This window comes from Penicillium waksmanii (genome assembly GCF_028829765.1).
Source record: "Penicillium waksmanii strain IBT 27052 chromosome Unknown utg000005l:1.0-5232799.0:1.0-5237142.0, whole genome shotgun sequence".
Lineage (NCBI taxonomy): Eukaryota > Fungi > Ascomycota > Eurotiomycetes > Eurotiales > Aspergillaceae > Penicillium > Penicillium waksmanii.
Window position 1 is genome coordinate 1,736,143 of NW_026643252.1, and position 244,161 is coordinate 1,980,303.

At 49.7% G+C, this 244,161-nt stretch overlaps 71 protein-coding genes across 71 annotated transcripts; 36 read left to right on the plus strand and 35 right to left on the minus strand.

Annotated features, from left to right (window-relative positions):
- Positions 1 to 3,176: 3,176 nt before the first annotated feature.
- On the plus strand, positions 3,177 to 5,553 carry N7481_005565 (Zn(II)2Cys6 transcription factor; the record flags this gene model as incomplete). Its single annotated transcript, XM_057264784.1, has 3 exons — positions 3,177 to 3,426; positions 3,502 to 4,484; positions 4,540 to 5,553. The coding sequence occupies 3 exons, from the start codon at positions 3,177 to 3,179 to the stop codon at positions 5,551 to 5,553; spliced, it is 2,247 nt and encodes a 748-aa protein (XP_057122504.1).
- A 952-nt stretch (positions 5,554 to 6,505) lies between these two features.
- On the plus strand, positions 6,506 to 8,563 carry N7481_005566 (uncharacterized protein; the record flags this gene model as incomplete). Its single annotated transcript, XM_057264785.1, has 3 exons — positions 6,506 to 6,595; positions 6,656 to 6,820; positions 6,929 to 8,563. 3 exons carry the CDS (start codon positions 6,506 to 6,508, stop codon positions 8,561 to 8,563), a joined length of 1,890 nt encoding a protein of 629 aa, XP_057122505.1.
- A 985-nt stretch (positions 8,564 to 9,548) lies between these two features.
- Positions 9,549 to 13,167, plus strand: N7481_005567 (uncharacterized protein; the record flags this gene model as incomplete). Its single annotated transcript, XM_057264786.1, has 6 exons — positions 9,549 to 10,313; positions 10,387 to 10,598; positions 11,096 to 11,679; positions 11,739 to 12,318; positions 12,374 to 12,719; positions 12,772 to 13,167. The coding sequence occupies 6 exons, from the start codon at positions 9,549 to 9,551 to the stop codon at positions 13,165 to 13,167; spliced, it is 2,883 nt and encodes a 960-aa protein (XP_057122506.1).
- Positions 13,168 to 13,297: 130 nt separating this feature from the next.
- Positions 13,298 to 14,649, minus strand: N7481_005568 (uncharacterized protein; the record flags this gene model as incomplete). The annotated part of the gene is made up of 7 exons (XM_057264787.1): positions 13,298 to 13,616; positions 13,674 to 13,814; positions 13,843 to 14,054; positions 14,113 to 14,234; positions 14,315 to 14,351; positions 14,416 to 14,435; positions 14,493 to 14,649. The coding sequence occupies 7 exons, from the start codon at positions 14,647 to 14,649 to the stop codon at positions 13,298 to 13,300; spliced, it is 1,008 nt and encodes a 335-aa protein (XP_057122507.1).
- Positions 14,650 to 15,289: 640 nt separating this feature from the next.
- Positions 15,290 to 16,674, plus strand: N7481_005569 (uncharacterized protein; the record flags this gene model as incomplete). Its single annotated transcript, XM_057264788.1, has 4 exons — positions 15,290 to 15,589; positions 15,650 to 15,724; positions 15,792 to 16,286; positions 16,342 to 16,674. 4 exons carry the CDS (start codon positions 15,290 to 15,292, stop codon positions 16,672 to 16,674), a joined length of 1,203 nt encoding a protein of 400 aa, XP_057122508.1.
- A 338-nt stretch (positions 16,675 to 17,012) lies between these two features.
- N7481_005570 (NADPH cytochrome P450 oxidoreductase family protein) lies at positions 17,013 to 19,148 on the minus strand (the record flags this gene model as incomplete). The annotated part of the gene is made up of 1 exon (XM_057264789.1): positions 17,013 to 19,148. The coding sequence occupies one exon, from the start codon at positions 19,146 to 19,148 to the stop codon at positions 17,013 to 17,015; it is 2,136 nt and encodes a 711-aa protein (XP_057122509.1).
- Positions 19,149 to 20,509: 1,361 nt separating this feature from the next.
- N7481_005571 (cytochrome P450) lies at positions 20,510 to 22,196 on the minus strand (the record flags this gene model as incomplete). The annotated part of the gene is made up of 2 exons (XM_057264790.1): positions 20,510 to 21,993; positions 22,052 to 22,196. The coding sequence occupies 2 exons, from the start codon at positions 22,194 to 22,196 to the stop codon at positions 20,510 to 20,512; spliced, it is 1,629 nt and encodes a 542-aa protein (XP_057122510.1).
- Positions 22,197 to 23,130: 934 nt separating this feature from the next.
- Positions 23,131 to 25,502, minus strand: N7481_005572 (DUF3405 domain-containing protein; the record flags this gene model as incomplete). Its single annotated transcript, XM_057264791.1, has 4 exons — positions 23,131 to 23,232; positions 23,322 to 24,168; positions 24,239 to 24,840; positions 24,873 to 25,502. The coding sequence occupies 4 exons, from the start codon at positions 25,500 to 25,502 to the stop codon at positions 23,131 to 23,133; spliced, it is 2,181 nt and encodes a 726-aa protein (XP_057122511.1).
- A 634-nt stretch (positions 25,503 to 26,136) lies between these two features.
- On the minus strand, positions 26,137 to 32,161 carry N7481_005573 (proteasome activator BLM10; the record flags this gene model as incomplete). Its single annotated transcript, XM_057264792.1, has 3 exons — positions 26,137 to 26,199; positions 26,262 to 31,668; positions 31,728 to 32,161. 3 exons carry the CDS (start codon positions 32,159 to 32,161, stop codon positions 26,137 to 26,139), a joined length of 5,904 nt encoding a protein of 1,967 aa, XP_057122512.1.
- A 2,663-nt stretch (positions 32,162 to 34,824) lies between these two features.
- On the minus strand, positions 34,825 to 36,328 carry N7481_005574 (uncharacterized protein; the record flags this gene model as incomplete). The annotated part of the gene is made up of 3 exons (XM_057264793.1): positions 34,825 to 35,248; positions 35,321 to 35,939; positions 36,007 to 36,328. 3 exons carry the CDS (start codon positions 36,326 to 36,328, stop codon positions 34,825 to 34,827), a joined length of 1,365 nt encoding a protein of 454 aa, XP_057122513.1.
- A 2,355-nt stretch (positions 36,329 to 38,683) lies between these two features.
- N7481_005575 (uncharacterized protein) lies at positions 38,684 to 40,645 on the plus strand (the record flags this gene model as incomplete). The annotated part of the gene is made up of 1 exon (XM_057264794.1): positions 38,684 to 40,645. The coding sequence occupies one exon, from the start codon at positions 38,684 to 38,686 to the stop codon at positions 40,643 to 40,645; it is 1,962 nt and encodes a 653-aa protein (XP_057122514.1).
- A 444-nt stretch (positions 40,646 to 41,089) lies between these two features.
- Positions 41,090 to 42,086, minus strand: N7481_005576 (uncharacterized protein; the record flags this gene model as incomplete). Its single annotated transcript, XM_057264795.1, has 3 exons — positions 41,090 to 41,387; positions 41,440 to 41,866; positions 41,972 to 42,086. 3 exons carry the CDS (start codon positions 42,084 to 42,086, stop codon positions 41,090 to 41,092), a joined length of 840 nt encoding a protein of 279 aa, XP_057122515.1.
- Positions 42,087 to 42,946: 860 nt separating this feature from the next.
- N7481_005577 (aldo/keto reductase) lies at positions 42,947 to 44,230 on the minus strand (the record flags this gene model as incomplete). The annotated part of the gene is made up of 4 exons (XM_057264796.1): positions 42,947 to 43,453; positions 43,543 to 43,899; positions 43,971 to 44,121; positions 44,202 to 44,230. 4 exons carry the CDS (start codon positions 44,228 to 44,230, stop codon positions 42,947 to 42,949), a joined length of 1,044 nt encoding a protein of 347 aa, XP_057122516.1.
- A 791-nt stretch (positions 44,231 to 45,021) lies between these two features.
- N7481_005578 (non-canonical purine NTP pyrophosphatase) lies at positions 45,022 to 45,910 on the plus strand (the record flags this gene model as incomplete). The annotated part of the gene is made up of 6 exons (XM_057264797.1): positions 45,022 to 45,186; positions 45,247 to 45,320; positions 45,416 to 45,560; positions 45,626 to 45,662; positions 45,719 to 45,780; positions 45,836 to 45,910. The coding sequence occupies 6 exons, from the start codon at positions 45,022 to 45,024 to the stop codon at positions 45,908 to 45,910; spliced, it is 558 nt and encodes a 185-aa protein (XP_057122517.1).
- A 4,687-nt stretch (positions 45,911 to 50,597) lies between these two features.
- On the minus strand, positions 50,598 to 60,153 carry N7481_005579 (membrane morphogenesis protein VPS13; the record flags this gene model as incomplete). The annotated part of the gene is made up of 2 exons (XM_057264798.1): positions 50,598 to 50,635; positions 50,697 to 60,153. 2 exons carry the CDS (start codon positions 60,151 to 60,153, stop codon positions 50,598 to 50,600), a joined length of 9,495 nt encoding a protein of 3,164 aa, XP_057122518.1.
- A 1,157-nt stretch (positions 60,154 to 61,310) lies between these two features.
- Positions 61,311 to 62,436, plus strand: N7481_005580 (DUF3429 domain-containing protein; the record flags this gene model as incomplete). The annotated part of the gene is made up of 4 exons (XM_057264799.1): positions 61,311 to 61,529; positions 61,604 to 61,648; positions 61,725 to 61,949; positions 62,014 to 62,436. The coding sequence occupies 4 exons, from the start codon at positions 61,311 to 61,313 to the stop codon at positions 62,434 to 62,436; spliced, it is 912 nt and encodes a 303-aa protein (XP_057122519.1).
- A 2,439-nt stretch (positions 62,437 to 64,875) lies between these two features.
- N7481_005581 (glycerol kinase) lies at positions 64,876 to 66,933 on the plus strand (the record flags this gene model as incomplete). Its single annotated transcript, XM_057264800.1, has 4 exons — positions 64,876 to 65,174; positions 65,325 to 66,319; positions 66,377 to 66,543; positions 66,616 to 66,933. The coding sequence occupies 4 exons, from the start codon at positions 64,876 to 64,878 to the stop codon at positions 66,931 to 66,933; spliced, it is 1,779 nt and encodes a 592-aa protein (XP_057122520.1).
- Positions 66,934 to 68,319: 1,386 nt separating this feature from the next.
- N7481_005582 (uncharacterized protein) lies at positions 68,320 to 68,928 on the minus strand (the record flags this gene model as incomplete). Its single annotated transcript, XM_057264801.1, has 2 exons — positions 68,320 to 68,715; positions 68,776 to 68,928. The coding sequence occupies 2 exons, from the start codon at positions 68,926 to 68,928 to the stop codon at positions 68,320 to 68,322; spliced, it is 549 nt and encodes a 182-aa protein (XP_057122521.1).
- A 22-nt stretch (positions 68,929 to 68,950) lies between these two features.
- N7481_005583 (AAA+-type ATPase) lies at positions 68,951 to 70,645 on the minus strand (the record flags this gene model as incomplete). Its single annotated transcript, XM_057264802.1, has 2 exons — positions 68,951 to 70,549; positions 70,619 to 70,645. 2 exons carry the CDS (start codon positions 70,643 to 70,645, stop codon positions 68,951 to 68,953), a joined length of 1,626 nt encoding a protein of 541 aa, XP_057122522.1.
- Positions 70,646 to 71,454: 809 nt separating this feature from the next.
- Positions 71,455 to 72,339, plus strand: N7481_005584 (uncharacterized protein; the record flags this gene model as incomplete). Its single annotated transcript, XM_057264803.1, has 1 exon — positions 71,455 to 72,339. One exon carries the CDS (start codon positions 71,455 to 71,457, stop codon positions 72,337 to 72,339), a length of 885 nt encoding a protein of 294 aa, XP_057122523.1.
- Positions 72,340 to 73,307: 968 nt separating this feature from the next.
- Positions 73,308 to 74,665, plus strand: N7481_005585 (mannose-1-phosphate guanyltransferase; the record flags this gene model as incomplete). Its single annotated transcript, XM_057264804.1, has 4 exons — positions 73,308 to 73,314; positions 73,389 to 73,432; positions 73,561 to 74,584; positions 74,646 to 74,665. The coding sequence occupies 4 exons, from the start codon at positions 73,308 to 73,310 to the stop codon at positions 74,663 to 74,665; spliced, it is 1,095 nt and encodes a 364-aa protein (XP_057122524.1).
- Positions 74,666 to 75,396: 731 nt separating this feature from the next.
- N7481_005586 (3-keto-steroid reductase) lies at positions 75,397 to 76,812 on the minus strand (the record flags this gene model as incomplete). The annotated part of the gene is made up of 2 exons (XM_057264805.1): positions 75,397 to 76,666; positions 76,748 to 76,812. The coding sequence occupies 2 exons, from the start codon at positions 76,810 to 76,812 to the stop codon at positions 75,397 to 75,399; spliced, it is 1,335 nt and encodes a 444-aa protein (XP_057122525.1).
- A 391-nt stretch (positions 76,813 to 77,203) lies between these two features.
- Positions 77,204 to 77,896, plus strand: N7481_005587 (uncharacterized protein; the record flags this gene model as incomplete). The annotated part of the gene is made up of 1 exon (XM_057264806.1): positions 77,204 to 77,896. The coding sequence occupies one exon, from the start codon at positions 77,204 to 77,206 to the stop codon at positions 77,894 to 77,896; it is 693 nt and encodes a 230-aa protein (XP_057122526.1).
- Positions 77,897 to 78,730: 834 nt separating this feature from the next.
- On the plus strand, positions 78,731 to 79,156 carry N7481_005588 (uncharacterized protein; the record flags this gene model as incomplete). The annotated part of the gene is made up of 1 exon (XM_057264807.1): positions 78,731 to 79,156. The coding sequence occupies one exon, from the start codon at positions 78,731 to 78,733 to the stop codon at positions 79,154 to 79,156; it is 426 nt and encodes a 141-aa protein (XP_057122527.1).
- A 55-nt stretch (positions 79,157 to 79,211) lies between these two features.
- Positions 79,212 to 79,940, plus strand: N7481_005589 (sucrase/ferredoxin-like domain-containing protein; the record flags this gene model as incomplete). The annotated part of the gene is made up of 1 exon (XM_057264808.1): positions 79,212 to 79,940. The coding sequence occupies one exon, from the start codon at positions 79,212 to 79,214 to the stop codon at positions 79,938 to 79,940; it is 729 nt and encodes a 242-aa protein (XP_057122528.1).
- A 7,560-nt stretch (positions 79,941 to 87,500) lies between these two features.
- Positions 87,501 to 88,725, plus strand: N7481_005590 (putative C2H2 finger domain protein; the record flags this gene model as incomplete). The annotated part of the gene is made up of 4 exons (XM_057264809.1): positions 87,501 to 87,554; positions 87,653 to 87,844; positions 87,930 to 88,009; positions 88,110 to 88,725. The coding sequence occupies 4 exons, from the start codon at positions 87,501 to 87,503 to the stop codon at positions 88,723 to 88,725; spliced, it is 942 nt and encodes a 313-aa protein (XP_057122529.1).
- Positions 88,726 to 96,764: 8,039 nt separating this feature from the next.
- On the minus strand, positions 96,765 to 98,412 carry N7481_005591 (pyridoxal phosphate-dependent aminotransferase; the record flags this gene model as incomplete). Its single annotated transcript, XM_057264810.1, has 3 exons — positions 96,765 to 97,655; positions 97,763 to 98,238; positions 98,331 to 98,412. The coding sequence occupies 3 exons, from the start codon at positions 98,410 to 98,412 to the stop codon at positions 96,765 to 96,767; spliced, it is 1,449 nt and encodes a 482-aa protein (XP_057122530.1).
- Positions 98,413 to 99,863: 1,451 nt separating this feature from the next.
- Positions 99,864 to 102,815, minus strand: N7481_005592 (Rho family guanine nucleotide exchange factor CDC24; the record flags this gene model as incomplete). The annotated part of the gene is made up of 4 exons (XM_057264811.1): positions 99,864 to 101,221; positions 101,283 to 101,469; positions 101,533 to 101,781; positions 101,841 to 102,815. The coding sequence occupies 4 exons, from the start codon at positions 102,813 to 102,815 to the stop codon at positions 99,864 to 99,866; spliced, it is 2,769 nt and encodes a 922-aa protein (XP_057122531.1).
- Positions 102,816 to 104,441: 1,626 nt separating this feature from the next.
- N7481_005593 (F-box and WD domain protein) lies at positions 104,442 to 107,154 on the plus strand (the record flags this gene model as incomplete). Its single annotated transcript, XM_057264812.1, has 2 exons — positions 104,442 to 104,661; positions 104,792 to 107,154. 2 exons carry the CDS (start codon positions 104,442 to 104,444, stop codon positions 107,152 to 107,154), a joined length of 2,583 nt encoding a protein of 860 aa, XP_057122532.1.
- A 722-nt stretch (positions 107,155 to 107,876) lies between these two features.
- N7481_005594 (uncharacterized protein) lies at positions 107,877 to 108,776 on the minus strand (the record flags this gene model as incomplete). The annotated part of the gene is made up of 5 exons (XM_057264813.1): positions 107,877 to 108,044; positions 108,099 to 108,255; positions 108,318 to 108,425; positions 108,475 to 108,660; positions 108,718 to 108,776. 5 exons carry the CDS (start codon positions 108,774 to 108,776, stop codon positions 107,877 to 107,879), a joined length of 678 nt encoding a protein of 225 aa, XP_057122533.1.
- A 701-nt stretch (positions 108,777 to 109,477) lies between these two features.
- Positions 109,478 to 112,003, plus strand: N7481_005595 (Zn(II)2Cys6 transcription factor; the record flags this gene model as incomplete). Its single annotated transcript, XM_057264814.1, has 9 exons — positions 109,478 to 109,501; positions 109,589 to 109,612; positions 109,680 to 109,780; positions 109,836 to 109,895; positions 109,947 to 110,332; positions 110,383 to 110,696; positions 110,754 to 111,164; positions 111,227 to 111,459; positions 111,517 to 112,003. The coding sequence occupies 9 exons, from the start codon at positions 109,478 to 109,480 to the stop codon at positions 112,001 to 112,003; spliced, it is 2,040 nt and encodes a 679-aa protein (XP_057122534.1).
- Positions 112,004 to 112,494: 491 nt separating this feature from the next.
- Positions 112,495 to 113,262, plus strand: N7481_005596 (uncharacterized protein; the record flags this gene model as incomplete). Its single annotated transcript, XM_057264815.1, has 1 exon — positions 112,495 to 113,262. One exon carries the CDS (start codon positions 112,495 to 112,497, stop codon positions 113,260 to 113,262), a length of 768 nt encoding a protein of 255 aa, XP_057122535.1.
- Positions 113,263 to 113,525: 263 nt separating this feature from the next.
- On the minus strand, positions 113,526 to 115,181 carry N7481_005597 (uncharacterized protein; the record flags this gene model as incomplete). The annotated part of the gene is made up of 1 exon (XM_057264816.1): positions 113,526 to 115,181. One exon carries the CDS (start codon positions 115,179 to 115,181, stop codon positions 113,526 to 113,528), a length of 1,656 nt encoding a protein of 551 aa, XP_057122536.1.
- A 230-nt stretch (positions 115,182 to 115,411) lies between these two features.
- On the minus strand, positions 115,412 to 118,264 carry N7481_005598 (involucrin repeat protein; the record flags this gene model as incomplete). Its single annotated transcript, XM_057264817.1, is given in 4 exon segments — positions 115,412 to 115,522; positions 115,593 to 117,260; positions 117,280 to 118,020; positions 118,103 to 118,264. The coding sequence occupies 4 exon segments, from the start codon at positions 118,262 to 118,264 to the stop codon at positions 115,412 to 115,414; spliced, it is 2,682 nt and encodes an 893-aa protein (XP_057122537.1).
- Positions 118,265 to 119,055: 791 nt separating this feature from the next.
- N7481_005599 (putative cell surface receptor/MFS transporter (FLVCR)) lies at positions 119,056 to 120,774 on the plus strand (the record flags this gene model as incomplete). The annotated part of the gene is made up of 4 exons (XM_057264818.1): positions 119,056 to 119,178; positions 119,271 to 119,383; positions 119,469 to 119,817; positions 119,926 to 120,774. The coding sequence occupies 4 exons, from the start codon at positions 119,056 to 119,058 to the stop codon at positions 120,772 to 120,774; spliced, it is 1,434 nt and encodes a 477-aa protein (XP_057122538.1).
- An 840-nt stretch (positions 120,775 to 121,614) lies between these two features.
- Positions 121,615 to 122,414, minus strand: N7481_005600 (cytochrome b-c1 complex subunit 6 family protein; the record flags this gene model as incomplete). The annotated part of the gene is made up of 3 exons (XM_057264819.1): positions 121,615 to 121,679; positions 121,764 to 121,889; positions 122,120 to 122,414. The coding sequence occupies 3 exons, from the start codon at positions 122,412 to 122,414 to the stop codon at positions 121,615 to 121,617; spliced, it is 486 nt and encodes a 161-aa protein (XP_057122539.1).
- A 442-nt stretch (positions 122,415 to 122,856) lies between these two features.
- N7481_005601 (GRAM domain-containing protein) lies at positions 122,857 to 123,734 on the minus strand (the record flags this gene model as incomplete). The annotated part of the gene is made up of 3 exons (XM_057264820.1): positions 122,857 to 123,369; positions 123,440 to 123,611; positions 123,724 to 123,734. 3 exons carry the CDS (start codon positions 123,732 to 123,734, stop codon positions 122,857 to 122,859), a joined length of 696 nt encoding a protein of 231 aa, XP_057122540.1.
- Positions 123,735 to 124,039: 305 nt separating this feature from the next.
- N7481_005602 (putative glycerol-3-phosphate acyltransferase Sct1) lies at positions 124,040 to 127,169 on the plus strand (the record flags this gene model as incomplete). Its single annotated transcript, XM_057264821.1, has 5 exons — positions 124,040 to 124,054; positions 124,556 to 124,927; positions 125,011 to 125,605; positions 125,665 to 125,933; positions 125,988 to 127,169. 5 exons carry the CDS (start codon positions 124,040 to 124,042, stop codon positions 127,167 to 127,169), a joined length of 2,433 nt encoding a protein of 810 aa, XP_057122541.1.
- Positions 127,170 to 127,816: 647 nt separating this feature from the next.
- Positions 127,817 to 129,122, plus strand: N7481_005603 (undecaprenyl diphosphate synthase family protein; the record flags this gene model as incomplete). The annotated part of the gene is made up of 2 exons (XM_057264822.1): positions 127,817 to 128,041; positions 128,142 to 129,122. The coding sequence occupies 2 exons, from the start codon at positions 127,817 to 127,819 to the stop codon at positions 129,120 to 129,122; spliced, it is 1,206 nt and encodes a 401-aa protein (XP_057122542.1).
- An 852-nt stretch (positions 129,123 to 129,974) lies between these two features.
- On the minus strand, positions 129,975 to 131,316 carry N7481_005604 (AHA1 family protein; the record flags this gene model as incomplete). Its single annotated transcript, XM_057264823.1, has 4 exons — positions 129,975 to 130,101; positions 130,202 to 130,860; positions 130,953 to 131,035; positions 131,094 to 131,316. The coding sequence occupies 4 exons, from the start codon at positions 131,314 to 131,316 to the stop codon at positions 129,975 to 129,977; spliced, it is 1,092 nt and encodes a 363-aa protein (XP_057122543.1).
- An 826-nt stretch (positions 131,317 to 132,142) lies between these two features.
- Positions 132,143 to 136,223, minus strand: N7481_005605 (uncharacterized protein; the record flags this gene model as incomplete). Its single annotated transcript, XM_057264824.1, has 3 exons — positions 132,143 to 135,654; positions 135,790 to 136,127; positions 136,216 to 136,223. The coding sequence occupies 3 exons, from the start codon at positions 136,221 to 136,223 to the stop codon at positions 132,143 to 132,145; spliced, it is 3,858 nt and encodes a 1,285-aa protein (XP_057122544.1).
- Positions 136,224 to 139,141: 2,918 nt separating this feature from the next.
- N7481_005606 (uncharacterized protein) lies at positions 139,142 to 140,836 on the minus strand (the record flags this gene model as incomplete). The annotated part of the gene is made up of 5 exons (XM_057264825.1): positions 139,142 to 139,277; positions 139,329 to 139,956; positions 140,015 to 140,303; positions 140,411 to 140,450; positions 140,517 to 140,836. The coding sequence occupies 5 exons, from the start codon at positions 140,834 to 140,836 to the stop codon at positions 139,142 to 139,144; spliced, it is 1,413 nt and encodes a 470-aa protein (XP_057122545.1).
- Positions 140,837 to 143,431: 2,595 nt separating this feature from the next.
- On the plus strand, positions 143,432 to 144,493 carry fbp1 (fructose 1,6-bisphosphate 1-phosphatase; the record flags this gene model as incomplete). Its single annotated transcript, XM_057264826.1, has 1 exon — positions 143,432 to 144,493. One exon carries the CDS (start codon positions 143,432 to 143,434, stop codon positions 144,491 to 144,493), a length of 1,062 nt encoding a protein of 353 aa, XP_057122546.1.
- Positions 144,494 to 145,045: 552 nt separating this feature from the next.
- Positions 145,046 to 147,894, minus strand: N7481_005608 (H(+)-transporting V0 sector ATPase subunit a; the record flags this gene model as incomplete). The annotated part of the gene is made up of 5 exons (XM_057264827.1): positions 145,046 to 145,201; positions 145,258 to 147,231; positions 147,290 to 147,525; positions 147,606 to 147,684; positions 147,769 to 147,894. 5 exons carry the CDS (start codon positions 147,892 to 147,894, stop codon positions 145,046 to 145,048), a joined length of 2,571 nt encoding a protein of 856 aa, XP_057122547.1.
- A 2,337-nt stretch (positions 147,895 to 150,231) lies between these two features.
- Positions 150,232 to 151,515, plus strand: N7481_005609 (uncharacterized protein; the record flags this gene model as incomplete). Its single annotated transcript, XM_057264828.1, has 1 exon — positions 150,232 to 151,515. The coding sequence occupies one exon, from the start codon at positions 150,232 to 150,234 to the stop codon at positions 151,513 to 151,515; it is 1,284 nt and encodes a 427-aa protein (XP_057122548.1).
- Positions 151,516 to 152,619: 1,104 nt separating this feature from the next.
- On the plus strand, positions 152,620 to 153,372 carry N7481_005610 (putative cell wall protein; the record flags this gene model as incomplete). The annotated part of the gene is made up of 2 exons (XM_057264829.1): positions 152,620 to 152,706; positions 152,770 to 153,372. The coding sequence occupies 2 exons, from the start codon at positions 152,620 to 152,622 to the stop codon at positions 153,370 to 153,372; spliced, it is 690 nt and encodes a 229-aa protein (XP_057122549.1).
- A 1,478-nt stretch (positions 153,373 to 154,850) lies between these two features.
- N7481_005611 (ATG3/ATG10 family protein) lies at positions 154,851 to 156,055 on the minus strand (the record flags this gene model as incomplete). The annotated part of the gene is made up of 2 exons (XM_057264830.1): positions 154,851 to 155,385; positions 155,505 to 156,055. 2 exons carry the CDS (start codon positions 156,053 to 156,055, stop codon positions 154,851 to 154,853), a joined length of 1,086 nt encoding a protein of 361 aa, XP_057122550.1.
- Positions 156,056 to 156,536: 481 nt separating this feature from the next.
- N7481_005612 (putative cyclin) lies at positions 156,537 to 157,529 on the minus strand (the record flags this gene model as incomplete). The annotated part of the gene is made up of 3 exons (XM_057264831.1): positions 156,537 to 156,794; positions 156,853 to 157,188; positions 157,272 to 157,529. 3 exons carry the CDS (start codon positions 157,527 to 157,529, stop codon positions 156,537 to 156,539), a joined length of 852 nt encoding a protein of 283 aa, XP_057122551.1.
- Positions 157,530 to 158,210: 681 nt separating this feature from the next.
- Positions 158,211 to 159,599, plus strand: N7481_005613 (uncharacterized protein; the record flags this gene model as incomplete). Its single annotated transcript, XM_057264832.1, has 1 exon — positions 158,211 to 159,599. The coding sequence occupies one exon, from the start codon at positions 158,211 to 158,213 to the stop codon at positions 159,597 to 159,599; it is 1,389 nt and encodes a 462-aa protein (XP_057122552.1).
- A 672-nt stretch (positions 159,600 to 160,271) lies between these two features.
- N7481_005614 (translocon subunit SEC61) lies at positions 160,272 to 162,007 on the plus strand (the record flags this gene model as incomplete). The annotated part of the gene is made up of 6 exons (XM_057264833.1): positions 160,272 to 160,281; positions 160,383 to 160,483; positions 160,559 to 160,726; positions 160,790 to 161,653; positions 161,703 to 161,866; positions 161,926 to 162,007. The coding sequence occupies 6 exons, from the start codon at positions 160,272 to 160,274 to the stop codon at positions 162,005 to 162,007; spliced, it is 1,389 nt and encodes a 462-aa protein (XP_057122553.1).
- An 897-nt stretch (positions 162,008 to 162,904) lies between these two features.
- N7481_005615 (pyridoxal 5'-phosphate synthase subunit PdxS) lies at positions 162,905 to 164,032 on the plus strand (the record flags this gene model as incomplete). Its single annotated transcript, XM_057264834.1, has 3 exons — positions 162,905 to 163,009; positions 163,095 to 163,277; positions 163,403 to 164,032. 3 exons carry the CDS (start codon positions 162,905 to 162,907, stop codon positions 164,030 to 164,032), a joined length of 918 nt encoding a protein of 305 aa, XP_057122554.1.
- A 2,637-nt stretch (positions 164,033 to 166,669) lies between these two features.
- N7481_005616 (FMN-dependent alpha-hydroxy acid dehydrogenase) lies at positions 166,670 to 168,270 on the plus strand (the record flags this gene model as incomplete). The annotated part of the gene is made up of 3 exons (XM_057264835.1): positions 166,670 to 166,796; positions 166,858 to 168,057; positions 168,107 to 168,270. 3 exons carry the CDS (start codon positions 166,670 to 166,672, stop codon positions 168,268 to 168,270), a joined length of 1,491 nt encoding a protein of 496 aa, XP_057122555.1.
- Positions 168,271 to 168,539: 269 nt separating this feature from the next.
- On the minus strand, positions 168,540 to 169,316 carry N7481_005617 (uncharacterized protein; the record flags this gene model as incomplete). The annotated part of the gene is made up of 1 exon (XM_057264836.1): positions 168,540 to 169,316. The coding sequence occupies one exon, from the start codon at positions 169,314 to 169,316 to the stop codon at positions 168,540 to 168,542; it is 777 nt and encodes a 258-aa protein (XP_057122556.1).
- A 359-nt stretch (positions 169,317 to 169,675) lies between these two features.
- N7481_005618 (uncharacterized protein) lies at positions 169,676 to 171,007 on the minus strand (the record flags this gene model as incomplete). Its single annotated transcript, XM_057264837.1, has 1 exon — positions 169,676 to 171,007. The coding sequence occupies one exon, from the start codon at positions 171,005 to 171,007 to the stop codon at positions 169,676 to 169,678; it is 1,332 nt and encodes a 443-aa protein (XP_057122557.1).
- Positions 171,008 to 172,059: 1,052 nt separating this feature from the next.
- Positions 172,060 to 173,078, minus strand: N7481_005619 (NAD(P)-dependent alcohol dehydrogenase; the record flags this gene model as incomplete). Its single annotated transcript, XM_057264838.1, is given in 2 exon segments — positions 172,060 to 172,560; positions 172,578 to 173,078. 2 exon segments carry the CDS (start codon positions 173,076 to 173,078, stop codon positions 172,060 to 172,062), a joined length of 1,002 nt encoding a protein of 333 aa, XP_057122558.1.
- A 1,499-nt stretch (positions 173,079 to 174,577) lies between these two features.
- N7481_005620 (putative importin 13) lies at positions 174,578 to 177,872 on the minus strand (the record flags this gene model as incomplete). The annotated part of the gene is made up of 4 exons (XM_057264839.1): positions 174,578 to 176,926; positions 176,993 to 177,485; positions 177,561 to 177,751; positions 177,810 to 177,872. 4 exons carry the CDS (start codon positions 177,870 to 177,872, stop codon positions 174,578 to 174,580), a joined length of 3,096 nt encoding a protein of 1,031 aa, XP_057122559.1.
- An 823-nt stretch (positions 177,873 to 178,695) lies between these two features.
- On the plus strand, positions 178,696 to 181,179 carry ampp (aminopeptidase P; the record flags this gene model as incomplete). The annotated part of the gene is made up of 10 exons (XM_057264840.1): positions 178,696 to 178,879; positions 178,938 to 178,997; positions 179,064 to 179,229; positions 179,285 to 179,346; positions 179,412 to 179,633; positions 179,687 to 179,732; positions 179,788 to 180,622; positions 180,688 to 180,772; positions 180,827 to 180,871; positions 180,932 to 181,179. 10 exons carry the CDS (start codon positions 178,696 to 178,698, stop codon positions 181,177 to 181,179), a joined length of 1,953 nt encoding a protein of 650 aa, XP_057122560.1.
- Positions 181,180 to 181,684: 505 nt separating this feature from the next.
- Positions 181,685 to 185,843, plus strand: N7481_005622 (exocyst subunit SEC8; the record flags this gene model as incomplete). Its single annotated transcript, XM_057264841.1, has 9 exons — positions 181,685 to 182,357; positions 182,420 to 182,593; positions 182,648 to 183,633; positions 183,690 to 184,247; positions 184,307 to 184,442; positions 184,503 to 184,651; positions 184,705 to 184,812; positions 184,868 to 185,160; positions 185,219 to 185,843. The coding sequence occupies 9 exons, from the start codon at positions 181,685 to 181,687 to the stop codon at positions 185,841 to 185,843; spliced, it is 3,702 nt and encodes a 1,233-aa protein (XP_057122561.1).
- Positions 185,844 to 186,508: 665 nt separating this feature from the next.
- On the plus strand, positions 186,509 to 187,680 carry N7481_005623 (putative extracellular cellulase CelA/allergen Asp F7-like; the record flags this gene model as incomplete). Its single annotated transcript, XM_057264842.1, has 2 exons — positions 186,509 to 187,201; positions 187,270 to 187,680. 2 exons carry the CDS (start codon positions 186,509 to 186,511, stop codon positions 187,678 to 187,680), a joined length of 1,104 nt encoding a protein of 367 aa, XP_057122562.1.
- Positions 187,681 to 189,873: 2,193 nt separating this feature from the next.
- N7481_005624 (MDR family MFS transporter) lies at positions 189,874 to 191,583 on the plus strand (the record flags this gene model as incomplete). Its single annotated transcript, XM_057264843.1, has 2 exons — positions 189,874 to 190,185; positions 190,243 to 191,583. 2 exons carry the CDS (start codon positions 189,874 to 189,876, stop codon positions 191,581 to 191,583), a joined length of 1,653 nt encoding a protein of 550 aa, XP_057122563.1.
- Positions 191,584 to 192,423: 840 nt separating this feature from the next.
- N7481_005625 (glycoside hydrolase family 55 protein) lies at positions 192,424 to 194,876 on the plus strand (the record flags this gene model as incomplete). Its single annotated transcript, XM_057264844.1, has 2 exons — positions 192,424 to 192,494; positions 192,617 to 194,876. 2 exons carry the CDS (start codon positions 192,424 to 192,426, stop codon positions 194,874 to 194,876), a joined length of 2,331 nt encoding a protein of 776 aa, XP_057122564.1.
- Positions 194,877 to 195,622: 746 nt separating this feature from the next.
- On the minus strand, positions 195,623 to 196,555 carry N7481_005626 (basic helix-loop-helix domain-containing protein; the record flags this gene model as incomplete). Its single annotated transcript, XM_057264845.1, has 2 exons — positions 195,623 to 195,963; positions 196,033 to 196,555. 2 exons carry the CDS (start codon positions 196,553 to 196,555, stop codon positions 195,623 to 195,625), a joined length of 864 nt encoding a protein of 287 aa, XP_057122565.1.
- A 1,884-nt stretch (positions 196,556 to 198,439) lies between these two features.
- On the minus strand, positions 198,440 to 199,815 carry N7481_005627 (putative protein N-terminal asparagine amidohydrolase; the record flags this gene model as incomplete). Its single annotated transcript, XM_057264846.1, has 3 exons — positions 198,440 to 198,805; positions 198,861 to 199,492; positions 199,632 to 199,815. The coding sequence occupies 3 exons, from the start codon at positions 199,813 to 199,815 to the stop codon at positions 198,440 to 198,442; spliced, it is 1,182 nt and encodes a 393-aa protein (XP_057122566.1).
- A 720-nt stretch (positions 199,816 to 200,535) lies between these two features.
- Positions 200,536 to 204,767, minus strand: N7481_005628 (uncharacterized protein; the record flags this gene model as incomplete). Its single annotated transcript, XM_057264847.1, has 6 exons — positions 200,536 to 201,218; positions 201,276 to 202,073; positions 202,105 to 202,842; positions 202,939 to 203,899; positions 203,951 to 204,130; positions 204,201 to 204,767. 6 exons carry the CDS (start codon positions 204,765 to 204,767, stop codon positions 200,536 to 200,538), a joined length of 3,927 nt encoding a protein of 1,308 aa, XP_057122567.1.
- Positions 204,768 to 206,153: 1,386 nt separating this feature from the next.
- N7481_005629 (uncharacterized protein) lies at positions 206,154 to 207,660 on the minus strand (the record flags this gene model as incomplete). Its single annotated transcript, XM_057264848.1, has 3 exons — positions 206,154 to 206,974; positions 207,032 to 207,409; positions 207,462 to 207,660. 3 exons carry the CDS (start codon positions 207,658 to 207,660, stop codon positions 206,154 to 206,156), a joined length of 1,398 nt encoding a protein of 465 aa, XP_057122568.1.
- Positions 207,661 to 219,202: 11,542 nt separating this feature from the next.
- Positions 219,203 to 222,150, minus strand: N7481_005630 (Metal resistance protein YCF1; the record flags this gene model as incomplete). The annotated part of the gene is made up of 3 exons (XM_057264849.1): positions 219,203 to 219,621; positions 219,686 to 219,840; positions 219,899 to 222,150. 3 exons carry the CDS (start codon positions 222,148 to 222,150, stop codon positions 219,203 to 219,205), a joined length of 2,826 nt encoding a protein of 941 aa, XP_057122569.1.
- Positions 222,151 to 222,179: 29 nt separating this feature from the next.
- Positions 222,180 to 224,047, minus strand: N7481_005631 (uncharacterized protein; the record flags this gene model as incomplete). The annotated part of the gene is made up of 2 exons (XM_057264850.1): positions 222,180 to 223,649; positions 223,739 to 224,047. 2 exons carry the CDS (start codon positions 224,045 to 224,047, stop codon positions 222,180 to 222,182), a joined length of 1,779 nt encoding a protein of 592 aa, XP_057122570.1.
- Positions 224,048 to 225,823: 1,776 nt separating this feature from the next.
- On the plus strand, positions 225,824 to 226,367 carry N7481_005632 (Rieske (2Fe-2S) protein; the record flags this gene model as incomplete). Its single annotated transcript, XM_057264851.1, has 3 exons — positions 225,824 to 225,927; positions 226,007 to 226,076; positions 226,122 to 226,367. 3 exons carry the CDS (start codon positions 225,824 to 225,826, stop codon positions 226,365 to 226,367), a joined length of 420 nt encoding a protein of 139 aa, XP_057122571.1.
- An 833-nt stretch (positions 226,368 to 227,200) lies between these two features.
- N7481_005633 (putative C2H2 finger and ankyrin domain protein) lies at positions 227,201 to 229,187 on the plus strand (the record flags this gene model as incomplete). The annotated part of the gene is made up of 2 exons (XM_057264852.1): positions 227,201 to 227,246; positions 227,302 to 229,187. 2 exons carry the CDS (start codon positions 227,201 to 227,203, stop codon positions 229,185 to 229,187), a joined length of 1,932 nt encoding a protein of 643 aa, XP_057122572.1.
- A 766-nt stretch (positions 229,188 to 229,953) lies between these two features.
- Positions 229,954 to 232,399, plus strand: N7481_005634 (uncharacterized protein; the record flags this gene model as incomplete). Its single annotated transcript, XM_057264853.1, has 6 exons — positions 229,954 to 230,108; positions 230,176 to 230,461; positions 230,514 to 230,810; positions 230,873 to 230,919; positions 230,972 to 231,265; positions 231,316 to 232,399. 6 exons carry the CDS (start codon positions 229,954 to 229,956, stop codon positions 232,397 to 232,399), a joined length of 2,163 nt encoding a protein of 720 aa, XP_057122573.1.
- A 4,596-nt stretch (positions 232,400 to 236,995) lies between these two features.
- Positions 236,996 to 237,799, plus strand: N7481_005635 (uncharacterized protein; the record flags this gene model as incomplete). The annotated part of the gene is made up of 1 exon (XM_057264854.1): positions 236,996 to 237,799. The coding sequence occupies one exon, from the start codon at positions 236,996 to 236,998 to the stop codon at positions 237,797 to 237,799; it is 804 nt and encodes a 267-aa protein (XP_057122574.1).
- Positions 237,800 to 244,161: the final 6,362 nt, after the last annotated feature.

A 244,161-nucleotide genomic window follows, 5' to 3' on the forward strand; every position in this document is an offset into this window, starting at 1 on the left:
TAATCTAGCAGGCAGAAATACAGCAGAGTTCTTTCAATAGGTTATCAACCGTACGTTCTCTAAGAAGGTTAGTAAACTACTAAATACCAATATATCCTACAATAATATTAAACTCTCTATCAATAACTATATTATTAAGCAGTATACCTTCAGAAAAGAAAGCAGAAGCCTGAAATCAAAGTATATAGAACCTAGCAACCTAACCAATACCTACAACTGCTATATCTTATCGCCGATAATACAGGATCAACTAGATTACGCAGGTCTCTAACTAGATCAGGATAGTTTTGTCTGCCCGAAAGGTAAAGGCTTTGACCTCCCTCTAATCAAACCTTAAGCTACTACCTTACCTCCCTCCCCTAAGAAGAATAGTTTACAGCCAGAAACTATTACTGCTACTGAAGAATCTAAGGATTAAGATATAGATCATAAGGAAGAGAAAGCTAATAGTATATACCTAGTCAACATCCCGAAGATAACTAATATAATAGATATTAATACCAACACTGAATCAGAGAGTAAAAATAACTACCCAGATACCAAACAGTCTCCGCAATATATACAAACTAATCCTACTGCTAAAGAGAGTAATAATAAAATCCTTACTTCAACCAACAAACGTATAAAATATAGATATTTACTACGCCCGACTATATTAGTTAGAGCCCTTAAGGACAAAGACTTCTTAAAACAAAGGAACAGACTGATTACTCTATATATAATTAGCAGAAGACTAGCAAGGTCAGAAGGTATTATAATCAGTATCCTCTGTAACCAATATACTAAAGCATTAGTTAATACAGTATAAATAATAAGTACTTTAAAAAACCATCAGTAATTAGTCAACTGTATCGCCCTATTATATCAGTACATTAGTAAATAGGATCAATTTATAAAAGATTACCCCCGATAGTTTAGTTTCTAGCAGGAAAACAGTCTCGGCTTTTATTACTTCTACCCTTAGTATTATGCTCTGCTTATCTCTAACTTTATATCTTATACTAAATAGCTATCTGTAGAGACTTTGATTAACAGGATCTATACAGGAGAGGCTCTAGATATTAGCCCAGTATATAATATACACAACAATAGCAGTACAGTATTACCAAACCTTTTCTTATAGCTTAGAGAGGATCTTAACAGACAACACCCAGAAGGATTATAGCCGCTTATTTACCAAGAGTTTCAAATATACCATTATTATCTAAGCAATACAACAAAAGAGCTTAGGTAGCTTTACGGCATATAGTACTCAAACATTCAGCAGTTGATTTAACAAGACCTATCCTACTATATAGCATATATCTTTTTCCGGCCAGACTATATATAGCGCCTAATCTCGTATCCTTACTACATAAAAAGTATACAGGCTGGCGAACATACTAAGTTCTGGTACCTTAACATCAATATCCAGGATTATCTTAACAGCCAGAGAGGTAGTAGCCTACTACAAGGATCAGTATCCTTTACATAAGAAGACAAATAGAACTATACCGTACTGCTAAAAGATATATATAAGACAGAACGTCTGGCAAAATAGTAGAAGAATATCTAGTCCTATAGACCCGTTAGAGATAGCTTTATCTCAGGTATCAAACCTTTTATATAGAGGAAGGAGGATAAGGAAATATATAGTACCCAATAGACAACAGAGGTTTATAGTATCAGTGATATACAACTTTCTCTTCCTATACTGCCTCATAGATCAACAGGCCCTGCTACATAAGTATGCTGAACCGGACTCCCGTAGTACACAGCAATCTAGAATAACCATAAAACTCTGGACTGTACAGAATCAAATATCTAGAAGGAGCTAACAGAGGCTCACCGTATACTAATACCTATATCCAAGATACCCTCCGGTTATTCCTCTTCTCGGTATAGTACTATCCCGTTTCCCTTTGCTGCCAGAGTACATTTCTGGACGGCCCGACACAGGATTCTGAATTATTTAGTAGGCTGACAGAGATAGGATAGTCCCTCTATATATATAGAATTAGATAATCTCTTTAGAAAAGACCCTGAGGTTATAAGAATAATAGTTTGCGACTGGCGAGAGGAAGCTTAGTATAAGTACCTATACTGCTTCGAAATAACCAAACGCTTAGAGAAGAAGGAATATAGCAAAAACTTATTCTTCTACCGTATTAAGAAGGGTATACTTATTAACGACCAAGAACTAGGTCTGTTGCCTAATAAGCCTGTTTATACTTCTGCTAAATCTTAACCACTATCAAGCATATAGCAACCTACTCCTAAGGCAGAGGTTGGCTATCCTTATAGCGGCTAGGTGCTGATTAATAGATAAAGTATAGAATAATTGTTAGAGGTACTATCTGATATTTTGTTTCTTTTGTTTCTTTTGTTTCTTTTATTTCAAATTAACTAAGGGACGGTCAATTTTTCAGGGAGGGTGGTATATAATGGGGAATTCCGCTCTCAACACCGGTATCCCATAGTCAGGTAATTGGGGCCTTAGTAACAAGGCAGCCATATTGTTTCGGAAGAATAAGTAGCGTTCGTTCGATAGTATCAATAACAACATACATGTTCCCCCTTATGAATTACTCTTTCTGCGAAGTCTACTGAGGCTAAGGTTACGGTATCGGTGTTTCGCATGTCTATGAACACTCGAATATCTTATTAGTCGCATCTCCATAGCGTCACGCTCTGTCTACTACTCTCCTGCACTCTGCGAGTATGTTGGTTTTGTCTCCTTGTGATCGACCCGTCTGCTTGACAGACTGCAATTGAGCGTTCCCATCTTACATTAGTTAGTTAGTTAATACTCGATTTCAGAGCCTCAGGCACGCTAGCGGGAGACAGAGCCGACAAGATAGCCGGTCGCTTCGTCTAGGGTATTAATTGCAGTTCGAGGTGATATATTCCGAAAGAAAACCCCCCATTGGGTATGAGGAAATACATTCGAGCACTTATCGAAATTTAATTTTGGGAGAGATTTGTGAGGGAGATGCGACAGCCTCGGGATGCCTCTATGTTCATTATCGCGTGGCTATCGAAGGCAGGTGTTTCCGGGCGGGGTCACGGGACGACTGCGCGATTTCAATCAGAGGCATGTTTCTGTCATGGATTCGGTCTATCAATGGCATTGCAGCACAAAAACACCGACGAGGCATAACTCTCCAAGTTTAGGGTTGCTGGCCCTCGTGGTCAATATGGTCCGTAGATCGAGATCCCGCCGAACACATCTGCTCGGGGCTTGCGCAACATGCCAACGTCGACATGTTAAATGTGATCAGCAGCGACCCGCATGTAAAACATGTTCCGCATCAGGCTACACGTGTGAAGGGTTCTCAAGCGATGTGCGGTGGATGCAAGAAACGGGACAGTCACCTACTTACGAGAAGTCATCTGCGAAGGGAAATCCTCTAAAACGAAATGGTCTGAGGCGCCATCTATACTCGGGTAAATAACGCGATCGGTCCATCGTGCATGGATGGGTCCCTTCCAATAATTCTGCTTCGCTGATTCGTATTTTAGAGCAATCCCGGGTCTCTATGGGTGCTGTCTTGAATAAAGGCCTTTTCTCAGGCTCTATTGATTCGACCATCGAGGAGATTGACGCAAGATCATGTGGGCCATCCGCTTCTCCGTTCAAAGACATTCGAATTGGCCCATTTGCCGTCCTGAATTTCAGTGATGTCGACCAGGAAGTACCCGACTTGCCGTCTGCGATCACTGAGCCTCCAACCGACAGTGTACTACCAGTTCGAGGGTCGCAATTACCGGCAGAATTGGCAGAGTTTACAGACGACTCGGACCTCTTACAATGGTCTGACATATTTGGGCTTAATGACGACTTATGTGGAATTACATCCAACTTTCCTCTAAATTTAATGAGCTACCCCGATTTCTCCGCCCATCCGGATTGGCTTACATACGACGATACAACATGCAATTTATCCTCGCCGACGATGCTTGACTCGACTACAGAAATATTCCAGATGCCTCCAGGACACTTAGGTCAAGATTTTATGTCGATACCACAAATCTTACCAACTACCACTACTCCTACTACTACTACTACTACTACTACTACTAACCCAACGACCCCCGTCGATATCTTGGGTGATGCTCCTTTTTTGCTGCATATTTTCCAGAAGCATGTTGTGCCTCAATTGACAATTGTTCCTTTCGGAAAGAAGGCATCTTGGAACATAATGAACCTCCCAGCTGCACTGATTACACTTGGAGATTTGACTATTCTGGAATCACAAGAGGTCAGTCACGCTCGACAGGCCAATCTATACAGTCTCCTCACGTGTGCCGCTGTTTTTCTTGCAAAGAAACCATCCACTGATTCGGATGGGGACAACCAACTCACACATTGGCACCAAGTTGCCAGCAAATCATATCACGAGGCCAAAGACCACACACTCATTTTTATGAAAGAGCCACTTGGCGCGCCCAAAACTAAATACAAGGATCGTACGATGGCAATGTGCGGGATGATAGAAGCCGCGGTAAGGGGTCGCTGTATCGTGTGAAACCCTGAAATTTTTGCTGAATCATATCTAGAACTTCAATGGTCAACAACAAGATGCGCGATACTTTATTCTTGAAGCAGAAAGGCTCCTCCGTCGCCGAGGAATTTACAAGCCAAGAACTTCACATAAAAGCCGCCTCCTAGTGAATGTCTATACATGGCTGCGAATTGTCGGTGAAAGCACATACGTCCTCCAAGACTTCACAGCTTCAAAACAATTTATTGATGCCCTTAATTATCAAATCCAGACATGTCGCCCTGAGAATATGAAAAGGCCCTCACAATCTGCAAGTGATCGAATTACACACCATGATGACTTTCTTCATATGGAACATTCGGACAATGATCTCGATATCGACTCACCAAAAGATTCCAGAAAAGATATCCCCGATATCCATCTTCATGACTCTCGAAAGTCTGCAGCAACACTTGCCAAACAGGTGTATGGAATTTCAGAGACGTGGCTGAGTCTGGTCTCGCAAACAACACGCTTAGCGAACGTACTGGAGAAGGTTAAGGCTGCTCAAAATGCCGACATGCAGATGGACTCTAAGATATCGCGGTTTCTTCAAGAGCGAAGCGACCGTCTTGAGAGTGTTATTCACTCTTACATCGGCCCCAGCGATCAGTCTAGCTCTCTAGCTGAGCCCCCAGATGCCTACGCCCATGTTTTCCAGGCATTCAATGCAGGGCTGGTAATATTATTCTATAGGAGAGTCCGCAAGGTCCACCCGGGGATTTTGTCAGGTCAGGTGGACATTGTGATCCGCTCCTTGCAAGCTTTACACGCTGAGCTACCGACGGTTGATCACACTGGCCCTGGTACAATTTGGCCAGTATTCATGGCAGGGTGCGAAGCGATGACGAACGACAAACGAAATGCGATTTTGGAGTTACTCGAAAAGTCCGACCAAAACTGCCGCCTCCCACCTTTCCAGACAGCCAGATGCGTGATGACCAGCTTATGGGAAAAGTATGACAAGGAGCCTTTGTACAGTTGGATGGATATATTGAAGGAACATAGGGCATGGCCCATGTTCTGCTAGATTAGTCGAGCTCTACATCGCACAAGGCTTTTGATCTCAGGGGGTTTTTTTTCAGATAAGCATCATTTTGCGAGGCTGGCAATAAACACAGTAGACTGTCCATGAAAGCACCATGGATAGAATATAACCAAAAAATCCTAGTAGTTGATTCCGTCAGGTCACGTGAGAGAAGCACCAAAGGATCGCCGCCCCTGAGCGTCATCACCATCTGTCCAAGGTTGTTCGCCTAATTTCGTTTGGTTGTTGGTGTGTGGGCTGCGCCACGTTGCTCCACTAAGCATGGAAAATCCATACTTCGTACCTATAACCAGTTAACTATACGATAATGGAATTGCACTACCCTACTCGTAGCCATAACATCTCTCGATCTGAGGTTTTACGGGGCCGCTGACAAGCAATGCCGGAATGGGGCTAGGGATAAACCCCCGCTAGTGGATCAGAAGAGCATTGCATGTACACTCTGTACTGAGTACGAAGGAAGCTGAAGAAGATCGGTGGAATGGTGTACTCCATATGTACACGCGTAGATGCCAGTGCCAAGAACCTCCTCCACTGGCATTGGCAATGCTGTCTGCTGTCTGCCGCCTCTGCCTCTGCCTCTCTCCCTCTGCCTCTCTCCCTCTGCCTCTCTGCCTCAACCTACCAGAGTCCACTGTCTGCCGCCCCGCGTCATCACTCCAAAAGGCTTGGCCTACCCCCTGTTGGCCCCACCAAGGCCAGTCTCATCACTGAATTTGTTATTGAAACGGGGCTAGGTCGGCCCTTCTCGCCCCCGTTGGTCGAGTACTGTGCCTGTGCCGGTGCCTGTGCTGAGCCTGAGCCTTAGCCTTCCCAGGATCTCCCCGTGGCGGATACCTTCAATCTCTCCCTCTCCTTCTTTCTATTCCATGGCCACTCTTTTCTAATCCTGTCGCTCTTTTTCTCCCTCTTTCTTCTTACCCCAGCCGTCATCATGCTCTGGTTGGGCCTGCTGCTACTGTGCTTGCACAATGCAGCTGCTGCCTGGGAACACACGGATGATGACTTGATGACATTCAAAACCGTGAGTGGTGCGCATCCCACGATGAGACGACCCCATGCTAAGATCGCGTCATCCTCCTAGCTACCGGATGTCAGGGCGGTCAAATTCGATATCGAACACCTTGATCGCGACCGTGCTGCCCCCGGGTATTGGTTCGTGTCGCCCTATTTGCACATTGCCCCGGATGGCCCGACCAGTGTCTTCGAGCCCTTCCAGATCGGCCCGCATATCTACGACCAGGAGGGGGTATGTTCATCGTCCCTCGGGTCGCCCTGATCCCGATCCCGATCCCGATCCAGATCCATACCCTTCAATGCCAACACGCGCTAATGCTAATCCTGGTCTCTACTCTAGCGTCTTGTGTGGACCGGTTCCCTAATGTTCGATAACCACAATGTCTTCGACTTCAGAGGTATCAACAGCTTCGGCAATGAAACTCACATCTCCATGATTCAGCAATTCCCCTTCGATGACGAACACCGAGGCTACGGGTTGGTTATGAATTCCAACTTCGAGATCATCCGAAAGGTTGCACTGCGAAGCGATCTCGGATTGTTCGATATCCACGAATTCAATGTCCTCGACACTGGCGAGACAGCCGTTGTCACCACCTATACGACGCAAGAAATCTCCCTGGCGGAGTTCAATCGTTCCGATGAAAAAACACAACTAGAGGTAGGCGGCTTCGCTGAGCTGGACCTCACTACTGCCCAGGTTCTCCACGAGTGGAAATCATACAATCAGGTCCCGCTGGTCGAGACCATTCACTACTCTCAGTGGTCTCCCGTGGAAGGAGATCCTGGCTGGGACTACGTGCACATAAATTCAGTCGACAAAAATAGCGCCGGTGACTATTTACTCTCCATGCGATTCACCAACACCCTCTATCTGGTATCTGGAGCCGACGGGCGCATTATGTGGCGATTAAATGGTCAACGTAATAGCGAATTCGACCAAGATTTCATTTTCTCGAAGCAACATGACGCCAAGTTCCTCCATTCGGAAGGAACTCACCATATCATCTCACTGCTCAACAATGCATCCGATGAGGAGTTTAACGAGGAGAGCGTCTCATCTGCTTTGATAATCGAAATCGAAACCGGTACTACTCCCATGACAGCGAGGGCCGTGCGGCGCTACAAACGACCGGACGAAGATCTTACCCGGCTCCGAGGAAACGCTCAAGTTCTCCCGAACAAAAACATGTTCGCTTGCTGGAGTAAAGGCGGTTATATCTCAGAATTTACTGAGGATGGTGAGCTGGTTATGTCTGCCCGCTTCACATCCCCACGCTTTTCGAACTATCGCGCCTATAAAAATGAATTCGTCGGCCGCCCGACCCTTCCCCCGGATATGGTGGCCTCCGTTTATGGCACAGATGAGACTAACCTGATAACTTCAATCTGGGTAAGCTGGAACGGAGCAACGGAAGTGGCTACATGGAGCTTCTACGCACGCAAGTCTCAATTCGACAACCCCGTTTTCATTGGCAACGTCACGAAACTTGACTTTGAAACCATGTTTATCGCCCGTGGCTACCTGGACTGGATCACCGCCGAGGCCATTGATCGCAACGGTGAGGTCCTCGGCTCTTCGACCGTCCACCGAACTGATTTCCCTGACTGGGACGCTGTTGGTTGGATGGGTTTTAGCGGAGAGCTTCCCAAACCACAAGATCCCGGCGTGCTTTACCCGAGCGGAGGTGGCGTTGCGGATGAGAAGGCCATTGACAATGGCCCGGTGCCATCATCAGATGGAACCGCAAAGGCAGAGGTTATCAAGGCGACGCAGATGCTCTCAAAAGCCCAGTCGGCCGTCCGCAACATTGGCGGTCTATTCGCACTCGTTCTCCTCCTCGCTATGATGGCCACCGTCATGGGAGCCTTCATGCTGATTCGCGGCTGGCGGGTCCGGTTCTATCAGCAAGTTAGATTGGAAGAAGGGCTACCTGAGGAAGAAACCCGCCTGCGTCGGTCAGAAGACGATTGATTCTCCGTTGGCTTGGAACTCTTCGGATTCCAGTCTTGCATTGTCTGCGGGAGTTTGTTGTACATTAGTGTTTTACCCTGGTAAGGCGTGCTTTCATTTGTAAATAGTCATATATAGCCCTAGGTTAGTTGATATCCAAGATCATTCGATCTTTCTCATTATTGAATTGCTATCTTTGCAGTAAATGACAGGTCATTCCAGAGTTTCCTTACTACTAGTTTAACTGATCATATCTAACAGGCCAGCCCAACGGTCCAACATCCCCACAAGCCGCTGGAAAGCGACGGCGGCTGATCTCCAAATTGACGATATCCCCGCGTTTGCATTATCAATGTCGAGTCTTGTGCAAATATGCTTTTCCGGGACGCGGATTTTATGTGAAACATTAGGAGATGACCGCCGGAGTTCCGAAAGGTTTCAGCGTTCCACGAGTCTACATACTAACTCAACTTTAGCTGTCTCCCCTTGATGGAGGCGCGTGATCAGTGATCAACGAAAACAGTTCTTGATTCTCAACAAGAATGCGTTCTCCAATGTTCCGGCCCACGCATTACATGAAAAGAACCTGGTCTGTGGATCAAGCAAGGGCTTTGCTCGGGAATAGGCAGTATTCCCGGGCTCAGTTTCGGCTTGTGGGTCTGTTGCTGCCAATATAGGCATGGTGCGGTATCTTTCTTACGTATTTGCTGACACATCGGGCTCAGAGATACCCTTAATTTGATTACAGATTAGTAATACGATTACCGGACCAAGCCTAAATGGGAAATGCAAGGTTTCTATTAACAATCGCGGGTCCGCTATTCCCGAGATTCTTTCCCACTGCTTCTGCTTTCCCGACCACTTTGACTGCTTTATTTAGTCTGGACTCGAAGCGCCACACAAGCTTTGAGTCGGACATATTATCTCAGTATTTTTCCCTTCTACTGTACTCGACAACTCTACACTCTTCTTCGTCCAATCAAACCCATTAGAGTGACTTGTGAATATGCCGTCAACCAGTCTCTGCCAAGACGAGACATGTCCTCCATACAGTCTCATGGACGATTACAGCGAAGGAGCCCACCCACAAATTCTTGAGGCTCTTCTCCTCACAAATTCTACCCAGCAAGTCTCTTACGGGAACGATGAATATTCAGATGCGGCGAGGCGAATGATTCGGGAGCGAATCGACTGTGGCGAAGATGAGGCAGATATTTTTTTCGTGCCCAGCGGAACATCAGCGAATCTGATTTCAATCGCTAGCTGTTTACGACCGTATGAGGCTGTCATTACCTTGGACTCGGGCCATATTGCCTGCAAGGAAGCTGGTGCAATTGAAGCCACCGGTCACAAGCTTATCCTCGTCCCGGCCGTTGACGGCAAAATGACGACGACAAATTTGCAAAAGGCTTTGCAACAGAATCAATTCTTCCCTCACATGGCTAAGCCTCGACTGCTTTATATTTCCAATGCTTCGGAGACCGGTACGGTTTACACTAAGCGCGAGTTAAGCAGTCTATCTGCTTTGTGCAAAAAGATGAACCTCCTACTTCTGGTGGACGGTGCTCGGATCGGAACAGCCATGTGCTCAAAGAAAAACGACATGACTCTACGAGATATCTTCGAGTTCGCCGATATTTTCTGGATCGGTGGTACCAAAGCTGGTGCTCTCATGGGAGAGGCGATTGTCGTCAAGAAGGCCATCGCCGAGGGATTTGTGTTCCACCTCAAACAGCACGGTGCACTCTTAGCGAAGGGACGGATTATGGGTGTTCAGTTTATGGAATTGTTCAAAAACGATCTTTTTTTTCACGCTGGCTACACATGCCAATACCATGGCCGAGAAGATCTCCGCCAATTTTGAAGAGCTAGGATACCAGCTGGCGGCGGAAACAGAGACAAATCAGGTCTTCATAACCATGCCGCAGCAGTTGGCTCAGAGGCTCCAGGATAGATTCCGATTCTACATCTGGGATCAGTTAGATGATGGACAAGTTGTCGTGAGAATCGTGACATCTTGGGCTACGGACGAGTTGCAGGTCGACAAGTTCAATGCGTGGGTGAGACAGTGGACGGCGGCGACTAAGGAATTCGCCACTTAGAACTTGGTCTTCATATATCATTGCATAATTATTGCATATTTAATAGAATTTAATGAGAGACGGCCTTTTGCTATGAAAGTATCATATTTGCCTGGCAATCCTAGTCTTCCTACACAAGTAGTAGATAAGAACTTTATAGATCAAAATCACATGACCGTCGAGATCGACGGTTTAGCTTTTGGCTCTGGAATCCTACCTTCCTCCTCTCTTCCATTGCAGGCTCCAAGATTCGAAGTTCCCTAACTGGCAGCATTAATTTAGTCCGATCATACCCGCTCCTATGAATTGTCGGAATCTGCAAGAAAATTTGCATGTCTGCCATTGCAGCCTTGCTTGATCATCATCGACATCCACCCACCCAATGAGGTTATCTATATCTTGTGATGGTTGTCGGTAAATATCCCCGAGTCTCACTATGTCTATATCTCGTACATTTGCTAATTTGAACTAGCCGAGCCAAAGTGAAATGTGTTCATGATGGCAGCCCTCCTTGTGGGCGCTGCCAACGACTCAAGGCCCAGGGATGCGCCCTGACAGATCCCCGCGTTTCAAGGCCAGACAAGCCAAAAGGGAACGCGAAATCCCTGGCTTCGCGGAAGCGAAAGGCTACCTCCGACCTGTCTCCAACGCTTGAGGGCGATCACAGCATCAGCAGGATGACCCCTGGTAATCTCGTTGACAGCCAAGAGAATCCGATCTCAGCCTTATCGCAAGCCACTGTGATCAGTGCCGTCGAAACATATCGAAAGAAATTCCCGGTCGCGAATTTCCTGCACTACCCATCATTAATTTCCGACATTTCCTCCAATTTCGAATCCATAGAGCCGATATTCATTGCCTCCCTTTTATCTCTGTGCAGGCGTTTTATGGCTGGGGATGCGCTTGGGGATGAAGAGATCTACGCTGATTATGCCCGGAGAAATCTTGCGCACCGTGTCCTCGAGGCTCCTTCATTATATCTCGCTCAATCACTAGTAATAATTTCGTTTTATGAATGGGGGACTGGGCGCCCATACCAGGCTTGGATGTACAGCGGTGAGTTCATCTGAAGCCTTCTATGATTCATGGGATATTCTGACATTTGACACTGTCAGGCATGGCCACCTACATGATTCAATCACTTCTTAAAATGGCCGACGACAGCATGGAGCATAATCCCCAAGATTTCCATGCTTCCCAAACCCAATACGAACAGCTCGTCCGCACTTACTGGGTTTGTTTTGCGCAAGATTGCGAACTGAGCTCCGGAGCTCGGCAGCATTTTGCTCTATCATTTTCTCACATCTCAGTCCCGCTTCCGATCAGCGACCGAGATTTCACCTTCAACCAGGTACCAGAAAGGAGGCTGATGCCGGCCGATATGAACAAGCAATGCAGTCTTGCAAGAAACCTAACAATTGAGCACGGTCTGACGATCGTTACTCGTGGCTTCGACATATTTGTGCGGATCTTGAGATTTGCGAATGAACATCGCCGTGCCCTTGCTTCTCTAACTTCAGACGATTCCGAAGCTTCGCCACTTCATCGGGATTGGCAACGACTCAAAGAAGAGCTGGACGAATGGAGGTCACTCCAGGATAGGACAGTCCGTTACCCAGACACAGCCACCCAAGCACATGTTTCCCTCGGGTACGGGGAGCTGTTTGCCTACATAAACCTACTCTACTTCATGAGGTAAGTTTTTTCTCGCCCACAAATGGCTCCGAAACAACATTGACACCTGTTCAAGTATTTTATTTTTGCACCGCGATCGCTTTCTCTCAAATCTCAAACCGCACTCTGACGTTTTTCACGACATGAACCACGATGACCAATATGAGCCTTACACGATCAAGCAATTATTTGAAGCTGCGCAGAACATTGGAGGGGTACTATCGGCACTTGAGAATTCAGAAGCGGCAGTTATGACCCCCTACTCCGGGTTCAGCGTATTTGTCGCGGTGCACATCAATATGTACGGTACTATCGCTCCGGCACGCTATCCTGGAGGAGTCGAGCGAGCAGAGGAAGAGAAAGGTCAGAATCTCGCCTATCTCGAGCGACTCAGTAAACTATGGCCAGTCGGTCGGAGCTGGGTGAGTCAAATTCAAATTCACCTAGCAGTCATCACACTAACTAGGAGCAAAGTGGCGAACTGTACAAGAAGCAAACCGGTTTTACGAAACAGTGAAGAACTCTCAGACACACCCCGAGTCCGGCATGCATAGCCCTAGGAGGTTTGCTTTAGCAGGAACACTTGATGAATATGGTGACATTCGTGCTCGTCCAAGGGCAATGAGTACCGAGCCTGGAAGCACCCAAAGCTCACATAATATACACCGGGCAGCATCGTCGCCCAGTTTTGAAGGCGATAACTCGCTTTTTAACAGAGATGGCACTGTATTAGCAGGGCATCCTGATTTCGAGACGGACATGTTCCAATGGCCCTTCATTGATGCATCATGGGCCGCAGGGTTTGACGCTGGCCTCGATGGTCTGTGGCACAACTCGGGTCTATTCGATCCGAATCCTTCCTTGCGATAACGTTTCCCGCCCACACAAATACCCAGGATATTTTCACAAAAAGAAATGAATGATGATTTGAATGATTAAATATGGAATTCCAATAATAAGATATACATCTTCATGCGGTCATGTCCGGCGTCTAACTTGGTCAGCGGCTATCACTATCTCGGCTCTCGACAGTTTGTTCTACCGCAACTGTCTTGCGGATACCATTCTCATTATACAGAGAGTCCGCTGCCTCAGGGGCTCCAGCAAAGGAAATAAGGTGACTTTGATCACCGAAGTTCGTTGCCTTGTCCCATTGCGACGCATTCTTAGATGTGGACCCTGTCTTGCGGTCTCCGAGTTGAATCTCGGAGCTCTGGTTGTAGTACTTTTGGGACGAGTAGTTCTTCCGGTAATGAGCGAGCAAGACGTTCAGAACGGGGAGACAAGCGCAGATTAGACCGACACCACCCTCGGCATTTCTAAAGATAAGTCAGAAAAGGCAATTTCGGATTGGAAAGGGGGAGATGGACACATACCCAGACATAATGACACACATGAAGACGATCGTCTGATCGGGTGATGTACCATCTTGGAGCACCAACACGAGTCGATACAGACTAAAGCCTACAGCGAAACCACCGGCTCCGAGCAGACCCATAACACGTAGCTTCTTGTTCCTGAGACATTTGGAGTGACCAGGTCAACGGCAAGGGTAGGATGAGAATAATGATATCGCTAACGACACTGATAACGGAGTCGGCGATCAGGGCGGCCGTCTGGTCAAGACAAGTCCCACCACCCTCGAGCTCATCTCCCAGCCAGTAATATGGAATGGGGTAACAGATGCGGATTTTGATGATCAGGGCGACGGTGTAGTAGATGCAGAGTGCGCCGAGAAGGCCGTAGATGAAGAAGACCTTGTTTCGATAGGGGAGCGAAGATGCGAGTAAGGATCGAGAGTAGGGCGATTTTGACGAATAGTGCCATGGGGCAGTAAAGAAGGGTGGCGATGTAGCAGAACTTCTTGAATTGAATGATCTCCGCGGGGTCCCAAGCCAGGACTTCGTCGGCGTGATAACCTCCTCCATGGCGACCAACTATGTAAATAAAAGGAAGATCATCAGTATTCTGCAGTATTCGGCAATAATAAATCCATCCGAGTATCAAAAAGACTTACTGAGGATACCAATTGCGCAATATGCCATGAACAGGCCCTGGGAATCTAGTCAGTAATTGATTATCGTTGAGGTGAATAGTAGTCAGTCATATGAATCGTACCCAAGCTACAGTGCATGCATCTATGTTTTCATGTTAGTAAATAGTCGAGGAGTAAAGGGGTTTGCCGTGAAACTCACAGTCTTCAACTCCGAGGCGCTGCTTGAATCGAAAACGAGTGTAAAATCGCAAGGCGACAGCCGCTGATACAATCGGAATGCACAGACATTGCACCACCAGATTGAGCGTGCGATACACGTCCTTTGGGGTGGGCCCCAAGGTGTTCCCGGTGGCCATTCTTTTTTTTGAAGCTGTCACTCAACTGATAACATGGAAATCGATCATGCGAGGAAAGCCGGGGGTGTCAGTGGCACATAAAGGTCCTGACAGGCAGATCTCCGCTGGACCACAAAAGCGCTAGGCGCCCTCCGGCTGAAAAATTAGTATAAAGATAGGCGCAAGTTATATCAGAGTGGGGTCAAGCGCTATTGAATACTTGTCTCCAATAGTCCCTGATTGACCACTGAAGCGATATAGTTTGGATCAGGCCTGATATCGGAAACTATTACGTGGCCGGGGCCCGATGAATAGTTCTTCGCGAGTTCCGCGAAATGAAAAAGCATCCACTGCAGAAGCTCCACTCTCCAATTATAGTAAAGTGCTGCGGGTACCTAGCCTCGTATTTGCAGTTTTTGCACGCCAACAAAGTCTCATTCCCACGTTCATTGCCACCGTTGTTTTACCAAGTGGCATGAGTGGATTTCACATAAACCCTAATTCCGGGTTAGCCGAGTTGACAGTTTTGACAGGCCAAGGCAACAAAAAAATAGGGGGGAGATGAGGACTCGTCATGTAACCTGAATGTTTGAATTCTTTTCTCAATTCTTCAAGTTTCAAGTTTGCATAAACATAATCCTATTGCTCCTTTGCCTGAACTATGACTATCCACTACATCAGCGGCGAAGAATCCGACCTCTTCCGGCCTTTGGATATTTCCAATGGTGCCCTCACTCTCCGCCACCGTATCATCCATGCGCCTCTGACCCGTAACCGCGGGGTGCCTTTGAACCCTATCAGTACTCCCGAGAATCCTAATCGTATCTGGGTTCCTGGCGACCTCATTGCCGATTACTATAGCCAGCGTGCCACTGAGGGTGGTCTTCTCATCTCTGAGGGAATTCCACCTTCACTCGAGGTACCTATTCCCGTCCCGGGCCCTATCCTACCTTACGAGCTCGTACCCATGGCTCAATTGACTATTTCATGTGGAGTCTGACCCTCGGCAAATTAAAAACAGAGCAATGGCATGCCTGGTGTGCCTGGGCTTTTCACTCCCGAACAGGCCAATGGCTGGAAGAAAGTCGTTCAAGCCGTGCACGCAAAGGGGGGGCTTCATTTTCTGTCAATTGTGGCACGCTGGCCGTGCGACAATTCCCCAGATGACCGGATCACCCGCCGTCTGCCCCTCAGCCAGCGTGTGGGACTCTCCGACGGAATGCTTTTCCCATCCTCCCGTGGGATCCACTGAGCCCGTCCCATACGCCAATCATCCGCCTATTGAAATGTCCGTGGCGCATATCAAGCAGACCATTCAAGACTATTGCAAAGCGGCCAAGACAGCTATGGAAATTGGCTTTGATGGCGTGGAGATCCATGGTGGAAATGGATACTTGCCTGAGCAATTCCTTAGTTCGAATGTCAACAAGCGGACCGATGACTATGGTGGTTCTCCTGAGAAGCGTTGCCAATTTGTCTTCGAGTTGATGGCCGAGGTTGCGAAGACCATTGGCGAGCAGAACTTGGCAATTCGCCTTTCGCCTTTCGGTCTGTTCAACCAGGCACGTGGAGAGCAACGTCTCGAAACCTGGACGCACCTTTGCGAGGGTCTGAAGAAGGATCACCCTACCCTTTCTTACGTGAGCTTCGTTGAGCCGGTATATCTCTCTGCATCCTTTAGTACATTTTCAAAGGGCTAACATTTCTATTCAGCGCTTCGAGCAAATCTTCAGCGAAGAAGAGAAGGACACCTTCCTCCAGGGCTGGGGACTGAAGGATGTGACTCTCGATCGGTTCCGCAAGATCTTTGGCTCCACCCCTTTCTTCTCCGCTGGAGGCTTCGATGATACCAACTCGTGGGGTGTTGTGGAATCCGGAAAGTATGACGGACTTCTTTACGGTCGTTACTTTATCAGTAACCCAGATCTGGTGCACCGTCTGGCCAAGGGGCTGCCTTTGACGCCTTATGATCGCACTCGCTTCTACGGGCCGTTTGAAGACAATGTCTTCCACTACACGGACTACCCGACTGTTGATAAGCAATAGATTTAACATTGAGATATGACATCATGATAGCATAACTAGATCGATTTCTTTATTCGACCAATCGGAAAACAAGACACTGTGAACACGAAACGTAGAATAGGCATTGGTAGCGAGATGACAGGTGCCAGATCTTGCCGGAAGCGACGGCCTTTTAAGTCCCGCAGGAATATTACTTCGAATCTCTTGTGTCATTTTAAAATATCTTTCAAAATCAGTGTAATTGATGTCTAACTTAAATGCCTAGCCGTCAAATCAAATATAGAACTATAGATATCACAGTCAAGCCAATGCGCCTTTGAAAAAATCCTAGCAAACGAGGAACACGAGCATGAAAAACCCTAACCCCAGACATCTTCTTGCCACTTATTCTTCTTCTTAACTGCCTTGCTCCAGTTGTTCACCTCATCTTCAGACCATCCCTTGGCCCTCCTCATGGTTTCCCCAACAGCCTTTTCAACTTCGCGGGCCATTCCTGCGCGCCCACAAACATAGAAACTGCCACCCTCATCAATGAGCTTGACGACATCATCACCGAACTCCGAAACTCGATCTTGCACATATTTGCGTGGAGTACCTTCTTGTCTCGAGAATGCCGTCACGACATGCAATTTATCGCCAAGGACCTTTTGCATTTCCTCCAATTCCTGTTGATAGATGAAGTCTTCGTTCGGGTTGCGACATCCGAAGAAAAGAATCATTTGGCCAACTTCCTTTCCAACCTTTTGGACCTGGCATCTTTCCGAAAGGAATGCGCGGAAAGGAGCAAGGCCTGTTCCGGCCCCGACCATGACCAGCGGCGTCTTTCCGGTTATAGGCAGCTTGAACTTGCTTCGACGAATGTGAGCGAAGACCTTTCCGCCCTCTAAAGCGTTACTAGGGCCATTGAGGTGGTAGGTAACTCCGTAAGGGTGCGGTTGAGATTGAGCCTGTTGAGAGATAGCTAAGAGGTAATTGGATGTGACACCATGGACAAGTTCGCTCGAGTTGTCAGGGAGAGGAGTCGTAGTGGCGATTGCGGTGATGGATGGCTTGCGTGGGGAGACCACGCTGCTTGATGAGATAGAGTAGTAGCGAGGGCGGATATGAGGCAGAGTTTCGGCCAGGTATGAGAGTGGGATATCAGACCACGTCTGGCCTGGGCATGCAAGTTGCAGGAGGCGACCGAGGTTTAGGTGGGTGCGGTTGATGAAACTGGCGTAGTTGTCCTTGTCTTGGCCGAGTTGGCTAAGGTAGGCTTTTGCCTCCGCGGTTGGTGCGAATTGTGCAAGATCACGAACATTGTCACGATTTACCGGAGCGCAAATCTCGAGGTAGTAGCGGAACAGCGCGTTTGGGCTTGTGGGTGATGGGATGGTGACCTTAGTGGCCGAGTCAATGGCCTTGATGTGGAGAGGTATGTCGCGTCGTTCGTAAGTACCAAGAACCTGGAGAAGAAGCTCGACTTCGGAGTCAGGATTCCCCGGCCAAATAGCCAGATGATCACCAGTCTTATAGGTAAGTTCTGGCTGGTTGGTCAAGTCAAGATCCATGTGTAGACAGTGACGGTCAGATGAGGTAAAAAGCTCCCGCGAATTCGAGATGCTCAGCGTGCGAACCGCCGAGGATTGGTTTGCTTTTCCATCGGCCTGGCCATGAGGCTCTCCATGGTGCAAGTCGATAGGTTCCAAGGACTCGTCTTCTTGGATCAACAAGCTTGGGGTGTACTTGGCTTCGATTTCTTGGAAGCCCAGCTGCTCCTTAAAGACTGAGAATAATTGATCTTTCCAAGACATGAAATCTTCTTCAGTCGCGCCATCTGCATCATTTGCCTTTCCAACTGGCATCAATGCCTGGGCACCAAACTTTTCCAATCCCTCCACAATAACATCGACGACTTTGTTGTAGAACTTGTAGTTGGTATTTCCCAGTCCAAATGCGGCATATCGTAGAGAGGGGAGGGAGACATCGTTGGCCTTGTTGATCCAGCTCCAAAAGTCGACCGTGTTGTCGCTAGGATCACCCTCGCCGTAGGTAGAAACAATGAAAATAGCGAGCTTAGTGTTGGGAATTTCTTTGATGGTGATTGGGTCGTAATCAGAGAGGTCTGCAGTCATGCTTTCCTGGCCCCATCGAACAGATATTTCCCTGGCCAGACGATGGGCAAACCCTTCAGCTGTACCAGATTGCGATCCCCAGAAAACAACGATATCTTTCCCAGACTCCTCTAGCTTTTGCGCAATGTTCCGGGTTTCCTTGTTAGCATTGGCGCCAGACTGGCCGCCATTCTTCAATTGCGGCCTCTCATATGCCAGGTAGGCATACGGGTCAGGCTGATCCCAGAGGTATCCACGAGAGATATAGGCGCCCGATATACCAGCAATGACGGCCAATGCCGCATAATCAGCGAGCCCGGTTGGTGTTGCATACTTGGAGAGCTCATCGAGCAACTCCGGTGGAATATTCCACTGCGACGCTAATTGCGAGAGTGATGCCATGGTGTAATGCCAGTGATAGTACAGAGATATCAGTTCTCTGGGCAAAAACGGATTAACGCAGTTATGTATGTATGGCAAATCTTTAAGGCGACGAACTTGAAGAGATGAAAATGCCTTGTGAGTGGAAATCAGTCAATAACAAGCAAAGAGAGTCCGGGGTCTTTCTCGCGTTCAAATATCAAATCCACGGGCAGCTGGCGTTTCACCCCGCATAGCCCAGTACCCCGAAATTGAGAAAGAAATCCCGATCAGAGTTGATATTGGGGCGAAAAATAGGCTTGAGATCTGCATAAGCTCCAAGTTCCCCACGTCCCTGCGGGGAAAATTACCCAGCATGGCGAGGGCATCGCCGGTCATTGACTTGCGGGTATTCATCACACCCACTCACTGATTGGATCGAGGAATTAAGGTGCACAAGTCGACACTTTGTGGGAGCTTGCATCCATAGGAAAATATCCCCCGAAGTGTCCAAACAGGCAAAGCGAAGAAGCAAGAACTTCGCCTTATGCCACCCTTAGTCTCCACCCTCTTCAGCCCCGGAGATCCAAAGACCGCAGATAATGCAGAAACCATATTCCGTAGATAAACAAATGAAGTTATGAGACATCAGGACTTTACTTTTGTGGCGGTTAATTTATTCATCAACCGTAATGGTTTGGTAGTCAACAATACTATGGGTACGAGGGATGGACGCGATCCTGCAAGGCCAGGCTGTCATACCCTGCCAGGTTGGCTGGATAACGTTTGAACGCCGACAAATGAATTTTCGAGATCTTCTACATCCCTACTCAAGAAGTTGTTGTCATAATGCAGGCGAAAAATAGATCGCCTACAACAGCCGAAGAAGATGGTCGGGGCAATTTCCCCGAACGAGAGAGAGGGAAGTCCCCTGGCCAAAGGCCCCGCGCGGGGAAAATCACCCTGTGATAATCGAGACTTTCGAGGTGGCGGGGTCGCGGGGTATCACTTTGAAGTTTGATGATCTGAAGTTGGCTAGAATCCTATGTCATGCAAATCTGAGACTCAACCTTACCCCAACGCGTGCTAACTATCACGCGCCTGATCTGCGAGACATGCAGCATGCAAGCTCTACGCGACCGCGACCCTTGGCCATAGCTCAAAATGGGATTTGGCGTGTTCTTGCGATTTAGGACTACATGGACGATTACTATGGAAGCTTATTCAGACGGAGCAAAAATGTAAATTCAAACTTCTAGTCAAATTCCCGACTGTTCATCGAGAAAGGTCTATTCGGGGTTCTTTAAGGTATCGTCTCATCGAGTGATCATCAAAATGCTAGTATATAATAAAAAAAGGGGGTAATCATAATAGAGAATAAAGGGAAGTTGCCAGCATTGTATCTATGCCTCTGCACCCCTGTCCCGGCGCCAAATTTTCACGGGCATATCTCCCAGAATCAGATTCATTGTCTCCTCGCGCTGCAGTTCCCATCCGGGGTAGGCCAGGGCAAAGTCATATCGATGCACCATGGATGCCACAGCCTTTGCTTGTTCCAGGTAAGAAATGTTTCGACCAATGCAGGAACGAGCGCCAGCAGAGAAAGCAATGAGATATGGCTGAAGGGACTTTCCTTCTTCTCCCAGCCACCTCTCTGGAATGTACTGGTCGGCGTTGGGGAAGATACTTTCAAGGCGATGAGCAACAAAAGCAGACATGCTCACAGTGGTGCTTCCAGCCACCCAGTCTCCGAGAATGTTGGCGCCTTCGGAGGGAGTCTCACGAGGCAGTCCGTGGGAAGTGGGAGGGAAGATGCGAAGAGATTCATCCAGGCAAGCACGCAGATACGGCAAGTGTTTTACCTTGTCATAATCTGCGACCACCTCATCCTCATCCAAGACAGAATCAAGCTCTTCTCGCAACTTCATAAGAGCTTTGGGGTTGCGTAGTAGCTGGTACATGACGTTCGTAATAGCAACAGCGGTGGTAACACTGCCAGCGTTCATCATAATGTTGCACTCAGCAACAACTTCACCCCACTCGAGATTGTTGGCATTGCCATTCTTATCCTCCATCAGTGCCTGGAAGAAGTCATCGAGCTTTTCGCCATTCTCGTAGCGTTCTAGACGCTTGCTTCCTCGGTGCCACATGATGTTTTCCCAGTCATCGGCCGACTTCGACATGCGCTTAAAGAATGGGATCACATCCACCAACTTGTTGATAGTCAGGTACCAGTTGTAATCCCACAGAAGGTAGGATTGCTTCCGGGCAGTGGGATAAAGTGCTTCACGAAGGCTAGTCTGGTATGTCGAGCCGTCCTTTCGCTCCGCAATGACCATATCGTTACCGGCATCAAGGAATCCCAGTTTCTCGGAAAGTCCAATATCGGCAATGGCATCCAGAGTGAAGAAGTTGTTCCAGCCACGTAGGTCCAGAGTCAGTTCTTTCTGGTCAGGTGCTACCTTACCAGATGCCACATCCTCTTTAGGAGCCAGAGTGCAGACATTGTCGAAATGCTTGAACATTCTTTGGACCTTATCGGTAACCTTGTATTCCCAGCTCTCTAGGTTCTTCAAGGCGTAGGCTGATGAGAGAACCTTGCGCTTGCGGGCATGATCAGGCTTATCGACAACATCCGCCAAATTGTAATGACTTCCGACAGGGACGGAGTATGCGCCGTCCTTGGTGCACTTTGTGTTGTGTCCATAGATGTCTTTGATGGCTCGAGCGTCTCCATAGGAGAGCGCATTGGGGGCCGTTCTAATAACCGGGTGCGTCTTGTGTAGCTCTGCTAGCTCCCTTGATCGGAAGCCTCTTCCAGCCATGAGCATAAAAGGAATCGCTGAAAATCCAGAGAAGGGAGAGAGGTTGGGGTATTTGCGCAATCCTACTTGCCGTTAGTAATCTCCTACAGCATTTCTCTCATACTTGGTTTGGTACCATACCCTTTGGATCGCGGAGATATTCGATATACGGTAGAATGACAAAGTATGCGAGTGCAAAGAAGCTAAGGCCAATTGCATATGGAGCCACTGAGATAACGGACCACATAGTGCCGGATTGGCTCAGGTTTGCTGCCAAAGAGGCCATGTCGAACAAGAGAGTCCTTGGCAAAGATAGTCTTAAAACCAAAGGTCTGAGCAGGATTGTAAAGAAACCAGAAAAGGAAGGTGAAGGCTCCGAGTCTGACTTGGAAATCAAACCAGCTGCCCAGGTGAATGGCGATATAAGTATCATTTTGAGATTTGGGCCCAGCTTTTCAAACTATATCCAGATGCCTTCCCTACGGGTCAACCAGGTGTGGAGGGGCTGCATGCCACCTGGCCTGGAAATACAACCCGCGTTCCTCGACGACAATTTCCTGGTAGGGGCTTGAGAAACCAGATCATCTTCCGCAGGGTGTACCAGATTAAGCTGCCAATGGCCGATCGTGTCTTTCACCCTATGACCTCTTTGTGGCCAGGGTGGGTCTTTGAGGGACGGGGAAAGTTACCCTCGCAAAAACGGGAAATTTACCCCGGCCAACATCTACTAATATTGGCCCGGTCGATAAGGGGATTTTGCGGGGTTGGAGGGGCTGTGGCTGATTTGATGAGCACATGGCCTGGGGAAATTCTCTATTTGAAGGAGCCAGGATATTTAGGCATAACCCAATCACACCTTTTCACCTGATTCGTATCAACCCCGTCCGTGGCCACTGGGGACCGATGCAGCCGATGACGGCATCCATGGCAGACGAAACAAGATATTGCTCGACATAATAGATTCAAGTTTATGATGGCGGCGATGTCTGACTTTAGTCATGAATGCGTTCATCATACACCCAGCCCGAATCTTCAGATATATGATATTCAAGTATTTCTGAAGTTCAGATCTAATCACTACCAACGCACGAAACGAAAGCTGCAGGTAACACCTAAAACTATCCGCTCCCCGTCATAAGCACAATTAAGAAAAATGAAACAAAGCGATTAAGACTTGAAAAGGTACAAAAGAAACTAAATGAGACATTCTGGGTCTGGTCTCATGGTACAGCCCTGTCCGGCCCAAACCTCCTGGCCGTGTTCTTCACGGTGTGGAGAAACATAGATGGAAAGCAATGCCGACCATAGCGAACCTCTGCTGACTGCAGGACAGAAGTTAGCGCGATTCCCAGGAGTAAATGGGTCCCTCATGTGAACGTCAAATAAATTAGGAAAGGAATATGGGACATACCCTCTTTCCACCTTCATTAGCAGCGGTTCGAAATCCCATCCACCGTCTATACATGTCCTCCGCAGTATGAGTGGTGAACATGTACGAAAGTCGGTACATGATGTGATCATATAGGTGATCAAAGTTCCAAATACTATCTGGACCGCCATTTATACTTTCCGGCACCCCTCGATTGTAGATGCGTGCGAGCTCTTCAGATGTCCATTGGCCGTCCGCATAGATTGGATGTGGAACGTGGACTGCTTTCAGACCATGATACATAGCCCACGACGCACCGGTCATTTCCGATGCAAGGCCCAGCCCTTTTGTCGCTTGCGCATTGTGGATCAAATCCAGTAGACGCTTCGAATACCGGCCCATCGTAATAACTGCTGCGCGGCGTGGAGTGTCGATGCCATACCTGAAGTTCCAAATGATATCCGGGAATGTCCACGCTGTGTCTTTCGGGTTGAAAATTGGAAGAAAGGCTATCATATCTGCTTCTTCGCCAACGCCCCAGGTATAGTTATCATCTTTCGGGCTTGCGGTCGGCGGACTCGGACCGAGCGATCGAATTCCAGTTCCAAATATCGGCCCCCAGACTGTATTGTCGGATACTTCTGCAAGGCTCTCATCGACCATTCTAGTAAATTGCTCCCATGTTCCGTGTGCACCGGGGGTATAAAAATAGGCATTGCGCTCCCATAGGTACTTGCGCGGCTGCTTTCTCGCAAATGACACCACTTTGTCCAGGAAGTGATAAGCATGACCAGTATGCCGACCATCCATTTCTAGCTGCCAGTAGAAATCGAAGTTGGGGTATAATTGGGAGAATATTTCCAGTGGCTGATGGTGCTGCAGAATGGGGCTACCAATAAGTTGGAATTAGCACAAGCAAGGTTGGAACTATTAGCAGATAACCCTAAGCAATGTCTTACCTGTGCTCGACAATCTTAGGATACCACGCCTCGAGTAGCTTATTGTTGAAGAAGAGCGCCATGCTGCGAAACTCTGCGGGAATAGAATTTCGGAGTCGGTTCATCGTCTTTGCATCAGAGAAGATGGGGAGTTCGTCATCCTTCACATGGACTAAAAGAAAGACTTCATACTCCGCCCCAGAATGCAGAGAAAGCTCCATGATTAAAGCTCGAAGATATTGACGATGATTCTCGGTCCAGGTCATAGTATGCCACGCTCGAATAAGTAAAGCCGACCTATTATGATACCGCTCTTTACCGGGCAGAGGGGCATCATATGAGTCGTATGTCTTTTGCGGAGGCCGTCTCAGCTCAAACGAAAGAGGCCGTTCTTGAGATTGATTCGTCACCGATCCCGAACGATATCGGTCGGCATTTCTCTCGAAGCAGAGAGATTGTAGCTCATGCCAATCAACTTCAGACCAGGGGACCTGGAGAGGACGGGTAAACCCAGGGACGTCTTCTTCGCTCATTTCATCGTAACCGTAGGCTCCAAAGCGAGAGTATCGATCGGTGCAAACGTTCCCATCGAGACCCATGGCCTCAAAGGAGCCGAACTGAGACTGGGGAATCCAATCTGGTTCCCTTTGTAAACGAGCATCATATCTTCGAAACGGGTTCGGTCAAGATCTCGGCCTCTTGGGCCTAGGCAGGGCTCAAAAATCCCCTCATTCTCTTTCTTCCATTCTCGACTGTTATATCGGGGGTAAGGGTCGTATATCGAAGGCTCTGGGTGAGGAGGGTCAGGAGAGTCGAATTCATCACTGCTGGTGAGGGTCAAGGTTCCGCCAATGTAGAATCTGATATCTCTGTGTACCATACACATTAGCGCTACTAGTAGTAGGAGCTTCATCGCGCAATTTAATGCCAACTTCAAATGCCTGTGGACAAACCTTCTCGCATGCACGAATCCCATGTCATCTACTTCGCGCCGGTCTTCGACTTCGGTCTCGACTTCGGTCTCGCCCGGCACGAAGACGTATTCGATCCCATCAGCATCATGATATTGGCCAGGACGAAGGATTCCCGGCTTTTGGTATGAGACCAACGCACATAGAAGTGAGAGCTCCGGATGAACAGAGAGGTATGAGTACGTCTCAAGAACAGTCATCGCAAAAGCCAAATATCCAAGCCATCGCATCCATGTTGTCGGGCGCAGGCGTAGTGATCTCCTAGTCCTAAACCTCGGGGGCTTTTGGAGTTGCAATCCCAGTACCGGGTCCATTGTGAGTTGCCTACCTAGGTGTCGCCAAATATCACATAGTCCGACAGAATTGTCGAATAGAAGCAATTGGGTTATATTAATTTCAAGCCGCGTTGCCGACCCCCCCCACTCCTAGTCATTGACAGGTAGGGACACGGTGCCGGGTGTCTGAGAAGACGATGTCATTACTACGCGGTCTTGACTGCATCCCCGCTTGAAGATCTAGATCACTTCCCCTCCACCCTTATCTTGGGCATCATAGCACTACGTATACTACCCTATCGCATATGAAAAGTCTCTAGCAGCGCTCGAAACTCAAGAAAGTATACTGTTTAGTGCTTATGTTCAATCGAGGACTGGGAACCTTCATATAATTACTCAATCAATCAAGAAATGAATTCCATTCAAAGAGTCGACCTGGGTATGGACAAAACATGAACAGAACGAAAAAGTAGGAATTTCAAAACAGCCTGATCAGGGTATGTTCAGACAATGAAAGTGATAATCCAATGGCCACCTCGGGGAGGCCTCTTCAAGTCTTTACAAGCATGCCCATGGCGTAGCAATGCGCTTCGAAATTGATTATCCACAAATGTATTCATAAGTGCTATCAAAGATATCAACCCTTTTGAGGGCAGGGAATGGTATATTTGGATTAAGCGAAGTAGCTCTTCCAAAGAACACCCGAAAGATCCTCAAGTTGATCCTGTGTAAATGCCTAGAATGAGACGCGTCAGTATTCAACTTAGAATGAAGGTTGCATTGCCGATGGTAACTCACCTTCGCATCGATATGCCAAGTATCTTGTCTGGTCTTCTTGAATTCACTGATTATCGACTTCACACTGGAACCAACGACGCCAGGGTCATTTGCAGCTCTAATGCTGAGTGTAGTCAAAGCCTCTGGCATCCAGTGTGGAGGGGGACTGCTGTATGGGAATGCCTGGATCAACGCGCCAAGTCCCAGCACCGCGCCGTGACGGACAATAATCAGGCGGTTGTGCTCGGGGGTAGGGGTGCCGGCTCCAGAAGAGACCGCAGAAGAAATTCCAGAGCGGAAGTTCTTGGGCTTTTTGGGAAGCGGGTTATCCGCAAGGAGTTTCGTGAAACGCTCCTGGAATCGGTTGACCATCTTGTTACGCAGGAAAATGGGCGAGCAGCGAATCATTCCTGAGAGGGTAGCCGAGGCGCCTGCGCGGACTTCATGCTGGGGGTCTTCAAGCATGGATGCGATGCACTCGAATAGCTTATCGCGGTCTGCGGGGTCGAGCAAGAAGAGGCGGCGGAAATAGATAATCTGGATATTAATCATGACACGTAGACGCTGATGCCACGATAAGGATGTCTGTCCAATACGGATAAGGGACTGAATGAACTCAGAGTTCTTATCGGCAGGGTAGGGGATGTTAGGAAGGTGGCGGAAAACATGGTAGGCAAGAGACTGGAGCTCAGGGTCTTCCTTGACATCCATCATATGCAGAAGCTGCGCGGTGAAGACATCAGGGAAGAAGGGGACCAACTGCGTGCATTCGTGAGAGGAGAGGGTTGAATCCAGCCAAAGAAGCACAGTTTTGCTGCCAGATGTGTAGGACGTTGGCGTTTGCTGACCAGGGGTTCTGGCCTTTCGCCATTCTTCAATTTGGTCGAAAACGCCGCGAACCATTGATGAGAACTCATCGGAAGGAGTGTATGGATAGCTCCCAACTGATGATGCGGACTTCTGAGCATCCAAGAGGTGTTGAAGATCGGGGTACGACTCGTGATACCTGGTGCGGTAGATCGTGGCAAGGGTTTGACCCATGGCTTCACGAACACCCTTGTAGGGGTGATCCAAGTGCGCGAGGAAATCCTTGACGATCGGCTTCTCCAACTGGAAATGCCAGCCAGCGTCGATAATGCATTGATGGAGCAGGTTGATCTTCGAGCTTTCCTTAAAAGCCGCGTTAGTTGACATGTCTAGCCGGAAGCTAGCAAGCCAATCGACCAAAGGCCAGGCTCGTCGCGGATCGCGACACTGCAGGATCATGTGAAGGAAAGTTGTCCAGTAGCCAGAGTTTTCGGGTGTCAGACCGTCTGTGAAGACCTTCCTTACGATGGGGAAGGCATATTCCCAAACCATAGCGCGGTTCTCCACGCTCGAATCAGTCACTGAACTGATCAAGGCGCCGAGAATCTCAGCAGTGGCGCGGTGCTGGTGCTTATCACTACCATCTTCAAAGACAATTTGGATCTCTTCCTGGATATCCTTGAATGAAACAGCTGTAAGTCCATCACGAAGCATAAGCTCGAAAGCATAGAGGAGCATCATAGCGCACGACATGCGGAACTTGTCTGCAGAAGGGTCTCTCGGTTCTTGTTTCAAATAGGCGAAGAACTTGGAGAACCACTCGCGGGTGAAGAGTTTGCCCATTTGAGTCCGCACGTTCCACTCAACTTCATCGTACTCGATATCACGAGCCACGTTAGACTTATATGCGGGCATAGTCTTGCCCCATACCAGCCATCCAGGGAAATCATGGTCCACGTAGTATTCGGCCTCGGGGTTGGCAAAGCTGGTCAAATACTCCTGTGTCCAGTCTTTTTCATATGGGCGCGTCGCAACCTTGATCTTCGAAGGGAACCGCTGGTGGCCCAGAATATAGTTCTTGTACTCGTGGCTGCAAATAGCTCGCACATCAATCATCGTGAACAACGCAATAAGCGCCTGAGAATACATGCCCCGTAGACCGGGATGGTCATCAATCGAGCCAAGGGTAACTAGCTCAATCAAATTCTGGCTGGCAATGTAGTCGAAACGCAGACCCATTGTGATTACAATGGTCGCAGCACGGCTAGCAATCTTCCAGTGTGAGACGCGTGCTAGGTTGACAAGCTCTTCGGCAAGGTCGGCCTTCTTCTTTTCGATTGTTGCACGTTTTTTATTGATAACCTTTCGCTTCTGCTCAATCTCATCACTGAAATCGTTGATTGGAGCAATTGCTTCCACAATGTCGCGATCAAGGATAGCCATCCTTTCCATAGCGCGACCGTAATCCATAATCTGGAACACGGCACCAGAGCAGATCTTTTGGACAGAAGGTTTATCAACAGCGCTGGCATCGATGAAGGTCCTAATTATGGCCGGCGTAAACTTCCAGTTCCTACCTGCTGTCTTCGCAACACTGCTGAGAAGGAGTGAGAACAGTGCACCCTTAATGCGCGCATGGTCATTCTCCTTAACGCCCCTCTGCAGAGCCCTGAGAAGAGGCGGAATAATAAGATTGCGAGCTCCCCACACTGCCTTAAGTGCTGATTCCCCGGCATTTTGGGCGTTACGTCGAGTCTCTGTGTAAAGAGAGACGCAGGATTCAGCAAGATCGTAGAGCAGTACTTCGTCAAGCTTAGATCGAGGACGCGGGGCAGCATTATGACGGAGCCGCTGTAGGTGATACACATTGGCCCTTCGCACAAGCAATGCTCTCGGGTAGTCTTTGCGAATGCCGCTCATCTTGTATGGGTGAATGTCAGCAGCTAGAAGTCGTGTGACACGGTCCAGAACGTGAGCTGATCTTTCGATGCCAACATCCACAAACCAGGATCGGAATGCCGAGTAGAGAGCTCCGAAGCAAGGCACGTCATCTTCCTGCTTGTCGCTCAAAAAACGATGGGTCTCATGCAGGACCCAGCCTGCTCGCTCGCGAATCTCGTGGATGGCGTTGTAGAGAGGATCGCTTTCTTGTAGCGGATATCCGGTAGGGTAAGGGAAACTTTCCCTTATAAGGGCCTCATCAGTATTATCGAGAGCAGTCTCAGTCTCTTCATCGGTTGTTCCATTTGAAAAAGCAGAATCATCAGCCTGCTCAAACTCGCTAGAGACGGCAGATGCGCTCTTCAAGATATCGGGCGAGGTTTTGGCCGCCGCTTTGGGATCAAAGAGAACAGAAATACCAGAGAGGAGCAGTCGCAGAAGCACCAAGTTCCGGGTAACTTCATCAGACCATTCCTTGCCGCTGCCGTCTCGCTTGATGCTCGAGGTCTCATTCGTCAAACCGGTCAAATGCTTCAAAGCCGATTCGGCCTGGTTTTTGAAGACGTCGATGGCAAACTCCAGCTCTTCGCGCTTAGGCACATGCCAATTTATGTTGAGGTTTCGCACATCGGCGCTGTAGCTCCAGTGCTTCGGATCGATTCCGTCAGCTGCGTCTGCCTTCTCGTAGAGGGAGTAATCACTGGTGTATGTGCCAGTGAGATTGAGCAAGAGATGGTGAATGAAATTGGAGATATGAACGGTCGGAATACCGCGACATTTGTTCTGCATATAGACTGCGATGTCAAAGAGCTCCTGGCGATGAGCCAGGACGGCATCGCCAACATGAACCACACACATGCTCAACATGCTGACGTTCCAAACCAAACCACGATCACGAGGCAGAACGTCTGTACCAGTTGTTCGTGTCGATCCGGCACCATTATCCTCGATTTCGGTGCGAATCGCTTGGGTGAGAACTGGAATGAAGCGTTTGAGCGCCTTTTCAGGATTGACCTTGCAAAGTGCATTGCAAATGAAGGCCATGGCGTCTCGAGCCTGGTGAATAACGTGGTTTGACACAAAATCAACGATCTTGGAGAGGGCAATGTCGTAGTACTCGGGTGACAGGGAAGCAAGGAGGGGCATGAACGTGGCGGGCAGTGTGTTCACGATGTTCTCTTCTGGGGAGCCGTTGCGAACGCGAGTTACATCTGGCAGGTTCTCGAGAAGCGTGAAGACGCGGCCAAGGAATGAGATGGTAAAATCACCAAAACCACAGGTCGATGATCGCAAAATCATTTCCTCGGTTGTATCGTCAAGCTCAGTATCATAATTGAACTGCACATCAGACCCTTCTTCCTCCATTCGCTCCATTTCGCCAGAAATCCACTGCATGGCCAGCATGTTACAGTTAACATCCTCTCTTCCCTGAGTCATGTCAACCATAGGGATGTTGTAGCATGCTGACTGGATGAAAGAAAGGGCATGGAGCGACTTCTCCAGATCATTGGCATCGATACCAGGTAAAGAAAGGCCAAGGAGAGTTGTCATATGACAACGGTAACCCCTAGTTCGAGTGATGACGCGGGATAGTACTTGCATGGCGCGCAGGGAGGATGTTGTCCGGTGGACCTCGACCAGACCCTGTAGAGCGGGATAGATTCTCTGCAAAGCCCCGGGGAGGATCAGATGGGGTTCCAAATAGGCAAGACCTTGAAGGGTTGACAGCGAGAAAGTCATGGCAGTGCTGCTCTTGGCGTAGATTCCCATGAAGATTACGTCCCTCAGGCACAACACAAAGCGGCGCTTCAGTGGCTCACTCAGTCGTCGCTCAGCTGGCACTTCCATCTCTCCACTTTGCTCACGATTCCAACGCATCACGAAGAAGTCTGTTAGATAATAAACTAATTGCGATAGGGTTTTTGTCCAGCTACCGGAGTTCGACGGATGGAAGAATGTTTCAACGGCCTGAATGAGGCCCTCCAAATGTGAAAGAACAGAATCTTCAGACTCCAGACAAGCAGGAGAGAGCGACATTACTATCCAACGGGCGATGTGGTGGGCAACAGGGTGTTTCCGTGTATCGCGATCAAGCATGATACCCAACCCGGAAGAAATATCTACCAAGGCGCTGTAAGGCGAAGAAGACTGTCCCACGGGAATCTCCAAGAGTCGTAGAGTCGCCGTGAAAATAAGTGAGGATTGTTCCTTTGTAAAAAGACCATGTTCGGAGAATGGGATTTGAGCGGCTGTCAAGGAATCCCGAGCCAATCGTGACAAATAGTCCAAATATGTCGTGTCGAAGGTCTTCGAGCGCCCGACCAGGGACCAAAGGTGGAAATGAGTCGGGAGATAGGTTTGGGGGAGGAGATCTTGTCGGTCTGCGGGGGCGGGCGATGTTGGAAGCAACAGGTTGATCAACCCCGCAACCACGAAAGCACCTTCGGAGAACGAGGTTGTGTAGTGAGGTAGAAATTCTTCAAGCATCGCGGGAACCTCGCACGGGTCGATGAACAGCTGCGCGAAGGCGCAAAGCTTGGTCAACGTCTTCACATTTCGTTTCAGGTTTGTCGAGTGAACCAATCCGGACTCGGTCGGGAGTACGAAGGCCTTCAGTTCTTTGTAGAGAGGCTTCCAATCAAGAGTCAGGTCTTTCACGGGTCGAAGGTAGTGCTTGCGCCTGCGTTATGGTTAGCACCAAAGCTTCCCCGCTCATCCAGTTATCCGGGTATCGCTCACTTTGTAAGAAGCATGAACATGCTCGCGAATCGCTCAGAGACGCCGGGGTCTATCCCGGGAGCTAGCGAAAGCTCGTAGTACAGCTTCACGAGATTGATCCGCTCCTTTCGAGTCGGGTCGAACTTCAGCGATAGCCACCCTCGGAGCTCGCGTGTCCAGTGGACAGCTCCCGGACTGAAATCGCCAGCTTCCACGGATACATATAACTGATTCAAGATCTCTCTCAGAGTTCTTTCCCGTTCTGTCTCATCCTCTAACGGATATGGAAGGTATTGAAAGTATGGATAGGTGCGCGGGCGAACACGGGCTTTGGGTTCGCTGCTGCCGTTTACCGCGGCAGGCTCACCACCCGGTGAGGTGGCCCGGGAAATCTCTGAGGCATGAGGGAAATTATCGGATGTCAGAATCGCCTTGCCTAGGCTTGAGGCGTCCATAATCGCATGCGAGGGAGGGGGTAGGAGGGTGAGGGGAGAAGGTGGAGATTGGGGCGAGGAAGGGAGTTGGCGTGGAGGTCAGATCGGGGTCTGATCTGAGATACGTCAGCAAGTCCCCCCAAAAAAGACCCTTGGAAGCATCATCTGTCATATCACAGGAATTAGGGAAATGATTGTTAGCATACCTTTTTCAGCACAAAACTCGGATTTCCACGCCGCTGGGTAGGAGAGATGAGGCCGGAGAAAGTGTTGCACACGGCCGAAAGCGCATGAGGAACTGGGCTCTCGGGGAAAGCGACGCGAAGCTCCAAAGTGGGCTGGCGATCAAGTTCAAGTTGGGCGCCAGCTCTTAGTAATCGATGAGGTATAACGTAATTCCCGCCCGAGCGAGACACCCGGCCGACCGAGACACCCATCCAAAATCGCGTCTTTCTGCCCACACATCAACTTCAACCACCTACCATGCCACCAATTCGCTCTGAATCCTCGCAGAAATTGGCTAATCGAGAGGGAAAGATCTTATTAGCCCTTGATGATCTTCAAAAAGGCCGTATCAAATCTATTCGTGCAGCAGCGAAGCTATACGAAATACCGCTTGCTACACTACACCACCGCGCCCAAGGACGCCTTTCACGCGTTGATATACGCCCAAACGGCTATAAATTGACCCAATTAGAAGAAGATTCACTTGTTGAATGGATTCTCTCTATGGATTTACGTGGAGCAGCACCTAGGCCGGCTACTGTACGAGAGATGGCTAATATCCTACTGGCTGCACGTGGTAGCTACCCCCCGCCTACTGTTGGCAAGAATTGGTCATCAACCTTTATAAATCGACGCGATGAGATTCGATCACGCTTCTCTAGACGATACGACTACCAGCGTGCACTAAATGAAGATCCAAAATCGCTACGAGAGTGGTTCACGACCGTACAACGTGTTATTGATGAGAACGGTATACAAGCGGAGGATATCTACAACTTTGATGAGACAGGATTTGCAATGGGTCTTATATCTACACAGAAAGTGGTCACACGAGCTGAATACTATAGTCGGCGATCGATACTACAGCCAGGAAATCGTGGATGGGTTACTGCTATTGAAGCAATTTGTGCAGATGGCTATTCGCTACCGCCATGTGTGATTTTCAAAGGTAAAGTCGCTATTGCTGGTTGGTTTGATAATCTACCACGCGATTGGCGATTTGAAGTATCCAATAATGGCTGGACTACCGATGAGATTGGCCTACGCTGGCTAGAAAAGCTATTTATCCCATCAACGAATTCACGTGTACGTGGTCGATTTCGGCTACTAATTCTTGATGGCCATGGTAGCCACCTTACGCCTAAATTCGACCGATTATGTGCAGAAAACAATATCATACCTCTGTGTATGCCTTCGCATTCATCACATCTACTACAACCGCTAGATATTGGCTGTTTTGCAGTGCTAAAGCGTACATATAGTCGCTTTATAAGTGATCTTGCACGCAGGGGATATAATCATATCGATAAATTCGATTTCTTGGAAGACTACCAGCATGCGCGGCAAGAAGCCTTTCAATCAAGCACTATTCAAAATAGCTTCACAGCCAGTGGCTTAGTACCAATTGATGCAGAAAGAGTGCTCTCGAAGCTTAATATCTCTATACGAACACCTACACCACCACGCAGCCGGCCAAGCAGCAGATCTAGCCAATTCACACCACAAACACCTAGAACCGTTACTCAGCTATTCAAACAAGCTTCTATGTTAAAGGATCTGCTAAAACGACGGTCAAAAAGTCCTCCAAGCCCATCAAAAACTATCTTGGATCAACTTATTAAGGGTCACTGCCTATCGCTACACAACACTGCATTGCTTGCGCAGGATAATGCAAATCTACGCGCAGCAAATGAAAAGAAACGCCAGAAACGTAATCGGTCGCATAAACAGATACCCTGCGAAGAGGGTTTGACCGTTGAAGAGGGCCTACAGCTAGCTACGCAGCTAGAACTATCAGCAGAAGCACCTATGGTAGAATCATATACGCAGGGCGAATTGCCTATTCAGGCAAATAGGCCGGCTACTAGGGCCCCGCCCAGGTGTAGTGGGTGTAGGGAGATTGGCCACAGGATCAATTCATGTAAAAATCGCTATATTTAGTCAAATGGGTAGGCGTTGGTTGAGATAATCGATTTTGAAATTTTCTAATGGTGATGGGTGTCTCGGTCGGCCGGGTGTCTCGCTCGGGCGGGAATTACGTTAATTCTGTGAGGGAGTAATCAACAACCTTGGGAAGGCTGGGAGGTTCAACCAGAAGGATGAGAGGTCTCAGTTGGCTCAGTTGGCTCAGTTGGAGCTGGATGACATAATTCCACGTAACTGCCGAAAAGAGAAGAGCTGCAGCATTGACCAGTGGCCTAGTACGTAGTATAGTATTCTATTATAGCTCAAGTGGAGGTGTTTCGATGATTTAAAAATGTCTCTTTTCGATCCTAGGATCCGATTTCACCTACTTTATATGGGATACGGGGTTCAAGTTTTTGGTTTTCTTTGCTAGGCAGCGAGTACGCCTCACCAGCCCAACTTAGGCAGACAATCCTTACGCAAGCGGAACACTACCCGAGTCCAACCACCAGATTATCATTAGTGATTTATTTATTTTCCACAAGCACAAATCATTATGCCGGCGGTAAAAAGGAACCGAAGAGAACCCCTTGGATCAACGCATAGCCCACCATGGCTTGGGTTGCGACCGAGAGAAGGCTGCAGCTCTGGCTCTTGCGGGGCCCCTGCAAGCCATCCATAGCTTTCGACACCAACCACCAATACCATAGAGGGTATCCAGATGAGATCCGGTTGATGATCTGCACATGATAACTAGTCAATGCCATGATCGCCAGCAGACCCTGGGGTACCGCAAGACGGAAGAGCATCGACCCCGGACTGACAGTCGAGGCGGAGTGGCCACCAGATCCAGACGCCAAGGTTGATGGAGCTTGAAGCGCCCACCAGGACGATATGCAAAGAATGACCAACATTGGGGTTGCCAGTAAAAATAGAGGAATATTGGAAACCGTCCAGTACCGAAGAAACCCAACATTCCTAAATTCGTTAGCAAGGATTGAGAAGTGTGCTCAACTCAATTAACCGCGAGGCGTGGGGGATATCACATACCAATACTGACCTTGCACCCAAGTATAGATGCTAGGCACAGTCCAGCTACACCACGGCCGAGCATTGACCCCCAGTAAGCAGTACTCGCGGTAGGCCAGGATCTGTGGCACGGTCATTCCCAATGCCACAATTGACCCCCCAAAAATGACCACGGCCAAGCGACGAATGGTACGGCGAGAAGGTCCCTGGGTCACAATCGACCAGGCTAAAATGGCAGCATCGTAGGCGAATAAGAATCCACTCAAGACACCATTGCTGCGGACGAGTGTCGCCAGAGCGAAAAGCACGGCAGCTGTGATGACGAGAATATCTCGGAAACGGACCGCGCCCTTGTGATCAGCAATGAGCGAGGATGTATAGAGATAGAAGCCCGAGATATTCAGGAATGAGAATATTGATTCTCCATACGGGGCCGAAAGAAAGGCACCCGCCGGGCTGATGATGTGCAGGGCAGCCGACAAGAGGCAAACGAGCCGCTGGGTGGGAGTTTCATGGCCGAAAACATTGGCCGAAAGACCATACAAGGCCAACACGGAGAGGTAATGAGCAACGTGAGACAAGGCCACGCCGATTAAAGCCGCCGTGACCGGTCCACTCAGACCGCCAGACTGGCGGATTCCTAATGATAACAAATCAACAAGATGAAACCCCCGAGGTTTGCAAGCAGGCTAGGCATGACTACTCACCGGAGAGAAAGAAACCGAGGACTCGAGGGTAACTGAAAGCCCACTCCTGCTCAAACACATAGCCATGTTCGGCGGTATGCACAAAATAAATTGCATCCCATCGGGCAAATTTTAAAGACAGAGGGAGCGCGGCGGCCGGGCTGTCAGGGGCCTGGCCGGCATGCTCGTTGGTGAGGAGGGTGGTGGAGGTATCGTATCCGGGACCTGGACAAGCAACGACGGCGAGGAACAAGAGAGCTTTCCAGAGGGCAAAGGCCACGGTCAAGCTCCGACCAGGGTTATCCAGTCGCAACAAGGCGGCGCGACGACCAATCGAGGACATTCCCAAGTGACGTGAGTCTGTGGGTCATTCGAATTAAGTTGAAGGGGGTTTACAGTAGCAAAGAGCTCGGAAGTAACCGAGGCAGTGATTAGCTACTAGTATGGTACTTCATTCGGAGTAGGTCCAGGAGATGCCAGGACCAGTGATACGATCAGGGATGCGCATAAATTATAAATTATAAATTATGCACAAACACTGAGTCAGCGGATGTGGGTCCTTCCGCTATGCCGAACATACAAACAGTACTTTGCTACAGTGTTTAGTTGCTATAACCAAGCGTGTGTTTCTGCTGGAAGCAACAGTCAGTGTGGCGGAGTGGTCTAACGCGCTAGACTTGAATGTTCTTACAGGAATATGTTTCCTTAGGATAAATCTTTCAGATATCTAGTACCTTCGGGTGCCCAGGTTCGAACCCTGGCGCTGACGTAGTTTTTTTTTCACATACCTGCTGCTATGTAGTTTAGTAGTGGCTAATATACATATATACCTACTACCTACTACGTATACAATAAATAGTACTTGTTCCTTTTCTCCAATTTTGAAACTTGAACTTTTTAGAAGATCCTCTTACTATCAGTAGCATCACTCTATCCGCTCCATCCGGTGGCAACCCTGGCCGCACGCACACGACAGACCAATCTTGGCAGTTGGTCATCCGACAAAAATCAGGAAGATCCACTGTTAAAAGAGGTAGGTACTCTAGAGAGGAGTACAAACTTTTAGCATTTCATTATGTTTGGAATCGACCCACCCCGAGACCAGACCTGTAGACCCTTCGGCCCTTCGGCCCTCACCTGGGCAGCTCTCAGCCCTACCGTGTTCTCGGAGACAGCCGCTTACTAACTATACCTTTGGTAGCAGAGAAGAAGGGATCTCCAATGTGCAACAACTTCAAGTTATACTAGTATATCCCAGGACTCACTTGAACTAACTATATGTGTGTATTAAATATAGCTTTGAGCTGTCTCTCCCAGTACCAGGAGTTACCTAGGTACTTTGTAACTTTGGAAATAATTGTCTTCAACTGAATGTTGGCCCATGTTGGCCAATCTTGGCGGGGCTCCGAACCGAGCCGGCGAGAAGGATTTCGGTCATTTTCCTTACCGACTTCCGCGGCGCGAGGTCTATCCGCGGCCTTTGTTTGCTACTAGTACATTTACACTTGCTTACACAGTCCTCGGTAGCTCTTCCAGAGATCAAGGTTTTGTCCCGTGTTTAGTGTCTAATGACTAGTGGTTGTCCCGGTGCTTTTTCTCAGTTCCACGAAGAAAAGTCTGTTGCTGGCATGACTTGTTCCCCACCTGGTCCGGACCCTCATGAATAATGAATAATGATTAATGATTATACATCGACTCCGTTTTATAGTACTAAGGGATCCTTTAGAGTACGAGTAGATCGACCTAGGCGATGCTGCTAGTATGTATTTTCCCTGTAGGGGAGTAGACACGCGGGCTAGGCTTTCTACTCCGTAGTACATAATATATACTATATAGACTCCGTACTGCATAGCTGCGCACCCCGGTCGATTGCCCTAGAGCCAAACAAAAGTAGAGCTAGCAAGCTGAAGAAGTTCGGCGCCGCCAGGACCTACTAGTCCTACTAAGTCAATGGCCACTTTTTTGATCGACCAATAAAGCGATCGTCAAAGCCGCAGGGGCGTCGCCAAGATACGCCCAGGGCCAAGGAGGACCAAATAGAACCAAAGAGGCCAAACAAATGAGGGGATTTTACTTCATTCAACTTCAGCATGACGCATTCTCGGAGTCGGAGCCTCACATGGCTCACGCTTTAGGGCGATCGCGCCGCCGGATGTGTCGGAGGCCGCAATCGCCGATCCGCTCCATTCATTACTTTGTAGCTTGCAAAGTGGACCTTTTTTTCGCATTTTCATTTTCGTGTTCAATTTGATCCAATTGTATAAGGCTGACCGCTGCTCTCTGTCAACTGTCAACTTTGGTGTATCCCACCTAAAAGAGAGAGAAAAGAACCAAAACCACCTGGGCACCCTCACGATCCCTTGCATCCCCGTGACTCCCTGGATTCTCTCTTTCCCTTTGGTCCAACACTGACCTACCCTCTACTACTACTACTTGCCCAGGTGCATTCACACTATTCTCTACTCTGACCACCTTCATTCTTTCTATACCTCGCACACGCATACTTCTCTCTCTCTTTTTTTTCCCCTTTGTTTTCCTTAAACTTCTTCCCCCACTTTTCAATCACCCCCCCCACAGCTGACGCGTTGACCCTGGATGTGTACGCGGATTCCTGGGGTCAACTAACAACACCGTGACCCTTATACATACTCCAAATCAAAATACAATACCCATCAATGTGGCTCCGCCGAGTCCAAGAATGCTGCTGAATCTTGGCCTCACAGCGGATGCCGCAGCAGCCCATTCTACCGATTCCACCTCTCCTCAACCGGATACACCTTCAGCTCCCAGTTCTCCGTCCTGCTACGCCGCGGGCTTTTTACTCCCAGCTCTGCCATTTCTGGGATCTCTCTACAGCCCAAACCCCAAACAGATCGATGGTCCTGTCCAGCCTGCGGAATCTGCATCCGCTCCGGCCATGAGTCCCGTTGCGGTGACACCTCGTGAAGGCGAGTCCTCTCAAACCCCAACGCCACCGACTCTTGCCCAGCCTCGTGTCAGCTCGTATACGAATCGGAAGCCAACGCGGCCAAAGACCTCGTACCAGCTCGCCCACCCAGCTTCACATGCCCGTCACAAACGACTCAGACTGCGCCCAAGGCTATTGCTTCAACTCCAGCAGGTGTCGCAAACACCGCGTCCTTTACCCATCCTAGATATTCTACCATCCACGATCTATAACTCCCTTCTCGCGGGCAAGTTTCCCGCCTTGTTCCGTGGGCGAAATGGGCTGGGCCCGAATGACCTGGTTATAGTCATGAGCGAGCTATACGAACGCACTGTCTCAAGCATCCCAGAAAAGGCGCCAAAGTCAGAGGCTGAAAATCACGATCACCGAGAAGTGGTCGCTACCATCTGTCAGATGCTCCAGGAGGATGCACATCTGAAAGGGAAGGCTGAAATATGCCTCAACTTCGGCCCCATCTGGGAAGCAACTCCGCTGCTGAGCGGCTCTTATGAGTTCGTCGCGCGCACGGAGAACGGTCTGCGAGTGATGCGATGGGCCTTGCGAGCTGGAAAAAGCCGCCGATCTTCATCGGTCCACCCAGTCACTCAGCCGCGCGAAGAGGGCAAGCGATTCACCTTTAGCGTCATCGACCCCCAGACTCGTCGACACCCCGTCATCGCCTCTATGACCCGCAATCAGTTAGAGATTTTCGATGAATACTCTGCGGTAGCTCGATCGAATACTGGCCCGACGACCCCCACTTCCGCGATGTCCGTCATCAGTGATTTCTCTGACGCTGAAGCCCCTATCGAACCCAACGACGTCGTCACTCTCGACGATGGCCTGCGCACACTGATCATCACGACGAGCATCTGGGTTGCCTTTCGAGAAGGCTGGTCCCCCAACTTCAGCTACCGCGACCCTTTGTCTAGCTCCAACGGCAAACCGATTGTCTCCCCAACCTCATCTCGAAATGGCTCGCCGGCTGTCGCAAAGAACGAAAACAAAAATACCAATGAGCAGGATGGCTTAAGCCCAATGAAGGAAGTTGCCAACAACGGCAAACGTTGTATGTCCGTATCCAGTTTCCGCCGCCCAATCACCACAGCTCCGGCGGAAGGGGACAAATCCTTCGGCGGTCTATCCAAGCGCTCAAATTCAACTGGCGCGGCGTTCATGGAAAGGGCTAAGCAACGGACCGCCTCGGGGATCACAACCCGACTCAACCGACATAGTATGTTCACTGCCACGGGCGAGAACGGTCGTGAAGTCGTCGTCTCTCGCCCGCGTCCTTGCGCCAGAGTTCCTTCGACCCCGATGACACTATCCAACGTCCCGACCGCTCCCAGACCAAATCCAGCCCTCGGGACACTAACGAAAACTCCAAGCCACCTCTCCAACCTGACCGGGCTACTCTCGATCGTCACCCAGCAGCATACCCCGCCTCATGGCAGGATCATGGCAAGGATATCGACCACGCAAAGACCAAACGACGCCACCGATTCAGTTCTATCTTCACGGTGTTTCACCGAAAAGGAACGGTCCATTGATACCCTCTCCTCACATCACCCTCTTCCCTCTTGCCAAGTCTCCTCTCTTTTCAAATACTTATACCCCTGCATCTGCATCTTGTCAGCGATCTGTCTGTATTTTCTATCTAGCATTGTCTCGGTGCCCAATTGCATCTGGGATAGGCGTTGCTCTGGTAAATGACTCGTCCGGTACGGAGTCTCACTACCTCTTTTCTTTCGGGCCTGGTCTTGTCCATTCCACTTCGAATGTGACTTCCATGGGACCCGCCTTCGGAATAGCATTTCTGGTACTGCGGTACCAGGACAAGCGGGTCAATCATTTTATCGTTGCATACCATTGCTATCTTCCTGTATGCACCGTGACCTTTTCTTTTTCTACCTATGACTTAAACTCGGCTATGGCCTGCCTAGTCGAGCTTCAGCTATGACATAAAGATGCCCAGCTCAGAAAATTATTTACGGATAAATACCAATCAACATTTTCATGACCTACATTCATTAAATAATATCTTACTGAGTTACAAACTATCTTTACATCGAAGAAGTTGCTTCATCACCTATACCCATTCGTGTTTCCTGCAGTAGGTCAGAACAGCACTCAGCTACCTCTAACAGCACATCCAAGTTAGACCGCCATTTTAGAACTGCGCCGTCCGGTTAGCAGGCGCACCGGTGTACAGCTGCTGCCCATTCTTTTTAAGCCAGTGATAACTTTTTGGCCCTCAGAGCCGATAGCCCACTCGGCGAACCTATCAGCCATCTTCTCGTACTTGGCATTCTTACCGACAAGGATATGAGCAGGGTTGAGAAGCGGGTCAGGAGGCTCATCAGTAGAAGCCTTGAAGATAACAGCTTTGCTCGCGACATCCTCTTCAATTGAGAGAGAGGTACGTGCCGCGGTCGGTGATGGTATACTCCTCCAGCTTTATGGCTGCATTCAGGGCCTGGATCGGATAAGCAATATACTGGTGGTACCACGGGGAGTATTTCGTGGCCCAAGGGACATGACCGATAGAAAGCCACAGCGAGGAGTCCTTGATGTTAGTGGCGGACTTGTCGTAGCGAGTCAGGAAGCGCACAGGGAGGTCGCTGGTACCGTTCTCAGCAGCGGTGTATATGTCTGAGAACTGGCTCTTGATGTTTTGGTTGTGCGAGATCTTGGCTGGGTTCGACTTGGGGCCCACTAGGAGGAAGTGATTGCGCCAGGTGTACCAGGCTGGGTCCTTGGCAATTCCCTTCTTGATGGCGATCTGCTCTGCTGCGGGACTGTAGGTGATGCCGATGTCGACGGTGTTGTCTTTTAGATGGTTTATCGACTCGGTGGTGTCACTCTTGTACCATTCGATGGCGAAGGGGTTGGAGCAGTTCTTCACGCTGGACTTGATGAAAGCATTGGCAAGGGCTGTACCGATAAAGCTTAGAGATAGGATTGTTGGGGACAATGTATTTTTTCATTTCTCTGCTATCTTACCCTCGATCAGACCACGTTATCCAGCACCGCCGTTACCAATACGGAGCTGTACATCCTTCGAAGAGGAATCGCCAGTGTAGATCGCAGCAGGAGCAACAGCGACGGCTGAGACTATGAGCATCAAGCTCGAGACAATATTGAAGGAGCGCATGATGAAATATGGGATGGGTTAGACTACCTAGGTACGGAGCAATCCGGGAAAGGGAATGACTGGGGCTTATAGAAAAAGAAGGGCCTAAGTAAGACAACGATGACAGGGTCTTAGAGACAAGAGAAGTAATTGCTCCATACTTTCAGACAGAATAAGATGGTCCATTCAAATTTCAGCTCATGTTTGTATAGATCTGCAAGGAGGAGTCTTGGATACAAATATCAACGTTCGCTTGGAAAGTTGATGATCACCATGTTGATGCCAACAGATCCATGACCCACCGTAGCTGAGAAGAGGCTCTCTGAACCATCAGATTGTACAAAGTTCGAACATTTCTCTTCTGCTGAGCCTGCTTATATCTAGACTAGGAACCCATGCTGACACAAACAAGTCATCTTAAAATCTGTGTGCTATCGTGAGATCGATTCGACCGTCTATCGTTATACAAGGCTGAGTGGTGAGCATTTCCGGAAGATCCCAGCCTTAATTTCCACATCGACGTATTGAACACATGAGCTGTATGGCCGATGTGAAAATAAAGGCCCTGTTAATTCAAATTTGACTCCTTATCATGACATGGACCGAAATAGTCGATCGCGAGCCTATGGACCCTGCTTTCTACATAGAATAGGCCACTGCAAATTTGACTTTGATTGCTGGATGCAGCCCTCATCCATGGATGAAAACGCGTTTGGGGGAGTAACTATCAGAAGCGTTTATTCACCAAAGACAGTTTGACCTTGAAAGAAATGTGTAATCCACTCGGACTCAAAATTGTTGCGAAATACCTAGGTATTGGGATAGCCTCTAGGTATATCCATGTCCACATCTATCACCATGGATGCGATCTATCATTTAATTTATCGCTCCAGAGGAGCGACAGCCTTGGCCACGTAGGGCTCCTCTAAATACTGGATATCCTCTGGGGTAAGCTCAACCTTCAGACTGGCCACGGCCTCATCAATTCGCTCGATGCTGCTCAGTCCGACAATAGGGTTCTCACTCTGGTGACTCAAAGACCAAGCCAGAGAGATCTGTGCCATGCTCACCCCCTTCTTACTCGCCAGCTCCTCCACGCGATCAACAATCGCCTTGTCTGATTCAGTCTCGCGGCTGCGAATAAGCATCTTCAATGCGCCATCGGTGTTCTCACGCACACTCGAGCGGGAGCCCCAAGGTCGGGTGAGAACACCACGAGCCATGGGAGACCATGGGATGAGTCCCACCCCACTGTCGAGACAGTAGGGGATCATCTCACGCTCTTCCTCGCGGGCAATGAGGTTGTGGTAGTTTTGCATCGAGATGAACTGGTGCCAGCCTTTGCTGGCGGCGATGTTCTGAAGGGTTTGGAATTCCCAGGCTGCCATCTGTAGATCTTCGTCAGTATGGTACACCATTTTCCATGAAAAAGAATTTCCAGGGTATACAAGTGTCGCCTTGCAGACTGAGTACTTACCGAACTGGCACCGATGTAGCGCACCTTTCCACTCTCAACCACGTCGTTCAATGCCTTCATGATCTCCTCGCGAGGAGTCTCGCGATCCAGGCGGTGGATCTGCAGCACATCAATGTAGGTTCCCAGGCGCTTGACACTGGCGTCCACAGCATCAAAGATATGCTTGCGAGACAGACCAACACGATTGACGAAGTCGCCACCATTACGTGCTGTGGCAGCGATAGGTGGGAATTTGCCCTCGTCGTCAACACCGTAGAAACACTTTGTCAAGATCACGACGCGATTACGGGGGATTTTGTACTTCGTTAGGGCTTTGCCGACGATCTCCTCAGATCGACCATGCGCATAGACATCCGCCTGTCATAAATGAGCACGATTTCCAATGGGTGGGATTGGCGAATTTTGAGGCCAAATGGCAGTTCACTTACAGTATCCCAGGTGTTGATTCCCTTCTTGTAGGCATGCTCAATAAGGGGCAAGGCTTCCTCTTCGTCCAGGACCCAGTCTTGCCATTGTCTGCTGCCATAGGACATGGTACCCAGAATGATCTTGGAGATCTTGAGGCCCGAGTTTCCCAGGCTTTATCCCATTAATTGTAAGTATGAGTAACTTGATATTGCTGCGATATTTTCAAGTTGTTGCAGGTGAGGGGCTCGTACCGAACATATTCCATTTGCGAGTCCGACATACTAAGTGTGCGAGGTTGATGGTGATTCCTGGAGAAAGAATCATGAAATTAGCAAGTTCAGTCATTTGAAAAATTGGTGTCTGTATTAGTATTTGCGATATTTGGATTGCGCGTGACGTCAAGTTGTAATTTACAAGGGGTGGTCAAGTTCGTGGGTGACTCACTTAGTTGGGTATGAGGGCACTAATTCTTTTTTGGCGGGACTGTGAGACAACAATGTTTACTGTTGAAACGATACAGTGAATCAAACTCCAAGAAGAATAAAGATCGAAGGTGTCTAAGATGCAACTTGGACATGCGGTATTAATAATCGATCAAGATATGCCGAAACCAACAAGCGAGCGTCAGTTAACCGACGGATACCCGACAAGCTCTCTCTCGTCCACTCAAAGCCCACAGATTTTACCACTCGGGTCAGACACCGGATATGACGATCTGGGGTAAACCCACGGTGCTGGTTACGCCTTGATATTCTTTAGCCTTGAAAGTCACTAGGCCAACTTATTAATGCTCAAACTATGGGCTCATTGCGACGTGGATAGGAACATGAAAACTTAGTATATTCTGTCAAACGTTCCAGCACATAATATCATTTGAACTCCAGTATTGAACCGAATTTAAAAAATTCACCATCTATTCAGACAATCGCAGGTCGTAGACCTGTAAATATTCACTGCTCCAACTACTAGTAAAAATAGGTTAGGCCTAATGCGGTTTAGTGCTCCCCTCCCTCACAAAGGCTTTCCTTCTCTCGTTGTGGTGGGCAATGTACACATCAGACCTTATCCACCATGAAGACGTGCACGTTCGTGACTGGTAACGCTAACAAGGTTATCGAGGTAAATGCTATCTTGGGAGAGAAAATAGCGATAGAGCCGCGTGCATTTGACCTTCCAGAAATCCAAGGCACGTTGGAAGAAATCGCAATAGACAAATGTCGACGTGCTGCCAAAATTGTCAGAGAATCATCCTATAGATTCCCGTTGATATAGTTTCTGGTTTTAATTAATTTACAGGTAGAAGGACCGGTAATAGTTGAAGATTCTGCATTAGAATTCAATGCGATGAACAAGCTTCCGGGCCCTTATATGTGAGTATACCAACCTTGGAATAGAAGAAGCTTTTGCAGATACTAGAATATACCCCACTGATATTTGGTTATCTGATACTTCTTATAAAAACCAGAAAGCAATTTCTCGAGCTCCTCGGAAATGATGGCCTCAATAAACTGTTGCATTCATATACCGATAAAACGGCAGAAGCCGTGTGCACATTTGCATTTACCACAGGGCCTTCTATCGACCCTATCACCTTTCAAGGAAGGCTCAAGGTTTGTTCAAAACCGCCATAGATAAATTTTATATTGGCTCCGGTTACTCATTATCTATACAAAAGGGCCAAATTGTTTCTGCAAGGGGGCCACCCGTGTTTGGTAAATACCGTTTTCCATCGATGAACATATTCGAATTTTCTACTAATGCACATCAGGCTGGGAGCCAATATTTGAGCACGAGGGTGAGACCCTTGCAGAAATGGCACACGAGAAAAAGGTATGAGATTTTTCAAACTATTCGGGTATGATAATTGAAACTAACTTTGGCCTAGAATGGACTGTCCCATCGTTATCAGGCATTACTGAAATTCCAAGAGTGGCTGGCAGCTCAAGAGCTCGATATTTAGAATATACTAGACCTGCTCCAACATATTTCTCAGCTTTCAAATTCTTCGATAATACGAATTGTATAAATGTAAAAGCAATTTGGCACCGGTGTTGATTCCTTCTAGAGTGACAAAATTCTTCTTAGTACAGCTAAAAGCGTGGCTTCGCAGTCAGTCTCGACCATTTTGCTGCGCCATGCTATGAAATGGTCTGATGGACTAGAATAGCGCCGGACTTGTAAAACTTTCTATAATCCTCCCATTCAAAGTAAGGGTCTTCATAGTCCTGACCGTGCCCAGCCGAGGACACTGCGATATTCAACCCGAGGATAGTTCTTATCCGGATCGCAGATATCTTCCACTTCCCCCCTCCAATTCCGGTGAAAATGGCAAAACGTCCGTGCCCAGCGAGATCAATCGTGGAAATTGGGATTGAAGGAATGACTGTATTGAGCCATGCATGTGGGAGATGAGCTCCTGGATATGTGGCCTTATAGTAACTCAGTCGCGGCTCTAACCTCTCCGGTGGCTTTATATCAGGCTCCTTTGGACTCGAGTCGTACTGGAAAATACATACTCATAGTTTACTCAAGGATGGCCTCCAGTATTTAACTTGGCATCGGAGTTCAGAGCAGAATTCGCCTTCTCACTGGATAACGAATCAATATTTCCTCAATCCAGAGTACGGTGTATCATCCTCGAAGTCGAAATATGTTGCCATAGTTTCAGTCATCTTGGCAACCGTAAATCCGACTCATCCCCACCAGGGTCCCAGCTGCCGAGCCACGCCGAGTCAATTGATTGAAATTTCATACCTAGAGTCGTTGGAGAGCTATCCAAAGCTATAGAGATATCCCACGCAGTTACGTGGCACTCTGTCTACTAGGTTAGCGTGGATAAAAGAAAAAGAGCTAGCAAGGGTTGGCTTTTGGAAGTGAAATTGCATTAGATTATGTCGCTTACACATTGAGATCAACCATCAGCCCGGAGTAATTTAGACCAAGTCAAGCTGGTGGGAGGGGGAAAAAAGAGCAAAAACGACAGCTGGCGGATTTGAACCGCCGCCTCCGAAGAGAATTGATTTCTAGTCAATCGCCTTAGACCACTCGGCCAAACTGCCTTTCTATTTAAGAAAGCCAGACTTAAGCGACACATGGAAAACTTGGTTGAAGCTAGAGAAAAAGCAAAAAACGACAGCTGGCGGATTTGAACCGCCGCCTCCGAAGAGAATTGATTTCTAGTCAATCGCCTTAGACCACTCGGCCAAACTGCCTTAATAGATAATATTGGCGAAGAAGCATGTCTTACAGAGATAAACTGGAAAATTAACCAATTACCGCTTCTCTCCTCCCTTCTTTGATATAGCAGCTAATACTTATTCTAAGTTATTCATAACTATGATATTTTGTAAAAAAAAATAAAAATTATATATATATATATACGCCCTCTTTACAATAACCACATTACTAGTACTAGCATGTATTAATATAGTTCTACAGTATTTATAATTCTTACAGTATATCACACACTAATTTGGAGGATCTAGTATACTACTCCTGACAAATATATATAGTATATGTATATGAATCTTGAACCTTTAAAGATATACTGACTTGAACACTCTACTAGATATATGATATAGTTTGCTCTATTCCATAGAGGATAGACAAAAAGAAAAAGAGCGGTTGCTAGGGAAACACTCGATCAAGCAGATATTAGACTGTACGCCCGGACGGTTCCAAACTAATAAAGTATCATAGCCCTGGCCGGGGAAGGCTGTTATCTAGGTATAATGCAGCGATTCTGATTCAGGCTGGCAAGTCTTAATGTCATTGCGAAGAGATGTAAGTAGTACTTGTCACCGGATATCAAATTGATAACCATCCTTGGTTTATTCGATCCTTAAGAAGTATTGACATACCTACAGCAACACCCCTCTCCAATATCGAGATGCAATTATAATACAGTTCGTCTCTGATTGTGAAGAGCTCAGGTACGCGAAGATCAAAATACATCGAAACGAAGATCAGGCAACATGTAGTAACAGATGATAAAAGCAATGAGCTTAGAGAACAGAAGAGGAAGAAGAAAGCAGGAAATTGGCACAGGTGGTTAATGATAAGGCAACCGGGCAGTAATAATATAGACTCGTCACAATGATTGCGATATCCTGGATGAATTGGGAAGAGTGTAGCGAACTAGAGTTGTTACTATTGTATTGTTGATGCTTTGTGCGGATGGCATCCACTTAGGCATCCACAGCCTGCATCTGTATTCAGCTTTCGTCTCTTCTTCTTCTTCTTCTCCTCCTCCTCAGGGTATTACCTTTGCCAAACCGCTACTACTAATCTGCCTGGTATCTACATATATATTGATCTGTGATATCTAAGTATCCTCACATTATAATAGGTTCCGGTACTCCCTCGAGTACTATATGGGCACGCCCTGACACGGATACAACTCGATAGGCCAAGCTTTGTTAGTTTTACCTCAGAGACCCCGTAATTTTTGTAGATTCACGAATAATGCTATCTTCGTCATCCGCCGCGATAGAGGTCATTTCCAACCTTTTTTCCCATATTGTCACTTTGTCACCTCATCAGTTTATTAATCTGTCACCTTATTGATTTATCGCTTTATAACCCCATCAATCACTTCGTCATTTACATCGCCCTTTCGCCTTCTTCTTATTTTGTCCTACCTATTAATCTGTCGTTCCATCGATCTTATTTTATCACATTTCGCTCTTTTGATATGGATCTTAATCAGATTCGTGCCAACCCTCAGGGACTCAATACCCTCCAGTGTTTAGTTGATACCCTTAAGAGACTTCAGTCATTCTATCGGAAGCAGCAAGTACAAGCCAACCTGCTGCACGGTCATTCCCAGCTTCCCACTCAAGCTCATGCTCAACCGTCTCAACACCCGAAACCTCTGCTTCCTGATATATAGAAGCTTTCACTTGATACTCAAGCACTTAGAGATGCCAAAGATCAATTTTCCTACATCTATATTTAGCCTGACATCGCCAAGATCGCTGCTTTTTCAAAGATCGTCAGCTCAATAACAACATTCGCAATCGACACAGCTCAACCTTCCTCGTACTACACCGAGATCATCCAAGCCGTTCAGCAGCTCGCGAGCTACACTGGCACACCCCCCGCTGACCCTTACAATTCGACCAAGCCTGGCAAAGGTCGTGGTACCAGCAATGGTAATATAGGTGGTGGTGATCGGATGGATATTGATTCAATTGAATACGATGATGAATAAACAAAGCCTTAGGACGCTGCCTTTTTCCCCAACGAACTAGAGTCCTTACTATTGTATCCGTGCTGTGATGGTATCTGCCCGTGCCTAGCTTTTGTTTCTTCTTCTTCTTCTTCTTCGCTCTTTCCCTTAAGCTATTACTTTCGTTGAACCGTTACTATACGCTACCTGATCTGTTTCATCGTATCTTGATATATGAGTATCTGAGCATCCTCACGTATACTACCAGCAACAAAGCATGTCTGAGACAAAACTATGACCGTTGTCCCCGCTCTAAATTAGTATAAACTGCACCTTTATAATTCATATTTCAATGACATTACAGGCCGTTCAAAAGCATGCAATTATTATAAAACCTAGTACTGTAGCAAGGAAGGGATCAACAATACAATATTGACAACTCTAGTTCGTAAAGTAGACAACAATATCTGTATATGTATAGTTGTGGTTCCTTATTCTCCTTCCTAGCTTACCTTCAAGGTGAAGGTGAGAGCAAAAAACGACAGCTGGCGGATTTGAACCGCCGCCTCCGAAGAGAATTGATTTCTAGTCAATCGCCTTAGACCACTCGGCCAAACTGCCTTTGAATGATATTAGATTCAAAATTATGGCTATATGATCTAATCGCTAGAGTAGTGTTGAATATTGTGCTTGTTGCCTTACGAAGATGGCATCAATTTAGGTATCTACCTTGGGTATCCACCTGTATCTAGCTTTTGTCACTTCTTCTTCTCCTCAAGCTATCTATTACTTTCGTCAAATTAATACTACTATGTTGCCTGGTATCTACTTATATATTGATCTGCGAATATCTCAGCATCCTCATACTCAGAACCGAGTACATGTAGTAGGCACAAGTTCTTGTGAAACAATTCAGTCAAATGATGTCAAATTATAAATTATTGATGATCCGGGCGACTTAGCTTCCGACGGCCCGTACAGTCCAAGTTCGTTGAGTTGCATAGCTCGATCCTAGTTGATTACTTGTAGAAGCCTTAAGTACTCGGTATTTCCCAGTACCCTTCTGGATCCTCTTAGCGGCGAGCCTGCGACGAATTTAGGGGGGGGGATTCTATGAAGAGCCCTGAGATTACGGACTAGAGACGAATCCGCTTATCAGAATCTTACAACTCCTACTACCTATCTGGGTGGGTACTTCTACTCACAATATTTTATAAACCCTCTAAAGTATATTGACATTCGCTTTGTATACGTATGGTGCGAATAGGTAGGATAGAGACGGACCCAAAAAAGGAACATAAAAGCAAAATGTGCAGAACGAACTATATACGTGAATTGAAGGAGAACATTCTAATTTCCAACAAAACAACCGAGAGAATAAAGTGAAGCGAGTGGCTCTCCTTCTTTTGTGCGCTTTGGCCCAAATGATGGTGTGGCCTATTTTCATGACATCGTTACAGATCGGCAAGGCGCCTGTCTATCCCCGGTTATACCTTTCATTGAATGCGTTCACCGCTGCGAAAATAAATTAGTTAGCATTGGGAAGTCACGGTAACTCAGGGCATTCAGTACATACCAACGGCAATTTGTCTGTAAAGCCAGTTTCGAGAGCTCTCATCCTGAACAGGAATGAAGGGTCCATTGGCACCACCCTTGAGTGTAATACTCATTCCCGTGCGTTCCTTGGAAATGGTCTGGATGTCCTTGAGGCGGATGTCCCACTCCGCATCAAGCTTCTTCGTACGCACGAGCATAATTCGGACGTAGGTCAACAGGACCATGATTTCACGACCGGGAAGCTCCAAATGGGCGATGTAGTCCTCGTTGAAGAACTTTCCGTTCTCGGTCGTTTTGAGCCAAAATTGGCCAAGGGCTTCGCGTTGTGAATAGGGACGGACGATGCCGTCGATACCAATGAAGCGAGTCAGTCGTACACGATCCAGGCCCTCGGCGTCAAAGACTGTGGTGGTGTTGCGGACTCCCTCTGCTAGGTTCGAAGCAAGGTCAAAGGCACCAATTGCGGGCTTAGTAGCCAGGCCGATAACACCCTTTCCGACACCCTTGAAGAATCCTGCGACTCCCTCCTTCTCGGCGCCCTGTAGAGGATGACGTGCCAAGCCACCAATGCCACTCGCTAAACTAGTAGCAAATGCATTTCCACCGGCCGTGATACCGTAAAGTGCATGCTTGGGACGATTACGAGATTTGGAGAATCGGCGTTGGTCCTGGAATTCCTTGTCCAGGGTCGCAGCGGTCAGGCCCTTGGACATACTTCCAGTGAGCTTCGCCATACTATCGGAGAATCCGAAGACCGATTTCTTGACGAAGCTTGTGGCACCCTTCGCGATTCCAACGCCAAGCTCTTGCGGACGGTCGGTCATGACAAGACCCTGGTATGGCTCATAGAAGATGTCAGCCACACCAGAACTGATGTTGTTGAACAGACCAACGGGGTTTCCAATAAAGTCGGCAGATCCAAGAATCACATGGACTTGACGCAGGAATTCTTGGGTGTAGTGAGCGCGAACGTTGCCGAACAATCTTCCAAAAGAGACACGAGCATTTTCAAGCATCAAAGCGTTCAGGCGAACTGGTGCATCGTTGACGTTGCCCATTGACATTGTCATGACATTGACAACAAACATCAGGGGATTTGATGGTTGCATGGTGTCTTCGACATTGACGCGTTCGGTCCGCATGAATGAAATATCGAGCTGCATGGGCTGGAGGTGTAGCAGTTCAAAGTAAACATCCTTGCCGGCGTCATTCTGTTGAGGCTCAGGGATGTTTAGGTCCCCATCACAAAGAACCCCCTCCTGTGGTTCAGACCACGAGGCACCGGGAATTTTGGCGAAGTCTAACATAGCAAAAACAAAGTCCTCGTCCAGTTCAAGTGTCATCTGCTGTAGAAGCAAAGTGGCATACTTGATGTACAAAACACCGTACGAGTCGTCCTTGACTCTGGTTATCATCGCATGGAAAATAGGGTGGGCTTCCATCTCCTTCCCAGTCTTGGGAACCACACTAGGGTATAAAAGGATAGGGAAGATACCACCGTACAATTGGTTGTCAATCTGGATCCACTTGATGGTTGTGTTGAGGGTCTGGTAGATCTTTGACTCCCGGTACTTGATTTCGATTTCGCGGAATGTCAAGTAGAGCAACTCCTTCAAGTTCTGGTTGATCAAGGAGATACCGATGCCACCTAGGCGAAGTTGAGCTTTGAAGTTGACATCCGAGTTCATCTCTTTAACTTCAAATCCAGTGCTCATGCTCGTCTGTGATGACTGACTCTTCTGCTGCTTGTACAGACTCTTAGAAGCCTTAAAATTAGACAAAACAAGAGACTGCGTGGGCCCATCGGCAACGATGTTGATATCGATGATTCTCTGATACTCGCCAGGTTGTCGGGGTGGGATTCTCATTGGGATCAAGTTGCCAATTTCAGCAAGTTTGATGCGTCTTTCTTTTCCTTGGCAGGTGAGGGTGAGAGATTTGTTCTTGGTAGCGGGATAATCCCACGCGTAGGGCATGACGCTTCGCGGAGGAAGGCGATAGCGGATAGGCTTCCAACTAGTGGATCGGTCTTCCTCATCATCTTCCACGTTGGGGTTGGCTTGGTAGAAGATAAATTCCGTGTCACTCTCGTTACGCATCGAGAATGGCCAGTTGCGAGTCTCGAAGCTAAAGTGCAAGAACAGAGTGGCATTCTCTAGAATGACATCAACCTTGATCAGCTTCTGTCGTTGGTTGGCCTTGGCCAGTTTGATATGAACGGTTCCAACATCGGCTATGTTGAAAGGAGAAGACCATTGGTTGTTGACACCAGGGAAACAGAGGCAAAGCTGTTTATCTGCTGATTGCCGAAGGAAGTGAAGTGGAACTAGCTCTCCACTCTTGATCTCGAGAACACTAGATGAGCCGGGTTCGCGAACTAGGAGATCCTCATTAAGCTTGCTCTTCAAGATGAACCTTGGCGCGATCGTCACTACCTTGGTCATCTTGTACTTGCCCTCGCCCTCGACGACTGACACACCGGAGTGGAACTCAGATCTTCCCTGTTTGTCCGGGAAAGCAACCTCAAAGGTGCTACCGATAGCCTCGAAACTTTGCGGTTTGCTCCAGGCCGAATCGCCAATCTTCAGAATGGACCGGTTTTTCTTGTCTTCCGCACCATATGAGTACATGTAAGGAAGAGCACAGCCTCCCTCTCTTGGGTCAACTCTCATTCCTTGGCCTGCGGCACTGCGCGCAGACTGTAGGAAGGCCTTGCTCTGGATATCCATGGGAAGTCCAGTCTTGTTCAAGATGAGGTATGGGCTGTAGACAGACACCTTGAAAGCGCCCCCACTGTCAGGAATGTTGAAATAATGAAGCTTCAACTTCAATTGGAGGCCATGCTCATCTGTTAATGACAGGGTATGCTCTCTGCGATAATCCTGGGCATTGCCGTTGACAATGGCAAACTCGCTTTGTCGGAAGACCGTGTCCTCTAGATCGATGCTAAGCAAGAGGAGGTGGGACAGTTCCACCACATGCACAGGGCTCACGCCGCCCTTCCTCAAGAAGTTCGTCCAGTCCTTCTTAGTGTTTTTGTCATAGATGCGATACTTGAAGTCATAGGGCAGGAGATTCTGAATCTCTACAGGAGCAAAGATTCGAATTCTCATGTAGGGATATGAGTTTGTAAGAGAGTCTTTGTTGTCGAAGGTGGCATTGACTTGGAAATAGAATGGCGGAGATTGCTGACCCCCTTCGCTAACGCACTTTACGGTCCGAGTAGGCCGACGAAGAAGTTCCTTCCAGAAGAGCTGCTCGTGTGACCAATCGTAACCGAAACCCTGGTCAGGACGAATGACAACAGAATGAAGATAAGCTGATCCAACAGGCGCCGGTCGCGCATCGCCAGGCAGGATTTTCTCGATTTTCAATAGATGGCCATCGCTTGGGTTGAAGACGCCCAGCTCCACAGGGATCTGGGTGTTGTTCTCCACCAGGAGGGGCGAGCGGAAGGTGATGTACTTAACGTTGTCTGCTCCAAGCGTAACCTCCACCAAGAGTCGGTGAAGAATGTTATCCCGTTTGGGCTTGAGGCCGTAGATAACCTCGCCTTCTCGAACCACGGGAATGCGATTGACACTGTCAAATCCGCTACCCTCAAGCTTGACACCAACAATTCCACCGTGGCCTTCAGGGGTGAGGGTTTCTCGAATGGCAGTGGAGTCTTCGAATCGCCAAGGGTATTCCTCGCCGTCGCTTAGTTTGGCGGCCGGGCCTTCCTCGCCTGCGCTAACATCGGCCCACACTCGAAGGTCAAAGCCAGTGTAGTTGCGGATTCTGTAAGGGGCATCGGCGCCTCTTGGCTTAGAAAGCACATCCTCATCTGTATTGAGGAACTGGAAGGATTTGGAGGCCAGTGCAATCGTGGCCGACGTCATCGTCAACTCCATGGTCTTATGGGAGTAAGCATCAATGGAGAAAACATCGGGATTGGTTTCTTTGGCCATGTGGAATCCCAGCTGCCACGGCTCGATCAGAGGCTCCCAAGCGGATTTCGAGAAATTGTAAACATTGAGGAAAGTCTCGAAGTGTGTATCAACATTCAAGGTGGAAGACCAGTCACGAACGTCCACGTTGAATTTCTTTACGCTCCAATCCAGTAATGGCAAGTCATGCAAGTCACCAATAAGAATAACTCTAAGGCCATCAATTTTTGCGGATAGCTCCTCGCGTTTCAGGACAGCCGAGCTTTGAGGTGCGATATTCTTGTCAGGCGTCTCAACTGTCTGACTGACTCGGCGACGAGTTCTGTGGGCCAGAGTCGAAGATGTCTTGCTGCCAGATCTTGCTCGTGTGCTCTTGGCATCTGTAATCTTCTTTGCTTCTCCGCTCTCAAGGGGCTGGGAATTTCCAGCTCTCATCTCAGATGCCTTGTTGACGATCTGGGTGGCCATTAGGATATCACGCAAAGACAGCCGAAGAACCAGAGGCTCAATATGCGCCTCGATCGAGGTGAGCGCAGACCCCTTATCTTGTGGACGACTATCAACAGACACTTCAACGGTGAAATCATCTAAGATCCGAAGGCGGCTAGTCTCAAACTTATCCATGCGGCACAGGAACATGCCAACCTTTTCGATCTGCAGAGTCGACACATTCTGATGAGAGATAAGGATCTCCTTGGTGCCAAGGACAATAGCTTCAGAGTGGGGGATCGCCGGGTTGGCTACCATGATAACCTGAGCATCAACCAAATTGACTCGGAAAGAAACCGTTGTCGTTCCAGTCGAGGAATCGCCCGCAGATACTTCAGTTTCGGTTCCCTCAGGGGATGTAGCATCGTCGGAGCCAAGCTCTGATTCTTCGGGAGACTCAGCATCCTCCTCGATGACTTCCACGACCTCGTCTGAAGTAAACGCAGAATTGCTGAAAGACTGCAAGGCAGACAGATAGTCTAAAGCGAACATGATTCGAGGACTGTCGATAGTCAACATCGCAATGAGATGCTTGTCTGGTCCAGGAGACATGGAAACGCTAGCCATGAATTGCTGTTGCACATCATTGTTGATCAGGGACATGATGTTCCTGAACTTATTCGTGTCCTGCTTACGGCTATCTCGAATTGAGAACGAATGAATCAAGAGTTCTGACTCCATGGACCCATCGGTCAACATGCGAAGCTTGACTCTCGTGTCATTGAGGGAGAATTTGGACAGACTAGAATCCTCCAAGTGGCCCGCAGGTTGGTTGTCATTGGCTAGGATGAGCTCCAACCCGACACTATCGACCTTGAAAATCATGTCAAGGCGTACCCAATTCTCCTTGGTCTCGCTGCCAGTTTCTGGGTCGGTCTCTTGGTCTTTTTGCGCTTGTACTGCCTTGGAAGTCGCTTCTCTTGTGGGCTCAGTGACAGATGAGGGCAGAGATTCCATAGCCTCAAGCTCTTGTTGCTCAGCATCGGTGGCGAATGCGCCAGGTATCGACTTCGAAAGGGCAAGCAGAAACTTGAGTTGACTCTGCGATATACGAAGATTGATTGGAGACAGGGAACCTTCGATCTCCATATCTGGACGAGGATTGTTGGTTTGATGTTCCAAATAACATATGCTGAATTCTAGATTGACCTTCTGAATCATATCCAATTCTTCAACAACACCATCTGTGAAATGGAACTTGGACGTGAGGCGGATGTTGCGAACGCCGGTGGAGATCACGTTAACGGCCGGGCTGTCTTTGGACTCGTCCATTGGAACAAACTCGTTCTTGGCGTAAATCTCACCAAGGTGGGCAGTGATGGTGTCCCGCGGTCGGTCGTCAGTCATCACTCTGGGGAAAACAACAATGGGAGTCTTGATGACGATGTCTAGACGCATACGTGAAGCATTCTCCTGGAGCTGGTTCGCTTGGTTCGCAGCAGCCTGTCGAGCAGCGTTGAAAATTGCCTGCATTTTACCAAACTTGACTAGGAAATTGATAATTTTTCGATACGGCTCTTCCAGGAAATTGATCTTGATTGACCCTGACCGCAGATAGACCTCGGAATCGTAGCCTGGGTAAGTGTCGCTCTCAGGGTCAAACGTCTCATATTTGAAATCAGCGAAATTGTCACCCTCAATTGTCAAGAGACGTCGGACATCTGAATCTTCTGAAGCACCCAGGTTAACGTCATCAACCAAAGTCAAGCTGCCAATTCGGGACTGTATGGTCATAGCACGACCAACGAGGAAGATTCCGACATCAGCGGTGTTGAGACTCAAGGTTGCAAGGCGAACACCGTCATTGTTAAGAATGAGAGCAATACTCTTCAAGTTAGACTTGATACGAATCTTCCCGGCTGGCTGTGGTGTTTCCTGCTCATTTTCTGCTTCCTGTAAGACCTTCTCCGACTGTGGATCCTGATCGATTGGCTGTTCAGGATTCGTGAACGTAAGAAGAATGAAATCCAGAAGGGTAAGCAGCGTTTTTCTCGTCACCACAAGGTTAATGGTCGAGACGGAGATATCGAGGTTCATGGCGACTCCTTCGTAGGTTGACTCGAATTCTGGGGATTCGGGTTTCACACGGACCATCTTCAAATGGAAAAGATCTTTATCTTCATCCGCATTGAATCCCTTGGATGAAATGATCCGCTTGAACTCTGGCAGTGGGTTTTCTTCGATGTAATCATCAACACTCAGGGACTTGAGAATGACCTCGGCTACCATATCATAGGGACGCATGTAGAAGTCAAGCTCGAAGCCCTCAGCAACCAGTTCCACCAGCAATTTGTCTTTGAGTGGGTCTTGCGAGTCTGCCCGGAATAGCGAGCCACGAAGACGACCAACGTTAAACTTGAATTCAAAATCCCGGCGATGAATATTGTTCTGTGTATCAAGGCTCTTCTTATGATGCTCTGCGTCACCTTCATGTTCATCCTCATCATCGACAACAGGTAGGTCCCGTTGCGCCGGGGGTAGGAATGAAGCTGCTCTAGCCCGAGTAGCGATTGCCGCTTCCTCCTTGGTTTTCGCTTCTGCCGGACCCGAAGAGCTGCTGGCGTTGTCAAATTGCGGAATCGCGATATCGATCAACTTCATCAGCCCCTTGTATTTGGTGTCAGACATGGAAGCATGCAGCTCCGGCAGGTTTCCGGAGATGCGCGTCCGGGTGAGTTGCGTAACCTTTGGAACAATGCACATTTCGAGAACGAAGTCGACATTGATTCGATCAATAATGTGGAAATTTTTGGACTCGACGGCGGAGGTAAGCTGTGCTTTTGTTGCTTCCACACCAGGACCGATCAGTACTTGAGTGGAATCGAGTTTGATAAGGAAGCGATCGTATAGCAAGTGTTCAAGTTGCTTATAATCTTCCTCTTCGTATTGCTTTTTCTGCTTGGATTGGAGTTCTCGTATGGCCTGTCGGTCGACAAGTTCGCTGTTGACACTTGCATGACCAGCGTCTATGATGAGACACAGCGAGCTTTCCTGTGTGATACTCTCGGGCACGATGATCAAAGGCGCGTGCACATCGAATTGTGCATCAACCTTTTTGTGTTCTTGCAGTGCAAACTCTAAACCTGCTCGAGTTTGCTGCCGCAGACCTTCAACTGTAGCTCCAGCAGTGTCCAGAAGCGCTCCAATTGACTCCATATGCCGCTCGGGTGGTTCAAAGAATTTGACAATTCCCACGAGGAATCGCGGGTTGTAGATGACCTCAATACTCTTCAGCTTAACCTTGACCGCTGAGTCTGCGTCACTTTCGAGGGGATTTTTCTCCAGTTGCAAATGGAACAGGCTGTCTTCGTCTTCCAGGTCATCTGCGCTGGCTTGGGAGGCAAGATCGTCATCGTCGTCGTCGTTATCCTGCTCCAAGGCCTTTTTCGGCTCGGGAATTGAGTCCTTGACCTTGACTATCTGCGGATAAAGAGTCCCGGCAGTGGTGCCATCATACATCTTCAATCCACCAAGATCAAGATCAAGCAGATATGAGTCCGGTCGCTGAAGAGCCTTCGCGCGGAAATTGTCGAAAACAAGTTTCATAACTTCATTTGCAGCGCCATGCGGATCTTGCTTTAATGTAAAGCTACCAGCACGAAGACTCCAATTTATTTGCAGCTTGGCCCATTCCCTGGGAACATCGACACTTTCGGATAGGGCCTTCTTCTCGTCCCAATCAATGGCGTTATATAGCTCCTGTCGCTGTTCGTCGGTCATGGCGGTTTCCTCAGACTCTTCTTTCTTGCTGCCCCAGATCCACTCGCCCCAGCTCTGCTGCTGGGCGGGCTTCTTGATGCCGACGTTCTCTTTGCGAAGCTGGTTGCGAGCCAGCGATCGCCAGAATCGAATATCCTCATAGTTATGCTTCCATTCTAGCTTGTCGAGCTCTTCTGTTTCTTCTGGAGTGAATGTCTCTTCTCTTTTCTTCTTCTTGAACAATTTGATGTACGCGATACGATCATCTCTGCGCTCCTTCACGTAATCCCAGGTCCATCGCCGATTGCGGTCATGAATCTTACTGAGAACTGCATCTCCAGCAAACTTCATCCAGGCACGAGGATCTTCCTTGACCGTGCATTTGGGTTGGAATCGTTTATACTCCTGATGGCGGATGAAGTAATGGAAGAGGTCTACCAGCATCAAAGCATCGCGGTACTGGTTGTCGTCCAGAACAAAGCCCAACTCATCAAATAGCAATCGCGCTTTCATGGCAGGACGGTCATATTTCCCCGACTTGTCCATCTCCAGTCCAGCTCGACCGCTAACGGGACGAAGCATGTATTGATTTCCGTCGCCATTGTCGATGGCGTCGCGCAATTTTGTCATCAAGTCGTCATGGCTGATTCCTTGAGCTTCAGCGCCAATATCGGAACCTCTTCCAGTTCCCAACAGGGTTGCGTCTGTATTCCAGTACACTGATAAGGCACCGAGCACGGCTAGCTTGTGTGTTGTATCGGAGGTGGATTGGATAAAGGTAGGGTTCCACTCGGAGTCAGTGCTGACAGCACTCAATTCCTTCAAAGTCAGTCCCACAGCAAACGGATGGCCAGGACAGGCGATAGAATCCTCGTATCGAAAATGGACGTTCTTAATCGAGATCTGCAGGTTGTCGACGACTGCCGTCACCATGCTTTGGGTAAAGCTTTGGTTTCGTCTTTGCTCCTCTTGGCTCATACCCTCGGCATTGCGGTCGCGCAGAATTTCGGCGCTTTCGATCCGTTCCATCTTCAAGGCATGCGCCCGCCTGTCTTCTTCTGAAGCATCGTATTCCGCATCCTCCTTTGGGGCTGCGAGCAGGAAGACATCTTCGATGTCGACCTTGACAGGTTTACCCCGCAGATTTGACCATGGAATCGATAATGTGAGTTGTCCGAGGTGACCCTCCACAACGTTCAAGGGCAAGCGTAGTTGATCCAGTGCTTCCCGGCGCAGTTCCAGGTTCCGTAGTTTGACATCGCCCGACCAGATTCCAATGTTAAGCTGTGTCGCGTCGAAGTTCTTCACGTACATGCCCAGAAAGCGGTTGAGCAGATTGGCAACTACACCTTCCAACATGATTGCTAGATGGGGCCGTCGACCGGGCCAGGTGGTTGGGCTCGATGGCCGGTAATGATGTCGTTAAATAGGGTGGATCGAGATTAATGAAAGGCGATCTTAACTCTTGAATGACAGGCCTATTAGTGATGCGATTCAATGAGGCTAGTTGAAGGGGACAAGGTAAGCTCTCACAATACCCCAGGACTTCTTTCTGATCGAATCGAAGTAATTTAAGCCATCCAAACAGGGTAGGCCGCACGCGATATCGAGGCGGAGAAACCACCTTCAAGCTGAGCGAAGAAGCTAGGGTCCAGGATGTGTGAGGGTGTTGTGAGAATGACGGGAGGGTGTTGAGGAAGCGACCTAGAGGATCGCAAGTAAATGTTGGGTATGGAAGCCAAGCCAATGGCCCTGATTGCGTGGTTCAAGAAGGGCCGTCCACTTGGTTATCTATTACGCAAAGGCGGCGTGTACGGGGGGGGTAAAGCTGCAGTACGAGGGGCGGGAGGAAAGCACTCCCGTGACTGCCAAGAATGAACCTGGGAGTGTATTCCAACTCTAACCATTGTAGCTACCATAAAGAATACAAATATTTACAGGAAATGGAGACCTCGTTATACTGGCAGTAAAAAATAACATTAGAAATTTAGAGAAAACCATAACAATCGATCCTTAGCATATTCATCTCCTCCGTAATGTCCAACCCCCTCCTGTATTGTACCCGAGTATACGCTTGTTTACTGGTGTGCACGCAGAGTGACATCAGTCCCGTGCAGCTTGGAACTGCACTGAACTATTGCAGTCACGTGTTTCTCACGGCATCTGGGGGGAAATTCCATCGTTCCTGCCTCAGGTGTCAAGTTGCCGCCAGCGGGAAACTGCCATTCAGGTCCCTGTGGCCCACCCGAATGCCGGGCACCTCCCCAAGTCACTTCATTTCTGGATATTCCTATTTGCTCCCCGTCTCGGAAACCTACGGCCTCCCCGACTTCGATCTCGAGTCTCTTTCTGGGTTAACACCCTCATCTCCACTCTTCACCCTCTTCTTCAGCTTCTTTTTAGGCCAATTGGGTGAGTTGACTAGCCTATCTAGCCATACCCGAGGCTTTTCGTTCCCGCGCGGCTTGCTAACCCGACTGCACACGAAAAGCTTCTTTCTTCCTCCATCCCCCGCCATGCTGTACCGTACCACCGCCGCCCGCTCTATGCTCCGGGCTATCTCGAGCTCCAATGCCTCCGTGGCTCGCTCGACCATGGTCAACCCGGTCTTCAAGGCCCAGCTGACCTCGTCCGCCCGCTATGCGGTCCGCCCGTCCGTCAAGTCCAACTTCGCGCTCGCTGCTCACAAGCCCGTCACCACCGCCCTTGTTCGCCACGCCTCGTCTTCCAGCAAGGTAGGAGATGCTTCAAGACTCCTGCGCGATCCCGCGCGGCATGCCACTGATCAATTGACTAACCTCCGATATAGGATGACGATGATGTCGACATGATGGCCGGTATGAAGTCAGAGGCTGTACGTTAACCTCATGCGTTCATTTCTTCAATCAATTGCCTCGGAGCAGAGACTGACCTAGAAATTCTCATTGTAGAAAGTCATCAAGGATACTTTCAGCCTGGCTGAGGTCCCTAAGGAGGCTCTCTACCTCGGTATGGCCGGTGTCATCCCCTACGTGGCCACCTCTCTGGAGACTGTCTACCTCTCCTATGAGATCAACCGCGCCGCTTCCCTCGGCGATGGACTGATCTTCTCCGGTCAGAGCGCTGAGCTGCTCCTGCACATGATCGAGCCCCTCCAGGTCACCTACGGTGCCGTTGTAAGTAGATATCTTGACGTCAGCATCACATTTGGAGATCCCCACCCGCTAAACTCTCTTATAGATCCTTTCCTTCCTTGGTGCCATCCACTGGGGTCTTGAGTGGGCTGGCTACGGCGGCAAGTTCGGTTATCGCCGTTACGCCGCCGGTGTGATCGCTCCTGCCGTGGCCTGGCCTACTCTGCTGTTCCCCACTGAGTACGCCCTGATCACCCAGTTCCTTGCCTTCACCTTCCTGTACTACAACGACGCCCGCGCTGCCGCCGTTGGCCGTGCTCCCCACTGGTACGGCATGTACCGTTTCGTCCTGACCTTTGTTGTCGGTGCCTCCATCGTCGCCACCCTGATCGGCCGTGAGCAGATCCAGTCGACCATCAGCACCGAACACACCATCTCGGACAAGGTCAAGGCTCTGCTCTTCCTGCAGAAGAAGGAGAAGGAGGAGGCCGATGCCCGCCGCAAGGCTGAGGTCGAGGACTCGGAGTAAATTCGGACGAAACCATGTTTTGAAGTTGTGTTGAAGGGGAGGGGCTGATTGGTGGGAGCCCCCGTGTTCTCTCTCGATTTTTGCATTCCCCGTGATTTCATGTAGAATATACGCAGAACGCACTAGGGCTGAAAGCTTGCTTATTTCCTTTGTTTGAATTGGAGTGTCCCAAAAAGACTTTCGAAAATATATGTTTCCATTTGTCTTTCCTGAAATGACCGGACATGACATTGACATGACATGACGTTCAAGTTCTAATTATAAAAAGCTGCAAAGTCAATGGGCCAGATTGACGAGTGTACCCACGTGCGGCAGGCCAAATGGTACTAACCCGGATTAGGCTGCCAAAAGCATACTCGTACTCCCACTGGCACCTGGGCACTTGAAAGAAATCAACTTGACTTGAGGGGGAACCAAAAAAGCAAAGCGGGTTGCCGTGACCGATCGGGTCCCCATTCAAGTTTGCAAGGACCGAAGCCGGTTGCCAACGACGATCCCCGACTCCCGGGTCCAAGAGCCGTGTGTACTGTACGAGTAGTGTGCCTGGACGTAGCAGCTAATCTCTCAATTTTTTTTAAGCTAGCAAATTTTTACGTTTACGTTGATCGGCTCGGCTTTTAGCTTAAAACCAAGGTTATCCTCCCGTCTTCCGCGAATCCGAATCCACGGGGTCACCTGCATTACCAAAGGGAAGCCAGAGTACGGAGAGGGGGGGGGGAAGGAGGGGAGAAGGGGGGGCAAATGGAAACCCAATCTAGTTGATCTGGGCGGATCTAGCGTGTCAACCCTTGGGTGTGGCTGGCAACGGAAGGAAGGTAGAGCGAGGGCTTTAAAAATGGGTGGCCCATTGACTGGTTAAAATTGGTGCATAACGGGCCCCTCTTCATTCTCTGGTTGCGATAGAGGCCCTGCTGTACGGAGTACTCTGTACTCGTACGCGCCAGATTCCCGTCGGATCGTCGCCCACTCCTCGCGTGATCTGCTCCCAGTGCACGTCCCCGTCCCTGGCAGGCGACGGTTCCCTTTTCCCCGCGGTGCGAGGGGGGGCTTAGGATCTTGGTCTTGGTCTTGGTCTTGGTCTTGGGCTTGGGGGGAGAACCGGTTCTTTTTAGCCTTTCCAGAGTGTTGGATCGAAGGTTTCAATTACATCTAATATCAGGACTAAGGCTAAGACGTCACCACCCGGGGGATCTGGTTGGAATCCGAGTCTATCTATAGAGCCATCGTGGCTGTTGACTCGGGCCGGGGCATGCCTGCCCAGACTTCCCAGACTTCCACCGTCTTGGAGAAAAAATTGATTTATGGAGGCGTAAAGTGGGTTCGAAGGGGGTGGGCAGGGGCAGAAGAAGGCTTCGAGGGTTGTTCTTGGCTGCGACTAGAGTGGTTTCTCTTTTGATTCCAAGGTTTTTATTCTACCCGGGTAGTTCGTTTCGTTTCCCCTCCCACCTCCAATCTCCAGTCTCCAGCCTCTTCAGCCAACAATTGTTCCGCATTTCTCCATGAATTCTCCATGAATCAGATGAGTAGCGCAAGGTGACCCAGAGGGGACTAGCTCGTTCGATAGAAGGAAAAGAAACAGCCATCGGAAAAAAGGGGGGTCTAGAACCAACTAAAGGGACCGCAGGGGAAAAATGGATCGTGTCATGTGTGCGATCGACGGGGCAGATAGATATCCACTGCTTCCAGAGAATTGATTAAGGGGACAATTGCATTGGGTGGGAGTTCACAGAGGAGAGTTACCTGTCAGTGGTTAGGGGCACTGGCAGTATACCGTGGTGGTTATACTTCAATATATACTCCGTGCAATAGAGGGCAATTATAGGCGGGGGGATTACTACTAGTACTAGTAGTGGTACTCCGGACTCCGCAAGATACCCATCCAGGATCTGAGATATCTGTATAGTACCCTACGGAGTATACATACCGCAGATAAGAATTCCGATAGATGAAAATAGAAACGGAAAAAAGAAAAGAAAAAAAGGATGATGCACCACAAATGATGCACGGCCAAGTGGGGAGTGATGAGGTCTTCTGATCAGAAAAAAAACCCCCCCCCGAACCGGATTTGGGGGACCCCCCACTCGCGTTCAAATGTCGATCCACTTTGTTGGATAAAAAGGTAGGTCAACCTGGAGAGACCCAAATGAGAGAGAGAGAGCTCTCTTTTTGCCTTCGCCCCTCGTACGTCAACGCGCTCCACTCTTGCCCTGCCTTGGCCCTGTGGACTTGGGGCAACTTGAGAGTTACTCTCTCCGCCACTTGTAGATTCATTTTCTCTCTCCCTCTCCCTCTCCCTCTCCCTCTCGCTCTCTCTCTTTCTGCCTCTCTCTCCGCGTAATATATTCAACTTCTCTCTTCACCCCCACATCCGCCTCCCCCCCCCCCCCTCTCCATCCACCACCATCACAACCACCACCACCACATCACACAGAAGAAAAAATGCGCAACCCGTTCTTCGAGTTTGACGAGTCCAGTGTGGATGGCGACTCCGAGCCCGCGAACGACATTGACGAGATCGACGGTCGCGAAATCGAGGTGGTTACAGCACCCGAAGAGAACGATGATGGTGAACGCGCTATCTTGCAGGACGAAGAGCGACGCGGGGATGACCTGAAGGAACGCTTCATCGGTACTATTGATCAGGGTACCACTAGTACTCGCTTTATTATCTTCGACTGCACGGGGGTGCCCATCGCCAAATATCAAACCGAGTTTCGCCAGATTCATGAACATCCTGGGTAGGTTTTGCCTCCCCCTCCCCTCCCTCCCCCCCCACTCCCACTCTCTCAACCCCTCCCTTCCATCTAGCTCAACCAGCAAGCAAACACGCCACACTGCAAATGACTGCTTAGCACAGCCCAATTAACAATATTTTTGCTGTTTGACAGATGGCACGAACAAGATCCCTACGAGTTGGTGGAGTCGGTTTTCATCTGTATGGAAGAGGCCATGAAATCTTTCCTAGCATTGGGCCATTCACGATCCGACGTCGAAGCCATCGGCATCACCACTCAACGAGAGACCGTCCTGGTCTGGGATTGGGAAACTGGTGAACCCTTGCATAACGCCATCACTTGGACTGATACCCGTACCATGAACTTAGTGCGCGAACTGAAGGAGAAACCCGGGGCCGATAACCTGGTTAACCTGTGCGGTCTGCCCCTCTCCACATACCCCTCTTCCGTAACCTTACGCTGGATGCTGGACAACCTCCCGGATGTCCGATCAGCCTATGACGATGGCCGCGCCGCCTTTGGTACGGTCGACTCGTGGCTCCTCTATAACCTGAACGGCGGGGTCCAGAATAAACGCCATGTCACCGATGTCACAAACGCCTCGCGAACCATGTTTATGAACCTCGAAACTCTCAAATATGACGATACCCTTCTGAAATTCTTCGATATTGATCCCAAGAAAATCCGCCTTCCCGAAATCATGCCCTCCGCCGACAAGGAAGGTTTCGGTGAAGTCTACGAGGGTCCCCTGGAAGGAACCCGCATCACCAGCTGTCTGGGTGACCAAGCCTCCGCCCTGGTCGGCCACTGTGCTTTCACCCCAGGAAGCGCCAAGAACACCTATGGTACCGGTTGTTTCCTTCTCTACAACGTGGGCGAAAAGCCCGTCATCTCCAAGCATGGCCTGCTCGGCACGGTTGGATTCCAGCTGGGCCGGGATCGCAAACCCGTGTATGCCCTGGAAGGCAGTGTTGCCGTGGCAGGAAGTGGTGTATCTTTCTTAATGAACAACATGGGTTTCTTCCGCGATTCCCGTAAGGTCAGCGACCTGGCTGCTACTGTCCCGGACAGCGGAGGTTGTATTTTCGTCACTGCATTCAGTGGTCTTTTCGCCCCTTACTGGATTGATGATGCTCAAGGAACTATTTGTAAGTATCTATACTCCTGTGACCTTGTCTAAGTGGAACCAACTGACCGTTCTATAGGGGGCATTACCCACCACACTCAGCGTGGTCACATTGCCCGCGCAACTATGGAAGCCGCCTGCTTCCAGACCAAGGCTATATTGGACGCCATGGAGATGGACAGTGGCAAGAAATTAACAGAGTTGGCCGTGGACGGTGGCATGAGTAATTCCGACATTTGCATGCAGGTAAGAAGAACTCATTTCCTTTGCATTATCTGACTGGATTTTCGAATACTGACGGTTCTCCTTCTCTACTAGACCCAATCCGATATCATCCAAATCCCCGTCGAGCGCCCCGCTATGCACGAAACCACTGCACTCGGCGCCGCTATTGCCGCAGCTTTCGCCATCGATGTGTGGAAAGATTTCTCCGATCTCAAGCATATGAACCGCGCCAACCGCGCCACCTTCACCCCACATATCTCGCCGAAGGCCAGTACACGCATGTACTCGAAGTGGTCCAAGGCCGTTGAGATGTCTCGAGGCTGGATGAACGACCAGCCTGAGTCGGACGACGACGACGACAACGACGACGACTTTGACCGTCAAAAAGAGCTATTCGAGAACGACATTTAAAGCGCGCACCAGCCATATCCACTTCCCTACCCTTCCTACCTATTATACCTACGGGATACGACCACGAGCCGGTCTGCCATCCTCCCCGGAGGTCTGTCATTCAAACGAGGACCGAAAACCCACCCATTCATCCACCCATCATCCTCTATGGCCTTTCATTCTACACCCCCTCCGTTCGGATTCCTCGGCTGTGACCTTCACCTTTTCCAATCCCTGCGAGTGCGCACCGGGACAAACATTCACCCTCATCTTCCACTATACATATTTAGAGACTTCTTAGATAGCCTCGCTATCCTAATAGGTGCGCCGATTGGCGTAGCGACTTGGGAGGCTGCGCTACATACCCGCCTCATGACCTTGACGACGGTTGTGTTTTACATTTCTCCAGCTCTACTTTTCGGAGTGAGCTGGGTTCTTGATCATTTCACCTCTTCACCTTTTCCGTCCTTTTTTCTTTCTACTCCCTTGGCCTCGAATTCTTCTTTTCTTCGCGTTCTTTGGCGGTGGACTGTCGACCAAGCGTCGACGATGCATTTTTATCTTGTGTACATAATACCATCCGGATTCTTATGGAAACAATCTTCTGTTCTTTATATATATATAATATGTATATATACTAGAAACAAAGGAGAAAATGAATTAAAAAAATTCCAAATCACCTAATTCTTCATTACAAATGTAACTGGCCTAACAACCTTGTAAAACCTTTAGTTCCACCATCAGGTTCACCGAAAGCGAATTTTGACTGGCTCCACCTCTAACGCAGACTCGGACTCAGAGATTACAACACCTCTGCATCATGCCAATGTTTAGGACTAGTATGATGTGATTACTCTCTGCCCTGCATCGTGGGTATGTTGAACCAGGCATCAATTGAGGGGTCGCGGCAGCCAGAGGTTTATGACATCACTTAGTGGGGACTGTGGGGGGGCTCTATCAAGGAGACGGAAGTTTCGGAATCAAGCTTGAAGGCATAGGAGAGTACTAGACATCAACAGTCTTGATTATTGCCTAATGAAGGCTTGAAATAAGACAGTTTCGATAGCGGTAGCGGTAGCGATGCAGGCTTTACAGTTTGGCGGTTGAGTGGTAAATACTGAGCACAAATGATAGTATTTGCGTGCAGGTGTAGTAGGCATACAGAGTGTGTATATACACAACAATACAAAATGGGGTCAAGGAGAGCAAAAAGGGAGAAACACACACAAGGAAAAAAGGTACAAAGATGGGGAGCGGAGCGGGAAAGGGATAAAAAATGGTATTTTCAGTAGAGACGCCCGAACGATCCGGGAATGCACAATGAGGGAACAACTGACCCGTTCCTAATCAGACACAAAACGCAGAGCAGAAATGAAAATGAAATAAAGACTCGGGATGGATATGAGCTTAGTCCGCCGCTGTGGGCGGTTGCTCAGTCCCAGTGGGGTTCAGGTTAGGGACCTGGAGAGCCTCTGGCAACTTTAGCGGCGCACTGGGGGACGCCAAAAGCTTGCCCTCGAGCTTCTCTCCCTTAAGAACCTTCTCCATCTCGTCCTTGGTGAGGGTTTCGTACTCGATCAGAGCCTTGGTCAGGATTTCGAGTTCATCGCGCTTCTCAGTCAGAATTTTGGTGGCCTTATCCCGTGCCTCCTCGACGAGGCGACGGACTTCGCCCTCGATCTCCTGCTTCGTTTCGGAGGAAAGACTGTCATAGTTGCTGGATAGGTCAACGTTGCCGAGCTTCTTGGAGTATCCAAAACGTGTAATCAGGGTGAAAGCTGTCTCGGTCGCTTGTTGGATGTCCTATGAAAATTATTAGTACTATTGGTGGATTTTTGAGGAAAGAACATATGGAAAACTCACTCCAGAAATACCACTCGACACATTCTCCGGGCCATAGATCAACTCCTCGGCAGCCCGGCCACCCATAGCAACAGCAATATCAGACAGGAACTCGGAATAATTACGCGAGACGGCATCCATTTCCGGCAGGAAATGAGTCAAACCAAGAGCCATGCCACGAGGGACGATAGTAATCTTATACAGGGGGGGTAGAGGAAGGCGAGAAGTAGGAAACAAGAGCATGGCCGGCTTCGTGGTAAGCAGTCGACAGCTTATCCTTATCTTGAATGATGCGGCTCCTAGCCTCAGCACCCATCATGATCTTGTCCTTGGCCCAGTCGAAGTCGAAAGAGCCGACCTTAGTTTTGCGATCACGACTGGCGTGGATTGCAGCCTGGTTGACAAGATTCTCAAGGTCTGCACCAGAGAAACCGGGAGTGCCACGGGCGATAACAGCAAGATCGATATCAGTGCCGATCTGAACATCCTTCATGTGGTGTCGAAGAATATCCATACGGCCGCGGACGTCAGGAAGACCGACAGTGACCTTGCGGTCGAATCGACCAGGTCGGGTCAATGCCTTGTCGAGCAGTTGGGGGTAGTTGGTAGCGCCGAGAATGATAACACCGCTGCTCTGAGAGAAGCCATCAAGCTCGGTGAGCAGCTGGTTGAGGGTTTGCTTGACATAGGCAGCATCACGCTCATTCCTCTTCGCACCTATGGCATCCAGCTCATCAATGAAGATGATGGCGGGGGATTTGCCACGGGCTTGACTGAAGAGTTCGCGGACACGCTTAGCGCCAACACCGACGTAGACCTCATCGAATTCGGAGCCAGACATGTAGAAAAACGGGACACCGGCTTCTCCCGCGACAGCACGGGCGAGCAGGGTTTTACCAGTACCAGGAGGACCAACCAGAAGAACACCCTTGGGGAGCTTACCACCCAGGGATGAGAAACGCTCGGGGTTGAGAAGAAACTCGACGAGCTCCTGGAGCTCATCCTTGGCCTCGTCACAACCGTGAACGTCACTGAACCGCACAGTTTGCTGCTGAGGCTGGGCTTCGTTGGTCTGTGTGCCGCGAAGGTTCTTCATAACACCGGTAGTCTCGATCAAGACGGTAACCACAACGAGGGAGAGATAGCTGAAAAATCCAAAGATCAAAAGAAATTTAACCCAGCGGAAAACCACGCTGCTCAGAGACTCATCCACTACAACGTAGAGAGGGGCCTCCTTCGCGCCAGTGCCAGTTTGCCGAGTTGCCATTCCAATTTGACCACCCCCGTTCTGCGCAGCAACAGCCTGTCCAACGGCCTGAAGCTGTTCAGACTTGAGACCCTGGGTCTGCGCTCCAAAACCGATGGCCTCAGCACCACCGACGCGCTGCAGAGCTTGAGTGAAGATGGCCTCTGTTGTAGAGTTGCTTGCGAATTGAGCGGTTCGATATCTTTCCACGACGATCGCGGGCATGTTTGCACGCAGAAGAGCTTGGTAGAAGGCATTCTGGGCATTGGCGCTATTCGGATTGTTGTTCGCGGTCTTCTCCTTCTGTGCCAGTAGATTCTGCGAAGAGCCTCCAAATATGAACCTCTGTTGTTGGAGCTGTGACAGACCTTGTGGTTTTGGTGCGGTCTGTAACGATTTGAAGCGGAAGGGTGACACTGTCGAAATGGAACGAGTGGCCGGGACTGCGAAAGCGCGGGCGAGAGACGGAGTTCGGCCGGACCGCTTCAAGGAAGCCGTGAAAAGACTAGACATGGAGGGCCAGAGATCGGATGTCACAGCAGTGACATTCTAAATCATCGTCGCACAGGTTAGTGATGGGGATCCAGATGGTGGAGAGGAGGTCAGGATGATTCGCACCGGCCGGGGAAGGCCTTGGAAGGCCATAGTTGTCCGATGAACGGCGGCGCTTGGCCGCGTGAGAAGGAAGAATCTGCTCTTCGGGGGGAATAGTATGATGACCGAGGGGAATGAACAAAAACAGATGTCTTTAGGTTCAGCCAACGGCTATCTCTGATTGAAAAGTAGAGGCGAAGGGGAGGGGGAACGGTGACGATGGCTTTTACTCCGCTGCTGCGGCGAATGTCGGTTGCCACTTTGGGCGGTCTGAATATCCTTAGATCACGTGGTGTATAACATTTGGCGGAAGGGCCGGTTCAGCTATTAGTGAGCATGTTACCAGCCAGCTTTCCTAGACTTATTTAATCATTTGCCTATATGAGAGCAATAGAAGCATCAATAAATTTGTACCTGGATACTAGGCTGGAACATTGAATTCCTTGTGATATGTTGAGCTTTCTGATTTTCTTGCATAGGTACTACTACCTCTATATAAACTTCCAAGGTTGGCTCCGAGTCTAGACACTCCATACCGAATACGGTGGCCCATGGTTCGGTTCCAAGTTTGAACCTCCGAGTCCCGAGTCCTCCTCAGAGCTTGAACTTCCAAGTTTAGTTGAAACACCAACCACTCTGCAGCAAAGTACCATTGCCGACAACCTAGAGTTCTCGTCTGTAATGCCTGCTGGTTGGTTTCATACCGTGACACCAGCTTCAGCTTCACAGCCCCCAAATCACCCGGATTCCATTCAGCAATGAAATTATGAATCGAGAAACTTGGCCTGCATAGCATCAAGAGACTCAAGAACTGAACCTAAAGGACTATCACCGAGCTTTCCTGAGTACATTGAGGCGGAATGGCTCCAAAGACGATCTTTCTAGTGGGAAGTCCATTGCCCAGCAGTCTAGATTGGGAAAATGATGAACTTCTTGACACCTCCCTGCCGCCATTTGAAGATCCCGAAATCCCTGACCACAAATTGAACTTGAACCACTGTCTGCAGACATCGATTGGGCCAGACCCGCCCTCTGTGAAATGGAGAATTCTCCAACCTCTGCCAAGCTGCCAGCCAGACCACTTTCATACTACTTTCTATTACGGACCAGAAGACCCAACCTTTTGGACGACGAACCAACTAGTCACCACTGGTGACATATCAACAGATGGAGATTCGGTTTTATCAGAATTCTACAATCATTCGTTTGTCGTCCACGAAGCCTCCGAGGTCAATGTCTCCGAACTCGAATACATTACTCAGGAAAGCGGGACAGCCTCGAACAGCATGGTCTCCGCTATCAGTTCACAAGGAGAGAAAGAAGAGGACGACGCAGCTAGACTACAAACATCGTTCAGAATGAGTGGTCCAATCTGCAACCTGCAGGACATTCCTACAGCAACCTACCTCGAATCAATCGTTCCGCAAACTATGACGGTGAATCTAATCGTGGGCATCATTGCGATACAACCACCACGTCGTGTGGTGACACGACAGTGGAAGACCGAATTCGACATCATTGAGATGGTTGTTGGAGACGAAACGAGGACGGGGTTTGGGGTTAACATTTGGCTTCCCCCCGGAGCGGAGCGCGGTGGCTGCCAAGACCAAGCAGATCGATCACCTTGGGCGATCGCTGGCCATGCTTCGACCTCAAGATATCATCTTACTTCGGACAGTAGGGTTAAGTTCGTTCCAGAACCGGGTTTATGGACAAACCTTACGGGGAGGAATGACCCAAGTTGACCTTTTACACCGGCGGCCGGTGGACATGACGGATGCGGGTAGCTTTCATGACTTGCTTGTCGATCAGCCGCTCTTGCTTCAGAAGGCTCGCCGGGTAAGTGAATGGGTCCTACAATTCGTGTGTTCAACGGATGAAGCAGGCGGTCGCTATTCAGGAATGCCAACAACACATGGTCATCGGCTGCCTCCGGACACGCAATAATAAAAGGGGGAGGAGAGCAGGGAATCAATCTCTCGGGGCCCGCAGTTGGCACCGTCTCAGTCAGATGATCGGATGGTGCGACGGAAGGAGAGACCTTTTAATTCCACGAGACCGAAACCAACGACTACCCAGTGCCACCCTCCTCAGGGGCGATATCGTCTGACCTACGAGGGTACGCAGGGAGTACACACGGAGGCGTTTTTGAAAGTTCGCGGGGAAGTCAACTCGGCGGTCCCGATCCAGTCAAGGACGGCATTGGATGTATCGGGGCCGGGATGGGTTGGGCTAGGGGCTGGACCCAGTATGACCCGCCTGAGATGCGGCGACTGCAGCAGGAGGGAAGTCCCGCAGTGTAGTAGGGAGTTACTCTGTACTCGTACTCAGTACCTACTGTATACCCTCCATGCAAACGGGGATATGTTTGGTCAATTGAATGCATTGGGACTGCTCTCGCATGAATCCTCCATACTCTCGACAGGTGTACCTGTGTCCCTGTAGAGAGTACTGGACAAGGCAATAATGGCTCCACCCACCCCTTTTCGCTGCAAACGTGTGCCTTCCCCAATCACCGGCCACGCACGTGCCCCACTCAGTCTTTCCCCCCCCCCAAAAATAAATCCATCAACGGCCAGGTGTTCCCTAAATAATGCTATTTCCTCCCTGAGAGTATCAAGGTCCGATGTTCTTTAGGTCATCTTCTTCCACCCCATCGATCTGATTGATTCTATCTTTATTTTCTTGACTCACCCTTTTTACCCCACACATCATGAAAGGTATGTTTACCCCTCCATGCAATGCTCCCCCCCCCCTCCTCCTCTCTCCCCGCCCGTCATTGACCATCTCCTAGCTTTAATTCTTGTTGGAGGGTTCGGTACCCGTCTGCGTCCTTTGGTGAGTCCATGTCGATCCTCTCATTCGCATTGACCGTTCCAATTGCTTTTGTCTCTTGACTGGTCATCGCCATGCCTCTTTCGAAATTGGAGTCAACAGGGCTAACGCATTCCTTTCTCCCCGCCTAGACTCTCACTCTCCCTAAGCCCCTCGTCGAATTCGGCAACCGGCCCATGATCCTGCATCAAGTCGAGAGCTTGGCTGCTGCTGGTGTTACCGATATCGTACTCGCTGTCAACTATCGCCCCGATGTTATGGTTGCCGCTCTCAAGAAGTACGAGGAGCAATATGGTGTGAACATTGAGTTCTCTGTCGAGTCGGAACCGCTGGGCACGGCTGGCCCGCTCAAGCTGGCGGAGAAGATCCTGGGCAAAGACGACACCCCATTCTTCGTTCTGAACTCCGATGTTATCTGTGACTATCCTTTCCAGGAACTCGCTGCTTTCCACAAGGCCCACGGTAATGAGGGTACCATTGTCGTCACCAAGGTTGACGAGCCCTCAAAGTACGGTGTCGTCGTTCACAAGCCTAACCACCCCTCCCGCATCGACCGCTTCGTCGAAAAGCCCGTCGAGTTTGTTGGAAACCGTATCAACGCCGGTATCTACATCCTGAACCCCAGTGTCCTCAACCGCATTGAGCTCCGCCCGACCTCAATCGAGCAAGAGACCTTCCCCGCGATCTGCAAGGACGGCCAGCTCCACTCTTTCGACCTTGAAAGCTTCTGGATGGATGTCGGTCAACCTAAGGACTTCCTCACTGGTACCTGCCTGTACCTCAGCTCGCTCGCCAAGCGCAACCCCAAGAAGCTTGCGTCCAACTCCGAGCCTTTCGTCCACGGCGGAAACGTTATGGTCGACCCCTCTGCCAAGATTGGCAACAACTGCCGCATCGGCCCTAACGTTGTCATCGGCCCCAATGTTGTGATTGGTGATGGTGTTCGCCTTCAGCGCTGCGTCGTGATGGAGAACTGCAAGGTCAAGGACCATGCCTGGATCAAGTCGACCATCGTCGGATGGAATAGCTCCGTCGGCCGCTGGGCTCGTCTTGAGAACGTCACCGTCCTGGGTGATGATGTTACCATCGCCGATGAGGTGTATGTCAACGGTGGCTCAATTCTGCCCCACAAGAGCATCAAGCAAAACATTGATGGTAAGTTGATGCAATTCATGCCTATAAGAGGACCCGAGTCCAATGCTAACCTCCGAGACAGTCCCTGCGATTATCATGTAATCTTTTCTCACTCCTTGTTTTTTTCTTGTTTTTTCACGTCGCTACGCAAATTTACATCCCCTCTCACCTGCCGATACCTCTCTTCCCCCCGTCTTGATGCATGAAACCGGAGTCGTTTTCTGCGTGATCTTATCTTCTATTGTCCCGAGCCTCTTCGGTCCTTGTTTTCCTGCTTCTCGCCCGTCACAGTCTATCGCCTTCGCTTTGCGCTGGCGAAAACCTTTTAATCCTGTTCATGACAAAGCCACCGCGGCACGAAGCCTAGATGGCAGACCTGCGTGGATACTCGGTTCCTTTTTTTTCTGCAACATTATCACATTTTAGTCACTTATTTGACCCGAAATTCCAAAATATTTTTACGTCCCCAATCGTGCGCATGTCGGGCCTTTTGCTTTCCGATTTCCCAAGTTTCCACTGTCATCCTAGTGAAAATAGAAACCAATAGCACATCATCTGAACTTAATAATATCATCAAGGATAGTGCGGCTCTGTTGATGTAAATGATTTGGAGGCAGAGTTTCAAGGATATAGGATCAAATTCATTTGATTCTAGGTAGTTGAGATAACAATAGGTATCCGTGGATAGTGTCGGCATTAAAATGATTTGTACACCTTCCGAAAAGGGTAATTGTAGGTATGTTACATGAAATTATTGTTGTTTTCACCAGCTGGCAGTGGCCCAAAAAGAGAGCCATAAGCTTGCACGTAGCCAATTAGCGCCTATTTCAAGGCTATTGTGTCTTCTCAGCCGCCGCGCGTTGCTCAGCCTTGTCGAGGATTCCGTCCCATTTGATCCTAAGCTCTTCCATTTGTTTCCAGCATTGGCGCCCAAGATCCTCGAAGCTTTCCTTCTGTTCCCGAGTCAAATCAACCATGCCGCGCTTTCGACGCCGAGTCCGATCAGCATCAACCACAGCAGCGCCCACCACCCCGCCATTCCCCCAACCGTCCGTCTCAGTTGAAGCGACACCTTCCTTGCCCCAGCGAGAGGCCGATGAGCCCCATTTTACTCTTCCTCCCCCACCTTGGCGATAAGGCGACTCGGCATCCTCCAGCTCGGACTGCCGTGACAAGGCAAGAAAAACAGGAGAACAGGCGCCGAGGTACGTGTCCAGAGTGTGCCAGGGGGAACCCAAGAGGCGCGCACCGAAGAATGCAGCTACCATCGCCCAGGCAAGAGGTAGGATGAGGGGAACAATGGATGTGGCACAGATTCCGGGGTGAGAGACGTGAATCGTCGGAGTGCTCAAAGAAGCTTTGGAATTGGTTCCCTTTGGCTCGGTATCTGAACGCATGAAGCTATCCACTGCCCAGGGGGCAGTACCAGGGAGATCGGAAGTCAAAGCCAGGATATCGGTCAGAGCCTTGGAGGACTCGTAAGGGGCCAACGTCCGGAGACCTTGCATGTCATTGGCGTCAAAATACTTGATCGTCGCTTCAATGCTCGAGACCCAAACAACTCGACCCGTCCCGTTGGGCGAGTTGGCTCGCCTCAGCAATGGCACGACGTTATGTGCCAGCATGTAATGACCAAAAACGTTGGAGCAGAAGGTATTACCCAGCTGTGGCTCCTCCTCTTCCCTTGTTTGCCTGTTTGTCAGTTTGCCCACCGCTGCGAGCTTGTACTTGGGCCAGGTTGTTTGGTGGATGAGATCGGTGCAGACGCCCCAGATAGCAGCTGGCCAGTCAAGGCCAGACCAACCACCGATTCCAGCATTTAAAATAATCGCATCGAGTTTCGGGAAGCTTTGTAGAAGTCTGCGGGTGAGCGAGCGGACAGAGAGGAGGTCTCCCAGGTCGACACTCTCAGAGACGAATTTCACGCGCGCAGAGTCCGAGAGGGAGGGGTTGGAGGATTGAAGGTGCTGCTCTAGCTGGCGGCGGGTGTCTTGGGCTTTGCGGGCGCTGCGAGTCGTGAAGATGATCGTAAGGGACTCATCATCTGGATGCGAAGAAAGGAATTCGTCTGCGAGGCGACAGCATATCGAAAAGCCGAGGCCGCTGCGGAGGATCAATTAGCGTTGAAACAAACGGCTATGCGGCGGAGGGCGTGAACTGCTTGGCCAATGTGGAGTGGCGTACCTGTTTGCGCCTGTTACTAGAATATAGAGATCCCGCTCCTCCTGAAGAGGAATATATTCGCCCATGGCTTGCTTGACTTTTGAAATTATTCGGCGATCCAGGGACAGCCACTTTTGGCAGATAGGGGGTCATGTGATGTCCAGGTACCAACGAGTGGGTTGAGAACGAGGACACCGCAATTCATTCAAGGTCGAGGCATATTTATGGACAAGGTATGCAAGAAATTAGGAAATTTAGATTGATTTAGAAGCACTGACTGCCTTATGGCATATACCCTAACTGTATGCCTGGTGATACTACCTTAACTACAGTAATCCCATGCTTGCGCTAACACGTGATTGACTTATCTCCGCGGGCAGTGGCAGCTCCCTAGGGTAAGGTCGCCCTTGACCATCCTCGATAGCTTCGAGTCTTCCACCAGATGCCGTGCTCTTTGCACAGTATGCGCGGACCATCATGACAACTGCAGGACTCGAGACATTTTTTAACTCGAGCGCATTTTTCTTCTTTGCTGTTATCCTTTTCTGTCTCATCCTCCTGACCCCAGCCGACGCCATCTACCAGTGTTACGAGACCGGTCGACTCACGAATATCTTTTTCATCACCGGTGCCTATGTGATCACATTCTTTCTTGCAGTCCTCATTTATGCGACACGCATATATACGAATCGCAGCACCTTGGCGGGCATTCCGAAAGCTTGGATCCCTGTCGAGAAGGAAGACGTGAGCAAGAGTGTGAGGCATATGGTCAAGGATGGAATAGCCAAAAGTGTGGTTCTGGCATACCAGGCTCGCCCGCGCGATACCTCAGACGAACTCGGGAGCTTTCAAAATCACAAGGAGCTTCTGATCAACCTCAAGCACCCGCCATGGGGTCGTGTTGAGCACCCTGGCTGGTCATCACCCGCCTCGCCTGACCTACCCGATCTACCATATCGGACTGTCGTCCAAGAACTACCCAACCTAATCGAGGCGAAAGCCGTATCACTCGCCCCTCCCGATACATTATACCCTATGATGACCCCAATCCCTTTGACCCGACTAGCGAAGTCGCAATGGAGTCTTTACCAGATATGCGCGTGGTGGAAGTCCTTCAGCGACCGGTTTCTATGGGCTTACGCCAATATATCGGCCATCTCACATTTCTAGGAGTGATCAATCCACCCGAGATCGGAGCCGAATTCTTAGCGCTCTATGAGCGAGCACGATTTTCTTCACATCAGTTACACGAGACGGAATTCCGCGAACTGATGCACCTATTTGCGGAAATTCTGCGGAGAATGAGAGCCCCAGCACAACCTGCCATTGAGGAAATCCGAGACAGCGCAAGCTACCACCGGACGGACACTGAGTCAGTTATCGGACCCTCTGACGAGGAGGGAGAGACGGATACTGTGGATAATTTCGATTATGATGGAACATTTACACCGATGCGAACCAATAGTCTGCGCCCGTCGATTGCGTCGACGTGGGACACGCAGTCAGGCTATGATACTGCACCAGCAGTACAAAGCCCCGCTTCGGGCATGTCATCGGTGAGCAGCGCCCGTGTTGGAAGGGGCCCACTGCGTACACCATCAACCCAGTCATTGCGGCGTGTACAGTCGGGCCAGTCTGGTAGTTCAGGAGGAAGTGTGATTCGGCTGACCCAGCCGCAAAACCCGGGGGATCTGCCATATAGCTTCAACTACGCAGGCCGTAGATAGGCCCACTCTCCCCCACAAAAGAAGTCCATTCAGATCATATGTATTATTAGTGAATAGAAGGCCACTCGATATCAATCGGCCCCGAGTGGGGGCTTAGTCACGCGGCAACATTCCGAACACTTAGCGGGAATGCACAGTGATTGATAAGATCACTTTGCGCTCGCGTCATCCAAACTAGAAATGAAAAAGGCTTCTCTCGGTCGCGTCTTCTTCCCCTGACTCGAAACGATTATCACCATTCCCGATCCGACAGCGCGCGTCTCTCTCGGCCGTCAGAATGCATCTCTTCCGCCGAGGTACCTCCTCACTCTTCAGTTCGTCCAACGTTTCACTCGCCTCCTCTAAGACCGACATCACCACCGACGCTGTGGGGGATAGCGCACTCGCTACGGGAGGATTCCAGTCTGTACCGGCATCCGATAAGCTTTTTACAAAGCCCGAAGCATCTATCGATGGCGAAGAATGCCTCCACGACTGCTCAAGCTGTACCGTGAAATACCCCGCAAAATTTGAGGTGGACTTGGAGGATGAGCTTTACGGGAATGTGAATGGGTGGGCGACACACATGCTCGTTGCTACTGGCAAATCAGATTGGGTGCGCGATGTTGCAGATGAGAAAGGGAGTATCATGGAAGCAATCGAGAAAGGAGGAGTCGAGCCCAGCAACGGGGTAAGCTACCTGTCCCCCAAACACGTTGGATAGCAAACAAACTAACGTGGGATATTTCGCTCAGAGATTGAAGCTATCCGCTTCAAATATGCCGGTACCAGACGAATACCACATGCATGAACCAGGGCAACAACCAACAAATGTGCTCCTGCTACCCAGCTTCACCATCGTGGAAAATGTAACTCCACAGCTGGCACCCGATCTGATTGCAAACTTTATCAACAATTCTCCAACAACAACCACACCACTCGGCAGCATTCCTCCAGAAAGGAAGAGCGAGAATGGAGTGGACTCTCCAGACCTGGAGCAACTGGAGCAACTGGAGCAGCAGGAGCAGCAGCTGCCGCACCCCTCCAATACATCCATTGCATCAACCCCTCTCACATCTCACCCTTGCCCTCATGCTGCTGTAATTCTTCTCTGCTCGCAGCGTACCCGTGACGCACGTTGCGGCCAGTCCGCACCCCTGCTGCGCAAGGAATTCGAGCGGCATCTGCGGCCGTTGGGCCTGTACCGTGACATGGATGATCAGCGACCTGGCGGCGTGGGCATATATTTTATTAGCCATGTTGGCGGGCACAAGTATTCGGCCAATGTGATCGTGTACCGTCGCAGGGACTTTGATTGGTACAAGCGCGAGGAGACACGCGCTGCAGATGAAGAAGAAGGTGCTTCTCAAGGCATTTGGTTGGCACGAGTGCGGCCAGAGGAGTGTGAAAACATCATTCGGTATACTGTCCTGCAAGGTAAAGTCCTCAAACCTGAATCTCAACTGAGGGCTGGGTTTGATCGCCAGCGCGGGTTGACGAGCTGGTAGGTTCCAGTGTCGGTCAAGTTAGCCCTTTTTTTCTTCCCTGCAATTTTCACCCTCTCTTGCCTCGTCATCTGGCCCTGGGGGATACATAAATGGAACCGCATGTTTGGATAATCATTGTGAATAGAATGCATAAGTTTCATGGTAGCAAGAAGAATGACAAGGAATCAAAAGAACCAACCGGATTCATTTTCTTTCGGGCGTGGCTTGCGCAGCTTCTCATCCGAATTCAGTTTCTATGCCGTTTGCCACGCCGTGGGATACGACATGGCGTGTCCATAGCCTGCCATCGTAAATGCATCGGGTGGATGTGGCGCTGTGGGGTTTCAATTGTGAATGGCTCCCATTTCAAGCGAGGATACGGACAAGATCCCAGTCCAAGTACTTCTCAGGGTGGGAGATGTACACACTCACCATCAGGCAAGCGACATATTTTTGTGGCATAGGCGTGGAATAATCAAATCCTGGAGCACTATGCTCCGGTCCAGAATAACGCCTCCTCAGCCTACAATTGCAACTGTTCATGACAGTCGACCAGGGGCTCAGCAGAGTCATGAATTGAGACAGCTCGCAGAACCAGCATGGCAACACAGGCCCCATTTGAAAGCTCCGGCGCTATTTCGCATCACCTTTCGTCGGCAACGATCCCGAGGGAAAAGTACGGGTTACCTGCAGCAATCCAGGAAGGTGACTTATTTCCCCTAGGGTACTACCTTTTCTGTACAGAGTGATGTTTTTATTGGAGTACCTACCTAAGGTATGTGGTATAGTTGAGACGAGACTATTGTCTTATTGTCCGAACTACATATAGATGGCCCCACAAATATGCCTACGCAGTATGGATATACAATCCTACATCGTGGAAAAAGCCACCCGTTGCCGAATGGTACTTGTTTGAACCCACAGCCCAACAAGGGAGGGGGTCGGCTACTGCGTCGAGTTCAACCCGATTCTTCTTTTTCCAACCCCTCCTTTTCTTCGTGAAACCGCGGGCATGCATGATAATTCTCCTACCCGACGGCCGAGCCGCGCAGGGAACACTCTTGCTTTACCCACGACGACGTCACGGTCACAATCACAGTCCCTTTTCCGATACTTTTCTAGTGCTACTACTGCCCTCGGGGACATGGCCCGAAAGGAATCAGATGACTGCGCAGGGATGTGAGAACCACCGCGCGCCAAGGGTGTCAGCCCTGGCCAGGATGGAGTCTCGTCTTGGCTGCCCCCCACCGCCGCGCCGGCTTCGGGTTAGCCAAAAAGAAAAGAAAAGGGGAGATGACAAGATAATACTTCCCTAGGGATAAAAATTCCCGTATTCTAAATTTTGAGGTCGCCATTCTGTCCCAAAATTCCGTCCCTATCCTTGTCGGTGAGAGTCAGATTCCGGAGATGACTACTGTTGCGCTAAACACGGGGTTCATCGGTAAGGAGGTGAGCGTATCAGCATCGCATGTGGCGTTGTCCCCGATAGGCAGTATTGATACAACTGTGGTGGATTCGGGGGGTTAGGTAAATGGAGTATTTTGAATTGTAATAAGGAGATGGGAGGCGATTTGTTGTTGTTGTTGATGATGATGATGATGGTGTTGTGAGTGGTATTTTGTTTTTCCAGAACCCCCTCATCCTTTCTCCTCAAAGTCGGGTTTTATAGCGATGATAGTCAATCGAATGCGCTATATCACGTAGGGGATTTGCATTTGCATTGGGAAGGAACCGCGCCGAAACGGCAAGTGGTGGCTTGCGTTCTTTTCAGCCCCAATGACCACAATGCTGAACATGGACATTCGGAGACTTACCGGGAAGGTTGTTGACTGAGAATAGCCATAAGCAGGTTCATGGTGAGAGTTCTGCACCGGCTGGCTGACCTGCCCCTGACCGACACTTTGGACGTGTAGAGAATAGATAGAGAGATCGAGTATCGTTGATGTCGCAGTGGTCGGAATTTAACCCCGGCAGGACAAGACACACGAACGACGCACCCGCGGGAAGTAGAATAGGTGAAATGATCGCCCTGAACAGCTGGACGTGTGATGCGCCAGTCATATACGAGATGATATAGATTGCGTCCATTCTCGTTGGCTGATGCTTTGTCAACAAGAACAGCGAAAACCGAGTGCTTGTGCGCGCTTTGAGTAATCATCTGCAAAGTGAAAAAACGCCATCTGGAGATTACATTATGCTTTTTGCCAATGATGTCGCCTAGAATTCGATACATACTCTTCTTTCGGATGACTCTTCTGCCCCGTATCGTATCTCCTTATGTTGTCGCCCCTTCGTAAGCGACCAACAACCTTTAGCCCCCATCACTCTCTGGTCATCTGTGGTTGTTGTTTTCCTTTCTCGAAATCTAATCTAGTTTCACATGGGTTCAGAGGGGCCTGGAAGTTAAGCATTGGCGGTTATACAGTGCACGGTCGTACTCCACTCAAAGACAAACAACAGAGGGAAGAGAAGTAAAGCTCGGGCTAATCATAGTTCAACCTTCTGGAGTTAACAGATTTCCTCAGAAGAGGGGATCTTCATGTATTTTTCTTTTCGGTTTCGTTTCTTCGTTTCTTCCTATCTTACTATCTCACTATCTTTCCAGTTCTTTCCTTCTGCTTTTTTTTCAATTTTTACTTTTCACTTTTTAATTTATTTTTTATAGTTTGCGCCTCTCGATCTCACGTATCTCACGTATCTCACGTATCTCACGTAGGTAGAAACCCAACAGCTTGGTGCTAACTCACGGATTGCATCATTCGTAAGCCCATTCCAAAATGCGGGGTAAATGGCGACTACTAGTATGAACGCCAAGCTGTGTACCGCCAACCTTTTGGCGAATATGCAACTTCCATCACAATATCCCGACGCGTGACAAGGAATGTGAGGCACACAACCCTGAACCTCCGAGAAAACGAAGGGCACGTCTTGTTATGTCATTAACAAGGAGAGAGAGAAAAAAGGATCCCAGCTTGGACCCGCTGACAAAAAGTAAAAATAACAATAAACACACCATCCCTACCTCATCCTTGTTCCGGATACTTCATCCCTTCATGCTAATTTGGGGGAATTTGACACTGTCAGATATCGACCTCGTCATATGCCCGATGACTGGAATCTTGGCGATGAGATGAGGGAGTTCCTCAGCTCTGGAATCCCAGCGGTCAGTCGCTTGCTAGTGAACTATCAGGAACGACCCTTACTACTAGTATGTAGGTTTGATAACTGATAGTAGTTAGGGCGTACGAATTACGGATAGATTTGTTTTGATTATTTAGTATTTTCGCCGATTGACTTAGCGTAAGCTCAACCCCCCGTATTACATGACTCAAAGCTCAAGCTTCCTACGAGTATGAATGAGGGGGGGGGGGTCAAATGAAAATTGGTGGCTGTGTTTCTATCTCCTATAGGTATTCACGACGCGTGTTGGCAGTCATTTGAAATCACCTTGAGCTTGAAATGTGGATTGCTAACGGATCCGCCGCAGGAAACGCTCCCGTTGACCGGGAAGCCTGCCGTACGGATACTCCTAGAAGCCACCGAAAAAGATATCTCTGGAATTTTTAAATGTTTTTTTTTGAAAAAGGCAAAACGAAAGAGACACGCCAGGAAAGTTAACAGAAAGAAAGAAAGACCCCCCCTTTCGATTAGGAGGGGGCCAAATGATGGCAGTGCAAGGCAAAAGGGTCTCCACTCGTCGCGTGTTGCCCGTGGCCCTTTAGGTGATCTGCTAGCGCCAGCGAGAACGCCACGCCGCAGAAATGCCTGATTACGCTAATGGCTGAGGTGCATGGCGTTGATTCTTTCCAGTTGAGGAGGGTCATTTGCAGGGCTGCGATGCTCGCAGCATGGCTAAAGCCAGTAGGAGGCCAGCTTCATGGTCGCTGCAGACGCTATTGGCTGTGGAACTAATGAGCCTCCCTTCCACAGACGTAGCCATGAGGAAAATTGACATGCAAGATGCATGGGAAGCTCTGACGAGGCAAAACACACCTTGCCGATCTTGAACGCCCTCGAGAAATTATCTGGTACCTCCTTGGTTCTTCTCGTGGGATTCCTTTTTTTTGCTTTTTTTCTCCATGCCTGGACTGGTGGTCAACTACTCACGTTTCTCGTGGCTGAACCCTTGACCTCTTTCTCTAGCTAATCAGACTAGGGGGGATCAGAGGATCGCTGGTTTAAGATTACACTGAGTGGATCCCCACGTTCAGGAGCAGATGCCACCGAGGTGCCTCAGCTTTTTTTCCCTTTTCTTTTTTTAAAACGGGTGGAAGTAAGTCGGACAGGTACATGTACATATTAGGCCATCACGATGATTTTCGATGGGTATTCCTTTCTTGGAAGTGCTAATCGTAGGGAGGCAAATAGGACGAAAACGACTTGCGTCGCTCTACCGAGGCCAACCGTTATCTTGTGAAGAGGCGTTGTGCTGGCCGTTTCTGATCTTTTAAGACCTTCCCATTTCATCATAATCATCGCCACCGATGATTAAATAGCGACAGAAAAAAGCCCCATGCAGGAATTCTCCTGCCTGATGTGCCGTCTAGGTTTGTTAGGTTGGCGGCAAATTGAAGTAAAATACTCATTGCCGAGATTGGCCCCAGACCCTGGAACAGGCTGCTGGGAAAAAGAAAAGAACATGAAATGGCCCGCTTAATTCCACTACGGGCTACTGTATATTCCATAAAGACGGTGTGTACGTAAAAGTGAAGGTGGCTGCGAGAGAAGTCTCCTTGTCGATGGTATACATGACCCGAGGGGACAGTACTCTTTGTTTCTCATTCTGCAATGCCCGCGTATCAGGGTCCGATACTCTCTCGACTTGAAAATCTATCAGACACTACTAGATCATTCCTTCTGCTAGTGCTGGGGACCTACAGGGGACTCAATCAGAGTATGTATTTTCCCTTTCGCACCCTAGTTGACTTGCTAGTACATCTAGTAAATACATAGTAGTACAAATCTATATACCCTGAGCTCATGAGCCAATCTGTCATCCAGATCCCCGGGATCGGTCTTAGTGTTTCCTTCTTCCAAGGTTGTTTCTCCTCGGCCCCGCTAGGAACTTAGGAATTAGAGTTCATTTCCTTGAGAACTTTGAAAACAACCGAAATCTCGACCAAGGTTGGAGAGGCCCAGGGAGAAAGGTCGCCAGGAATCTTCTTTTTAATTAATTAGTTATTTTACGTTTTCTTCTTCTTTGGTTGCTCCCGGGAGAGATAGCCGCTTCCAACCTTAAGGGGTGGGAAGAAATGACTCGGGAACCTTTTCGGGGACCCTCTATGGTAGCGAGCTAGAAAAGCTAGTAAGGACGACAGGAAAAGGAATAGGCAGGTCTATCGGGGATTGAATTGACGAGCAGACCCTAGAAGCTGGGGCTTCCGATCCAGGACGGAATCGAAAAGAAACTTCTCCCGCGCTGCAGACGCCGCGTCATGAGTCCCTCTATCCCTTGCTGAAGGAGGGATTTTTCTGATGTACATATTGCGATCACTCGTAATGTTCCCGGATTCGACGGGTTGAATTGCGGGGACGGAGGATTAACGGGGTGAAGGGACTGCGCGAAGAGACGAGAGCAGTCTGGAACTAGAGAGCATCTGCACTAGCCACTAGCTGGGAGTTTGGTTGGGGAGGAGTTACTAGTTGCTTTTCTCATCTGTCCTGCTTTCCCTTGGGAAGATCGTCGCGGGGAGTGGGAAAGTGGAACTGGACTGTTCGAGTCCGGAGTAACTCGGTCGCAGTGAGGTGGCTGATTTAGTATACATGGTGCGAGAACTCCGTAGTCGCCGTAAGTAAGTAAGTGAGTGATTATACGGAGTATTTGGATGTATGTAGATACTAAATGTACCTTGATTGGAAGAGAGTTGGCTTCCTCTAGCCAAGCGCCAGAAATGATATCATGGGTTACTTCTTTCCCCTCTCTTCTTTTCTCTCTCTTTTACTGAACCGGGCAATCCGGGGCATAGACAGGTTTCTTTTCCTTTTTTTTTTTCTTTTCTCTTTCGCAATGTTTGGCCTTCTTTCTCTCTCTGGCTCTTTGAGAGGACCTCACCGAGGACCGCGTGGAGCTCAATGGCCCAGATGGCCTAGTGGCCCCCAACTCCTGCCGGGATTGCGAATTAGGGGGGGGGCGCAGTTTCAGATCCCATCTAACCCAAGGCTGTCTAACTTTATTCTCTACCTCTGCCCCTTGAGCCGTACCGATGGGATACCCACCTCGTATCCCCACGCACTCAAGTCGGGGCTAAGCTGGTTAGTCTGGTCTTTCGGGTTGTGGGTCAGGCCTGGGGGTCGGGTCGTGTGGGATATGCCATATTCATTCATTCCATTCATTTACTTGGGAACCATTGATGTATTCTAGTATACTTTCATTCATCATTCTTCGTCTAGTGTTTAGTATGATAATGTGCATGATCTATCCATAGATGATCTATGATAGTATAGTATAGTATAGTACTACTAGTATTAGGTAGTATGGCATGGTAACTGGTACTATATCATGGTATATCATGATCATGATAGTATATACTCCGTACCAGATACCTATCATATGTCTGCATCACAATCCCAACTGGTGCCTATCAGAGGCACTAAAATACCCGGACTTTCCGTATTACACAGTTCCGACGCGGTACCCTCGTTACCTGGGCGTACCCTAGCAGTACCTAGCAATACCCCCTTTTTTACACCATGACAGGCGGGGCCAGGTGCAATCAGACTGGTGGATCCCCCCATCGCGTACCGCTGGTACCGCTGTTACTAGGGAAAGTAAAATTAAAAAAAGAAAAAGGAAAAGAAAAAGAAAAAAGAAAAAAAAAAAAAAAAAAGAGCGACTCCCATGAACTAATTCCAAGGTGAGAATACCTTTGCTTGAGTGAGAGTGACCTGACTCTCTCTCAATTATCCTAGGGATTCTCTCGTACTCTGAATGTCCCTCACTGTCAGTGAGAGTAGTACTCGTAGGTACTCAGGTACCCCCACTAAAATTAAATTCTTCCCCCAAAAATAATTAAAATAATCCAAGCCCAAATTCCCTAAAAAAGAAAATCGTAATATTTCTAATAAAACTGCCCTTTACGGTCCTATCCGCACCGTTATTTCCCTTCCCAGATCTTGTTCTTGAAGGCGACTTGGGACACTCCAGTAGTAGCTGTGGCTACTCTCTGTGGCTCTCTCTCTCTCTCTCTTCTTCTCTCTCTGGCGCGTCTCTCTCACTCTCTCATCTTTCTCTCTTCTTAATGGTCTCTCTTCCCCCCTCCTCTTTATATCGTCTATCATCCCCCCTCCCCCCCCGGGCCCCTTCTCTTCCCCATCTGTTTTTGGTCCCTCTTCTCCATTTATAATAAACCTCTATTATGCCCCAGGCTTACTTGACCATCCCGGTTACTATTCATCCGGCCTGACCAGGTCTATCCCGGAATCCTTGTGGATTATTTGCACCTCGCATGCGCTAACATTCCCTTTCCCCCTCTCTTCCCATTTCTTCTTTCGAAGAACTTCCCTTCTTATCTCCACGTCGCTTTGCTCCCGCGACCCGCTTCCCCCGCAACCTGAAGCTCGACCTCGATCCCACTCGCAGTCATGGCTTCTCGTAGTGGGCGCGATTTCAACTGTTCTTGGGAGAATTGTGGCAAGGTATGTTCTTGTTTCTTTTCTTTTCTGTTCTTGTTTTTTCCCCCATCCGATTTCCGGTGTTTTGGCCTCTAACCTGAGACCTTCGTTTCCACCCCCAGTCCTTCAATCGCAAGTCAGATCTCTGTCGACATTATCGCATACACACCAATGAGCGACCTTATCACTGTAATGTCGAAAATTGCAACAAGAGTTTCATTCAACGCAGTGCCCTGACCGTGCACTCGCGTACCCATACTGGCGAAAAGCCGCACGTCTGTGACCATGATGGGTGCCAGAAGGCCTTCTCCGACGTAAGCTACACAAGCCCGCTTCCTCCTCCCCCGCCCCCCAGTCTACCAGCTTCAAGTTCCACCATATTAACACACTGTCCCAAAGTCTTCCAGTCTAGCTCGTCATCGACGAATCCACACTGGGAAAAGGCCTTATATTTGTCAGGAACCGACATGTGAACGAAGGTAGGCCCGCGCATAACCTAGAGCTTTGTCGCAAAGCATGAGGACACTCCTTCTCTCCCTAAAGCTGACTCTAACTCTGACTCTGTTCCCACCCATCCAGTTTTTGCCGCAAAACAACTCTCACCAAGCACCAACATCGTTCTCACCCTCCTGGATCTTTGACTCGACCATCCTCGGAAGATGCGACCTCGGAACACTCTTATCAACATCACACCCCCGTGACGGTATCCATCCCCAACGGCAACGATAGTTATCTCCTCGCCCAGCAGCCCTACTACCCCAACTCCGCGACACCAAACCACGATTTCTATTCCCCGCCAAGTGTTCAGATGGGATCAGTACCAGTGCACGAGTCCGCACCGCCGATCGTCACACAGAACGTACCCGTCACCTCGTCTATGAACCTGCCCCATGCTCCGCAGCAACACGCCCCGCCGCACCCACACCCGCATCCTCACCCGCAGCAACATCAGCAGCAGCAACAACAACAACAACAGCAGCAATACATGCATATGATGCAGCAACGCTACGACCCCAATCCACGAACAAATTACTTACCGCCAGAATACCACCAGCCCCAATTTCCGGGTCACCAAATGCCAGATGGACAGCCCATGATGGTGGGATACCATCCCAATTTTCACCAGTACAAACCCCCTACCCGGATCTTGAACCAACCGGAGGGGACTGACTGGGGTTTTTTGGGAGTAGGATAAAAAGAGATCCGGCATAAAGTGTATGTGTGGAAATCTGGTGCGATTGATGCCCGTCACGACTTTTCTATGTCCCGATTCCCTATTCCCAGTTTCGTTGATGTTCCTGCATGCGTTTCAAGAACAAGTGGGACACTCCAGCATCTCTCGAGTTTGTATTCGTCTCTTTATATTTACTTTATTTACCACCCTCCCTCTCCTCTCAGAATTCTTGTGGTCGGTGTCTTTATTCCTTATTTTGTTCCATTTGGTGATCTTCTGTGTCTTAAACGGAGCGGGAAGATGTTTTACACTTTTTTTTGGTCCATTCTTCTATTTTATATTATTCGTCTCCCATATTTTCTTCTGCTTTGCGCTGGCTTGTCTACCTTGATACCTGGGGCATGAGATGTGTTACTCGTTTTCCTTACTTCTTGGGGTCTTTTTCCATTGCCGCCCTTCCTTCCATCTGTCTACGAGGTACGAAGAAATTCTGATGAGTGAACTTTCGCATAATATGGCAACGCATTCCAAGCTTCTTTGGTAACTTTGTAAAAAGCAAACAACATCTAATTCCCGAAGGACCGATCAGCCAATGATCACGAAGTTGTGGCGCCAACTTGGCCCCCTCCCCAGGCCCATTAGATAAGAGCCGAGACACGCCGAGTGGGCCTGTCCTGAATCATTTCAAGTTCAATGAATCCAGAACAGGTACGAGTACACCCACCAACTCCGGTACAGGGGGACGGCATACGGAGTACGGAGTGTGTACGCGCTGTAGCGGATTCCAGCTTAGCCAAACCAAAAGCCCCCCAAAACCCTCCAAAGCCAAAAGAAATCACTCCTCGCATTTTTTGGGGTCTTCGCGCTGACAGGCAATGAATGCACCGCCCAGATTGGTCTACGATCCGAGGAATACATGGCGTGCAGGACTCGTGGCTTTGGCAGTGGGGCTTGGTTGGTCAAGCCAAGGCTTTCGAAGCCAGGTAGGAGAACGGCGAGGTCCATATTGATCTAACTAACAAAGGGCGATGGTTTCCCATTCGTGCGGTCACAATCGCTTACCAGAGGGGGCCAGAGCAGAGAGAGACCAGGGTGCGACGTTGGCATTCGTTGAGTTTGGAGAGTTCCGAGGCGAACCGTCTGGTTGGGTCTGAAGGCGGCGGCGACAGGGTGTGAGAGACAAAAGAATGTTCAAACCCAGTCAGCAACCTACTAGTCAGGACTAGTTTGAAAACAACACGAAAATAGTAGCCACTATATTCGTGATTTCATTACACATTCATTATTGAAAGTTTTAGGCGGAATGCAGGAGTTCAAAGTGAAACGTGGAAAAGAGAAAAAAAAAAGAATCTATGCTTGCGCCCGCCCCTCTCGGCTGGATCGCCACTGGTATGTACAGTATGCACGCGTGGGTTTGTCAGATCGACACTACAGCAGGCGCTTCTGCGCAAGCGGCGAATCTATTATGGCAATATGACGATGTGAGGCAGAGAAAGAAAGAGAGAGAGCGAGAGCGCTCGCAACCTTGTGAGACATGTACAGTGCTAGAACGGCAGCTGGCAAGCCGAGCGAGTTGCGATTCGTGGGATCTATATGGAGCTACCAGGTAAATCTGCCAGGATTAATATTCACGAGGTAGTATCTCCCATAGTGGAATTACAGTAGTTACATGGATGTCCGGGCGTACCTACATAAAAGTGTGAGGAATGAGAAAACAAGAATGAGCACGGATGTCAAAGAAAGGAAGAACAGAACAAAGGAATAAAGAAAGAAGAGAGGAACGCCAAACAAACTGCGAACTCGTCCGAGGGTACAGAGCAAACTTGATCTCGCGCTTGGTTGTCGTACTAGTTACTCGAATGCAGCCCTCGTCACCGCTTTCTCGTTGATCGTTCTGCAATTCGAGGATGATGTCGGCTGCGCTTGAGAGGAGTTTGGAAGTGATATCCGGGCAGCAGTGGACATTCTGTCTGCACCGGAGAAGAGCGGAAGGGGCTATGCAGCTACTATGAAGTAGGGAGTAATCTATTCTTTTCCGGTGTCTTAGTTACTTTGCTTTCCAAGCTATGCTCTGGTTTTTCTTTTCTTCCCCTCTATCTTACACTCGAATTGATGATTGGCGTGCTTTTAGGTTTATTTTGGTTCCGAAGCAAGTACAGCCTTCGCTTGCCTAAAAACGATAACTAAGGATTGGTCCGTAGAATTACGATATTGATTGGGTCAAACGGTGGCCGGGGAACCGAAAATAATTTCATGTGGATTGGGGGCCAACGAGAACCACATGAAAATGGAAATAGAAATGGAAATGGAAAATAATAAAAGAAAAGAAAAAGAAAAGCAACGACATCAAGCAAAACATGAGAATTCAGCGTAAATGCGGAGTCTCCGGACGGGCCGAACTAAACCCACCCATGGTGGAGGGACGCAGATCGCGACAGGGGTTGTTCTCTAGTTATGTAACTACAGTACGTACGTGTGTACTCGAGACAAGGCTTGACTCGGATTTTCCATCGTTTATCCCTCATCAACGAGAGGTACGGGGCCAACCTTTGAGCCCTGCTAGTAAATTGTCGCTTCGGATGACACGGCTGGGTGTACCGGGCAATGCATCAACCCATAGAAAACGCCTCAAGGTAAGCACCTGGGGCGAACGACGTCAGTGGACGCATACTCATCCTGCTCGGAGGGTTTTGGTTCTGGTTGGACGGTTCGTTTCCTAGGAGTTGAGGCTGAATGGGTTGGTACCCCACAGTCGCGGTTACAGGAGGCCTGAGCTGTGCAGTGCAGCACTGTATGCTGTATTTGGCGGTGGTGCTTACAACAGGGTCTGTCGTAAGGGGGCACAAGAGGTTGACACCATAGGGAAAGAAAGGGATCTATCTTCAGCCGGTCATTTGTTCGGCGCTCGTCTTTCCCTAGGATGGAGCGCTGTTCATTTCAGCTTTGGGGCTAGTTTTGACGCCGATGGGGTTGACCCAACCCTCGATCGGAGCCAGCTCACGTCAATCCCACTCCTACGTCCAATCGAATGTGTGCATCACATCCACCCGACGAATCCCACGGCTGGGTCTAAAGGATCGCCGTTTTCTAGGTACTCCAATTCGGAGAAGTTACTTGCCTCAGAAGTAGACGAAGGATCTAACGGGATCGCTATGATTTCACCGCCATATCGGGTCGCCGGATGGGCAGCAGTTGTCACTCCTCATGTCCGAGTCTCCAGTCTGTACAGTTCACATTATGAATATCAACATAGCCGAGGCAACTCGAGCTACTTTGTCTTACTTCTAACATAGACCCAATACGGTAAAGAAGCAATTCGGGATCGGAATCGCTCTCACCATTCATTCCACACATACGGAGTACTCTTTATGATTGAGAATATCCAATTTCCACTAGATGCTAAACTAGAGCACTAGGATCGTCGGTGCATGCCACCAAAGGATTTAGTCTGGGCGCATTGATAGCGATAGCGACATGCAGATGAGTCGACGAGCAAGACCAGGATCCCTTGTTCAACTCATTTCCCTAGGGCCATTCGCCTGCAGAAAACGAGTAGGAAGCGACCGTAATAGTAGAGTGGATCTATACCCACGACCGTGGTTTCACATTTCCGAGCTCGAAGGGCAATTTCAATTCCAATTTCCTCGCCGGCTTTGATGATATTATGCAAATTAGCATATCAAACATGGAGTACTCCGTAATGTGTATACCTCGAATACAACTTTCCTTTAATGTCAACATGTCTCACCGAAAGCTCGGAATCGAACCTCGATAATCGGGCGTCGTCACTAGTGATCGACTGATCGTAGTAGTGTATGTATGCAAAATGATCGGAATAAAACTAGCCACGGGCTGAGACTATCCACGGGCGCCCCAGGCATCCCGGTGCATGGCGATAGAAGACACTAATGCCAACAATAACTGAAACAAGGAAAACGACCCGCATAATACCTACGGCCACTCTCAACACCAAGGCCCACGGCGCCACAGGATCACCGTTTCTGCACCTAGTGATCCTCGACCGGGAGCACCGGTGTGGGGAATCCCACGCCGGACCCAGTTGGTTACAGTAGTTTGGGTATATCTGGAGTGTTGGTTGGTTGGGTCGGGTGGTTGGCCTAGTTGCATCGCGCGCCCGTACTATTCCAAGTTGTGCCTTGGCGGTATACTGTAGCTTTTTTTTATGTACGAACTAAATACGGATACACTATATTGAATCCCCCCCCCCTCTCTGATACGCGAGACGCCGATTCACCCCACTCATCTCAATACGACATACTTAATGAAGGCAAACCATCGCGTGCTACGCTAGCTGGCCACCCTCTCCCTCTCGATCTCGGGTGATCGTAATCCACCCGCTTATTGCGCTGGATTGGCTGGTGAGAAAGGCCAAGCGCCTAGCGAATCGAGTTCCAATCAGAGTGGGTGAGGCGTCGAAGGGGTTGGGTACAATGGGGCCAGCAGGCGACCTTTCCTGTATCTCCATTACGGAGACTAGTAATATACACTATACACATGCTTGTGGATGCTGGCATTGTACATATGTACAGCATAAGTGCATTTAATTGGACGCAGGAAGGATGGAGTATGCAGTAGGGTGATTCTGATGGCCGGGGGAAACTTTGAATGATATGTACTTGGTCATTTGGGCTGCCGCTTGCCGTTTGTTAGATACATACCTAGATAGGTACAGACATGGAGACAGACGTCTGCACTCTGTGGAGTACTCGTAGTCAACTTGGGGAAAAATCATCCTATTTCAACTGGGTATGAAGTCCAACCGAGAGAACGATCTGCGGGGATGGGCTCCAGGAGGTGGAACTCAACTTCGCACTCTATTTCCGGTGTTAGTGTGTTCTGACCAAAAGGGGGTTGGCAGTTTGGGTCTGGAACAGGGATATTCCCTGACCCCATCTCGTCCAGCCGAGCAGTGACGTAGCATAGTTCAAGCTAGTATGAAAGTTGCGCCTCGGTCAAGTCCTAACTCCGATGTTCTAGGCGCCGAGTTCTTGTCGCTTGTATTGGCGCGCTGCGGGGCGGTGGAGAAGGAGGGCTGCGTTGAGACACTGTCTGGAATACATAGGGTAATATTGAAAGATACTATTAGAAAGAGAAAGATGATAACAGGATTGCCACAAGAAAAAGGGGAAAAGATGAAAAGAATAAAAAAAAGAAGCTGAGGGAGAGCAAGCCAATGCAAGACAGAGTAGAGTACAGAGTACAGAGTACAGAGTAGAAAGATAAGTTGAAAGGTTTTGCCCTTTGTCACACGACAGATAGGAATGATTGGTACCGATATGCAGCACGCATAGCGCTAAATGCTAAACACTCCTGAGAAAACTCCGAGAATATCCGACCAATTTCTTCGAGACTCCCAAGTCATGCACCACGCAAGGGGTAAACATGGAGAGTGCCAAGACCAAGGGGAATGGGGAGGGGGAAAAAGAGGATCTATCAAACGATCGGCCTAGAACTGGGGAAAATGCAGAAGCTCCTTTTGCATCTGTCCAATCCCGAGCTGCAGATTGTCAACTGAAGGAGCTTGGGCCGCGCGACGTTAGGTTGGAAGAGGGGAGCTTTTCTGGGGAGGCACCAGGGAGTGGTGGGTGCGTCCCGTCGTGTGTAAAGTGTAAAGTAAAGTAAAGTAAAGTAAAGTAAAGTAAAGTAAAGTAAAGTAAAGTAAAGAAAGTAAGAAAAAGCAAAGAAGGGTATAGGTGTAACCGAAAGATACCCTGCGGAGTACGCTACTTGACCGTTCCCGGGGTCCACTAGGCCCGCAGAGGGGGTTCCTGGTTGTTGGAACGATGGAGCCATGTATGGCACTTGTACGGAGTACGGAGTACATACTGGATGAGCTGAAAGGTAATGACATTGTCCCTGACTTGTCCACGGAACCCAGAGATTTGGTCAGCCCGCAAGGTGAACGCTGACTGGTTAATATCATCCCCCAGTTGGACCTCAAGTCGGCTATCGTCTCGAAACCCGCCCGGCCTTGCTTCCTCTAGTAAGGAATACTTACGGATACAGTTTCCGTCTGGGGAAGGAATCTTGCAGGTTGACTTACGAGGATTCCACCATTTGCTCATATTGAGTAACCTTTATCAAGTCTTTCAACGCACCTCGAGGGAGAGAGTATCTACTGAACGAAAGGAACCATGACCAAGACTAGGCCAAGTGTAACGCGTGCCCGTCCAACCTGACACCTCTTCACAATAAACCAAGTGGCATTTGCTGTTTTCAGTCTAGTTCGATCTCCTGGACAGGGAAACAGAAAAAAACAAGCTTTGATGGGGCCGGGAGGGTCAGAGTCGAGGCCATGCAAAATTTATTGAGAAACAGTCCCGTTGCCACATTGAGGCGGGACTTTCTGAGGATACGAGGGATCGACACGCATATCCCACCCACAATCCCCGCTGGAGCCGAGTCGACTGAGATACTCGTACGTCTCCATCCTATTCGCAGTAACGGCCGGTGACCAGTCCCAGATATACAGATACCTGCGCGAGACTGGTGGAGGAAGGTTGCGTTGTGTCGCGGCTCAGGCCGAACCCAAACCCTCTCGGCAACTCTATTGTTTTCGATTGAGGGGGTCGAGAAGTGGTTGTGAGAGTTTCAGAATGATTGTTTGGAGTCTATAATTATAATAGGACGAGCCGTAAATATCCATATTGATAACGATAGACTACATGGCATGGATCCAGCACACTTGAATGAAAGGGTCGAGGGCCCAGATCAAGGAGAAACGTCTGCCCAGTGAGCTAACTGGCTTCTCGTTTGACGCTGGACGCCGTCGTGTCACCGGAGCTGCTGGAGCTGCTGGAAATTCTCCACTTGGCAAGATTCGAACCTCGACCGGCGGTAGACTCAGCCGGAGAAACTGGGCTGGGTCATCGATCATGCGCCTTAGCACGGATTTTTTTCCACGCAGTGCCTGGCAGCCAGAGAAACGAGTCAAGAACCGTGTGACGAAGTGGGGAGATTGCTGTCAGATCGAACTCTCGTCGGCAAAATGAGATTTAGTTTTCATCGTTCGCCTGGTTCGTTGGAAGCTGGGCCCTCCGGGCTGCCTGGTTAGGAAAAGGGTGTCAGGTTATACGAGTACACTGGGGGGTAAGGTACTGGTGTCTATCGGGTGTGAAATGTGGTGGTTGTTTTCCACCAACACCAATCCACTTCAAGTTCCAACTAAACTGCTTCCAGTAAATCTAGACGAATAGCGGCCTCTGCCGCCAGCCATTGGCCCACTCGGTCTCCTTGCCTTTCCTGTTTCAAGTTAGATGCAAATCATCCGCGCGGTCTGAGTGGCTGTGGGGGTTTATTACCCCCGGTCATTTCAGTCTCGTATTTTATTGCGTATCCTGTATGTATAGTATGTACTGCTGTATCAATCTAGAGTATCTTTAATACCGTGTTGGTAATATGAATATCCCTTAGCGCGTTGTCCTCGTTTTCGTATACTACCTTGGCATATTTTTTCCTAAACTGAGGTTGATGGCGGTCGCAATTTAATGACGGAGTGGAAGGAGATGGAGACCATATGGAGGAATAGTTAGAATCGACAAATAAGCTGCTCGTACAGTTGGCGACCTAACTATCTAATAATACTACTTACTGGAGGTCTTTTTTTTCACTAAATAGTAGTAGGTCATATGCAAAAAGTTTCGGGCCTCAGAACGATAGAATCTTACTGTATGGAGTATACTTTGTAGAGCTCATTATCTGTGGGTCCCTGTCGGTCTCATGCACCACATGTAGAAAATCCCGCAAAGTCTACGGTGTCCAAAGTACATAGATGTCTCATATCTCCTAGGTTAATACTTGACTTCAACATCTTAAGCAGCTGTGCTGAAACAGTCTTCCAAAAGAAAATAACGGCACTCAATTCCCATTACGCTACGGATGATACCATCTACAATATGACAATCTCATAGTAGTAAAGGAAACTCGTATATTACTACTTGTGCTAAATCACTCGCCAAGCACAGCCAGACGAAATCTTATCGCAATAATATGTCATAAATCATCGCAGGGTTTCGTCGAGTTCCAAAGTCAGAAGAAATCTAATCATCCTGGATGGCAACCTCGTCCTCCCACTGCTTCTTGATGCCCATCTCGCGCGCCCGTTTGATGACCCGCTCAATGCCGTCCAGACCCATCTTCAGGACATCCATCTTGGGACCATAGCTGAGACGAACGAAGTGGTGGCAAGGACTATCAAACAGGTCACGACGCTTAGCCGGGTTCAGGTCGAAGAAGATACCCGGTACGACGATGACCTTCTCGGTCAGCAGGGCGTTGAAGAAGTTCAGGCCATCAGAGATGTTGGCCTCCTTGGGTAGTGGCGGGTCGAGAGAAGTCAGGTCGAGCCAGATATAGAAAGTCGCCTGAGGGACATCCTGGACACGGAATCCAATCTCGTGCAGTCGACCCAGGACATAGTCACGTTTCTCACAGAAGTGCGACTGCAGTGCCTTCATCTCCTCACGGACGAGCGATGGCTCCAGCATGGGGATGGCGGCCTCCTGGAAGGGAACGTTGGCGCCACCGTCCAGGTACGAACCGGCCGAGCCGAGGGCGTCGACGAAGTCCTTAGGTCCAACGACCCAAGCAATGCGCCAGCCAGGAAGACGGAAGCGCTTGGTGAGACCATCAATCAGGAGCACATCGTCCTGGTTAACGTCAACGATGTGCTCGGCTCCACTGATCGTGCTGCCATCGCAGCCAGTCGTGTAATTGTAGCCACCGTAGAACTCGTCGAGAATCAGAGTCGCGCGGTCACGGCAGATATCTTGGATCTCAGCGAGCTCCTCGTGCGATACAAAGTGACCTGTGGGATTACGGGGGTTGGAGGTCAGCAGCACCTGGGTGCCACGGGCGATTTCCTCGGCAATCTTATTGGGATGGATGTGATAGTGGTCGTCCTGAGACAGGGGCATGGGGATGGGGGCAATCTAGTATTTTCACGTCACGGTTAGTAAATATCCCATCCACATATGGTTGTCAATCGTTGTTGCAATTGCAACGGGGGCGCTCATTCCGAGACAATTGTCTCACATACATTCTTGAACAGGGTGAGCATTTCATTGTATGCAGAGTAATCGGGAATCGGGAACGAGAGGTACGAGTTGCCCAAAATGGCGGCGATACGGATCAAACCCGCACGGCCACCGGGCACAATGCACACATTCTCCCAGGTATACTGGCTGTCCTTGCCTTGGCGGTAATGTTCGTTATACAGACGAGCGACAGCGGCACGTAGCGGTTTGATACCGGCGGTCGGGCCGTATTCCCGAGAGGCAGATGAGATGGGGATCGACGTCGGGCGGGGAAAGCTTCCCTCGATATCATCGTCGGCTTCGGGGGCACCTTGACCTAGGTTGGCCCAACTTGAAGGGTCATCAGAAAATCCATGCTCGGAGGCACGTTCTGTGCACCAGACAACACCAGTGGAAGCACGGGATGCGTCAAGACCGGCGTGGGGACGATGACCCTCGTGGGCGGTTCGGAATTGACGATGAGTCTCGGACCGTTCCTCTGAAATCGGGAGATCGGGACGTTAGTCCGGATTTTATTTTTCGCTTTTATTGTTTTAAACTCAAAGGAAATCAAAAGCTGAACACACTCACCGTTCTCGGACAGTCCCTTGCTGACGGAGAGGCGCCGGTTGGAGGGGCGCAGAATACTGACGCGGCGGCCGGAGAAAGACATTCTTGGCAGTGTTGCACGATTTCACTTGAATGTTAATGCAAGCCTTGATCCACTATTGAATTAGCGTAAGATGGATGCAGTGAAAACGCAGAGGTCCAAAAAACAACAGTCCTCAGGGGAATATACAAAAGGGAGGCAAGGTTGAGGGGGGGCAAAAAATAGAAGAAGAAGGGGGGGGGGAGGGAGGTCGTGGAGGGAACTGGTTTTCCATTGGGGTTGACGTTGACCGCAACACCAGCCCTGGAGATACCCACTCCACTCTTTATATCAACGAATGCTGAAGAACTGCCCGGCCATTCGACGAAATCTCCGAACTGCCGCTGAAGCTGAAACTAAAACTAAAACTAAAACTCCCCATTTAGCCTTTTGGGGCCTCATAAATGCCGCATCTGCCTTCTCAGGAACCCGATAATGGCTCGTTTATTCCAATAGTTTGCGTTATTTTTCATTCATGACTTGCACATCGCCAAAGGCGGTTCAGGTTCAGGATTCAGCCCCCAGGATTTGCAACGTGGCCGAGTCCCAGTGGCTAATGGGTTTTATTTACAAAATAATCAGAGGATGTCACTCCAAACATAGAGTTCAGGTACGGATACAACCTCAGGCTCAGGTACCACTGATTTAAGACGTCAAAATACCGAGATAGGCTGCCCTTTATACTTCAGAGCTCTGCCAAGCTTTGTGAAGCCGAGACTTCCGAAAGAACGGCATCCCGATTGGTTAATGACGCCATCGTCAATTCTTCCCCAGATTCCAGATTCAAGGCCCAATGACTACGAATAAAGGACTAGGCCTTTTAAGGATACAAAGATATTTCCCCCCAAATAAGCGAGAGAAAAATAGAATAAATAATAATAATAAACCAAAATCAGGATCAAATAGTGTTAAATTCCAAAGCGCCAGGACTATGCCTGCATGCAGGCTACCACAAAGTACAGAATCCAAACAAGAGTATGCATACATCATGGAAGGTGCTTCATACGTTCGTGGACATTCGAACAACGTTGATCAATAGTGCAGTCATCATGCGCTCCCGCCACGGAACCAGTAGCCCGAGGAAACAGGACGTAAAAAAATGGGGATATGGGGGAAGATGAGAAGATAGGAAGATGGTGAAGGTTGCCAGGGGTAGGGTTTCTCCGCACCGTCATTGCCGCAATTAACTCATTATGCAGAAGGTCTGTTTAACTCGCCCTGGTTCCGCCACATGCAAACCACGGTGGCGTAACCAGATGGAAGAGCGGGTGACGGGGCCAAAAGGGAAGGGGCCATCTCTCCAAGCGTGGCTGTTCAACAGACCCAAGCCAATCCAGTTGGGAAGTAGAGAGGAGAGAATAAGGGACCAGGCGCCAAGGCAATGCAAAGAACCCCCAAGGCGGCGGAGGACCTATCAAATGAGCCCCACGAGAGAAAAAAAAAAGGAATGAGCAAAGGGATAAAGTTGACCAGATCTAGTCAACTACCTGGCAATAGAGCTGGATCTCACCCACCATGCCTTTGGCGAGCATGTCACGATGCTGCTCCCGCCATTCCATGAAAGCAAGTTGGACGGCCTCGTCACTGTCAATGGTGACAAAATCGCCGTCCTCATCGCGGTACCGTAGCCGGACCGTCTTGTTGCCAATCGAACGGTTCGTGAAACGGGCCAGCTTAGCATCCACACGATCCGTCAGTGAACGGAAGAGGATATTGGTAGCAATCACCAGCGTGACGTAATTATCGTCGAAATTCACTTTGGCCTTAAGCTGGGTGGGCATGAAAGGGTCTCCATCGGGTTCGTGAGACAAGGGCGATGTAGCATGGTCGGAGATCTGCCCCGAGCCGCGCGTTTCGTTGTACTCGGGTTCGGTGAATTGCGTGGTGTGAACGTGGGGTTGAGATCGCATAGGAAGCTGGCTGGTAGGAGAGTTGTTCTGGCTACGGTTGACGGGCGCCTTCATGTTGGCCATGTGCGCGGGAATAGGAGGCACTGGCACATTGTCAACCGTCTGCATTGTATGGACTCCCATATACCGACGGGATTCCGGAGGTGCGTTGTTGTGGTGGTGAATGTCTGGGCTACTGGCAGAACGCATGCGTTGAGCCGTTCCATTGGGAGCCTGTCCCTGTGGACCAGAAAGTGGAGGCAGCGACGGGCGTTGAGCACCCCGCCCATTGGGTTGGGGCTGAGGAGGGAAATATCCGGTCGGGGTCGTCCCATCTCTTGAAGGACCACGGGACAAGGCCGGTGCGGTGTATCGGTTCGACTCTTCATTCCAGACCGTCGATGGAGTAGTCGAGTTGGTATTCTGGCGCCCAAAAGAAAACCCTGACTGGGAACTGGAGCGTGTAGATGGGGTTTCCGTAGGGGAGAAATATGAATTCGTGTTTCGCTCGCTTGGTGACATGCTGCCAGGAGTAGGGAATTGGGTATGCACAGAAAGCGTCGGGTCATTAACCCCATAACGTGGTCGGCCATTGGCATGGGGAACGGAGTTTGAACTACCGCCGGTGGCGGAACGAGTGCGCAAGCTCGTGCTCGAGGCATTTCGGCTCATTGTAAACTCCGAGTAGTATGGGTCTTTGGTATTGTCGTCCGCGTCATACTCCTGTTGGTATGGGTTTGGCATATGAGCCATGCCCTCCATGTAGGTGAATTCGCTATCGGATGTACCAGTGTGTCGAAGAGTGCGTCGCTCCGATTGAATTGTTCGTTGAGTATCGATGTCCTTGTACCAGTTGCGCATTGTATCTTCGTTTGAGTAACGAATGATAAAGTTATCAACTACACCGGGGTCGCCCTTCCAGAAAATCTGAATACGGTAAAGACCTTTTTGTTGTTGGTTAGGACAATAGCCTTGGAGGGTGGATGCGAACTGCCGAATGCTTACCTGGCTTCTGGAGACAGACAATATCTGTGACATTTGCCATGTAGATACGACCCTTCAATTGAAGACGAGGTTTGCCCTTCGCGGTGAGGCTGGGCCTATCTTTACCCATCATAAGCTTGGTCTTCTGTTTGTTGGGATTGATATCCTTGCAGCACAGAAGAATACGCTCAAACAGGAATATATGGTACTGGAAGAATTGTCAGCGATGAATGAATCAGAGCCACCTCACGGAACCAATGTGACTACAAACCTCGCGTTCGCTATCTTTGCCACTATCGCCTTTGACCACAGCGAAAGTGCCAAATCGAAGCAACTCCCCAAAGGTATCCATCTTCAACGACTTCCAGTCGTCAACTCGTTCTGAGAGATCCACAACCGCCGCGGCCAAATGTTCCTTGTGGATTGCTTCATTCGCCTGATCCAAGACATCCTGAATGGTATCGATTGCTTGCGTGATATCGGCTTGGAGCTGAGGGTCTTCTGTTTGTTTCCGAAGTTCCTGCGGGAAAGGGCAAGTCAGCATATGACAATAGACTAGAGGTACAATGAATAACTTACCGTCAACATGAGCGGCCATCTCGTCAACCGCTGAAAGGGCTTGACAAAGAAACCATTCAGGGTCTTTGGCTGCGCAACCATCTGCTGGAGGTCTATATGGCGCGGGGCTGCCCTGATTTTATCCCACTCCTTCAAACAAACCTGATCGCAGCGCATCTGGTTTGCGATGAATGGCTCATACTGCCGCAAGGCCTCCTCGTGCGAAGAAAAGAGACTTCCCCAATTTTGCATGTCCTCGGGTAAAGCATAATGCTGTTCCATTCGGATGAGAAATCGTTGGGCAAAATCCAATAGGTTGTTTAGGTTGAGGAAAATTTGATGGCTAGAGTCACCAGTGAGCGCACCTGTTTCCTCCAGTTCCTTCTTGAGCGCTTGGAGATTCTGCAAGTGATGGACATAATCGCGCTCCGTCTCTAGCAGCTCCTTGAGAATGTGTTCACGCTTGGTGAGTTTCACGACACCTTGCGCGCCAACCGGCGCATCGGTAACATCAGAACGGTTTAGGTGGCCCTGCATCTCGAGGATGTCGATCACTCGATTTACCATCTTGATTACTTTGATGAAGCCAGTTGTGCTTTCGCCATAGAGATCGGTGATTAAGAAACAATCCTGCTGGGGAAACGCCAGATCCTGCAAGCAAGCTTGGAGGAACTTGAAGGTTGCGGCCTTTGGACGTTTACCCTCTGTGACTTTCGCCGGGTCAACTATTAACTCCTCGTCTGGTCCAGAGGCATTGTAGATGCTCAACAGTGGATATCCATTGCGCAGACATTGCCACAGCGAAGACACGGGGTCTGTGTTACCCTTCTCTCGATCCTCCTCGTCCATTTCTTGCAGATACGGTTCAAAGTTGGGGACCTCCGAGAGTCGCCTCCTGAGATTCACACAACTTTGATAAATCGACTCTCCACCACGTCGATTGATGATATTATCCTCGGCGATTGGAGCACCGCTCATGGTTGCGGAGTCAATCATTTTGGATGACTTTCAGCGGTTTAAACAGTCAAACCAGCCAGGCTCTACTCAGATCCGCGCAGCAGACCCGAGGTATGTATGATCGGAGAAAGCGACAAGCGTCGAGCAATCGAGATGCCGATCATGGATTGCCCGCGGCGCGAGGAGTTGTGGACGTGAGGGCGGGTGGTTGCAGGCTAATGTGAATGCCGCGGATTGAAGATACGGTCAAGACGATGGATGCGTAATGCGATTTTTGATGGGTGTATGTGCTTGTGAGGACACGATTCCTCGACCAAAGGGTACGGAAATGAGGGTGGTGTATATATATGAACAGTCAGAAAGTCGGAATGCGCACCGCCACTTTCCCTGCAGTTGAAGTTGGACCACTCGACAGCGGTGAAGGTAGTCTCCTCGAGGTATCTGCGATATTTCCAATCGATGGAACCCGAGTCACTCGAGTTTCGGGTACGACACTGCGGCCGGGCAGGTGTGCCGATTCACGGACGAAAGAGGCGGTTTCAAACCCCCCCTTAGGTGTCGGAAGGTAACGAGGCTCGGTCACTGGGACGGAGCGGCAAGGAGAGGGAGGAAGAGTCAACTTCCGAGAAGAGAAGAGAAAAGAGTCCCACAAGGGTCTAAAATTAACAGGGTGAAAGGCACAAGGAAAAGAGATGGGCGAGAGCGTAGGGGGGGGTGAACGACTCTCGCGGGTTGTGGTCGATGCGTGGAGGGGTGCTTAGTCATGGAAATGGAGAAGCGGCTGGCGGTGGATGGGATGGACTCTACGGAGTACTTTAGTGCTTTACATGAAACGAGTCTCAGGAGGCTGAGTGATGGAAGGAGGGGATTACATACAGTGACAGTTTCTAGCCGATAGTAGTATAGATTATAGTACAGTATAGTATACAGTAGATCTAATCTAGAAGGATCACAGATCACAGCTTGGACTCTCACTCATACTCTCACTCTCACACGTACAGCCAGTCTCCAGCATTCTTCAAACAAAGAACGATGCGGGGAACCTGCTATAAATCCACCCTCCATTCCATCCCATTGCTCGCAGTCCTCACTCTGCCTCTGTCTAGACTTGACTCTGCTTACTCTGCTTCTCCCTTGTCGCCATCGCATACTTGAGGCCGCTGCCACGTGACTGTACATAGCTAGTAGATTCCAGCGCCCGACCCTACATAGCACTGACTTGTGTGTATTGTATATTTCCTATTTCTTATTTCTTATTTCTTATTTCCTATTTGTCGCGTCACATTCGCTCCATCAATTCTATGAACTCCATCCATCTCATACTTTGGACCTCTCGATCCGATCTATCATCTCCATTCCTAATCCCCAATTGTTAGGTGGATCCCGCTGCCAACGTGACGTGATATGCAGTCCCAGGCCTAGAAGTTCCCCTCCCAAATCATATCTATCCAACCAACGTCTATTCTGCGAGGGTTGATCCCTCCCGTGAAACCTCTGAGTGCGACTGCAGACTGACAGAGAGAGAGAGAGAGAGATCGCGTACGCGACACCCTTGCGATTTCCCTGCGACCCCTGCGATCGATAACGTCCCCCGAACCTCTCCCCAAATCGTCGCGTCGACTCATCGCCATTCGCCTTGAGACGTCAGGGTCAACATCAGCACCCATGGATGCAGATCTTGTCCCTAGATCCCCCACACGCCCAGCGCTGCAGCTGCAGGCCACAAATTTCCCCGGGTACTCTGCGCCCTCCCTTTCTCCCTCGTTCAAGTTGGATGAAGGGTATTCGGACGATACCCGGAGCCAATCTGACAAAGAGCTCATGCCGGAAAATGTCATGATGCTACCAGAATGGGTTCTTTCCCAGAGCGAAACGGATAGAGCTGGTAAGATAACAGTTTCCTGTTCTTTAAGTTCTTTATGCTTTTGTGGTGAACCCGGAGAGCCTCTCCGATGCGCGCGCACCCTCCTCTTGACCTCTCCGCCTACTGACCCATACACCCCCCTCGACAATAGAACTCGCATACAGCCTCCTTCGATCATTATCAACCTCCACACTCGCCGCAGTCGTCGATCGTCTCAATCCGCTGCTACACATGGACCCTGTTGTCAAGCTACCTCCGGAGCTTACCTTCGAGATCTTTTCATATCTTGACCCACGAACCCTTCTGACTGCCTCGCTTGCGTCTCGCTCATGGCGAGCTCGTATTCTGGACTCCGGCTTATGGAGGGTGCTCTACATCAACGAAGGCTGGCGGGTAGATATGCGCGCCATTCGCAATTTCGAACAGGAACATGCTGAGGCAATGTCACCGCTCACGCGTCGGGCCCGACCTCAACATTCAGAACCAGATCTGGGAGAGCCGAAGCTTAAGAAACGTGTACCTCCAACTTGGCTGGCTTCTCGCAGCAATGAAAGGGATGGTCCGTCTGACGCCAAGGGACATGGGTTCATCGAACCAGATGACGAAGGCGATCACCACATGGCCGATGCGAACGACCGGAGAAGCTCTCTGGCGGCAACCCCCAGCTCTTTGCCTCGGTTTCCATCTTTTCTCCAGCCGCCACTCAGATCCTCTCTTCTCACCCGATCCCCGAACGGAACCGTCAAGGTGAATTGGGTTCACCTCTATAAGCAACGACGTCGTCTTGAAGCAAACTGGCACCAGGGTCGTTTCACAAACTTTCAACTTCCGCACCCCTCCCACCCCGAAGAGGCGCACCTAGAATGTGTCTATGCAATTCAGTTCGAAGGGAAATGGCTAGTCAGTGGAAGCCGGGATAGGACGGTGCGAGTCTGGGACCTGGAAACTAAACGGTTATGGCACCGCCCCTTGGTTGGTCATGTGAAATCAGTGCTGTGCCTTCAATTCGACCCGAGCCCGGAGCAGGATATTATCATTTCTGGAAGCAGCGACAGGAGTGTGATACTATGGAAATTCTCCACAGGGAAGAAGATTCATCAAATTACGAATGCTCATGCAGACTCAGTACTCAACCTCAAATTCGACCATCGCTACTTGGTGACCTGTTCTAAGGACCGCACAGTCAAGATATGGAGTCGCCGGGAGCTCTCAGCAATGGATGAGGATTATCCTCGTATCTGCAAAGGCGGCGGAGCTACATATCCCTCATATATTGTCGATCTCAGTGATATGGCACCCAACATACTTGAGGCCAGCATCGCCCATGGTCAAATCAAATCCTTGAAACCATACACCCATTTGATGACAGTGGAAGGTCACGGAGCTGCAGTGAACGCTATGCAACTCCACGGCAATGAGGTTGTCACCGCTTCGGGAGATCGTATGATCAAAGTTTGGAATATTCGCAACGGCGCTTGTCTAAAGACTCTGATGGGTCATGAAAAGGGAATTGCCTGTGTCCAATTCGACAGTCGACGAATCATCAGTGGTAGTAACGATAACACTGTAAGAATATACGACCATGTTTCCGGCGCCGAGGTGGCTTGTCTACGTGGCCATAACAACCTTGTTCGCACTGTCCAGGCAGGCTTTGGTGACCCTCCTGGCGCCGATGAGGCACTGCGACTCGAGGCCCAAGAAGTTGAAAATGAATTTTGGAAAGCGCAGCAGGCTGGCGTTCCCGTTGACCTTGGCCCAAGGGCTTTACGGCGTGCTGGTCACTATTCAAACACTGCCGGCTCTCGGGATCCTCGCAATATTTCAGCACTTGGTGCTAAAATTCCTCCCGGCGGTGGGGGTAGCTCTTGGGCTCGCATTGTCTCTGGATCCTACGACGAATCCATCTTGATTTGGCACAAAGATCGGGATGGAGCATGGTCCATCGGCCATCGTCTCCGACAAGCTGACGCTGCGGCTAACGCTACTCGAGCCACTCTCAGCGAGGCCGCACGAGCTACTGTTTCTGCACAGGCACAACAGTTACAAGCTGCGCAAACCCTGCTTGCCCTGCCAACTGGAAACGGAACGGCTGCCGCGCCAGCGCAGAGTGCAGAGGCAACACCAGACCAAGATGCGAGCGATGACACCCAATCTCCTAACAACACAAACCCGACCCCGACCCCGACCCCAACTGCACCGCAAGAACGAGTTGCGGCTCAGCCTGGAAACCAACCTCAAGCTGTTCCAACGACTGCTCCTAATCCAGCACCGGCAGCCCATGCCACTCCACAACTCCACCAGCAATTGGCTGCCCCCAACCCACCGCAAGGCATTAACCCCCATCAAGCTCGTCGACAAATGACACAACCTCCATCATCCCGGGTATTCAAAGTGCAATTCGACTCCCGCAAGATTATCTGCGCCAGTGTAGATCCCCGTATCATTGGATGGGACTTTGCTTGTGGGGACGAGGAGATTTTGGAAGCATGCCCTTTTTTCCAAGGGCTTTCATAGCCGTGCTTTTATCATAATCACGCCCTCGCCCTTCATTCTGCCAATCTTTACTGCAGAATTGAGCCGTGAATTTCGGCTACCTTGCCAAGATGGCATAATGCCCAATACTTTTCACGAAAAGGAGCAACCAGCACTAATGTTACTGGATTTGCATACGTGATACTTAATTCCTCTAACCATTTCACCGCATCATGATGTCCCCCCTCTCTTTTGTCCCATCACCCTTGCCTCTTTTTTGGCCCAGTCATCAGTCATGTCTGTGCCTGTCTTTTCCTTTCTTTGCATCGCAGAGCCACCCCTCTTCTTATGTACTTTTTGGACACGAACCCATGGGCGCTTCTCTTGTTCCTCTCTCCCTTTCTTCCTGGGGCTTTGCATAGCGAATCGAGTGATGGGTGTTTCTATGCTACATTGAACCTGTTCTAAAGTCTCCCATTTAGCTGAATAAGCATGAGCACCGATGCAACGTTCTATAAGGTTAATATCATTCTGTTATCGCAATGCGTCTGAATAATTTAATGGAAAGCAGGCAACATGGTGGCACTGGAACAGGAACTAAGTTTGATGGTTTCCCGATTTTCCCAAGTCTCCTCGACCGTTTCAATGGGCGTCCATGGATGTAATCGGTTTTTAAGTCAAGGCTTTATATCTGAATCGTTCTCGGAAGTTGCAAAATACTTTTGCCGGGTTCTCTTGAGGCGTATGGATGTGTCTGTATTGTGTCACCACGCAATCTCCTTTCCATTATACTGCTCATAGCCCGGCACACAAATGTTCCTGAAGAGACCATTGGAGTCTTGATCAGCACTGGAAATGATATCAGTGACCGCGTTTGCACCTTCCTCTGCGGAAAGATCGCCATCGTTGCCTCCCATATCTGTTCGAAGCCACTCATGAATAGTTAGCATCTATCACCATGCCCAGTTCGAATTGATAGTACTCACTCCCGGGCTCACACAAAGAAATATCAATCCGTCTGCTTCGTAAGATAGAGCATATTGAACAGTCAATGCGTTGAGTGCGGCTTTGCTTATCTTATAAGCAGGACAGGGAGCGTAAAGGAAGGACCGAGCAGATGTTGTTGAGCCCCATGGGCTTGAGCTTGAACGGAAAGCGGCTGTGAGTATTTATTTCGAGAAAACTATAGCATTATTAAATCTCACATATTGATAACTTTCTTCATGTTTCCAGCTTGAAGAAGTGGCAGATATGATTTTATTACATTATGCGTGCCGGTAACATTGATCCTCAATTGGTCCGCCAGATCAGACCTAAAATTATATCAGTGAATTACCAGCTCGTATCTTCGGTGATACTTACATCTCTGAGACGCCACCATTTGTCCAGGAATGGACACCAGCATTGTTGATGAGGATATCTAGACCATTGACGGGAATGAGAGATTTTACTGTCTCGACAGATTGCAGTATGCTTTCCTCGCTGGAGATGTCCATTTCCACAAAGACAATATTGCTCTTGTCACTGCAAACTTCTTCGAGGTCCAGGCTAGATTTCCGAGAAGTGGCAATCACAAGACTATTGTCAGGTAAATGGAGAGCATACCTTTTCACCAACTCTAGGCCGAGCCCTCGGGCCGCTCCTGTGATGAGTACGTTCGGCATGGCTTTTGATGTCTTCCGAGTCGAGGATTGATCTTTTCTAAATCAATACCATAGAGATAATTCGGAGGCTCAAGTACGTATTTATACAATATGCCAGTGCCCATTCCGAAATCCCCACTATAAATATATGGAACGGCCCACTTCGTCATGTTTATAAAAAAGGCTCAGGTAGTGCCAGTGAACGATACCTGGCAAGACAAGACTGGTCACAATGTATTGTACAACGCAACCTTGCCCGAGTTAATTTTTCTCATTAAGAAAAAAAAGTGAGCCTTGTATACAAGGCTTAATTGGCCTCAGAAATTAGCATGAACGACAACGCGAATGGCGCTTAATCGCAACAGCAGGCATTCGCCAGCAACCCTCGGCTCGGCTGCTAAGACGGGGAACGAAAAACAATTTGATCGGTAACGTTAGCTTGGTAATTTCTAATTTGTAATTTGTAAGCTCTTGCAGATCACTAGGTTTTTCCAGTCGAGCAGTTGTTGAACAAACACGGTCTCGATTGATTTTCCTTCTTCCCCATTCATTCGGAAGCCGAGCGAAAAGGGGAAAGCGTCGGATTTTGGAAGGAATGACTCAGCGATTTCGGATAGCTCGGTCGAGAACACGCAGGAGCAAGGTAGTTTAGATGGATTTCGAGCTCAAAGGACCCCTCAAGAGATATTTTCGGAAAGCGAGGGCTTTGACAATACATTCCAATGAGTGACGACGCTCTGCGTGCCGTAAGTGTTGGCCTTGTTCTATACTACTCACAACCGGAGCCCGACCTCCACATCGCGAACATCCACGCTAACTGTTATCAACACTAGTGTGACCTCTGTCACTCCAGAAAGGTATGAATTTGACATTCATCTGGACATCTGTTTTACAGTTTTAGTGCTGAACTTGTTTTTGGAATAGGTTCGCTGCGACCGGCAACTCAATTGTGCAAATTGTCTCGATGTCGGTCTAGAGTGTCAGCGAACTCGTCCACGGCGCCCAACACGCCCTCCAGCTACAACGTACATGCCATTACTAGTGCCGTCCCGCCATAACTTGTAACTGATTTTTATCTAGTATCTCCACTCTTGGCGAAAGGCTTCTCAGGTTGGAAAGCGCAATCTCTCATCCCCACGAGTACACTCTTTCGTTCATATTCTTTTGTTGTCGTTATCTAACATCTCCCAGGACGACTGAAAGTACAAGCCCATCCCATAGTGTCAATCAGGGGGAAGAAGATAGAGGACTCAAGAGGCGGAGGTTAGACGTTGTCTCTCACCTACAAAATGCATCCAAGTCTCCCCACAGTAGCTGCACTGTTGTCACCCCAGATGAATCGACACATCATGCGGAGCAAGCCAAAGCTGTCTTCCAAGGAGAGCTTGAAGGAAATGAAAGTATGAATCTTGAAAGGCAGTCTATTCTAAGATCTGCATTGGATTTTGTGAGTGCCATGACACAGGGGAGGGTTTCAAATCTCGAAGAAGGCGTTCAGTCGGAAGTTCGAGACGACAGTCCAATTGTCACAGAATTCACTGCACCGCCCCCTGAAATATTCTACATGCTTTTCAAAGGTAAGTCACCCCCGCATTTACTTTGAGAGCATGTACTAAAAGAATAACAGAGCCACCAGCTGCGGCTGGAGCACTCAACATACAATGGCCAGACCATATCTCTCAGGAGTGTCTCGAGAGGATGATTGCCGTTTTGATCAATGGTGAATCACAGGGACAAATATTCTACCAATACTGCGTCTGCATCTATGTCAAGGCTCTATTCTACCTTAGTCAGATGCCAAGAGTTTACAAAAATTCCACCATCAATCAGCAATTTCTCAAGTCAAAAAGATTGTATGAATCATATGCTCTTCATGCCTTGAAGAATCTCAGTTTTTTGAGCAACCCCACCCTCCCTTTTATCCAATCACTGATATCTGCGGTATGTCTTCAATATATTTCAAAGAAAGGGCCATTTCTGATCATTAATTCTGCTTAGGCATTTTTGATGCAATATACTGGTAACATGAGCCAAGCCTGGATCATGAATTCCTATGCCGCCCGCCAAATCGTCGCACTAAAATATCATGAAACTCGAAGCCCTGTTTCGAGGTCCGATCCAAATGAGGACATCCAAAGCTCTTTATACTGGTGCTATTATCTTGACCGCACTCTCAGCGCCCTCCTCCTTCGACCTTTATCATTACCCGAGCCACTTATATCTCCCGCGGACCTCATCGTTCCAAACAAATCACAGCCTCATCTACCGTTGATTCGAATTCTTATGGAGCTGGCACAAGTACAGGGTGACCTCTTGAGCTGTGGAAAAGCAGATAGTACTCGTCAAATACTTGCGAACCACTCAAAGCTTCAAGAGAGGATGGATGTCATAAAGTCCAGTTTGCAGGCGGTAAGTATTGATCACGGATACATCGGAACTGGCTAGCTAATCTAATATTCTATTATTTCTAGACTCGGGAATCCGTCAATGAATTTCTATCCTGTGATTGGATCTCAGGAGAATTCTGCTACTATGCAATTCTGGTCGATATTCTTCGATCTCGATTGAAGTACTCATTTTCACCCCTCACACACAAAGAATGCGTTGCATGTGCTCGCAAATCTCTCAAAGCACTGCGGTACTTGCAAAAAAACCCCGGAAAGAGTCCTGGCTTTGCGGACCCATACCCGACGTTTCTGACATGGTAAGCTGTCCTCACGTTCCAAAGATTCCGACAAGAGGAAAAATTAACAAGGCTCAGGACAATGTTCCTATACCCACTGAGTCCATTTTTCGTTCTATTTTGCAATATTATCGGAGAACTCGACTTCGATGATTACACCTTAATCCAAGACATTACCCAAAGCCTGACTCCATTCGCCGCAAGCCCGTATATTTCAAAGTTGCTAAAACTCCTCGAGTCACTTCAAAATTTCTGCATCCCCTTGATTGAAGCTAAGCAGCGTTTGGGACCAAAATCCAAAGTCGCCCCCTGGTATCCATCGATGACTGGGGCACTGCCGGAGACTTCAACGACCATAGAACCCAGTTTTCCGGTCGATAGTGGCTCTTCTTACGCAAATCCTGTGGCACCTGTATTACCACAGCAAGTTCAATCCCATGGCGATCAAGCGTACCCGCCGACCGATGAACTTATGTGGCACCTATGGAACAGCCAGTTGTCAATGGAGTGCTTTGAGTCTGATTTCATTGGCCTTGATCCATCAAACGGGAACGGTAACTTCTGAGATGGAATTCTGTTAGAAAAGTCTCCATTCTTTTTCTTATGATTAATGATAGAATATTTGGTGGTAAAATTAGATCCCAGGCGTTTTCTTCTCTTCAATTCCAAGGTTGCATACTAGTAGGGCTAGTACTAGTAGTGATTTTGCGTTCTGCTTTCACGGTTTCCAGTTTGGAATATTTATCCAACATTAAAGTTTTCATACTATCAAGCCTACTATGACTGGTAGTACGATTCAATAGTAACACCAGTCAACTTTTTAACTCCACCGTGCCATAGTCAAAAACAAACCTTGGAATACCTAGGTATATCTCGGATTTCCGTTCGGAACCCGAGCTCTCCGGGCATCCGACCCTTCCTAGTAAACACGCGAACGCAAAGGAATTACTGGTTCGGTCACCGAGTCTTAAGAGCTTTTTAATCTTTTCGACATGCAATTTGAATTTGCCACTCAATAATAGTTCACAATCTCATCTTTCAGGCCGCGTGACAGCCATGAGACCGAATCTTCGTTACTTTCTACAATCGGCCAAGGTAGCCACCGCCGGAGGCGCAATTGGACTGGGCTCATTCTTTATTTACACCCGGAAGGCGGAATTCACTTCTATCGCCGAATCGGATCCTATCTTCAAGCTTGCCGAAGATAGGGGTTGGAATCCATATCGTAACCCGACGACTCACGATTTTTACGTGCGACGCGTCTCGCTGAGTGATATTCGTCCTGAGCTTCGGGATTCGCCTACTGAGTTGGCAAAGACTTTTTGTGCTGGGGTTTGGAGTGATTGGGGTAATATTTTCAGTCTTGGTATTTTTCTTGTCGGTTATATGGATTGTTTAGCTAACACGTTTCAATTCTTGGATGGTGTAGGATTCTCAATTCAACGAGCCCTGTTGAGAGGGGCGCGGAATGACTCGAATCAAGATCACCTTTGGACTATTGAGGACATGCTGTCTTCCGACTACAGTGAAGGTACACTGATAGCCGATTCTTTCGAGGTATTAGAAAAGAAAGATGGCCGGATAGTGGTTCGCGGTGGGGATTCTCCGTCAAACAAAGCGCTCCGTCCGTTTGACGTGATTTTAGAATTGTCCGCCGTTATTCAGGAGGATGAGCAAGCGGTTGATTTTGGATTCAAATCTGTTTTTTTCACGGGAGATAAGCATAGTGGGCAGCCTCCAATGCCGGGATTTGCGGTTTGGTTGCATTTACAGTATGCCAAGTTGCTGCTCGAGACTGGGATCTTGAATACAATGGTGCGGTGAGCGTAGCCCTAGAGAGCACATTGAAAGTGTACGATACCTAGGTATGTAATATAGAATGAAGCACCCCTCTCTGTATGTGAAAACGAATGTTCTTATTTGTCTGTCCGATGAGTGATCTTCGCTCGGCAGAGTACATTGAAACAGTGTAGCGCGGACTGAAATCTAATCTAACAATAATGAGCATCTGATAGAGGAAGGACAAAGCAGAAGGATTGACAATTTGGGAAAGAATACAGTGTTTAGCGGAACGGCGTACGGGATATTTATGGCATACGCTGTTTCAAAACAGCGACACCCCGATGAACAAAGTTAGCCGCCATTGTCCACACGCGGCGTTCGGGCTGCTCTGGAATACCAGTACCCTCATGACGCTGCGGACCTTCAGTTCGAACGGGAGATGACCGGCTTGGTGCTGTTGTATAGCTATCTCGGGAGGTAATGGGTCCAAGTGGTGTTCCCTGATCTGTTCCTTGATTTGCTCCAGGGCTTATTCCCTGATTGATAACATCAACAATTCGACCGCGAAAGCAACAGCATAGAAGCAATGGCATGGGAATTCGAGACAAAATTTTGTAGGCTGCGTTTAGCTGAGGTACAGGTACAGGTTCGGTATCTAGTTCTTCTTCTTGAATTGTCTGGTTGACAACTGTGTGTCTCTGAAAAGAGTCAGATGGACTGCCCTGGCCTTGGAATTGTCGGCGCTGATCTCTGATTCTAGCTGGGTTTCGCGGAGGTGCTATCATAGCAACAGGATCTTGGGTAGAATCTCCAGTAGGATCTCGAGAAGGTGATCGAGAAGATGATCGAAGAGATGATCGAGCAGGTGATGACCCAGGCTCCGGAGACGTAGAAGCGAACATTTCCGCGATAGAAGGTCTAAATAGTCTGGCGTATCTTTTCGGAAGAGACAAGGTACTCTTGAAACTAGAAGTTTCGGCTGCCGTCCCAACACTTGTCCTTCTGGATTCGGCAGGGCCAGGTTCATCTGTAGCAGCTTGGGTAGCTGCCAGTGGTATATTATCCACGTGAAACGTATGATCATATAAACCCTGTGCAAAATCCATTCCATGGCCACTTTGTCGAGGACCAAATCCACCAAGTACCCTTGTGCCATCGGGCGCTCTTCCAATACCCCGAATAGATTGTATAGCTGTGGCAGCCGTAGCCGTGGCCGTAGGTATAAGCTGACTTGGGGACTGGAGGCCAAACAATCTCCTGATTGCCCCATTGGGAGAATTCCCGCGCCAACTATTAGTAGTAGGTGGAGATGGCCCCCTGGTGAATTGAGCAGACGCAGCCATGGCTTCCGGGGTGCCAAATGATGGGACCCCGGGGGGAGTAGGTATCCTTGTCGGTGGTGGAAAGGGAGGTTGATGAACCCTTACAGCTGGTACGTTCCCAGGCCACTGAGGGGTTGCGGCACTTCCGTCAAAAGTATCGAGTGAAATAGCCCTGCGGCGTGTGGGCGGAAGAGTGGCCATTTCCACTGACAGTTCACCTTCCGGGTGTGAATATGGTTTGTATAAACCATCAGTAACGAATTCGTTGCACCACCGAAAGCCCTCTCTCCTTTGTCCTGGGATTCTGCCATTTCGCGTCTGAGGGACCGAGTCATCCTGAGACGAGCCCGATGGAAGAAACATGGCTATATGCGAAGCCAATTCCTCTTCAACAGGTTGGACATCGGGAACTTGGTGATCATCGTTTGGCGTAGGGTACGTGTCAGCAGTGACTATGAGTTCCTCATCACTGTAAAGGGTTCTCGCGTCGTCGTCGGGTGATGTTGAAGTAGAGTTGTAAGCATCGCTAACATGTGGTGCAGTGTCTGACCTGGAATAAAATCTGGCGGTGCTGGGGCCGGGGCCCGCTTCCGGGTCATCATCGCATGGCCCTCGGCTCTGTCTCTGTCGGAATGCCATGAAGGAGGGAATAATAAGAGCTGGTCAGTGGGAAGGGAATGGGATATTTGAAGGAAGAGGAGGTGAAGGAGGAGGTAATCGAAGAGAGAAAAGGAGGTCAAGGTTGGTCAACGAGATCGCGCCTGCCGCCACATGCAATTATCATACAACTAAAACAAGGAAAGAGTCGAGTCTATATATGTACAGTTACAGTAAAAGTTTCCGGGAAAATCGGGTTGAACAGGTCATCATCATAAGGGGGTGCCAATGGGACTTGGGCCAGGCTTGCCCGTCACCTGCGCATGCTCCTTTTTGAGGGCTCGCAACAGTCCTTCGATTCTGCGGCGCTCTTCTTGTTCCGCCTGTGACCAGAGTTAGTATTGCTTTGAAAAGAGAGAGAAAAAAAATGTTGTGGTGGAAAAGTAAACTGACCTTCAGAATCTTCATGTTCTCGTTGCGAGTATCACGCATCATCTTCTTAAACTCGTTCTTCAATACCATAGTGGAAGTGGTCTCGAGGGTTGGATCGCGGCCCATCGACGTCGGACTGCTGAGGTTCATCCAGCTGATACGTTCCTCGCTCAGCTGCTGCTCCAGTTGCTCACTGCGATCCCGCAGACTATCAATCACGCCCTCGAAACGTTCCCGTTCCTTCTCGAACTCAATGCTGGCCTTGGTCATTGCCTCGTAATCATCAATGGTTTCCCGAAGCTCCTTCTCAAGAGTGTCAGCTCGTTGCTGGAGATCACCGCCGCCGCGTTGGCTCTTGAGAGCGGCAAGCTCTTCGGTAAGTTCAATGTTGCGGGTGTTGAGGGCATCGATCTCGTTCTGGAATTCAGGATTGGCGGCCGCTTCTGCTGCACGCTGTGCCCGTGTACCATAAGCACCATCCAGCTCAGCCTTGACCATGGTAAGTTCGGTCGTGATTCTCACAACCTCGCCCTCCATATCAGTCATCTCATTTTGTAGGCGGGTGCTGTTCTCTTCGGCTTGGATACGCTGGTCGACAGCCTCTTGCACACGCGCATCGACTTCTTGTAGACGAGACTCGGCCTCCTGGGCACGGGAAGCAGCTTCCTGGAGACGGAATTCGGCTTCTTGTGCGCGAGACTCGGCTTCCTGCACACGAGAAGCCTCCTCTAGTCCGCGAGAATTGATGGTCTGAAGATGGGACTCAGCCTCTTGCAGGCGAGACTCGGCTTCCTGTAGACGAGACCCGGTTTCTTGCAAGCGGAATTCAGCTTCCTGTGCACGCGACTCGGCCTCCTGCACACGAGAATCGGACTCTAGTCCACGAGAAGTAACCGCTTCCATGCGGGAGTCAGAATCGCTACGAATCTGCTGGATATCAACCTCGAGCTGTGTGACCTGGCGCTCAGCACGATCACGAGCCTCTCTCATTTCCTCGATTTGAGCCTCGGATTGGGACGCCTCATACTCGGCGCGGTCGCGGGTTTCCCTCATTTCCTCCGTGCGAGCATCGGCCTCGCGGTGTAGCGACTCCACAACACTCTGCAGACGTGCGATCTCGCCTTCGGCCTGGACCAAAGAGGCCTTGGCTTCGTCTTGGGAAGAACCGTCATGGCGCATGGCCTCCAACTGTTGCATGACGACATCAAGCTCGTCCTGGGCAGACTTGCCATCTCTGCGTGCGTGGGACAATTGTTCAGTCAGATCGCCGATGTGAGCATCACGCTCGGCGTCGGACTTGGAGTTGAGCTCGCGTTGCTGTTGGATCTGCGTTGTCAGAATGCTCTTCTGCTCAAGCAGTCCGTCTACCCGGCTTGCCAACCCATCGACACCGGTTTGGAGATATGACAGTTGTTCCTCTAACCCATCACCATCGTAAGCAGAGGGAGGCGGCGGGAGTGTCGGCGAGCGAGTTAATCCAAAGCGGTCAACAATGTTCTGGAGACGCTCGTTGACGTCGGTGATCTGTTGCTTCCAGGCCCCCTCAATCTCCGGAGCCGGGGCTGCACCAGAAGCGGAGACACCCACCGCTGCAGCGGCTGGGCGCGAACCCAGGGTGTTCAAGCTATTCTCAAGGTATACCAAGTGCGCCTCAGCGGCAGATGCGGGATCGAGGGATCGGTTCGCGGACTTGGGGGGGAGGATCAACAAACTCGTCCGGTGTAGCTTCAATCATCATGTTGCACATGCGCTCGCTGAGTTCCTCCAGTCTCCTCTGGGTGGCTTCTGCGGCCTCCGAGGATAGCCCAGACGATGGAGCATTGACCTCGATCCTTCCTTTCACGCCATAGTTATCCAAATGCTCGGGTGTGCGGTAGAGACTGCGGTCGTCGAATTCGTGGCCATCGTAAAGTTCATCGGACGGTGCATCAAGGTTCTTTGGGCCCTTTCTCATACCCTTATGGGTCATCTGCAGGACACCCGCGGTATGCTCTAGCAGGCGCTGACCGATCTGCTGAGACCTGCGCTCGAGCTTCCAGAGCTCCTGGGCCAGGTCCTCGCACTTGCGCTGGCTCATTGCCAGTTCCGAATCGCTCTTGTCCAGTATGTCGGTAGTTCCATTCTTCCCAAAGATACTGCGGCTTCTGCGGTGTGATTTGGAAGATCCGTTGACGCCGTATTCACCGCTATCCCGGGGGCTGGGGGGACTGTAGAGTCGACCGATTGACTGAGCAGCGTCGCGCAGCTTGGTCTCGAGGGCCAGCTTGCGTTTTGAGCCTTCGATTCGACTGGAGAGTAGTGTGCGTTCCTTCTTCAAGTCCTCCACTTCTTCAAATGACAGTATCTCGAAGTTGTTGCTGTCCCCTATCGCGGTCTCGGTCAACAAGTACATGGTGACGGGGTCGTTGGTATTGACGAGGACTGAGCTGCGCGGGTGAGCGGCATTGAGCTGTTTGACGGGAAATCTTCTGTTAGCTTTGGAGAGGCTGCTGAGTTGGTGGGAGCCCTGAGTATGGGGGGGTTCCCCTTACCGGGTTGTACCGCGATCGGTCGTCATGTTGAGGGTGGACAGCATCACGGTAGCCGTCGACGAGGGATTTCCCGATGGGAGCATTGGCATCGGAGATGGTGGCGGTGGAGAGATAGCGAGGGTCGCCATAAGAAGACTGGCTGGAGCGAAGGCTGATATTCATGATGGGGGGAATTTAGGCGCAAAGGAATGTAATACAGCCCGGGGGGGAAATATGTGGACACTCGGGGGGTTTCAGGGATTCAAGAGTGGGCTTCGCACATCCTGAAATTCGTGACTAGCAGGTAACTGATCGGTAGTCAAGTCCACAGGCGATGGGCTCAAACTCGAGAAACCGGGTGAATAGAGAAGGTGAAGAGTCAAGCGCAAAAAAAGAAGATGGCGGGGAGGGAAAAGACCAGCCGCGCGATCTGCGGATGCCTCAGCCACACTTTTAAGGTACTCATGACCATATATGATTATGATTTTGATCATGATCATGATCATGATCTATTTGATATCTACTCTATGGATAATGTCAACTACCCCAGATAAATCATCCGTGGATCAGGGGCCTCGTACCGGGTGATCCAGTTCATGGTTACCTCTTAGCCTGGTTTCACATTAAAACGAGGAGCCAAAACACCACGGAACTCATTTCTCCTCCGACTCCTTTTTAAGCGAAGCCCATGGCGTTGGCACATGCCTAGGGTAGTATGGAGAAGATAATAAATAAGGTCTAGCTGAATCTGGGGGTACCTGACGTATACCACTTAGACCGGTGGGGTTGCCTGTACCGGCCATGTCATTCACGACGCAAAGACGCAAAGCCCCAAAGCCTGGGGGAGAACCGGAGGAAGCTAACTGGAGATGGATTCGAAGGTTCCTTTGTGTCCGGATCTTTATCTACTGACTGATTTCCCCCTCTTCCTTTCCCCTTCCCTTCCCTTGTCATGCTGATGTCTGATCTCCGCCATGGTCCCCAAGCCTCCAGACTCTACCTTGTCGTCAACCCCACAACCCCAGTTTAGAGTCTACAAACGACGTTTTTGGGGTTTGGCACAGCTGGTTCTACTCAACATCGTCGTCAGTTGGGATGTATGATATGCCTATGCCTATCCTATGCCTATGCCTATGCATATGCCTATGTATAGCCATCTCTTGCTGACCACTGTATCCTTCCATCATAGTGGTTAACCTTCTCTTCCATCTCCACCACTACCGCCGAATACTTCCAAGTCTCTGAGAGCGCCATCAATTGGCTAAGTACTGGCTATCTCTTTGCCTTTTGTGTCGCAAGCCCGTAAGTATATCCATCGATATATACTACTAGTAGAGTATACCGCCCATCCATTTATTGCATCAACCTCGCTCACTCTGTGTCACAGGTTCGTCATTTGGGTCTTGAACAAAGGCGGCCCCAAACCAGCCATAATTACAACGGCCTCGCTCTTACTCGTCGGAAACTGGCTGCGCTATGCAGGTACCAAGGCGAATGGAGGCATCTTTGGCCTGACCATGTTTGCCCAGATCCTGATTGGCCTGGCGCAACCCTTCTGCTTATGCGCGCCCACTCGATACAGCGATCTATGGTTTTCGGATAAAGGTCGCACGAGCGCAACTGCTGTCGCCAGTCTAGCCAACCCTCTAGGCGCGGCAATTGGACAATTGGTCGGTTCGGAATGGGCAACCAAGCCATCCGATATCCCCAATATGGTCCTGTACATCTCGATTATTGTGAGTTCAAGTTGGATGTTGGAAATCACCCAGGAAAACTAGTACCTACTACTACGAGTATGCAAGCCCGTGGAACACTTTCGCTAACGATCCATTGAATCAAATTAGTCGAGTGTTGCTGCGATCCCATCCTTCTTCATCCCTGCGGCACCTCCGACTCCCCCCAGCGCATCATCCGCCATCCCGCGAACCCCATTGCGACTCGCGACTCGCCAACTCCTCGGAACGCTAGAATTCTGGTTAATTCTAGTTCCATTCGCCGTCTACGTGGGTTTCTTCAATAGTGTCTCATCACTATTAAACCAAATCCTTAGCCCATACGGCGCATCGGAGACAGACGCAGGTATCGCAGGCGCCATCCTAATCGTAGTCGGTCTCGTCACCGCAGCCATCATGTCGCCCATCACAGACAAATACAAGCATTATCTGGGCTCAATCCGAGTGCTAGTTCCCATCGTGGTAGCCTCCTACATCGGACTGATCTTCGCACCATCCAGTTCGGCCGGAATTGGACCCTCGTACGTCGTTATGGCGTTGATGGGCGCTTCATCGTTCGCACTACTTCCCATTGTGCTGGAGTATTTGGTTGAGATTACGTACCCATTCTCACCCGAGATTGGATCGACCATTTGCTGGACAGGTGGGCAGTTACTCGGTGCATGCTTTATTCTCATCCAAGATGCGCTCAAGGCGAGTGGAGATGCGGATCCGCCGTTCAATATGCGCAATGCGTTGATCTTTGCTGCTGTTGTTTGTGCGGTTGCTGCTCCGTTCCCGCTTTCCCTTGGTCTCTTTGGTCGTGTCGTAACTCGTCGTCGTCTGGAGATTGATCGTGGGGTTGAGTTGTCGGCTGCAGATGTTGGGTTACAGATTAACTCCAATGATGGTCCCGAGGAGGAGTTGGCTCCGGATAAGGCTTCGGCGGCCTATCGAGAATCCGGGTTGAAGAGTGTCTGAACGTGAATAGTAGTTCGAAGTATTTAAGGCTATTTCCGTAATTTGTGGAATTGCACATATGCACATACCCTGGGCTGATACCTTCTGCTCTGCCGAGCTTATACCCTTTTTCATGTTTATGACTTTTTTCTTCATTAGCCAGTGGTATTCAATGTGGTTCTCGCCTCTTAATTACATGACTCGGGTATGATATGGACACGGATGGCCAGGTGGCTCTGGAATGGATAGAGCAATGAAGTTGATTAGGCCGTCATCCGGGGCCAGTCACGACCCAGAGGTATTGAACCACCGCAGCGGGTGGTTATAAGCATGGATGAGCGAGCCGGGCTTGCCCCATTCGTCGAAGCCTACTATTATTTGATAGCGTGGGCTACAATGGAAGATCATATATGATAAGTCTCTTCAATCTAAACTTCCGTTTTAACAGATGAGATTCGTCTTAAAACCAAATAAATGAAACACGAGCACAGTTCGAATAGGCGGAAGACCAGCTATCTGTACATGCAAGGCAGGGAAAAGGGCGGATCTATTATCGTTTTTCCATTTCCTTCCTCCCTGCCTTGAAACACCATATGCGTACACCCCAAAACAGAGGGGGTTCAGTTCCCCTCTAATCACTTCGTGCTTTCTCTCACACACAAAAATAAAGGACATAAACGGCAGACTGTCAAGTGACCAATACGACAGTCATCAGGAGAGCGGTAATAAACTTCGTTTTTCGACGTGGCGTTCCGGAGGAGGTTCGCTCATATCAGGACCCAGTTGGGAGGGATCTTGCAGTCGAGTCGATGTGGAACAGTGGGAAATATAGCGTCGAAAAGGAGCCTGAAGATGATCCGCTTACTTGAGCTCCCTCCAGAGCTTGGGGGCGGCACAGGCGGTAGCGCAGTGGGTGAGGTGGAAGACTAAATTATGTATCAGCATGGGACATTGTCATCGATCGGGTGGATTTCCGGGTTCGCGAGGGAGTCCCGCGGTAATCAACATACACTCCTCAACACAGTCCTCCTTGACACCCTTGAAGTCATCACCCGCCTCCTCCTGGCGAGTGACGCGCTCAACGCACTCGTCGTAGTGGTGCTTGTACGGGGCACACTTGGCAGAGTTGGCGCAGTCTAGACACAATTTGGGTCAGTCATGTCTTTGATTGAGATGATACCGGATGATGTGAAGGGGTTCCGCTGCCATTGAGTCCTTGGGGGTAGATGGTGTGATTCCGACGATCCGAGCGAACGAATGCGAAACACCCGCTCGCTCAGCGCGTACAAACACCAAGACTCGCCAGCATGCAATAACAATCCTTCAATGATAATGGTATCATCCGAATGATAGAAAGTTCACTCACCCTCCTCGAGCTTAGGCTTGATGTCCTCAGGCTCATCCTCCTCCTCTTCCTCCTCTTCCTCTTCTTCCTCTTCCTCCTCGGCGGCGGCCTCCTCCTCTTCGGGGGCCTCCTCAGAAGACTCCTCAGATGGGGTCTCCTCGGCGGACTCGGACTCTTCGGTGGCCTCCTCGGTCTTCTCGGCGGGCTCGTCCTGGGGGGTGGAGGAGGTCTCAACGTCGGCGGCGGGAGCCTCAGCCTGGGCCTCGGCGAAGCCCAGGGAGGAGACGACGTCAGTGAAAAAGTCGGTGAAACCCATTGCGACTGTCAATTGGCAACAGTGACCGGAGGTCGTGGAGTAGTGGGGGGGATATGGGGTTGTAGGTAGGGGTTGGGGTTAAGTCGAGGATGTGGTTTTCCAAGCTCGGGCTGGAAAATCGGGACGCCCCGGCCGCTGCGAATTATGCCGCACGTGATTGGCTAACTACTGTTTGCTGAGAGTCGCCCATCGGAACCGGCTGCATCGGGGGGTTTATCTACGATTATGACTATGTCTGGTTATTTAAAAGTGCTTCTACTTGGTTGGGATGCAAAGTTTCTTGGTCAGGGTTCATCAATTCATAACAAAGGGGAGAAAACCGGTGCACGCCAATGCTCGCTCTCTAGTACGGGCTACCGCTTTGGAATCATTATTCGACAAATCATAGTATACAGACGAAAGATCAGGGTTATGAGTTGAGTTTTATTTCCCAGGAAACCTCTCAACTCGCCCGGCGCAGCCGTTCCTCCAGCTCAGTAGCCACACTTTGGCTCTGGACCTCCTCGTAGCAAGGCGGAGGTTCAGCGGGCTCCGGGCCCGCTTCAGATGTCGTTCGAGTTTGTTCTGGCGTCACGGGCGCTTCGCCGACAACAGTGCTGTGGCTGGAATTTCCGGGCCCCTCGTAGGCAGGCAGTTCTTCCAGATGAACCGCTGACAGGTCTACACTTCGTAGGCCACGGGCACCATCATTCTGAACCTCGACAGCTTGCTCTAGTCGCTCCTTTATTCGTTCGAAGTTGGTGTGGAAGTCAAAGGCCCCTCCCTCCTTGAAAGTCACTTTGATCTGTACGGCTGGTAGGTTGGCGGAGATGCCGCCGCCAGGGACAGGTTGGACGAGAGCGGTCCAGACATTAGGACCGAAGAAAGGCGCGGAGACATGAGAGTCACGAATGTGGAGGAGCGGAGAGGAGAAGGATTGGAGGGTGTCGGACTTTTGGGCTGGAAGGTAGACGAGCTAGTTCCACGAATGTCAGTATCAGAGCATTTCAAGTAGGGGGGTCTCTGCACGCAGCGATCAAACGAACTCGTTGGTTTGTGAGATGGATACAGCCAGCGCTGCTCTGGATTGATAAGCTCTCGGGCCCCTTGTAGTTGGGAAGCGGCGTCAGTGCAAGGCTGGTGCGGGGAGGCGAGGAGTATATCAGGCGTTCGTTAGGCAGGCGGACGAAGCCTTCCTGGTCATTCAGCATCACCCAGCTACGATGTGTTAGTTAAGCATGAGGGATGTTCTTATCTTGGCGCCAACAGTAGACTGCCAAGGGAGGAAGGGGGAACCCTAACCTGGGAACCCTTGGGAAGGCGGACTTACTTGATAGACATGCTGATAGCAGATAGTCATGCGACTGGGGTGAGGGTAGTAGGGTTGGTAGGATTGTCTTGGGGGTGGGGGAACAAATCGAGAAAGAGGATAAGCAGAAGTAAGTGAGACCAACAAAGGAACAAAGTTTGGATATTGCAGGGTCTGGAACCCTCCGCTCACCAAAGGAGGAGAGGGGAGAAAGCTGGTGGGTGGGAAGGCAAAAGAGTTGCGGGGCAGGCGGGGAATTCCATGGATACTGCTGGCTGCTGGTGTAGCTGCAGCTGTAGCTACTGCAGGGCCTTTGAGCTCCCAACAAACACTATATATGGAAAACTACATAGTAGATAGTCTATTTACATAATCCATAATCCATAATCCATAATCCATAATTCATGCCTCCATCGATATTGCTAATCTGTTGGAGAGTCACGGAGTTAATGAATAATGAATTAATGGACGTGGGGTCACTATACGGATACGGATATGAGACCGTGTTTTGAAGTTTGATATCCAAGAATGTAAATGAAATGTCAACTTGAGTTGACATGAATAGTAGTAATAGGATTGATAATAATAATATTATTATCATTATCAATAAACTACTATGTACAACCCATACTAATGCAAGTTCAACGGTTGTGGGTTCTAGAAGCGTCCGAAAAAAGACGAAAAAGACGAAAGCGCGCTAAGCTTCCCAAACTTTCCGGATTTGATCAACTTTCACCTCGCTCTTTCGCCCCCCAGTTTCTCCCTTTCTTAGTTTCTCCCCCTCTACTCTCCCATCGATAACTGCAGAGTTATCAAATCTCTTGGCTTCCTGCTACAGGTATCATAATAAAAGCGAGACGACTTCGCGCCTATCTTGTGTCGACCTCAAAACGAAGCGGGTCCAAGCTTCGCGACTAATTTATCTCCGGGGACGCCGCTCCATGTCAAACCCTCCGACCCGGAACTTCTAAACCTCCCCTCTCCTCTACGCTTCCGACCAATTGTCTTCACGAACCCTTCTACAACTAGCCATCTAAGGCACGGTCGGAACCATGGGAAGAAGCAGGCGTACATTCCACCCCTCATCGGGTGGCTGTACGACCTGGTCCTGTGGAGTTTCTCTGTGCTCATCGACCTCTTCTTCCGCGAAGTGCATCCTCGCGGATCATGGAAGATCCCTCGTCGAGGTCCTATCATTATTGTCGCCGCCCCTCATGCGAACCAGGTATGTCATGCGCGTCTTCGGAACCTTGTGTTTCCTGGTTCTTGCCCCTCCGCAGTTAAAGCTAACCATTTCGATTCCCCTAGTTCGTCGATTCGCTCGTGCTCATGCGCGTCATCCGTAGCGAGGCCCATCGCCGAATCTCATGGCTTATCGCAGAAAAGTCCTTTCGTCGCAAGTTTATCGGGCTTCTCGCGCGGGGTATTGGGACGCTGCCCGTTGCGCGCGCAATGGACAATTTGAAACCCGGTACCGGCACCATATACCTCCCCGACCCTATCAACCAACCGACCCTCCTGCGCGGTGTCGGCACCAACTTTGAAGGACCTGGATTCGAGACCGAAGGAACAATTGCTCTGCCGACCATCAACGGAACCTCCCACAGTACGGCGATCGCGGAAATTAATGGACCAGAGGAGTTGATTCTCAAGAAGCCTTTCAAGCACCGGGACGCTCTATCGCAATTGACGGGCCGCAAGGACATTGACGAGGATGGAAATTTCACCGGGGAGTCTGCCGACCAGGAACCCGAGTTTAAGGGCACCAAATTCAAGGTGGCCCCGCACGTCGACCAAACCGCGGTTTACAAGGCCGTCTTTGCCAGACTGAACGCCGGTGGTTGCGTGGGTATCTTCCCCGAGGGAGGTAGCCACGACCGTCCGTCTCTTCTGCCATTGAAGGGTAAGGCATATTCGCATATTCTGATACTAGAGTGGCTTCGTGCTAACGTATTTATTTAGCTGGTGTTGCGCTCATGGCCCTCGGCACTCTGGCGGACAACCCAGATTGTGGTCTCAAAATTGTCCCCTGTGGTATGAACTACTTCCACGCACATAAGTTCCGCTCTCGCGCTGTGATCGAATTTGGAAACCCGATCGAAGTGCCCAAGGAATTGGTAGACCAGTTCAGAGGAGGCGAGCGTCGCGAGTCTGTGGGAGCGCTCCTGGATATCATCTACCAAAGCCTTGTGGCCGTCACCGTTACTAGCCCTGATTATGAGACACTGATGGTAAGAGTCACCCTCACCTACGTTGAAATTCCGGCGATCACTAACAAATTATAGGTCATCCAAGCTGCCCGTCGTTTATACAACACCAAGGGCAAGAAACTTCCTCTTCCAATGGTGGTGGAGCTCAACCGTCGCCTCGTCACAGGATACGCGCATTTCAAGGACGACCCACGAATCGTCAGTCTTAGAAAAGGTATCGTGGACTATAACAAACAGCTGCGTATTTTGGGAATTCGAGACCACCAAGTCAACTATGCCAAATTCTCCATCATCCAGATCATCGCCACCCTCATTTATCGTCTAGGCAAGCTTGCTCTTCTTACCATTGGAACCCTTCCTGGCCTGGTTCTTTTTACCCCGGTTTTCATCGCTACCAAGTACCTCTCGATCATTAAGTCCAAGGAGGCACTGGCTGCTTCTAGCGTCAAGCTACAAGGCCGAGACGTCATGGCTACTTGGAAACTTCTTATTGCTCTTGCTTTTGCTCCGGCCGTCTACACGGCCTACACAGCCGCTTTCACCTATTGGACCTACAGGAATCGCATTCAGGGCTTCATGCCTGACTGGGTACCCCTCTGGCTGGTGGTTGTGATTGGCGTGGTTCTTTTCCCCACGATCAGTTTTGCTGCCCTTCGCATTGGTGAGGTGGGAATGGACATTATCAAGTCTCTTCGGCCTCTGGTCTTGTCACTCAACCCCTCACCGACGAACCCTTTGGTGAAGCTCCGACAAACTCGTGCAGCGCTTGCTCAGCAAGTCACTGAAGCCATCAACACCATGGGCCCAGAGCTATTCCCAGACTTCGACGCTGCGCGAATCGTTTCCGGTCCCTTCCGTGAACCAAACCATGAAGAAGCTATTGAAGATGATGAGCCAGGGCTCAAGCGTATTCAAACGGCCGATCGAAGCGAGGGATTCTCATCCCAGGAGCCTCTGCCACGCAACGAGTCATTCCACAACCTAGCCAATATCGGATTCTTCTCCACGAGACCTCCTAGCCGCAACCGGAGCCGTAGCAGCTCTGCTGGGCCCCGACCCGGCTCGCGACATGGCCTGAAGCCTCTGAGTCCCATGACTCCCAAAGATCCCTTGGATGATGTCAGTTCGCGAATCCGAGATGCCATGAGAGAGCGTGGGGAGCGCCGACGCCGACGAAGCGAGGACGGAAGCTGGGACATGGCCAGCTCGGGATCACGAACACCATCCAGTGGCGATGAAACACGAAAGGATCTATGATTTGGTGCTACGGTGGCTTCTCTTCTTCTTCTTTTTTTTTCTGTTTGGACCCTAAACTTTCTCTTGTCTTGGCGAGTGTCACAGCGGCGGTGCTTGACATCAGAGGCATCTAACCATTTGGAACCATTTGAACCATTTTGCTGCGTTTATATAACCCCTCTGCGAGATATCCCAGTTGCGTTTTTTGTCTGTTCCTGTTCCTGTTCATGAATACTCCAATGAAATAGAAACATGATTACGAAATTTACTAGTAATCATCCCTTGAATTCAGATTTCAAGTTTGTAGTTACACCGAGGCTAACCAAAGTCTTGGTGGTTCAACCGCGGACCTCGCCACCAACGGGGAATGGTGCAGCCTGGCATCGCCTCGCCATAGCCGTAGCTCTTGCGTACTATTTATTTAGTGCAAATCACAAGGAACAACTAAATACATCGCATTTCTTCTTTTCACATCTACTATACTAGTACTGTTACTATATTCTCCCATTCCGACCCCACTCGCATTCGTATCGACTCCGAGTCTGACCACGTTGCCCGCTGCATCCGTTCCGCTCTCGCCTTCCCTTTTCTTTTTTTTTTTATTTAACTTAAACTCCCCCCGCGTCACACCTAAACCCTCCGATCGTATTCAATCCTCGTTTCGCATCATGACGGACTCAATACATTTGTCTCGTCTCCGCAAGTGGTTCCTCGCCTCCCCGCCCATCGAGTTTGCCATAACCAACCTCAAGGAGCTCCTGATCGGTGCGCTTCGACAAGGTCCCATCCCGCAACATGTCGCGTTCGTCATGGATGGAAACAGGCGGTTCGCCAGATCACATGGAATTGAGACAGTGGAGGGTCATAATCTGGGGTTTGAGGCATTGGCAAGGGTAGGTGGTCTCTCCTGAGGCCGGAGCAAACAGGCTTGGCTCGAGGACTTTGCAAAGTCCAGCTTTCCACAATCGCAAAGCTAACAGATTGATTCCCTAGATTCTAGAGGTCTGTTACAAGAGTGGGGTGAAGGTTGTTACGATATACGCGTTCAGCATTGAGAATTTCAAGCGATCCAAGTTCGAGGTGGATGCGCTGATGGATATGGCGAAGGTGAAGCTTTCACAAATGGCACAGCATGGAGACCTGCTAGATCGATACGGAGCCAAAGTGCGCGTCCTCGGCCGACTCGACCTTCTCAAACCGGACGTTCTGGCCGCCGTGAACAAGGCAGTCGACTTGACCAGCCGCAATGGCGACCGCGTGCTAAACATCTGCTTCCCCTACACCTCCCGCGATGAAATCACCTCCGCCATTCGTGAGACCGTGGAAGATTACAGCACGCCTCTCAAGTCGACCAATGGAGCCGGTCGGACACCTTTCTCCGAATCTCATATCACGCATAACATCCGGGCCCAGAACCTGGGGACGAAACACCACGATACGAACAGCGACTCCGACTCTATATCTGCCGAGTCTTCCACAAACGAGGACGACCCCATCCTACGAAATGATTACCCCCACCGAGTCTATGAGTCTGGCTCGTCATTCTCTTCCTCCACCACTCTTCACCTCGGCCAGCAAGATGGACATCCCCAGAAGGGCGCGACACAAGGAAACTCGCCCGAGCCGACATTCATCTCCCCCGAAACAATTACACGCCAAACTCTGTCCGATCACATGTTGACCAAGGGTACTCCGCCTCTGGACATGTTAATCCGTACATCGGCCGTCGAGCGACTAAGCGACTTCATGCTTTGGCAATGCCACGAGAACACCGAGATCGTCTTCTTGGACGTCCTGTGGCCCGAGTTCGATCTCTGGCATTTCCTGCCCGTCATGCTCGGCTGGCAACGCCGCATCTCCAAGTCTCGTCAGAACCCGGAGGCTGAGGGCAACTTTGCCGGAGACAGCCCGGAGTCTAGCGAGGAGGATTTGGATGTCAGGGTCTTGCGTCAAGGCAAGGTGAAGGGCATTTAGAGCATGATGCATTTATTCTCTTCCCTCTTTTTATTATTATTTCCGACTACCCTGTTTACTCTTTTATTTTATCAGCATCCAGCGGTGTTCGTGGCGTTTGGCGACCCCGACTGATCATCCTGTTTCCATATACCAAGCATTTGCAGCATTGCCTGCCATTGTCTATCTATGCATATCATTATTCACAACACATTATCCATAACTGCATGAGAATAGAGTGCCTTTTCGCCCGTGGTTCGGGTCTTTCCAAACTTAATAGTTCGAGTTGACTACTTTCGTATGCAATACTAGTATTGAGTAAACAGCTGCAATGCTGCAACACTTTAAGAAAACTGCCAGTAGCTACTTCAAGCTGTCTATATTGAATACACACTAGTACTAGTATTATAGATATTCAACAAAACTTATTCTCATCAGGATCTTCTTTCTTGGATTCATTATCATGAAAAATCACTTTCCTCTATCGTATCATCATTGCATACCCCGGTCCAAGTCAACACCAGTGCAAGCAGACCGGAGCTCGAAGAAAAAAAAAAGAGCAAACACAAAAAAGATCTACAAGAAGAAAACAATAGAAAAGTCCAAGGGTAGACGTAGATGTAGATGCACGGAATACCGTCACGGGGAATGGCAGTGTAACCAGGCAAATCACCACATAGCACAAGCATTGCCCTCATCGATCCGAAGCAGGCAGAATGGCAAGGACTATGTGATAAAACATCGGGAGCCAGGATGGTATGGGTCGGTATCGAAATTTCTATTTCCATGGACGTTTTGCTGTTGTGTATTCTTGCTTTTGCGTTGCAAGGGGAAGAAATATGTGAAATGCAGATGGGGGGGTCATTTTCCACATCATGCAGTTGGGATAAAATCACGGAGGCGATCAGAGAATAGTGCCAAACCTAAACCAATAAGGAAAAGGGAAATAGTCAGTAACGGGTATCGAAGCAACGAAGATGAAGAGGAGGAAGGTTTGGATCTATAGAAGAGCGAAAAACCCGCGCATTGGTCAAATGCCAGGTTCGAAGAGAAAAAAAACCAGGGACGAGTGCTGGGAAGGATATTATAGAGATACATACCCGAAGGTCTGCTTGATGCTGCGCACGTAGTACAGCTCCCAATTCTGCTTGGTGACATCCTCCTGACCGACAGGAACGCCGGACCAGGACACACGCAGCTGGGTAACGCCGTCAACGTCGTTTTGATCGAGGTTGATCTCGAGGGTGCTGTAGTGGTCGGCGGGCCACTGAGCGAGGCGCCACTTCTGAATGATCTGCTTGGGGGCATCAAGCTTGACGAACTCGCCGGAGACGTTGCCATCGAAAATGGCGAACTTGCCGCCGACCTTGGCGCCGTCCCAGTGACGGGGAGCACCGCGGGTGAAGGCGGCGATACGCTGGGGGTCAGTGAAGGTGTTGTAGAGTTCCTCGGCGGTGGTGCGCATCTCATCTGAGGCGGTCACGGTGGTGGTGTTCACGGCGACCTTGCCGGTGGTCGAGGTGGTGGTGGTCGCGGCGGGAGCATCCTCCTTCTTGTTGCCCTGGGGGTGGACGGGGGCTTTGGGGAAGCCGGCGGACGGGTTGACGCCGGGCGCGTGCTGGAGGTCCTTTGCGTGCTCGGTAACCAAAGCGTTGGTGAGCTGGGCCAGGGTTTGGCGGAGTTGAGGCAGGATCTTCGACCGGACGAGGTCCTTTACGGGCTGCTTGGAAGGGGCATCTGCGTGGTTCTCAATCTCGAACTGGACAAGAAAAACCCATTGATTAGCCTTGGGAAACTTCCACGGCTCTGGTCCTGATGTGCCAGAAGATTCAGGGGTTCTAGGGAACGTACGACGTACTCATCTTCCTCGGTGTCGTGGGCTACCTCGGGAATGCTGATGGAGCCGGTGACATCCTCCTCGTCCTTGGTCTTACCTATTGAACAGTCTCAGCTGCCAGTTCCCTCGAATTTGGAGAATTGCAATCTACAAACCTGAATACTCTAGCGACAGCTTGACATCGTACAGGGTGATGACTTTTCCCTTGCGCTGGCTGACGTCTACGTCGCCATCCATGGAAGTCACCTTCTCTACTTTGGCGGACACGCCACCTTCCTCGGCGCTGAGCACGGTGATGTTTTGGTCAAGCCAAGCGCGAGCCCAGGGTGCGGCATCCTTGTTCACCCAGTGCCAGTTGTTGGGGTTGTGAAGAACCATGATGAATGTTGACTATGGAAGAAAAAATCTCTGAAAGGGATGATTGTGATTCGGGAGGGCCGAAAGAATTCTTGCTCCAGCGAATCTCGCCTTGTTTTTGTTTGAAAAAGTGGAAGAGTGGGGTTTCTCTTGGTTCCTGTTTTAAGCCCAAGCGATGCTAGGTTCTGATTGATTTCAAGTTAGCGAAAAAGTTCTCGCAAAAGCTTGCTTGGCGGGGGTGATGAAGAAGAATTAAAACAATTGCGTAATGCAAAGCCACAAAATTTCAGGTCCTGGAGCGTATATTTCCGGACGAAAAGCTTTATCAGCAGTGCGAATGAATAAATCCATCCGCCTCTGACTGGTGCCAGCTGTAATCTCATCATTTGAGTGGGTGGGTGGGTGTGCCTTTTTGCACCCAGGTGGGTGAAAAAGACACAATGGGGAAGGGTGCAGGTTGGTGAGGGCAATTGAAGTAACAGGAAAACTTACAATTCAAACGAGTATATCCCCAGTGAGCCGAGGATCAGCGATTGTGTGTAGAAAGGAAAAGGGAGTGTCAAGGGAAGAAGAAGGATATTTGAGCGCGGAAGACGGAAGCTTCTAGAGAGCGCACGTGACCTCGGTGGATCCCACTTGCGCCAAGCCAAGTCCACCTTTGGAAAGTGTGCAGAACTATACGGAGTACTTCCTCCGTACTACCGGCCTATAATCAGATCTTTGAAGATCGAATGGTTCAGTCAATAATTACTATGTATAAAAGCCCGGTTTGCAGCGAACGAATGGGGATATCATAAAAGCACAATGTCATCACAAAGCTTCAACCCGGAACTTCCTCCTGCCCTCTCTATTCTTGTTCCAGTCGCTCCAGATCTTCCCACCCATCTTCACCAAGTAGCTGTCCTTTCACTCGCTCTCGCAACTCTTGAATTTGACTACCGAGAGCCTCTGTCCATTGTCCCTCGACAGTGGCAACTTTCTCTTTCAGGTCCGAGGTGAGATTAACTTCCTCGTCGGCACGGCTTTGCTGCATGCTCCGACGCACGCCTTCTTCAGGCTCGCCTTGCCATATCCGCTCTGCTTCGGCAAGATTCCTATTCGCCCGCATCATGGCCGACCGCACCTCATGCAACAGACAAAGGAGGTTGGTCTGTGACTCAATGTACTGATAGCTCGATTTCTCGGCATGTGACAGCAAGGTATAGAGGTACTGCAGCGGGTGGGCGTGGTAGCTTGGATTCTCTTCATACTCTTTGGAAGGAATCTGGACTTGGAAGCCATGGAGATTTTCGGGGATTTGTTGAACCATGACTAACAGTGATGGGGCGATATCCCAGAATGCCGAAAGCTGGATCTCCACTCCACGAACAACGTTTTGCTCGATGACGTCCAGGAATGATCCGAGGCGAGTAAGTGCCGATGTCTCGTACTGCACGCGTCGATCCATAGTATCCTTTGAGAAGAACGCCTGCGTTTCCCAGAGCTTTTCGTTGTTCTTGCTCTGCTGGTACGGCAATAGTGCAAGGGCCTTGTACTTGTCATCGCGGCCGCTAACTAGATCAAATGCTTCTCGGTGAAGTTGCTCCCGTGCCTCGAATAACCATTTCAGCTGGGTCAGCTTCTCCAGAAGTTCAGGTTTCTCATCACCCTCTTCCTGAGTCTGATCTGGGGTCTCATTTCGTGCATCGTCGAATAACCTGCTACTCAGCTCGTCGATACAAGCGGTCGCTTTATCAATCCGATCCGTAAGTATGACGTGCATTGGCTTCAGAACAATATCTTGGTATGTATCGAGTTGGCGTTTTGCTAACCCCCTTTCAAGCCTGTTCTCCTCGTCCAGCATGGCTGCTTCAGCCTCCGCGGCCTCCGCAAACGTGAGGCTTCCTTCCTGGATCTGGCTTTGGATATTGGCCTTGAATTGACGACGAGCCTCTTTTGACTGGCCTTGCTGCTCTTGTGACATTCTTTCAACATCCTCCTGGTATCGCTGTCTTGTAGACTTGATCTCCGAGAGGTCGGTGATTGATCGAACAATAGTCCTGTATGACACAAGGTCCGGGTGGCTATTGTTGACTGCGGGATAGTGGCGTGGGTATGGAGGTGGCAGGGTAATCAGACGTGAGATATCCAGCTTTCGACTCGCTTGGAACTGCGCGTATGGGTTTCCATTCCTGTTTGTTGAATAAGGTGATATTTCATCGTGCAAGCCAACCTTCTCCGGCGGATACTCATCAGGTCCGTAAGCCGCAAACTCGCCAGTATAATGCGCGTCTGCATCATCAAGTTTCGAGGGTGTCTTTTCCGAGTCCCACTGCATGCCGTCTCGAGGCAATCCCATATATTTTGATTCTCGTTTTGATCGCTGCACTCGCCTCCCAGCTTCGTCGCTGCTAGAACCTGTTTTTGATTCCCACCAACGACTCGGTGCGCGCCCTCGAGAACTCTGTTCATCATTACTCATACCGAGACTAGCAATTGGCGATAAACAGGGCTGATAGTTGTTCCACCAAGCAGAATCAGGTCGACTTGTTCGGTTCTGGGGTATTTCCAGGGTTGGAGCTGGCCTCACTGGCTTTGCTTTTTGGATAGGCTGCACCGCAAAGAGCTTGCTAGAGACATCCTCCACGACGGCCGGATTTGACTCCCAGACAGCAGCATACCGAGTACGGCGTATCTGTGACTCGTTGATCATGAACTCAGTGAAAACGTTCAGGGCCTCAGCTTCGTTTGTCGCAGCTGATTCTCTTTCGATAAACTCCTTGTGTCGTTGTATAGCGTCCTGTACAAAATTGGTGTCTTGCTTCATGATCGATTCCAGAGATTGCTGTTGCACCGCCTGCTGTCCTGGGATTCGGCGTGGTGACAATGGTTTCATACTCGAAATAGCTTCATTGGGAATATGCAAGATGTGAGAGACAGGGCGTTCTTCTGGTCCCCTAGAAAGAGCACGGGGGCGTGATTTGAGATCATTTGCAGAGTTCAAAGGCGGGGTGGGCAATGATTTTGGAGGGACTGCCCGTGGAGCTTCTCTTGGATATGATGAGGAAGATTCGCCTTTTGGTGAAAATGGTGGTGTTTGCGCGAATGCTGCTGATGGCGCAACAGGGCTTGAATCCCACTTGGGTGTTGCATGCGAGGATTGGTCAGAGAAAAGGCCACCAGAAGATGCGCGAGATCGAGATCCAGTACGTCCATCAGATCCCATGCTGCGACTACTTTGTGGGGTGGCCCTGGAAGATGCAGGCTGGCGCATATGCTCCGGACTGGCGGTTTCATGGTCTGGAAAGACCAGATTCGATGGTTTGATTTGCTCCAGCGAATCCGCCCAGGGATTCGCACAGCTAGAAACGGCACTGCGGATCTCTTCAACATTTTGACTCTGTTGGTTGCGGCGCTCAATTCTTCTTTCTCGGATTCCCTTGGCGCTAGGGTCTCGGACTGCTGAGCTGCGGAAGAGACCACTTCCTCCACTTCCTGGTGTCCTTTGAGATTGCGATGGATCGTTTGAATTGGGATCATGAACTGGATCCTGATGTGCTCGGGCCTTGGTGGTATCAATAGAGAGAGCCTCCGTCTCGGCAGTCGGGCGATGGTTTATGTATTCTTCATCTACCCAGTCGGCCGGGGTGGGTGGGATACTACCAAGACCACTACCGAATCCCGGTGCTCTGGGTCGATTTCTACTTGGTCCATGAACCGTTCGTGCAGAAGATGACTCGGATGATCCGCTCACACTGACTGATTTTGCAGGAGGTGGTCCTGGAGGAGGGGGTGGGAGTGGCATGCCAGGTCCCCAGCCACTGTTCGATGGAGAGTGGTTTCTCGTCTGACTGATTTCCCGCGAACTCCCTGCACTACTGACAACGGCCCCAGCCGATGCGGCCCGCCTGGATGCAGGCGGTCTTTCGGGTGCTCCCAGATGACCAAATGACGGCCCGTTCGTGTTTCCTCCCAGGGAAGGTGATGGAAAGGGTTGCTCGTAGTTGGACGATGATACTCTGGGTCTATGGTGCGCCCCAGCCAAGTTGTAAGGCGCTGCCTGGTATACATCGACGCGACTTTGCGAAACAGATCTCGATGCTGGATGACCTTGCGGCGGAGGTGGCGGCGGAGGTAATGATTGTCGAGAAGGTCCGGTTTCGTTTCCATACGCCATGGAAACTGGACGTTGACGCTGCACTGAGCGCCTTTGATAGTCGGCCGGGACTTCAAATTCATTTTCTCGCGCAAAGCTCTGGGGTGGTGATGGGGCCGAAGACACGGCGATATTCGGGTTTGGCGATCCATATGCATCTGGCGACCCTCGATTTGGGTTGTTTGGAGGGGAGTACGGTGGGGGAGGTGGTGACAGAGACTCATCTACATTGGCTGTTAGCCAAGAAACTCTTATTTTCCATACCATGGGAAGGAATACCGACCTGCATATGTCCTCTGCTGCGTTGCGACTCGAGGTGCACTGCTAGACTGGTGATAGGGGGGCTTGAGCAGGGCCACCGCCCATGGGACCCCAGTCCTGTGGGTTATAGGGAACACTGTAGCTCGCAGCCTGTCTGGATGCCATTGAGGATGAAGATGACGCAGATCTTCCATTTGCTGGGGAGGCGACATAGGGAGAATGACTCTGTATAAATGGGCTCGACAGCGATGTAGTTGACAAAGGTGTATTCACGGCGTGGAACTGAGGACCGCCTAAGGATGTCGTCAAGAGAGGCGGCTGAACTGCAAATTCTCGACGGCCGGGTGAAGGTTGATTGCTAGTCGTCGACGACGACCAGCCGGCATACTGAGGATTCATCGGTTGTTCGTTTGCCGCATAGTTAGAAGCCGTCCAGCTAGAGGAACAGGAATCAGTGTCGTGCAAATGTCTCGCGTGTTGGATAGGAGACTGAATGCAACGAGAGCCAAGAAAGCCAAGCGTACCTATTCATCGTGGCGTGTCTATCAATCAAGACAGAGCGCGGATTGAGGCCATAATTTCCTCGTGTCGGGCTGGGAGATGGAATAACAACTCGAGAGCGACAGGAGCAGGACAATCTGAGGCTCTCTGTGACCAGGAAAACTGAAATTCTCTGGAGATTCGCCGCAACTGTAGCGGAGAGCTGAGAATGAAAGGGAACAAACCCTCAAACCCTAGGCCATAGGGCCAATTACTGCAGACCCAAGAGCACGGCACGCACTCCACCGAGAGAGGGGGCGATAGCTAATTTTGGAACACAAAGAAGAGTGTAATTCTCCTCGTGGGGAGGACAGTCACAGCGGGGAGGCCCCATCTGCAGCTTTGAGGTTCTCATCACACGCGGACCCGAGTCCGGCGCTTATCGTCGTCGCTGAGAGGCTCAACGCTGTTGTCCCCGCAGACACGGGCCCCGGCCTGGACAAACCAGCGTCCAGCACGACGAATTCGGCCAGTTGATCTGTTTAGAAAGGGTTAAGGGCCTGCAGGGGTCCTGCTAATACAGGGAAATGGCATGAGGATCCCTCCTGTGAACAGTAATAGACTTCATCCTTCTCGAATTGTGCCAGACCCTCATCCTCGCACCAACTTAACTTAGTAGAGAGGGTCTCAATTTAGGGCAAATGTCTTTCAAGAGTCCTTCCCAGGATAGACTCATGAGTGGAGACCGAAGTTACCAGCCCCATGGGGCTTCAACTATATAGGGGCCGCATCGCATCATCCAGTTATCCTAAACATTTACAAGGCTGGCATGGTTCGTAGCATCTCGATCGAGGTACCGCATCGCTACAAGCAGAGTGCTGTGGGCAGACCACACCAAGGTATGCCAGGGAGAGATGACCAGGATACTCAAAAATAGATAGAAATCAAATTGTATTGTTAAGCAATAGTATAAGGCTACTGCACACTAATGCAACCTCGAAACCAGGGAGCTTCCCTGGCCCCAACTCGGCCGGGAAAGTACCGAGGCCGAAGGGCTGCTTGGCATATGGACGATCAAGAGCTGGAGTTCACTGGTCGATATTAGTGTCAAATTCAACACGGTTGCGACCGACAAAAATATGTTTGAAACAAAAAATATCAGATAATATGCCCTGTCACAGGCGGTGGTCATCAATATAAATTCCTTATGTTGACCGTCGTGATAATTGAGTAAATCATCATATTATAAAAGCAAAACAAAACAAAGCAAAGCAAAAGCCAAGACACTCACGTTAGTTGTTGTCGGCCAGATGGGAATCGAATGCCCATCTGGAGATTAGTGTCGAATTCTTCTTCCGCCCTATTCAAAATCCATCAGCATCGGGGACCGGCTGGATATTGAAGGCATCGGCGGTGTGCTTTGGGATCGATCAGACATGACAATTCTCGTCTTGGCCAGCAAGCTGACTTGGACATATGCTTGTCTTTTGGTAAAGTCGATTCATCATGAAAGGTTGAGGGGGAGAGAGAGGATGCGGAGTGACATACACCTACACTCGTGCAAAGGCCGAGGCCAAGCTCACAGCCCATGGAGATCACTGTACCAGATGAATATTAGTCACTGGTTGTCAAATGGCAATAATTTATTATTCAGAGGAAATGTATGTCAGAAAGGCATGAATGGTATTATAAAAGATGTTGTCTGCATGGATAACTCCGATAAGACTCGTCATCTAAAGGGAATCATCATAAAAGATGGGGAAAGGCAAAAAAGAATAACAATATTCGCATACCTCTTGGGATGTTCTACGATTGGATGCAAAATCAATTCGGACCAGCGACTGCTCAATATGATTAGTGACTCGTCATGAAATGATGGTGTGAGTCAATGATGATAATGAGGTATGTCTCAGTGGGCGAGGTTTTCTAGGCCTGCCACAAAATGGGCGTATCCTTCATGACCGGACGTTATAACGACCGTCGGAGCCCAGTGCCGTTTCATCTTCGTGACGGGGTGGAGTGGGTGAAGTGTTTGAATGAGCCGAGGGCTTACCATTCGCAGTGCCGATGAGGGCATTGTGTATCTATCTTCAAAGCAATCAGCATAAATCCAAAATAATTTCCTGGATAAGAATGCAGAGGTATGAATGGGGTTCAGGAATAGCCATTTGTTATCGTCAATGATCCGAAGACCTTGGACGGTAATTTCCAGCGTATATAATACGTGTGCGTTCATCATGTAAAGGTGCAGTAGCGGAGGGGAAATCGCAATAAGAAGGTACTCACCATCAACAGATGTTCAATTGGCGAGATGTCAAGTTCGGTCAAGTTAGTCCTATTCGAGGCCAGTTAGCGTACTGTCTCGGTCCACAACCAGATGTGACAAAATCAGTGTAGGTGTGAAGGTGATCAGCCTGACGTGCAAATAACAGAAGTTTCATTCCCTTTATGGGTCAAAGACTCTAGTTTGAAAATGGTTATAGGTATCATCATATAAGAGAGTACCGTAGAATAGTGTAGGAAAAAAAACGAGACCATCGCTTACCATTTTTGCCTGGTGCTGCTGTCGACAGTCGGTTAGTGACAGAGCAGGCAGTACACCATGGAGAGACCATGGTCAAAACAAAAACACTCAAGCTTGAAACCCAATGGCAAAGACATTGAATGCCAGAGGGGGACTCGCTCTCGGTTGGGGGAAGGGAAAAGTCAAAGTTCGATTTTTCGAGCTTTTCAATGAGCTCCGCCCGGAAGAACATCGAGCCGGCCCTAGCTTCCTTTGTTGACGCCTCAGGCAGAAACCTCGGTTAGCTTATGTCAGGCCTTGCCGCCTTATATATTAGGCACCCGGTATATTGTCCATTTATCAAAACTTTGCTTGTATTAAGAGTGCTATATGCAGATAATTCGAATATTCTATTCTAAGCTTTCGCCTAACCAAGTACGGTGTACCATATCAGATAATTCGCTGACTTAGGATCGCGAAATTCTCTGCTCGCGAGTCCAGAAATGCTGCAAAACAACAAGCATGAGCAGCATGCACACATCAAGCGCAATGGTCCAATTGTACCCAATGAGGTATCGAGGTGCATCGACAGTTTTCCAGACGCTATATAAGTTATTAGCCTTGTTCGCAGCATAGACAATTTGATTCACTTACAAAAGAGGAAGCCAAGCTCCGAAGGTGTTACCAATGGTGTTCATGGCACTGATCACCAACGCGCGCTCCTCTGCGCTGTGAGCACAAATTTCATTGGCCCACGCATAGATGATAGCCGCAATGCCGTCGGCTGTTCCAGAAAGAAAAAATGCGAAGAACTTGAGTCCGACCGGTACGTTCCAGATTGCCAGAACAACACAGGCAAAGATGTTGAGCACCGCAGTAACGGCGATGAGGCTAGCTTTCGCGTTGTATACGTCAGAAAGCACAGCGCAGATAATCGAAGAGACAATGGTAACAGCAGGCGACACCGTGGCGATGGTATTGATGCTTCCAACTGAATACCCTTCTGCCTTCAGCCACAAGGAAAGACCACTGTTGGAGAAAACGCCGTCGGCTTGGGAGAAGAAAAAGGCGAATGCAACGAGGACCCATAGTCGCCATCCCTTCAGAATCTGAAGGACTCTCGGCACGGTGAAAGGCTGACGGGGTTCGCGATTCTCAGATGCCATGCGTTCCTGGGCAAGGAGAATCTCATCTTGGGTTAGGAATCGAGAGCGACATTTGTCGGGAGTGCTAGGTAGCAGACAGAGTCCCATGAAGGCAATTGGAATGGTGCACGCAAAGCCTATTCTAGAATCAGTAAGGCCACACATGGATCTAACACAGGGTAAAGCGAAGCTCACAGATGATATAGAGCCATCTCCAACCTTCAATTCCATACCGCCCATCCAGACGAGCGTAAGCGCCTGCCTGGATGTATCCAGAGCTCATACTACCGACTTGGCTAGCAATGAAAAAGATAGCACCTCTGCGAGAAAGCTCTGAGCGCTTGTACCAACTGCCTAAGTACCATTGTACTGCAGGGAAGAAGAAGCCACCGAGTGCTCCGACGAAAAAGCGCAGGGCATATAGCTGAGTCACATTGCTGGCTTTGTACTGCGCAAGGGTGAATACCCCCCCAGAGTAGGTCTGCTGCCGGGAGGAAATAATTCACTGGACAACGAGTCATCTGTTAAGGATTAGATTCTCTCTCTCTCTCTCTCTCTTCCTCGGCTTGTTGATGAGTCAATGAGACGAACCACAAGTGTCAAAGGTATTTGCATGGTGATGAATCCAACCCTGTGCGAAATGAACATCAGCTCTTGCCCGTGAATAGATCATAGCCATGGGAGTGGTAAGACATACATATAGACGGTATTCAGATAGTTCAACTGATTTCCATATAACTTCAGATCCTCCTTCATCCCACTGACATATGCCGTACTTGTGGCGGACGAATCCAACACCTTTGCCCAGTATGCCAAAAACACAAACACAATAATTAAACCATCCAGTTTGAGAATCAAACGTCGCTCGGCGGGTGTATCAGTTGGCGCAAACCACTGATACCACTTCTGGCGTTCCGATGCCGGGCCAGTAGGTTGTGCGGAGATCTCCTTCAACTGCTCGGCATTGCTCTCTGCAGCCTCGACTGTTTGCGGGGATTTTTCGTGAATGGAAGTCATGATCGCGATTTGCCTTGGACCTTTGCGACTCCTTGGTCAGTATCCTGTCAGACTTTTTTTTTTCGGACAGGGTGAAGCGACGGCAGTTTTGAGTCGTGGCTGTTTAGCCGGAGCACGCCATCGATCGGGAGGATAACGCAGGCCTTCAATGGTGCAAATTGCGACGCTATCGCCAAATTTTGACAAGCCTTGCCGAGCACCCCGCCGATTCGCGGAGACAATAACCTTTGAGCATTGACCGTGGCACTGTCAGTGCAAGCGCCGTGCCTTTGAAACTCGCGAAGCTGGAGTTGGCTCCTTGAGTCGGCAAGGGCGGTCTCATTCCCCAGTCACACGATCACGTCTTATTGCATCGTCAAGTACAAAACGGTATAGCAGTTGCTTCATGTGCTTCAGAATAACATTAAACTAGGCTGTAAAACATATCCATGCTAATATAGACATACTATAACTATGGGGAGACTGCACTTCTTTCTGATGGGGATTCACCTCCCCGCAAAAGAAATTGGGCACACCCGCCGTTCGCTTCACCAACTTCCATAGCAGTACTCGATAGCCCGGAGGCAGGAATTCACATCTAGCTATGTACATAACAACAACTAAAGGAGAAGAGAATTTATTTTCGAATTGCAGTTTCCGAGCCATGGGACAATTGATGTCGGTCGGGATCGGTAACTTGAAACAATATGAATTTGTTCAAATAGATATAGAACAAGTCAACGTTGCCATTTTCTATGTAGGGATATTCAGCAGAGAGCTTTTGTGATGACGGTGACACTCAATAGGATTCCCTTAAATTCGGAATTAACTATTTTGTACCCATGGATCTGCGATCCAATTATGCATAACCTCAGTCTGCGAACTTTATGATTTCGGGTCAGACCGCTACAAAAAGGTATAGTACCCCGAAAAGTATCGAGATTAGCCTAGATCCAGGGGAATACCTAGTGTTTTTTACCATTCTGCTTCGTGTTCCATGGATGAGCCTGTTTTTATAACAGTCTGGATTCGTAGCCTCTCTCTCCTTTTATCAACCACTTTCGTGCCCTTCGTCCTCTTCACGTAGGCCTCATCAACTACTAGTTGATCATGGTGACCCCTTCTCATATTCCAAGGGTTGTTACACCAGGGCTCTACCTTGAACAGTCACTGAAAGGCCTCAACACCATCCGTGACTTAAATTATGGAAAAATTGACTACTCGTCTCGGATACCTCATCATGCGTCCAGGATATAAAGCCCTAGGATCCTTTCCTCGCAGAATTTCCCCCAGAGTTGATATTGTCAGCATCTAACTTTCTTCCATATATTGATCTCGTTTAATTTTCATTTTGCAATCGTCAAACTTTTTGGCTTTTAAGGACGCAAAAAAAGCAACTACCCCCTACTCGAGAAGATACGCAATCAATATTAAGCTGATTAGATTTAAGTTGTAATGAGATGAAACCTTTCGTGGGCCCAAGAGTACTAGAAGCAAGAGCAATACACCTGGAAGCACTTCTAGTATTTCTAATGAAATTTGCGAAAAAAAGATCTAGATCGGTCTCCGGGTCTAACCGCAGTGAAGGCAGAGATTATGTAGTAGATGTGCTCCGACGCTACATGAGATTACTAGTATTGTCCGACCGCCTGATACTATGTACAGGAAAAGCCGAGAAAAGGAGGTATGTCCTCTGGTCAAATTGAAATTGAAATTGAAGAAAAGAGGGGAAGATGAGGGATTTTTCTGGTGACCCGGAAAACGAGATTTTTTTTTTTAACTAGTAGTACGTCGTATTATGTAGTATGTATCTCGTGATGGTCGATCAGGGGGGTTTGTGGTATAGACCGGTCGCCAATTGTGGTTACGGACTTGGAATGATCCGCAACCAAAGATAGAAGCCATTGACTTCCAGGGAATCCACTCAGTGGACAAGGCAGATAAAGAAAAGAAAAAGATAAAAAACTTGAGGGTGCACATGATCCGCAGTGGAGGGATTACATTCTTCCGGGGCCCAGCTGGGGCCGGGTGCTTTTCCCGACGGCGTTCGGCCTGGCGATCGGTTCTAGATGTAGCAGGCTCGGGCAACTTGCCTAGTCGAGTGCCATAGTTAGTACCATAAGGTGTACCATAAGGGGTATTGGCTATTGTGCTGTTCTGCTGTTCTGCCATTCTGCTATTCTGCTCGGTATATAATTAGTATTTCTATAGATGTAGATACTCCATATGTACTCCGTATACTCGTAAACAGCTCTAGCTCAGCCTGAGCTCTCCCGGGCATTCTCGGCAAGGGAAAAGCCGGAGCAAGCAGGGTCACCCGGTCACGCGGGGAAGAATGACGAAAACCAGCGGGACTCGGCTTGAGTGAAGTCACTCCCCCACTCCTTTTAAGTAGTCCGGTTTACCTCCCCTCCTGACGTGGATTTTCCCCACTATATCTGATCTGCCTTGTTCAAGAGCTCGCCACTGTTCCTTGCTGCTGCTCTTTAAAGTCTGCATCTTTCACCGATTGCTGCCGATTTGATTTGATCCCAATTGCTGCTCTCTACATCTCCCTCAACCCCCACCTCTCCCACCCCACCGAGTACGAAACAAAACATCGTCCAAATCGCAATCATGGCTTCCAACCAAACCTCTCCCGTTGGTAACGAGAACATCAATACCGATATCATCACCCTCTCTCGCTTCTTCACCGAGGAACAGACCAAGTATCCCGAGGCCTCGGGTGACTTCACCCTCCTTTGCCACGCCCTACAATTCTCCTTCAAGTCGATCGCCTACTACATCCGACGTGCTTCTCTGATCAACCTGACTGGCCTGGCTGGCTCCTCCAACGTCACCGGTGATGACCAAAAGAAGCTCGATGTCATTGGCAATGACATCTTCATCTCCGCCATGCGGGGCTCAGGCAAGTGCCGCATCATTGTCTCAGAGGAAGAGGAGGAAGTGATCAAGTTTGACGAGCACCCCGACGCCCGGTACGCCGTGGTCTGCGACCCCATTGATGGCTCCTCCAACCTGGACGCTGGTGTCTCCGTCGGCACCATCTTCGGTATCTTCCAACTTCCCGACGAGGTCTTGGGCGCTGGCAAGTCTGTCGGCCCCGAGCAATTGCTTCACCCCGGAACCAGCCTGGTCGCGTCCGGCTTCACCATGTACGGTGCCTCCGCCCAGCTCGTCATCACCATGCGTGGTGGCGGCGTCAACGGCTTCACCCTCGAGAACTCGCTGGGCGAGTTCATCTTGACCCACCCCAACATGCGTCTCCCCACTTCCCGCGCCATCTACTCCGTCAACGAAGGAAACTCCAAGTACTGGGACGACTGGTGCAAGGAGTACTTCAACAGTCTCAAGTACCCCGAGAACGACGGCAAGCCCTACAGCGCCCGTTACATCGGTAGCATGGTTGCAGACGCCTACCGTACCCTCCTCTACGGTGGTATCTTCGCCTACCCCGCCGACTCCAAGAGTCCCAAGGGTAAGCTGCGTATCCTGTACGAGTGCGCTCCCATGGCTATGCTTTTCGAGAACGCTGGCGGTCTCGCTGTCAACTCGCGCATGGAGCGTCTGATGGAGGTTTGCCCCGAGCACATCCACGACAAGAGTGGTGTCTTCCTTGGTTCCAAGGACGAGGTCCAGAAGGTCATCGACATGTACAACAAGTTCCAGAAAAAATAAGCGCTTCTCTTCTGATAGATAATTTGCGCATCACCCCCTTTATTGGAACCTGTATACCCCCATGCGCAGCTCAACCTCATTTCTTCCTTAACTCGCCCTTTTTAAATCATACCTCTATACATCTTTTTCTCTGGGAGTGTTGAGCTCGATGATGGGTTTGTGTTCCTGCTCTTCCATGAGCTATAACGTCTGTTTCTACTTGTCGCCGTTGATTTCAGCGCCCTGGGTTTATTCCGACTTATCGGTTTTGGGGAAAAGTACTACATCGATATAAAAGAATTTCAAAAAAAGTTTTAAAATATCCTACTCCTTTCCACAAGAGTATAGTATCTTTTACTACTAGTAGTAGGTACCATGGGTATGACCTAGTCTATGTCCAAGGTTTAATCAAGGTTGATACAATAAGTCCCGAAAATTCATGAAAATGTATATTCTAAGTCCATACAATACACAGAGACAAGGAAACCCGGAGAATGAAAGAAATCCCGCAGGGATGCTATAGCGAAAGATGCATAGTGTGAAAGAAAGAAATTGGGGGAAAGACCGAGAAGATCAATCGACTGGGTCTTCCTCCAAGAGGGTCTTGAAGCTGAATGGCAAGAATGGAGTACCCTCGCCCATGAAATGCTTGCTCATTGCCTCGACCCAATGCAGACGAAGAGCGTGAAGCATAGCACTGGTTCCTTCCATGACACACAGGACAATGACCTAGTATAAGTTAGCATATGAATGCATTTTAGAAATCGGATAACAGATGGACTTACCGAAAGAACAAACCACATGTAGAATGTTACGACAATCATGATGACACGGACAACAGGGCTCTCGGTCTCGAAGGAACCACCAAGAGTCATGTTCCAAAGCACAATGGAGAGCTGCTGATGAGCCAGCGACAGAGCCCAAAGACGGAGGTATGAAGCAGTGTGGGAGATACAGTTCAGACAAAACTCAATGGTGTGAATGACCTGGTGAATCATTTCATCCCCAAAGACGAACTCTTCGTGCTCCTCATCAATATCCTGTGCAAGCATGGCGACACCCTCGCCGTCACTGGCTAGGCTGTCACGAGCTCCGCCATACCCTCCGTTCGCATCTCCATCTTCGTCAAGAGCGCTGAAGTGGGTTTGCTCTCCGAGTCCGCGGTAGCCAAGGGCACGCGATTTATTGTGCTCGTGGCGAAGCCAGAAGGGCTTGAGGAGCAACATAACAGGAACCTGACAAACAGCGATGAGAAGAAGGATGACCTGCACCGCACTCTGTCCAGAGTAGAGTCGCTCGGTAACTGTGCCGGGACTCAGGAACATGAAAATAAGCATGTTTAGCAGACTTGGGGGAGCAAGGTCAGTATCCTGCCAATTGATGGTCCACTTATAGATGATTGTGAGAGACAAGTAACCGAAGATGGATTGGAAGAACAGCATGCTGGGAACAAAGTTGCCCCAGAGATCGACCTTGGACTTGAAGTGTCGGGCATTGATGTATTGGAAAGTGAGAGCAAAAGTCATGTGGCACCAGCCTAGCAGAATACTCATCTTCATCTTCATACTGTTCGAAAAGAGCAAAGAGTTCTCTGCACCGTGCCAGTTCCAGTCAAGACCAATTGGGAAACGATAGCCCTCTGTGATGGAAGCCTCGACGGATTGACCTGCGGTAATATCCTGAGGCCATTGCCACTGACTGGAAATGAAGGTAAAAGGTCGAGAGAAGATATCGTTGTAGATAAAACCGGTATACATGGAGAAGATACCCATCAACAACATAATGTAACGTCCGTAGAAGAACATGGATGAGATCTCATCCAGCTTTGTGCGTGCCAGTTTCTTCTCAAATAAGATAAGAGTAGATGCAGTCAAAGTCATCAAAAATCCGTGACCAAAATCACCGAACATGACGGCAAAGAGAAAGGGGAAAGTGACGACCGTATAGATTCCCGGGTTGACCTCCGAGTACTTAGGAATACCGTAGGAGTTGACAATGGTCTGGAATGCTTCAGTGAACTTATTGGTCCGGACATAGGTGGGAGGGGTCTTGTTGGTCTGGATCTGGTTGACGATTGTCGGAACAGAGAGTCCGGCACGGTCGTTGACATCTTGGAGGGTCGACTTGATTAAAGCAAGGGAGTTTGTTGGGCACCATGCCTCAGCAATCAAAGTTTTCCGGGCTTGATCATAGGAGAACTTGTTTAGGGTATCGTAGACAGCCTTCTCCTTTTTGACGATGATCATCCAAGCTGCGAGAGACCGGGCAATTTGCGAAAGTTCTGCATCCAGAGTGCTCTTGGTGTTTCGGAGCACATTGGTAACATCGCCCAGGCGAGTGTTGACCTCATGGATCTGGTCACGTCGCAATTCACTGTTCTCGTCGACACCGTACAAGGAAGCACCCAGGGACTCCGAGATTTTGCGAATCTTGGCGAGTATGTTTTTACCGTGAGCGAAAATCACGAACACGTTCTTGTGGATTTCTTCGTTGTTTGTAGGGTCGATGATGGGGTCGGCGATCTCAGACTGGTTCATGTAAAGATTGCCACGCAGTGTTCGCCAGAGGATACGTTCAAAGGCTCCGATGCGGTCACGGGGAATAACACCTGAGACAAATCCAATGTTAAGTTCCGAAAAACTCTGCTGTCCTTGGGTATCTCCATTTACCCCAGCAGGGCCATGCTGCTCAACATCGCGTAGAAGTGGCGCCTCGTCGTTGTCGAAGGATTGGCGGATGTCTTCGGTCTGGGTGTGGGCCTGCGGTTTTCTATCAGTCTCATATACATCGCCGTTAATTATGTAAACCTAGACTGACCCGATCAAAGAAGCCACCAGCTTCTCTCAAGACCCAGCGCCATTCGGCAAGCTCGACCTCGCGCTTCTTCAAGGTCTCGTAGCTATCATTCAAGGAGGCGATGCGCTGCTCAAGGCTCTCGCTGCGTTCGGCCAGCTCATCAATCTCTGAGGCGAGAGGGGCGGCCAGTGTATCCGAGAAGTCGTTCGATGGTCGCATAGTGATGGCAGCCTTCTCCATCTGAGCGTGGAAATATCCTAACATGAAAACAACGAGTTTAGCAGGCGTTTTATGCTGTACAACCAAGTCTTTCACGAAGTAATCGTTCTCAACATACGGAGTTGTCGTTCCACATTATCCAGACGGCGAATTTCCTTGGTGAACGTGCGTTGGAAAGCGTTGGTATCGGGGTTGAGCTAGACAAAACATCATGAACGTCAGCGCATCCTATCACCTTCACATCGCAAGAGGAAGCATTTTCAATTCTGAAAGACACATACATCCCTGAACTGAACCTGGCCAATTTCGCCGAGTGAGCTGACAACCTCACGACCGATCTCGTTGGCGATGTAGAGCTGGGTCAGGCTCATGTCCGACGAGCGGAAAAAGGTATCCTGGGGGGCCATGGTGGACAGAAGGCTTCTTGGAGCCGTGCCTTTCCACCAAATATGCACACCGAGAGGGAAAAGATCTCGAGATCTGAGGGAATAAAGAGGGACACAGATGACGGCGTCGGCTGGGGATCTGAAGCTACCTCCTGGACTCTCTGACCTGGCCGAAATGCACGTGATGTCACGTGTGGCCCATCCACTGCGTCGTCATTCGACAGCAGCCCCATCGATATATTCGAGGTCGAGGTTCCAGGAAGTGTTTCAGAGTTGAGACCCGTGGAGATCGAGTATGGGTGACTATATTTTTGGGTTGGTTGAAGTTCTTTTGACAATGCACTCCGAAGCCTCTCTATTCTCTCGAGGCAACTGATGGTCAGCCTATTCTGGTTCTGGACCTAAGTCTTAACTCCCAATTTATGTCCTCGAATGTTGCAATGATCCAAATGTATCCCGTACTCTATATAGCTATACCATGCATGATGTACATAGGGAGGACCAGATAATCTTGGTTACCTTTCCAAACCGGGGCTTTTTTTAGGGCAACAGATCCAGAACCCTTTCCCCTCTTCCCACTTAGACCCCGCCAGAACTTGACCATCAACCTTCTCTTTTGGGTCCCCTTGCTCTTTCTATTGACATACCAGGGCCTGTTTTACTGTCCTCTTTGGATGCAGTCATTCCATCATGTCTAGAGAAACAATCCCTCCCACGGATGCTCACCCACAGTCTGCTTGTGCTACATGACGCTGAGAACTAACCACGTGACAATTCCATTCAGGCGGTAGGATACTGCCACCAAGCTCCCTATATAATTATAAAGAACAGATTCCCTTTCTCCTTTTGGACATTTGGTCAAATGAAAATATACAGAGAAGATTAGCATGGCCCCTGCACTAAGGATGACACGCTCAATCAAAGAGAAGCTACCAGTTTTTTTTTTTCCCTTACAGATGCTTCATTGAGGTAGGAGGAGTGGCTAAATATTTTGATCGCCTGTTCGAGACTCGGAGCGGGAGTTTCTGACCTCTTTTTTTAATAGTCAGCTACTATCTGCGAGAACTTATTTTTGTATGTTTATCCAACACTTCTATCTATGGATATAAGGGGGAGGTGATAGATTTATATGGGGGGAGATTCTATTAATCTTCAATCAATCGTAGTTGGACATAATAATAGCACCGTGACCCTTATGGTGGGTATACCAGACACTCCGTCCTCTGATATGTATAAGATATATTCGCTCCACCTTTGGGTAGTTATTGGGGAAATTCACATACAACCTGGGAGTATTCAACGGGCCTAGCCTACTACTTTCTGACTCTTTCTTTTTTTGTTACTCAGCTGCTATGTAGTACCTAGGTAGTACACAACCTGTAGCTTAAATATTGGTTCTGCTCTAATCTTGGGGCACTATTGGCCAACTAAATCTTGAAATTAAACCGGATATTTAGGTGTACCTAGTAGGTGCCACTGCCACTACTTAGTAATACTAGTAAGAGAATCTTGGCTATTTAAGTTCCATTCCCCATTCCACTTCCCCCTGTCCTCAAAGCTGGAAATCTTGCAAGCGGGGGAATCCGGGGTCACATCCACTACCCTTTGACGTCATCCCCTCCCCCGAGTCATATGAAAACGTTCAAAGTTCAAGTTCAAGTTCAAGTTTCTCCTCCCGTGAGCCAGTCAACTTTTGTTCCATTCATGAAGCCAAATCTTGTGTGACCACGTTCCAAAGTCCCGATATACCATGTACTATGTACTACATGGTTGAACTCGACCCCAAAAACACACTTTGAGGAACAGGCCGAACCTGAAGCTGCCCAACCTCCCCTTACTGTCCCACCACCCCAGCCAGTTGGCCGCGAACGCGTGGTTTGCCAGCTGTGCACATACACACCGTGAGCCCCGGAGCCACTTAGTTATCACTCAGTACTCATTCAGGAACCCACACGTAACCGAACTAGTGCCTTGGGTGGATGGGCAAGACGGTCCTTCTCCGTTCTCCACGCACTCCTCCGCCATTGACCGCCTCCCATCCGTATCCACTGCAGCTTTACCGAGCTGCGATGGGCGCTTGATCGCCCCTGACCTAGACCCAGACCCATTGCCTTGCACAGTTAAACTCCCGAGCTCGTCAAAGAATCATCTGCTACTAGTTGAGTTGGCCTCTGAGCTGGTGCTGCTGCTAGTCTACGAGTAGTCAACTCGTCTTCTCGACTCCATTCTCTGAGGGCCCACAATTATAATCACCGTCCCTAACCCCCTCTGCAATATCGCAATTTCCCGCCTGTTGGGAATTTGAGAGACCGAATTCCCGTCCACAGGTTGAAAATCTATATTCCTCGTGCCCTCATCATGGCCTGTCCCGCAAAAGAATTACCCGATGGCCATGGAAGCGTCTATAAGGAGGTACGCTTTTCGCCGACCGCAACACCTATACGCCGCACAAAATCAGTCTCAGGAACTGCCCCCTCGGCCAAGACAAAAAATTACCAGACAAAGAGCTCATGCGTTCCCGAAAGGACCCCAATAATCTTGGATTCATCCTATATTGATCAGTCGCGAGCCCTGCTGGACCGTCAACGAGCCCACTTTGAGGAGGAAAGGAAACTCTTTGCAGAGGAACGTCGGTTATGGCAGAAGGAAAGGATACTCTTGAGAACAAAGATTACAGAACTAGAGTCGTTGTTGAAAGTGCAACAAGGCCAAACAATTTCGCCAGACTCTGCAAAGCCGGCGTTTGGATCGCTATCATATCTAGGTTCTAATGAATCCGCCATACACTCAGCACAAGTATGGGAGGGTTCAAGCCCAGGTGGCCGACCGACAAGGGTCTTCCGTGGTGAGGATGCTATAGACCCTGCTCACATGTCGCCGATCAGTGAAAGGAGCAGTAGTATCCCTCCATCCCTAGACGCGGCACTTTCACCTCAAGCGGGGGCGGCGGACGCTGCCAGCGTGGCCGTTAGTGTACCAGTACCTATCGAGAAGCTTGATAGCAGACTCGATGGAATTATACTCAAATCCACCGCACTACCACCTGGGGTTGTTGCTCGAGTGATCACCCCGCCCTCTCCGTCGCCCCTGGAGACCTCCTCGGAAGCCCCTTCAGCCGCTGCAAGGTCGGACCAGGAACACCGAAACAGTCTTAAGTTGAAGCTGTCAGAACTGGGCCCACCTAATGAAAATCTGGTCCGGAATGCGGGCCACACTCCAATGGCGATCATCGAGGCCGACGTTAGCCAACGGTCTACCAAGGAGCCTTCTCCCATCGAGGAGATGGAGGAGCCCCCGTGCGACGAAGAAGCCCCTCTCGCCCCCGTGGCAACGACCGTGCATCAACCCACCGAGAACAGGATCTCCTATTTCCCCGATCTACCTGAAGATCCAGCCCTGAAGGGGCCCCTGGGTCTCATTAACGACGAGGAGCACGACAATAGTTTCCTAAGTGAATTAGACCAGAAGCTCCTAGACCAGGCGAGGCGGATTCTGTCTCCTGCATCAGACTCTGGGAAAATTGATGAAGACGAAGGCGACGCTGAGCTACCTACCAAGGGGGAGCAGGAACCGGAAATCAAATTCAGGAAGTCAACGAATTTCGGCACGGCCTTTGGAATATCAAGCTATGGAAATTTCTAAACAGACACAGGCCTTTCTCCATTACCAGTTTGATTCTGTGATTTATGGACAGCCTTGCTGGATATGCCATTGCTTGCTACTTTTCATTTCTCTATTTCTATTTTAACTTCCATCTGGCATACATCTTTCGCCATTTATTTACAGCAGCGAAGATACTTCATGATTTGACGAGTTATGCTCAAGATTATGCAATACACACTTTCTATTCTCATTTCCACATGTTCTCTCTTTTTTCTCTCTCCCATCTAATTTCTTACTTCCCAAAAAGAGAAACCCTGGGGTGCGTGCCCTCGGCTCATTGAGCCAGACTTCAACAGAATTGTTTTATGTTTCCTGCGAGTGTTGATATTGATATTCCTTGCATATGATGTGTCAATATTAGCCACTCGCCGACTCGCTGACTGGTTCCATCTCTGCCCTATCTTCGACTCCTGTGGTGACCTCCTTGCATGCTCTCAGGAACCTTTGACCCCGGCCCCACGTGTGGTTCATGATTTCCCATGTTACGCGCATCGCAGCGAAGATCCGGGCCATTGTCCCCTAGTGCAGCCCGCAGTATTTTGGATGGCTCGGGCGTTGGCCTCGTGCATAAGCTTTGAAGATGGTTCGCTTGAAGCTATACCTACTGCAATTCTTGGTACTACTAGTCATTCCCACGAATCGGAACAGCCCTTGACTTTGGGCAAGGTTTGATATCTCTCATGTCGCCTGTCTCTTCTTCATTGGCAACTGCCACACCCCTGGTACCTTGCCGATCGTCGTCCTTGTGGCGCTCTGCAAGAAAAAGCCACCAGGGGCTAGCCCATAGCCTTGCAGCGTCCTGGTTCCTGTTTGGCCCTTGGCTCTCCCCACGGTGCCCCTCGGATGCGCCAGGACTCAGAGGCTCTTCAGAACCTACATAAAGGCGACTGATTTCGGTCTGAATGATTCTTTTCATCATCCACTTAACAGCACAGTTTCAAACAGTCACTCTTTCTCTCCCATTATCTCCCACTCTCGTTCTCGGAGCCAGCTCCCCAATCCTTCGTTTCATCTTCCAACCAACAATCTTTTCATACTCCCAAATCAATTCCAGCTTTACGCTTTCACTTCAACACCACAACAATGCCTTCTACCACTTTCACTCTTTCCTCCGCCCTGTGCCTTATTCTGGCCGTTGGCCCCGCCTCCGTCTTCTCCGCACCTCAGCTGGTAAGTCACCGCAGCACATGGGTCTACCTATCAAAGCGGAGATCACCAACTAACAACAAACAGCCTGGTCTCCCCATCCTCGGCGGTGACCATGACGCCGAAACCGGCCACAGTGAGCACGATGCCGGAGCCGGATACACTGTCGGTATTCCCGATGGTCCTTCCGTCAAGTTCGGTGCTGGCGTCCACAGCGAGCACAACGGTCCTTGCGGGCCCGGTGCGAGCAGTGTGCACAATGCAGGCGCTGGCTACGAGGTCGGTCAACCTGATGGTCCTTCCGTCAAGTTCGGTGCTGGCGTCCACAGCGAGCACGACGCTTACCCTTGCCCTGAGATCGTCGAGGCGGTCCCTCCCCCCGGCTACCGTTGTGATTCCTCCTACTGTTCAGACCCCCCCCCTGCTGTTGAGGCTCCTCCTGCCACAGAGACCTATATGCCTTCTTTCATCCCTCCCACTTATACTACACCGATCAACATTCCTACCATCACCACCCCCGCTGCTTACGTTATTCCTACCCCGGTCTCCGCCACCTCGACCCCTCTGATCCACTACCCGGTGCCTTCCTCTACTCCTCCTTCGCAGCCCATGTTCAACTCTGCCTCCGCTCTGGTGCCGAGCTCAGCCTTTGCCATCGCTCTCTCCATAATGCTAGGCGCCTTCGCCTAAGCGTCGCAAGCATGCAGTGATCATTGATAAACGAGTTGATTGACCATGATTAAGATCCCAGTGATCTTCCGCTGCACATTGTTTTCTTTATTGCTTTCTTTTTCTTTCTTCCAAGTTTTTTGTCCTGTATGATTCCATCAATTTCTCGGTGGAACCTATTATCATCTGTACCTTTGACCATCTCTTCTTCCGTGTCATCTTTTGTTTCCGCTTATTTACCATCTTTTAGTGGGCTCGTCCACTGCTGCTTGGGTGGGCGATGGCCGCATTTACACACAAACACAACCAACAGATATCTGCATGTATCTCGGGCTGACATATGAGGGCCATGTTACTATCGAACGTTCTGCTTTTTACTTTATTTGGGGAGGGAATTGGCTTGGGATGGAATGGGAGTCCGGGCGTGCGGCTTTGCACTCATTATTTACAATTTACTGCTGTTTGCCATTTCTAAGTTCTATCAGGCTTGAATACATTGCATCTTGCCCTTACATTGTGGAAACCTAGCTTCGCTCTAACCTTGTTTTCCATAATTGCCGTGTCGTGTCTAAGACCTACAAGGTCCCCTGTCGCCGTAAGTCAACTTTTGCGCAAATACCATCCAGTCGAAAATTTTCAATTGAAGACCATAAGCTTAATTCCTGTGCAGTTTCGAGTCGGTTTGTCAGCTAGGAAGCCACTGATCAGAAGCGTGCTTCTGGTCATGTCGTATGTTTCAATGCTCACCCCATACCTAGTGACTGGGAACTGAAGGTTGTCGGCGAGTACGGTCTCTGCAACAAGCGTGAAGTATGGCGTGTCTAGCTTACCCTCTTCGAAATTCGTTGTGGTACTTTCTGTCTTCTCTCATTTAAAAGTCTGCAATGATTCAAGGTTTCGAAAAATGGTGGCCCGGGGTCTGAGGTAGATCAAGCTAAACTTACGTATGCACTTGATAGTATATTTATGATATGCTCTTTCTATTGGTGGAGAGAGCATACCCCGCTGACCTGGGGGTTTGAATGGTTGACTCGCGGAGAAAGGACGCTAGGGATTACTGGTGGTCTCTAGAAAAGTGTTCAATCTGTCCAGGTGGTAGATGTGATGAATCATTGCTGCTAGCAGATTCTACAAGAACGAAGCACTCCGAATGTTGTCCTGGTATATGCAAGGTTGTTATATGGCTTATATGCAGCTACCGATTTGGTATGATTTTATGTGGAATTTACTTGGAAGTTTTGAAAGGAACAGAGCCCAAAAAGAAGAAGAAAAGCCAGAATAGATTGAGTGGCAGCAAGTCAACGCCTATCATGTCATATCATGCGTTATCACGTATCCAGAGCCCTAGCGCAGAAGGCCCATCCGTTATGCTCACAGCCCAACTCTAGCCGAACCCATGCTTTGTCTCCGCCCAAATGCTGGCATATGCCCTCCAGAGGGTCGATTGGGCTGCTAAATGAAGAAACAAGAGAAAGGAAAGGAAAACCCCCTCCATCTTATTATACTCCCATCGTAAAGTCGTGCTCGATACCCGGTGTCACGCTGGCGATGAATTTCAGAAAAACGACCAAGTACTGATCCACCCGGATGGCGTTCTGTTCTTCCTCATCGGCCTGCAGGACCTCCCACTCGTCCCCGCCTTGCTGTTGCTGGTCACCTAGTGATAGCCCCTTTGTTTCATCCACGAGACCTTCAAGACCGCCGTTAGCCTGGAGGACGCGGTTTGCTTCTTCGCGGGATTGCGTTTGCTTGAGCTTTTCTCGGCGGAGCTTGAGGGCTGCGTCGGCGCGGTCGAGGAGTGTTTTCATGACTGAGGCGTGGCGGCAGGGATGAACGGTTGCCATCTTTATACTGCCGTCGAACCAGGGGAAGTCTTCTAGTGTCACGGTCTTGTCTTTGTAGTCGCCGACGATATCTTCCATCATGAGGTGCGGCGGGAGGGGCTCTGATGGTGATAAATAGCCTGATAGATAGAGGCGGGGCGTGCGATAGAAGTTGGAGTATGTGATATAGAGGGTGTAGGTGCGGAGTGGTCTGGTTGGTCAGATGCTATTAGTACTTGAAGATACCGGTGACACAAGAGTTGAAAACAAGAGAGCTGTCTGGGTTTAAAGGCAGCTAGAGAAGGAGGAGGAGGAGCAGATATCACGTACTGTGTTGTTCCGGATTGCCCAACTGGCTCACGGATAATAGCCTCCTCGTCATCGTCGTCGTCTTCCATATCTGGAATCTCATCGTCGTCTTCTTGGTCGCCCAAATTCCCAGAATCATCGACTGTCCGCACATCCCGGATTCGTGCTTCTTGTTCGCTCCGGTTCGCTGCAGAGTCACGACCGCCACCGGTTCTCAACCAGCCATCGTCCCCATCCACAGTTGTGGCACCCTCCCCCTCCCCTCCAGATAACATGTCCCTCACTAGCTCATCTTCGGTGCCCGCATCGCCAGCGAAGTTATCGTTCAACCGGCGATGGCAAGGGACACCGCGGGTAACGAGAAACTGTTTGCCTTCTGGCAGATAAGAGACTCTCTTTGCCGGGCTGGAGGCATCAGCCCAGGACCACGTGGGGAACTTATAGACCAGATAATCGCCCGCAAGCACGAATTCCTCTGGGGTGATTTGGCCGGTATTGCGGAAGGTAGAGGTTCGAGAGACAGGGGCGAGGCGATCTCGCCAGGTTGATAGAGTAGAATGTAAGATGTTCATTGTGTCTATGTGCTATTGAAGCGTGTGAAAAGAGAGGTAGATGCGAGATGGAGATGCAGTGAGATATGGGACAGTGGGGGGGGGTAACCTTGATAAGCGGTGGAGCACATGATCGGCCCCGCGTGAGCTCATCCCATCCCATCACAACCGTCAAAATCGAATCGGCCGCCGTCGCCTCCCTCCACCTGATTCCAGCGGCCTGATGCCGTTGATGCTGCTCAAAGTGGTCTCAAAGATAACGTGGCGCTCTCTGCCATGCAGGTGATGCATGAAGCATCTCTCCCACTGGAAGATCTATGGTTAGGTGGCCAGCCGTGGCCGATACTAACTCGGCCTCACGGGTTCTCCAAGGTTCCCATTCCAAGTGGCCAGCGTCTGCCTCTCCGGGTTATATAGTCTATTTATTGACACCCAATGTGCCTGAGAGCCCCATGCGCTCCCGAATCTGGAATAATCCAAGCTTAGGCTTAAGATTTCCAACTCATTCACCCTCCTGCATCATTTGACTGCGCTCGATCTCCGCATCTACTTCTTCAACCACCAAAGGAATGGGCTTTCCAGGACCCTTCCACTTTTCCGTTTCAGCACGCATGAAACCTTCCGTACTCTTCATTCCGACCACCAGGAACCCAAGCTCTTCCCGATCGACATCGAATACCTCCCACCATTCACCATCGACCAGCTTGCAATCCTGTTCCCGCGAAGCAAGATAGATGGCCGCTACGGCCAGGGCATTCGGCTGATGTGTGACGTAGAGTAGTTGGGGGGGAAAACAACGCGGAATTCAGGTATTCGACAGTTCGGCGGGACACGGCGGAGTCAGTGACTCCTAGGGTTTGGAGGTAGGTGAGAGCGATAGTATGAGGGAGGGCAACGTGAGTGTCGAAACTGAGGGTGCGGAGGATGACGGACTCGATGCGAAGTAGAATTAGGCGCGCAGACTGGTACCCGCCCTCTGTAAGGGTGTAGCTGTCCGCGGATGGCGGCTGCTTGGGCGCCCCGCGGGGGTTTACAAACCACAGCGGAGAGGCCTCTTGCGAGAGAAGCAGTGTGTAGACATTGAGAACTGAGCGCGGTGAGGTGGGTTGAAAGGATAATTTGGCTGTCAGGTAGAGAGCAGCGGCTGATACATCCTGGCGAGGTTGGAATTCAGATTAGGCGCGAGGTCAAATAGACAAGGAAACGAGTCAAGAAAGACTGAAGGAAGCTTGCTCACCTTGACAGAATAAATGCGCAAGCTGCCCCCATCAGCTCCGAGCCAGAAGCGCGTAAATATAACAATTGCCTGTGCGATGATATCTTGCGACAAATGCAAGAGCACGCCAGCGGCCTGTGTTAATTGTGTGCCGGCGCAGCGAATTGAAGCTTCCAGGTCGGAGGGAACGCCATCGATCAACGAGGAAGAAGCCGAAAGCTGCTCTGGGGTGGCAAGAGCATTGGAAAGATGCGTGAGGCCGGGGTTGGGGGGTGCCATGACGATGATGACGATGACGATGGTCGGGATGTAAGAAGGAAGATTTCCTATGCACGGAACGTGGGATCGGACTAGGATCGGATTAGGAGAAGCGGAGCTTCCTCGTGCGGCGAACTTATGTAGTACAGTAGTATTTGGTTCCGATCTTGATAGGACTGCCAATGCCGTGTCTTCCACTTCTTTGCCGTCGTGGATTTGCAATTCCACCACAGTCCACTGAAGAGGGGAAGTCGAAAGAAGACTGGAGAGAAGATTCCATGGAGGTGGAGTTGCTGTGTGGTTGGTGGTGGAGAACTCTTGAAGCCACCAGCCACCAGCCACCGCTATTTCATACTTCCCAGCCTTTTTCTTTTGTTTGGCCCAAAGACGCGCTGCACAGGGGGGGAATAAAACAAAACAAAACTCAGAAACAGGAACTAGACCAAAACAACTTAGATTTGAGGGCTGCCACAGGACCCTGAAACATCTTCGACACATCCCATCTCCATCTTCCCCCTCCCATATCCAATCTCCCTGACTTCACCACACCTCGACCCTTCAAAGGGAGTCCACTAGTCCACTCGCCCTCCTCCACCTTTCAGGTTGCACATTGCACACCACCAAACGCCACACCAACCCGATTCGACGTGGCATTACAAACTCGCCCTGTGTTTCTGTCCCAAGGCGAGCTCCCCCGTCGTCATGTCCTCCCATCTCTCCTCTTCGATCTCCCTACATTCCGATGACTCCCAGGGGCCTCACACGACCGTTGCCTCGTCGCCCCCAAAACCGTCGATCCCTTTAGCCTCCCCGGAGAACCGTTTCCACAGTCTGCCCTCCCACCGTCGTGCCAATACTGAGTACATCTCGCGACCCCCTATCTTCGAGGAAGACCTCTACGATCCAACCTCATCCGACGGCTCGTCAAAACACTCTTTGGGCCCATCACCCCTCTCTTGGACCGATACCTTCCCCAAAAAGAAACTTGAAGCAAGAGCCAGGGTCCTGTCGGATTGGTTCCAGGGCAGGTCAGATCCAGTCAACTTGGGAATCGCTCCGCGTACCAGCGGACTTGCCGACTCGGACGAAATGGATAAACCCCGTCTCACCAGCTTACACTCCTCCCACACCCGGTCAAACTCAGGCTTTACATTCTTCGGCCTACGAAAACAAGCAGAGGAGAAACCGCTCCCTCCAGCTCCTGCCGACGACGAATTCCTCAATCTCGATATCGATGCAGCCCTATCGCTGCCCAACTCTGATGTCGATAACGAAGATGCACTCGACAACCTCCGAGAACAAGCTAGCACCGTCTTGCGAGAGATGCAAGAAGCCTACAAGGAAAGGACCTTTGCGATGCACCAAGCCTTAGCCGCGAAGAACCAGAAGCAAGAGGAGCTCGAGGAAACCCGGGCACGAGCTGACCATTTAAGGATGCAGCTTGATGGAATGGCGGCCAAGGTCCTCGACCAGGAGAAAGCCATGAAGGCCATGGCCGAGGAACTGGAACAAGAAAGGCACATGCGTCAACAGGAGGAGAGCCGTAGTCGCAGTCGTACGATGCGCGCGATTCCTCCTGACGAGGAGATCCCATCCCTCGTCCTCCAGACTCCTCATCGCGGCAACAAGCGTGCAAGCCACGGTACCTTAACCAGCGACTCTGGCTTCGAGTCCGGAGACGAGAGTGTGGCCGACAGCGTATTCTCACACAAGGAGGGCATCGAGTCCCCTACATCAACACTTACCGCGCCATCTCCCAACCTGTCCCAGGTTGTTCTGTCCAATCCAACCGTCACTCCTACCCCAACTCCCGCCATCCAGAAGAATCTTGTCAAGGTCACAAGCACACCCAACCCGGCGCGGTCGTCAGCTTACGACCGTGTGATCAAGGGGATTGCTTCGACGCGCTTGGGAAGCTCTTTTGTCGGCAGCACCGGCAACCCAAACCAATGTGGCAACTGTCATGGCGTGCCAGCTTCCGAGGCCTGGAGTGTCATGGGTATTCTCAAGGATGAGAACCGAGGGCTGAAGACTCGATTGGGCGAGCTTGAATTGGTGATTGATGACTGCATTGGTCTTGTTGGTCCTTGAGCGAGGCTCGGACGAGATGTGTTTGAAGGAATTTGGATAAATATTTTGGGTGAAGATCTCTCGCAAAGACCTGGTGTCTATATAGAATAGCGGGGGGGATGATCTTATTTTGATGTTTTCTTTTTTTCACTACTATGAATATTCCGAATCATCAGATAGAATAGCCCGTGAGTCCTGGGCAATAATAAAGGGTTCTTCAGAATGGTGTGCTGAATATAGAGCTTGATACGATATGTTGTAGACCCTGTGCTAATGTGGGGATAAGCTCGGGGGGTGCTACCCTGGGGTACACACACCCACAGCTTAGGGGAGAATCTCGAAAAAAGTAGAAAATATCTTTTTAAAAAAAAAGAATTGAAAAATTGAGTGATATCAAATCTTCCAACTGTTTGACGCTATTTCCATTCAGGGTGAGTCAATGGAGGGGGAATTAAAAGGGGAGAGAGAAGTGCATCCAGAGTGGTGGCCAAGTGGCCTTAGTTGAATTAGCGCGAAGCGAAAAGTGGCCAGCGAACCTCTTTCTGTGACTTTCCTTCCCTTCCCCCCATCTCCCCCCAACCCCCATCCTCCTTTTCCTTTCCTTTTCATCTTCCCCATTCCACTCCTTTTGCTGGCTCCCAATTCCAGCTTCCTCTATTTCTTTTAAGACGGATTGGAGGGAAGACTGTCACAATGAGCGGCCGTGAGTTTCTTCCCAGCCTGCCAGCACGCGATCGATCGTCGCAACTCATCTTGCTTCGGATCACCCTCAATGGACTCGCCCATACTGACAACCATGATTAGTTCGCTTCCTTGACTTGATCAAGCCCTTCACGCCCCTCCTTCCGGAGGTGGCGGCGCCTGAGACCAAGGTGCCCTTCAACCAGAAGCTGATGTGGACGGGTGTACGTTGCTCCAAATTCGAGAATCGACCGTGTTTCGTGATCCGTGTTCAATGCTGACCTCAATCTCGTGTATAGTTGACTCTGCTCATCTTCCTGGTCATGAGCCAGATGCCTCTCTATGGTATCGTCTCCTCCGACACCTCGGACCCCCTGTACTGGCTCCGTATGATGCTGGCCAGTAACCGTGGTACTCTGATGGAATTGGGTATCACCCCTATCATCTCCTCCGGCATGGTCTTCCAGGTAGGTGATATCAATTGGTTTGTGACGAGCCGATAGCATTGGAACTGACTGTCAATTTTCCAGCTCCTTGCCGGTACCCACCTCATCGACGTCAACCTTGACCTCAAGACCGATCGCGAGCTCTACCAGACCGCCCAGAAGCTGTTCGCCATCATCCTGTCCTTCGGCCAGGCCTGTGTGTACGTCCTGACTGGTCTCTACGGCCAGCCCAGTGACCTTGGTGCCGGTATCTGTGTTCTGCTCATCGTCCAGCTGGTTGTCGCCGGTCTCGTCGTCATTCTGCTCGATGAGCTCCTGCAGAAGGGTTACGGTCTGGGCAGTGGTATCTCGCTGTTCATTGCCACCAACATCTGCGAGTCGATCGTCTGGAAGGCTTTCTCCCCTACCACCATCAACACCGGTCGTGGCCCCGAATTTGAGGGTGCCATCATTGCCCTGTTCCACCTGCTCCTCACCTGGCCCGACAAGCAGCGTGCTCTGTACGAGGCCTTCTACCGCCAGAACCTTCCCAACGTCATGAACCTTCTGGCTACCCTCCTCGTCTTTGCCGCTGTTATCTACCTGCAGGGCTTCCGCGTTGAGATCCCCGTCAAGTCCGCCCGCCAGCGTGGCATGCGCGGCTCTTACCCCGTCCGCCTGTTCTACACCTCCAACATGCCCATCATGCTCCAGTCGGCTCTGTCCTCCAATATCTTCTTGATCTCCCAGATGCTGTACTCTCGCTTCTCTGATAACCTCCTTGTCAAGCTTCTCGGAGTCTGGGAGCCCCGTGAAGGTTCTGCCCAGCTTTTCGCTTCCTCGGGTATTGCCTACTACATGTCCCCTCCTCTGAACTTCAAGGAGGCTCTTCTCGACCCCATTCACACTGCTGTCTACATTGCTTTCATGCTTGTTGCCTGTGCGCTCTTCTCCAAGACCTGGATTGAGGTCTCCGGCTCCGCCCCCCCGTGACGTTGCCAAGCAGCTGAAGGACCAGGGTCTCGTCATGTCCGGCCACCGTGAGCAGAGCATGTACAAGGAGCTCAAGCGTGTTATCCCCACTGCCGCCGCTTTCGGTGGTGCCTGCATTGGTGGTCTGTCCGTTGCGTCCGATCTTCTCGGTGCTCTTGGCAGCGGTACTGGTATCCTGCTTGCCGTGACGTAAGTTGACTTCTCACACATAGCAAAAGAAAAAAAACATCTACTAACACTTGACTTAGCATCATCTACGGATACTTTGAAATTGCCGCCCGTGAGGGTGACATCGGTGCCGGCCTCAAGGGCCTGGTCCCCGGCAGCTAAATTAACGAGACTGTTCTCCAAATTTCACGAGCAGTATGACGAAGGATTCTTTTTTCCCTTTTTGAATCTTTTGCCTTTCTCCGTTTAGTTCTGTCCCAATTTTCTCCTTTTTTTAATTGCCGCTATTCTTTTATACAATCCTTGGGAAAATGAATTGGTGTGCAAATGTCATGGCGTGGGAACGGGGACTAGTTTTCTCTTTGCTAGTTTGACGGTCCCGCTGAGAAATAGTTGAAGTGCCCTTGTAGAGAGGGGGCCTGTAACCATATTTTACTGATGAAAAACCAAATCAATTTCTTGTGATCGATCAAATGAACGTGGCCTTGGTAGAGTAGAGAGTAGCAGTCATGTATGTACTCAAGAGTAGCCAAGTCCTTCAAGTTCCGGCGGACTTGTCCTCGGTGAGTGGAATCGGCGCGGCAAAGTTTAATGGTGAATGAGAGTTACGTTGGTAATTTTCTCGTCCGAGTGCCAGTAGAGTAGTCAGTAGTTACTACTAGTATGTACTCTGTACAGCGAGGGGAGTGTCTTTCCTCTTGTAGTTAGTATAGGAGATCATGATCAGCCGACCACTACATTCCTGTATACTGTAGAGTATACCGTAGTATACGACCTATCATGATGAATTCTAGAAGATGTATGTAACATAGTTACTAGTACTAGTACCGTGACGATACAATACAATACACATTCTCCTCGGGTAACTCCTGCACGAGCTTAAATCGCGAGGGGCAGCCCCGCCGAGGCCTGAGGCGACCTTTCGGTACAGGGTTGGCGGGGAACTTACTTATCGTTTTTGACTCACTCTTCTTCCTTCTTAATCCCCTCAATCCCTCTCTTTCCCTTCTCGTCTTCTTTCGTTCTATCTTAATTTCCAAATCCACCTCCTCCTTCACAATGGCTCAACAGAACGGTTCCTCCGGCAATGACTTTCTCGTCAAGGCCGGCCTTGCGCAGATGCTCAAGGGTGGCGTAATCATGGATGTGGTCAACGCTGAGCAGGTAGGTTTACAACATCCTCTGTCGCCAATTGCCAATTGCCCTCGATTGTCTTGACTAACATGTCCTTCTCTTTTTCTCTCTATAGGCTCGCATTGCTGAAGAGGCTGGTGCTGCCGCCGTCATGGCTCTCGAGCGTGTCCCCGCCGATATTCGTGTCGAGGGTGGCGTTGCGCGCATGTCCGACCCCGGCATGATCAAGGAGATCATGGCCGCCGTTACCATTCCCGTCATGGCCAAGGCTCGCATTGGCCACTTCGTTGAGTGCCAGGTACGTTTTACCATTCCTCAGAACTATAAGAAAGAGAAAGAAATTCCCGGGGGCGGCGGATAGAGCACTCCAAAGCGGGGGGGTATAGAGAAAATCTAAAACTAACCATCCCACCCTCCTTATAGATCCTCGAGTCCATTGGCGTCGACTACATCGACGAGTCCGAAGTTCTGACCCCCGCCGATGACGTCTACCACGTCACCAAGTCCCCCTTCAAGGTCCCCTTCGTCTGCGGCTGCCGTAACCTCGGCGAGGCCCTGCGCCGCATCTCCGAGGGCGCCGCCATGATCCGCACCAAGGGCGAGGCCGGCACCGGCGACGTTGTCGAGGCCGTCAAGCACATGCGCACCGTGAATGCCCAGATTGCCCGTGCCCGTGGTATTCTTCAGTCTAGCGCGGACCCGGAGCCCGAGTTGCGCGCTTTCGCTCGTGAGATCGAGGCCCCCTACGAGCTTGTCCGCGAGTGTGCTGAGAAGGGCCGTCTGCCCGTTGTCAACTTCGCCGCTGGTGGCGTTGCGACCCCCGCCGATGCGGCGCTCATGATGCAGCTGGGCTGCGATGGTGTCTTCGTTGGCTCGGGTATCTTCAAGTCTGGCGACCCCAAGGCTCGTGCCAAGGCTATTGTCCAGGCTACTACCCACTACAAGGACCCCAAGGTCCTCGCTCAGGTTTCTGAGGGTCTGGGTGAAGCTATTGTTGGAATTAACGTGTCGCAGATGCCTGCTGCTGACAAGCTCGCTGGTCGTGGCTGGTAAATTTCTTTATTGAGATTGTGTGTTGATAACCTTGCCTTGTCTTTTTTTCATTTTCGCCTTCGGTGTTTGCTGGAGGGCACATTCAAAATTTCTTTTGTACATGAGCCATGAGCCGATGTCTATGATAGCTATTTGCATGACGGATACACAAAATTCTAGATTGTTTTTTTCTCTATCCTCGCGATATACAGCAATTGTAAACACCTGGTATATCTGCACTTGGCCGGAAAAAAAAGGGTATGTACTGGTAGTAGTTCATCGATGTAGTCCAACTAGCCAGTCGCCACAATCCCCGATCTAGACTTCCCCGCCACCAAAAAGAATCTTGAACCATGTCCTCAGTAGCCGTCGCCTCTTCTGAACCAATATTCTAGACACCAAGAAATCAATTGCCAGCCCCAATACGCTAACATCCAAAGTCACACGACGTGCGGAATCCAAAATGTTAGTTACACCATACCCTACGGAGAAAGTGGCAGATCACCGGCAACCCATCCGACAGATCCCAAATCTGATAGGCTCTCCGCTCCGAACCACCGATCACTGAACGCCCTGGAGAGAGCAAGATACTCCCCGGCCCCTCCCTTTCCCCCCCCAAAGCTCATTGTGGTAATCGATTGATCACCGGGGCCTCCATCTTCGCTTCCGCACACTTCTTCCAGAATGTCCAATCGGGATTGACTAACCTCCGTACCGAGTCTACCCGTTAGTAAGTGGGGTCCTCTACTCTAGGCCACTCTTTTTCCGCGTTAGGAAGGTGTATTGTATATACTGATACGACCGCTGTGGTAATTTATGTTTATGGGGCCACAAATGCACCTGCGTAGGTGAGTGAGGTTGTTGACTCACATACGCCTGTGGGGGTAGTATGGTAGAACAGAGGCTTCTATTCTGGCTCGCTCCAGGGCTGTTACCGCCAATGACTATGGGTCTTCCTGAATTACCCACTGAGATCCTGTTAATGATTGCGTGTTGTCCTTCGCAGGAGAGTATACCGAGAGCTTCATGAAGTCCTACCATTCTTCAATGCTCAATATCTCCATGCATTGGCATTATTATTTGCGGTTGAGCATAATCTCCCTCAAAATGTTCAACATCTGTTAGATGACTTGGAAATTGCTCGTACTCGGCCTCACTGCCTCCCGAACGACCTCTATCGAGAGATCATACGTGAGAAACGCCTCAGTCGGGCCGAGAAGCGCCAATCCGAAGATGTGAGTGGAAGTGCAGGTGAAGAAAAAGAAGAAGACAACTCATATTTCTCGTCATACAAATTATGCGAGACCCTCAAAGAGAGAAGACGGAATGAACATTCAGAATGCAGAGATCCCTACTGGGAAGATATCTACGCCAACCGTCTCTCTTTGCGCGGATATCGTATTTCGGCATTTGAGAATATCCAACACGCCTTAATGCTAGCTATTCAACGGGCCCAGGTCGATATCGTTATCATTTTACGGCAATTCGGCGCAGAGCCTAATTTCTATCGCGGTCGTGGCCGCGTATATCCACCGCCCAAACAGATCGACTGGGAATCAAGGCCACCTCGGAGACTGGGGCCGGGTTTGCCCCCATTATTTATGGCGGTACGAGGTGGAAATCTGGTCAAATTACTGCTCGATTCTGGGGCTGATCCGCAGCGACACGATCTGTCGAATTTATATCGTGCCGTGGAGGATCATCGTCGAGATATCATTCAATCTGTGTTATTAAATCTTGATGTTCGGTCTCAAAAATCCGTACTGAAACTGGTGGCTCTACGGAATGATTGTCGTTTGATTGAGTTTCTTATAGATGAGGGATTGAACGTTGCGGAGCAAGGACATGTGGGGTTATATGTGGCTGAAATGAAAGGCTACGAAGATAATACCAGATTGTTAAGGCTTCGTGGTGCAACTCTCTTTGCGCTCTCCGAGGATGATAACATGAATCGGGGGGGAGGAAGACAGAGATGGAACGTATCGCCGTCCTTCCTGTTGGTGTTTTGTTTCAATCGAGGATGAGGTACTTGAGGATGAGGATGATGAAGTCACCGAGGACTAATTGGATGAAAATCCTCATATCTATTGGATATCTGAACTTTCTAAGACTCTGTCTGATATTCGGGCAGCCCTCTCAGGCATTAGATTCCTATTATCGGAATTGGTTCCGGGATCCGTTTTCGGAAATTCCTAAGTTTCCGGGAGGGTTCTGCTCCAGTCTCTGATTTACTCAGTTCACTGGCTTTTCGTACTGTCCGCACCATTAACTATCTAAGTAGCAATACTATTTTGCATTCGATTTGGTGGAGGGTAAGGTGGCATAGCTACTTGCTGCTCGAAATTGCGATCTGTCTTACGGACAGGTATCAGTTTTCGTAGTTGGTAGTTCTAAAAAGGACTACCCAGATGAGGCAAATACTTCAATCAAACTGATTGTAAGTTTCAAGCAAATCTCTCTTGAGTGCTCACATACTAGTATAGTATATGCTTTCGAGGTCTGGAGTAGCTCACACTCCACCAGGTGCGCTCGGGCCACTCTAACCACGCTTCCCCCCAAGCCAATCAAGGGATACTTAAACACTAATCACCCCCCGTCCTCGAATCAGCAACAACGTATTCCTCATACTCTTGACGGGCCTTTTCAACCGCAGTAATTATGGCCAAGCAAATCTCGACACAAGAAATTACGAAGCATGCTCATGAGAACGATATCTGGATCGTGGTGAATGGGAAAGTTTACGACGTGACTGAATTTGCCCCGGATCACCCTGGCGGTGCCGAAAGTACTATGAATATTACAGATCCCCGCGTTCAGAAAACCCCCCGGCTAACTAACCGTCAAAGTTATTTATCACTTCGCTGGTCGCGATGCATCTCAGAAATACAATAGCACGCACTCTCCTTCGTTGATCAAAGATATCAACGACAGTCTCGTTGGGGACCTAGATACGACAACCATCACAGAACAATGGCGTGGACAGAATGAAACTCCCACGTCGACAACGACAGCCTCTGAGTCTCAGCTCTATCAGAAGCCGACACTCGACGACATCATAAATCTGGATGATTTCGAGGCCGTGGCCAAGAATACTTTCAGTCCCAAATCATGGGCATATCATAGCGGCGCAGCCAATGACTGCTTCACGAGAGACGAGAATCGCGACTTCTTCCGGCGTATTTGGCTACGGCCGGCAATCATGCGAGATGTTTCGAGGGTAAACACCCAGTCAACTCTATTTGGATGCAATCTTGACATCCCAGTCTTTGTCGCACCTGTTGGCGCAGCCAAGATGAGCCACGAAGAAGGCGAACTGCCTCTCGCGAGAGGAGCTGCCTCATCAGGAATCATTCACTGCATTTCAACAATGGCTTCCTATTCTCTTGCCGAGATTCTTGACCAAACCCCTTCCCAGGCTTTCTACCAACTCTATATCAATACAGATCGATCCAAGACAGAAGCTCTCGTCCGCCTAGCCGAGAAATCCGGAAAAGTGAAAGCTCTTTTTGTAACCGCTGATTTGCCAGTTATGTCAAAGCGCGAGGCAGATGAGCGAATTAAGCTTGATGAAGGTACCCAGTGGATTAATGTCGCCAAGGACAACAACAATAACAACAACAACCCGACAGGGAAGAAGAAGAGTGCAGGTCTGGCAAAAGCCAACAGCTCCTTTATCGATTCGACTCTGAATTGGGATGATCTGCGCTGGCTGAGGAGTATTTCGAATCTTCCTATAGTACTCAAGGGCGTTCAGCGGGCTGAAGATGCTATCCTAGCAATGAGAGCTGGGTTCGATGGCATTGTCATCAGCAACCATGGAGGACGGGCTGCAGACACCACACCCCCGACAATCCTAGTTCTTCTAGAAATTCACCGATACTGCCCTGAAGTATTCGGCAAAATGAAGGTCCTTGTGGATGGAGGGTTCCGTCGCGGCTCGGATATCGTCAAGGCAATTTGCCTTGGTGCATCTGCCGTGGGTTTGGGTAGATCGTTTGCATTTGCTCTCAACTATGGGCAGGATGGTGTTGAGCATGCTGTGAGCTGTGAGTATGACATGACTGTGGAAATTTGGCTGGATGCTAACCGATGTAGTGATCAAAGAGGAAATCGAGACGGCTACCCAGCTGGTGGGTATGACAGAGTTGTTCCGCGATGCGAGCCCATCTTACATCAATACGGCTGGCTTAGATCATCTATTGCCTCCGAATCATGATAGTACTATTGGGGGCTCAGTGAGACGATCGAACAAGCTTTAGATACTATGTCGTTTAGGAGGGTTGGGTTGCTGCGTGAAGCAGAGTGTACATGAATTTAAGTTCTATGGGAGTCGCTACGCCCCGGCATCTCGATACTGTAAAGCTTGGTACTTCAGTGTTTACTTGAGAATCTTGCTCAATAACCTTGTTAGATTTGATAAGAATAAACACTCAGGTAGTATTTTCGAGATATTCCTTCACATTAAATAGAGGCCGAGGTCATTGAAGCCTTGAAGGAGGGACCTTAAACAGCTTTCAAACGGGCCTTCCTAGCCGAACCAGACCTGCCCACTGCAAAGAGTTCCTCTTTTCATATTATCCTCCTCACTCTGCATCCTCAAGTTGAAAAGGGTCATGACCGCATGGCTGTACCCATCATTCCCCTTTTTCATCTTCGACTCGTAATCCTTCAACTCATTCGGTTTCAAAACGCTTCCCGCTTTCTGACGATTGACCCTTGCCATAGCCAACCTGTCTAGCAACTGTTGGCTAGCCTTCTTCTCCCTGATAGCATTTCCATACTTCAGTCGTGTCTCCATGATCCAGCGGTCGGCCTCATTTTCATTCATGCCAACGGGGAGATAGAGCTGGAAAGCGTCTACCTGTAGTCTCAACTCCTTTGAGAAGTCGAGGAGTTCATATTCGAGCTTGCGCATAGAATTGCCATAGTCGTTTCCCCTCTGAATGCCCAGCTCGTGCAGCCTTTTTTCCTCCGCTTCGTGCTTTCTGGCCCGCACCCAAACTCCGTACTCGTATTTCTGAAACTTCTTAATCCCCTCCCAGAGAAGAAGCGATAGTCCCAGAAGCTCTGTAAAGGCATAAATGTAGGGTTCGGTGCCCTCTTTGCTGTTGTTGATCAAGTTCCAGAGCACGGTTGCCCGATCCTGGTACATTTTCATCTCCTGAGGGTTGAGCTGTGGGAATCGAGTGATTTGATCGAGACGAACGAGATCGGAGAGTGATGGGAATGGTTTGTATGGGCAAAAGTCTGGCGAAATGGGCCATGGGTTGACGCCATTGGATTCACTGGGGTCCTCGTCTGACATCTTGATGGTGTTCCTGTGTTGCTGTGTTGTGGTTTGTAGTGACGCTTCTTCGTTGTTGGGATGCGAGTAGATTGTATCAGCGGTAACTGAGATAGAGTGTAACCGGAAGGCTTCTTTACACAGTAATGGACACCTAGGGTATTCAATAAGAAGTCTTATTGACGAGAGAGAAGGACGGGAGAGAAAGGGTGAGTAGTTGACGCGGAGTTGGTACAGTGAATGAAAAGGATGGGTGCCTGAGGGGAGAGAGGCCACCCGCAATTCGCCAGAAAAGCCACTACGCCTAGTACGTCTACAATAAGACCAGATCAAGAAATTTCTCAAATAGAATGGCTCAGTATGCGGGTCGCTAATTGAATTTATTTCATCGATTCTCCCCATGCAATCCACCGCCGAATACATTCATCTACCTTTCGCAATGCGTCCTTCTGCGCTTCAACCTCAAACCACTCGCGATGCTCCTTGCCACACTCTGTGCACTGGCCAAGATCACGAATTCGAAGATTTGCCAATTCCAGATGAATAAGTCTTTCCACACGATGGACATGTGGGACCTTACTTCCGGATACTGAAGAGGCCGCCGGGGTCCGAGATGGTGGCACTCTAGCTGGGGAAGAGTTTGTAGACGAAGGGGTATAAGGGTAGTAGCGTATGAGTGTCAAATCGTGAGAGCATTGGCGTGTCCATTCCACCAGTCTTCTGTGGACATTACTCGTCCTGCCTATTTTCAGTCTGAGTGTGCCGGGTGAGGTAGATGTCGGGTTTGTGGTTAATGCATTGAGACCTTGTGCTGCGCGAATTGCATCACTGACACTGCGTGGTTGTGCTGGTGGTCGGAGGGTGTTGTCCTTATAGGGGGATTGGGGCAGCAGAGAGGATGCGATATCCCTTGGGATGGGGGGTTGAGCCGGTCCACTTGGTCCACTTCCTCGTGGGGTACTTTTTGGAGGTGTAACCCAAAACATGTAGATGTAGCCTTCCTCGTCAGCATCGGAAATAGGTTTGGCTAGTTCCGTCAGAAGAATCGATGTCGTTTGAGGTTCCAAAGTGGAAGGAATCCATGATAAAAGAGATCCGGTCTGCGAAGACTTTCTGGGGGTTGGTGCAGAAGGCCGAGATGGTTTTTGCTGACCAGACGATGGGATGCGGCCATTTTGGGGGCGCCCTTGGTTAGAATAATGTGATGGACGAGATGGCGTGGGTTTCTTGACTGGAATGGATGGTTTGGAATCCTGGTCGCTTTCTTCGTCCACAATCTCGAAGCAGCAGAAGGAGCTTTTCTTCTTCTTGGGCCGAGGTCGAGGTTTTTCGCCGAGGTTGGCTTGGTTCGTATACCGCCTTTTTGGAGGCTTTTGTGTTCCATCGTTGATGTCAAGGACGCCAAGTCGGTCCATAAGGGTATCAATGCTAGACCTTGGCTTCAAAGAGTCTTCATGGGTTGTGGGTTGAGTGACCGGGGTCGAAGAAAAAGCCTGGTCTTTGTGTTGCCAGCAATACAAAGAATCCACATCTATCGGTGCATGTCGAGGGTCCTTCTTTCGAGGAGTCGATACCGGAGACGGATTTGGGGACGGTGTTACGCCGCGCCGACAGGAGCGGCCTTGAGTTGTGATGCCTCTACATGTGTTGGCGGGATTCCGGGAATCCGAGCGTGGTAGCAAAGATTCTGGGGTATTGGATATGTGAGGCATGCCCAGATGAGGCTAGAAAAATAGAGAATGGGTATGGCGTCGAAAAGACGGGTCTTTGTTTGAAGAATCGAGAAGTTAGGCTAAATACTAGGCGCCTGCAGGGCTGTTGCCCACCTGCAATGCGGCGAGACCGCCCTGGCCCTGGCACGGCACTGGCATGTCTGCCAGGGCCAGGCTAAGACTCCACTTGACCACGTCGGGCGCGAAGGGATGTTGAAGCATTTTTTATTTTTGTAAACGGTGGACCTATTATGGTTAGTGTTTGCCTCTTTTGGGTCTAGCGCTACCCGTGCACTCCGCCACATCGTGGCTCAGCTATGCATAGCACAAGTCCTACACCTGGGCAGTGGTCACACAATCCTATTATATATAGAACCGTGACACTATAGGTCCACGGATTATCGTGTCCTCTATAGTGAAACTTGAATGACTTGACTTTTCAGGAAGGAAACTAATTGTTCGTGAACGGGGACAGACATTTGAAACTAAAGTGGGCCTTCGAAATAGCATGGTACGGCTTATGGTTAGAGATATATTATAAAACCTGCGCAAGTTCTTTCTGCTACTTCTAGTAGCCTGGGCACTGGATATTTTTGATATGTTTCCTATCAAATCGTACTACCGATAAGAATCCAATTCCCAGAATAGCACTGCCGACCGAAAAATAATTTGGCCGCCTCCCGGTAGTATATTTCCGACACATCGAGACTAGTCGGTGATGTCTTTTGCTATGGGGTTCCCGCTTTTGGGGTTCGCGTCGTGAGAAAGAGCGTGTCAGCGACTGTCTTGCGGTGTCCATTCATCCACCGCCACATACTGCAAGATATCATTTGCTAGGTAGTTCAGCCGAAATATTGAGAACCTGCAGAATAGCCGAATCTTGAAATCGCAGAGATATATGTGCCAGGTGCCTTCAATCAAAAGCCAGAAATGCTGAGGTTGAACATCAGAACATCAAGAAGTACATAGTAACCCATTGCTGTCAATTGAGAACCAATCAAATCAAGATACGTTATACTTCTCATTCAACATTTTGACGGCGGGCAACACTCTCATTCCTTGGGGGAGACGTGCACAATGACCTTTCCCGTGCTAGAGCCTTTCTTGAGATGTTCCAAGGCCCCAATGACCTGCTCAAATTCGAAGGTTGAATCGATGGTCGTTGTGATGGTCCCATCAGCGAGCCAATTCGCTAGCTGCTCATAATCCTCGCGTACATTCTTGGTGAAGTACGGCACGAATTTGCGTGGCGTGCCACCCAGGAAGCTTGGCCACAGCAGACCTTTGGTCATATTCTGAACCGTCTGGAGTGACGGGGAGCCACCGACAGCAATATAGTGGCCCTCTGACCTCAAAAATCCAGGCGTCGTGGTGAAAAAGTCCTTTGGCGAGTTACCAACGTTGTCCACCACCAGATCGTAGACTTGGCCTTCGGCTTTCAGTTCAGTAACAATATTCTCGACGCGGTAGTCGATGACTGCATCGGCGCCTAGCTTCTTCACTAGATCGACTTTGGCTGTTGAGCAGGATGTCGTGACGTGGCACCCGAGGGCCTTGCCAATTTGGATACCGAAAGATCCCGTTCCCCGGAGCCGCCGTTGATGAAGATACGATCGCCTGCTTTGACGTAGGGCTTTATGCTTTGGTAAGCTGTCATACCAGCGGTGGGGACACCAGCAGCATGATCAAGATCCACTTCTTTGGGGATCACAGCGTATTCCTCTCGTGACAAGACTAGGTATTGGGATAGAGAGCCGTGGGACTTCATTGGATCGACGCGGCCAAGGATGTTGTCGCCGACTTTGACATCCGTCGAACCCTCGGCCACCGCCGTGACAGTACCACTGAGATCCATACCCATGACTTTGGGGAATTTGACGGTGGCACGAGCGAGAAATCCCATTTCCATGACTTTATAGTCTGCTGGGTTGAGACAAGCACTGACGACGCGGACGAGGATCTCGCCCTTTTTGAGAGCTGTATTGGGACTCGGAACGTTGTCGACGAGCTTGAGATTCTTCTCAACGGGACCGGGGGCATTTTGCTGCCATGCCTTCATGGTATCTTCCATTGCGAATCAATTGATTAGCACTATACAGGGTGCCTAGAAGCGATATTGTTGGCTGAGGGGTAGGATCGGCAAAACCAATCTCAGAAATATAGGACGATGACGTCAATATAAATATTAGTCAGCAAATATTTGAAAGTTGAACTATTCGGGATTCAAGATGAGGTTGTTATCTTTAGTTGCGAGATTTGCTGTGGCGAAGAAAATAATGTGAGAACTTGAAGTTCACGGGCGATGGGGTTGACAGCCAGGATATCAATCACAACGAAGGTTGTACAAAGCAAGGAGTCGAAAGGGGGGGGTATGGTAATAATAAGCTAAGGAAAAATACAGGCCGCAACATGGTACTGACTGATGGTGCCATCCCTTGAACTGAATTCCTGTTATAGAGCTCCTTTTCTGATAAAGTGGTTACGTTTTGATTTCGTCATCTATGTTTTGGGATATGAATCTTTAGTTTCAAACGGCATCATCAACAAGCTCGCGTAGCTCAGTTGGTAGAGCGCGGCACTAGTAATGCCGAGGTCTTCAGTTCAAATCTGGACGTGAGCATTTGTTTTTGCTATTTCTTTTTGCTAATTTATCTGCAATGCCAAACCTGCGTCTAAGTGCTGTCACCACGCCGAAGGCGATGCTTTGCAACCGAATTTTCATCATTAACTTGACATCGAGCTGATTATCGCGTAACAGTCAAGCTCGTGTGGACACTGAATCCCATTACAGATCTTTGGGACAAGCCTGGGCCGTATCGGCTGATAGTACTAGTAGTATCCTGCCTATGACTATGGAATCATAGAAATCCCCTTGATATGGCAGCTGATATTGTCCAGGCTACAAGATGTATACAATGGAAGGGATCAAGCGGTGCATCGTTTCGCGGAGCTTCGACTGTTTCGAAACCCAAATGATATAAAATGATATATAAAGTCTTCGGTTTCCAACAAGTTGGGCGAATCTCGTATAGGACTCGGAAATGGGGAGAGAGGTGAATCATAGATGGTGGTAAATAGTGGTGGGCACTCGTGATGGGTAAACAATCAACAGGGAAGGTGCCCAGTGGGACCTCATCTTGATGGAACTTGAAGAAAGAGGGCAGCCAGCAAAGGCAGGTGCTCCTGTCAAAAGGGTGTTCCCGGGTAGTAGCCTGGAGGCTATGAGCACACTGGTGCTAACTCATGGAAGGAAGAAGGCAGCCAAAACAGGCTAATCTGATCCTAATTGCGATTCCTCTGTTGACAGCCGTGGATAACTCGCATATTAGAGCCCTCGCCAATAAATAAATCCAGCCAAATATAGCGTTTCACAAATTATTTTACATTTTAATAGATCTTTCAATGTTGCCATTTATAGATAGCGGTAGAGTTACTATGGCCTACTAAAACTCGGTCTTGGTCGGAGTGCCAGTCTCTGCTCCCGCGAATGGATATCTAAGTAAATATCCAATCACCCAAAACTCCCCATCATCGTCATCATCGTCGCATATCGATAGATAATTCAAGCATCTATTGTGTATAATCAAAGCTCATGTTGCGGCACTTGAGCCAGAAATTCCTGACAAGCTCCAGAGTCTGTGACCTTGCGCCCCGAGCAATCATGAGAGTTTCCAGGAACCGAGATTTGTCTTGTGGAGAGAAGACTGGCACTTGGTTCCCGTTTGCATCTGCCATCTGGGCATCGAGTGTTTCCAGTGCAGTTGCAAGGCTTGGGCGTGCTTGTCTCATTTTGTTGAAGATGGTTCGTCGAAGCGCGTCGCTGAGGGATGGAAGATCTGACCTTGAGCAACGGCCAGCGAATTGTTTGACCAGAGTTTGGCACAATGGTGGGATGAATTGATCCAAGACCTGGTCGAGTGCTGCGGTTTCTTCCGCATTCCCGCCACGTAGCTCTATCATCGTGACCCAGAAACTAGAGCCTGAGCGAATTGTTAATGGCTCAGGTCTGCTCAGTGCATGGAGTGTAAAGTTGAGGAGGACTGCGAACACAGGCGGATGCTGTAATGAAGCATTTCCCGTTGAAGACGGAAGCGGTTCGGTGAGTGAGAATAGTATGTGGTAGTATTTCGGTAGTAGGCGTGCGAGGAAGTCTATGCCAGCATTGGCAGTTTCCGGGTCGTAGATATCGGGAGTTTGGAGCATCGACGAGAATAGTTCAGTCACATGGATTATCAAGGCCACTGCTTCATTGCGAATATGAGCTGCATGGGAGGCGTGGGAGGCAAGGAAGGAAGAGGCGGTGGCCATGATGACATCTGTTCCGGATATACCCAGTGGGAAGCTCTTGATGAAGTCAACTGTTAGTGACGGAGGGAAGACAAAAAGACCGGATGACTCTGTATATCCAGCCTTGAGAATGTCGCACGCAGAATCTATGATACCGCTGTCCACTGGGAAGTCCACAATGAGGATACGCATCGCTTCCATGATCAGTTGCTGAGCTCGAGAGCCTGGGCCGGCATTCCAGAAAGATGGTGGATATGGGTTTTGTTCTTCTGCTTCATCAAGATTGATAACTTCATCCGAATCAGCCCGAAGCCCCCTTCCGATGCTGGCGATACAGCCCAACACAAGGTGACCATGAGATCGAGCCACATCATATGACGTGCTGGCTTCTTCTCGCGCCTTCTTCGCCTCCTGGACGAAAAAATCAAGAATTCTCTCAAGCGTTTCAACCTTCTCCTGGTCGGTAGATAGCTTTTGAATGATCGTCGCAATACCCTCCAAGACCTTTGGCATGGTTGATACGGTTGCCGTTGGCTTGGTGCGGAACTGGTCAAACTGATCTAGGAAAATAGGGAGCTCTGAAGTCAAGACACGAGCACAGGACTTCGAGAGGGTCAAGATGGATCGTGAAGCCGCCTGTGCGCAGGGCTCGAAGCTGAGTGACTCGAATAAAATGTTCAAAACACCCGCAAGGAGAGAGTTGTGACGCTCGAAATAAGATTCGTACTTTCCAAATGTGTCCACCAGAGTCTGGCGCGCTTTGAGAGGAATCTGCGCCTCGCTGCCTGTGCAAAGTTGAGAAAAGGCCTTGCTACCGAAAATCGCATCCAGACACTGATCTGCATGGCCATTTTCATCGACTGCTTCAGAGAGTTGTGCAATGCAAAACATAGCGGCCTCGAACCCTCGCCAATCATGATTCTCGAGATGAGTTGTTGCGCTCTTTTGGAATACGCTCACCAACTCTACCCCCAAGATCGGGTAGGCTGATAGAAGATAATCGCAGGCTTCATAGCGGAAAGCGTTGAATTCTCCCCTTTCATCATCGCCCCAATCTTCGAGGTCCTCGGTTGTTGGGTAAAGAAGTTTGTTGAACAATCCTAGGACCACCTCGGCTAGTTGGCCTTTGACTAACTGATACCGGGGATCATCAGAATTTAGCTCATCGGTAACACATTCGGCAATTTCACTCCAGTATTCCAGGACACGGGGTGTTGCCGGGTCATCGATAGAGGCGTATCCCGGAGTTTTGAAAATGCCATGGACAATGGTCAAAATTCCGACGTTCTGGGGTTTCATCGGATCGGTGAACAAATCCAAATGAAGGTACGAGAGATATGCCACCAAGAGGTCGACGTATGCCATGCTCTCATTACCCTCGTCGCCCTTGGTAATAGCAACGATATGCATCGTCACAATAGAGTCGGATAGGATTTCCGACAAAGCCCATATGGAATTTTCATCGAAGGCCCAGCGGCGATTGTCAAAGGCCTGTGTCAATACTGTTGCGGCGCTTTCGCTAAGGGTAGTAAATCGAAGCATTTTGATAATATCCTGACCACATTGAACAGCGATACCCTGAAGACTTTCGCCACTCGATGTATAACGGCTTGCGTAAACACCTAGCCAGGCCTTTCAGACGAAAAGCACGTCAGCAATCCACGGGATGTAGTTAAATTGGAGACTTGGCAAACTCACCTTCCACGAACTCATAGCCTCATTCCCTAATGTGACTTCTGTTGACTCTTCCCTGAGTGCAGCCTCGGAAATTGAAATCTGCTGCATGATGTATCGCACCAACAGAAAACCATCCTCGGTGTTCGCTTGGCACCTTTCCAGAATCGGCTTGGCATCTTGGGGCTCAACCTCTAGCCGCAAACCGTCTTCAGCCAGCGCCACTGAGAAAAATGACAACGCCAATGCTTGTTGTGTGCTTAGTGCAGGCAGTACCCCATTCAGGAAATCCACAGTCTGGGATTCCTGTTCAGAGACATATCCACCATGAGCAAGGCTGGCAGCCAGCTGCCAGATAGCTCGTTTCCATGGTGATTTTGGGTGCCTGAAGATAGTCGTCAGGCTGGATGCAAGTTTCCTGATTACCATCGCCTGTTCGCCCTCGTTAACGATAGCGACGAAATGGTTAACGAGCTGCGCCAAAATCTCCACGGTCATGGACTCTTCAATATCAACGCTGAAAACAATTTATCAGCAACGAACTTCCAATAGTTGACATTTGTTTCAGGGACAAACAAATTATACTACCGACCTTGAGACATTAACTTTAACTGTGAATGTAAGTGCTCCCATGAACCGATGATGGGCTGATGGCTCCCGTAACAGGGAATCCGCGATTTCCCAGGCATTTTCGCCTTTCTGGAGTTGCTGCAACCGTGCTTGAATCTCATTGATCCGGGCCGGATCGCGTTGATTGCCCGGGTGATAGAGTTGACTGACCAGCTAAGAAAGTGTGAGAAGACGTGACTTTCAAATAGAACGTCTTGGATGACAGTCATACCGTGTGTGACTCAGCAACTGGACCTCCGGCATTGTGTCCCATGCCTGCAAGTTGCGTCGCCATGATTTCCTCACCAAGCTCTCATGGGGTGGATGAATGGAAGTGCGAAGGAGGAAAAAGGGCGTATACAAAGCATCACGTGGTGATAGCCGCCTTTCTGCAGGTGATTCCCTGTTATCTCAACGGTGATTGGTGAGACCCAAGGCGGTAGGGTGGTCGGTCAAACGCGGGGCTTTCGGGCGGTGTGGTGGAAATAAACACGACTGTGAGAAACATGGGGGGGGGAGTATGGCGTGCACAAGAACTTGCCAGGTGAACTTCTAGCTACTAGATTGGAGGAATTGGAATGGATATGGCCTTCCAAGGCTCAACTTGATGTTTCAAGGTTGAATAAATGCCTACCTAGGTAGGTAGCCTTTAGAAAGCTAATAGTATCCAAAAATTGTACCAGTAGTTCATCCACCATCGAATCGATATATACCCTTAGGATCATACTACTTGTAGTTTGAACTTCAAATATCTCAAAAGCAAGACTCGATATTCCAGTCAAGATAGACATGCCAGAAAAGAACACCACCTTTTCCAATTGCTGCAACTAGTACGCTGGCGCAATGCAAACATTTGGACGCAACATGCAAACAGGACGGGCCGGTGGGGAGATTCCGGCACTGCCCCCCGGCCTCCTATGACCGACAGCGAGACTAGCCGGCCTGGACAAATTACTAGTAATTTGCCATAGCTACCTTAAGGCACACGACCCGGCGGAATTGAAGCCACTTCCTCTTATCACTTATCTGCCACCTCCCACCTTCCACCTGGCAGCTCTGTTCGGTGATTCAGCTGAAGGTCGCCCGCAGAGTCCCCCCCCGCCCCAGGCGTCTCGCCCATGCTCTTCTCCCACCCTATTCGCCTTCCCTGGACATCACTGCGATCACTGAGGCCCCTTCAATCTAAGAGGTTTTTCTCCGCATCTCGCCCCCGGTTCACCATCGAGATGGCGACCGTGGATACCACACAACGCCTCTCGCAGCTGCGGCAGCTGATGCGAGATAACAAGGTTGATGTTTACAGTATGTCAGCCTTCTCTTTCTTCCCAATTCCCCGAAATGCTGCTAATCTCTTGTTCAGTCGTTCCCTCCGAAGATAGCCACCAGTCCGAGTATATCGCGCCTTGCGACGGCCGACGAGGTTAGCTGCCACCACCATTTTCGATCACACCCCCTTGCAACCACTCACAGTCTCTTTCAATATCAGAATATATCTCCGGGTTCTCTGGCTCCGCCGGCACTGCCATTATTTCTCTGAGCAAGGCCGCTCTGTCCACCGACGGTCGTTATTTCAACCAGGCCGCCAAACAACTCGATGGCAATTGGCAGCTTCTCAAGCGTGGTATCGAAGGTGTGCCCACATGGCAGGAGTGGTATGGATGATATTCTACTATACATGGAATTGGATCGAGACTGAGTGCGATATAGGACTACGGAACAATCCCAAGGCGGCAAGGCCGTTGGTGTTGACCCGTCCTTGATCACGGCTTGTAAGTACTGCTATATATATCCATGGCTCATGTCTATCACGGCTAACACCCGTATCTCTATACAGCTGGTGCACGCAAACTCGCCGAGACCCTCGAGAAGAACGGCTCCTCGCTGGTGGGAATCCAACAAAACCTGGTTGATCTGGTTTGGGGCAAGGACCGCCCAGCGCGTCCTAGCGAGAAAGTGCGCGCGCACCCAATTAAGTATGCCGGTCGTCCATTCCAAGAGAAGATCGCCGAGCTGCGCAAGGATTTGGAGACTAAGAAGAAGGCCGGATTCATCATTTGTAAGCCGTCCATTTTCGTTCCACTATCGCAGTCGCCTAACATTATGCAATAGCTGTGCTCGACGAGATTGCCTGGCTATTCAACCTGCGTGGAAACGAGTGAGACTATCCGATTGACATAGTTATGTGTCCAAGTGCGACTAACAAAATTTAGTATTCCCTACAACCCGGTGTTTTTCTCCTACGCGGTTATCACCCCAACCACCGCAGAGCTCTATGTGGATGATGAGAAGCTTACACCCGAGGTCAAGGCCCAGCTTGGCCAAGACGTTGTCATCAAGCCATATGATTCCATTTTTGCCGATGCTAAAGCTCTCAGTGTGGCCAGAAGCCAATCAGCTGATGAAACAGCCGCCAAGTTCCTTCTGTCTAACAAGGCTTCGTGGGCTCTCAGCCTAAACCTTGGCGGCGAGGATCAGGTCGAGGAAGCTCGTAGCCCGGTCGCAGATGCCAAGGCTGTCAAGAACGAGACAGAATTGGAGGGCATGCGTGCCTGTCACATCCGTGATGGTGCTGCACTGACCGAATACTTTGCTTGGCTTGAGAATGAGCTCATCAGCAAGAAGACTGTCATGGACGAGGTTGACGGCGCCGATAAGCTGGAGCAAATTCGCTCCAAGCACGATCTCTTTGCTGGTCTTTCCTTCGATACCATCTCTTCTACCGGTCCTAATGGCGCTGTGATCCACTACAAGCCTGAGAAGGGTAGCTGTGCGACCATTGACCCGACCGCCATCTACCTCTGTGACTCCGGTTGCCAGTACTTTGATGGAACTACTGATACCACTCGGACTTTCCACTTTGGTCAACCCAACGACTTTGAGAAGCGTGCTTTCACCTTGGTCCTGAAGGGAATGATTGGAATTGACACTGCTGTCTTCCCCAAGGGAACCAGTGGCTTTGCTATCGACGTTTTGGCTCGCCAGCACCTCTGGAAAGAAGGCTTGGATTTCCTCCACGGCACTGGACATGGCGTTGGCTCCTACCTGGTAAGTAGATACACGTTCGATCCCCTGCCTCCTCAACTTTAATTATGTATTCACCTCGTTTATAGAACGTGCACGAAGGTCCCATGGGTATCGGGACTCGTGTGCAGTACACCGAAGTCCCGATCGCGGCTGGAAATGTCATCTCGGATGGTTTGTTACTTCTGCCTTGAAGCCCAGACTCAAATGACTGATCAATGATATTAGAACCCGGCTACTACGAGGACGGCAAGTTCGGTATTCGCATTGAGAGTGAGTTCTGTCTGCGAACATCTAAAACAGTGGGCCTCAATTCTAATTACTCTTTGATAGATATCGTCATGTGTCGCGAAGTTACTACTCCCCACAAATTTGGCGATAAGCAATGGCTGGGCTTCGAGCATGTCACCATGACCCCCATTGGTCGCAACCTGATCGAGCCTTCTCTGCTGAGCGACTCGGAACTCAAGTGGGTGAACGACTACCATGCTGAAGTGTGGGATAAGACCCACCACTTCTTCAACAACGACGAGTTGAGCCGGAAGTGGCTTGAGCGTGAGACCAAGCCTATTTCCAAGTAGGTTGGTCTGCAACAGTCGTTAAATACATCCCTGTCTTGAGGCTCGTTGACGTAACCTACTCTTCATCTACAATACAATCTTCTATGGGTACATGTAAAGTCAAGCTCTAGCGCGGCCATACAACCTTTATTGGTTTTAGTTTGTAAATTGAGAGGGAAATTCCATGGATGTACTAGTACCAAAAGTCTACCAAGTCTACCAATTCTACCAAATATTTGAGGGTCACGTTGGAATGCGGGAAGCTCATGTGGAGCCGCCAACACCAAAGACCAACTTCCCCGTGCTCCAATGCCATCCCTCCACCTCCACAAACACGCAACACCCTCCTCCCGAACCCTCCGACCAAGAATGGTCGCTTCTCTTTCTCAACACCCGTCGCGCGAAGGCCACAGCACTTGAATCCCAACGCCCCCCACATTGCGGCCCCCCGCACCCCCTTGTCGCTGCCTACGACCACCCTACTAAATCGGCCTAGACACCTGGCGTGAGCCAGAAACCATTGGGAATGAGCGGTCGCAACGGTTACGGAAACGGTTACGGCTACGGCGACTCGAGCCGGTATGACCAGCAGAGCGAAGGTGGATACGCTGGTAACAATAACAATAACCTCGGAGTGAACGGATACGGCGGTCGAAGCGGTGCCAATTCATCGGCATCTAGTCGGTCTCGCCCGGGTGGTTATGGTGGCTTTTATCCAGAGGCTTCTCAGCAACCGTCTTTGTCTCCTGCCCCGTCGCCGGAGCGCCGACGTGATCGCTCGGAACGTGAGAGGCCGCCGGGCTCGTCGCACTCTGCGTCGTCGCGATCGAGGACGCGGGGTGGGGAAATGGATAGGAGATATCAGAACTCAAGTGATGGTGCTCACTTGAGAGAGGAGCGTTCGAGAGAGGAGCGCCCAAGGGAAGAGCGTCCAAGGGAAGAGCGCCCAAGAGAAGAACGCCCGAGAGAAGAACGCCCGAGAGAAGAACGCCCGAGAGAAGAACGCCCGAGAGAACAGCGCCCGAGAGAACAGCGCCCGAGAGAGGATCGCCCAAGAGAACAGCGTCCAAGAGAGGATCGCCCCACACAAGATCGCTCGAGAGATGCTGCGCAATATGCGGAGAGTCGCAGCCGGGACATGAACCCTCACCAAGCAAGTCTTATATCAAACAATTCGGGACCGATCCAATCAGTTGAAGGTTCGTGGACGCTTTCCAACACCAAGCTCTGTATAATTCACTACTAATCTGAATGTATACAGATGTTCTACAGTCAATTCAACGGGATTGGGAATTCATGACGGGCCCCGAATGTATCCCCGTCCATGTCGCGCTCAGCCTCATGGACACAAGTACTCTGGGAAAGGCCGAACGCGAACCGGAGTTTCTGAACATGTACAATGAGATCCAGAGGACTCTCAAGTCAATTGTGAACGGTTAGGATCTCTCCCGCCCGTTCGATTTGCCAGTACTGACAAGACTTGCCTCAGAGCACCATCAGGGATTCAACAGTTCCATTGGTACATACCACATGATCCAATCTAATATTTCCAGCTCCCAAGGGCGAGTGCGCAACCTGAGACACTCTCTGGATGAGGCAAAGAGCGGGTTGTTGTCAACCAAACCGGAGCTAAAAGGGCTGGCGACGTCTTCCCAGAACTATGACGATCTCCTGCAGCTGTTCGCCCAGATAGAAGAGATCCAATCACTCCCAGAGAAACTTGAATCTCGTATATCTGACAAGCGATTTCTCGCGGCTGTTGAAGTACTGCATACAGGATCGCGCTTGCTACGCCGCTCCGAGCTTGAGGACATTGGCGCTCTGTCTGATGTTCGGGCTTATTTCAGTAACCAGGAAACCTCTCTCACAGAAATTCTGATTGAAGAACTGCATGATCACCTTTATCTAAAGTCTCCCTACTGTTCGGATAGATGGAAGGCTCCCGTGGGCGAAGGAGACATCAATTCCTCCAGCTGGTCGGGTAATCGTTCCTGGGAACGACCGATATACACATTTTTGGCCAAATTCGATCCAACTACGGCCATGATAGAAGATTCATCACGAAATCCCGAGGCGGACACATTCTCATATATTCAACTACTGATCGAAGCACTCAACAAAATGGGCCATCTCGATACTGCTGTCGACCGAATTGAACAGCGCCTTCCCGTGGAATTGTTCGCGGTGGTTGACAAAACCAATGCCGAAGTTGACAACCGTTATCCCACCCCGAACCGTACTTTTTCTTCTCACGACAATCAAGCCAAATCGAACCTGCCCACGGAAACGATTGAGAAGCGTGGGCATGTGTTGTCTGAATTCTTATGGGCTCTCTATGCCAAATTTGAGTCGATTGCAGAAGGCCACCGAGTTGTCCATGACGTTATTGAAGGAATTGTTGGACGAGAGGGTCTAAACAAGGGTGATACACTTGGCGGTGGTTTCAAAGAATTGTGGAAGCTCTTGCAGAGCGAGGTAAGTAAGCCTGGTAGCCTAATTGTAACACTGTACTAATATTTGCCCTCCAACAGATTCGATCTTTGTTGCACGATTACCTTGCCACTGATGGAGATGGTTCCTTTGGTTCCCGCGGCGAAGAGGCCGATGCTCGGCGCAACCTCTACGCAGGAAACCGCGACAAGAACAAGAGAATGTTCAAGTTGTCCGATATGGATGAAGGCACTGAAATGAAGGCCGAGCAAGACGAACTGGATGAAATCTTGAAATCCTCTGTCCCAGGTCTTGTTTCGAAAACCAGGCAAAAGGCAGCTGCAAACGATGTTTCTGCGTCTCGACAAGGCAACTCTGGAACTGGTCATAAGATTCTCCTTGAGCCAAGTGTTTTCAATATGCGACTGCTTCTTCCGCCTTCGCTTTCCTTCATCCAACGTCTCAAGGACATTGTGCCCGTTGACTCTGATATCTCCATGAGCACACTGACATCCTTCCTTGATGACTTTATGGTCAATGTCTTCCTTCCCCAACTAGATGAGACTGTCACCGATCTATGCACGCTCAGTTTCATCGCCGCCGATGCATTTACCGAAGATCCCCAATGGACCAAGGTTTCGCCACGACCTATTTTTAGGGTAAGGATTGCTGTCACTCTCCATGAATTGTTTCCTCATCTCACAATTTCATCAATTAGGGAACCGTGAAGTTCATGTCGATTGTGCGAGAATTCAGCAAGATGTTATCGAGTATTCCACATGATCAGGCATTCACGCAATTGTTGATTGATCAGATCGTGACGTATTATGATAAGTGTTTTGGGTGGTACAAAGGTGCGTCTCTTGGCCGACATGGAGCAAGAATGGAATGACTGGACACTAATTCTCTCATAGCAATGGTGACAAAGGTTTCCGCACGTATGCATGGAGGTGCTGTCCGGCTTAAAGCTGCTGCTTCATTCGCTGAGGCCGGTGATATCCATGATATAGTTGACGAGTTATGGAAAGGGCCAGGCGAGAAGAAGCAGACACTCATTGATACTGTAGGTTCTTATCGCATTGTCCTTCTGTCGGCAGAAGACACTAATAGACATAGGAAATTGACCTCCTCCTCAAACGGACAGATCAAGTCCCCTTGGAGCCATACGATATTATATCCGACCCTAAGACCGTTGTGGCCATTTCGCTACTGTACAACAGCATGGTAAGTACCGTCATACCAACCGTCTGCCTGACGATTGCTAAATTTGTGTCTATAGCAATGGCTTGGAAGCCACCTCGCGAAGATCAGACTAATTGTCGATCCTTCTACGGAGCATACCACGACAACTCTATCCACCAACGGCCGACCATCCCGAAGATGGACACTCTTTGGAGCAATGAAGCCCAAGCGTGATAGTATCAACAGTCCTGTATATCTGCCACTTAACGACGAGACTGCCACAGCATTTGACAAGACTTTGCAATCACTTCATGGTCTCGGATCTACTGCTCTCCTTACATTGCATGTTGATATCCGCTGTGGTATCATCCACATGCTCACCAAGACCATGTCGGGGACCGAATCCTCCTACCGTTCGAAACTCTGAGCCCGCTACACCTTCTCCAAGCACCACCGACAGCTGGTGGCACATTATTCTGAACCAGCCGACTGCTGCCTCCCCGACAATTTTAGGACTCAACAGTGACTTGATCGCCTTCGATACCAACATCTCTACCTATTTGGGATCTGCCGAGCACTGGTTCATCACCTCCGGCCTTGCACGGTTCATCGATCGAGTATTTGTGTCCTGCACAAAATACATTGGAGCGATGAATGAGAATGGTGCCCTTCGTTTGCAATTGGATGTGCTTGTCTTACAGCAAAATCTGAAGAACATCATTATCGACCCCACTGTCGACCCTTCACACCCTGGCGAGGCTTCTCTTCACGAAGTTGTAGCTCTGCCCCGGAGCGCTAAGTTCCTGGACTGGTTCCTAGAGGGTGCCGAGAAGGCGCTAGACTACTCCAAGGACGAGAAGGATGCATTCGCTGCCGAGGGCGACAGCGCCTTGGCAGCAGGTAACGGCGAACCCTTTACTTATGATGAACTGCGAGTGCTGGTGGATCTCTGTTTCTCCGAGGTCCTGCGGGGTCCACGGGGTGCCGAAAACCGAGAAGACTTCATGTCGTCCAAAAAGGCCAGCGCGGATGCGCTCTTACGACTTAATGAAGTCATGTGGGATGCGCGATAGACCACTGAAGAATATTTGCGTTCACCATGTACTCTTCATACTATATACACTGGCAACTAGCTGTTTGTCAGAACTTTTAGCACAGGTCCGGAGGGGTCCTGGCCAGGCTTTGGCCCCAAATATGACAATCTCACGTCTCATAGAAGGATTGCAGCCTCCAACGGTCTAGTCTTCAGTAGCGCCATTTTGTTTAATGATTCTCTCTCTCAATTAATTAAGCTGCCCCCGCTAAACCCACTCAGGCACGGCGCGCATCCATTTTCGGACAGTCCCGAGTTTAGTCTCTGGCGCCCAAGCTCCACGCTGGTTTCAGATGTCTCGATCTCATTTCTCTAAACCCTGTGGCTGCGAAATAGCATCTGCCCACCGTCAGCGCCTAAGATGATAGCCTGATTCCATTAGATTTATGGTCTCAGCCTTCTGGTCTTCGTCTTCCCCTTCTTCCTTTCCCTTCTTGCCTCTCACTCTCTTTTCACTACCTGTCTGTGACAGTTCTTTTTTCTTTTTTTTTTTCAGTTTGGGATTCGATATCCAAACGTCCATTCATTCTATATTGTGCCATTGTGTCTGATCTCTACTCATTTGCACCCCCTCATTCATTCAACCCGCATCCGCGAAGGAATTATCAAATTTTACCAACCCTTCCAAGAAGACAATCACGCAAAATGAAGTACCAAAACATTGCCTCTATGGGCCTTGCCCTCCTCGGCAGCGCAGCTACTGTCTCTGCCAGCCCGCTGGTCCTTCGTGGAAACTCTGGAGTTTGCCCTAAGGGATACTCGCCGACTGTTATCACCATGTCTGTGCCTATTACCGCCACCTCAACCCCAGTGGCTATTGAGGAACCTACAAGCACTCCTTCGACGCCCGCGCCCGTCACCGAGACGCAGACTCCTGTTCAGATTATGACCACTACACCTGTCGGATATGTGGCTGCTATCCCGTCTTCCGTGACCCCAAAAACTGAGGCTTCAGTTCTCGAGACTACTGAGGCTTCAGTTCCTGAGACTACCCAGGCTGCTGTGGTTATCATCACATCGTCTTCCCAGGCCCCCGTTGTTCATGCGGCAGTTCCGACTACCTCTTCCGTGGTTGAGGAGGCTACCACCTCTCAAAGCCCCGTTGCTCAGTCAAATCAGGCTTCTTCATCTTCCTCCTCTTCCTCTTCGGGTGGATCATCCGGCGAAGCTACTTTCTACGGCGGAAACGTCGCGGGTGGTACTTGCTCGTTCTCGGGATACACACTTCCCAGCAACCTCTTCGGAACTGCATTCTCCGGCGCTGTTTGGGACAATGCATCCAAGTGCGGATCTTGTGTTGCCGTCACCGGACCCAACGGCAAGACCATCAAGGCCATGGTAAGACCTTTGAAACAAAAGCAATGGCCCACATATAAATCCGAAAACCGCTAATAAACTTAAAACAGATCGTGGATCAATGCCCCGAATGCGCAGAAGGACACTTCGATCTCTTCCAGGATGCTTTCGCTGAACTCTCCGCCATTTCAGCCGGTGTCATCGACATCACTTACTCTGCCGTCTCCTGTGACCTCGAGGGTCCCCTGAAGCTCAAGAACAAGGAGGGTACTTCTGAGTACTGGTTCTCGATGCAGGTGGTCAACGCCAACGAGCCTATCACCAAGCTTGAGGTTAGCACTGATGGCGGAAGCAGCTGGCAGAGCACTACCCGGACAAGCTACAACTATTTCGAGAACAGCTCTGGCTTCGGTACTGACAGTGTCACTGTCCGTGTCACAGGCGAGTCTGGAACTACTGTCGTCGTTAAGAACGTGGGCTGTGAGTCTGGTTCGGAGATTACTGCTGGCTCGAACCTGTGAGGCATGGATGTTTTAGTGCTGTGATACTAAACGCGATAGTCTCCTTTTTACTTCTCTTCTTAAGCTGTATTTTGACAATATACATATACTCTATTTGAAATCTCAAATATCAGCCTGGAGGCTACTTAAATAGGCGCAGACGAGAATTCATAAAGTCATAAACAGTAAATCATGATGCTGGAGCCTACTTGGCGGCTACTTGAAGTACTCCTTGAAGTTATCGTAAGAATGACGACCCCGTTTCCCGACCACAACTTGAAGAAGTACATTTTTTTCACTTCAAATGGAATTATTGGGTGGCCGCACAAGTCTAACTACAAATTTCGCGCAGCAGCTGATTTCTGCGCATGACGCTACTCCTGTTGATAAACAGGAATGGGTGCAACTCCAGTTATGCTGCCTAACGTCGGTAGAGCATCGGGTTCGGGTAAGTGGTGATTAGTATTTCATTGGTGCTATACTTCTATCTATATTCACCATGACGAAGGCCATATTACTAGAGACGGCGACGAATGGCGTCAAATATGACGATATACTATTGTGTTTCTTGCTTTGAAAATTTTGGTTATCCGTGGGTGCTGATCAAGAGCAATACCAACTATGACTTTCCAGGGTTTGAAGCTGCTCAACACACATCTATGGACGGAAAGCGCATCCCCTTTCCCCAGATATCTATACCGAGCGGGTGGATCCATTGCTTCTCTCGACATGTAAGCATACGGTCTATGCAAAGGCTTTTTATCAGGCGTTATAAGGTTCAGGCAGTGCCCAGGTAGTTTAGGCAGCGTACTCCGGATACCCCGAATAGCTGGCTGTCGAAGAATACGCGAAGTTTCATTTATGGAAAAGAATGCGCCCTTCCCAAGTGCTAGAATTCTAGGAAACTAGAGAGACTTTTATTTCTATTTCAACACGGTCGGCCACGTCATTATTTAGCATCGTAGGTGCCCTTGCGGCCAATAATTTGAAGGAGTTCGAGATTATATGGACCACTATAATTCTGTAGATAAAGAAAACTATACAGCTTTGAACCAGCCTACCTCGTATTGAGTCAAATTGAGTCAGTTTTGAAACCGATTCGTTGAATCACGCGGGAGAAGGAAATTATCTACCAATCAGAGCCAACTTGCATGAAACATAAGTCAAAGTATGAGAGAATGGCCCGGCTATCTGTAACTCGATTGCTGTTTCATGGGTTAACATACTAGTTAACACCAAGGCAGCCAACGTCGCGCAAACCTATGAGACAAGAGTTATCATAAGGTCAAGGGTCATTTTTGTCGTCTATCACCTTTTTCTCTGCCATGTGGCTCTTTCGTATTACATGTGGCTGAAGTATCTTGCTGGCATGCATCGCATATCGGACTTCGGGAGTTTCAACGGTTTCGCCCGACATTGCTTGTAAAGCCGCAAGGGCCTAAAGCGATCACCAAATCATCTTGGCACCTATGTAGTCGACGTCTTACAGCAGGTCTGTGAGTTGGCACAAGGTCATGCAACAATTTTTACAACCCAATGCCCTTTTCAGCCAAGTACACCCCGAGCTGAAGTCGCACTCGCAATTTTTCCGTGAATACCCTTTGGATGGAGTGGAGATAAGAATGTTAAGGTTAAATCCGGCCACCCCTGGCCTGGTCGGTCTTTGAGGAGGATGGGGACGGTCTAACATTCTCTCCGCCTCTAGCCCAATAAAGGCATGCGGGCGTCAGCCGGGATACGCCTAAGGGAATACATCGAAGCTGCAGAGAAACAAGGAAATTTTTCGTCCGGTTAATTTGTCCGGTACGTTCGTCCGTTGGCTGAGTGACTCACGGCTCCGACCGCTATTCGCTATGGTCGCCAGCTTCTTACGGTGCTGAAATGAAGATCTGAGGGTATCCCGAGGCAGCCGAGCCATTGATTGGTCCATCGTCGACATCCGCCTCGTATTTGCGGCGCTACGCCAACACTAATCCAGGGTTCCAGATGTGTCAGGCCGTATCATGTCGCATGTGGCTAGGTTTTTGTCATCGGATTTTTCGTTTCGGTATGACCGGGGACCGATCTCCGATGCCTTTGATGGGTGTTTTATAAAACCATGGGAAGCTGGCTGCTAGATGGAGAGTCTCCCAATCACTTCACCCTCCATACCAACGGGTCTGATACCGCCAAAAAAACTCTGTTTATTGTCTCGTGTCATAATAGCGAGTGACAATGACGGAAGCTAGCAAAGCCAGCAGTCTTACGAACGTGGATATCGAAAGCTCACCAGAAAAGGTCGTTAAGGATGTTCAAGAAACAACAGAGCCTGAATATCCTCCTCTTTCAAAAGTTATCATTGTTATCCTCGCACTCTACCTCGCTATCTTCCTAGTGGCGCTCGACCAGACCATCATCGGTGTCGCCATCCCCAAAATCACCGATCAATTCAAGAGTATCTCAGATATTGCCTGGTATGGCAGTGCATACTTCCTCACGTCAACGGCACTCCAGCCCTCATACGGCAGAATCTATAAGATCTTTAGTGTGGGTCAACCTAACATCTACCATCCAAGAAGCTAGATCTAATCATCAACCGCACAGGTCAAATGGGGATTTTTAATAGCCGTTCTGATCTTCGAAATCGGGTCTCTTATCTGTGCCGTTGCACCATCCAGCACAGTCCTTATTGTCGGACGAGCCATTGCAGGGATTGGCGTTGCAGGTATCTTTTCCGGTGCATTGGTGATCATATCATTTACAGTTCCACTGCCTAAACGACCATTGGTTTTCGGTGCATTTGGAATGGTTTGGGGAATCGCATCGATCGCCGGTCCGCTCCTCGGCGGTGCATTCACAGACGGTATCACATGGCGCTGGTGCTTCTATATCAACCTGCCTATCGGCGGTCTCTCGATTGCCGTCATCGTTTTCATCCTCAAAGTGCCAAAGAAGAGCGATCTGTCCGGTACCTCTGTCTGGGAACGCATCAAGCAGTTGGATCTGGTTGGTGCCAGTCTGCTCATTCCTGCGATCATTTGCCTGCTGCTTGCCCTCCAATGGGGAGGAAACAAGTACCCATGGAACAACTCCAAAATCATTGGCTTATTCGTTGGTTTTGGCCTCATGGTTATTTTATTTGCCGCCTCCCAAATATATCTGGGCGAAAAGGCTACTCTGCCACCTCACATTCTGAAGAAGCGTACCGTTCTGGCGGCATCATTGTTTGCCCTGTTCTTCGGTGGTTCTTTCTTCTTGCTGGTGTATTATGTCCCCATCTACTTCCAGAGTGTTAAAGGATCCTCCGCCATGAAATCGGGTATTCAGCTCCTACCACTCATGCTGGCTACCGTTGTTTCTTCGGTTACCTTTGGAGGCTTGATTACTGCGGCGGGATACTACACACCCTTTTTGATTGGCAGTACTGCAATTGCTGCCATCGGCACGGGTCTCATCACTCTGTTTGATGTCGATATGCCGAGCGGAAAGTGGATCGGCTACCAGATTGTTGCAGGTGCAGGTGTGGGCGCGGGATTCCAGGTCCCGATGACTGCTGTCCAGACCGTGCTTTCGCCGGAGGACATCCCCGTCGGCACAGCTGCAGTCATGTTCTTCCAAACTTTAGGCGGAGCTTTGTTTATCGCTGTTGGCCAATCAGTTTTCCAGAATGGACTCATTGATGGAATCAGCAAGTATACGACAGGTGTGGACCCCATGGTTATCCTCGGAGCCGGCGCGACTGAGATGCGCAAGGTCCTTGGCGAAATTGGAAAGCTTGATCAGATAGATGGTGTGATCGAGGCTTATATGAGTGGCCTGAGAGACTCATATCGCGTCGCCCTAGCGTTAATGGTTGTTGCTTTTGTGGCAAGTCTCTTCCTGGAGTGGAAGAGTGTGAAAAAGGCTGGTGGTGAGAACAAGGAAGCTGCAGTTCCGGCCCTTTGATACAAGTCGCAAAAAGATTGTACTAGATATAATTCTGGCTCGTTGTTTCGGCCCGATGGTTGTGATATATTGGCATACTATGTAATAGATAATATAATGAATATCTCCATTCAAATTAGCACTGTGGACGGGGTTCATGGTTTTCCAGAATAGAGAAATGGGGCGAAATAAGTAAACCACTTTACCTTCTCAAGAAACCGGCTTTGGATTCAAATGCTACATAGGCCAATCTAGCGCACTTGGTATGTTTTGGTCTGATTCAGGGGCTGGTCGCAATTTAAGGGTCTACCATTTAAGACTCAGGGGCATTTGCTCTGTTTGGTGGGCTACCCGTTCTGACCAGCCAATCCCGACTGAATTGGCCCCATGTGAGGTCCACCCAGTGGGCTGAGTCTCTGTATACTGCGTGAGTGAGATTCAACTTGTGCAAACATCAATGCAAAGAGAAAATAACCAATTTCCTAATCAGGTTACGGCCGTAGAATCGCTGAAACAATTCACCAGTCGCTATCGTTCTTCAGCCCCACGATTTGGTCGATCTTCTTCAGCTCTGGATAATTAGCACACAGCGAAGCTAACTGACTCGGTAATCAAATGCGAGCACCCTGGCTGTCGGAGTAGTACGGAATAGAATCAGCTTAGTTGCACGGAGTACTAGTGCTAGTAGTAGTTATAAGAAGCCTAGGATGGTCACTTCTCTTACGATTTGTCGTCCAACAGTTCGTTTCAGTTTTACGCCTACCACATACTTTCCTTTTTCATTTTGAGATAAACTATTTTTTTATTTTTTTTAAAGGGAACATACTAGTAGTTGTCCCACCTCATCATTCCTTTACGACCATGCGGGGTCTTCTCTCGTGGTCCGCCGTGGCAGGCGTGCTGACTACAGCGTCGGCGATAGCCATTCCATCGTCTTCAAATGTGTGAGTTTAGTGCTTTATTTCCCTTCCAATTTCACTTTAAAATCTCCCTTTTCTCATTTCTACCACTTTCCTTGGTAATTACCATACCGAGTACTAACCTCGCGCTATAGTTCCATCCAAAAGCGGGATACCTGCACTGGACCCACTGCCTCTTCTCCCAGTTCATACTGGCTGCTTGATCAAGACCACACTGGCAATTCTCGCGGCTACGCTCCTGAGGTCTCCAACGCCAACTATCCTGTGTGGCGCAATGTAAAAGACTACTCGGCATCCGCCGATGGATCCGGCGACCAGACCGGCAGCATCCAGAATGCCATTAACGACGATGGCTCTAACGGCAGCCGTGAAAGTCAGGGCGTCACCAGGTACCCTGCTGAAGTCTTCCTTCCTGGAGGAACATATCAGCTGGGAAGCACCTTGAACCTCCGCGTGGGTACTGTGATCACTGGTGATCCATTGAACCCGCCGGTTCTCAAGGCTTCATCCGATTTTAATGGCGATACTCTCATTAATGGCTTCGATAAGCAGAACGGCCAGCCGGAGACTAGCTTCATGACTCTGCTGCGCAACGTGGTTATCGATACCACGGCCGTCAATAAAGACACTACCATCACCGCATTGCAGTGGGGTGTTGCTCAGGGCTCAGGCTTGACAAATGTCAAGATCAACATGCCCTCCAACTCGAATGGACACACTGGTATCGAGATCACCGGCGGTTCAACCATCGCCGTGACGGACGTCCAAATCACCGGTGGAGTAATCGGAATCAAGAACTCCAACCAACAGGTCAACTTTAAGAACATCTATTTCAAATACTGCACCACCGCGTTCTTGGCATCCGGAGGCCACACGGCTCTTCTGCAGGGCGCTACCTTTGACACCGTCGGACTTGGTATTGACATGAGCGGCAATGGTCTCGGAAGTCTTGTTCTTCTTGATTCTAAATCCACCAACTCTGGCACTGTGGTGAAATTTCACGACTCCTCCAACGACGGCGGCGCCAGAAACAGCCAGCTTCTGATTCAAAACCTCGCTCACGACACGAACAATGCGATCGCCGTGGACAGCAATAACAGTGTGAAGCTTGCTGCCGCTGCCTCGGTCGATACCTGGGTTTGGGGAAACCTTACTCCTGGTCAATATGAGACGGGCACTAAGTTCGCAACCAGCCGCCCAGACGTGCTTCTCTCCAACGGCAAATACTTTACTCGAGCGCAGCCTACCTATGCTGAGTATGCCTCCGACCAGGTCGTCAACGTCAAGTCCGTCGATGGGCACACAGTGAAGGGCGACGGATCAACCGATGATGTTGAGTCTCTCAATTCCATCCTGGCACACAATGCCGCCAACTGCAAGATCACATACTTCCCTTACGGCGTCTATACCGTGAAAGATACCTTAAAGATTCCAGTCGGCTCGCGAATCATGGGTGAAGCCTGGGCCGTTATTTCCGGCGCAGGCGACGCATTCAAAGACGCCTCGAATCCCAAGGTAGTCGTCCAACTAGGCGAAGCCAATGACGAGGGCGTGATTGAGATCCAGGATATGCGATTCAGCGTCGGCGAGATTCTCCCCGGCGCCACGATCCTCGAAATCAACGCAGCAGGCAAGAACCCCGGCGACGTGGCGCTGTGGAACACAATCGTGACTGTTGGCGGAACGGCCGAGACGAGCATCAAGGATGACTGCGACAACCAGGATACGTCTCAGTGCATGGCGGCGTACATGGTGGCTCATCTCACCTCGACTTCATCAGCTTACATCGAGAACTTCTGGGGCTGGACGGCGGATCACAATCTTGATGGCGGGTCTTCCAAGACGATTATCTCTACCGGCCGTGGTGTCCTTGTTGAAGCGACCAAGGGTACTTGGCTGACTGGTACTGGATCTGAACACAACTGGTTATACAACTACAACTTCCACGCGGCCCAGAATGTGTATGCCGGCCTTCTGCAGACCGAGAGTCCCTACATGCAGGGCAATGGTGCGACGCAAACTGCCCCTGCGCCCTGGACCGCAGAAACCTCAATTGGTGACCCTGATTTCTCCTGGTGTGACAAGAATGATCAGAAGTGCCGGACTTCTCTGGCTACCAACGTCGATGGTGGCAAGGATATCCTGCTTTATAACAGTGCGGCCTGGGCATTCTTTGACGGCCAATGGGATGGCAATTACGGTACTCAGTGTGATGGATCGTGCCAGACCAATATGATGCGCGTGGCTAATGATCCTGAGAACCTTGTTTGGTACTCCATTAGTACTCGCAAGACGGATGTCATGGTTCTCGATGGCAAGTCGAACCCGAATGAGGAGAACCACCCAGGTGGTTGGGAGGCTATCATTCAGTCTTATAGACAGTTTGCCTCCTAGGCGCGATGGGGTTTGATGGAGCGATGGAATGTAATTAGAAAGGTACCGATACCTTTTGTGCATAGTCAACCTCCGAATAATGGATATAATTTAGCATTTGTGTTTAAAAGCAACGCCTACATAAGAATGGCCGAGAGCTGGCCACCTTGCCAACTCTCCGCGGCGACATTGCAAATGACAGCAGGTACGGGACTACAGGATGCACAGATGTAGAAAAATGAGAACTTGAATTATACCAGCAGCACCGTGATCCAGAAAAAACCCCTATCCAATCCTGAGATTTCGCCGGCCCATCCATTAACGATGTGAAAAAAGAGGAACATAAGTCCAGATAGCATACAAGCAGCCTTTGTTGTAAGGTAGGAGAAGAGGGGATGTCGGAGTATCAAGAAATGAGAAAAAAAAGAAGTACGCCGCGAAAGAATAATAAGCCAAGAATACCCTCCGGACCCGTATCTGTTGTGAGCCTGCATACTCAGCTCGAGGCATATGCTCAAGTTAAAAAAGACTCTGGAGTAAGATAAAGGTGGAAAAGGTGGAAGAGCTATAGCGAGAGCCATAGAAGGATATGACGAATAGAGGGAGAAGGAAAGGAGAAGTAGGGGAAAGATGGAAGAAATGGAATTCGATCCCCACCACAGAAAAAGCCAGAACGCGAAAGGAGGGTATGTTCAAATCTTGGCCGCCGAAAAACGCAACGAGACGGTCATAGCACGTGCACAAACAGAGGATGTGAAAGAATGTTTTTACTCCAGGTCGAAGGTCTCGAGCTCTTTCACGTCCTCATAATCATCAAATTCCAAGCCGGCATCACGGCAGCGCTGCAACCACTTCTGGGCCATGTTGTTGCGTCGGCTAACTTCGGCCTTCAACTTCTGGTTGGAAGCGCTGATTTCAGACAAAGCATGATTTGTGGTGAGACTATGTTGTTCAAATCGCTCATCGATGTTCTTCTTCTCATCCTGGAGTTGGCAAATATATTCGATGGCTCGTTGTAGGATCGCGCCCTTGTTCTTATCGCAGTTGGGGACAAGACGGGAGATCTGGTTAATGCCTTCGTTGATTGCCTCGCGGCGGCGACGCTCAACTGTGGGATGAATTAGCAAATCTATCATACAAGAAGGCCATGCAGGACGAGATAATTCGGATTACATACCCTCTTTGTGGTTATTCTTGCGAATCTGGTGCCACTCGGGAGACCCGACCGTGGGCTTTGAGTTCATGGATTGGGCCTCACGCGCGGCGTATACAGCAGCAGCGGTTGAGTTGTGGTTATGACCGCCGGACATGGGTCCCTGGCCCATGTCGTCGGGGAAGTTGAGCCCCTGAGTCAGGTTGTTGGCGTCAAAGGCCGAATCCGGGGGTGGCGGATATTTGTGAGGGTGGGCAGCAAGTGCGGCTTTCGCGGTGAGGGTATTGTCATCAGACATGCCACTTTGAGCCTGGCCAACATGTTGCAAGATCTGCTGGTCAATGTTGAGGACCTCCGAGCCCGTGTTGGGCAGCCCATGGTCATAGTTGAGGGAGCTGTGGAAGTTGTGCTGGTTGTCGGGGCCCATGCTACCGTTGCTTCCGTGAGAGGAGCGGTTGAGGCGCTGAGCGTCGTGGCCAAGGTCCTCGGAACCTTCACGCTTGCGTTTGTTAACACTGTCGGGGCTGTTCATGGTGGGGTCGGACATGTAGTTGCGATCGATCTAGTTGGGCAGAAGGTTAGTCATCGAAGGGCAACACGAAGGTTAAAAGCGTGAGCACGCGAGGGCTCGAGTTGGAGAGTCAGTGAAGAGTTGCGGGTTAGTGATGAAAGATGGTCAGATGAGCCGGCCCTTCATCGGCAAGATCAATGATCTTCCTCGGGGTAAACAGATCGACGCGTGAAGCCGACGCGCCCGGTGGAAGGCATATTTCCCCTCAAGCCCGGGCCAGGTTCATTCATGCAGGGTCTGTTCTTCGCGGCTGGAGGGCTCCTACACAGGCAGGCAGGTGCATGTATATCGCGTGGAAAATACCCAAGAGACCTCATTTCTCACTGCCAGACCCTCCGCAGACCCTCTGCGACGCGTAGCCCTCAGAAGGCGCGCTCTAGGTCGATTGAGGAGAGGCTGCGATGAGGGGAAAGGGGCAAGTTCAGGAAAGGGCGCCGGCGACACGATTGACAATGATCTCGACGCGACCACGACACCTTGGAACATAGGGAGGGAGGGTAGAAGGGGTTGATGGAGTCGTTACCTTGGGATGATCTCTTTATCACCTGACAGGAAGTCACCTGCCCTGGACAACAACAAGACGAGGTCACGTTGTTGGTTATATCCGAACTTCAAAATGATATCCCCAAAAAAGAAAAGGTAAAGATGAGGGGAAAGACGGGAGTAGTAGACGCGATCTGTTCCGTATAGAAGTTCAAAGAGGTGATTTTTCCATGGAAAAAGGGAGTTCTTGAGGGTGTCGAGCGACCGAGTCGAGAGGACTGCTCACGTGGATGGAGGAGAGAGTATGCGGGCGGGCGGAGCAACCACTAGTGCAGAACAGTCACCTGACTCAAAGGGTATCATTGAGGACTTGGCGATTCAGTCATTTAAATTCAAGAATTCAAGGAAAGAAAATCAATTACTATTCATCTAGTCCATCATAATTCTATTGACTATAGTATCCTACATTAATTACCTTTTTTTTCAATAAAATGTATTTGGATCATGATTTATCTCCCAGAAAGTCAGTGCCAGTCACCGTCAGCGTCACAGTCACATGCCTCTAAGTCTGGCTCCCGTGCCCCTCACCCTCTCAGCAAAGCAACTCCCAAGCACACTGGCACACTTCACACTTCGCTCTTTCCCCGATTGGCCCACTCGGCGCCTAGTCCCATCACGTGAAAGCACAGGCCACCGGGAAGTATACACTTGCATTAGCTACATACTGGTCCTTGGCATTGCCCATATCTCCATAATGTACAAAGCACTGGAGACTGGAGACACTCACATACCCCCGCATATACCCATACACCTATACACATTCACATCCACCTTGGCACACACCTACCTACTGGTCATTACCTCACACATTCCTATCTTCTAAAAAAGGAAATGCAACGGTGGAAACTTCTTGTCGATCAAATCAAAATCAAATCATTTGTCACATGGAATTGCTGGGCATTGGACTCGCGCTAGGGTTGCACCCGGGTAGTCTGCGATCGCCCAGTCATGAGACCCTATCGATGAAATAAGGTGGGCTTTCTGCAGCATTCGACGATCTCCCATGCGATCACGATCATCCGGGACCCCGTTAGATCGCCAGGTTGGATGGGTGCCGACCATGGCAGTCGAGATGGAAATATCCCAGCTATCAACCACCTCATCCCAGGACCACCATCGTAGAGGCGTAGGTATAGGCAGATCGGTTCTCACACAGCCACACCCCGTATCAGAATGTATAGGGTAGACGGCCAGAGATAAGATGCACCCCACGAAGCAGACAGGCAGCCATCTATATCCCCACAAGGCGCGATTTGTTTCCCCACCCCATGGATGCGTCTCTAGTCTCTAGTCTCTAGAGAAAAAGGATGGAATGTCTCACTCCCCCCGCGACTTGCTTCTCAATCCAAACACCATTTTCGGGTCTGCCGTAGTATCCGCGAAACAAATCCCCTCCTCACTAGCGCCTAGTAGGTCCCAACAGAGGATCTTCACATCGAAGTCGCGGCCCTCGTCGATCGCCTCCACCGCACCGGCACCTGACCCATTCAAACCTCCCTCTCGAGGCCGCTGCGTCACGGCAATGACGGCGCTCGTCCCCGCATACCGCGCCGGTGGCTTCGCATCATCTGCAGCGGGTTCTTCCCCGGCGCGATTGGAAAAGACGATCACCACCTGCTTATCATCCTTGCGCGCAGCCTTCGTCTCAGCTGTATCGGAATTATCATCAGAATCAGAATCAGACTCGGAATCCAAATCAGTGTCCCCCCCGGTCTCCTTCCGCATCGGGCCCATCCACATTCTCCGCATGCTGCATTTTCTTCTCGAAGAGCGGCCAGAACCGCTGTAGCCAGTAGTTGAACGTATCCATCTCCGGCTTGCCCTCTAGCGCATCCAATTCCTCCCTGCTGAGGAGGGTCAACCATGCCATGGACAAGATGACCAGTTGCGATTTCGAGTCTAGGACCCGGTTGGCGAATTCCCACGCCGTGTAAGGGGCTTCGAACTTGTACGGGTTGATATCCATGCAGATCCCAAAGGATGTGGCGACCCGCTTCTCGGCTGCATGTCGGGGAGTATCACTCGCATCTGCATCCCCCGCTATGGTAGAGGCCGTAGTCATCCCGTTCTCGTTATCGTTCCCCTGCCGCGACGGGAAAGTCAGCTTGCGAAACCCCCGCTCGACGTCGCCTTCCGATGCCCAGCTTTCGTCAGTAAAGTACAGAAAGCTCTTGCGGTAGTTGTGGATGACTTCGCCCGTTTCGTCGACGATAACGAGGGAGTTGTAGAATCTTGTCTCTTCTGTCGAGGCATTTGTTTCAATCTCCGGGTACCCCACGCACACTTTGCATTGGAGTCGTTGGGCGGTTTCGCGTGCCCATGCGGCACTTGGTCCCTTTCCAACAGGTTCGAGAAAAGGCCGGACTGCTTCTAACGATGGAAAATTGTATCCTGGACAGACTCGATTAATATCTGACAGATAGTCGATGGTACCGAGCGCAATTAAAGCCTCATCTGATTCTGCCCATCTTGGCGATGCGGGCTTGACGCAGTATCGAATAGAACATACCAGTCAACGCCATCTCAGGCAAGACCAAAATCTCCGGTCTCAGCAGCTCTGCCCCAATGTCGATTCCGAGATCCTGTCCACCCATGGAAATGGATTTTCCTTTCTTAAGCAACTCATTGGCGCGTCGGATATTTCCCTCCACGTCTCCCAGCTTCGGGGCGATCTGTAGTGTAGCAATTCTCATCGCAGCGAGTCGCGAAACTGAGAAGTTCCTTGTGCTTTTCAATTGCTGATTTAGTTGGAAGATATGCTTTGTTCGCAGTACGTAATTGAGCAGGCCACTTGAGGGTGAAGTGGGTGACGCGTAGAGTTGAAGTCTTTGTGTCCTTGGTCCGAGACGGACGCGGCTCAATGCCGTGGGTGCCAGGGTGATGTCAAAGGTACACCGATATGAAGATTTCACAGGTGAAACAATTAACTGGTGATTGATCTGTAGCCGGGGTTTGATCGTGTTCCGAACATGGGATCCGTAAGGAGATGTAGTTCGGGACGACGACGGCCTTTCCGGGATTGCGGGGATTGCTGACTGAAGTCGGAGATTTGGATCGGCGGCCCGAGAACAACGCATCAAATGAAAAAGAACAGTCTAGGGTAGTATGTGGATGTGGTCTACAAAAATACTATGGCGAGATTTAATAGACTAATAAAGAAATTAATAATAGGACATGATTGATTCATGAATTTGGATTATTTGAAATAGCATGGGGGTAATGTACTGATAACCGCCCGAACACCATGCAAATGTGCGGGCATGAGGTGAGCATGAGGTGAACATCCACACAATCGAGAAAAAAAAAGCCATAATTACTCCCAATACAAATGCAAATTCGACCCCCCCTAATTTGATCCATAAGTGCACACACAAAAGCACCAGGGTCCGTAAAAACACAGATCCTCTATCCACCTATTCACTGTTCAAATATTTGCGCTTCTCTTTGCGCTTATCCACCTGCGAAAAGTCCAGCTCCTTGTAGGCCAGGCCGTGGGCTCCAGTCGCCCGGATTCGTCGCTCCGATGCAGACATGCTTCGGCCGAGGCCTTCTGGTACATTTGGCGCATGCACCACCTTGTACCCATGAGGTCGAGGGGACTGGCTCAGCGAGTAAGGAGAGTTGTAGTAGCTAGCAGAAGGGCTGTACGAGGAGCGCCGTAGATCGTACTCAGGCGAGGGATCAAAAATCTTTGGCCCCGTGCGGAGTCGTTCTGCTGCGATCCGAGCTGCATTCAGCAAAAGCTCATCTTCGTCAACTTGGCGATTGTGTGGCTTCGAGATCTGGGTTTCATCATCGGCTGGCGTCTTGCGCTCGACTAAGGCTTTGACGCGATCCAGACACGGCAGTTTTGGCAGTGCTTTGGCGTATGCTTCGGCAAGGGAGTACTTCTTGGATATAGGGGAAGATTCACTCGACCCCGATGTCTTGAGAACCTTCGAACTAGATCTCTCTCGAGTCTTCTCAGTCTCGGCACACTCATCTAATGCTCTTTTCCGGCTCATTGCTTGTTCCTCGACTTCCTTCTTCTGTTTCTCAGACGTTTTTCGAATGAACTCTTTCCAGTTGGCCTGACGTTCTGCCTCGGTCTCCTCGGCTAAAAAGAAAGTCAGCAGTGGTTTAAGAGATATGGGGAGCAAAAGTATCAAATTACCGGGAGGTTCTAGGTTCTGGGAACTAGAGAAAGCCGGCAGTTGAAGAGGTTCCTCCGGAGTATCAACTTGTTGAGTTAAGGCCTTGGCAAGCTCGGGCGACGTAACGTGCGCCGTGGTCGTTTCCTTTTCCTTGCCACCAATCTTTACAACCTCATCAGGTTTCTTGAGCTTGGGCTCGTCTCGGGTTTCATAGTCCCCTTCGTCGGAATTTTTAGTCCTCGTTTCCGACGTGGGCTGGACAGTGGGGTTCGCAGTGGAGAAGAGAGGCTTGGAAGATGAAATCCCGGGATGTGTAAATAGCGATGGGCCGGCTGATGTAGGCTGGAACAGACTCGGCATTGGTTGAGGTTTTGCTGGAACGGACTTGGAGAAATCGAAGGTAGGTGTTATCGTTGGTTGGGTGTTTTTCGTTTCCTTATTGTTGTCATTTGGTGGAGCGAACAACGACGGATTTGAGAAGCCACTGAAGCTTGGGGGCTTGACGGATTCAAAAATGCTCGAGGATTCCTGGGTGGAACTGATACCAGGGCCGATAGATGCAGACAACTGAGAAGATTGAGAAATATTTTGGGGGGCAAGAAAATTGAGGGGATTCGTAGTTGGAGCGAAGATTCCCGTTGAAGTTGTGTTCTGCGAGACAGGCTCCTTAGCTTCAACAGGAGAGAAAGGTGATTTGGTAGGAGCAAAGAAAGAAGGTGTTTGCTGAGTTGCTGATGTGCTGGTAGTAGAGGAATCTGCTTCCTTGGGTGTTTCGGAGGGTTTCTGGCCCAAAGAAAAGGCAAAAGGATTCTGGGCGCCTGCAGATTGTTCCGCGGTGCCATTGGATACCCCGCCATTCGTAAATATCGAGGATGTTTGGGGGGGGAGCAGGAGAGGAGCTTGGAGGTTTGCCGAGAGTCTGTGATGGCTTGAATGTGCCGAAAGGGTTTGGAGTTTCTGCTGCCGATACTGCCGGGGTGTCTTCCTTCCCGGTCGCTGCGGCTGGCTCTGTCGGCTTGGGGAACGCGAAAGACGAAGATGAAGTTTGGAACGGACTCTGAGCTTGCGATATTTGCGAAGCTGCAAAGGGGTTGCATGGCACGGCTGGAGTAGCAGCGGAGGTTGTCGCCAGGGTCGGTTCATCTGAAGCAGTGCCAGAGAACATTGAACCGAATGGATTGGGAGGCTGGGGCGCTTGGAATGGATTCACAGGCTGCGACGTGGCAGGGAGAACGCTTGGTTGCGTGCTCACTGGTAAGTTCACAGACGTCGGTGGTGTAGAGTTTTGGAAAAGACTTGGACTGTTAGGCGCAGGCGATTCTGATCCCAGTGGAGAGTCACTGATCTCAACCACCGGTTCTGGAACCCCATTACCGATGCTTGAGACGAAAAGAGAGTCATCTTGGTCAAGCGAGATATCCTTCGGCGATGGAGCACTACGTTCGTGAAGAGAAGATTGATCGACCATTCCCATACGTGCTGCTTCTCGGATGCCCATACCCAGAACGATGGCTACCAGGCTTCTTCCAGAACGCTTATTTTCAACAAATGTTTCCGAATAGGCGTGCTCTGTCGACGGAGAGAATTCTAATTGAGGAGTAAGCAAATGGCACAAATTGGGTATCTTTTGTCGGAGATCGAGCGAAACTCGGACCATGTTTGCCTAAAACATCAGTAACTTACCGACAGATTCGATGTGACGGGAGCCCCAGTTCAAATACTGCTGATCCTGCTCATTGAAAGCAAGCTCAAGACCTTGTTCCTCAAGAAACTTCGTTGTCTGTTCCTCATCGTCGAAATGCAAGACCCGGGTTAATTCATCGACTGTCCACTCCTCGTTTCTGTGTTGCTGGGATATTGGCGTTCGACAGTATCCTTTCCAAATGGTCCGAATAGCTGTCTGTCGAACGTAGTTGAAGTAGATCTCAGCCACACATGCCATGAGGTACGAGACACTGCCCGAGTTGATGATATTAAAGAATCGCGTGTAAAAACCCTGGGCAATTGCATTCGGTCGGCGTGAATCAAGAGTACCTTGGGGTTGCCACGTATTGCACGAGGCTGTGTAAAGCTCCATGGCCACTTGGACGCGAGGGGATTCGAGCAAAGACACCGGCCACTTCTGCACACGAGCCTCCAGGTCGGGTCGTTGATCATGGATGGAAAAGATGATGTAGTATGCACGAAATTCATCCTCATTTGGGAAGACGATGCGACCACGATTATCATCATAGTAGTATATAAGGGAAAGCATGGTGTTGTTGAGTTGCTCGCGTTCTTGGTGCCGGTCAAAAGGTTCTTCGCTCGCCGGGTTTGACAGTAAATGAAGCGAGACGATGTGGAATCGGGCAATTCGCTCCAGACAGGTCACTGCTATTCTCACGTCGCTTTCCTGGGTAACCTGTTGGACCGAAAAGTCGTTACGAACGGATCGAGTTCGATCCCAGACAAATTTGTGAATTAGTGCTAGCGGTTCGGATCCACCAAGAACATGTCGAATCAGATAGTTAGTAGTCTGGAGAAGGGCCTTGGGAGTTCGAATATCGGAAGGAAGCTGTTCATCGTAGCCTGCTGCTGATCTTCGGAAACGCTTGAGCATTTTCCATTCCATATTCTGAAGGGCATTGGTCGACGGGTGGAGATACTGGCAAGGGTGGTCAGGACTTGGGTTGGAAAGCATAACAAGGATGTTTACCTTTTCGCACTTATCCACCATTTTTTGTACAATGCGTTCAATGCTTTCGAATTCGGGACACATACCCTCGCATGTTCCGACTGGCGTGATTGCCTGGTTGAGAGACGTAGGCTGGTCAGGATCGGCCATGTGGCCATTCTTAATGGCCTGTTGCCTTTCCTTTGCGCGATCGAGTTTGAGCTGCAAATTTGGTCAGGTAAATTGTCATACCCTCGGGTTTGCGTTGATCTTCAGTGGAAATGATGCTGACCTGGTCATATCGTTGATGGTATTGTGCCAGAATAGAGCTATCCTCCACAGGAACTGGCTGTCCAGGAACGCTATTCATCTTCCTTGTCGGTTTTACCCACTGATTATGTCTCGGCGCGCCTCCTCTGGCACCACCTCGAAACCCCCCTCGCGCACGATTCGAGTTCAGGGTATGTGCTCCATTCGTGATTCCGGAAAAGGGCGAGTTATTTTGGGGCTGTGCTGGTTGCTGGGCCGGGACACCGAAAGGAGACGAGAAAGGTTTTTGTTGATTGATCTGAGCGAACGGCGAATTGCCGTTTTGAGGACCAGCTCCTTGCTTAGCCGTGACTGAATGAGATGAGCCAGCAGCCGCAGCGCCAGCGCCACGACCGCGGTTTGGAAAAGTGCCTGTGCTTCGGGCCCGGCCACGTTGCCTGGGTCCCCTAAATGTGCTGGATCCTCCTCGGGTTTGAAGTTGAGAGCCACGATTGCATGGTGCGCCGCGGCCACGGCCATTTGCACCTGTCGATGGTCCGCCTCTCTGGCCACGAGGAACACCAGCAAACGGGTTGAACGGAGTAGCCATTCTGTCCGCACTCAGCGGGTGAGAAGGAAAAGACCGCCTCCGGCCACCTCAGAAGTTTCCCCAGTAAACCTTTTAAGTCTTGGCTGTGACTAGTGGCGAGTTCTTCGATGAGTGTCGACGATTGGGAGACGGGGAGATAAGAGAAAAAACGAAGCAGCTGTTCGAGGAAATTGGTTCGCCGAGGCGAGATTTAAAAGTCAGTCCATGTTGCCAAGATATATAACCGATCCAGTGATGCAGAACAAAGCGAGGGCGCGATTGGAAGAAATATAATTGAATGAAAGTTGTCACGGGGTCCGAGGAGTGAATGCGCGGGAAGGGTGGTCGAGGTACCTTTCGAATAGTCGGAGCTCGTATGATAAGTCTAGATGGCCGAAATCATTGCGCGACCGTGATTTCTGTGAACGATATCGGTTTGAAAGTCGCAAAGAGCTCGGGTCAGCCGAGGCTTGCGACGGGTGGTCGGGGTTGAACGAGGTCTTTAAGGAGTCGCTCAATGAAAATTTGGAGAGACACGAAAAGCAGGGCGCGTAGAAATCGGCAATATATCGTCTCCGTCAGTCTGCAGAGATGTGGCCTCTCTTCTTGAAGCGATAGCGAAGAAAGGCCTGCGGGTCGCGAGTCGAAGAGAGTCGCCGCGACGATGCGAGCTTCCAGTGGGTCCACTTGTCGAGGGTCATGTGACCTGCCATAAGACACATACAGCGGTCACTACTAGGCAACTATAAGTCTATTACTATTCCAGGTGACAACTTTTGTGCCAACTACTGCACAATTGGATGGATTCGAATGATTATTTGAACTCATGTTATTCCTCGTGTCCGCTATGTCCAAAGTAGTGTTTATCAACAACGTCCCGTAGTAATGAGATATGATAATATTTATCAGGGACCAATAAGAATGTACAGAAATATCAAATAGAGAGATCAACCATGATGAGCGAGAGTCGAGAAAGGGCAATTATGTGAAAAAAAAGAAGAGGTTTTAAAATCAACCGGAAGGAAAAGCCAGACACACAAATGAGAAGAAGAAAAGAAAATAACAACCAAGCCAAAGTATTTCCAGAAAAAGAGATCAACAACAAGAAGAAAAAGAATAAAAGACAACCCTGAAGCAGCCCTGAAATCAAAAAAAAAAAAAAAAGTCTGCACAGCACCTAACCATCTGAGCGACACCAAAAAGCATTTTTTTATCCACGAAATTTGGAAATCAACGTGTCACAAAGTAAAACTCCCACGCGAAGCCACCTGTATATTGTGCGCTTTCATATATTGGTATGATATGATAATCAGAGCCATTCATTCATATAGTCATTAAATCCCGTTGCTATGTTCGCATAATCAACGAATTCCATTTCTCAACCCGGGGCCAGCCCGACCGATTCAGTTAGGAAAGGTGGGCAAGTGGAGAGCCGTGTGGATGAGGGTGGCCCAAGGAGCCAGTTCGGAACGGTAGAGACCGACCGAGAGGATCCATGGGCGGCTGTTCGTGATTGGGCAAGCCGTGCATAGAATGCGTCGGTGGAGCCATTGCCATGTTGTATGGCATTGAGGGCTGTGTAGTGGCTGGCGCATTGTAGCCTACCGGGCTGAAGATGTCTTGCCGGAAAGTTGGGGTGGACCAGTGCTGGTCCGGTGTGGAGGAAGGATAAGATGGTTGAGATGCGTAGGCGAAGACAGAGACATCGTGTGGGCTAATCATTTCGGCAGTGACAGGGGTGCTGAGCATGCCTTGAGAGAAGGAATCGGTGTATTGGGGTGGGGTGGCATAGAATGGACGATCACGGCTCTCGAAGGTGAGAGGCTCTGCGAGGGAGAAGCTGCCAGGCAGAGAGCGAGGAGGGAGGCCCATGGCGTCGATGGGGGTTGTGAGAGGGGCAGTTTGCTCAGATGAGCTCGGTGTGAGAAGGCCGTCTTCGAGATGCTCAATGTCCAAGACCGGTGCAGGGCCGTCGCTAGATTCTTCTTCCTCGTCGCCCTTAGGGCTTGGTCCTCGGTTCATCACGTAGACTAAAGTGTTGGCGTCAACTTCACCACGCTCCCATCGTTCCTCCATCTTGCGAACACGGAGGACTTCCAGGATGATGTCCACATGAGAGGGGTGCTTCAGGCTGCGTTTGGTATCGCTAGCAACTTCCTTGAGCTTGTCGGACGTGATTCCGAAGCCTCCAAGCTTGCGGATGATATGAAGCAAAAGCTCAATACGATCTGTCAATATAGTGTTAGCGGATTGATTACGAACCAAATATGGGCGTCAGAACGTACACTCTTTGCGTAGGTGGTCAGGCTCCTTGTGCATGACACCAGGTGGCCACCACTCGGGCTTGGTCTTTTCAGGGTCACCGGTAGTACCGGGGGCAGATCCAGCTGGAGGTTTTCCACCGTTGTATGGGTGTCTCACTTGCTTGCGAGGCTCAATGAACTTGATAAAGGCCTTGGCGACCATGCGGCAGTTAAGTTGTTGGAAGTGCTTGAGAGCACCCTCGTAGTAGTTCATAAGCTTCGTGGCGTCTCCAACGCGAATAGAAGTAGTCTCATTACCCGCGGGGGAGTAGTCATCACTGTCAGAATCATCAGCCAGTCGGCTGTGGGTCATGGAAGTCGGGGCGTTGCCGCGGCGGCGGCGGACTCTGCGCGGAGATGCTAGGGAATAATTAGATCAAATTCGAAATGGGACGTAGTATATAAAACATACCCCCAGAGAGAGGCTGATGGAGTCCAATTTTCTCGCCGAGTGTCTCTAGGAATGTCTGGCGAACATCCGGAGAGAAAAGTGTCATATTCTGCTCCGTAATGCTGGCTGACTCTTCGCAGCCCAGCTTGCCCGCGCTGTCAATATAGATAAGCGCATAGTGGGCGAATGGAATATGGCACGACGATTGCGGAGCCATCATGGGCTATTCGGATGTTAGGGCAAGGCTCACATTATAATTCCTGTATCGAAATAAACTTACAGGAATAACATCCCAGCCGGGGGGGGCCTTCAAGAGCAGAGGCGGACCGCTTCATGGCGCTACTGGTGGGGTTGGGCTTATGGTAAACCATTTTGCAGGAAGGGACAGGGTCCTGCGAAGGTGTTGAATGTCGTGATCTCTTTAAACTTCGAGTTTGCAAGAAACGGGGAAAGATAATTGGGCTAAGTAGAGCTGGTTGCGTTCAAGGTGTCGCGAGTCGGACAGGCCCTTCTTATAGATCGAGGATCCCGCTCTAGATGGAACTGGTGGAGAAAAACGTTAGCCGCACGCTCTCATCTCCTCAAGATACTAATGTGCATCGAGCCAATCCAGTTCCCAAAATGGTCACTGGCAGCTTGCCAATGCCCAACGGCCAACCGGTCTCCCGCTCCTCCCCAACGGGTGGTGGTAAGAGCACAGGATGACCATATCGGGGACGGGTGAAGTCAAGCTTATTGAGAATGGGACTATGCTTGGGGCGATATGCAGGCAAATACTCACAGGAACTCGAGAACGAGGTCGACAGGCCAGGTGGTATTCAAATGGTTCGTCGGTGATGCGAGGGAAAACTGCAGGAGAAAAGACAGTTGCTGTTGGCAACCGACGGGGCAAATGCAGGAACTGAAGACGATTGACGGGTTCCCCGGACGGTACTGTAAGGCGTGTGGTGACACGGACGGGGATGGACTGGTTGTATACACAATATCTGATGAAGTGTTGACTTGGAACCTAGATCACGGATAGGACAAGGTGGGGGCTAATAACGATTGGAGGGGAAGGGTTCCAGAAAATCGAAAGTTGTGGATTCAAAGAAGATGAGGGGGGAAGACGAGGTGTTTAAATCATGTACATCTCGAATAGAAAAAAAAAGGACTAAAACGAGACCTGGGATGATGGGCTTTTTCAGCGGTCCAGGCAATTGACAAAGTACCAACTTGAAAATCTTCGAATAACCCCGGAGCAGCCAACCTGTGCCACATCGAGCATGGATGATCCTTGAAAGTATGGACAAGCCGGGGGATCCCCGACAGCTTCTGATCTTGGGTCTGCAGGCTGCAGATTGGCGTGGTGCAGTTTCCAGAGTGCCTTAGCTGCTGCGTTAGCGCTTGGTAAAAAGTCCACGTCCCGATTCGTGATCCCTGTCCAAGACTATTTGTAGATCGTGGATTTATTTTATTTTATTTTTATAATTCTGATTTTATGTACGAGTATTTTTTTTTTTTTTCTTTCTTTTTCTTTTTTCCCCTTTCCCTTCCCATTCCCCCGCCCCTCCCTCCACCCCATTTCTCTTTTATTATTATTATTATTCGTATTCATTTTAATTCGATTAAATCTCACCCTTTTAGCGTCGGGGCATCCCCCAAAGTAGCGTGGCGCTGTCGATTATCGATCGGCCTCCCCAGAGGGTCGGTGTTTCTTGTCCCACCATCGACTACAGTCTCCAAGCTTCCATCCGTACTGGATGACAGATTTTAATTGCCCGTTAGTACCCCAATCTTCAACAGAAAACAACATAGGAAAAAAGTGTCCTTATCTTAAGAATCCTTTGAAACGGATTCCATCCACTTCAACCCGTTCTGACGGCGGGTTGAAGCGCGGGATCCACGCGAACCAGGGTTTCTTTGTTTGGCGGGGCGATACTACCTCCTACTCCTAGAAATCGATGGAAATTATTAGCTTCAACCTATCGTGAAGCAGTATACTACACTGCCTAGAATATAGTATTCCCACCAAGACGCACCACTCTCTCAAGCTGTCAGGGCCGTGTTCCCTCAAACCGGGCCCTGCCTTGCGTCGGGGCCCGCGTAATGTGGGTGCTATTCCCATGCATGCAGATCTCTTCAGCTGTCGGGGCTCCCGTACTGGTTTGTCATGAAAGTTTCTATGCCTCTCAGGTCTCGATCTTGACTTTCGTTTACTCTGTAGGCACCGTGGGATGCTCCATTCGATGAGGATAGGGAGAAGTTTAATGGCATCAAAGGTACCGAGAATGGAGTACAACCTTTCCTCCACTCCATCAACCCCCTCCTCCCCCTCGGGACGCAAAAAAGGCCGTGCTCGATCGTCGGATCTTGGGTGGATGTGCCCCGACGCTAGTGCTACCAATGGCAGGGGCCCCTTGGCCAATGCCATGAGAGCCCCGAGGACCGCCGGTCCATTGCTTCGAGGGGCTGTCTGTCCCACGAACCTATCAAGGTGCGGTTTGTGCGTGGCCCAACATCCTGGATCCTGGAATCCCGTTCAGAGTGACTGGGCTCTAATTCTCTTTTGAGCCCGCTCTCTGTCCGCATTGGTCGAACGAGATGCCATCCGTTTGTGCCCTTGTAGATCATCGAACATCTCAAACATGACAGGAGCCCGCGGGGTCTCAACGAATATCATAACTAGCCAACGGCAAACGTCAACATGATGCTCACCCTCAGGGGAGGCGAACCCCTGAGATCAGACCCTCCAGTCTCTGCACCATGGCCGAATCAAGGAATCAGAAGCAGATAAAGCACAAATCGCTTTAATTAGTACCATTGGCACTCCGTACGAAGTATACGGGGCTAAAAAGGTACCAGGCTCGCCAATGGAATAGTTAGCCGCGGAATTTCTCGTCCAAGCCCACGTCGACCCAGCAATCTAACACAAATCGAGACTTGGCACAGAGCACGGCAAAGAATCGGATCACCTTGAGTTATCTGTTGGACAGGGATGTGTGATCATCGGGGATAAGCGTCCGGTCGCAAAATGGGTCAAGTGTTTCTACCAGCCCCGGTTAAGCGCGGTACTTTTGGACGCCTTCTTTGTTGCGTAACCCAATCATTGCCCCCACGCCAGGCCGTGTCAACATTTCAATCCTCGATGTCACCTACATATGTACAGTAGTCAAGAGTACGTACCTAGCCCATCATCCTGGAAGACTACTTTTTAGTTTCCTCCATATGGTTAGTCTCGTCCCAAGTGGATTTCAGGACCAGTTGGGCTTTAAAGAGGGCCCAGGGAGAAGGAACATCTACCCAAGCTACTGTCAGCGCGCCCATCTCCCGGGATTTGCATCGTTGACGGTTTCTCGGGACGAGGCAACTGGCTAACTATCGACCGTAGTTACTGTACATACTATCTTTTGCCGGAGGCGCTAGATAGTCTTGTGCTAGGTAGCCAAAGCATGCAAATATGCGAAAAGTCTTGCCACAGCGATTTAGTTTATGCGCCAGATCGGGGATGAGATGCATGCCCCTCATACATACGCAAACAATATGTACCTGCGCAGTTTGATCTCTCTCTTTTTTTCAGGTAGATGAACATGACAGTAGTCGTTTCGGTCCATCTGCATCTAGTCTCCCGCGTAAGTCCCCATCCAGTCCTATCATTAGCTCGCCTGGCATGGTCTAGCAACCACTAGTTATCCTCCGCCACACACCCATTTACGAGGACTAGAGACTGTGCTCAAAACCCTAGGGTATGATCATCGAGTATCCGTATCAGTGCTTCGAATCGCCTGGGAGATGAGCAGGATTCAACTGCCCAAACCCAATAGAGTATAATCCCCCTCTTCCTCTTTCGAGGGGTTCAGTAGTCCCCCTCTCCCACCTCCAAATTCCCATCTCTGGAAAAACGAGGCGAGATTTGTACTTTGGTTTATTTGTCATTTTGATCATTCCTCGATATTGGAAACCCCCGATGTCAATTACACTAACGGCAACGGCGCGACGCCTTCTCCACCGACAGTTGCAAGGGGCGTGTCGGGGAGTCTTTGTTTGCGGTCCCGCAAACCCACGAACCTACGATCAATCTGTTCCCCGAGTGGTGGATTGCTATTCCTGTAAGATTTTTGCTTTTTTTTGGTTCTCAATTTTCCTGTTGTGGGATCGCCTTCGCCCCCCACCATCACTCGCTAATGCGAATTTGGGCAGCCCGTTGGGATGTCATATTGTCATAAGAGAAAAGGGGGGCCAACGGGCTGCCCGAAAGTGTGATCACCATGTCTCTCCTGCTGCTCATTCACAACGACTGCTACTATGGGCAAATGAAGATCGGGGCTAGACCATTGAGCTCGGTCTCTGGGTTTGGCCAATCATCGTGCGTTATGCTGCAGTCGCTTGCAACGCTCAGATGGTTCAGCCACGACGTGGCACAGATGTGCAGCACACATGTACATGCTCCTACATTTACAGTGTCCGTGTACTTCCATGTCGAGCTGAAATCAACCACCGCCACACTTGTAGCCTAAGACAGTTGTCGGTGCGCATAATTAAACTGCAGGGAAGGGCCCTGTCAAACCGCTGCTTCGGAGCATCTTACATGCGCCATGATGACTTCCCACCCAGACCCCCCTTTCCCCTCTATAAATATTCTCCAGAGTCAAAGGCGTTAAATCATAGCCTGTAGTACGGCTTACCTTTTGACAGGCTTGGCGGTCTCAGAGCTAGGGCTACCGATTGGGAATGATTGGTAGACTCGTACGCGAGCAAACAGCACCCTGGTATTCAGACAGCCCGCTTTTACCGCCAGATCTAGGAATCGACTGGAAAGCGCCGGAGATACTCGGATCGGTGGTGATGCAATCACCCTGAAACTTCTGGGTGAGGCGCTATCTTGGTCGGGGAACTGGATGTGACAGCGGGCGAGCACTGACTGGGGCGTCCGTAGAGGGGGTGTGGGGGCGGGAGATGAGACGGGTGTGGGATGAACTAGATTGGAGTTCAAGGAGGGGGAGGATTCCAACTCTTCCTCGATCTGCAGATGATGCCTGTCCGTGCCCGTGCAGTTCTGGAACGGTGGCGCAAGAGAGATGGTTCACCGCTGGAGTATAGAGAGTACAAGTGTAAACAAAGTACCTCTTCCGCTCTCGCTCTCTTCGGCCATCTGCTCCTAACTCGGAAAATCAGGAGGTCAAGGCTGTAGTGAATGACTTCGTATCGATCGAGGACAGGTGATTTTTGGATTGCGATCAGACAAGGCCTGGGCAAATGGATGGCGGCCAAAGTCTGTTTTGTTCGCCTACGATCGAGACCGTCGTTTCTGAAGTGCATGGGCGAAATCACCGACAAAGGTACATCGAGGCAACCCGTCGTGCTGGATTGTATTTTGGAGATGAGAGGAGAGGACACAGGAGGCAGACAAGAACCTCGTATGCCTGACGAATATCGGATGATCGCTTGCCGTACTCTATTTCGTTTCTCGGGTCGCGGACAGGGAGGACGAGGCTGGACGCCCCGACTAATGCACCGGGGGTAAACAGCCGCGGCGACCTTAGTACGATCGATCAATGATGTGCAGTCATCGTCCACAGATCGGACCGGCCTCGAGGGTGTCTACGTCATGAGAGCCGGCGCGGGCCTGCCATCGGCTCTGGAGGGGTTGGTCTGGTCCAGGGGAGAGACAATTTGATTGATGGGGGGGGGGGGTTCTTTGTGTCAGCTGGGATGAGCTAGGAGCGGCAAGAGATTTGCGGTTCTTTTGTTGTCAAGCCTATAATTGGGCTAGAAGGAGGGCCGGCGTCGTCTCCACTAAGATGATGCGGGTCTACAAGGAGCATTGACCAGCCATAAACGAGAAATAGCTCCTTCCCAGAAGCCACCGGCCCGCGGATTCTCGGACCGGAGACGCTAGTCAACTAGTGGGCTGTCAAAAGGGCCCGGCTGCATGGAGACTGCTCCACCTGAACCCAGCCAGAAGGTCCTATCATCGATCATCCGCGCCCAGGAACCGTCCAATTCTGGCAACTCGACCGCCAAAGATACTGCGTGTGACCTTGACCTCACATCAAACACACCGTGGGTAGGCATATTCTCATCTCTGGCGGTTTCAGGAAGCGATTCTATTCTCGCGAGGCTTCGATCAGCGAGTTATCCCGTACTCGATACGGTCGCAAAGTACGACAATTTCCAAAAGTACGGACTATCACTAGTCTAGAGCCGACGATCGAGGAGGATTTTGTAGTGAAGCAGCCAATGTTCATGCAAGCCAGCTTCCCCTTTCTCATACGGTTTTGCTGGTGGATCTGGTGGTAGGGGAATGAGGTTGACGGATACGTTATACGTTACGTTATGTACATTTGTATGCACCCAGATTTCTGTTCACCCTTTGGCTAACGATAGATTAGTATTGAACTGCGAGCAGCCTTCGAAGTGGGGGCCGAGCGCCGCTGCGAGGAAATACGAGAGCACATGACTTCAGAGCTAGTATGAGGCTCTCGATACTATTGAGTGACAAATTCACGATTACGTACTGTAACTAGCGACACCCAGAAGAAAAATTCGGCCAAAAGCAAAACTGAAACCGCAGGGAATAATTCCAATGGCACTTCATTACGGAGTACTCCACGACTGCATTATGGCCCGGCCCGCGGAATTAGGGTTTCCCACAGTCAGCAGCCCTACTGCAACCCATGTATCTTCTCTCCATTAGGGCATTGGGCCCTGCAGGGATATTGGATATTTTTAGGGAGTATTGAATTAAAGGATCACGGCTGCAATGTTAATGGTACGTGGCTATTTATTGTACGAAGTACTAATCTAGTTTCTCATTCCTTCGTTGCATCAAGACAATGCAACCCGTACATTTGTTTGATCGAAAGTCTCCAAGGTTACGCACTTGCCCCTGGCCATTATAAGCGCTTTGCAGCTTGATACGCCAATGATGATCCGAGTTCGCCTCACTATTAAGCCAACTACCTCGCGATTAGCTCTCGCGGGTGATGCGGGTGTGGGAAAGGGGAAGAATTGGGGCGCGCTCAGAGCCCGACCGCGTGGGAAATGACACCTGGTCCTTGCCCGCGCCGAAGCTTATGAAGAAAGTACGAAATACACGGCCCTTTTTACCTTTGTAATACCACCGCTGCTGCACCATGACGCTGGGTCACTCTGGGGCTGGAATCCAGTGGGCCTGGGCCATGGGATCGGCCTCGCTTCGACCTCCGCTTGGGATGGCGTTGAAAGTGAACGCGCCCTTGCTTCAAGGTGACCACGGGAAATGACTCCGTGCGCAGTTCATTCCTGATTCTCCACATGGACATCGTTCGCAGTATGCGGGCAGGAAGGGAGAGGGGCTGCCATGTGTTTGGGCGAGATGGTTGATGTATGCATGTCTATAAACGATAGAGACCCAAACCTTGAAGGGTATACAGGGCATGTACCTCGGCAGAGGTAATCCACTAACACCCCTTTGAATCCTAGCTCACACCACAGGTGGATCATAGTGGTCCCAAGGGGACAGCACAATGGGAGAGAACCCCATCGGAGGGATCCCCGTCCCAGTTACCTGGATAGCCAAACTGGAGACCCGCGGCCACCCACAGTCCTGGGGCGAATCCCACCCCATCCTGAGTCTCGCATTGATCTCTCACTGATCTTCGCAGCTCGTCTGGCGCGGACCTTCAATTCTCAGCCAATCATCAGAGCTTAGTTCATCGCACTGTCCATACCCTAACTCTCAATGCGGCAATGGTGCAAACTCTCCGGTGACGCTAAAAGGTTCCCCGTGGCTTCATCCTCGAAAGCTTCCTGTGCATTGGAACCCACCAGGCTGGATAACCGATGTTGCCATGGTGTGCATAATCGACGGTCCGCAATAACTCTTTCTTGGGTTGGTGAATCAGACGGGACGAACATTCCGCCGTTCTAGCAGAGCTAATCGCATCTCCACCCATCCACCAACACGCTAAATGCAAGCCTCCCACTGGCAAAGCAGAAAGCAGATTTGGAATATAAATGCACTGCACTGCAGCCACGGACAAATTTCCCGAAACGGCGGACGAGATCGTCCCTTAGATCTTCTTCCCAGCGCGCCCGATCGAAGGGTGCAGCTTCTGAGTGGCTGAAACAATGTCATTATGCCTCACGATGGCTGGGACCTCGTCCAAATCCTTGAATCATGCGCTTCTTGGAAGCCAATGACAGTGGTGCGTACTGCTATAACACCGAGATAGGCCTAACAAAAAAGGCAGTCTAAACTTGTAGCTTCGTCATTCAGGATTTCCCTGTTCCCAGTGCGCCGGAATGCTGTTCCCACTTTGCCGGGGAGGCCCGGCCCAAGCGAGCGATCGGTGGCTGGGATGATGGAATTTAGCAGAAAAAATAAAGTCTGATTCGCTCTCTTACCCCATTGCCAAATTTTACCTGCTCGGTAACAAATATCTTATCCAGATTGGGTTCATTTAGAAGATTCTTCGGCGATATTCCTTTCCCTCGGTTGCTCATTGAAAAAATGCGGGATATGAAGAACTGTATCCACACAATAACCCACTCAGTTCCACAGAATATACTATCGTAGCACCTGCCTCAATAATGAAATCCATCCACTTTTCGTCAAAGGCAACTCGCAGCCGGGAAGAACCTGCACCTGTTGCACGATCGAATTCGCCGATGCAAGGTACTCGGAAAGTCCATGTCAATGCGGAGGCAAAGAAGCAGCCCCGAAAGCATATCGCGGTAGCGAAATAAAAAGATGTCACCACAAAAGGATCTTGGCGTAAGAAATCTAGCAAGATCTGAACTCTGAATCCGCAGTCCGGGTTCTCATCGCGGATCATATGCATCAGGGCATCCCTGTATCTGGACCCGCGGGTATGCAGCTAGGAAGAAGACGATTTCCCCTCCTATTGTGCGGCGTGTGCCCCTCCTTTCTCCACTAGGCCAGGGCTGAAAGGAAAATCTCTCAAAAGTATGAAGGAGACCGAGCTTCCATCATGGATTGCGGCCCCGGACCCGGGGTTTATGCAAATCATATTTCATGGTGATGTTGATAGACGTCTCTGCAGACGCTGTGCAACGTCTCCATATATTCTAGTTACTATTAGGACAGGATTGTAGTCGATCGAGAGGGGAATTTTATGAGGCTGGCTGGACTTGGTACCGTGTACCAGGTTCGCCCAATGCGGCTGCTGGCTTATGACGGCGATTCACGGACCCTGTTGGTGGCTGCATTTACATCCTTGGTTTCTATCTGCAGGCACAAAGTACTCTACAGTAAGAACCACTCTACCACCATAGCCATGCAGCTCGGCCAGATGAAGGTGGGGAGGCCCGTCGAATCGTCGAATCGTCGGGAATTCCGGTTTCTTGTCAGGAACATGGTGAGTAAATTCGTGCAGCGTCACACAATCAGCCATCTGGTCACCGGATCTTCGATTAGAGGAAGAAAACAACATGGTGTACCTCGTACAAAAGAACAAATTCCCCGCACTCGGACATGCTCGGCTGTATCTTTGTAGAGCAAGAAAGGCAACGGTTTCAAGATCAACACATCAACTGACCAACCCCGCCGGTCAGCGTGAGTACGTAGTATCGGTTGGATGTTATTGCAGAGCAACTCTGCGAGATTGACCTGCTATCGGATTAGGCATTTTGGCTCTGGACATGACAGTCCTGATATTGTCCAGTCACCTGCGATCTCGGGTATGGATGCTCTGATTGGATCATCGGCGTACTCTGTCCCTTTATGATCAGATTGGGGAACGCACTCGACGTTTCCCCGAGGATTAAGCACTGACCCCTACCTCCGATCCCCTTGCCTGGCCCTCGATAGCTGAAACGAGCCTTGTCCAAGCGAGAGGGAGCTTGCTTCCGTACCACTGTATTGGCCAATCATGCTTTCACGTCCCCAGCAACACTCATTGGGTAAGCGGTGCTCCGAAGTAGGTACTTTCATACATGCACTCCATAACGAAGAAATGCAGGACGAAATGGAGGGCGGCAGGAGAGCATCTCACTAAGTCCTGAACCACACAAAATAATTTGGCATGCAACACTGTCCCACACCAGATCTGATCTATTGAACTGGTCGCTTTTTTGTGGACCGAATCCCTCCGTTCAGACTCAGGAACCATGCGGCTTTGTCCATGGCACCCTTCAAGATCCAGTTACGTATGCACACCACAAAATTAGAATTTCCGATCAGATTACTCACTTGTGCAACCCCTTCGATATCTTGATTTTCGATGCTCATTCTCTTTCCAAAGGGAGAAGTTAGAATTTGCCTCTGAATTGTACATCGAAGTTAATCGGAAATCGCATCGGAGGTGAATTCAAATCCTTCGACCTTCTCCTGGCTCCTGCATATTCACTACCTACTACTAGTAATGGCACTTATACATGTATTGCACATATACGAATATGTGTGTGCTTACAATTCAGTGCATATTTTGTCGCGTGGAAGGACTCCGTCCGCAGATACTACGCAGATACGTGAGCCTCCGGCAAGGGATGTCGTTTGCCACTATGGATTGCGTATAGGCAGAATTATTTCCCCGTAAAAATATACATAGCCACTTTACTCAAGCCATCATTGGCGAGCATCGTAAGTGCTTTTCAGATTTATTCTTAGAACATGAACGCTGGCTCGAGCTCGGAAGGAAAGGTGGGACTTCTGGTGGTGGCGGATTGCCAGTCTGAACTGTGTAGGAACCGCTGCAGGTATGGTGAGTTCGCGTGTGAACTCGCTCCAAACTTCCCCGCAGAAACTTCATGAGTTGAAAATTTCTTCATCTCTCTGCATGAGTGCTTTGTACTTAGCTTAGTATCACCTATGCTGGGCTGCAGGCGCCGTGGCTGGTGGCCAGGTGGCAGGGATTGTTCACCGCTACAACCGACCCCAAATATGCCCAGCTGTTTGACGCTGAGGGAAGAAAATCCTTCAAGGCTTTGATATCAAATTGACACCGCCATGTTTGGTCCTCGACACTACTGCAGAAAACGCTGGCGAAACTGGATTTGCAAGGCGCCAATTGGAAATATGTCATTCTGTATATGCAACTAACGTTTTGTTGTTGTTACCCCCCTGGACACCGACAAACTGATCGAAATTTTCCTTCTCTTCTCCCATATGTGCTTCAGGGGTGGTGTATGCACAAAGTACAAAAACATGAAACAAAGCAAAACAACGCTGTACAAGGACCGCAATATCGGTTCCAATAACAAGGGGGCAGGGGAATGACAAAGCACTTTTCTGAGTGACCAAGCGAGTTGCCAAGCCAATCAGTCGCATTCGATCATGTTGCATTGGAGGCGCAAGATAATTGAAACACAGGATGGCTACGGACGGGGGCTGAATGGGGTTGTTTGTCTTGCGTAAAATTTTCAGAAAGCTTTAGGCCATGTTTGCTGCAACTCTTGCCTCTGTCAAGGATGTGCGAGGACGAGACGACCGGGGTATTGCATTCGAAGAAGCGCCTTCTCCGGATTGGAGCAAATTGGTCATCCATGCACAAACAGCCTGCGCCACACGCAGGACCTCCTCAATGCGGTCGGAAATGGGCAGGACAAGCAGACAAGAAACATGACCCATGCAGGCTGTGTGGGATTGGACACTCGGAATGTAGACTGACTTAGCGATCGGACCGAGTGGTCCAGATCAGGCCCGGACTCCCCGAGCCATTCAGATTACGAATGCTTGACGCCTCCTTTGGTGCGTAGGTGTGAACAGGCTAGCTGAAGACACATTGCCACATGACGCGTGAACTTGATCAGTGCTAGTCAAATCCCGGTTGTTCTTGTCGTTACTGGGAGGAACCTGCGATGCCATCGCTGTCCAACAGGCCTGCCTCCTTCGCAAGGTCGTGGAAGCGACCACCGCGCTTAACCAGTTCAGCAGGAGTGTCGAACTCAGCAACACGACCCTTGTCCAAGACAACAATGCGATCGGAATCAATGATTGTGTTGATGCGGTGCGCAATGGTGATGATAGTACGGTCCTGGAAGATGCTGCTGCGTAACGTGCGCTGCAGCAGTGCATCGGTTTCGACGTCCACAGCCGCGGTTGCCTCGTCCAAAACCAGGATATTGCTTGGTGTGAGTAAAGCACGGGCGAGAGAAACCAGCTGGCGCTGGCCTTGACTCAGGTTGGAGCCACCTTCCTGGATTTGAGTGTCGAGCTGGCCATCCATCTGGGCGACGTGCTCCTTGAGCTTGGCATGGTCTATGATAATGCAGTTAGTATCGCCTCATTTTAGATATCGGGTAAAACAGTAGTATATCCATACCTAGTACGCTCCAGAGCTCGGTGTCATCATGAACGTGTCGAGGGTCCAGGTTGTCACGCAGAGTACCCTCAAACATGGCAGGGTCCTGAGGAATGATAGCCAGGCGACCGCGGAGGTCGAAGAGGCCAGTCTTCGAGACATCAAGCCCGTCAATGCTATATACACGTCAGTTAAAGAACTCAGATACGATGTGATCCATGAATCAAAACTTACTCAATGCTGCCATTGGTGGCCTCGATGATCCGGAACAGAGCCAGAGTGAGAGAACTCTTTCCAGCACCAGTTCGACCGACAACCCCAATCTTTTCATGGGGTTTGATGTCGAGGGTGATGTCCTTGAGGACCAGGTCAAGACCCTCGCGATAGCGGGTGCTGTAGTTCTTGAAGGAGACAGCACCTTGAGCAGGCCAGCCGATAGCAGGACGACGCTTGAAGATAACTTCAGGTGCCTCGCTGGGAAGGTTCGCATACTCCAGCACTCGCTCAACAGACACGATATTGGTCTCGACCTCAACAGTTTGGCGAACGATCCAGTTCAAGGACTGTGTGATCTGAAGAGCATATGACATGGCCAAACCGACCATACCCGCGGTGATACCGCTGCCACTTGCAACGGAGAGAATGGCAAGTCCAGCGGAGGCCAAGATGATGATGGAACCAATGAATTCCAGCCTCACGGCCAACCATCTGTTCGCACTGATAGATGGGAAGTAAGCACGCAAGTTGGCGTCCATGCGCCATTCGTTCTCAAGGGCAAAGCGGTTTTCCTGTTTGTAGGCACGAATAGTACAAATACCACCGAGCGATTCCTGGAAATGGGCAAAGATGGGGCTTCGAGTGACACTGTCCAGGCGCTTCAACTCACGAGAGGTTCGCAAGTAGTACTTCTGATAACTGAGATATACCCAGCCCAGAGGGAGAACGAATATCAGGAAGGCTGGGGTCGATGTACAAATGACAGTCATGGTGAAAATGGCGCGAGCAGCGTTGGCGAACAGCATGTTAAAGGTACGCGCAAGGACCTCATCGACACGGTACACATCGCTAGAGAATCTGTTCAGGATGCGACCTGATGGGGTTGTCTCGAAGAAGCTCATAGGAGAGCGGAAAATGGCAAAAGCCATGCGCTCGTGGAGTTTGCGAGAGGCCTCGATGGAGCAGAAGATCCAGAGAATCAAGTTTTGGACGATGACGAGAAGAGACGAGCCCAGACCAAAGGCTAGATAGACACCAATGAACTTACCGACACTAGCATTTGCGCCATGTGACTCGTTGGCTTCCGTCCAACTCTTCAGCCAGAAGTTTCCAAGTACTTGGGCGGTTTGCGAAAGCAGAAGAGCAAGCAAATAGAATGAGACCGCCACAATGTTGCTATTCTTGGCGTATTCTCCGTAGACGCTCCATTTAACTTTGCCTTGCTGAGAGGTCTCTTGGGTCTGCTTGCTCTTGAGAATATTTTCTTCATCTCCCAGCTTGCGACGTGGGCCCTGCCAGGTTGCAGTACTGGCTCGCCGCAGAGTAACATGGCTAGCCTTGCGCTGGGGACTACGCCCACTCTTAATTGGGACAAGAGAGCCCGGCTGCTCGAGTTCTTCACTGTCGGGGTCCTCTTCATCATCAAGCACAGCAGTAGACTCGGAGTTTCCAGGGCTAGCGAGATCATCGTCGGATGCATCAGAGCGTTCGTCGTCTGACTCTGCAAGGTTGGTCTTCACGAGATTGAAGATTTCGCCCTTCATTGCCATCAGTTGTTCATATGTACCCTTTTCAATGATCGTCTTGTCACGCAGCAGGCCAATGAAATCAGCTTCTTTGAGAACGGTGATAGCGTTGGTGGCCAAGATTCTTGTCTTTCCAGCCAGAATACCAGAGCTACCGAGAACTTTGTCGATAATGTGGCGACCGACGTGCTGATCCACGGCAGAAAGAACATCGTCGAGGAGGTAGATATCTGCACGTGCATATACTGCTCTTGCGAGTGTCAAACGTGCCTTCTGTCCTCCAGAGAGTGAGATACCACGCTCTCCGACTTCTGTCTGATCACCATCGGGCATGATCTTAAAGTCATCGACCAAAGCGCAGGCCTCGACCGTCAGTTCGTAGAAGGCTGGGTCCCATCGGTGACCGAATACAATGTTCTCACGAACACTAGCATTCATCACCCAGGGTGCCTGGGCGACGTACGCGACACGTCCACGCACAACAACTTCACCATGGTTCTTCCAAAGTTCTCCCAGAAGGGCTTGGAGCAGGGAAGACTTTCCTGCGCCGACACGACCAACAATGCAACTAAGCTCACCTTTGCGGGCGCTCAAATCGATATTTTCGAGGACCGGGACTCCGGTATGACGGTTCCAAGTCCAAGAAGCATCACGAACGCGAACTGACTCGTCACCAGTATGTTCAACGGGGTCCTGGAAAATGACAGACTCGGTCTGCAGTTCCTCTGCCGTAAAATAATCCATGAGACGTTGTACAGCCACGGTTGACTCAATTACAGAGGTGATGACCATTGGTAAGATCGACAGGGGAATGTGAGTAGGTTGAATAGAGTCAGGGCAGGGAAGACGATCTCGGTGGTCAGGGGCTTGTCACTGGTAAGGACAAAGACGGTGAAGGTCGAGCAGGACACGAGGAAGGGGGTAGACTGCCAAGTAAAGTTTGCAATAGACTGGGTCGCACCAATCTTGCGGAGTGTGTTCAGTTCAAGATCATTTCGAATATGACTGAGCTTGTTCATAAATGCAGTGTTCCAAGCATAGAGCTTTATGCTCTTAATGTTATTCAAGATTTCAGTCATCAGGCGAGTACGCGAATCCTTGTTCTTCATCTGCTTGATCTGGAGTTTCTTCATCATTCGAGCAATGACACCGTTCAGTGGGATCATGAGAATCATAACACCGACACCAGCAAACATGCTTGGCCCGACAAGCTGGTAGAGCGACAGCATACAGAGGACAATTTGAAAGGGGGCAGATAACAACTGTGTACCAAACTGAGTAAGGTCAGCCAGTCGCTGCTGATCCACAGCCATGTGATTGACGATGTCGCCAGTAGTCTTGGTGGCACGGCCTTCGCTGGAGAGACGGAGGGCCTTCGAATAGATCAAAGCAGTCAGAGACGACTTGACACGCATGCCTGTATCGAAAGCACGTTGAAAGTACTGGTGGAGACAGCTGGTCTGACAGACGGACACAAAGAACATTGCCAGTGCGATCGCAACGCCTCGTATGACCGGCTGCGGATCCGGTCGTCGATATGAATCAATGAAAGCGATCAGATAACGAAGAAGCTGCGGCTGAACAAAGGCAAGCATGTCACTAGCCGATTTGATAATTGAACCACGGATGTATGGACCACCGAATGCCTTGAAGAGAGCGATCCACAGGGACGGCTTCTTCTTGTCGAGTTCTTCCTCCCATGCCTGGCTAAGGCTATCGAGAGTAGCACGAGTAGCGTCTCGGCGACGAAGGTTCCAAAGGTCATCCTGGGTAAGGTAATTTTCATATCCAAACTTCATCAGCGGTGTCATCCAACCGAAGGTGAGGACTGAGAAAATATCCGCATAGTTGTAAGGGCATTCATCCTCGTCGCCAAGAGCGTCGTAAGCACTCTTCTTTTTGGCGATGAAGTATTCCAGAATAAACTCTAGCAACCCAAGTCCTAGACTTATGTTGATGCAGACAAAATATGGGAGCTGGTCCACATAATCCTTCCGATCGACGAGGGAATGCAGCTTAATCGCATAGGTGATGTTGAAGAAGAGCCAGTAGAAGAGAACCACGCCGTTGGGCTGGCGACTCCGCCAATGCTCATAATATTGTACCGCAAAGATGACGCCCAAGGAGGCAAACGTGAGGAGTGAGGACCAGAAACGGAAGTCAGCAAAAAAGGTCTTCGGCTGGGTTTCGGCTTGCACGGCTACTTGAAGGGCCGTGACAAAGAGGAGTGCGGCGAGGACAGCCTATGGAAAGGAAAAATTATTAGTACATGCAGTTTCATGCAGTTTCCCGAGATGGCAATCCGGGTAAAGCTCTGCGGGGATCGACATACCAGCTTGGCATAGAAGTGCCAATTCTTCGAGACTGGTTGGGGAATGCGCTTCTTCAGCAGGAGATAGAGCGCTCCTGCACCGCCCAGTGTGCCCCAAATAGCGACAAGGGCCACGATCGCATCTATAAAGCACGGAGTGAGGTGGAAGCCCAGTGGGCTCAACGGACCCCAGCCCTCAGCATCGCTGCAGAAGGCCTGTTGATGATGTTGGAAACTTAAAGCCGAGTCCAGGTGTGACTGAGACTGCGACTGCGAATGGTTCCCTGGGTAGGAAACCCCCAGGGGCACCTGGGAATTGCCATCTAACATCTTGCAGTCATGCGACAACTGACGCCCTGTTCGACCTTGTGGTTCAGGACCAGAAGAACTTCAATTTAAGGGAAGAAGAGAGGAGGCGGCGGTGTCGGAGAGCTTTCCAGGCTGCTTACTAAAAGCCGAGCTTCTGACGCTTTCCAAAAATGCGTAAGTCCGGGCGGACGCCCCACCGGATGACTCCACCGTTTGAATGGGTCTGGACAGTCTTGACTTGGTGTCAGGAATCCATTCTTCTATTATTGAAAGCAGCCGGAATGAACAATATCACCGATGAGTCCAAAAAGCGAACTCCGAACCCGCATTTGGTATATCAAGTCACGTGATGGTGATATTATGCAAACGGTATCATATCAGATCCCCCAATTCATCATCCTCATTTAGGCTCTTGCTATTGGTCGATCTTGGTTCTTTATTTGGGTTTGAGCAATTTATATGCATTACAGAATAACTTGAAGTATCTTCAGTGAAGGTTTTGACAGTAATTGGTTTGCCCCAGGGCTCGGTACTACATAAAACTGCTGATATATATTGACCCACATCGCTCTACTTTGTCCCTGCAGTTTCCAAGGTCACTCCAGGCTTTTGCTTCCGAGCCCGAGTCGTTTTTCACCAATATCCCCCTTTCACGCTTCATCCGAGAACCTCTCTGCCAAGCTCCATTTTACCGCGCTAGTAATGCTTGTCTAACCAGCTCATCCAACCGAAACCGGGGAAATCCAGATGGCGGCCATGCGGCAAGGGATGACGCCATCTCGAGACATTCACGTGTTTCAAGTCGCGTCGACCACGTTATTATAACAAGCGTGAGACAAACATGTTGTGTAAAGTAATCAGACAGACCATGATGCCGTCGTCTTTAGAATTTATTATCGCTTTAGAGCCTTGGAAACCTTGGAATCGAACTCCTAGTTATGCAACTGGTACACTCCAAGTCACTTCACCGCCCCACCGATTCTGTTTACTGGATGGCTTCTCCCACTGGCAAGCATAGAAGTATTGCTGCGAGAGCTAGCTTCAACTGTCGAGCGCTGCAATTTGGACACCCTTTTGCTACTTGGACCATGGTCCTTTTTAATATAGATTAGTATGTATTTCCAATACAAATTTAGATACACTGTCATACAGTAGCATATCAAAAGTTTACAATCTTTTGTTAGGCTATTTTAGACTTCCGCTTTTGAATAGCAGACTAGTAGCTACCTAAGATGAAACAGATTAGCCTATTTATTATATCTTCGGTAGCTACTACTAATCTACTGTTCAAAGGTAGCCAATTCAAGTTATAGCGGGTAATAGAGGGTTGCAAACTTTAGTTGTATATCCAAAATTGTATAGGAAATACTACATACTAATATGAATTTAGAAGGACCATGGTCTATTTAGCAAAATGGATGGTTCAACTAGTAGCACACCAACTGTCCTTCAGAAGTTCACTTAATTAGGAAATCCCTGGCTTTCCACCATCATCGAGAGATGAGGAAGGGGCCTCTCCGCGGGCAGAGTGGGCGATGGAAAAGTCGTTGATAGTTTTAACCGAATTCTCCAGCATTGCTTGATTTAATACAAATTTCGACCTGAGAGGGGTGTTGTTATCTTGATATATCGTCTCTTTAATCTATATCTTCAAAGTTCAACGTGGTGAGATGCGTGGTCCAACCTCGGAAATCGGTGGCTTGCCGACCGACCAGCTCGGCTATAGAAGCATTCGCCGATCCGGGCTATTAATATCCGATCACATAGAGAAAGTGCATAACGCTTCATGCGTGCACGATGAAGATCTCGAAAGAGGAAAATAAACCAGAGGACTGGCATTTCGTTGGTCGTGTGTCTGCTTTCTCAGACATTGGCCAGGATGAAAAAAGCTGCCGAGTTTTGTCTGGATGCAAGACGCTCAGTATTCCCAAGACAGATGATCCCGAGCAATCGCGAAGGAATCGTTTTTTCGGATCTCAGTGACCAAGTACTTGTGTTCAAATATAAGGGATTTCTGCACGCAATCGATAATGTCTGTCCAAATACCTTAGTAAGAAAAAGACCTTTCCCAGAATGAAGGCTAACCCTGCGCCAGCAATGTCCCCATTCTGCATTCCCGTTAAAACAAGGCAACATTTTCGATATTGAAGATCTCGGGGCTGGAATTAGATGCTTTAGGCATGGATGGAGGTTTGACCTCTTCACTGGAAAGGGAGACCGGGGTAGCCACAAACTTAGTTTATGGGACATTGAGTTGCGGGATCCTCCATCGCTTGAAACCGATGAGGTCCCTGACAGTACAGACAAGGAGGTGTGGGTCCGAAGACCACCACAGACCTGAGTGCAGAGCATAAAACAATTGCATGTATCAGGAGCTCCACGATGATAGAAAGCCAGCTCGTCATGAATGTCAAACTAGCGTGCTTCAAAACAAGGAGTCAGATCAGTGGCTCAAGGCTGACGCTAAGAATGAACAAGGAAGTCATATTGGTGAGTCCACCGCGGTTCCGGGTTGAGTATTGCTGATGATAGTATGGTAATTCAGGACAGGATCAAGAAAGGGAATAGGCAAGAATGCACTATGGCCATGTAGAAGATGACATCCTCTATCTGATAGTAATCTGTGAGATGTCTATTTGCAGGATCTATAAAGTGATCCCTGAACCACTTCGCTCATATTATTTGGAGCTGGAAGATACGGAGGGGACACTGGAAGTGAATTGTGATTCTATACGCTAGTTGAAATACCGATCCGAAGTATATCGTATACAGAGAGATAGCTCGAATGACCCATGTTTACAAGTCTGAGTGGTCACACATGTTATTCTTTATTTTCCAATTTGTCATCTTGTTTGAAATGGCCGAAGGAGACTATGAAATTTCACGGAGGATGCAATTTTTTTTTAAAAAATTTTGGACTATACTTAGCTTATTAGTGATAATTATGAATCATCCCGAGTGAATAGATCACATTCAGATAGTTATAGCCTCGTAAATGAACGGGGCTGACGCCGTATGAGTCAAATGGAAGAGGCTGAGCCGCGGGGACCGCATTGAGGCGGCCCCACCCACGCATAAAAGCAGCTCCCCGCCCGGCAGTAAAAGAGACCATCGGCGTCATATTGGAGGGGTTTACACTCACGCATACACTGTACATTCCACACTTTACCAGCCATGGCAGATTCTCGTGTCGAGGAGCTCCTCAAGAGACCTCTCTATGGTGCGCACATCTACCACGCTTCGATTGTGTTCTTTCGCTAATCTGCTGCTTGCAGTATATGATCTCCCACAAGAGCTTCTTTCAACTTTGACCACAAAAACCGGAACCCAAGACATCGCTGCACAGACCCCCGAGCCCACTCCCAAAGACCCCGAGCTTGCAGCGCAAGAATCCGCGATTGCATCTTCGACGTTGTGCTCCGTCTGCAACGTCACCTACCGAAATGTGGAGGAGCAACGAGGTCATGTCAGATCTGACCACCACCGATATAACATCAAGACCCAACTGAGGGGTAATGCACCCCTCGACGAGGCTCAATTTGTTAAAGCTGTGGGGGAACTGGACGAGTCTATATCCGGATCAGAGTCTTCAGAGTCAGACGATGATGAACCCGAGGACGGCACCGACACAACACTCACAGCCTTGTTGAAGCGACAAGCGAAGCTCTCCGGGTCACCCGAAGAGGCAACAACTACCGTGCAAAGGACCGCGAAACAACCTCTTTTTTGGCTGTCCAGTTCCGGTCTCCCATCCAACAAGTCACTGGGCATCTATCGGGCGATTTTCTCCAATGTTGAACAAGATGAGCCTGGCCATTTGGTGGACACCCTACGGAAAAAGCAATTGGCTCCCATCAAGGCGCGCACAAATAAGGCACAGGCTCAACAGAGTCCTCCAGACTCCAGTCCTCACATCTTCATGTGTATGATTGGCGGTGGTCATTTTGCCGCAATGCTGGTTTCCCTCGCCCCCGAGATCCACCGCAAGCAAGGTGGGGTGGAAGAAAGACAAGCCAGAGTAATTGCGCACAAGACCTTTCATCGTTATACTACTCGACGCAAACAGGGTGGCTCTCAATCTGCTAGCGATGCGTCACGGGGAGCTGCCCACTCTGCCGGTTCCAGTCTGCGTCGATACAATGAAGCGGCGCTTGAGAAGGATATTCGAGAGCTACTTACGGACTGGAAAGAGATGATTGACAGCGCGGACCTGCTATTCATCCGCGCCACAGGAAAAACGAATAAGAGAATTCTCTTCGAGAAGTACGACAACCACGTTCTCAAGCAGAATGACCCGCGGCTGAGAGGGTTCCCCTTCAACACTCGCCGAGCCACGCAAGGAGAACTCATGAGATGTTTCAAGGAGTTGACCCGCGTAAAGGTCAGTGAAATTGACGAGGCCGCACTGGCCGCCGCCGCTGCCGCTGCCGCGGCGAAAAAGAAAGAAGAATCGAAGCCCTCGACGCCACGCCCACAGCCACAAAAGCCAAAACTATCCAAGGAGGAAGAAGAGGCTTTGTTGCATACCTCGCAAATCCAAGCCTTGATTCGCCGCTCCAAGGTTCCTGCTTTAATGTCTTACCTCTCAAACAACTCCATTCCTTCGTCATTTACTTTTATACCTGCCGACTCAACCCAGAACTTCCGTTCTCCGACTCCGCTTCACCTTGCTGCCAATTTAGATGCTCCGGCGGTTGTTGCTGCCCTCCTCACAAGGGCTGGAGCAGACCCGACAATTGCCAACGGCGAAGGACGTACACCGTTTGAATTGGCCGGAGACCGTCCGACGCGTGAGGCCTTCCGTATTTCCCGTCACGAGTTGGGTGAATCGAAATGGGACTGGACCGTGGCAAAGGTTCCATCTGCGGTATCAAAGACAGAAGCCGATAGTAGGGCCGAACGGGAGAGGAAGGCCGCTGAAGAGGAGGAGAGTAGCCGTCGGAAAATAGATTTGGAGCGACTGAAGAAAGAAGATGTCGAGAGAGAAGCACACCAAAGGGCCAGCAAAGGTGGTCGGGCCCTAGGAGCAGTGGAGAAAACCGCTGCGGAGAAACGCGACGAAGAGACTCGAGGGATGACTCCGGAGATGAGGATGCGATTAGAGCGAGAGCGGAGAGCCAGAGCAGCTGAAGAGCGTTTCCGGCGGATGCAAAACAATTAGGCCGGTTTTGTATACTCATTTAGAGTCGTTTTTCTAGCGTTGTGTCTGCATAAATATCCTTAGAATATTGTATAGGAATTTTGATGAACCATGAACGTATACTTTCGCACAACTTCAAGTTTGGTTTTTGTCTTTAGGGACTAATACTACTAGTAGTATTAATAGTAGTATTTTACTAGCTAATGGCTGGATGATTGATGTCCGAGTCCCAGGAAAGTGCCTGCTTAATATCCAGGCAGTATCAGGGCAAAACACATGGTCCAAACCATAAATATCTTAATACAATTCACCACAGCAAAAGAGAATACTAAACCACCTGCAATATTTTGGGTTTGCCTTGCAGCATGCATTGCTTTGTTCTACAGACATCCTCTCCTTTTGTTTTGATAGTATCTAGGAATTTCCCTTGGAGTGCACATTCCTTTGCTCTTTGAGCATAGATGTAGCATTTACACTGAAGACTGTAAGAGGAAATACTGTAGCCGGAGACCAAACTCTACTCTAATTGAATACTGTATCCACCACCTATGGCCATTTGCACCTTCCCAGGTTAATCGCCAACTTGAACGTAATCCGCCACGCAGTTAGGAAGCCACCACCCTCCGATCCCATTCCTTCCCACTTCACCACTCCTCCACTCCTCCACTCCACCGACTCACTCACTCATCCTTCCCCTCCCCTCAACCTCTGCATCCACATACGCTCTGCCTTTTCAGTGTACAACACATAGAGAGCCACTCGTTATCTTTCTCTATCAGATTCAACCATGGACCGGCCATCTGCTTACCATTCTTCACCGAGAGGTAGAGGTACTCAGGTAGGCACTTTCGTTCGCTTGAACCCGAAAATCCAGCAGGCCAGCGATCGATTTGAGATATACAGCAACGAAGAGATCATAATTGGTCGAAGTGCGCGCCTCTGGTGAGTACAGCCTTCTCGAATCGCTCACATCACTTAACCCCAAATTCCAACAAATTTTCCCATTTAGCCAGTACGAGATCCCCGATCCCTACGTCTCAAACACCCACATTCGAATCTACACCATTATCTTCGACCAGGACGTGTCGTATGATGTGGCTCCACTAGTGTATGCCGAAGACCTGTCTCGCAATGGGACTTTGCTAAACGGTCACCTCATGGGTCTCGGAAATGGTGGTTTTCTCCTCCGCCAAGGCGACGTGCTTTCGATTACTCGTGACATTTCCATTCGATTCCACTCGGCGACCTATGTTAGTGACCGATGCTTTAGTGATCTCCAAAGTAAAGAGATTCAAGTAGGTCTCTATATCGGTTATCCGATCTAACCTCATCTGATCATGGTTCCAGCAATTCCGACACCAATACCTCGTGACCCCCCGAGTTCTGGGCTTCGGTGCCTACGGCCGAGTCCATATGTCTGTCCAAGAAGGCACAGGAAGGCAGTTTGCCTGCAAGATGATCAACCTCAAAGCTAGGGCCCGCGGCTCCGATGATGAGGAGGAAGATCAGGACCAGGACTCCAGGTTCTTCAACAGTGGTTCGCTCAAGCCCACCAAGCCCCGAAAGGCCGGGTTGGACAAAATGATGAAAGATAGACTGGAACGCAACCAGCGAGAGGCAAGAATACTGGCAAATCTGTCTCATGTAAGTTCTCACCATCGGTTTCGATGTTCATTGTCGTCGCAAGATTCTAAATCGCCGCGCAGCCAAACATCATCGCCCTCAAGAAGGCCTTTCGGTCGGACAACACAATGTCAGTTTGAGTATTGATCCGAGAACAAAAATGGCTTGTCTGACCATGCTAGGTACATTATCTCGGAGCTTCTCTCGGGAGGAGATCTTTTCTCGTTCATCAAGTACAAAGGAGGGCGACTTGAAGATCTCACGGCGGCTGCAATCACTCACCAAGTTCTGCTTGCGGTGGAATACCTACACGATCAGAACATCATACATAGGGATATCAAGCCAGACAACATTATGCTGACCTCTCTCAAAGTCGGAACCAGGGTTGTCTTGACTGATTTCGGCTGTGCAAAGGTGATCGATAAATCAGCGAAGCGAACAACAACTGTCGTCGGCACCCTTGAGTACTGCGCTCCGTAAGTATTGCCCTCATTTCCACGAGGTCTTATACTGATCGGTTCAAAAGTGAAGTTTGCCGATCCAACAACCGCGGATACACGAAGGCCATCGATTTATGGTCGCTTGGATGCGTGACGACGGTCATAGTGGCTGGATACAGCCCGTTCGATGAAGGAAAACGCTTTGGCCAGGATGAACTCGACATACTGGAGGATGAACTCATATCGCTGGGGGCTAGCGAAGAAGCCACAGATTTTATATACCGCTTGCTCATTCTGGACGAGGTCGAACGCATGGATGTCAAGCAGGCATTGCAACATGGTTGGTTTACAAACCCAAGGTACCAACCGATGCTCGACAAGCTATACCAGCGGGCCATCCAAGACTGGGTGCCACGGCGAGATGAGTCGATCATTGTCGATCTACAAACAAAAACCAATTACCTGACCATTTTTCGATCCCCTACTCAGGGCCCCGTCTTCAGAAGTGAACCTGTCCCAATTTGTCGACCTCCTTCAGTTGATCATATTTCCGAATCTTCATATGATGTTGTTTCTGCAGCAAGCACACCAGCTCTCGAATCCCCCACCCTGACCAACGTTTTCCGGTTTGATGCAAGGACCTTCAAGGGAAATCAATTTACTGCCTTCCGCGAGAAACCGATTCCCCAGGACCCCGATGACGAAGTCCGGAATCTGGAACAAGAGATTGATGAGTCGCCTACGAAGCGATACAAGAAGTCTGTCTTTCACGGGCCCAAGCGACATGAGATTGATCAAGAGCTTGAAGACCGGTATTTGGAGACGGCCTTTAAAATGGCCAAATTCCAAGTCAAAGAGGAGATTGGACTGAAGTTACCCGAGACTCTTGCTCTGGCGAAGAAATACCTACAGAAAGGGCAGCCTGGAGGCGATTCGGAAGCAATCGATCGGTCAATGAGCCAGCCCAGGTGGCTAACAGTCGGGACTCGCTGTGATCGCTCACCCTCAGAATCTAAAATCCGCTCCATTCGAAATAAGGCCCCGATGCATGATGAAAAGCAGGTTGAAAAGAGAGATGAAGTCTACGAGGAATTCCACAACCCATTCACTGGAAAGAAAAGACGATATATTTACGGTCGAGATGTGGAGAGTATTATCGCGATGTCTTAGCGCTTCGCCGTCGCGTGGATGGGGAAGAAAATTCACACGACAAGCGTCTCTAGCCGATACCTATGCTTACATTTATCGGGCGATGCTAGTATCTTAGTCTGGAGGTGTATGAGGAAGTAGAAGAAAAATGGTATCTTATGCCAGATATCAAAGAAACTTATACGATCATGTTAATCTAATATCTAATACAGCAATCTTACAATTTCAAGAAGTATGCCTGAATTTGTGAGGACATCAAGAATAGGAGTGACCCAATATTGGTGGCTTTTAGAATTGAATCCCTCACAATTACTATTTGTCGCGTTTTTGAAAAGAGACATCTGCAGCCGCCAACTACTTAGATCAAAGGGGTTGAATACCATCAAGGCAGAGTCTCCCCCGCTGAACGCACTTTTGATTGACTCGGACAACTCTATGCAGGTAAAACGTTTGGTTAGAACGTCTTTCAGGAACAGTCTCACCAACCGCATTGCGAGGCCAGGTTGCGACACACCACATGTTGATCCTCATAGAAAAGAGCAAGAGTCTTCCTTCGAAGCCACGCAGGACAACTCAGCAACATCACTACGAACTACCACTACTAGTACGAATGAGTCAATTGTTCCTGTTTCTGAATCCTTACCAATAATTGACCCATGTCTCACCAGGTTGCTAGGGTGTCAAGGGAATCAATAAATCAAAACAATAACATTCGGTGGCAAGACCCCTTAAAGGGACACCGTCCCCTCGTTGAAACCAGGGCCAGGATTTCGAAAGAAGGGCCTTCCTGGCTGAATTCGCATGCGGAGGAAGGAGGGAGAATCAGCTCCAGTCACGCAACCGCCCAAGGCGAATGAATGAATATCACGCAGAGAACTCCACAACATGTCGACGAACAGGGACTCGCGGCAATCGATAGCTCATTGGGACATATCCACAGTGGCAACGGACGACAACGAACAGCCCTTTGAGGACGAGGGTGGGATAAGCCCCGGCCTAGCTCGCGAGGTCCTTTCCGCAATCACACGCTGAGTTGCTTTGAGCTGGAGGGGTGCGGATACAATCTATTGGCTGGTCATTGCCAGAGAGACTGGGGGTGGGACTGTTCAACTGAGAATTGATTGATGTCTTGCCCCTAGATGTCTGTGATTCGATGGTGTGGCCACTGAACAGGGCGGCGAAGGGCGCATATTGTGTGATACAGGGCAAGGTGGGCCGGGGCCGGCACTGGGGTGGGAAAATTCAAGGGAGGCTGTGTCTGTGTCTTGGTTAGGAACGGGCGAGTGTGGTCCACTCGGTCGATGAGGTCTCACCTTCAAGGGTCGCTGGTGGGCCATTTGACTGTGATGTCTTAACCTGGGTCTTGGGGGGGATCTGATTTCCAAAGGATTTTCATCGGCTGGGTGGGATATTAATGATGCTCACCAATCAGGCCAATGGCTGTATCCATCAGGAATTGATCTGACTTTACTGTTGATTCGCTGATGGAACAGAAAGGTTTGGACTGAAACTACCTTTGGCTTTTCGTGCAGGCGTGGAAAACTGTATGGAACCAGCAAATGATCCGCAGAAACCCGTTCATATTTGGAAGAGCATTAATAAAAAGATTGGTGGCAGATCTAGAAAAGAGAGAAAAAACCCCTGGCTCGATATCCAACAACAGAATAGAGTAGCCGAGTACCAGAACCTGACTCTCATTGATTGTCGTAACTCGACGATTCACTCCAACCGCCACCCAAATCGCGATTTTCTTTTCTCAACCCTGGATAGAATATAAGACATAGCCACCACAGAACCGAATCAGAAGCAGACGCCAAGAAGAAAAACCCGCAAGTGGGAGTTTCCAGAGAAAAATTGTGAGACTTCGTAGACACTCCCTGGCAAAGGAGTATCAAAGCCCTAGCAAAGCCTGGTTGGAGGGGCAACGAGGGATCGATCCCAGCCACAGGTGCGCATGAAGGGTATCAGAGTTCGGGAGATGATCTGCATTAGCGCCCGTTGTGGACAGGGAGATGTCTTGCATTTGGTCGTGCAGGACCGGGACCCTGCAGGGTCACCTCGAGGTGAAGCTAAGGGTTGTCTGTATAGCCAAGGCAGAGGGAAAGGCTAAAGCTGACCTGCAGGGCACGATGTTTGGATATAGATCCTTGATCTGTCTGTGCCTGGTTAGTCCGGTGAGATTAATCTAGTCTGCACCTATCAATTGCGGTGGTGAGGAATAGTCGTATCTGAGTTTGGGATCCCTTGCGTCAGATTGGATTTTGCTTGGAGGCTGGGACACCGGGTGAGGGATGGAGGGGTAGAGGGGCGCATTTAGGGTAGTAGAGATGCGGTGCGAGAGGGCTTCTCTTGATCCAATCCGGCCACTGGGGTTGAATTGGGGGTAGAGCGGAAAAAGGACGCCCTTGAGGGTGCGATGGGAGGGCGGAGCATCCCTATCTAGAATGCGAATCGCGAAATTGCTGGTAAGAGCTCTCTACGGAACAAGAGATGGACTGGTCTGTCATTGAATTGATTATGCATGTCACGTATGGAGATGATAATGCACACGTTTGATGGTGGTGTGCAGGGCCGTCGGGATGCAGTCTGCACCTGCGGGCCTGCACCCCGCAAAGGACGGGCGATGCCGAGGCGGTGCGGGATAATGCAGAGCAAGAGGCTGATTGCTCTGCATGGGCCGTGCAGAACGCAAGGGCTATCTTTGTGGAGATTAGTGATCACTATCTTAGCCTCGAAGGGCTTGTATAGTTTCAACGGGTTTCGAAGCATTCGGTTTGAGTAGTTAACTGTTTGAACAACATGTTTGTGATGAAGGGTTGATGGATACATCGGTGTAGGTTCAATAGTTTCTATAGTAGATTTTGAGAGTACTCTGTAGAATCGCCAGGACTGTAATGAGTATGGAGTAGAGGACGTACTCATACTTCATACGTGCAGAGTAATGCTCTAACGCACGTGGCTCTGCACGCATATCCCAAACAGGAAAGGCCCCGACTGACTATTATTGCTGATTGGTCGGCGCGACCCGCGTCTCCCACGCGCGTGGCCACGCGTGTCAGACGCGTGGGAGACGCGCTGCGGTTTTCCTTTGAGCCTCGAGGAATGGACTGAACCCAGGACTGGACTAAGACTAGGACTAGGACCCTGGTAGAAATCAGAATGGCTGCCCTCTCCTTCTCGAGGGCTGGTATGGCAGGGTCGGAACCCTTCTCGCCAGCCTTGAAGGGTGGTATGGCATGAAGAAAGGAAAGGCTGACCCTGGACGCGGTCCAAGTCCTCTAGAAGTCTATTAAACCGCGTTTGGTCGCCGATTGGAGGCACCTCAAGAGGGGAAATTGGAAATTTTATTGAGATTGAGATCATGCTATTGTCGACAGATACCTACCCTGCGCTAGCGTGGTCAATAGGCACGAGGCCCGGACTAGGATGGCATTGGCCAACTGCAGCACACTGCGCGTCATTGTCATTGATATTGCATCCACAGCCGGTTACCCGGGCACTACGGAGTAGGCTGATGCGATAATTCTCAACGGATATGGCCATGCGGTCATGATGATACTTTTTGCCTGCCGATCCTCTTCAACTAGAGTGATGGAGCCTGAGCGGGTCAGCACGGGTCCTCCACAATTAGAAAGCATTGAACACTCTCCTCATTGTCAAAAAGAAAACGAAAAAAAGAGAGCGAAAAAAAAAGGATCGGCGTTTCAGGGGCCTCATTGCCTCGTGCTCCCCTGGCGAGGGCGTGCCTCCTCGTCCCTCGTTCCTTGTCCTTATCCCTTGCATGGGCCTCATGTCTGGGCCTCCTTTGCTCGTGTTTCACTGGGAATAGAACACACAGAATCAGTGTTTGCGAGGGGCAATGGTTCCTGCAGCCCTTTTTTGTAGTGATCGAGATCCTGTAGTCAGGGTAGGAGTATAATAGAAGAGGGGAGGACTCATGTTGAGAGAGTATAGACCTAATCCCGAATCAACCTTGGTTCAGTCATTCGTTGCCAGGCAGATCCCTGTTTGTTTGCTCCTATTGCTCACTCTTTTATTATTCTTTCATTACTTCCTCTACTCTACCTTGCTCTTACTCTTACTTTTACTCTCACTCTTGCATTCTGTCTATTTTCGTGCATTCTTTGACTCTGGACTGCAAGTACAAAGTGGATCCCGGGAGATGTTCGCTTGACCGTTTACGGCCACTTTTCTCTTTTCTCTTTTTATCGCCTGCCGCGTCCATCGCCCACTCAACGCTCGGTCATCAGTCGCCCCCCCCGCCAATTCTTCTTTCTTCCCCTTTGACAATCCCAACTCTGACACTCTCTCCACCCACTTGTCAACTCTACTTTCCCTCGAATCCCTCCGGTCCTGGTGTTTTTCGAAGCGCTTTCCGACGGGATTATTTTCCACTCGTTCTTTCTCCCCCAACTCCCTCGTGACGCCTCGCAACCACCTCCGGCGCATCCTACCAGCGCAAATCGCGCGCGCACAAATCCAGCGCAAACCAACTTGCGACCCAACAACACCACATCCCCGACTATATACACTCTTCAGCCATTTCTCAATCACCCTACATCATTGCATCATTGAATCTTTCAATCGCGACATCATGCTTCTCCCATCTGCCCTCCCATGCGATGTGCGCCGGTCGTCTCGCTTTACCCCCAGTCGCCTCTTCTCGACTCCTCCACCCTCAGACAGAGGAAACCAAAATGGCAACGGTCTTCTTGGAACCTGCCGCGCTCTCCAATCTCTCCTCAATGGCTCACCAGCCCCTTCACCCCGACGATCCGTGAAGCCGCAACGCCTCCAGAGCCCTCTCCCCCTCAACCCGCCGCGCCGCTCAACGCGATCGCGCAAACTCGCACGACCTGCATCGCCACGCCCAACACCTCCCCAGCTATTCTAGCAACCACACCTCCACCTGCTCCCTCCGCGCCCGCGCACGGTGCCAAAAAGCGCCGGCGCTCCAACTTGGACGACGAAAGTGACAGCGACAACGAGATCAGTCGCAATCGCCCATCCACCCCCAAACGCCAACGACACGTCCCCTACGAGCTGCCGCTCGGCCTCTCCTCGACAGATTTCTATTCCCTCCACTCTCCTCCCATCACACAATCACCGCCCTCCCCAGCCCAGCGCCGGCTGGATCAGCGCCTTCAAGAGTTTGGCGCGCGCGTTGATCCAGACGCTCCTCTTCCCTCCATCGAAGAGGCCGATGCGTCCGCGCCTGCGCCTGCGCTATCGGCGGACGAGTGGTCCGCCGAAGAAGATCAGCGCCTACTCCAGCTGGTCCTCGAACGCTTCCGCCTTTCCCAAAAAGAATGGGACGAGTGTGCGCGCCAAATGGGTCGCCAAACCACCAGCGACGTCGGGCGACGATGGCACTCTCTCGTTACAGGCGGTCGAATCGGTCTTCGATCGAGCCGCCGTTGAATACCATACCGACAGAACCACTTTCTTTTCCTGTCCCCCTGATTCTCTTGTATCATACGACCTCCATGTCTCCATTATATCCCCTGTTGTTGCAAAAACCGCCCCTGTATTATGATTCTTTCTCCTTGCAACCAATGTGTCACTCTATCTGTTTCTTTCTCCGGTTTCTTCGCACAAGATTGTTTTTCCCGAGTCTGTCATTCTTCGCATCTGGTTATGTGGATATATCTCTTTCCTTTCTGTTTCCTTGACTCTTGACTTGACTGTCTGACCGAATACGCGTTTCTGTTTGCAGCGCTTTAATTCGGGTAGTTTTCTCTGTGCACATTCACTGTCCTGCTCTTTGTTGCAACTGCCCAGCTGTTGTCGGAGCTTTGTACCATTACTGTTTCTATTACTGATACTACTGTACTATTTACCTAAACATGATACCACTGTTTTGATTCTGACCAAAAACCTGAAGGTTCTTTGCTGTTTTGAAACCCATTCGGGGTCCAAATGCCAAAATGTAAACAAACAAAAACCCGGGCCCGGGTACATCATCATCCGACCCCACTCGATATATAGTACTCGTAGTGACCGTACTCGTACTACTTGGAGGACGATAGCGTCCAGGGGCAAAAATGCCTTTACAGGTTTCAAATTTCAAGTTGTGGTGCCCAGGTGACTGTCGACCATTTGTGTCGTCTGCTTTTCTTCAACCTGCATTGTTCCTAAGGCCAGAAAGCCCATACACCTCATCATCTCCTGAACTATACCAACAGAGTCCATTGCGCTTTATAATTTATAGCGCCCTTTCGCTCCTACTAGTATCAATCCGAGAGAGTTGTTAAAGTGAGGCTGACAGCCCAGCCCTGGGGGTACGGCGGCTAGCTCTGCTTTACCTGAATACGAGACAAGGAAAGACTCACCGCTGTGATGCGAATGCAGGATATTCATAGTCACAGTCAGTCTCAGGCCAGCTTCTGATCTAATGGAATCCAGAAGAATCCCTTGGTGCCATGGTCTTAGTCTACCCCGGCATTCTCCACAGTCCGGGGTAACCCTCCTGTCGCCACGCGCTCCAGCTCTGATCCTAGCGGAGTTTAACTGGCAATGCTTCAGGTTGTGAAGAGGAGAGTGGGTCATGGAAAATAAAGACATCTATTGAATTTCCATCCTATTCTTGAGGCTTGGACTTGAGCCATTAATTTCATTTGTACCTGCCTTATTATCAGTTATTTTTGTAACAGTTGGAGAAAGAAAAGGTGACACAGTACTGTTCGAAATCAGCTTTACCTTTAATCTCTCTTTCTTTATCTCCCAGGGCCCACCTACAGAGCACTAGTCCGTATTAGGATATAGTTCCGCTGGCGCTGCATTGTCTACTCCGTAGGTACCTACGGTTAACCATCGTAAAATACAGTGTTCTCAAGACCTTGTCAGTACGCTCTACCTTCTTGCCACTCTATCCACTTTTCTCAGCACTATTCTGCGAGTTGTTATAGCAGAATTTTCGCTTCAAGTGGAACTAAAGTCACTCCTAAAACTGCATTTTGATGTATAATCTTACGGCTTTCACTGCTCTTACTCTCATTCTCTTCCCCACAGCTCATTGCGCGTCTCATCTGCAATTGCCTGCCTACTGGGGATGAATTTATGTGGCCCTCGTACATAGAGAGCAAGTAGATCGACAACCAAAGTATTTTGGTATTTCTGGCATAGTAATCATGGCGATAACCTATGTGACCGCTACTACCCACATGATAACTCTTGTTGTCCTCACCTGTGACAGCATCGTCATAAAGTAATCTCAACCCCTGGCAATGCAAAGTCATGGCCCATATTGTTCGCAGCAGGAAGAGATACATCACATCACAAATGACCGAGATGACGTAGTGTAATGAGCGTTCGTCACTAACATCCCCAATAACACACGATTGTTCGGCAGCCTCAGATCTACCCCAACTTCTGCCGCTTAGCCATTAAGCACCACTCTATGATGCTGGGCGGCCTTTGTGACCACATCGCCGAAAAGCTCACGAAAGCGTACCGTCGTCAGGACCGATATTTTTGCCATCAGTAGCAATGACGGCGATGACTGTCCCATCTCTTTCTTTCACGGCAGCTGCACCCTTGACGCCTAGCATCCCAATAGGCCCATTTGTCATTGTTACATCTCCGGTCGGAGGCTATGGTATTATCTGCGTTCGAATCAGGATGGGCAGTTACCGAACTGATGGCGGCGAGTGCAATAAGGAGGAATTTCTCGATGAGCATGTTAGGCAGGTGGTTCAGTATTCTTTAAAACAAGATAATGAAAAAGTGAGGGCTAGAAGCGATTGCGGTAACCCGGAAAATCGGTTATGGTGAGTGTGGCCAGGAGAAAATATATATATAAGTTATGCCAGAAGTATGTGGAGATAGGTTATATACACGCCTCTAGGCCATCTGCACATTTAGTCCCACCGTATATCCCTTAGACTGGCTATCGAGAAAGCATTTCCCGTAAGTAGAGATCCTAATAGGAGAAATGACGTATATGTGTCTTTCTATGATTGGTAGAAATAACGAACCTTGCTTTTGCTAAGCGAAAGATGCAAGGGGTCGAAAGAGGTATGAAATGACTGAGTGGCACAAGCGAATTGCAATGCGCCAAATATGATGAATGTCGGTGAGCATGAGATATGATCAGCTCTTTAAGCGTGTTAGAAGCTAAGTAGCTATAATACCTGGTAAACTTCATTTTGTGATATCTATAATCTGGGGTAGGGCTAGTAGAGTACAAAGTAGAGGGCGTGGAATGGGAGGTTGGGGCATATTGGGAATTTTCATTGCAAATTCCCATGTTCCAGATGCGCTTATGTGCTAAAGCTGCCCAGCACCGTAGATCAACATATTAGCGTTCCCTTGGTGACCTTGGGTGTGATGCGCGAGCCTACCTATTGATTCCCATCTGGCTAGCAGCCCTATAATGCATATGTGATAGAGCGATTCACATTCCTTACCCCTTTAGTCTAGAAAGAGTTCGATAGTATGCGGAGTTTGCTGCTAGCTCGTAGCCATATGCGTCCTCAAGCAAGCGGTCAAATCTAGTGAATTCGGTTCAAGTATTGGCTACTTTGTTAATTTAGCTAAATCAATACCTCGTCATGTAGAGTAGGTCATTAGATAAGATGAAAACCATTGATAAATTGAATAAATAAGGTGGTTTGGTTGGCAGAAAAATAAGTGGGACATGTAACGTGTTGCAAATACTTTTGAACGCTGACTGTACACGAAATTAGAGGGTTTGTGCAGAGCAGCTGAGAGACAATCAACTCCCAAGCACTATGCATTAGCGCCATCACGTGTGACGCTCGTTGCTTGACACGCCCGGAGTGGAACGTTCACGTAGGCGGCTGAAGTGGCCATCCTCTAATCATGTCAGAAAAGATATCTTGATATACGATTGGAAGGTTAGCCAGACGCAGAAAACGGCTACCAATTTACCATCACCAAAATTACTGTAATAATAATAAAGACATTTATATATAAATAAATAATATACTTTATATTTACTACGTCCTAAACAAGACACACCACAAGGCGCCGATCAAGATATTGAGCTCGATCACCCGGGCGATTAAGGCATGGGTTCGCGAATATAGGACTCATTGGCGTCCCTTTAAAGCCATACTTCATCTTTTTTGTTGCTGTACCGTATTACTTACTAGACCTGCGACTGAATCTGCTCAAATTTGTTTGTTTTGTCGTTTGCTATCCGTTTGTCATCTAGATAGCCTCACCTCTTGATTTGGGGGGGGGGGGTTTCACCTTCTTTAATGACTTCGTTCCATCTCTCCATTTTCATTTTTGACTACTATTTGTAAAAAATTTAAAGTTCATCCTTTGGGGCTTTCACACATATAATTAGTATGGAAGATCAAAATACGCAAAAGGGCAGTTTTATGACATTTTTATCATGATTTCCATAGTGCTGGTGGCCCGGCCGCCTCGTACTTTCCTCAGAACAACTTCACCGCATCTTCTCCGACCGTTTCTCGCCATCATACTAGTATCGAATGCAATTTCCCTCCTTCTAACAAGCAGTCCTACCCCCGCTGATGAACTACGCGACGACCTAGGCGTGATCAAACCTGTCTGTGCGGATATTGCAGCACTTATAAGCCCGCAAGTCGTGCCTTCGGTGCATTTCTCAAAGGCTACACGGATGACGAGAGATGGTCGAAGGCTTTCCAGGTGTGATATGGTCCAACCGATTGTTCCCTCTGAGGTATATGACGGTCTGATTTACAATGGCACAACCAAATGGTGAGTTCTATCTATGGCTCCCACACTCCCTCGTCAGTAAAATCTTCTGGCTGGTCTACGATGAGCAGTCTCGCCAAGGCATTAAAAAGTGCTGGACACGCCTTCGCGGGCCGGTTTTCCCACAGGAATGAATTTGCTTGCAGACTGCAAGCTTTGTCAAGCGCTTCCCTGAATGTCTCAAAAATAAGACGTGACAATTCATGTCAAAATGGAGTGCATTTTTCACAACACCTCCACCGTGGGGTTATCACACGGCATTGGCTGGAAAAATGCACCTCTGTAGTCCTGATCAACTGAACGGTTACAAGAAGTCTTACAAGCGAAATCTACCCCGGTGGCTACGGTTGGCCGGTCGATTGGGACGAACCGGAGATTCGCCTCGACTACAATTTCGTTGGCAAAAGCAACAAGGACAACAAAAAGGGCAATAAAAAAGACAAGAACAAATCTTTTAAGTCGACTAAGCCGACCAACAAAAAGCCGGTATACTACGAATACCATGGCTTCCCTAAGAAAGCTCAAGGTAGTATATTGATCGATAGACCACACGGTAACCGAGAGCCCACCTGGGCATAGTTCAAGGATCCCTCGATATTCGGCTCGCCAAGGTCTTTCGCCGTGACCTCAGACGGAGACTCCGGAATAAATTCGACCATGGAAAAGACGGTCATAATTCATATTGCTCGTCAGGTCTGGAGAGCAAATCGAATCATAAAATCTCGCCAGCAGTAAATTCTCGATCGATCTCGATTCCACGATGCATGCCTTGATGCCTTGCGGCCTTAGTTCGTTGTCATGAAGATCCGCTGACCCATTTCCTTGAGGCTTGTAGGGCCTTAAAATATCATCATTATCGTTTTCCGTCAGGCATTTCTGATTAGTCTCTATCCTCGTACCTCGTAGTACACAGAGCAGAATACTGTCATAAGCAACAAGAGCGCCGGCACGAAATACACCGGAACAGGCGCGGGTCACCTAGCGCATGCAGCGGCTTGTTTTGTATGGCGGTCGCAAGTTTTCAGGAGACTTATCGATGCCTGGGTAGACATGCTCGCTAATGAAGGATTTGAGCATCTTGAAATCCATGCATATCGCTACATGGGAGTAAAACCGGTAGGAAGTATGGATCACCTTTGGTCTAACTTGAATCTTGGTAGCTTCAATTCGTACGCAAATAAAAGGAGATATCGAGTAAAAATATTTATAGAAAACCATAAGATATCTACGAAGAAACCCAATACTCTATCCCAGCCAAAGACCCCATACGAAAAGAAAGTTTAGCTTCAACTTAATCTCAAAGAGTATTATTCAACTAAGGGGGGGAGAAATGAGTCGGCAAGCATACAATAATAGAGATTCGTATTTGGTTACCTGCTTCTTGCCTACTACAGTACTCTGGTGTCACTCGAGTATAGCCAAGCGGACAGAAGGCACTGTTCTCCACGCTCTATGGCAGTACGAGATGTAGTACTACTAGGTCCGAGGCTTTTTTCTGCTGATGTATCACCGGCCCGGCTACTCGTATCCCAGGATGCCGGCATTGATCAGATCAAATCACGCAATGTCGCCTCGGGCCAGTGGATCTACCCAGACGCTTCGATTCTCACTCCCTTGTTCAGATCACTTGACTCATAAGACAAAAATTTTCATTTTGCCCCTTATAGATCCACCTTCCTTTGGCGGTGGCCATGGTCTATTCTCGGAGCGGCGTCGTAGCGAACACGTGTCAGATGATGAGATTGGATAGGGTATTGAGGAAACTTGGTTTTACTTGGTTTTCCTCAACAATTCCTCATATGAAGCAAATTTTGTATCACTTCTTTGAACATGCATGAAGATTGTATGTACTCCGTACATCTTCTCCGCACTGTTGTCTCCTCACCTCATCTCCTCACGCCCTCCGCATTCCCAGGGCTGACCGCCGTCAGGCCACTGGGCCAGTAGAAGCCGAAGAAAAGCCAGAATGCGGGGGGTGCTCGGACCGAAAGCGTTTCGGTGGCAGTGGCGAACAGCGATTGGATATTAATGCCGCAGGCATCACGGGAACTGACTTCATTTTCCAGCAAGTT